The 288,358-nt window shown below is 40.0% G+C and overlaps 4 protein-coding genes across 12 annotated transcripts in view; 2 read left to right on the top strand and 2 right to left on the bottom strand.

Moving 5' to 3' along the window:
* The window catches only part of bsnb (bassoon (presynaptic cytomatrix protein) b), a 299,861-nt gene extending 173,711 nt beyond the window's left edge, over positions 1-126,150 (top strand). For 4 of the 7 annotated variants that reach the window (XM_078414461.1, XM_078414465.1, XM_078414464.1 and 1 more), the window contains exons 6-14: positions 2,447-4,562; positions 4,967-6,060; positions 14,260-14,338; positions 18,673-18,771; positions 20,587-20,642; positions 23,530-23,636; positions 35,480-35,574; positions 88,393-88,533; positions 120,627-126,150. In XM_078414461.1, the coding sequence (XP_078270587.1) occupies positions 2,447-4,562; positions 4,967-6,060; positions 14,260-14,338; positions 18,673-18,771; positions 20,587-20,627 (3,429 nt within the window). In that variant the 3' untranslated portion in view covers positions 20,628-20,642; positions 23,530-23,636; positions 35,480-35,574; positions 88,393-88,533; positions 120,627-126,150. Of the gene's footprint in view, positions 1-2,446; positions 4,563-4,966; positions 6,061-14,259; positions 14,339-18,672; positions 18,772-20,586; positions 20,643-23,529; positions 23,637-35,479; positions 35,575-79,554; positions 79,743-88,347; positions 88,534-120,626 lie in introns of all 7 variants that reach the window. The other 3 variants (XM_078414467.1, XM_078414462.1, XM_078414463.1) reach the window with 3 other exon arrangements.
* Positions 126,151-147,432: 21,282 nt separating this feature from the next.
* LOC144601910 (acylamino-acid-releasing enzyme-like) lies at positions 147,433-190,170 on the bottom strand. 3 transcript variants are annotated; one of them, XM_078414457.1, is made up of 22 exons: positions 190,037-190,170; positions 181,162-181,291; positions 179,878-180,004; positions 177,612-177,702; positions 176,676-176,751; positions 175,044-175,210; positions 174,655-174,792; positions 173,937-174,028; positions 173,485-173,525; positions 170,696-170,817; positions 167,970-168,030; positions 167,114-167,211; positions 165,587-165,638; positions 165,365-165,453; positions 161,544-161,682; positions 160,579-160,662; positions 158,290-158,370; positions 156,340-156,428; positions 153,074-153,264; positions 151,671-151,773; positions 151,107-151,213; positions 147,433-149,701 (listed from the first exon to the last, which is right to left on the bottom strand). In XM_078414457.1, exons 1-22 carry the CDS (start codon positions 190,055-190,057, stop codon positions 149,602-149,604), a joined length of 2,199 nt encoding a protein of 732 aa, XP_078270583.1. In that variant the 5' UTR covers positions 190,058-190,170; the 3' UTR covers positions 147,433-149,601. The 3 variants fall into 3 exon arrangements, with proteins under 3 accessions (XP_078270583.1, XP_078270584.1, XP_078270585.1); XM_078414458.1 differs by having other exon boundaries at positions 151,112-151,213; XM_078414459.1 differs by lacking the exon at positions 190,037-190,170 and adding an exon at positions 189,866-189,994.
* Positions 190,171-190,470: 300 nt separating this feature from the next.
* LOC144601645 (acylamino-acid-releasing enzyme-like) lies at positions 190,471-244,210 on the top strand. The gene is made up of 23 exons (XM_078413875.1): positions 190,471-190,554; positions 194,025-194,154; positions 198,032-198,158; positions 198,842-198,932; positions 202,235-202,307; positions 203,826-203,989; positions 205,013-205,150; positions 206,606-206,697; positions 207,204-207,244; positions 207,999-208,120; positions 208,988-209,048; positions 210,977-211,074; positions 213,561-213,612; positions 217,319-217,407; positions 225,701-225,839; positions 226,083-226,106; positions 226,949-227,029; positions 228,730-228,810; positions 230,903-230,991; positions 234,603-234,793; positions 238,335-238,437; positions 239,822-239,928; positions 242,769-244,210. Exons 2-23 carry the CDS (start codon positions 194,025-194,027, stop codon positions 242,875-242,877), a joined length of 2,202 nt encoding a protein of 733 aa, XP_078270001.1. The 5' UTR covers positions 190,471-190,554; the 3' UTR covers positions 242,878-244,210.
* LOC144601559 (F-actin-capping protein subunit alpha-2-like) lies at positions 243,762-267,735 on the bottom strand. The gene is made up of 10 exons (XM_078413756.1): positions 267,700-267,735; positions 266,494-266,557; positions 264,559-264,610; positions 262,552-262,615; positions 259,967-260,173; positions 254,642-254,721; positions 250,862-250,940; positions 248,673-248,744; positions 246,858-246,920; positions 243,762-243,965 (listed from the first exon to the last, which is right to left on the bottom strand). Exons 1-10 carry the CDS (start codon positions 267,733-267,735, stop codon positions 243,762-243,764), a joined length of 921 nt encoding a protein of 306 aa, XP_078269882.1.
* Positions 267,736-288,358: the final 20,623 nt, after the last annotated feature.

Here is a 288,358-nt window from a genome sequence, read left to right as displayed (position 1 = left end):
CAGACTGAAGAAGGGTCTCGACCCGAAACGTCACCCATTCCTTCTCTCCCGAGATGCTGCCTGACCTGCTGAGTTACTCCAGCATTTTGTGAATAAATCGATTTGTACCAGCATCTGCAGTTATTTTCTTATAGTAAAGAAAGTTAGTCGGTTGTAAACCTTGCACAATGGCCAAGGATTGAAATTAAGTAGGAGGGGACTGAATGTACCAGAACATTGATGAAAAGCAAATGTTTAGTTCCTTAAAATATTTAATTGGTTAAAGTCAAATTTGGTATCATTCATTGAGTATTAAAAGTTGAGCAGAGAGCTTCAAATGGAAGTGCCTTATAGTATTGTTCAGCAAAAAATGGTACATTGTAACAATAAACCACCTGCTGCAGGAATTCAACTGAGTCGCATCTGTGGATGGAAAGGAATTGTCAACATTTTGGGTTGAAACCCAACATAAGGATTGACCATTGGTACATTGCATTTTTCTGTCTGGATTTGGTTAGTGAACAGCAGTGTCATCATCGGCACTTTGTGGTTTGGAGTATTGTGTTCAGTTTTGGTCATTCTACGATAGGAAGGATGTCATTAAGCTAGAAAGAGTGCAGAGAAAATTTATGAGGATTTTGCCAGTAGTCAAGGGCCTGAGCTATAGAGATAGATTGGCAAACTGGGACTTTTTTCCTTAGAGCGCAAGAGCTAAGGGGTTATCTTCTAAAGATGTATAAAATCATGGGGGGATTTGATAGCGTGAATGAACAGTCTTTTACCCAGGGTAGAGCAATGAAGAACTGGAGTGCATAGGTTTAACGTGAGAGTGAAAAGATTTAATAGGAATCTGAAGGGCAATTTTTTTCATTCGAAGTGTGATGGGTATATGATATGAGTTACCAGAAAGATAGTTGAGGCAGATATAATAACAACATTTAAACGACACTTGGACAGGTACAGGGATAGGAAAGGTTCAGGCGAATATGGGTCAAATGGAGGCAAATTGAACTAGCTTAGATGGAGCATCCTGCTCGGCATGGATGAGTTGGGCTGAAGGGCCCATTTCTGTACTGTCTGATTATATTCGTCAAGCCGACTATCTTCTGCAAAAATCAATCCATTAACAAGATCAATAGTTTGCATTCAAATGCATGAACTTTATTTTAGTTAACATTTTCATACATGGAACCTATTGGGTAGCTTTTGAAAATCTATGTAAGCTGGAACTGAGGGCACTTTGGTAACTACTACTTTAGGTACTTCGTCAGAAATTCAATTAAGTTCATTCGTCATGAATCATGATGGTCTTTACAAATCCATCACAGCTCTCTCTAATAGCTGAAATTTCTCAAAGGGCGCAATCACTATGTTTTTAATTATAAGTTCCAATAGCTTTCTACAGCAGTTTGTAAAGTAGCAGGTCTATAATTTCTGGATGTTCTTTCACATTGGAATAATGGAATTACATTTGCAATTTTCCAATCTTAAAAGTCACAATTTCTGGATGGAGAGAACCGTGTAAGATTATTTCTACAAAATTCACAATTATTTTTAAACCTTTTAAAATCTTGGGATTGTGAGTATTTTACATCGTAATTATTTTCTTATTTTCTTTGCTTGCTAATATAATATTAAAGAATTCCAGTCAAGGGTTCCTTGCTAGTTTTCATTTGCTTATGGGTAAAGCATCGCAGATGGTCTGAATGAATAATCTCAGCTGATTTGTCATGTCATACACTGGAGATGAGACCGCTCAAATGTTCTCTTTCTCAGTTGCATAAAGCCAAAATATTTACAAAGGTGCATTGCATCATATAATATGAGGGAAATATTCTGATGCAATAATTAAACTTTGAGTGATGAGAATAATTTGAGAATGTCAAAGTGAGTTGAATGTTCACAATAAATTACATAAAGAGATTATTTAAATGAAATTAAATAATCATTAATGATCATAAAAAATAGTCCAGTCTCACTAATTTTATGTTAAAATTGAATCTTCGGCTGGAAGCGCTTTGGAGAGCAAAGAAACTTATGGAGCACCGTCTCATGTTGCTTTCTTTGTTCTAAAGGGCTGAAGAGTCGATTTTATACATGTTTATTGTGCTTTCATTTTCGTTTTCAAATTGTTATTAATGCTACCAAATAAATAAATGGTTGTTGAAATCATAAAGATTTATTTCTAAAAAAGTTAATCACAGAAGAAAAGATGCTCCAAACCATTTTACGTTATCACTGAAACCCTATTGATTTTTATTTTGGTCGCAGATGCGATCTTGTATATGTTTGGAGTCATAGCCTGAGAAAGTAGTGTCTTGCATGCTGGTTTCTGCTAATTTGATAAGGCAACCACATTGGTTTTGATTTGATTTTTTGGGGGGTGGGGGAATGAGTTAAAGTAATGAATTTATGACTAACGTCAACATGATTTGATGTACAGAAAATTTGCACTTTCATATTTCAGATTGGAAGCTTACAGCAAAGCACTCTGAAGAAAGTGAAAAGAACCCTTCCAAGTCCCCCACCTGAAGAAATTATGCATGGTAGTGTACCACTACATCCACAGTTATTTGGTTCCTCACTGCCTCGCAAACAGGGACCCCTACCTGACCAGATCACTCGTGATAAACTCTTAAAGGATATCAGTCACGAACTGGAAAAAGTAGAGCAAGAATCAAACAAACTCCAAAAAAAACAGGCAGAGCTTGATGAAGAGGAAAGAGAAATTGATGCAAAACTACGATACATCGAGCTGGGAATCAATCGAAGGAAGGAAACCTTTGTCAAAGATCCAACAAAGCGAGATATGGGCTATGTACGGGGTCTGGGGGAAGACAGGGATTATATGTCGGACAGTGAAGTTAATAATGTCAGAATGTCTTCGTACAATAGCAATAATCTCGTAGCAAGACCTCACACTGCTCCAGTTAATCAGTATTCTGAACTTACAATAGCCCAGCACCCAACCACATCTCATTACTCTCCATCACAGGTCACTCCTCAGGGTATGATAAACTATCAACATGGAGGATATCAACAATTCCATTATGCAGTTCCCAATACTTACCCATCACAAAACAATTATCAGTCTCATCCCACTTTACATTCTCAAAACACCTTTCAGCCACAGTCATATCCCCAGAATACAAACTACCAGACTGACAGTAATTTACAGAACATGGTTGGATTTCAGACACCTAACCAGTACAATACTCATACCACCTATCCAAATCCAGGGCCCTTCCAACCTGCTCAGTATCAGCCACAGGCAAACGTCCCCACACAACATCAGAAGCCAAGGCAGACATCATTGGCTGATCTTGAACAGAAGATACCCACCAATTATGAAGTAATTGGTAACACAAATGTAATTATTTCTGCAGCTTCATCTGAGAAGGTGTACACAACGACAACAGTGAGTAACAACTATGACCAATACAAGAACACAGAGTTGAGAGTTGCTGATAGTGGAAGTGCAATTGAAAGTCCTTCAACTAACTATTCAGTGGATTCCCTGTACGCAAACCTAGAGCACAATATTTCTCGCAACTACGTTATGATTGATGATATTAGTGAATTGACCAAAGAGAACACCTCAGCAACAGAAACTCAGAAAGTAGAACCACCTCCTCAACCTAATAATACAAGACATGTAAAAGAAAAGAATGACTTCATGGAGACAACCAATTCTAATAGAACCCATGCATACAACAAAGCTGGTGATGACTCAGAGGAAGACATGTATGACCCTCAAATAGCAGACCATCAAGGGAAGAATGGATACCAAAGGAATTCAGATAGCCATGGCAGAATATCAAATAGCTCAGGTGGATCTCCCTATTACTATGCAGATAGCAATCATAAACATTCCTCCCGAACAGACAAGCACAATTGTTCTTATGGCTCTCAAAAGCATTCATCGAAGCAACAAGCTCCTGCCGTGGTGTCAGCCAAACGCAGTAAACACAGAAAACAAAATATAGAACAGAAAATCTCCAAGTTTTCACCGATAGAGGAAGCTAAGGACGTAGAATCTGATTTTGCTTCATATCCTACAACATCATCAGCAGGGAACACTGTAATCCTGAAGGCACAGAAGCTTCAAGATGAGATAACATACGGACTCAAGAAGAACATTTATGAACATCAGAAATATACTGGTCATGGCAGCAGAGAATCGCTGCAGGATTCCGAGAGAGGCTACAACAGATCAAGGTCTTCCTCAATGTATGGAATGGAAAAGTCTGGAAGAGAAGCTGCTAGTCCTCGAAGTAAATCTTATGAAAGGGATGCAATGGAGCGGTCTCAAAAGGCAGGAATGGGCCATAGTCGACGTGGTCCGATAAGAGCCCAAGCATCCCAAGACGAAGGTCCTTTGAGTCCTATGGGAAGTCACATGAATGCAAGACACTCTAGAGAACCACTCCCACCAAACGTTGTTGACTGCCGATCTCAGTTTGGCTCTAGCCACTCCCTGCCTGATGTGCAGGATGGAAAAGAGACATCACGTAGCCATACTTACAAAGAGGATGACGGTTATGTCATGGATGATATGCACTGTGCTGTGTCTGACAGCGAAGGTAAAGATTATCATTGGTGATCTCATCATCTTAACAAAGCTCATTTAGAAAGCATGCGCAATGCAAAGTTTTCATCAAAAAGAAACATCAACAGTGTAAATATCTGCATGCCTAAAACAGACTTAAGTCTTGCATTTAATGCCTAATTGACTGGCATGTGCCTTTATTTCTTTTTATGCACTTTTTTTAACGTTAGCATGCTACACAACTCATTGTTTATATTGGTGGTATGTATGGTCAGTGATGTGTTTTGTGGGGTTATGTAGTGTGTCAAGTAACTTATCCTGGGACCCGCTGGCTGCATGTGATAAGCTGCCCGCATTGAATCATTGCATGGCTACAGTCTTGCTACCACAGGCACAACAGGAGAACGAATGACTGTAATATGTTTTTGGTTTTTGAAGCCTACCACTTGGGCCAAGAGGAGACAGACTGGTTTGAGAAGCCAAGGGAGCGTTCTAGGCATTATGGTGGACAGTCTTCGTCACAGAGACGTGGCTACCGAAGCCACCCAAGGCGCGACTATGATGAGCCAACAGAAGACTCATGGCAGCCGGTAGATCGTTCACAGTCACGCTACTCCTCGAAAGAGCACCAGAAGCAGTCTGCATATCAGTACGGGGAGCCTGCCCGCCATTCGTCACACCATGCAGTTGAAGAACCATCTCGAAAATCATCGAGGCAGCACGCAAAAGAGCAATTTCGCCAAGAATCCCGGCAATATTCTCAACAGCCTTTGCAGAAAAGAAGCCAACAATCGGAGCAGAGATCACAACGAGACTCTCACCTCGGTTCTGCAGAATGGACACAGCCTCGATCATCTTCCGGGCACCACCTGGATGCTGAGCCGCCACGAACCCAGAAGCACTCGCAGCAACAGCAACAGTCAACCAGAAAACAGGCAGAATCCCCATCCCCCCAACATCATGCACGGACCCAGCACAGTCAGTCACTTCCATCACGGCAAAATCATTCACAGCAGCCGGCGCGGCAGTCAGCGTCACAAGCCCGGCAGCCTCAACCATCGCAAGTGCAGCCACCATCGCAAGCACAGCCGCAACAACAGCAGCAGCAGCAGCAGCAGCAGCGCCAACCTCAGCCACAGCAACGGGCACGGCAGCCTCAGCAGCAGCAGCCGCAGCCGCAGCAAGCACGGGCTCCGCAACAAGAGCCACGCCAAACCCAGCAACAACAACAGCAGCAGCAGCAGCAGCAGCAGCCACAGCAACAACAAAAACAGCAGCAGCCACCGCAGCAGCCACCGCAGCAGCCACCGCAGCAGCCACCACCACAGCAGCCACCACCACAGCAGCCACCACCACAGCAGCCACCACCACAGCAGCCACCACCACAGCAGCCACCACCACAACAGCCACAGCAGCCACAGCAGCCACCACCACAACAGGCACAGCAGCAACAGACAGTTCAGCAACCAGTCGGGCAACCTCAACCTCAACCCCAGCCCCAGGCACAACAGCCACAAACAAGGCCGACAATGGTAAATTTTAATTCATGGTTTTTATCTAATTATCGGTAATAAGAATAAAAAATGTAACTTAGAGGTATATCATGAAATATAATGTTTTAATTTCTCCGTTTTGCTTACATCCTCTCAAAGGCAACAATTCACACTGCAAATGATTTCACGGGTGCCAATAGCTATCTAATTTTTCATCAAGCTTGCCATTCCTAATGTGCAGTACCAACATTGAATGCTGCATGATGATTCCACTGTGCAGGCATCACAACATGTCCAATCCTGTTCTGCACACATATTGATTGATTGATACCCACAGGATTGGGATAAGGAGTGATGGCTGGCCTAATATATTCCTGTTGAGGTACACTGTTATAAAGTTGTGAGCCTAAGAAAAATCAACTTGATCATGTTTCAATTTATTTTTTCAAAAATCCTTCATGATGCTCTCATTTTGAGATATTTCCTGAGCACATTTTTTCAGTTTCTCAATTATTAAAGTTAAGTTGTGATTACTTTCAAATTGCCAAAACTAAAATTTAATAATTGTCAAGTTACATTTTTCCCACGGTTATTATGACTGGTACTAATTTGGACCTATACATGCTAATATTGATTAAAATTTTTGTGTTCTGAGGAATAATTCTCACAAATTGAGTTCTAGAACGAAGCTTAATTTGATTAACTGCTTTAACTACCAGACTGAGGCAAATATGTAGATCTATGTTCTGAATACTTAAATTGCACAGGTCTGTTCTCTCTTGCACACAAACACTCAGACTAATTTATTTAGATTTTAGAGAAACAGAATGGAAACAGACCCTTCGGCCCACTGAGCCCATGCCAACCATTGATCACCCATTCACACTAGTTCCAAATTATCCCCCTTTCTCATCCACTCCCTACACACTAAGGGCAATTAACAGAGGTCAATTAACCTACAAACCCAAGCGTCTTTGGGATGTGGGTGGAAACCCATGCGGTCACAGGGAGAACGTGCCAACTCCACACAGACACCAGCCAAGGTCAGGGTCGAACCTGGTCTCTGGCCAGCCATTTCTGAGATTTCAGTCATTTAAATCTTCATACATTATCTGGAAGTCATTATCTAAAGTCGGAAACAAATTCAAGTTCATTATTTAAGAATATATTTGGTTAAATAGGACAATTATTAGCATTTTGTTATGCAATAACATGCACAGTACAAACCCCTTAATATTTCCAAGAATTTATCTCCTTTTATTTCCAAGCCTTTTGTTGATTTCCTCAAACAGGTACATAAAGTCAATAATACCGCAGCCCTGTCTTGAGGCAGCAGGATATTACTGTCACACTCTTCATTTTTTATAACTACAATATCATCAGCTAATCTTCCTATAAGTAGGAAGTACAAGAAAAGGAAGCAGTGAATTAAAGGTAGAGGTGTGTGCAAGGCATAAGAAGCATAAATAACTGTTACCCAAGTCATAAGTTCATGGAGCAGAATTAGGTCATTCGGCCCATCAAGTCGACTCCACCATTCAATCATGGCTGATATATCTTTGCCTCCTAACCCTATTCTCCTGCCTTCTCCCCATAACCCCTGACACCCTTACTAATCAAGAATCTGTCAATCTCCACCTTAAAAATATTGACAGCCCCCACAGCTGTCTGTGGTAATGAATACCACAGATTCACCATCCTCTGACTAGAGAAATTCCTCGTCATCTTTCTAAAGGTACGTCGTTTTATTTTGAGGCTATGGCCTCTGTTCCTAGACTCTCCCACTGGGGGAAACATCCTCTCCACCTTCACTTGTTCCAAGCCTTTCACGATCAAGTCCCCTTGACTGGAAACAGATCAGACACTGTGCAGAGTATATCGCGTAAGTTATTTGATGGATGTATTTGGCATGAAAATGTTATGGCTATCTGCCTAAAATGTAAAGGAGGTTAGTACTTTTTTTTGTGTACCAAGAAAAAGGTCACCCATTATATTCTTTGCAAGTAATTATGCTGAGGCATGTCAGAGCATTGATTACTGTCAGAATTCAGTCACCTCAGACTATTGTACATATGAATGAAAGTATCACATTGCAAGGTTTTCCACAGGGAGCAGCTATTTTTAACACCTCCAGGAGAAAAGGTGGTTCAGATGATAATTACTCATGAAAGCCCTATTCTCCGAACATGTCTACACGTATATAAGATACTTTACTCCACGATGCCTCCAACATATGTATAATTTTCCATGTTAAATGCAATCTCAGCAGGATGCTTCACAGTCTTGGGATTCAGTGTCAATGGGATAAACTGCTGTTGCTAATCAGAATTTTATTTAATGAAGCAAGTTATTAGAAACCAGGAGGTATAAAGAAAGTGATGATATTACACGATATGCAAGAACCGTGCAAACGTTTTCACGGATTTTGCTGTGTTTGATCCATGTTGCAATATGCTGTGAACTTACATCCATGACCTTATTGTGTGAGATGGTTATTCCAGGGTTAAATTATCTGACTTTCCCCCCATCAAATGTTAGCTATTCTGGTTATTTAGTAAAAAGAATAAATGTTTACCATTTTTCATAATTCTTAAGAAAACGTGCCATGACTGAGTGGTCTGTGTGGGATTTACATTTGTTCACCAGAATCCCAATGTACGACTAGTCACATAATACTATCCATTCAAACAAATAAGAAGTCTTGCATTAAGCCTATGTCTCCCTCTCTTTTCCAAATAATTTAGCTCTGATAAAAGATGTTGCTTTCCCCCCTCCCCCCCCCCCAGCTCTTTGTGAATACTTGAATACCTAAGTTTTCATTTCATGTTTGAAATCTTTTGAGCAACTTATAACACAAATGGAATTTGATATTCTTAATTTACCTTTACAACAACTAATCTTACCCCACAGCACAAACAAGCTAATTTCAAAAATATTTATTGCTATAGTATTAATAATTCATTTAATTATTCATTTAAGATGTGTTTGTGCCTTCCTGTGGTTGGAATATGGCCACTGTTTGGGATTACATCTCTAAATATGACAGTCCCAATGTATTCTCACCTTGCCTCCCATCTTTTATCCTTCATAAACTTAAGCTGAACAAATTCATGTTGTCCTTATTCTAACTTACTACATTTATCCATCACAGCAGTGTTGAATATATGTATTGACTTATTTTTGAACAGTGTCTAAATTATTAACTGTTTTGGCTTTTGTTTTTAGATCCATCCTTGTCTAGCTTCTCCCTTATTCCTGTAATCTAAAATGCTCCCATGCTGCTGAAATTTCTGCAGCTTTTCAAAGTTGATTATTGCCGACCTCAATTTTAATCATTCACAATTGATAATTGTGTCTGATGCAAATACGGCATTCTTTCCCATGTTCCTCTGTGCCTCTTCCTTACATTTATCTTTTAAGATATTCCTTAAAACCTACTTTTTTGACCTGGCTATCCTAATTCTTTATCTCTATCCTAATGGTATCTCTATCTCCTAGCTGAGTCTAGATCTTTGCAAGATCCAGGTTATGTCATCAGCGTTCCTATCAATATTTTAAATATTAAAGTTCCTCATGAATAAACTATGCATCCTCTCTCAACATAGGCCTCACAGATAACTCAATTATTGAATATTTGTTTCATAGGCCCTGTATATGTGAGACACGTATTGCATTACAAAAGTATGCAACATGAATATGTTATTTTATCGCTCTCGTGTGAACTAAATACTGAAGCATTACTTTGCGAAATTCATGTAGTCCTTTGCATTCCTTTGCATTCAAAACTAAATGAAGATGTCACTTTTGTGAAAGCAAAGTGCAGAAGAACTCCCTTTAAGCCAAATAAAGGATTACAGACAAATGCGTGCACCTGATATTTGCATTTGAATTGTTGACACGGCACTGTACAGTCATATTCCTCGTTCTTTCTTTGTAAGATAAAGGTGCATTTTATATTACAGCATGGATAACTGAATAGATGACACAACAAAAGGCTGTTCTCTGGCTAATTCACCCCAAGGCATTGACACATCAAAGGGTTTTCTGAATCATTAAAAGAATCAGTGGCTTTTAATACTCAGCCTTTACATGATCCTACATTTGTTCTGCAAGGTCAAAGAATAATTTCACTGCTCCATGAGCTGAAAAATAAAATCAATAAATGCACATAGTTGAGTGATTATTGGGCTGATTGCATCCATGAAAAAATTTGAATTATTCTAGAGCACCTGAATTTCCAGGAAAAATAATTCTGTAATGTAGAATCTATAGAATGAATTATAAGCTGTCAAGCAGATAGTCAGTATGTGGAAAAGAAGATGGATTAACATTTTCAGTTTAATTCTTCAGGTAATTTAATTAATTTTTATTTTATTTGTCATAGGTAGGTTGGCACAGGGTCAACGGTACAATGAAATGTATTTGACAAGACAACGGGTCACCTCAGCAGTAATATTCTAAGGATAAATAAGATAAAAAAGACATTAGTAAGATAAAAAGACAATATTAAAATAATCAACATATATGATGTGAAATGTGTTTATGAGTTCAGAAGCCTGATGGCCTGATGGTAGAAACTGTTCTTAAGTCTGGTGGTACGCGCAGCCATACTTCTGTATCGTCTGCCTGACGGTAACAAGGAGAACAGCCTGCGTGCTGGGTGGCTGTGGTCCTTGATGATGCTGCGTGCCTTCCGCAGACACCGCCGGTAGAAAATGTCCTGAATGGCCGGGAGACAGTTGCCAGTGATGTGCCGTGCCGTCTTCACCACTCTCTGTAGTGATTTGTGGCTGTGGGCCAAACAGTTCCCATACCAGACTGTAATGCAGCCTGTCAGCAGGCTCTTGGTGGTGCATCTGAAGAAGTTTGTGAGGATACTGGTGTTCATGCCAAACTTCCTCAGTCTTCTCAGGAAAACGAGCCGCTGGTGGGTCTTCTTTGTTATTGTGTCTGTGTGCAGTGTCCAGGAAAGGTCCTCAGTGATGTGCGCACCGAGGAACTGAAAGCTGCTGACCCTTTCAACCTCAGCATCACCGATGTAGATGGGGAGGTGTCCACTCCCCCGCTGTCTCCTGTAGTCCACGATCATCTCTTTAATTTTGCTGACATTAAGAGAGAGGTTATTTTCCTGGCACCAGCTGTTTAGTGCCTTTACCTCCTCTCTGTAGGCCGTCTCATTGTTGTCTGTGATCAGGCCCAAGATGGTCGTGTCGTCAGCAAACTTTAGGATGATGTTTGAGCTGTGCTTGGCAGTACAGTCGTGCGTGAACAGGGAGTACAGGAGAGGATTGAGCACACAGCCCTGTGGTGTGCCTCTGTTGAGGATCAATGAGGAAGAGGTGGGGCTGCCAATTCTCGCCACCTGGGGCCTGCCCGTCAGGTCTACCAGATTATCACTAAATACCTCTGTCTTCAAATGATCTCTGTAATTCTGGGAGTAAAAATTGAATAGAATATTGAAACCCTTCTCCCCTTTAACTGTTTTACACTGCCCTAGAATCATAGAGTCAGACAGCATGGAAACTGGCCCTTAGCCCAACTTGCCTATGCTGACCAACATGCCCCATCTACACTAGTCCCACCTGCCTGCATTTGGCCCATTTCCTTCTAAACCATTCTGACCCATGTTCCTGACCAAATGTCTTTTAAACGTTGTAATAGTACTTGCCTCAAAAACCTCCTCTGGCAGCTTGTTCCATAAACCCAGCACCCTTGTAAAAACAAAAGTTGCCCTTCAGGTTCCTATTAAATCTCCCCCCCCCCCCAATCACCTTAAATGGCCCTATGGCCCTTCTGTGACTTTACACAGCTTCCAATCAACCATCTTCCATCAAAACATTTGATGGGAAATCAATAAATCCTCTTCTGAGCCTTCTAAATAATAGAGATAATAAAATTATCACAGATCATTTCTATAGGCATCGCACATTTAAGTTCAATTAAATCGATCTGAAACATAGCTGCCTCTTTAGGCAGTCCCATGGAATGACTTCCATTCTCGTTCTGTGGGTTCTGCCGTGGCTGATGATGCCAAATGAGGGACCTGTGGGTTCTAAAACAGTTGGGGCAGGAGGTCCCACGGCAGGCTAGATGTGTGAGTAATTTTGGAGGTAGTGTGTTTTTCTACCATTTGTACGAGACAACTGTGCTCGACCTATAATAAAATCCCAATACTAGCCCAAGTGTTTCTTCTCCATTTTAAACTCCAATGAGTCCCACAAGTTGGTGGGAATGTTGCAGTTTTCCATTGACGCTTTGAGAATATTCTTAACTCATTTCCGCTGTCCACATAGTAATCTTTTGTGACAGAGAGTAAAATAATGGGTTTGTTTAAGTAATGTGGTGTCAGACAAGTAAATACTGCACCCCGTCCATCAGTATAAACCTGAATGTAATTAGTGCCACGATGCTGCTCGAGAAGATGTTGATGTAGGTGCACTAAAGGTAGCCACTGTTATGCTGTCAACTCTATCCAGTTTAAGCTGCAGAAGTACACTTCAGATAGCAACCTGTGTGTTGTAATTAGTGTGAATTGGTGCATCCTGTCATCAGTTCACCTCATGATTTGTTCCCTCATTTCACATTAAGAAATGGTAAGTGAGGGCTATTAGGAGCTCAGGCCTTTTTTAATGACCAGCTAAGGTTGCAGAGTGAAAAATGGTGAAGAGATTCCATGCAACACCAGACAAAACCTCACGGTGTGAATTTTAATTAACTCCTTCTACATTTGAGAATGACAACACAGAATCCCATGCAATTTATCACAACTGTGTTGGTGTAACCTGCTCTCTCGGGCGAAAGTAAGGTGCTACTTATCCAAACTACAGGGTGAGGAAAATTTATTATTTTACCCAAAATTGTTCGGAAAAGGGAGCAGAGTCTGAGTAAAAAGTTAATTGATGTTTTGCTTAACTTCTTTTAGTAATGCTGCAGAAACACAGACATTTTGGGCACCATATCTGAGGAAGGATATGCTAGCTCTGGAGAGGGTCCAGAGGAGGTTTACAAGAATGATCCCAGGAATTAATGGGTTAACATATGATGAACGTTTCTTGGCACTGGGCTGTACTCGCTGGAGTTTAGAAGAATGAGGGGGGACCTCATTGAAGCGTACAGAATAGTGAAAGGCTAGGATAGAATGGATGTGGAGAGGATGTTTCCACTAGTGGGAGAGTCTAGGACTGGAAGCCAAAGCCTCAGAATTAAAGTAGATAGATCAGCCATGATTGAATGGCAGAGTAGATGATGGGCTGAATGGCCTAATTCTTCTTATGACATAATTATAGTACCTTTAACCAAGCTTTATTACTTACAGACTGATGAGATTTTCATGGGCGGCTTGAATGATGGAGGTCTCAATGGATCTTGTAAGCATCTGGCTTAATTACATTTGGGGACAGACGGAAATATTGCAGAACATTCCCCTCAGGTGCATAAAGGAAATTAAGTGTGGTCTGTGGAAAGAATAAACGTTGATGTCATACACTCATATCCTTATGCAGCTAAAGTTAATACTCTTCTTTCAAGGGAATATTGAAACACACTGACAAGTTCTAAATTGCATTACTCCTGTGCTGTTCCAAATAATACTTTTGTGTGCTAACATTAAAAAAAATCTTTATCAAATGTATTTGATCGTTTAAGTGGAAACAGATTGGGAGTGGGGGATGGTGGTGGCGGAAAGGAGGAGGTAGATAGAAAGTTCTGTACATCTAAGTTCCAAACATGCATCAACTTAAGCTATAGATGTTTCTTGGGTCTGAGGCATAGGATCATGGATTCAAGTCTGACTCTAAAATCCAAACTGATCCTCCAGTGCAAAGCTCAGGGTGTGTTGCAGGATCTGAAGTGTTGCCTTTCAGAAATAATGTAAACCATCTGCCCCTTTAAACAATGTATTTAGCAATACAAATTTAATTTGTGAATTTAAACAATACCTTGAATGAATCCAACATAAAAGCAGGAGATTTCCTCTTGTCTCATGACTAACATTTAACCTTCAACCAGTTTCTTTCATACAGGTTAACTGGCCATTACATTGTTTGGGAGATCTTGCTGTATGTAAATTGGCTCTCTGTTGTTATATTATAACATTATGTCTATGATTTAGAAAAGTAATGTATTGGTTGCAAATAGGTTTGCGGTACCCTCAGGTTGTGTAAGGCACAATATAAGTGAATGTTCATTTTTCATAGAACCTAATTTCTAATGCTCATTAATTCTTGCTTCATTTAACAGGCAAAGGTGGATCAAACAACGACTGCAAAACCTACAGTAAAACCAGCCACTGCACCACAAAGAGCTGCTAACGTACCAGGTATGTACACTGACACCAGGACCGTAGTTAAATCACCTCATTTCTGGACAGAAAAGAGTTGTCAATGCTCAGGAAAGGATCAACATTTTAGATTTATAATGGAGAAAATGGGCAGTGTAATGAAATTAAAAAAATATGCAGGTCAGGCAGCATCTGAATTAATGCTTCAGTCAGAGATTATTTTTTTGGAACTGGAAAGATGAAGAAACAAATGAGTTTTAATTGGACAGAGGTTGACGGATGGATAGAACAAAGGAAATATCTGTCGGAGTGTGGTTAAAATTACGATGGTGATAGGCTGATTACAAAGCAGTCTATTTGACTGGTTAGTGAGAGCAGTTAGAAAACAAAGTTTGTATAAACATTTTACTGAATAATTTAATCTCCTTGTTCCATAGCTTGGCTGTGAATGGGTAGTTATAACCCAGCTAATTTTCATAGCACTGCTTGTTCTGCAACCACAATGTGAAGAAAAAACTCTATGTTAAAAACAAAGTGTTGAAAATACGCAGCAGGTTAAATGGCATCTGTGGAGAGATAAAAGGAGTAAATGTTTCAGGTCATTGACCTATCATCAGAGCTCTCATCACCTGCAGTTTTTTTGCTCTTTGATTACTGAACTTACTAACTTGTGCAGTCTGCTGGGAAGGACTCTAAAGGTTAACTGTCCATTCTGAAATCTGCTTCTATTGTTCACAAAATGGTCAATTCTACTGAGCTTCACCAACATTTCAGCACCTTGGAAATTACTTACAATGGACCGTGGTAGTCCCACTGGCTGTAGTTTATGAGGAGAGCTTTAGGCCAGTTGTTGCAGCTAGCAACCGCGAGGCTGGGCATCCCAATGAAATAGGTATAACAGTATTGATATTTGTAGTCTCTGTTCCCTTAGAATTCAATAAGAACCCATCCTCCTATTTTTATCTCTGAAGAATAGTATCTCCGCACACTGATTTTCCAACACAGTCATCATAGAAATTTGTGATGTTCTGCAGTGTTCTGTTCTCCTCAGAACTGAGCTCTTCATGAATTGGAAGAGCTTCCACTTCCTGATTATTCATCCTGTTTAGTTATGAGGAGAATTTCCTCAGTGACTGCCAGGTATCTAGGAAGCTTGCACTACTCCTTCAGTCTTAGGAAATCCAGTTTACTAACCATTACTCCAATGGCTTGATCTTGGAAGATAAAGGAAATTGCCTCTGACTCGTCTTTGTGTTCCACCTTCATCTGAGTGTTGTTGCAGTGAAAGCAAGAACCTTGGTGGAGAATGCTATCAGACTTTTTAATATGAAATTCTACTCTGTGCAACAATGTGACAGCCGACTAGAATAAACACCAAATTGGTCTTCATTCTCTATACATTTCATTCCCCACAGTCCAGCCAGTAGAACATCTCAGCTCGTCTTGGCTCAAGCTTAATTGGTTGGACAGGTGGGGTGAGGAACGGTTAATGGAATTTAATACAGATAAGTGTGAGGTGTTACATTTTGAGAAGCCTAACAAGGGCAGGATCTACACTAGATGACAAAGCTCTGGGGAGTGTTGTAGAGCAGAGAGGATCTAGGAGTGCAGGTACATAGTTCCTTGTAAGTGGCATCACAGGTAGATAAGGTAGTCAATAAGGCTTTTGGCACATTAGCCTTCAGAGTATCGAGTATAGAAGTTGGGAGTTTATGTTACAGTTGTACAAGACATTGGTTAGGCCACATTTGGAATATTGTTCAGTTTTAGTCCCCCAGTTATAGGAAATATGTTATTAAGCTGGAAAGAGTGCAGGTAAGATTTACGAGGATGTTGCCAGGACTTGAGGACCTGAGCTATTGGAAGAGGTTGAGCAGGCTAGGACTTTATTCCTTTGAGCACAAGAGGATGAGGGCAGATCTTTTAAGAGGTTTATAAGATCATGAGAGGAATAGATGGGGTTAATGCAGTCTTTTACCCAGAGTAGGGGAATCAAGAATCAGACTTAGGTTTAAGGTGAGAGGGGATAGATTTAATAGGAACCTGAGGAGCAATTTATTTACACAAAGGGTGGTAGGTATAAGAAATGAACTGCCAGAGGAGATAGTTGAGGCAGGTACTATCACAATTGTAAAAAAAATGTTTGAACAGGTACATGGATAGGATAGGTTTGGAAGGATATGAGCCAACCGCAAGGACAACTGGTGTAGATGGGGCATGTTGGTCGCCATGGGCAAGTTGGACCAAGGAGCCTGTTTCCATGCTATATGACTCTATACTGTGTGATTCTGGACCATAGGAAAAGGAGTCATTCAAGGAGAGAAGATTGATGATCAGCATCAGGCACAAGTGCCAGTGCTTGAAAATCATATGATCCATTGTAGGACAAAAGCCTTCTCTGGATGTGCAGTTGGCTACATGTTAGTTGTTCATAAATACACCCTCATATTGTTCCAATTTCTACATCAGTTTGGAGAAAAAAGCAAAATACTTCATTTACTGGAAATTTGAAATAAAATCAAGATGATAAAAATGCTCGAACGTCCAAGCTGCAAGTATGGAAAGAAGACCAATATTAACACTTCAGGCCAATGATCTTTCATCAGAACTGTTCTCTCTCTGCAGATGCTGCTTGACCTGCAAAATATCTCCAGCATTTTCTGCTTTTATTCTTGTGCAGAACTAATTGCCCATGCAGAAAACGATAGCTATTTATTTTTAATGGACTAGCACTCAAGACAAGGTTTTGCTGATCCATGCCATCTATTCCTTTCCACTTCAAAGTTTCTTACATGCTAACTGAGCTCCAGAACAAGGACCAGAGGAACCTTATGGTCTTGCAGAGAATCACTTTAATGTCTTTAAAGTCTGGAACTGAGATGGGTTTGAAGTGCGGCTTAAAATTAGCAGCTGCACAAAATTCAAGCACGATGCCTTGGGACTTGAACTGCGTCCCCAATATGGATGCAGTGCCAGAAAAAAAACTATATGTGCCTACACTGTTCCTCTTGAATTGCAATCTAAAACTGAGATCCCTGAAACCACAAAATGTAACCCCTGCCCCTTTACCTCCTCCTTCACCTCCATCTAGGGACCCCAGCAGCCCTTCCTGGTGAGGCAGAGCTTCACGTGCACATTTTTAACCTAATCTATTGTTTTCAGTGCTCCCAATGTGGACTCGTTTACTTTGGCGAGACCAACTTTAGAGTAGGTGACAATTTTGTTGAACATTTGTGCTCGGTCAACCAAGGCATGCTGGATCTCCCAGTTGCTAACCATTTTAACTCCTCCTCCCAGATCCAGATCTGCATTTTTGACCAGGGCCTCCTCCAGAGTGAGGCCACACCTAAACTGCAGAGACAGCATCTTGTATTCCGTTTGGATAGCTTATAGCATAACAGTATGAGTTTTGAATTCTCCAATGTTAGCTAACACCTAACCCCAGCATTGGTGATTTTTGGTATTGTTTTTTCTTGTACATTAAGGCATTTTAGCTATCTCACTTTAAGTGACTGCAGTGTATAGAGTGTTCATATATTCTTTATTCCTGTTCCAATTCTGTTAGTCCGGGAGATCCCAGAGATCATGATCCAATGTTATTCACTTTATTGGTTTCGTAGCCACTTGCTCATCAATTTCCTTCAGCACTTGGACAGGTACATGGAAAGGAAAAGATTAGAGGGATACGGACCAAATGCGGGCAGATGGGACTAGCTTTGATAGAGATCTTGGTCGGCATGGACGAGTTGAGACAAAGGCCCCGTTCCTGTGCTGTATGACTCTATGAAGCATCCTCAGTGCAAATGGATTACATCAACATGGGGCTGCAATAGCTAAATCATGACACTATTTTGACACAGATATGAGGAAAAAACCATGGCATTTGACAATCGCAACTTTGCTTAATTATTTTTTGTTTTGCATTGCAGTCTTTTGTGGCTCTTTTATCAATGGTGGGATGTCCCTTGTGCCATTCTAAACCACTGTACGATTTACCTTTAACTTCTATGATGATTGCATCACCTTTATACTTTTCTATAATTTCAGAATTTTAAATCCAAAGATTAACATTGCATAATGATTAGTTCCTGATACAATGTGACTTTTGTTTCGCTCTTCCATCACAATGTTGACATTGTACAGACCACAATGAACCTATAACCTGTTCAACCACAACTAGAATTGGGTAGGGGGTTGTGATTCAGTTGTTTAGTTCAGAAATATTTGTAGTCACGAGCTGGTACTAACAGGTTCTAGCGCAGTTAATCTGACCACCAACTGAGTCACTTAATATGATAAAGTAGTTCATGGTAGAGTCAGATTTTGAAATAAATTGTAAATATTTTGTTTTCTCTTTTTTTCTTTGGCAACAGGTTCAAAAGCAGGTGAAGAAAAAGAGGGTGATATTGGAGCTTTTGTTTCCAAGATGTTGCCAGGAGGAGCTGCTGAGCAGGCTGGGAAGCTGACTGAAGGTAAAAACTCATGTGTGTAAGAATGGGTCAGACACTCCAATAGTTCACCCATGTCATGTATCAACTTTGTCAGAAAATCCAATTACTTTCCACAAGTCCCAAGTAATATCACACCTGCATTCATAATTTTCCCTTCTTTCAAGCTATATGTATAATGTACAAGAACTTATCTTATGCTAAGAATGGCAAGACATTTCTTTATTAGCTTGGCTACTTTTACATATACCTTTAACATAACATTGCTTAACAAGTTAAGGGTCTTATTACTGAGGAATCATATAGTTTTGTTTTTGGCATTAAGACCCATTGCCTGGCATGGCAGGCTGAGTAATTACTTGCAGGGTAAAACTATAGTGCCTCCACCTCCTGATCATACCTGTGTTGGAAAACATGCAGTTCATTGTGTTAGCTCCTAACATCAATGAGAGGGAACCACCTGCTTTATCTTACCTTGTTACACCAGTGAAGAAATATATTGCCTTCATCTTTTTCTGACAGCTGAAGTCAGTGAAATAAAAATCCAGTAGATCTATCCATTATTTGTGTCAATGCTGCTCTTCCCTGAGTGGATCCCTCAGTAGGCAACTCTCGACTCCCAATACTTACATTACTGATTTTGCTTTGAAAATGTGTATACATTACTTTCACGAATTTCACTTTATCCACTCTGCTGGTTACATCTTGAAATGTATCTTACATACATTATTTAGAAGTTATTTTCCATTCATGCAGTTATGTTGACCCTGTCTGAATGCAATGTGGTCACTTCCTTATAAAAGGATTCCAGAATTGTTATCTTGATTTATGGCATACCATTCCATATTTCCTCTGGCCTTGGACAATGGTATTACATTTACTGTTTTCCTTTCCACTTGAACCTCCCGAGAACTAGGGATTTTTGGAAGGTGATTACCAATGTGTCTGCTATTTCTGCAGATACCTCTTTTACACCATTGTTTTTTGCCTAGCATAAAAATGTAGCAGAAACAAATTATGATCAACTTGGGCTATAAGGCCTAAAGAAGCTTTATTCAAAAATTGATGACAATCGTGGAATTGTGCCAAATTTTTCTCTGCACTGTTTGGTCATGAAGTCATAAGTGAGAGGAGCAGAATTAGGCCATTCAGCCCATCAAATATACTCTGCTATTCAATCATGGCTGATCTATCTCTCCCTGCTAACCCCATTCGCCTGTCTTCTCCCCATAACCCCTGACACCTGTACTCATCAAGAATCTAACTATTTCTGCTTTAGGAATATCAATTGATTGCTATAATTAACAGTTTTGTGATATTTGCTTCAACAAAATCCAGATTTCAATGAAGAGCATTCACAATAAAGATCAGACTGAATAATCTCAATGTGCAAGGATCTTCATTATTGATTCTTGAATTTGAAATTTCATTCGACTTGCAGCTTTTGCATAATTTGGTTCCTGACACGATGCTTTATATATGAATATATGCCTGATTATAAAATATGTATACATCTGTGATGCTGAAATGTTCGAGACTTTTTTTTGGTTTCGGCTCAGCTGCTAATTTCTGCTACTTCTCAAATCATAAGTGCATTGTTTCCATTTATTAATCGTTAATCATAATGCTCTTTCCAGCAGACAGTTACATCAAACCATACATAATCTGCTTTTTTGACTGAAGTAGCACAGTGGGTAATTATACAGCAAGAGTTGACTGAAATGTTAAATTATTATTACATTAGACTTCATCCAACTTTATACCTACTGTTTATTATCCAGTTCAGGTTATGGTTGAATGAGTAGAACACTGAAGAATTTGTTTTCCATCTCTGTACAGGCATCGCTTCTTTTGGCCGTAAATTAACATCATTTTGGTGATCGCACTGCTCTAAGGTATGTGTAAAGTGTCTTTCATATGTGGGCGAATGGCTCAGAGAAAGTTATTATGTTTCAAAGCAGATATTTGTGTGTAAGGTTTAAAATTAATTTCAGCCTGCCATTTTCAAGACCACATATTATAATTATTTAAGTCTCATGTTATTTCTTTGATTTCCTTTTTTCCACGATCCCCTAAATGCAATAATGATTCCTACAGAATTTGACTTCAATGAAATATAAATAGTCTTCCAGTACCAGTCTTCCAGTGAGTGATCTGGATTTCAGCAATAATTGGAATGATGGATTCCATTGAATGAGATAAGGGCAAAGACATACGAGTTCATTTAAACCTAAGGACATAGTCTAGATGATATTTGCAAGTGGGTAGAATTATGGGAGATGTTTAAATGAATTTTACATTAAAAAAACCCAAATCATGGCTTGCACGAGATGGGAAAATGATTTAAAGTTTTCTGAGACTGAAAACGGTTTCTGTACTGAAGATGGCGAATCATTTCAAGCCAATAATTATGCAAGCTGAGTGCTGAGTACATTGCCAGGTCAGGTGAGTTCACATCTGCAGCCATCAATGAGCAGCAAAATACGATCTTGTCAAGCTTTGCTTTGGATATAATATTTAGTTCATGAGGCAAAATGATGGGCTTCACAATCATGAAGAGAGCCGAATGTAAGAGCAATGTACTGATACAAAATTAAGTATTAATTCTTCCAAATTAAACCTTGATTTCAGTACAAGAATGCATGAGATAAGCTGGGAAGAGAGTTAATTAAGTGGATAATTACTATGGTAAGATCATAGTGCTATAAACTAACGTTAGATGTGTTGAATAGTTCCTCAAAATCTTCTTAACAAGTGCCATGATTTGCAGATCTTTAGTTACAACCCATTAAGTTGCTAAAGAGTCACTGTACCATAAATTAATATATCATTTTTTTGAAAATACATAAAATCAAGATAATTACTGTACTCTGGAATGTTCTTGAATTCGAAGTGAAAATTTATTTCCTAAAACCTGCTGGATGTGCTTTGATGCAATCGCCATGTCTTTATTTGTATTAAAATATTTTACATAATTTCTCAGAGCTAGTGGAGGCTTTTCACCCAATGAGTCTAGGCCAACTCCCAGTGAAACTCATATTAGTCTCATTCCACCACATATTTTCTCTCGCATTCCTATTAATTCCATCCCGATACGTAAGGACACTGGCCAATTAACCTCCAGTCCAACACGTCTTTGGGAAAGAAATTGGAAGACCCTGGGGAATCTGCATTCTTGGGGAAAACACTGAAACTACACACTGCCATTACCGCGGTCAGGATTGGCCCCAGGTAATTTGTTCTTTGTGGCAGCAGCATCTTTCATTTCTCCCACTCTTAATAATGCCAGGAACAAGCTGCTAGAGGATGTAGTTAAGGCAGATACAATAATAACATTTAAATGACACTTGGGCAGGTACATGGATAGGAAAGGTTTAGGGGGATATGGACCAAATAAAGGCAAATGGGACGAGTTTAGATGGGACATCTTTGTTGGTATGTACGAGTTGGGCTGAAGGGCTTATTTCCATGCTGTATGACTCCATGACTCTATGTCTGAATTCCCTTGCCCTTGATAATTCACCTGTTTTGGTTTCACCTGATGTAACTCAAATGAAAATGTGAAATGCCTTAGATGTGGATGCTGAAGGTTCTAATGGACTGATTATTTTTAACATGAAATTACTCTTCACACAATTATGGTCCCTTTGTCAGAGAGGACGTGAACAAGGTGGGGGGTGGAGGGGTGGGAATTATTTCCCAGACAATTATATTTCTCACTTAAGGCATATTTTTCACAGAGTTGTAATGATTTTTACCTGTGGCACACATGAAGGTTACCAGTTGTCTTTAATCTTAGTCCCAGTGTGTAAAACTCAGTTGAATTCACTAGCTTTTTCTGCTGCAGTTGAAGCTGAAACCAACAGCTGCCGAGAGTGATATGATTTGTCCATTTTTGCAGGCATCCATGACGAATATTTAATTTGGCATATCTGTCCATGCATTTATTCTTCAGCAGCAAAGGCTCATAATAAAGGCTGGATTACCACACTGATATGAGAAACAAGCATTTAGCATTTTAGGCTCAAACGGGTATTTTTGGTATATCAGGTGAAATATTCTCCTACTGGCTTCGCCTTTACAAGTTCATAGAACATTATTGAGGTCCATAGTTTAGGTCTTGCAATGCCTTAAAATCTTCTGAAAATAAATTGTTGGATTTACAGTCGTTACAGACGTAACAATTCCTTTTGTGAATCAAAGCAACTTGTATTAACATGTGCCAAACCATATAAAGGGCAGGAGAGTATAGTTTTGGCCTGATGTCTAAATTTAGTTCCCTGCGTTAGTCTAGAGAAAAATGCAGGAAGAAAGGGAGTCAAAATTACCCTGCCAGACATTAGTAGTTTCAAAAAAATGAACAAGGACACTTTTTGCAAATGCACTTGATCTTTAATCTCAAAGACAACATAACAGAAAGAAGATGATGCCATGCTTGGTGGTGCTGGCTTGAAGGACCGAATGGCCTACTCCTGCACCTATTGTCTATCGTCTAGATCATCAAAACTCATGGCTTAATTTTTTGTTTGATATGTCTGGTTCATAAGTTCATAAGTGATAGGAGCAGAATTAGGCCATTTGACCCATCAAGTCTACACCGTCATTCAATCATGGCTGATCTATCTCCCTCCTAACACTCTTGGTTATCTGCATCCTGCGAAAATACAGTATTATTTTTTACGTTAATTGTTTTATTGCTTTAAAGGTCAATGGTCTCATGTGGTTTGATAGCAATATTTGTAATAGTTGTTCAAGCTTTGAGTGCCTTCTTATTGGTTATAGGAAAGATAGTGTGGGATTGGAGAAAGGTGTAACATACTGGAAAAACCTATGAAGAATCAGAATACATTCAATAAGAAACTTAAGAACATGGGACTCTGTGTATACTGGTGAGTAACTGGAATTGCATAAAAATAGTATTTTTTTCATTTGTGATGGAACTGTCTGTTTCATGAAAAAGCAATTACTTGCAGAGGGTCAGAAAATTACGAAGGGGACAGTTGTTAGCATTTATCAAGAAATGATTGTGTATTTATTAAATACTCAAAGACCTGGAAGATTTAAGTTATGGACTTCAAAAGAAAAAATCAGGCAAGTTGTGAGTTCTGATTCTTAATGCTGTTTGTACAAGAATTTGCAGTACTAATCACCAGTAAATGAAATGAAACATTTCTTAACGTCACAATAAGAAGGTTGCAATGCTTTGTGAATATAATTTGCAACAGAATCCTATATGAATGCATAGTAATGGTTAATGAAAATATTACATCTCCTGTCTGAAGATTTGCATTATTAAGTTGTAAACTACAAATCATTATTCTCTTCCAAGTTTTTATCGCATTGCCGTTTCATATAGCTAGGAGGAGATGTGAGCAGTGATTATTCATTTGTGTCTTACACACTGCATTTAATATATGCATGCCAAGGCATGCATAATGTCATACCTATATTAACTGCATTGCAAAATAATGAGTCTTTGAAAATAAATTTGTGCCAGAAATTTTAGACTCAGTTCAACGTAATTACCTATTTTTTATAACATTATAATCAAACAAGTCCAAATTCTCTTATCAGGGCTCTCAGAAGTCACAACTTCATTACTTACTTTGAAATACATTTTCTGCCAGCAACATCAACCAAAGAGGAATTTCCATTGGAAAGATTTAATCACTTTCATGCTATAAATGAAACTTACATTTCTACCATAGTATCAGTTAAGAATTCTGTGAGGAAAGCAGGAGATAACAATTTCCATGGATTTTTGCCTCCCATTTTGGTAGATCAATGGACCATAAACAAAGAAATTAGCAGCAAGCATCATGCAGAGTGTTGATAAGGCTATTTAACTTTTGTTCATTCTACTTAGAAAAATATTCAAACACATTAAAAACAGTTCGAACATAAGAACAAGGGTTCTATAAATTATAATTTAGTGAATGTGATTCAAGGAACATAGAATAGGCCCTTCGGCTCACGTTGTTTGTGCAGAACATGATGCCAAAACCAACTTGTATCTGTCAAAATGAGGGTGCTTTGATTAATTAACTTTAATTATATGTTAAAATACCATTATCAATGGTATTTTAACCAATGGTATTTTAACCGATAAGAGCATAAAATCATAATTTCTTATTTGAGATAGCCACTGACTGTATCCTTGCCTCCTATTCACATGTGTCTTCATGAAGTGAGTTCAATATAAATGGAAGTAGTCGCTGATGTTGGCATGTGAATATATAATCTGATCTTTAGTCAGTAAAACAGTTAATGGCAAGACCCTTAACAGCATTGATATGTAGAGGGATCACAATCCGCAGGCATTGCCACTTTCATTTCACTGCACATCGTGTATGTGTATGTGACAAATAAACTTGACTTGACTTGACTTGAGTCCTAGTTCATAGCTTACATGGCAGCACAAGTAGAAAGGGTGATAAAGAAGGCATAGGCTATACTTGCCTTCATTGCTCGAGGCACTGAAAATAAGAGTGAGAGTCAAGAAGTCTTGATGCAGCCCTATCATAGTTTAGTTAGGCAGCATTTGGACTATTGCGAGCAGTTCTGGTCGCTCTATTGCAGGAAGAAAGCTTTAGAGAGGGTGCAGAGAAGGTCTACCAGAATGCTGCCTGGATTAGAGGGTTTCAGCTTCAGGGAGAAGTTGGATAGACTTGGACTGTTTTCTCTGGAAAGTCGAAGGTTGAGGGGAGACTTGATTGAAGTACATAAAATTATGAGATGCGTTGATAGGATAGACAGTTAGAACCTTTACCCAAGGGTGGAAATGTTTAACACTAGAGGACTTAGCTATAAGGTGAGAGGAGGAAAGTATAATGGAGATGTGCGGGGAAGTTGTTTACACAGAGGGTGGTGGGGGCCTGGAACGCATTGCCAGGAGTAGTAATGGAGGTAGATACAATAGTGACGTTTAAGAAACTTTTAGATAGGTATGTGCATTTGCAGGAAATGAAAGGATATGGACAACTTGCAGGCACAAGAGATCAGTTCCGCTAGGCATTATGTTCAGCACAATCATTGTGGGGCGAAGGGCCTGTTGCTGTGTTGTACTGTTCTAAAATCAATGTATATATTACTAAAACTCTCATCTTGTTTGTTTGACTGTGTCCGTTCATCCGGAAATACAGCCAAAATGGTGCACGATAGCGTGACAATTTTAGGCCCACCTTACCCACCATTGTCCTGGGGTCTGCAGTGGCAAGTTTTGTTCAAGTTGGTCTTATATTTTTAGTTATTGACATTTTAAAGTTAAAAAACCACTCTTTCCTTTTTCCTGGCCATGTTCGACGTCACAATGGGACCCGCCCGAGTGATGGGAGTGGCGGCCAATGGGGGGGGGGGGGGGGCTGAGCCGTCAACCTGCCGCTGCTGCTGAGCCGTTGAGCTGAAACTTTAATAAATGCTTTTCCCTCCCCCCTGCCGGGAGGACCGGATCCCATCCCGGCGTGCCCCGCACTTGACCTTCCTCCCGTGGTGCAGCGCGGCGTCCGGCGCGGCCTGGCAACTTCAACAACCTGACCGCGGGAGAAGACAGCAGGGGAAGAGAAAATACATTTTGGCCTTCCATCACAGTGAGGAGGTGACTGGAGGAGACTCGCTGTGATGGATGTTTCTTTTTCTTTGTTTTGTGTTGGTTTGTGGTTGTGTAATTGCTTATTTTATTGCTCTTACTGTTGGACTGTGGGTGACGAAATCTCGTCCAAAAGACTTGATTTTTTTTGGATGACAATAAAGGTAATTCTGATTCTGATTCTGAACAAGATGGCCATCACCGCCAAGCTGTGTTTTCGATGTCACAATCGGAGAAGGTCCACGCATGCGCAGTTGGGGCCTTATATTATTATTATTAGTTGATCTAATACAGATGCTCCCCGACTTACGATGCTTCGACTTACGGTATTTCCACTTTGCGATGGTGCAAACGGCAGCGACCCGTAGCGAGCCGCAGCTCGCTTCCGGCCACATGATCTAATACAAATGCTCCTTGACTTACGATGGCTCGACTTACGATATTTCGACTTTGCGATGTTGCAAACGGTGGGGGAGGAGGGGGGGTGGATAATGGGAGTTGAGGGGGGATGGAGTGGGTGAGTGGAGGGGGAGGGGGGGTTAAGGGGGATGGAGTGGGTTAGTCTGGGTGGGGGGGGGAGGTTTGCACGAAGGGTTGCCGGGCACGCAGGAGAAATTTGGACCCAACAGGTCCACGCCCGTCTAGCAAACACTTAAAAAACAATTGAAATACAAAACGCATATATCCCGCTTTTTACATTACACTGATGATAACAATATTTTGAGACAAACGTGTGGCGTTCTCAGAGCAGCACGTAAGAAGGTCGGTTACTTTTGGAGTAAAAGCAATTGTGATGGTTTCCAGGTCTTATCACATTAATCTGGAAAATTGATCAGGCCATCCCTCAGGAATCCAACAGGTGCACAAAGAAAAGTATCAGTCCCTGTGCAACACTCCTTGAAGAGCATTGCCCAGGAAATGAAGTCATGTTGTTCTGAGGTGAACCCCTCATTGAGTGCACTTGGCCCATCATGTTTTAATGATGCTAGTCACTGGGGCTGTACATTACACCCACTACCTCCTCCTTCAGGTCCACCCACTCAATCCATCGATTCCATCATCAGATCCCTGAACAAGGCCCCCTTTGTCCCTTCAGCTTTGGCCACAGATTTAATTTATGTCTGTACAGGCCACTGAGCAACACGGATGCCTTGGGCCTTGGAGGCTGCTGAAATTTGCTACCATGGACGTGATCAATGGCACACTGCACAATGACCCTAGAGCATGTTTTCCCTGCCAAATGGATTGCTAGATCAGTGTGTTTAATTGGACTTTCTGAGTTGTAATTTATATCATATCAGCAGTAACAGATAGCAGCATCTCTAAAAACAAGCCTGTGCTTTCAACGATATTGTTTTACTTTGCATTGCATAATGGCTGCTCCAAATAGACATCGATCAACATCTGCACTGCCTCCCTAATTGTTCACCTGGAAATAGATTGAAGCGTTATAATTGATGTATCTATAATGCGGACGTGCTGCAGTTTTGCAATGTGAATCTGACATGACTAATTTGTAAAAACTAAGTATTATCAGCGCTCCCACTGCCCTGACAAGGCAGTTTTACACTCAATGGCAGAGGCTTCAGCAATCTGCTGTTGAGTCTCATTTCCTCGGCAACAAATGATACACAATTGAGTCAGAGTAATCACAATTGTATCTGAGATTGATCTTAGCTGGCTGTCAGCACAGCAAGCAGAATTTCTTGGGTAGTAGCTGTGCATATAGATATATATATATACTAAAACTCTTGTTTGTTTGTTTGTTCCTGAACTACAGCCAAAATGGTACACGATAGCGTGACAATTTTCGGCCCACCTTACTCACCGTCATCCCTTTGGTGCTTCATTGAAATCAGTGTTATATTTTTAAAGTTATTCACCTTTTAAAGTTTAAATCTATCTCCTAGGGCGGAAAGGGGGGGGGGGGAGGGAGGGAGGGAGGAGGAGGAGGGAGGATAAGGGGGTTGAGGGGGATGGAGTGGGGGGAAGGGGAAGGGGGGAGGAGGGGAGGGGAGGGAGGGTGAATGGAGAGGGGAGGGGAGGATGGACGGGGAGGGAGGGAGGGGGAGGGGGGGAGAAGGTGCTGCACCAGTGCAGGAGAGGTTTGGGCCCAACTGGTCCACTTGGTCTAATATTAAGCTAAAATCCTATATACTGTTGAAAGGTGGGCAAGAAGGATTGCAAGGAATTGCTGTTAGTTTTTCATTAGCTTGCTGCATTGTTGAATACCTTGCTGAAGAAGCTTGGATAGATACTGTACAATGGAAAGTTTCATTCTGTTGAAATGTTATTTTCCTTTGTATAAAATGTCCCTGAACTAAATAAAAGAGGAAGGTGAGGAGTGAAATATAGATCCGGAAGAAGGGAAAGTGAAACAGGGGATGGGGGTGGGGTGGTGAGGTTAGGAAAAAAAGAGGGATCCAGAGGGCTATGGGTGAGTGATGAAGTGAATGAGGATTTAGTAGAAGAGAAAGGAACTGGGTGATGAGAGGGCTGGGGGAGTGGAACAAAATGGCTAAATGGTGTGTGTGAAGGATGCTAGGTCTAGGGGGTGGGGCTTTCGTGAAACTGGCAAATTCAGTGTTCATGCTGTTGGGTTATAGGTTACCCAAGTAGATTATGAGTTGCTGTACCTCCAGATTATGTGTGGCCTCACTCTGTGCAATAAAGGAGTCTGAAGACAGCAGGATCAGTACAGGAAAGGGAATTGACGAGGCTTGCAATGGGGAGCTCCAGCTGACCCGGCAGACAGAGCACAAGTATTAGGCAAACAAATAGTCAGTTTACGCTTAGTCTTATCAATGTAGAGAAGGACACACTAGAGCACCGAATGCAGTAGACAAGTTTGAAGGAGATGCCAACGTAAACCATTGCCTTGCTGGAAAGGACTGTTTACGTCCCAAGTTTGTTCTACCATCCCCCTCCCCAGTCATTTTACCCTTCCACCACAGGAAATACCAAACCTATCCCTGCATCTCTTCCTTCACTTCCATTCGGGGACCACATTTATTTAACCCCTCCGCCCAAATAATCTGCCAATCAACCCCTACTCATGTGGATCCACCCATCACTTGCCAGGTCTTGCCCCACCCCTTCCCCTCAGCTCTTTCTACCAGCTATGTCCTCCTCCACTATAGAAGAACTTCTCAAACACTGTCTATTTCCCTCCACGGATACTGCCTGACCCTCCAGCAATTTGTTTTTTGCTCTAGATTCCAGTATCTGCAGTCTCTTGTATCTTCGTTCTGTAATTCCAGTTGTACCACAGTGACAGGCGTGAACATACAAAAATCTGAGAGAGTCCATCAGGGTATATATAAAGAGAGGGATTCCCCCTGGGCAAGAAAATTATAGCTTGAAATCACAGTCTCAGGGTGAGGTGGGCCGTTTAAGATGGAAAAGAGGAGAAATTTATTTCAGTGAATGATGAATCTCTGAAGCTCTCCTGTTGGAGGCTCAATCATTGCATTCAAAGCAGAGGTTGATTGTAATCTGGATATTAATGGAATCAACTACATGTGGATGGGTCAGGAAAATGATCTTGTCACAGCAAAGCAGGCCTGAGGGTCAAATGGCCTACAGCTCTTATTTATTACAGTCTTAATCACTACCTCCTCATGACTTCTTCATTCTTATCAAATCTCAGGAAATATCAGCATGAAATATGTGAACCCCTACCTAATTGACAGTTACTGTACCTAATCATGCTGTGATTCACAGTACTTACATACACAACCCCGTACCTGCATTACACACAAGTAAATCTCACAACTACAGCATTGTAAGAGGCTGGCTTGGATTATTTGAATAGACTCACTTTCACACTGTTTTCCACATATGTAAGAATATCTACAACTCGTAATCCATACGTATGGTAATTTTTAGCCTTTTCCCATATGCAGTAGAGCATTGCAACTTTTGTGCAGTAATGGGGCAATTTACTTTGGAACCCCCTGCTGGTAAACCCTCTGTTCTCGAAAACTAAAATCTGCTCGGGTTCGGCTCCTTCATTAATGTTAATGGAGTACTTCCAAACTATATTTTAAAACACTTTAAATAACTCTGTTCTCAGATTAACCCTTGTGCAGTGAATATGACAAAATGACAAATAATTATGCTGAAGATGACGCACTGAATGAACAGACGTGCACCAAATTGCTTCAACATGATGAGAACCTGAGGTTCTATTATAATTCTAATGAATAATCATTAATAGGAACATTTGTTGGACCACTGATTTATAGCCATATGCTTCACAAATTTTTCTTGAAGTGATCAATGGTTTAATGCAAATTGTTCACCCTGGGCATCTTCCTCTAAAAATATGATTAGAGAGTCATAGAGTCAGACAGCATGGAAACAGGCCCTTCAGCTCAACTTACCCAGGTCGACCAAGATGCCCCATCTACACCAGTCCCACCTGCCTACATTTTGGCCCATATCCTTCTAAACCTTTCCTATCCATGTATCTGTCCAAATGTCTTTCAAATGTTGTTATAGTAACAACAGTGAAGACGATTTGCTATGATGGTGTAGATTTCAGTGGCTTAATCCATTAATATATTTTTAAGTGTATTAGAAAATTTGAACGACAGACGACAAAGTGCTTCCGCTAAAATATAGCACACAGGTTGCATGACTGTGGAGTTTGTAATCATGGCATCTGTATTGAATTTAGTAACCACACTTCAGGGTTTTTCAATCTTGTCAGCTTTCTTCAGCGAGCGTGCTGCCCCATCAGGGAATTATGCCGAAAGGCATTCTAAAACAATCCATAAAAGAAACTGCTTTCTCAATTCTTGCCTCTCATTAAATAACTAGAAGCCGTATAAAAAACCTATCTTCAATATCTGAGCTACAGATCAGAAGATCCTGCAGTCCTTCAGCAAACCTTGTTAACAAAGATCACCATGCCTATACCCTCTTAGGAGTATAGATCATTTTATTTTCATATGCACCTAAGGTGTATAACTAACTCGGCCTCATTTAGTTATTCCTTTATTGCTCTTTGGTATTTTTTTCTACTTATTGTACTTGTTGTTTACTCTGAACTTCGTACAAACTCGTAACTTCTTGCACCCAATGAAGTTACTAGTTTGTACGAAGCTCACAGAATAAACAAGTACAGTAAGTACAAACAAATACCAAAGAGCAATAAAGGAATAACTAAGTGAGGCTGAGTTATGAGTAAGTGTATGTTGCAGCACCATTAAGAAGAGAATGTGAAATAGTTGATTGGTGCAAGGGTCTGGTAGTAGTGGTGAAGTAGCTGTTCTTATTCTTAGAAATCAATTTTTCAAGATTTTTCATCTTCTTCCTTAAGAAATGAATGCCAAGAACCCCAAAGCTGTGTTGCCCCCCTCCCCCCCCCCCCCCCCCCACCGCCATCACAACCCCTAACTTCCTTCGATTAACGATCATCTTGCTGACATTAAGGGCTAGGTTATTGTCCTGAAACCATGACACAAGATTCCCAATCTCTTTCCCGTAATCTGTCTCATTGTTGGTGTTCATCCAACCAACAAAAATGGTATAATTTGTGATTTTCAGATCAAGATAGCTACATGCTTGCATACACACTCATGGGAGTACAGGGTCTGAGCGCAAAACCATGAGGAGCACCAGTTTATAAGGCTCAGGGTTGGAAGGAATGTTTTGTTTAGTTTAGGTTAGAGACACAGCATGAAAACAGGCCCTTTGGCCCACTGGTTCCACACTGACCTGCGATCCACACACACTAACACTATCCTACACACACCAGGGACAATTTACAATTATACCAAACTAATTAGCCTACAAACCTGAATATCTTTGGAGTGTGGGAGGAAACCGGAGATCCTGGAGATAACCCGCACAGGGAGAAGGTACAAACTCTGTACAGACAAGCACCCAGACAGGATCGAACCCAGGTCTCTGGCACTGGCAGCAACTCTACCACTGCACCACCATGCCTCCCCAATAGAACCAATTCTGATTGATTGAGGTTTTCTGGTCAGGAAGTCCAGAAGATATCGCAGATGGAGGCCCCACGAGCAGGCTCCAGAAGTTATGGGATAAGCTCATTCAGAAAAATTATCTTGAAAGCTGATGAGTGAATGGTATCATGGCATAGATATTCTTACTGTCAAGGTAAGTAAGGGTTGAATTGAAAAAAATGGGAAATCAGTAGTTGCAAAACATCTCTTCATGGGAAACACCATGTTTTCCATGCCATTTGATGAGTTTGCACACTTTCAATTATTCTGATTAGCCTTGTCGTTTACAAATAATGATCTCTTTAGGTTTCAAGAGAACCCGCAGCCAAAGTGCTTCTCCAACTGCGCAACTTTTTGAAACCTATCTCATTCCCACAATGGATGTTGCAACCCAGTGTTTTTTTTCTAAAAATACAACAGAATACATTTTTAGTACAAATTAATTATATTAATTTCTCCTGCAGTGAATTTGTTCCCAGTAGTATTCATCAGTCTTCCTTGGTGTAATTACAATATCATCTTCCCCACAGTACTGAATAAATCAAAGAATGTACAAGGAAATTCAATGTATAATATTTTTAGGTCATTAGTAGTCATCAGTATTAATAAATGTTCTTAAAAATGTGTTTGGTCTATATTGTTTGATCTTGAGTAATGAATTATCCAAAGTTTGATTTTAGTTTCACAGATTGCTCAATGCAAACGACTTGTATATGCCAAAAATACTGACGAGAAACCCAGTCTTGGCACTTTCTGACAGAGCTGTTTGCCTGAGTTGTGTGGTTTTGTTTCCAAATTTGTGCATAGGTTTGGAAAATTATATGATGGCAATTTGGAATGTCATAGAGACATGGAGTCATATAGTGATACAGTGTAGAAACAGGCCCTTCGGCCCACCTTGCCCACACCGGCCAACAATATCCCAGCTACATTAGTCCCACTTGTCTGCACTTGGTCCATATCCCTCCAAACCTGTCCTATCCATGTACCTGTCTAACTGTTTCTTAAATGATGGGATAGTCCCAGCCTCACCTACTACTCTGGCAGCTTGTTCCATACACCCACCACCCTTTGTGTGAAAAAGCTACCCCTCGGATTCCGATTAAATCTTTTACCCTTCACCTTGAACCTATGTTCTCTGGTCCTTGATTCCTCTATTCTGGGCAGGAGACTCTGTGCATCTACCCAATCTATTCCTCTCATGATTTTGTACACCTCCATAAGATCGCCCCTCATCCTCCTGCGCTCCATGGAATAGAGACCCAGCCTACTCAACCTCTCCCGGTAGCTCACACCCTCTAGTCCTGGCAACATCCTCATAAATCTGAATGTGATAGAAGTTGAATCAAAGTTCAGCTCCTGTGATCTGATCATCAAGCATTTACATGGAAATATCCAGCAGTTTGTGTTTAAGGGATTTTATGAGTATTTACAGAAGATAATACATAGGGACAGAGATGTGGATAGAGTGGCTATGTTGTTTTCTTTGAAACAAGGGAATTTGTGAGGAAAAATGATAATTGTTGTAGATAACGAAGGAAGTAGGCAGATGACCCAAAGAGAAACAGTTTCCATTGCCTGTAGGGTCAAGAACTAAAGGATGCAGATTTGTATTGGCAAGGAAACAAAAGTAACATGAAGGGTTAGTATGTAGAAAGCAATGCCAGGAATAGGATTGGAGGCAGATTCAGCTGTAGTAGTAAAATGACAGCTGGATAAGTACCTGAAGGAAAAGATGAAAGATATTGCATGGTCATAAGGTTCAGTAGAAATAGGACATTTGGCCCATCAAGCCTACCCCGCCATTCAATCATGGCTGATCGATCTCTCCCTCCTATCCCCATTCTCCTGCCTTCTCCCCATAACCTCTGACACCTGTACTAATCAAGAATCTATCTATCTATGCCTTAAAAATATCCATTGACTTGGCCTCCACAGCCTTATGGCAAAGAATTCCACTGATTCACCACCCTCTGACTAAAGAAATTTCTCCTCATCTCCTTCCTAAATAACGTCCTTTAATTCTGAGGTTATGACCTCTAGTCCTAGACTCTCCCACTAGTGGAAAAATCCTCTCCCCATCCACTCTATCTAAGCCTTTCACTATTCTGTATGTTTCAAAGAGGTCTCCCCTCATTCTTCTAAACTCCAGCGAGTACAGGCCCAATGCCGACAAATGCTCATCATAGGTTAACATACTCATTCCTGGGATCATTCTTGTAAACCTCTTCTGCACCCTCTCCAGTGCCAGTACATCCTTTCTCAGATATGGTGCCCAAAATTGCTCACAATATTCCAAATGTGGCCTTATACCAGCGCCTTATGGAGCCTCAACATTACATCCCTGTTTTTGTATTCAAGCCCTCTTGAAATAAATGCTAGCTTTGAGTTTGCTTTCTGGCTACGGAATGAAGATAAAGAAGTGGTCCAGTTAGGTTTCTCTTACACAGAACTGGGGCAGAATTGATGGGCTGAATGGCATCCATTCATAGTATAACTATTCTGTACTTTGATTTCTTCCTTTCATGAAAAGTAAAATCACCCTTCACCCCAAACAAATGATCTCTCCTGTTTCCAGGATCTTTGCATGCAAAGTAGCTGTTATATTTCCTATGGCCCAATAATAGCCCCACCTCAAATGCATTTTGTTGGTTATAAATCATTTTGGGACAGTTAGAGATCATGTAAGATACCAGTTAAATATTCCCTTTCAGTTCTTTCTTTTTCTTTTAGAAACTGGCAATGGCAAATTTAAATAAGTGACTTGTATTTGATTGAATCTGAAATCTTTCTGGTACAATGACATTCTATGCACAAATTTTCTATGTAATTAGAATTCATTAGTATTAATAAATGTTCACGCAAATGTGGTAGGTCTTTCCGGCTCGATCTTGTGTAATGAATTATCCAAAGTTTGGCTGATAAAATTAAGTGCCACACAAAAGTATGAATGGAGCCAATTAGATCATCAATTGGTTGTAATGAAATCTTTTATCATTTGCACAACCCTTTTGAAACTTATCTGGGAGTGTTGGCTGGTGTGTGGAATCCCTGAAAGTAGATGATTGTCAATTAATATCAACCACCTTGATGGGTAGAAAGATTTTAAATTGATGGAATGTTATTAATGCAGTTCCTTCAGTAATTTGACTATTTTCATCCAAAACAGTAACGAGGAAGAGGCAAAATTGAGACCTGAATGGCAGCAGGATAGTAAATATGCACATCGAATGGAGAAACTGTTTTTTTCAAGCCTGGCAGGAGGTAAGTTCAAACTGGTAGTAATTCTACTGCACTTAATTGATGTTGAGCACAGTCAATGCTTAATAGGTTTTTTTTTCAGGATAGAGGCAGCTACATTAAAAACAGTTTATACTTCCTTCTGCAGGGCTGTTTTAAATGAAAAGGAAATGAAAACCTTGGTTTAATGGTGGTATGGGAAAATGGGCCTATTCTTAACTGATGTTATCCCAATATCTGCTGACAGCTTATCCAACCCTGCCTCACCTAAAATGAGATTGCTTTATCTCTGTCTCCATTTCTGAAATGGAGGGCATGTTAATTATAGTGCAATGTATGTATTTTGTACTATCTTGAAGGATGGATTTAAACAGAGTTAAGCTGTGCTAAACTATTACCAAGATTTCCATTTTTATTTTATTTTGTGACTTAAAAAGAAAAATGGTGCTGGCTTGGAGGAATACCTATAGTTAGCATTGAGAAGGCTGGATTAAGGTTATAGAGTCATCTATTGAGACACAATGTGAGAAGAAATATATATGACCCCACAAAAAAAATCATCAGATTTTTGCTCAGTTGATGCCCAGATTTATTTTCATGTTTTCTGCCCTAGGCATCCTCCTTAAGTATAAATTACAGGAATCAATCATTTTATTTATTTCATTTGGCCTGACATTGCTGAAATGGATAGCATTTATTACCTATGCCTAATTGTCCTTCTGGTGAAAGTTAGTTGGATATGGTTGGATATGGAGTTCCAGGATTTAGATCCAATGACAATGCATGTACTGTGATATTATTTCATGTCGGGGTGGTGTGTGACTTGAATAGAACCATGAAGGTGGTGGTGTCCTATGCCTTGTTCTTCTTACATGTAGAGGTTGTATGATTGCAAGGTACTGGGCAAGTAATTGCAATGCATTTTATAGGTAACTTTGCCGCCTGTGTATCTGGGTGGTGGAAGCGTTGAATACCAGGGTGATTGTTGGGTGCCAGTCAAGCATATTGCCTCGTCCTGAATGGTATCAAACACTTTTAGAGTTCAATTCTTCTAACAAATAGAGATTTGTCCCATTATTTTCATGCTCTTCGCCTTGTAGATGAGGGAAGGGCTTTTGGGTGTCAAAAGATGAGTTACTTTCTGAAGGATAACCAACATGTGAACTGTCTTTATGTGGCAAGCCCAATCAATACTGTGATCAATGTTGATGTTGGCACACTGGATAATGATAATGCCATTGGATGTCAAGGGTAAATGATCAAGCTCCCTCTCATTTGAGATGGATATTAACTGGTACTTATATGGTGCAAATGTTACTTGCCACTTATAAGGCTATGCGTGAATGTTACCAAGGTACATCGCTATAGTTTTCAAAGGCGTTGCTAATAGAATTGAACACCATAATCGTTAGTAACCATCCCTATTTCTGACCCAGTAATAGAAGAAAGGGTGTTGATGAAACAGCTAAAAATAGTTGAGCCCAGGACAATAAACTGAAGCAGAGATACAATACAAGTGGCAGTCTTTTTGTCCCTAGGTTCTGCCCACTTTACGTGATCTAATAGTTGCCGAAATTTTCCCCAAAGTAAAAGTAATGATTTCCACTGCCTAATTTTTGACAGGAAATTAAAGGGCAGTAAATTGGGAATAGTTTGAGCAAAGAAAATATTTCGAATAGAGTTTCTGAAGTGGTGATGAACTGGATAATTGTAATTCCTTCTGTTCATCTATGTGTTATATTTTACCAGAGACAGTGATAGGGGTGTTATCACTGGCTCAGAATCAGTTTAGATGGGAAAAATAATCCAGGCATACTACCATCTTTTTCTAACAATTGACTGCCTAATGGAGGCATCTGGACACAATCCAGCAAAAGATTAATGCTTTCCAGTGCAAGGCAGCACTCACTTGCTGTTCTCGCACGTAGTATGAAAATCTCACTGTAATTACTCAAATGTCATCAGAACTGGTAAATAAGGTACAAATAATTCTCACATTGCTTTATACATTCAAATGAAATTTTAATGAAAAAGAAAATTTGGACTAGAAACTACACAGGAGATCGTGATAAGTACCGAGGAGCTCCAGTTTGTTTATCTGCTGAAGGTGGTAGCTTTAATCTTTGTTATGGCTTCAAACACAGCAATCATTTTCCATGGAGAATGGAAGGAGTGAAAATGTTTGTCATTTGTTCTGTTGGGTATTGCATATTTTGATGCCTTTAATGTTATGCTTATTCTCACTGGTTCCAAGTGAAGACAAATTGCCATTTCCAAGTGAGGCTAGAAATTGCATTTGTGTGCTATTCAGGAGCTCTCAAAAATGCAAGATTGTGAAACCAGCAGCACTTTTTTTAAAAGGGCTGTTTCTTACATCGTTCTTGCTCAACAGCAAGTGACACTTCTTGTTTTCATTAGCAGAAGCATGAACAGACAATTCATCGATTCCAACCTGATGCATCATCAGTGTAGCACAGGAGTTTACCTCAGACTTCATAGTACTGAGTGTTTTTATTTCCATAGGGAGGAAGGAAGATCTAAAACTGTAATCTGTGAATTTCCTCCTATTGGATTTGCTAATGAGAACTGGAAATGTCACCTGCTGTTGAGCAAGAAGTATGTGAAAAGCAACAGCCCTTTAATTGTTAGCTTCACAAATTCACATTTCTCTCAGCTGCTGGACAACTTACAAGTGCTTCCTTTTAGCCAAAATAATCTCATCCACACTCGGTGTTGGCTGGGTTATCGAGTTTCAATTTGAGTTGTTTATTGCCAATGCAAGTCAATAGGAAATGACAATTTAGGGCTTTGCTCATTGATCTTTTACAATCTGATCTGAGCCTGTCAGATTTAATTGAAATGCATGCGGAGTACTGAATAATAATTTCCTTTATGCTGTTCTAACACTTATAAATATGTAAAGCTTTGAGTCAATTCATAGCGGGGGAAGGTGATCAGTCTCTCTTTTTAGATGGTGCAATTTGTCTTATCACCCAAATGGCATAACCTACCATAGACATCTTTGGACTTGACTATGCCGAGAGAAGTGATATGGCATAGCATGTAATCCTGCAATGGATCTTTAATTTTAGCAGTTGGTACATGGAGTTTCTTTTCTTTGCTGCACCCACGGAAATGCCATACATGCATGTTGAAAGTGTATACCATTAAACGAAATGGAAAGGAAAAAAATAATAAACACAGATTGCCAATGAAATGTTGTATTTTCTGTTCTTTGTCAAAAAAAGTTCAGAGATGATGATTCCACAATCACAGGAGTACAGGAAATCTTGTGTTCCAGGGAGGATTTGATCATCTAGATCTATATTTAGCCTTTGAAACTTAACTTGCATTCTTAGCACAAGATTTGCAATTTGTAGTTGCTGACGTCAATTTGCAAGCAGTTGAAGTTGCAAGTTGTGAATTTCTGACCTCCATAAATAAAACATGACATGAAGAGAGTGAAAACTGAAAAATAATAGGTGAGAATTGTAGGGCAGTTACATAACCCTGATGTTCAGAAAACATGTATAAACTACTCAAGCTTCAGTCTTGTATGTCATGTAGAAAGAAACTCTTCTTTTGCTGCTGGGAACCAATGTTTGTCTATGTGTGGCTGAGGACCGGTCATAACATCTCAGAGTCCAATTATTTGTACCATAATCGTGTGGCTACAGTTAATGAAGGAAGGTACGCATCAGGACAACATGTTGCCACTGTACCTCGAGGTTCTAACACGTCACATTATAGAATTAAATGTCTCATGTACATAATCACAACTTAATTGAGGGCTGTTCACTGGGGTTATTCACCTTGGGAAGAGGTTAATTGCAGAAATGTGCAATCAAGAATAATAGTCTGGAGACTTCCGGTGGCGCTATGGAGGCTTGAGTCCAGCGCCAACTAGCTCCGTGCCGAGGGAAAAAAAACGGGAGAAAATTGGGTTTTACCTGCAGCGATCGCAATCTGAACGGCTGCCTGCGTGACGTCATCAGGCGCGCGACTTTAAGATATGTCGTTACAACGCAGCCCCCCCCCCCGTGGGGCACCAAAAAAAACCGGTAAAAAACCGCAGATGGAAGAGGAAGGCTCTTTAGAGGCCTCGGCCTCAATTACAACGAGGGCCCAGGAAGACCCTTCGAAGAGAATGAAAAAGTCCGAAATGGAGGATTTTAAAACTTTTCTTGCTGCCGAATTAAAAACCTTTGGTGAGAAACTTGACTCTTTTAGGTCGGAATTTAAAACAGAAATGCTTTCTACCGTTCAGCTCATGCTGGAAAGTTGGAAGAGGACGAGGGAGGAAGAGGTCAAAGCGCAAATGGAAGTACTGGAAGCCAGGCTGGTTTTGGTGGAAACGAAGGTTAAAACGGAGATGGACCCCGTTCATTATGAACTTGGTCAACATCAAATAGCGTTAACCGAACTGGAGAAATGGGCGACGTCAAATGAGGGAATGGCAAGTCGACTCCTTACTGAAAACCAACGCCTCTCAGATATGGTGATCAAATTAAATGAGAAATGTACCGATTTGGAGGGGCGGCAAAGACGTAAGAATCTAAGGATTGTAGGGGTGAAAGAAGGAGGTGAGAAAGAAATGGGTACTCGGGATTTTGTGGCAGACCTTTTACATAAAGCCTTAAAATTGGATCATAAACCTTCACTCGGTCGAGCCCATAGAGTGCAGCAAAAACGTATACAGGATGATGCCCACCCAAGACAAATTATTGTAAAGGTGCAATTGGATCATGAATTGGATGATATAATGAGGAAAATGGTTCGAGGCGGACAGCTCCTTTTTGAAGGTGCGAGATTCAGTATTTACCGCGATTATCCGGTAGAAGTTCACAAGAAAAGAGTGCAGTTCATTGAGACAAAGAGAATTTTGAAGAAGGTACCTGATCTGAGATACAGCTTGCTTTATCCCGCAAGACTAAGAGTCTCCTACAAGTCCAAGGTACACTTTTTTACAGACCATGAAAAAGCAATGGAATACGCTAAAGAAGTCGGAAACATGACAGACTGAAGAATTTACATTACCCTTTAGGAGTCCCGCCAGATCTAAAAAGACCTTTAAAGTTTTTTCAAGAGCTTTGAGGAGATCCGGAAACCGAAATGGATGGAGGACATTGGAGAAAACCGTGATCTTTTCTGTTTTTTCTGTTTACTAATCATTATTATTATCTGTATACTCATATATAACTATATATGTAATAACCAATATTTATTAAATATCTATATTACCACTAAAAATTATTAATAAAATTATTAACATTAACATAAATCATATAAATTTAATACTGTATATGATTGATAACAATGATGAATAATCAATAGTCTTCGATTAACATAGAAATGAATTACACAATTATATTATTTAGGAAGATATGCAAGAGGTAAATTAGCCTAAGTCATAATAAAGTTTGACCGTTTTTCTCTTTACTTTTCAATTTAAAATTAAATTTATGATAGATTTAGTGGAAAAATTAATATGATATGTAGAGATATGTAGAGGTTATGTGCTTATGTATGCATACATACGGGTATGTATATATATATATAGGGGTATATCGTGTGTGTGTATGTATGGGTATGTAAATAAGTTTGTTACTCCCAAAGAAGATATATGAATGTTAGAAATAACCCTTTATTTTCTTTGCGCACGGAGCTAGAATTTTTTTTTTTTACAAAGGCTACGGAAGTCTTTAGAATTCTAGCCACGTTAGTGTGGCTATCACTAACTACACTAATTGTAGAGGTAGTTTCTTTTCTTTCACCCTATATTAACCAACTCTATCACTTTTCTCTTTTTAAATATTTTTGTAACTTAATGTTAGAATGGGAAAATAAGACAAATACAAGGAGATGTGTTCGGAAGAGCGTTGTATATGATTTTAAATTCATCTATTTGAGGTTCGGGAGCAGGGTCAGGTTCTGTGTGTTGTACCTTCTGATCGGTTATAGACCACCTTAGAAACAATATGCAAGACATTAATATGACAAGTGGGGGTCAGGGAATAACATTTTGTAGTTGGAATGTCAAGGGAATCAATGAACCAATTAAGAGAGGTAAAGTTTTGGCACATCTAAATTTAATCAAAACTGATATAATATTTCTTCAAGAAACACATCTCAAGAAGGAATCTCAACATAGACTTAAAGCTAAGTGGATTGCTGAATCATATCACTCCTCCTTTTCCCACAAGTCTAGAGGAGTTGCAATACTAATTCGTAAAGGAATACCTTTTAAGAACTCCTCAACAATAGTGGATATTGATGGCAGATATATTATATTAGTTGGAGAATTAAATGGAGAAAAAGTGATTCTTCTTAATGTTTACGGGCCTAATTTTGATAACCCTATGTTCTTTAATAAAACATTTAATAAAATTCCTGAATTCACACAATATAAATTAATAATTGGAGGAGACTTCAATTGTACATTAGATCCATACTTAGATAGATCATCAATGCAAAAAAAAATAAAATCTCAATCAAGTGTATTTTTAAATTCATTTATTAATACCACTAATATTAAGGATGTCTGGAGAATAGAAAACCCAACTGGACGGGAATATTCATTTTACTCACCAGTACACAAAACATACTCAAGAATAGATTATTTTTTAGTTGACTCTACGTTTATTCCATTTATTTATAATTCAAAATACCATAACATTATAATTTCGGATCATGCACCTGTAACATTCATGATTAAATTAAATGGAATGTCCGAGAAACAAGCATATTGGAGATTTAACCCACAAATTTTGAACGAAAAGTCATCCCAGGAATATATTATTAAACAGATTCAAATATTTTTGGAGGTAAATGACAACCCTGACACACCTATTTCTCTTATGTGGGAAACGTTTAAAGCGTATGTTCGAGGTACATTAATTTCTGCTCAAGCATTTTATAATAAAGAGAACAGGATTAAGCAACATACATTGGAAAGTGAAATTAAACAACTAGATATAGAAAATGCGAGAATGCCATCTACTTTAAAACATAATAAAATTGCTGTATTGAAATATAAATTAAATAAAATGTATTCAGAACAAGTAATAAAACTTTATCAAAAAACAAAACAATTACATTTTGAATTTGGAGACAAACCACAAAAACTATTAGCACGTCAATTACGAAAAATGGAAGGGGAAAAAATAATTCATAAAATTAGAACAGAGACAGGAGAATTATTAAAAATGCCCAAGGACATAAATGATAGATTTCTTCAATATTATCAGAACCTTTATTCAACTAAAACCGTAGCACAATCAGAAGGAATAGCAGACTTTTTAAAAAAATGTAATTTAAAAGGTTTAGATTCAAACGATAGAGAATTATTAGAAAGGGAGATTACGATAAAGGATATTGAGGAGTCTATTGGTTCTTTAAAAAACGGTAAAGCAGTAGGACCAGATGGTTTAGGCTCCGAATTTTATAAAAAATTCTATGATTTGCTTAGCCCACGTTTACATAGACTGTATGAGTATATATATACTCAACAGAAACTTCCAGATACTTTAAATGAATCTATAATAATACTGATTCCTAAAGCTGATAAAGATCCGGAAGACCCGGGATCATACAGAGCAATTGCACTTTTAAATACAGATCAAAAAATTTTAACTAAAATACTAGCGAATAGATTAAGTACGGTGATGAATAAATTAATACACCCTGACCAAACAGGCTTCATTCAGAAACGATACTCATACTATAATCTAAGAAGATTATTTAATATTATATATTCCAAGAGAATTATTAATGAAGATCTAGCAATAATCTCACTAGATGCGGAAAAAGCATTTGATCAGGTTGAATGGTCTTATTTATTTTTGGTGATGGAAAATATGCAGCTAGGGGAGAAATTCTGTACATGGATAAAACTGTTATATACAAATCCCACGGCTAGAATATTTACAAACCAAAGGTTGTCATCGAAATTTAGCCTAGCTAGAGGTTGTAGACAAGGATGCCCGTTATCCCCATTATTATTTGCGCTTGCTATTGAGCCACTGGCAGAAAGAGTTAGGGGGCATCCGGAAATACATGGATATAACACAAAGGACACAGAGAACAAAATTTCTCTATATGCTGATGACGTATTAATTTACATCACAAAACCAGAAATTAGTATTCCAAACTTATTAAAGCTAATAACCCAATTTGGATCACTTTCAGGATACAGAATAAATTGGAATAAAAGCGAAATTATGCCAATAAGGGAACATAACAAACAGATAATACAACAATTTCCATTTAAAATAGTAAATGAAAAATTTAAATATCTAGGTATCTATGTAACTAAGATATATACATCATTATTTAAAGCAAACTTCCCCCCGTTACTGAACAAACTACATAAGAATATTCAATACTGGAAAACACTCCCCATCTCAATGGTAGGCAAAATTAATGCCATAAAAATGATTTTTTTACCGCAAATATTATACCTTTTTCAGACAATTCCGATATACTTGACAAAAAACTTTTTTAAAAAATTGGACTCTATTGTTAATGATTTCATCTGGGATTATAAGAATCATAGGATAAATAAAAGACACTTGTGTAAATCAAAAATAAATGGAGGCCTGGCTTTACCCAATTTTTTGTTTTATTTCTGGGCAGTTAATATTAAAAATATGAATTTCTGGTTGGAAGAAATAGATCTTCAACCAGACTGGTTAAAAATGGAAAAGGAAGATTGTTTGCCTTTTGATATTGGTTCGATATTATTTGCCACGTCTAAATTAAACAAAAAAATTTATAGGGAAAACCCTATAATATTTAGTGCTATACGAATTTGGAAACAATTAAAAAAGACATTAAAACTAGATAATTTATCGCTTTTTCTTCCAATTGTGAATAATCCTTTGTTTAAGCCTTCATGGTTAGACCGGGGTTTTACACAGTGGAAGAATTATGGAATTAAAAATATGGGACAACTTTATAAGGAAGGCACCTTTCTGACATTTCAGGAGTTGCAACAGATTTATGGTCTTCGTGGAAATGATTATTTCAGATATCTTCAACTTAGAGATTACGTAAAGTCGAACTCCCAAAATTTTCAAATTAGAAATTCAGAAATTCTTGACGAATGTTGGAACAAACATCCTAATACAGAAAAATTAATATCTTATATATATAATATTTTATTAGACAGTGACATGCCTTCTACGGATTTATATAGACAAAAATGGGAAAAAGAATTAAATCAAGTAATAACGAAAGATACTTGGGAAGAAAGTTTGCAACATATAGATCAGTGTTCACTAAACGCCAGACATTCTCTAATACAATTTAAAGTATTACATAGGTTACATTATTCCAAAACAAAACTACATAAAATTTTCCAACATATTTCACCTAAATGTGATAAATGTCAACATTTAGAAGCTACATTATCTCATATGTTTGCAAACTGTATAAAAATTAAAAAATTTTGGGTAAATATTTTTAGTATAATATCTAAAATAACCAGCACACAATTGGACCCAGATCCAAAATTAATTATACTCGGAATATTAGAATTAGAATTAAATAAAACATTCAGAACAACACAAAAAAACTTTATTGATTATAGTTTAATAACAGGAAAAAAATTAATTCTAAAATTTTGGAAAGGCCCTACGGCCCCCACAATTAAAATGTGGATTATAGAAATGACGGAGACCTTAAACGTGGAAAGAATCAGATTTTCCCGGTTGGACAAACAGGAAGTATTCATTGAAACATGGTCTCCTTTTATTGATTACTTAAAGGGTCAGAATAGTTCAGCACAGGAACCTGACTAGCACTCGGACTAAAGAATGAATGAAATGCTATAATTTGGAATGTACGAATATATCTCGAATGAAGTTTTTGTTATTTTAATAAATTTTTCCATTCTTCTTTAACTAATTTTTTCCTTATTTTTATTTTTTTATTTTTTTTTTTTTTTTGTTTTTAGTTATTTTTTCTTTTAAATTGGTTTTTGTTTTTAGTTTTCTTCTCTCTCTTTTCTTTCTTCACTTCATCTACTTCGTTAGCTTTATTTAGTTTATATAAAATAAATTTAAAAAAAAGGGGTAAAAGGTATATAATAATAATTGACAATATTATCAATTCAAAAATGTATGACTGTAAAGATGTAAACAGGTTATGTACCTATCCCCAATAAAATTTTATTTAAAAAAAAAAAAAAAAAAGAATAATAGTCTGAAGAAGGGTCTCGACCCAAAACGTCGCCCATTCCTTCTCTCCTGAGATGCTGCCTGACCTGCTGAGTTACTCCAGCATTTTGTGAATCAAGAATAATACAATCAGATAAGCGTTATTCATATTTTTGTTTTGTGCATCATTGTTCAGCTCAAGATAGGAAACTGTGGAGCACCATAAATCAGATTTTTTTTAACCTTGTTTTTCTCAAATATGCCAATGGAACTGCTGACTGCCGTTTTATTTCTCAAAATCATGATGTAGCTTAAAAGGACTAAGTTAGGTCACATTTGGAGTATTGTGTGCAGTCCTGGTTGCCCCATCACAGAAAGAATGTGGAAACTTTGGAAAGGGTGCAGAGGATGTTTACCAGAATGATGCCTGGATTAGGGAATATTAGCTACAGGGAGAGCTCGGCCAGATTTGGATTGTTTTCTCTGGAACACCAGAGGCTGCGGAAAGATCTGATAGCAGTCTATGAAATGAGAAGCATAGATAGGGTAGACATTCAGAATCTTTCTCCCAGGATGGAAAAATCAAATACGAGAGAGCATAGCTTTAAAATGAGAGGAGAAAAGTTTAAAGGAAATGTTTGATGCAAGTTATTTTATGCCTATCTAAAAGACTTTTGGAAACGTATATGGATATGCTGGGAATAAAGAGAAATGGGTTCTGTACAGGCAGATTAGTGATGATCTTGGCATTATGTTTGGCACAGACATTGTGGGCTAAAGGGCCTGCTGTATTGTTCTATGTTCAATGTTCTTTGTTCTAAAAGGATAATGTAGACTAAGGTGATTCTCTCACCATGTATTCATGTTAAAATCAATAGAACAATGCTTGTAAGATTTATAAACTGTGGGCAAAATAAGAATGGCAATTAAATAAAATTATTATTATGCTGCACAGAAGGTACATGAAAATTAATTGGCTGCTAGATTGAAATGGCCAAATGCTGCCTGCTTACAAGATTGCCCCTGCCATCTCTGATCTGTCATTGTATGAGGCACACAGGAAAAAGGCCATTTTAATGGGAAGGTCAGGGTCATAATAAACTACAGCTTAAATCTGTGATTCTTTGCCACAGAAGGCTGTGGGGGCAGTGGATATTTTTAAGGCAGAGATAGATAGATTCTTGATTTGTGCAGGTGTCAGAGGTTTTGGGGAGAAGGCAGGAGAATGGGGTTAAGAGGGAGAGAGAGATCAGCCATGATTGAATGAAGTAGACTTGATGGGCTGAACAGCCTAATTCTACTCTTATCACTTATGACCAGTATATTCAGACAGGTCTGGAATGTGAGTCATATCACTTGGCTTCATTTAGACAAAGTTTCCTGAACTCATGCCCAGTTGAATAGGGCTGCAGCCTGCACTCATTCCCAGGAGAACATCTGTGTTGGTGGAGGGATGATTACAATGAAACTTATTGATTTAATGTTATAGAAATGTTATGCCACATTTGCATGAGTAGTCACACATCAATATCAGTACCATGTGTTCCAGCAGTGCCTATACGTTTCATTCCCTCTGTCCATACTTGTCCCAAACACACTTCTGCAGTGATCTGCTTGCGGTATTTCAGGGCATTGACCTTTTGGCAGAGTTTCCCGTTGTTGATTATGCTGATATGTGATGTACTATGATCAGGGTGTGTCGGTGCAAATACCAAGTTGATCACTTTATCGAATATCAGATGAACATAGCTGATTTGTACCTATCTATTGATCTTTTATGTGTCATCCTGCCCTTGAGCTGACAGGTTAGTTTTCAGATCAATAGGCCATTTCCTGAGAGAGATGAGAGATAGGATTAGATGATACCTTCACTATATTTCTAGATAGTCTGCTGCATCATGATGTAAGGCAGGGCAGCAGAACTCGTATCACAAATCTATATGAGATTGCATGGGGATGTGCAATATTTCAGAGGAATGGGAAACAGCTGAAGGCTTTTGCTTGCAGTGCACCAACAGATGCGGGCCAGTTTGTAAGAAACTGGCATCACTGATTGTAGCTCAAGGACATTTGTGTTAACTTTCTATTCTTAAAAAAAAAATCCTCTAGCTTTAAAATCAGACCACGTGGTTGAAGTCCAGCTGCAATGAAGTGAGGCAAAATGCAAATTGGAGGAACAGCACCTCATATTTCGCATGAGCAGCTTACAACCCAGCAGTATAATTGATTTCTCTAATTTCAAGTAATCTTTGCTTTCCCTCTCTGTCCCTCCCACCCTAGCTCTACTAGTTTCACTGTCTTCCTGATTAATTTTGCTATTTGTATGCCTCGTTTGTCACCTGTCCCTCATCCAACAATGAACCATTGTACATTTCCTTGATCATCGTCTGCTTTGATCTGTTCTTTTCGCACTTTACACATTCTTTGTACCCTTCCATATCTCGTTTCCCTCTTGCCTGATTCTCAGTCAGAAGAGGTCTCGACCCAAAACGTCACCCATTCCTCCTCTCCAAAGATGCTGCCTGTCCCGCTGTGTTACTCCAACTTTTTGTGTCTATCTGCAATGAATAAACATGGTTAATTGACTCTTATGATCATCTTCTAAACTATTGTGTTTTTTTTCAAACTTGTGAGCCACTGTCTGGTCTCGAACAATTCTCGGAGTTGTTTAGTTCCTCCATTAATTCCGTCTAAATAGTTTACCACATTTTTCTAATAGTAACCAGAGGCATTTGTTGAGCCACAAAGACAAGGCATATAATTAGCTTCTTTGCCTATATTGAAATTAAGGTAGACACAAAATGCTGGATGAACTCAGCGGGTCAGGCAGCATCTCGGGAGAGAAGGAATGGGTGACGTTTCGGGTCGAGACCCTTCTTCAGACTGAACTGAAATTAAGGGACTAATTCAAAAGATCTCTAAATGCAGAGGTCAGTTCCTCTGTAAGATTTTGCCCCCTGCATAGAAAGAAATGTTCATTGTGACCACATATAATAACTTTATTTAAGTAAAATTGAAATCTTGGTACATTCAGAATTGATCAAGCACCTGTTATTATTGAGCTTGTTACCATCCCAATGATGGATTTCAAGGTCAGTTATCAAAATCAGTGGATTTTGTATCTCATATCTCATTTGTTTCTCTTCCCTGCATTGAAATGTTCCTTTTTACTTTCATCCATATTTGGGACTGGTATACCAGCATGTCACTCCTATTAATTATATCGTGCTTTAGAGCCCATGCATGTTAGGCTGCAGCCAAAGAAAACATCCCCTTCCTTACCTCCCACACACCCACACATACATACACACATGCACACAAAAACACTCTTTCTTATCACCAACTCCTCAGTCTCCCACTGTTTAGTAGTTTTAATTATTTTCCTGTAGAAGCCAAACTGCAGGATAGTTTAAATCTCCAAGGATGTAATTAGTGTACTTTCTGTAACTGTTTAAAATCCTTTGCCTTACCAGGATGTCAGTATAATTTCAGATTACACATGATCTACATAAATAATAGGAACAATTTAGTCAAATTATCAATATCCATAGCATACTTTTTACAGATATTAAATGTTTGCAATAATACGTGTTTACTTGGAGCCTCGAATAAAACTATGCATGCTAGTACCTGTCAATTAATTCAGATAGTTGTTTAAATACATTAGCTACAATAAAATAAAATGGATAAAAGAATGTTCTTCCTTTTAAGGCTCGGAGGAAAAAAAAAAATCTTTAAATATTGATTAATTTCAATTTCAATTCCTCAAATGAATCATCATACAAAATTCTGTGCCCATCTGTCCATCGTTGAATCTTCTTTACACCACACTGCCTAATTAAAGTCACCCATTACTACCTGCGGCACTAAATTGCTCGCCTTCACCACAAAGAAAGCTGCTCGCAAGAATCTGATATTGCTGACCTGAAATTCCCCTTCTCTAATTCCCTCTATTAATTAGTCTCCAGGTATCAGTATTATTGAGGCCATCAAGCGGATAAGACGGGTATTGGAGAAAGCTTACAGGTGGCAAACGAGGACAGGAGAGATCAGAGTTAGCTAATATTTAAAATATTTTTTTGACCATATCATAAAAATTGAGATATATGAGAACATGGTGGAAGTTTAAATTTGTTTTTAAATTCTATTTTATTACAATTTAAAATATTTATCAAAAGATGTATTCTGCATACATATTATTTAGCAGAAATAAGAGGCATTTTGTGTGCCATTATAATCTCATATCTCAGGCAACAAAGCATAAGTAAATATTAATAATGATTGATTGTCATACAAATCCATCTTATTGAATGGTCACTTTTTGGGAAAGAAATCTGCTGCCCTTGTTCAGTGTGGCCTATGTGTTACTTCAGACCAATCAACGTGGTTGACTTTTAAATGCCCTTTGAAATGGCCCAACAAGCCACTCAGTTCAGGGACAACTATTGGATGGGCAAAGAAATGCTGACCTTAACATCGGTGCTTGCATCATATTCACACTGACTTGTACAGATATGTGGATCTAATCATCCAATGTCTACAGATGAGGCAGCAAATCAGCAGGTATTACCTTGACTCCCATCAAATTCTGCGAAGCTCTGCAACACTTAAGGGCCTGTCCCACTTCGGCGATTTTTAAGGTGACTACAGGCGACTAGGCTGTTGCCGCACGGCCATTAAAACAAACACAAACACAAGCATTGCATTGCATTGAAAAGCGAACTCTTTTCATTAATTTTGACACTGCACTGCATTGGGTCTCTTCAGGGACAAGGGCTTTAACCACACAGACCTCTTCTTGGGCTTCTTCATTCTTCTTTTTCTTCTGTCTATCAGAATTTGAAGCGTGAGGGCCGCTGCAGGCAGCAGGCCTTCCATTTGATGTAAGAGCAATGCCATCATATGTTGCTTCCTGGCAGTCATGATACAGAATGATCGGAGACCCTTTACGTTAAATTACATTACGTTAAAATTACGTTAAATGGCTACCGGTGTCATCAGTTGTGACCTAACAGGGTCGTAGCTTGTCGGGATTGAGGTAGGTTGACTTCGGTTGTCATAGCTTGTCGTAGACATTGTCGTAGACATCCTAGGTCGCAACGACTGGGTTGTCGGTAGCTTGCCGTCGACTCGGTGGTAGGTTGTCGTAGCTTGTCGTAGACATTGTCGTAGAGGGAAAAAAGTCGCCGGTTTTTCGGCAATCTGCTAGGACTTGGGCAGTTGCCGGCAGTCACCTTAAAAATCGCCGAAGTGGGACAGGCCCTTTATTGAATGCGTGTGGCATTCAAAGTCCTAGAAAAACTGCAAAAATGTTTCATATATGTATTCGAAGCTGAATTGAATGGAAACATTTTAAAATGTCATCAAAAGATTAACCACGTGAAATGTTGGTTGGTGGATTAACTGGCCACTGTAAATCGCCTCTAGTTGTGTGGACAACTGGTAGAATTTGGGAGGGGGGGTGGGGACGTTGATGGGAATGTGGGGTGAATAATATGGGTTAGAGTATGACTAATGTAAAACAGGGCACTTGATAGTTGGTGTGGACTCAGTTGGGTGAAGAACATGTTTCTTGCTGTATTTCCATATGGGTCAAAATAATAACAGAAATAACTGAATTTCTATTTTTCGTCTGATACAAGAATCTCTACTCAGAGTGGAGCGAGTAACAGATGCACCGGCATCTGTCATTCTGCTCATCCTTGACTCATGATGGATTGGTGTAAAACTTAGGATGTGCTGGCATGTGAGAGTCTGAACACTTGCTGTTCCCTTCAGAACCACCAGCCACAGGCAGCTCAGTTCAGCCCATTATCATCAGAGCACTTCAAAGTGAGAGAGGTTCATGAATTTTGCAATGTTAAAGTTCACTGATTTTCCTTGATCACAGCAAAGGAGGTAGCTAAACAGTACAGCCTGCAGAGGGGCAATGAGTCACAACCACCAGCCTCAGTATTTCATTGCAAAATTAATCTTGTACAAACCCTTTGCTGCCTATTTCATGATATTGCTGATAGCAAATGCTAATGCTAATACTTTTTTTAAATTTGGCATGAACACTTCTGATGATGAGAAAGGTAAGCTGATCTTCAATATGGTTAACGAACTCTCCAAGATTTGTCATTGTGATATATCTAGTTGGCTTTGGGTTCCACTCCAGCCTAATAGAAATAATAAAAGTAATAAATGTTCCAATTCCTCAGTGCCTCCATCTTTGGCCTTTCTTCTTTTACACATTGATGTTGGCCTGTGGCATATATAGATATGGGTCGACCTTTATGTGCATCCTGCAGATACTTCTCCCTCTCTGCTTTCACTGTACTGTCCATCTGGTTAGACAAAGGAGGATCTTTCTTTCCTGACCTGAAAGCAGTAACTACATTACTGTGACACAGTTCAATGGATTACAATCATTCTCTAATGTATTTTCTGCCCAGATGCTGTTATTGAAAGAGCATGCCTGGAAGATATAAATATCACAAGGGCTATGATTCTGTCTTTACCCAACATTCAGAAATATGTTCATAAGTCATAGGAGCAGAATTAGGCCATTTGGCCCATCAAGTCTATTCTGCCATTTGATCATGGCTGATCGATCGTTCCCTCTCAACCCCATTTTCCTGTCTTCTCCCCATAACCTTTGACATCCTTGCTAATCAAGTTCCTTTTAAACCTATAAGAAAATAACTGCAGATGCTGGTACAAATCGATTTATTCACAAAATGCTGGAGTAACTCAGCAGGTCAGGTAGCATCTCGGGAGAGAAGGGATGAGCTCCTCTGTCCCTCCCTTCCCCTCCTCCTTCCCAGATCTCCCTCTATTCCTGTCTCCACCTATATCCTTCCTTTGTCCCGCCCCCCTGACATCAGTCTGAAGAAGGGTCTCGACCCGAAACGTCACCCATTCCTTCTCTCCCGAGATGCTGCCTGACCTGCTGAGTTACTCCAGCATTTTGTGAATAAATCCTTTTAAACCTATGTCCTCTGGTTCTTGATTCCCCTAGTCTGGGTAAAAGACTCTGTGCATTTATCCTATCTGTTCCTCTCATGATCTTACACATCTGTATAAGATCACTCCTCATCCGCCTACGCTCCAAGGAATAAAGTCTGTGCCTGCTCAACCTCTCCCTATAGCTCAGGCCCTCGAGTCCTGGCAACAGCCTCGTAAATCTTCTCTGCACTCTTTCCAGCTTAACAACATCTATCCTATAACAGGGTGATGAAAACCGAACACCATACTCTAAATGTGGCCTCACCAATTATTATACAACAGGAACATGACCTCCAAACTTGTATTTGTTCATTTTTGCAATTTTAATCAACATTGCACTTTTTTTTAAACTGAGTTCAATGCATTTGCAAATATCTCATGGTGTAATTTATGACAGTGATTAACCATAGATTTAAGCTCAGTATGCTGAAGAAATGAAAGTCTCTCAATAAAATAACATCAGGTGAATAATGTACTCATGGGCCTCAGAATTCTTGTAGAACTAATGGAAAATGGCAACAACATATTCCCTGGTTTATGATAGATGAAACAAATGTAAAGGGATAGAAATCTCTATAACAAAGGTCATACAAACTGACAGCAAAAATATTGATCCTAAAATAAAATGCATCTCCCATTGCAGTTTCATCTGAGACCAAGGGATAAATGCTGTTTTTAATCTGTCTGAACATATCAGTGGTTTCTCATTTCATCCCCATGAAGAATTTAATGTGAGAAACTAACTTCAAATCCATTATTATTGGATGAAGCTGTGGCTTGATCTTGATTTTTTTTTTTCCCCCCTGTATCCTGAATATTTTGAAAACCTTTTTCAAACTGCGGCAACAAGATAACTTAAAAAGCCCAAACAAAGTTGAAAAATATCACTTCAGATGTTATGCTTTTGCAGGTTGGAGCTCCTTGCTGCATGATAATGGGATAATTGAATTAGAATCTGACTTCAGACCAGTGACTTTCATTTAATTTGTAGTCAAATTACAGAGCTGCACAGACAAAATATTCCTCATTTTATTTTAAAGAAAGACACAAAGTCTGAAGAAGGGTCCTGACTCAAAACGTCACCTATTTATGTTCTCCAGCGAGGCTGCCTGACCTGCTTCAGCAGTTTGTCATTTTTTGTAAACCAGCAACTGCAGTTCCTCTGTCTCCTCATAAATCAATATTATTTTATAAATCAATTTAACTGAATTTCTAAGGTTTCATGCTGTAAAATAAACATTTGTTTTTATTCTGTTTGACGAAAATGTCTATTATACTAAAAAAAGGAGCAAAACGTAGAAAATCAAAATGGCAACAGAGTCATGAATTTGTTGAAAAGAGAAATAATGTATAACATTTCTTAAAGTTTATTGGAAACTCAGCTCGTAGCATAGAAACTGAAAGTAAGGAATTTAGATATCTAAAAAAAAGCATTCATAAAACACCTACATTTATGGTTAGTGCCTGAGATAAGAGCTCATGTCATTTTGGAAAAAGCATTTAAAAAGAATTGACCAACCAACAGAAAACAAGCTGGGATAAGTAATCTTTTTCAGCAACTAGTGAAGTGTCACAGATATCAATGCTGGAGTCTCAACTATTTTTAATCTATATTAATGACTAAATGAAAGGGCTTAATGTAATAAAACAGAATTTAAAAATGTATTAATCTAGGATTAATGGAAATGTGTGGTTGATGGTCAGTGCAGACTTGGTGGGCCAAAGATATCGTTCCTGTACTGCAACTCTCATGATTAAAATATGCTGATGATATGAAAAGAGATGGGGAAAGCAAGTTATGGGGAAGACACAGAGTCGGGAAAGAGACAAAGATAGGTTAAGTAGTGGTCAAATTGTAATGTAGAAAAGTATAAATATATTTACTTTGGTACAAAGTGTAGATAAAAAGACTATTATTTACATGAGGCTAAAAAAAAGCTACTGCACAAAGGGACTTCCCTGTCCTTGCGGGGTAGAAAATTGTAAGGGGGTGCAGCATAAAATTGGGAACTTTTACTGCAATTATACAAGGTGTAAGTGACACCATACCAAGAATACTGCATACAGTTTTGGTCAGTTACATTTAAGAGGGATGTAATCATACGAGACATTTCAGAGAGCATTCACTGGATTGATTCTAGGTATGAAGGGATTGATTTTAGGTGTAAAAGGGTTGATTTATGATTAAAGGTTGTGGCCTAAATTTATTGGAATTTAGAAAAATGAGAAATTATATTATTGAAGTATGAAAGATTCTGAATTCTGATTGTTTCATCGAGAAGCTGAAACCTGAGTGGGGTGCATAGTTTCAGAATAAGTGGCCTTCCATTTAAAATAAAGAAGAATTTACATTGTAGTATTTGATGTGTGTGGAAAGGTAATTATTAAATCACTTCAAGGCTGAGTGAACAGATTTTCTGCAATCACTTAATGAGGAATAGTCAGCAAAGAGAACCGTAGGCTAAAATGGAATTAACCATGGTATTTTTGAATAGAGGAGCAGACCTGAAGGATCATAAGATCTACTAAATAAGTTCCTAATATTATGCTGCCTATATATTTTTTTATCAGTTTACACTACCTATGTAGTCTCTGCTGGCTGAATCTTCATAGAATAAGCACAAAGCATTTTCAGCCTAGTGTAAAATTCAGCACAGATTTCAATAATTCATCATCATAAGTCAGCGGTGAATTTGTGGACTTGTACAAATAATGCCTGGCGTAGGAAACAGAATCTCACTTCACTGAACCATCAGTTGTCTTTCTGAGTTTGAGATTACAGCATTTTGTTGTGAATACTGTGATTGCGATTAAACTGAATCAGGAAGACCGATAAGGTTGTGAACTTGATGCTTGTGTTCTTGAAGATCAGCATCAGCTTGTGCCAGTTCATGAGTTACTGCGGCAGATTCTCAGCATTGTAAGGAATCAATTCAAAACGCACACTGAAGAGGCTTCATAGGATCATTCATCTCCCAGGGGGGGTTTCTTTCCCCTCATATCATTATTCAAAATTTGTTATAGTTTCTGATAAACCTTTCAATGACACCGCTAAAAAGACAAGAAAACTGATAGCATCTGTGAGTTGCTATGCAACAGAACAGTGGAAATTTTATTAATGTTACATGTTTTCTATTCTGGATGTGTTTATTCAGTGCAGTTCTCAGCAATTTGTGATGGTCATGTCAAAAGACATGATTATTGTCTTTGAAAAGTGGTCAGCCTAGATATTTCCAGGCAAAAGCCTCTCTCGGACATTTAAGGTTTGTAAATGAAGTAAGCTAGACCCCCTCCCAGGCGCACAGTGGGCCAAACGGCCTGTTTCCATGCTATATCTCTAAACAGAATTGGATGCAGTCCTGTGGTTAAAGCGCTTGCTGTTTAATATAAGTACAACATGGCTTCCCTGTTTTTATAATCTATGCCTTTAGTTACAAAATCCAAGATTCCATATTCTATACTAACCACTCCGTCAACTTGTCTTGCCACATTCAAAAATGTCAATACATAATTGCCCAGGTTCCTCTACTTGTGCATAGTCTATAACTATACTCTTTATTGTCTCTCTGTTCTTTCTACCTTCACCTCGCATTCCTCTTTAATAAATTTCAGGCATCACATGACTGCCTATTCTGCCAGAATTACTGTTCACGTAAGGTCTGTTGCAGTCCCCCTCATTGTTTACCACACTTAAAGGCTGCAAAAATTTCCTGTGGGCCTCTAAAGACTTTGCCTATCAAATTGCATCATTCCTCCTTTCTTTCAGTTATTTCCTGTGAAGTGTTTGTTAACCCTTTTATTTGGGTGGATTTGTTTTACACCAGTGGTTCCCAAACCTTTGCAGGCCACCGCCTCTTGATTCCATAAACTCATCGCTTGTGCCCACCACCCTACCCTATAAAAAGCATTATTCAGGATAGCAGTTTGCATGACCCACTAAGGAAGATAATAACACGATAAAATTCAAAATAGTAACAATTAATTACACATTTATTCAAAATCCAATTACAACTTTTTCATTTAATTTAACAAAATTGATAAACTTGATCCAGCAATGCTGGCTTTTCAAAGTCTGATAATTATTTAGCAAGAGTCTGAGAAATCATTTACTACAGGTCCACCACCGATTTTCCAGTACGCTAGGATCCAAAGCCTTTCTGGCTTATAGACAATAGACAGACAGACAATAGACAATAGGTGCAGGAGTAGGCCATTCAGCCCTTCGAGCCAGCACCGCCATTCAATGCGATCATGGCTGATCACTCTCAATCAGTACCCCGTTCCTGCCTTCTCCCCATACCCCCTCCGCTATCCTTAAGAGCTCTATCCAGCTCTCTCTTGAAAGCATCCAACGAACTGGCCTCCACTGCCTTCTGAGGCAGAGAATTCCACACCTTCACCACTCTCTGACTAAAAAAGTTCTTCCTCATCTCCGTTCTAAATGGCCTACCCCTTATTCTTAAACTGTGGCCCCTTGTTCTGGACTCCCCCAACATTGGGAACATGTCTCCTGCCTCTAATGTGTCCAATCCCCTAATTATCTTATATGTTTCAATAAGATCCCCCCTCATCCTTCTAAATTCCGAGATACCGGCCCACAAAGTCGCCCACGGAAGTCTGTTATGGGAACGGATCTACCGGCTCCCAGCAGGGGTTCCAGAGCCCCAGCCGCAGGCGACAAATTTGATCTGGCGATTGGCCGTGGAATTTGGCTAAGGGAACAGATTTGCCAGCTCCAGCTGGGCCGGAGTTCCAGAGCCTTGGTCGCAAGGGGTAAATTCGACCCGCCGATCATCACAGAATTCCCGATGAGGTCCAGATCGACCACCTCACCTGACCTTGCGCCACAATTTTGGGGGGACATCTCTGGGGGGGGGGGGGGGGGATTTTAACTGGATGAATAGAGGAGCCAGACCATCAGTTTCCAGAAAATTGGATGTGGACCTGTATTAGCAAAGCAGTGTGCATTTTTAGAGAAAAGGTCAGAGCCGCGCACGGCAGAACAACTGCCCCATAAGTGTGTCAGAAGTGCACCTCAGTTGCCCAATGCCCTGCCCACCTCTCCCAGCCACCTGCCACCCCTTTGTCTTTTAGTTCACCCCCCCACCCCATGGTCATCCCACAGCCCTCCAGGGGACAATGCTGCCCAATTTGGAAACCAATATTTTGCACAATTGTTACTACGGTCACATACTAAAGTTTTTAGACGAACAAGCTGATGCTCTGGATGCATGGCTGTTTCCTTCATTTGCTTAGTGCACGGAATACTGAATTCTGAAGAAAGGTCTCGACCTGAAACGTCACCATTCCTTCTCTCCAGAGATGCTGCCTCTTCCGCTGAGTCTCTCTTCCTTCATTTGCTTCCTGCAACATCTGTGAAATAGATGTTGGACTATCAAAATATTCTTTTTGCTAATGAATATTTCCTGCAAAAAGCAAATTTGCTATTAAATGTGCCCTCTACCGAAAGGATCCAGCTACATCAAATTCACAGTGTGTATGTTAAAAAATTATGTTTGATCATGAGATTAAGGTCCACATGTTGAGGCAATGTAAAGTGATTTTTTTTCTAAGAAAAATGTCAATGCCATGACTAAAATATTCCTATCCCCATTGTTGATAAGTCTTTACTATACTTTTAACATATACTGCCAAAGATTTAACAAGAAATTGTGTAGTTAAATAGTTAATATTCATAACAGTTAAATGAAAGGAGGATGACTTCACACTGTGGTCTTATTTGAATTTTCAGTTCTACAAGTGAAAAGCATTCCTTCGCAGCATGGCATTATAATAATTTATATTCACTCCCACAATGAGGCAATTTGTTCCAAGTCCAAAGTTTTTGAACATTTTTTGTACTGAAGTATCAGGTACTTTGTTGTGATATGTTTCACAGCTTTTCCTTGTTATGGATTACAATACTTTGCATGTAGTGAGCTTAAATATTTTCAACGGAATATCCATTTTGTTGTTCAGCAATGGCTCACCCCTAGCCTAACCACATGCAGCTATTTCAAAGGTGATCAAAGGAGGGAGAATTATGAGCGCTCGAGCGCCTGAAAACTACAAAATCAGAGGAAGGAACGAAAGAGTTTGAGGTAAAGAGGCTCCCAAGGTGCAAAGCTGACAACCTATTAATTAGTGGCTGGTAGACACAAAATGCTGGAGTAACTCTGCGGGACAGGCAGCATCTCTGGACAGAAGAAATGAGTGACGTTTTGGGACGAGACCCTTCTTCAGACATCGTAACTCAGCAGGACAACTCAGCAGACAGGTAACTCGACCTGAAATGTCACCCATTCCTTCTCTCCAGAGATGCTGCCTGTCCTGCTGAGTTACTCCAACATTTTGCGCCTATCTTCGATTTAAACCAGCATCTGCTGCTCTTTCCTACACAGTGGCTGGTGTTGTTCAGAAAATGCTGTTCTGTTTTGCAGCATTTGGTTGTTCATTTCCTGAACTACGTCCAAACCTGCAGGTTGAAATTACTTTATCCACTTTTTATTTCTAATCCATGTTCAAAGAGAAATGAAGATATGCACTCATTATTAAAAAATTTCCGGCTCATTTTTCTGATCATTCAGGGACTGTCATTTTATTTACTGAGTAGTGTGTATTCTTCTCCAGGCCCCAGTCAAGCCCATTTAATCTAGTAACGAGGGAAATAATGAGAGGAAGCTAGTATGATTAAATATGTAGTCAATACTCTTTCCAATCAATATGTATGTAGTCAGGAGCCCTTTTTAATTTTTAGATTTTCCTTGTAACTGCCTTACAAACCTGGAACTTGGAATGTGTCCACTGAAGGTCATAGTTGAACCTGGACCACTGTGAAGAGTGTGTAGCATGTTCGTGTTCCAAGTTGCACCAAGTGACTTACCTGAAAAAGCGGATGTTTTGCCCCCAAATTTTTCAAAGATCTCTTCATCTTGCACGTGTCTCCTTCATGTCTTGAAGATCTGGTGAGCATTTTTGGCACGTGAGCTTGCTTTAACCAACAGACTCAGGATCAAGTCTGTATATATTCAATAACAAAATTATTTGAACATGTACAAAAGGCAAAATAAATGACGATGGATTTGCATTTATATAGTACCCGCATGACCACCCGAAGTTCTTTACAGCAATGAAGTCCTTTGCAAGCATACCTATTGTAATGTTGGAATACTTCTAATGCCTGTGATTGCCTGAAACAGGAATGAGCTGTTCTGAACGGCACCTGTATCAGATCTGGAAAAACTTGGGCCTCGGCTGAAAGACAAGATAATAACTCGCCATCTGTCAATTCAGTCTTTGCTCACCATGTGAATGAGGAGAAAAAATCATTTTGCCACAGCATGGCCATAAATAACATTGCAACGGAAATGTTGCTTATGCCTTTCTCAATTTATAATCACATTATCTGGTTTCTCTCTGCACTGACTTTGAGAAAGCCCATCCTGTAAGAATTATTGATTCAATTTTTTTACCCGGCTTTGCCTCATCAGCAAACTTGAATGTGGAACATTCTGACCTTTCATCTGTTATAAATTGTGCTTCAATGAAAGCACAGATGTTTCCTGTGAATACGATACGATAGAACTTTATTTATCCCAGGAGGGAAATTGGTCTACCAACAGTCATAAAGCACAAGATACATGAAACATGAAATTAAAGTCCAGGTTTGGGGATGCGCAAAGATTGGGGGGGGGGGGGGGTCAGTCTACCCCACGACTGAAGGGGGGGGGGGGGGGGTTGTACAGTTTGATAGCCACAGAGAAAAAGGATCTCCTGTGGTGTTCTGTGATGCATCTTGGTGGACCCAGTCTGTTGAAGGTGCTTCTCGGGTTGACCAGTGTGTCACAGAGGGGGTGAGCTGTATTGTCCAAGATGCTCCCCTCCAAGACCACCTCTAATGAATCCAATAAGTTTCTGCCAACCGAGAAACAACCAGTTTATTTCTCTATTTTCTGTACTTTAACCGATACACTTTAAGTAAAAAAAAATTGCATCCCAACCTTTTAAATATAATATGTTATCACATGCCTTTAGTTAGTCCAAATATATTTTGTTCACTAATTCTGCCTTATCTATTCTACTAGTTACAGTCACACAAAAATGTCTTCAGATATGTCAAATACAATTTTCCCTTCATGAAACTATGTTGACTCAGCTTCTAATCATAAATTGTACCATGCTCAATCTGCCCAGGACCACTGAGGATAATAACTAATGTGTTCAGACCACCAAAACCCCTTAAAGCGCTTTAATTGTTTGATTGCAGTTTTTTTAAATGGTAATAAGATTGACATCAGTAAAAGTAATTATGAATCTGTCAGACTATTGTAAAAATAGTAGTCACTGCTGAACTTTCTTGTGTGCTGGCTAAGCAAATCATGCATTGGATAATGAATGCCAACCTTGCCAGTGAAGCCCATACCAAGCATTAAGTGTTTGTAAAAGAGACACAGCTTTCATTCAGATCAGATATCAAAAAAATAATCATTCAATTTATTGATAGAAACTGTTTTACAGTAAATGCAATCAATGAAGTAACCTAGTGGATTAGGTACCATTAATTAATTGGAACAAATTAGGCACTGTTTTTCAATTTAGTTTTTCCAGCCATTTCTGGCATCATAAGGAAAGATCTTTTAATCCACCAGCCTTACCAAACAACTCCAATTGATAGCTAAACCTGGTGACACCCATCTTTGCCACATATCCCTTGGTACTCTGCATTGACAAATCTGAATATCTGTATAAATCTATATATCTATGTACCTATGATCTGAAATTTGAAATTTGAGTCATTTCTTACCTGCAAATGAAAGTTCCAAATTTTGCATAATTTGTGTGTACAGATATTTCTTATCATCATTCCTGAAAGGACAGACATTAAGTCTAGATAGCAGATGCTGAAATCTTAAGCATAAAACAAATCACTGTTGGTGCTCAGCAGGTCAAGCAGCATCTATGAAGGGAAATGTACAGTAAACATTTTGGTTTGAGACCCATCCTCTGGCATGCAGGGAAGAGTAATAAATTCACAGGATGATACAGCACAAAAACAGGCCCTTCAAAGCAACTTGTCCATGCCAACCCAAAAGTCCGTTGAAGCAAGTCCAATCTGCCAGTCCGAGTTGGACCCATGTCCCACTAAACCTTTTTTATCCATGTACCTGTTCAAATATCTTGTAAATGTGGTTATTATATCTGCCTCAACCACTTACTCTACAGCTCTATCCATATATGCACCACCCTCTGTAAAAAGATTGCCTCTTGTGTTCCTTTAAAAAAAGTATTCTCACCTTAAACCTATGCCCTCTATTTTCTGATTCCCCTTCCCTCAGAAAAAGACTGTGCCCATTCAACTTACCTATGCTTCCTATGACTGTATACACCTTTCTAAGGTCACCCCTCAGGCACTTAGGATCCAAGAAATAAAGTTCTAGTCTGCCCTATCTCTCCCTATATCTCAGGGCCTCGAGTCCTGGTAACACTCTTGTAAATAAATTTTCTTTGCACTCTTTCCAGATTGATTCCTAGCCCTTCAGCCTTGCTCTCTAACTCTTGCCATTCCAGTTAACTCCGTGACCAGATAAAATCAATTGTTTTCATTTTCATATGCTAATTTAAATCCATTCTGTATTTCAAATGTCATTGTTTATCCAAGTGCTGGTTGATCTATTCCCTCCGAATTCCCTCCAGTAATTTACCCAAATAGTAAGTGATAGCAGAATATTTCCATCAGATTCCATCATCTGCAGCCCCTGATTACCTTCACCAATCCCATTGCAGCCTCTGTTGGTATCTTCACTCCCCGCTCCCCCACTTGACTCCATCCACCAATCTACCCTTCCTTTTCTGGTTCCACTTATCAAGTACCAGCTGTTACCCACCCCCCTCACCTCTTTATCTCTCCTCTATTGCAGTCCAAACCTCAACTGTCCCTTTCTCTCCACAGATGCTACCTGACCCGCTGAACTGCTGGAGCAGTTTGTTTGTGGCTCTTGGACCATATCGCCTATTTTAGAGTTCCCAGCCAATAAAAAATGTTTTTCTATTCTGTACTTATCAAATTCTGTTAAATTCTGAGCTATATTGTAAAATTGTGTTGGTAAATCTACTACACACTCTGTACGTTGCCCAAATTTAGTTAGACACAAAATGCAGGAATAACTCAGCAGGCCAGGCAGCATCTTTGGAGAAAAAGGAATAGGTGATGTTTTGGGTCAGAACCCCTCTTTAGACTAGAACCCAAATTTAGTTATAGTGTTCATGGTATGGTCTAACCAACAGCTTTGGATAGCTGCTGCACAAGCTCCAGCTCTTTAGATTTGAGAGCAGTATTCTGTGTGCCTCCCTGACTATTTTCTGTACCTGTTCATGTGATTCTCATTATCTATGTAGCTGGACCCCAAAGTGTCTCTAATCTTCATACTTCTGTTTTCTTATATTTAGGAAGCACGCTGTTTAGATCTCAAGTGATGTAAGTTTTGCCTAAATTGGAATTGATTCATTTATTCTAATAACATTTTTGTCATGTAGTGCCTTTATCTGCACATATGACACCATGATATACAGCTTTCTCAGCTATATGACATTTTATCCCATCGACCAGGATATTTATAAATGCGATGAGTAGCTACAGCATCAACACAAATCCTTGCAGCCCACTACTTGCGTAACATGAACTAGCGGTCTCTAGTCATTGTACTTCTCCGTTTCACTCTAATTGTGACCTCTTTGCCCTCCACCTAATACATTGTTCCAGTTTAGCACAATGTAAGCCGGTGTAACAGCACCTCATCCTACAACCAGGCACACTAATCTTCCAAATGGCCTTCTGGTTACTCTGCATTTCAGATTGTCATTACTTTCACCAATTTTGTTTTAGATTCCTAGTCTGATAAATACACTGATGAGCCAAATCATTATGACCAACTGCCTAATATGCTGTTGGTCCTCCATGTGCTACCAAAACAGCGCCGACCCACCGAGGCATGGACCCTACAAGACCCCTGAGGGTGTCCTGTGGTATCTGGCACCAAAACATTAGCAGCAGACCCTTCAAGTCCTGTAAGTTGCAAGGTGGAGCCGCCGTGGATTGGACTTGTCGATCCAGCACATCCCACAGATGCTCAATCGGATTGAGATCTGGAGAATTTGGAGGCCAGGGCAACACCATGAACACTTCATCATGTTCCTCGAACCATTCCCGAACAATGTGTGCAGTGTGGCAAGGCGCATTATCCTGCTGAAAGAGGCCACTGCCATCAGGGAATACCACTGCCACGAAGGGGTGTACCTGATCTGCAACGATGTTTAGGTAGGTGACACGTGTCAAGTTGACGTCCACATGAATGGCCGGATGCAGGGTTTCCCAGCAGAACATTGCCCAGAGCATCACACTCCCTCCACCGGCTTGCCATCTTCCCACAGTGCATCCTGGTGCCATCACTTCCCCAGGTAAATGACACACACGTACACGGCCATGTGATCTAAAAGAAAACGGGACTCGTCGGACCAGGCGACCTTCCACTGCTCCAAGGTCCAGTTCCGACGCGCATGTGCCCAATGTAGGTGCTTTCGACGGTGGACTGAGGTCATCATGGGCATGCTGACCGGTCTGCGGCTACGCAGCCCCATACGCTGCAGGGTGCGATGCACTGTGTATTGTGACACATTCCTCCCGTGACCACCATAAAACATTTCTGTGACTTGTGCCACAGTGGATCTTCTGTCTATTCGGACCAGACGGGATAGCATTCGTTGCCCTCGCGCATCAATGAGCCTTGGGCGCCCAACACCCTGTCGCCAGTTTGTGGTTTGTCCCTCCTCGGACCACTGTCGGTAGGTACTCGCCACTGCTGACCGGGAGCACCCCACAAGCCTTGCTGTTTCAGAAATGCTCTGACCCAGTCGTCTGGCCATAACAATTTGGCCCTTGTCAAAGTTGTTTAGGGCTTTTCTCCTGCTTCCAACACATCAACTTCAAGAACTGACTGTTCACTTGCTGCCTAATATATCCCGTCCCTTAATAGGTGCCATTGTAACAAGATAATCAATGTTATTCACTTCACCTGTCAGTGGTCATAATGTTTTGGCTCATTGGTGTCTACTGTTTAACACCTGCTTTAGACTGACCTTTGGTTCCCTTGTATAAGAAAATAACTGCAGATGCTGGTACAAATCGAAGGTATTTACTCACAAAATGCTGGAGTAACTCAGCAGGTCAGGCAGCATCTCGGGAGAGAAGGAATGGGTGACGTTTTGGGTCGAGACCCTTCTTCCCTTGTCCTACTTTTCTTCCTTTGTACTGTCACCCATCGCTCATTTAAACTCTCCTGCCTTCCACATGATTACAAGTGTTCCATTTTGATCCTTTCTTTGTTCCTTTCTTTGTACCTTTCCTCTAAATTTTCAGTTCTGCTGATCACCAGTGAATTGAAACAGCCATTCTGTTTCTCTCTGTCAATGCTACCTGATGTGCGGAATATTTCCAGCTTTTTCTATTTTTGTTAAAACCACTTTGATTCCAAGTCCTCGCTGTCTTCAGCCATCCAGCCAACTCTGTAACCAGATTTTAAAAATTGTTCTGTGATTGAATTGATAAAAGAAAAGTTAATCTGCAAGTCTGCAAGCAAACGCAATGCTAGCATTTATTTCAAGAGAGCTTGTATACAAAACAGGGATGTAATGCTGAGGCTCTATAAGGTGCTGGTCAGGCCGCATTTGGAATATTATGAGCAATTTTGGGCACCATATCTGAGAAATTATGTGCTGGCTCTGGAGAGGGTTCAGAGGAGGTTCATAAGAATGATCCCAGGAATGAGTAGGTTAACATAGGATGAGCGTTTGATGGCACTGGGCCTGTACTCGCTGGAGTTCAGAAGAATGAGGGGGGACCTCATTGATATGTACAGAATAATGAAAGTCTTGGATAGAGTGGTTGAGGAGAGGATGTTTCCACTAGTGGGAGAGTCAAGGACTAGTGCTCATAACCTCAGTATTAAAGGACATTCTTTTATGAAGGAGATGAGGAGGAATTTCTTTAGTCAGAGGGTGGTGAATCTGTGGAGTTCTTTGCCACAGAATGCTGTGGAGGCCGTCAGTGGATATATTTAAGGCAGAGATATAGATTCTTGATTAGTATTGGTGTCAGAAGTTATGGGGAGAAGGCATGAGAATGGGGAAGAGAGATCAGCCATGATTGAATGTCGGAGTAGCCTTGATGAGCCAAATGGCCTAATTCTGCTCCTAACACTTGCGTTTCCGCGGGGGCGTGGACTTATCATCTGAGCCTGCGATCCCTTGCCTGGGATCGACGCTCCAATGCAGCCTGCGGACTTTAACATCAGGAGCTCGCAGTCTCGGGTCGAGACCGGTCGGGAGTTCCAAAAGCTGCACGAGGTTCGACTGGTCCAAACCCGGGGTAGATCGCTGGCACGGAGGAGCTGAGATCCTCCCCCGATGAAGGAGCTTGATCGCCCCGATGAGGAAGGCTCGCCGCCAGCTACGGGATTAAGATCATCCTGTCAACGGGAGGTTAGAGGGCTGGAGGACAAAGAAGGGAGAGACTAAACTTTTTTTTCACCACCTATCACAGTGAGGAATGTGGAGGAGTCACTGTAATGGATGTTCATGTTAAAATGTATTTTGTGTGTCCTGTTGCTTTTTATTGTTATTACTGTATGGCAAATGAAGTTCCTCGTATGTTGCAATACATACTTGGCTAATAAAGTTTTATTGTGATTGTGATCACTTATGATCTCGTGATCTTTTCATTTTCATCTGCTTCAATATTAACTAATCTTTTATGAGGCACTTAAATAGTCTTCACAGGTCAATATTATTATAAATCCTGTCCATAGATATTCCCAAGTGCACTGCATATGTCACCATTTCAAAATATTTGATCAGGTTAGTTAGGTATGACCTATCATAATTACATGGTGGCCTTTTGATCAGTTGAATGCTTTCATAATGTCTAGTCTCTCTATTAATTATGAACTCCAATTATTTGTTGAAAAAATACACTAGACTGACTAGTTTCTAATTTCAACACAAGGAACTACAGATGCTGGTTTACAAAAAAAGACAAAGTGCTGGAATAACTAAGTGGGTCTGGCAGCATGTCTGCAGAACATGGACAGGTGACGTTTCAGTTCAGGACCCTTCTTCAGACTGATTGTGCTGGATGGGGGGAGACAAAAGCTGGAAGAGAATGGGCAGGACAAAGGCGGTCGAGTGGTAGGTGGATACAGGGCAGGACGACAAAGACCAGAGATGAAAAGACAAAAGATGTGCGATAAGGTTATAAGAAGTGTGAATGGTGAAGCCAGAGAAAATAATATAGGTCAGGTGGGGGAGGTGGCGAGGGGAAAAATGAGGTTGAGTCTAGGTGGGCCATACAGGCATGGAGAGGAGGGGAAGGAAAAAAGGGGGTTGCTTGTAGGATTGTTACCTAAAATTGGAGAATTCAATGGGTAGCTGAATGAACATTGAAATCTCAATTTTTGGTGACCAACGGACAAACAGCCTCTTGCTGACTAAGATGCTGGAAATCTGAAAAGCAATAAATGTTTTGGATGTAGTGAGTCCCCTGAAAAAACAGGAAGAGGAAACTCTTAGCTTCATTGCTTGCCAGAAGAAACTGACCTCCGATTATTGTTTCTTATTTTATTAACAGAAGTGAATGTGATCAGAATTGTCGCCCGTATGTTTGGCTGAAGTGAAAAGAACTGTGACAATTGCGTGGTGCGCAGTCTGATGTATCATAAACTAGCACTCCCAAAAGAGCTCCAGATCTTTCAATCATGTATCTAATTCCACATAAGCAATAATTGAATCAACTCATATTTTTTAACGTAAGATTGCATTTACTTTACGTACTATTTCTCTTCCTTAGCTCTCAATGCTTTCTGGGTGTTACATGGGCGATGTTTTACATTGTCCACTCTGGACTGTTTGGTCAACTGCTTCCAGTACACTTGTGATTATGCCAGTACCAGTTAGTGGTTAGATTGACATGAGCAAATTAGATTATATGGGATGGGGCGGTTGTTCACTTACTGAGCCTATCAGCACTCCTGAAAGCAGCTAATCACAATTCAGCACTCTATCTCCCAGCGACGTGGCAGTAGTTGTAATGTGAATTTTCTGCATTTGAGAGGGAAAAGATTTAAATGGGACCTGAGGGGCAATTTTTCTACACTGGATATTGCATATTTGGAATAAGCTGCCAGAGAAAGTGGTAGAGGTGGTTACAACATTTAAATGATACTTCAACAGGTACATGGAAAGGTTTGGAAGAATATGGGCAACCAAGTGAGACTAATTCGTTAGGCAACTTGGCCAGAATTGACAAATTGGGTCGAAAGATCCATTCTGCATCACTCTGTGCCTCTATTGAATAAATCGTACATTGTAATTGCGTTTTATAAACTGTATTTTACCTTGCAGTATGAAATCTGAATAACGAGTCAACGCAATAGTCAGCTATTACAGTACAGAAATTATGCCTTTTAATTGTCATTTTATCATTATTAATGCTTTTGTCAAATTGTAATAGCAATATGGCAGCTTAATACATTGATCTATGTTTTTGACACTAAAACAAATAGTGAGTTCCTATTAATTGTTGTTGTGCTCCAGGAAAAGAATGAACATGCCTATTTTTAAATGAGCCTTGAATAATAATGTGATTGCTTCATGTTAACTTTACTGATTACCTTACTTTGCTTGAGACGTCAAAGACACAGTGTGAAAGCAGCAAGATTTTATTGATAATGCCAGGAATGAGTCGTTCCAGTAAAAATAATTTTATTATTGGCTGGAAATAATAAATCAGGAGTAAATTACTTTAGTAATCAAAATCTGTAATAAATCTAATTTTGGTGGTTTGTGTCGAGTTAATTGACAGTGTGTACTTTGCACAGTATCCCTGAGACTGCCTAAGTTTCCCCTGGGTTTTCCGATTTTCTCCGACATCCTAACGATTTGTGTTTTGTTGGTTAATTGGCCTCTGTAAAATTGCCCATAATTTTTAAGCAATGGATGAAAAAGTGGTATACGTAGGATTAGCATGAACAGGTGATTGATGGTCGACCTGGACTCAGTGGGCCTGTTTCCATGTGTCTGTAATGTAAATTCACAACTAAAATTGACAGTAAGAAGTTCTAGCAGTGAGTTGGACTACTCAGCCCATAGTTTGCTTGGAATGGAGAATGCCTGGTTTAAGCTGGAGGCATGCCACCCATTTCTTTCCTCAATCTGAAGACTGATATGATCCCTTGCAGGATCTTAGCAGGTAAAAGGTGTGTAAGCATGCCTCAGAACGTTAATTTCCTATCCAGTCAGCCATGATCACATTGAATGGTGGTGCTGGCTCGAAGGGCCGAATGGCCTACTCCTGCACCTATTGTGTATTGTCTATTGATTCAGTCGGAAGACCCACATCATTGCAACAAAATTCATTTTGATGTATTAAAGGGCAGTGTTATTCAAAAGAATTTGTCAGTGTCAATCTCTCTCCACTTTACCACATTGAAATCAACCTTTGCAAAGTCTGGACTCTGTACTTGTATTAGGATCCAACTTTTTAAAAATTGCATAAAAGTCAATAGTATTCTGGTCATGCAGCCTTAAACTACATTTTAAAACTGGCTTCCACTTAGTACTACATTTATTATGGCTTGTCGTCCGCCCCCCCCCCCCCCCCCCCCCCACGTCATTGCAGAAAACTAACTTGTAAACACTCAAGCATTTGCTATTTAGCAGTGGTCGCTATTTTTGTGATGCGAGGTAGTTTTCCTCATCACTATGATTATGAAAGTTAAATTTCCCCATAAAACAGATTTCCCCGTTAAACCTGTTTTGTTATGTGCTTATCTATTTTGTTATATTTATGCAGGCTACCACCTACATCATAGCTGTTATTTGATCTACGTACAAGTCCCATGGCAGTCTTAATTCTGTTTCTCCCTTCAACGCATAAATATTCCACTGACTGCATGCTAACCTTCGATTATATCTTCTCTAATTTAAAAGATCTCTTCCTTAATCGCGTAAAGCTACTCTTCCCCAGACAGGAGCTAAGTGCCGCTCACAGTAATAAAGTTCAATGCAGGTAGAAAACATTCAAGCAGAATTTCTTAAGGAGACAATTTAAACATTGTTCTGAGATTATGATTGAGAATTGTGCTGCACAACTGGCTCTGGATTTGGCCACTGCCCAATGCCCAACTTTTGTAAAATCTTGCATGGGATTTCAATCTATATGTATGCACTCTTTTTGGAAATGCTAGCTACTTCTACTGTGACTAAGCAACAAATTGCTGTGGAGGCTAGCATTTATTATAATGAATGAATATACTTAAAATGTGGACTTTCTTCATGGAATTCTGTTTGTTCTTGTCTCTTGAGAAAAGCAGTAATCACAGAACACTTGGAGAAAATAATAAGGATGTAAACGAAGCATTCATACCACATAGCTTGTTGCAGTGGTCCATATAATGAACACAATCTTGCCTCTTGGTGATCGTGCCTCAAATGTACAATCTGTGGCTGAGAGTCCACTGTGAAGAACTCTGATTAATGTACAAAATATGAGAGCGGAATCACAAGCTGTGGCTGAAGTTCAGAACATGTTGGTTTAATCAAGTGATTTGTCAGGTTTGATTCAAGAGCAACTTTCATTAAGACTGGCAACGTATAATGGAACTGTCTGTCACTCCTTCCCAATAGAAAAACATGTTTGTGTTTTATTGGTAGTCTGGTCTGTCAAAAGTTTACACAGTTCTTACTTTAAAACAGCCATCTTTTGTCATAATGTATATAAAAGTACTTTTACTGTTCTCTCAAATGAAAATAATCTCAAAATACGGTTGGGATGGCACAGGGAGTAGAAAGGATTCAAGAATGTTTATTTTGCATGTGCACGTGATGTGAACTGGAACAATGAAATCCTTACTTGCAACAACTTTACAGGCACAGAACTGGTCTACTTAAGATTATCGTGCTCAGCTGTTGACAAAATGTCACCACACTCTGGACACATTTTTTCAGTTTGGTATGTTGTGACTCGTTCAATATCAGGGAGATCAGTGCTTGACCCCCACGATCTAAAGCAAGAGGACCAAATGTTAAATTTCTATCCTGCTTCCAAAGTTTAATTTTAATTCATACTACTGAAAAGATAGTCTGGTCTGCTGAGTGTTAGGGTCCCATGGAGAATATATTTGGCCAATTTCAACAATAGTCTGGAATTATGTTTCAAAACTGACACATTTTAGCACTAATGGATGCTATTATTTGTATGCCCATATCCCACTTCAGAAAGGCCATTGAGAACAGCCGTGCAGAAATTGGGATTCACATTGCCCAATGCAAAAATGTTTCTTATTAATTGAACATTACAGTTAAAAGCAGCAAGGGTATGCCATCCAGTGTTTCAAGCCTGGCGAATCATTTACTTCAGCACCAGTTTCCTGGACTTTTTCCATATCCCTTGATTCTCTTAATATCCAGTGATATGTCACTATATATCATTATATGTCAGTGATATGCCACACTTTTGACTGAATTTGATTGCGCTTCCCCTTCCTACTAGAGTTAAGAATCCCCATCCTCTGAGTGAATAAATGTTTCCTTATTCCGAAGCCCATCTTATTTATTCTGAGATTATGATCCCTGGTTTAAGACTCCTCAGCCAGAGGAAGCATCCAGTCCATTAAGACTATAATTTTGTAATTATCATTCAGATGTTCTTTAATTCTTCTAAATTCTGGGCAGTACAGTTACAATCGTCTCAATATCTCCTCATGCACCAAATCCACTGTTCCTGGAAGCAATTGAGTGAATTCTCACTGCTGTCATGTATGCTAAAGAAGTTCTTGGGTAAAGAGAACAGGGCTGTACATAATGTTCCCCGTGCAGTCTTATCAACATCCTATACAAGTTTCACTAATTCTTCTTGTATCATTTCATATTAAGACCAACGGACTAATTGACCACCTAATCGTCTGCAGGACCTGTATGTTAGCCTTCAGTAACCACACATTTTATACTTTATATTTCTATCTACCATGTTCTCACCCACACACACAGCTTCCCAATTACTTCCTGAAGTTTCTTTCCATCTTCCATTCCCAAAATACCACCTAATTTGGTACCATCAGCAGCATGGCAATATTAATTTTGTTCCCTCATCCAAATTATAAATGTAGATGGTAATAGAACAAGCACTCTGATGCCCTATGAGTCAAAACCTGCCAAACTGAAAAGATTTGTTTACTTCAATGCTCTGGTTTCCATTCAATAATCAATTTGGTATTGGTATTATTTTTTTATTGTCACGTGTACCAACATACAGTTAAAAACTTTTTTTGCATGCTGTGCAGACAAATCGTTACACACATGAATGTATTCATACCATACACGAGTACATAGAAAAAAAACAGAGTGCAGAATATAGTGTTATAAAGTTATCAAATCTGTGCAAGAGCTATAATGAGGTAGGCTGGAAGATTGAGAATACCTGCTTGGCATATGAGAGGCCCCTTCAAGAGTCTGACAACTGCAGGGAAGAAGCTGTTCTTGAATCAGGTGGTTTGTGCTTTCAAACGTTTGCATCTTCTGCCCAACAGGAGAGGGGGAAAAGAGAGAGTGACTGGTGTGAGCAGTCCTTTATTCCATTGGCTGTTTTCCTGAGGCAGCATGAAGTGTAGATAGTCTTGAAAGGGTGGGGAGTCAGGGAAGGCAGGTTTGCTTGATGGACAGGGCTGTGTCCACAACTCTCTTGCAGTTTTTTGTGGTCTTGGGCAGATCAGTTACCATACCAAGCTGTGATGCATCCCGATAGGATGCTTTACAGTGCATCTGTATTTTCAATTCATATCAATATATTGCCCTCAGCGTTATGTGGGCAGCATTATTGACAAATCTCCAGTGTGAAATCTTCTTAAAAGTCTGAAAATCCACATAGGCCACATCCATTGGCCTCTCCCTTAAATATTCTACGTTACATATCAGTCAAACACAATTTTTATTTATTAAATATATGCCGAATTTGCTCAATCCTATTCATTGATTTACATCCTGCATTCTCGATTACAGCATTTTCCCAACCATTAGCATCAGTGGTTCTCTGTTTTCACTCTCCCCTAATTATGAAATTTCATTGGCTTCTCTCTAATCCTCAGAAACAATTCAGAATTTTGGAAGATTACAAGAGCATCCATTATTTGTATGGCTATCTCTTTCAAAGCACTGGGATGAAGATCATAACGTCCTTGGGATATTTTGGCTTTCAAGCTCACCAATTTCCCAAGTACTATTTTTTTAAACTTATTTCCTTAAGTTCTGTGTTTCTCACTGGATCCCTGTTCACCAATATTCTTGTTACATTCCATGACTACATCTCCTCATACCTTGCTTCATGCAAGGATGCTATCCTTTACTCTCAGTTTCTCTATCTCCACCTCATCTGCTCCCAAGATGAGGCTTTCCACTCTAGGACATCCGAGGTGTCCTCTTAAGTAAATATGATTTCCCCCCCACACCCCCTGATGTTGTGGATGGGGCCGTCACCCATGTCTCCTCTGTGTCCTACAGTCTGCTCTTATACCCCCTTCTCCCAGGTGGGACAAGGATAGAGTTCCCCTGGTCCTCACTGCCTCCGCAACTCCTTCCATTATGGATTCCTTTCCACCCAACATCCCCTCCCCACCCTTCCCCAGGTATTTTCCCCTGCAACCACAGGAGGTATAACATTTGCAACCTCATTCTGCTTCAGTTGCTTTAACCCCAACAGTATGAATTCTCCAACAGCAGGAAATACCACCGTAAACCCTCTTTCTTTTCCATTTCCGTCAAACCCCCCTCTTCTCAATCACCATGCTTCTTTGCCCCCACCTTCATACACCATCTCCCATCCCCAAGTCTCCCACTTCCCTTCTATCCCAACACGCTCCCCCTCCACTGCCATTTTCCATCCGGCTTTACACTTCACTCCTCCCCTTTATTTTTGTGACACTCTTTTGTCCCTTTTTCGCTTCTAACCCTGTGGCTTACTCCATCGATCTGCCTGTTGCCTCTTCTTTCTAGCTTTTTTTCTCTATCAGTCTGAAGAAGGGTCCTGACCTGAAACGTTGCCTATTTTCTCCAAAGAGTCTGTCTGACTGATTAGTTCCTCTCGCACTTTGTGTTTTGATCAAGATTTCAGCATCTGCAGTTTTTTGTGTCTTCATTCCTTATATTCCTTTTTTTAATCTTCCAAGAAGACAGACACAAAGTAATTGTAATTTCCTTATACCCCATTTTAAATCCTCCTTTCTATCTTTCTGTATGTTTGCCCTTGCTAGTTTTATTGTGTTTTATATACCTATCTTAGCTCTTACTCTCAGTATAAATTATCTAAAAATAGAAGTTGAATAAATGTGGGATACATCTTCTCATTTCTCAAAATACAGTTAAGTTGGAAGGTTTGAAGCTTTGGGTTATAAATGCTATTTATAAAAAGCCAAAAATATCCAGTACCTCTTTCCAGCTTAGTCCTGCACAGTTATTTACCGTGTAACTGTGAAAGATTACAGTACTGTCATTAGTATCAGCAGCTGATGTGGGAACAGCAGTGGAAGTTATTTAATTTTTTTTTTGTTTCCACTTACTGCTCGGATATGTTTCAATACCTCCGGTATTTGCCTCTGATGTGAAATCTCTCGGGCTGCTCAGCAGTGCACACTTCTGTCTAGTTTTCTGGACAGTGGGTATTTCTGAGAAGCATTAGTTATGATTTTAGTTCTTGTGGCTGAAACTCTTAATGGAAATCACATTCGAGTACAGCTCATTTTAGGATGGTAAATTACACAAGTTTCAATTAATCACATGCATGGACTGGAAAACAAGGTTTTCATAAAACAGTTTTACATTGACCAATTTTTATACATCCCCCCATACTTCTTCTCTGATAATGGACTCTCTGGTCCCTGCCACCCCCTGTGGTCTCACTCAGAAAAAAACCTCCTTCCATCTACAGTCCAGCTCATGCTCTTGGCCTAATCCCACCAATACCCACTCTTGGCCTTGGACCTTCCATTTTTTTCTCAATGTCCTGGAGTGATCAGTATCTACTTGAACTGCCCTGTCTAGGTTTGCAGTTGCATGTAATTTCTCATGGCTTGGACCCACCTTCTTACCTTTCCTACATCTCCCACACATGCCTCCCCCCTTTACCTTATGTCTCTTTCCCTTCCCCATCCTGCTCCCTCTATCTTTCTCCTCTCCCACTCCTACCTTTCCCTTCTCTCTCTCTCTTCTCCATAGCCCCTCACTCTCTTTTCCCTACCCCCCTTCTCTTGCCATCTCTTTATATTCCTTTCTCTCGTCCTTCTGTTCTATGCTACCTTCCATCAAGTTTCTGTTCCCGTCCCCTCCACTGCATTCCCAGTGGAGGAAAGAAGAAAATTGTGAATGCAGAAAAGGATGGAAATAGAGGAATGCAGAAAATTGGGGCTTTAGGACTGGAGCAGTCATGGAAATGTTTCAGGGATTTAAACACAATGAGAATTTTAAATTATATGATCAGGTTATTAAAGCAAAGCATTTTTCATTGATCCCATCAACATTACTATTTTTGATATCATGAAAATCACGATCAACTCTTTTTTCAAAAGCCATAAAATTGGGATTTTTAAAATGTTTTATAATGTTGGATGCGTTAATGTACATAGCTGGTGCTCTGCAGATTTCCATTCATCATCCGGTGAAAATTCTGTGTTTTAATTAATGTTTTCTACCAACATTGTGGCTTTATATTTCAGAATTGTCTTGTTTTTGAGCCACAACTGAATATTATAAAGGATGAATGCAATCCTTAACCTCATATTTGCAAATTGGATTCAGAAAGTTTTCCAATGAGCACAGACGCTTTCAGTGATCAATAGATTTGTCTTCCTTAAATCACAGCATGAAAGCTAGTTTTCCTCTCCAAAACCTTCAAGGACTGAGATCAAGTGTTGTGCATGAATTATCACCCCTGCTGAGTTCAGCTCATGTAAGACATTAAATCTGAAACTTTCATCATATAAAATTTGATGGAAATCATAACACAAGCACTAGTTTATTGGTACTGATTTATCCTTATTGTTTTTATGCATCAAACGAGCCTCTTTATATCCTATTCAGTAAAGATAGTTATCAAGAAAGGAATCGAAGGATATGGGGAAAAAGCAGGAACCGGGTACTGATTTTAGATGATCAGCCATGATCATATTGAATGGTGGTGCTGGCTCAAAGGGCCGTATGGCCTATTCATGCACCTATTTTTCTATGTTTCCATAACATCGGGATCTTGATCAGCTGGACAATAGGGCCAAGGAAAGGCTAATGGAGTTTAATTCATATGTGAGAAGTGTTGCACTTTGGAAAGTCAAACCAGCGCAGGGCCTTCACATTGGTGCTAGAGTCCAGGATACATCAGGGCATCTGAAGAACATTCTCAAGAAGGACGGTGAGCAGCCAGGTCATTGTGTAGATTGGCACAAATGACATGGGTAAGTCAAGGAATGAGGTCTTGCAGAGTGGATATAGGGGATTAGGCAGGTGTTCAGGAAGCTTTCCTCAGGCGATATGTATTGGGTCCTACAAGGGCAAAGTCAAAGCTTGCCAACTCTTGGGGAATTGACTGAAGGTAGACAAGTGACTGAAGTGTCTGGGACCAGTGATCACAGTTCAATTAGCTTTAAAATAGTTATGAATAGAGTCAGGACTGGTCCACAAGTGAAAGTTGGGGCAAGGCCACCTTCGATGGTGTTGGAGAGGAACTTGCAAAGTTGACTGGATCAAGCTGTATGCAGGCAAAGGGATAACTTGGAACGTTAATGACAATGTCTTGAGGACAGTCCATGTTACAGTCAATGAGGTGCTGAATATCCGAAAACATCTGAAGATAGATGAATCTCCCAGATGTGAACAGATATATTCCAAGGGCACTGTGGAAAGCTAGAGGGGAAATTGCAGGAGCCCTGGCTGAGATTTATGAATCATCATTAGACATGGGTGAAGTGCCAGAAAACTAGGCTTTTTTGCAGGTTAGGGGAAATCGAGAACTAGAAGGCATGGGTTTAAGATGAAAGGGAAAATATTTAATTGGAACCTGAAGGGCAACTTGTTCACACAAAGTGGCATGGGCATTTGGAACAAGTTGCCAGAGCAAGTCATTGAGGCAGCTGCAATAAAAACATTTGAAAGGCACAGGAAAGGTTTAGAGGCTAATGGGACTCGATAGGATGAGTTGGGCCATAGGGACTGTTTCCGTGCTGAATGACTATGTCTATACTCCATTTATTCCTCAGTATATTCTTCCTTGTGAATTTACCTTAAATACATCCTGGCTATTGGTTCAGCCATTTAATGTGGGAGCAAATGCCATTTTTTAATTGTTTTATGGATAAAAAAAAGTTTTCCCCCCAAATGATATATTGGAATTTTGGTGTAAGTTTGATAGTTGAGGCCATGAGCTTTGAATGCCCCCCGCCCCCCTACATCATAACATCTCAAACCATATCCCATTAAAATTCTTCATAAGCAAGTGGCTCAGTGGCTTTGGGTAGTGAATTATTATTTTGACAAACAGTTTTAATTCACCCAATCCAGCATTCTTAGAAAAGCAAACAAAGTATTTGTGATTGCCACTGCAATGATTGTGATCTAATATTGGACAATCAAGATACAATTAGCTTTGTTTCCTGGCTGCTGGCTTCTGTAACTGGCAAAAACACCAGGTGTTTGTACTAGTCTGAGGGTAAGTGTATAGATATTACTTGTGAAAGCAAGCTCTGCATTATAAATGAGGTACAAAACGCATTGGTTGCTTGGAATGAGAACAGCTCTTTAATTTGCTTCTGAGGATATGTCAGTGGCCTTCAGGTCTGTTACATGGCAGAGTCAAGAAATTAAAAAAATAACTTGACTGAAATGAAAAAGGTTGAAATTAATTAGATTTCCTTTGGAACATAAATCAACACAAGTGTAAGGTATTAATAATACGAAAAGAAAGTTTTATATTACTGCACTTCATGCCGAGATGCTCGGAGGCATCTCCGTGTTAATGCAGTCACCATATACCAGTCAATATGCACATAGCGAGGGCTGACAAATCATAATGTGATACTGACTAGATAACCTGGTTTTAATCATTTTGATTATGCAATAAATATTAGCCAGGGAGGTGTCCAATACTACCATTGGATCTTTTACTTCCACCTGAAAGGGGACTGGGATCCTTGTTTTATCATCTTACATACAAAAGTTATGTCCAGTAGCACTGCACTACCTCAGTCTAGTTTGTTTTTGGTTAAGCTTATGGAGTGAAAATAAAAATAAAAATATTTTGACTCTGAAGTCAGATTGCTACCTACTGATCTTTGTTTGATGTCAAGTTTCAAATGACATTCTACAATGTTGCAATGAGAGTTACATAGATCAAAAGACTTAATTTTGTCTTCCTGTTTCAGAAGATATCATGTAAGGTATTCACATTTATCAGTTATTTTTATTTTATAGAATGTATTAGCTTTCCAGCTCCTAGAGACCCAGACTATGAGAGGGGTAACCCACCAGTAAAATCTACAACTTGGTTGCTGGTTAGATCGACTTGCTGCTTCATGCTTGAGAGTCTGCTGTATCTGAATTGGACTTCAAGCAGCATATAGTGACATCATACATCTTTGCAATAATCTAAGTATTTTCTCTTTGCTTTTTGCAGAGTAATTAAACTTTTTTATAAAATCGATTCGTTCCACCCCACCTTATGTTGAGAGCAAACAGCAGCATTTGTGCATGGAATGGACAGGCACCATTTTGTGTTGGGAACCTTCTACAGCTTTTAAATTGGGAAGTTAGTTTAAATGATGTGAACGCAAGACAAATAACAGCAAATGTAGTTTGCAAAGAATACATTTTCCCTTCAGGAATAAAACCACCATTAGAGCACTGCAACTGTGGTTAATAAACACTTTAAGGACATTTTATATTGTGAAAGTTTCTTCAGATAGGAAAGATGGAGTTAAATGGGTGTTCCTTTTAGACAGATAGGTGAATTTATCATAAGGAATGAGGGAATGGCAATGATATTAAACAAATACCTTAATTTTTTCTTCTTGCTAGTATAGACGACACAAAAGCCTGGATGTCGGGGATTATGGGGAGAAGGCAGGAGAATGGGGTTAAGATGGAGAAATTGATCAGCCATGATTGAATGGCGTAGACTTGATGGGCCAAATGGCCTAATTCTGTTCCTATCACCTTTGACCTTATGAAAAAAATAACAGGGAGGCACTGTTCTCTCAAAGATGCTATCCTTAAAGAATTTAGTATGAATAAAGAATAGTACTGAAGAAAACAAGGGGATAATAAATTAACAAATCAGGGCTTGCATTTTAAGGATAAAAAAATGGCCACAGGGTTGGGGGGGTTTTTCCTCTAACTCTATGGACATTACACTGATTCCCCTCAGTTGTAAAGGTAGCACCCGTGAACTTGCTTTTCAGAGGAGAAGGGAAAAAATAAATGGAGACCTTGAACAGTTTGATGAGAGTGGTAAGAAATCCATTAATAGGGATGTGATAACAGATATGCATGATATGAAAGTTAACATGGATTTTTAAAAGAAAATGTATTGGAAAAAGTTAGTCGAATTTTGTTTTAATTTGAACTACTAGGATCAACATGGAAGAAACATTTGCTAAAGTGTGTTTGGATTTTTTTTTAAATTTGCTAAGCAAGAGGTTAGGGCTAAGACTTTAGGAGAGTAATTAGACTAACATGGATTGAGGATTGGTTAATGGACAGAATTTTAATTTATTTTAAGGTAACCCACCTGTGACGGTCTGTCAGTGGAGTATGGTACAGATCTGTACTTGGTTCTCAACTATCTTCAGTGTTTTACAATGCCTTGGATAAGGGAGCAGCATGCACTGTTTCCAAAGTATAGGTGGGATGGACGTAAGCTGCAATACAAAGTGTAATACAAAGTGACTGCAAAAGGAAGTAGACAAGGTCAGTATGTGTGCAAGAGTGGCTTAAAATGTAGAGAAGTTTGTACTCCATTGTGTAAGGAAAAATAGTACAGTAGAATTTTCTTTTAAAAGGTGCACAATTAAGAATATTGGGTGTCCTTGGACACTAATCATGTAAAGATAAAATGCAGAGTCACCAAACGCATAGAGCAAATAGCATGACCAAAATATAAGAGTAAATATACCTTGGTTAAAATACAGAGGACTTGATGATACCTTGCATTGTGTTGTGTGCAGTTTTGGTTCCTTGTAATACAGAATGCAGCAGATCTCCATTTGATGGATGTATGATTCAGGGGATTTTAAGCGAGGAAGACATTGAATAGCAAGTTATATTAGATAGATAGAGAATTAGATGTGATCTCATTTCAAAACAAAGATTGACAATCTTAAAAGGATTGACAGGTAGATTTTGGGAGGATATTTCACCTTTTGGAGAAACTGAAACCCGAGACGAAGTCTCGGAATAGTCAGCGAAATATTTAGACCAAGATGCAAATGAATTAGTGTCTTTGGAATTATATTTTCAACAGGGCTGCGAATATTAGCCATATGCATCGTCCAAGTACATTGGTAATTTTTGTTTGAATATAAAGGTTATCAAATGTTCATAAGTGAGAGGAGCAAAATTAGGCCATTCGGTTCATCAAGTCTACTCTGCCATTGAATCATGGCTGATCTATCTTTCCCTCTCAACCCCATTCTCCTGCCCTTCTCCCCATAACCCCCGACACCCTTACTAATCAAGAATCTATCCATCTCCACCCTAAAATTGACTTTGTCTCCACAGCCGTCTGTGGCAGTGTTGAAGGGTTAATGTGAGATAGTGGATTTAAATTAGGTGTTAATCACTTGTATTAGGATATTATTAAAATCTGGATCAGTCTCAATAGACTGCACATCTGAATCAATGTCTGATTTTTTTTTTACATTAACATTGATCTTAATTCTTCAGTCAGATATCTAGTGGAATTTCACAAACCTTTTCTCTTTAATTTTGATATTGCTCACTCCCCACAGGACATTGGAGGAAAAGTCTTTTTCTGAAACATGTCTTTGGCAAAGCTATTTGCAACTCTTCCGTGTGGGAGAAAGCCATCTGTTACATTTGTCTCACTGATTTTATATGAATGTATTTAATTATTCTTTTCAGCGCAAGCTCCAAAATTACATTTACACTTTCATTGCATCAATTTTCTCCCTTTGCCTCTCGTGAAGCTGCAGACACGGGAGGACCATTCAATAAGTACCAGCAGTCCAGCAAAGTTCATGTACATTTGTTTTTGTACCACTTTGTAATTAATTTAACCACAGAGGGTAGGATTCTGTGACAGCATTCTGCAGTTTCTGTTGTATAATGTGCACTGCCTGCAAGCATTTTATTTTTATTGAGTGAAACAGAAGAAATCTAGAATTGCTATACAGTCAATGTGTAATTATCATCAAATGATCAATGTATGTTTATCAAATGATAATCTATGCTTTATTAGCTGTCAGTAGAGTGATCCAGCCATTTGCTGATAGAAAAGAAAGACAAAGTGCTGGAGTAACTCAGCAGGTCTCTGGAGAGCAGGGATAGGTGACGTTTCAGGTAGGGACCTTACTTCAGACTGATTGCAGACTGCTTGGAGGGAGAATGCTTAAAGAGAGGTGGGAGTTTAACAAAGCTTGGCAAGTGAGAGGTGGATATAGGTGAGGGGGGGTTGATTCGCATTAGATGAACAAATGCCAGAGATGAAAAGACTGAAAAGTTGAAGAGATATGGAGAGAAGAGGCATGTTGTGATTTCTGGGGTTGGGGGGAAGGGAGTGATGTGTTCAGATCTTGTTATGATTTCCCACCCCTTACCTTAAACCTATCTTATCTAGACCCCTCTTAATAAAGAGTCTGACCAAACATCTCTTATGGATGGTAAACAATTCTCAATTAACAGCAGTAATTGATACTGTAGTCCATTGAAAGTCATACTCAATGGTATACATGGATACATTTACACTCTATAAATACTATGATTATGATCATGCTCAGCCCAGGGTGACAGTCTGATGACTTGCCCTTCTTCCAGAGGAAAAGAAAATTCAGGCTGTGGGTGGATGAGATGGAAGCCACGAAAAGCAGTCAATAATCCAATGGGATACAGTGGTATCGTGGTTGTTAATGGATAATCAGTTGGACAAGTTTGGCCAAGAGTTGAAAGTTCAAATCTGCCCTGACAGAGGGGGAAATTAAAATTCATGTAATTAAATATATCTAGAATTTTATAAACCTAGTTTAATTCTTAGTGAATGTGAAACTCCTAGATTGTTATAAAGGTCTATTTTGTCCACTGTTATCCTTCAGGAAAGGAAATCTGCTGCGATGTATGTGATTCCAGACCTAATAAGTGTACATGATTCCAACCTGCTGCCTCAGCTTAGGGGCAATGTGGGATGGACAGTAAGAGTCTACATTGCCATGGATACCCATATCTCATGAATGAAAGCACTTAGGAAAAAAACAGATGGAGACAGAGGTCATTGAGGCATTTGCAATTTAATAGGAGGATGAAATTTAACATTTAGTGTGATGGAGGATAACGATCCATTGTAGATAGACAAAATGCTGGAGTATCTCAGCTGGACGGGCAGCATCTCTGGAGAGAAGGAACAGTTGGGAGTTTCGGGTCAAAACCATTCTTCAGACCTTCAGATTGTGTCTATCTTCGGTGTAAACTAGCATCTGCAGTTCCTTACTACACATAATGATCCATTGCATCTGACTATGAATGGGGATGAGCATGGTGGGCATTGTGGTTGTTAATGGATGATCAGGTAGCATTTGACCCAGAGTTGAAAATTCAAATCTGTGTAATTAAATATATCTAGAATTTCATAATAGTGCCAGACAGAGTTTTTGTAGCTAACATCTTGCAGTTTATTGAGTAAAAGAAGTTTAGAGCTAGACATCAGCAAGAAAGCTGGAGAAATTAAGTTCCGGGATCAGTAAAAGTTGACAGTGAAAATGGAATTGGAGATGGAATGGAGATGGGCAGTTTTGCAGAGGAGCAAGTTTGTTGAAATATTTGAGAGGAGCTCTACAGAGCCATCTACTGGCCAAGGCTTGAAGTTATACTGTGAGTGTGCATCCAGGCTCATCTCTTCATTTATGGGCTGCGAGCATCCCTGAAAATGCCAGCACTATTTTCTTCAAAACTTGCATGAGAAATATTGAAGATACTATTCTATTCTAACATATTCTAACCATTTTTTCTGCGATGTTTCATAAGCTTCTCTACCATATAATTAATATATTCTTGATCCAAAGTAGAATATTTAACAAATGCCTTTCATTTGCAAACTATATTTAAATTGCATTCCCTTTCAAACGGGCCCTTCGGCTCAACTTGCCTACACTGGCCAACATGTCCCAGCTACACTAGTCCCACCAGCTAGCATTTGGTCCATATCCCTCCGAACCTGGCCTATCCATGTACCCGTCTAACTGCTTCTTACATGTTGGAATAGTCCCTGCCTCAACTACCTCCTCTGGCAACTTGTTCCATACATTCACCACTTACCCCTCAGATTCCTATTAAATCTTTTCCTCTTCACTTTAAACCTGTCCTCTGATCCTTGATTGGGCAAGAGACTCTGTGCATCTACCCAATCTATTTGTCCCATGATTTTATACACTTCTATAAGATCACCACTCATAAGATCAACTCCCTCCCTAAAATTGGAATGTCTGCAGCATCTCATAAAATTAGCTCATTGGCTCTTCCGAAACTCATTTAGGGATGGAAAGAAAATGCTGACCTTGTCTGTGAACCCCCACATCCCATAAATAAAAAAATATGGAGGTAAAAACTTATCCAAGATTGGAATTTTTTTTAACTAAAAATGATACGAATAATCAAAATAACACCATTCGTGTGTGGTCACATGCGGCAGTAAAGACTATATTTTGCTCTGACATCATTGTCAACGGGGAACAGCCAATGATGATTTCATAAGCTCAGCAGCACGCCAAATAAGCAACAGAGGATTTGCGCGTTCACAGATGTCTGCTATCAGCAGCTCCAACTGTGGTTATGCAAACCAATAAATTGGCAGACCTTCAGAAAGAATTGATTGTGGGTAACAATGGTCCACGGTTGATTGTGATACTGTTCCACTCTCACTAACCTGGTGTGAATTGCATCCTGCTCCCATTACTTACCATAAGAGCAACAACTATATTTCTATTCTGCCTCTGACATTCTTGTGTCAAGCAATGTCATAATTACATTCACAAACAAGGTTTGGAATTGGGCCACAGAATAAGATATTAACAGAAATATTTAGGCAAAGGGATATGTTGTAAGGTACATCTTGCTAAGGGAAAGAGAGGGAAATGGGTTTAGGAATGTAATTCCAGAGATCAGGGCCTTGGTAGCTGAAGACATTGCCACCAATGGTCGACCAGTTGAAATCTGGAACACAAGTCCCACACAGGAGATCGGTGAGCAAAATTAGAGCACATGGTATTGGGGGTAGGGTGTTGACATGGATAGAGAATTGGTTGGCAGACAGGAAGCAAAGAGTAGGAGTAAACGTGTCCTTTTCAGAATTGCAGGTAGTGGCTAGTGGAATGCCGCAAGGCTCGGTGTTGGGGCCGCAACTGTTTACCATATATTAATGATTTGGATGAAGGAATTAGAAGTAACACTAGCAAGTTTGCGGATGACACAAAGCTGGGTGGCAGTGTGAACTGCAAAGAGGATGTTAGGAGGTTGCAGGGTGACCTGGACAGGTTGAGTGAGTGGGCAGATGCGTGGCAGATGCAGGTACAGCAGGCAGTGAAGAAAGCTAATGGCATGTTGGCCACAACGAGAGGATTTCAGTATAGGAGTGAAGAGGTTCTTCTGCAGTTGTATAGGGCCCTGGTAAGACCACATCTGGAGTATTGTGTACAGTTTTGGCCTCCTAATTTGAGGAAGGACGTCCTTGTAATTGAGGCAGTGCAGCGTAGGTTCACGAGATTGATCCCTGGGATGGCGGGACTGTCATATGAGGAAAGATTGAAAAGACTAGGCTTGTATTCACTGGAGTTTAGAAGGATGAGAGGGGAATGTTCCCAACGTTGGGGGAGTCCAGAACCAGGGGCCACAGTCTTATAATAAAGGGGAGGCCATTTAAAACTGAGGTGAGAAGGAACTTTTTCACCCATAGAGTTGTGAATTTGTAGAGTTCTCTGCCACAGAGAACAGTGGTGGCCAAATCACTGGATGAATTTGAGAGTTAGATAGAGCTCTAGGGGCTAGCGGAATCAAGGGATATGGGGAGAAGTTGGGCACAGGTTACTGATTGTGGATGATCAGCCATGATCACAATGAATGGCAGTGCTGGATCGAAGGGCCGAATGGGCTCCACCTATTTTCTATGTGTCTAAGACCGAGAAGGCCCGTTCTGACATTTCCTGAGGTAGAAGCTATATGTCTTTGCCTCAAATTGCTTAAGACCTTCTGTTATCAAAAACTATGTCTCAGATTTTAAAGTAATAATTGGCCTAGCATCCATTCATCTTTGCAAGAGAATTCCAAAATGATATCACACTCTACGTGAAGTTTCCTACCATGCTTCTGAAAGATTCAGAGTAACATCACAAACCCAGCAGCAGAAGTCAATTTATATGTTCACAGATTTTCAGATCATCCTTCTTCATAAACTGCCCGACTAGCAGAAACAGTTTCTCACTCTCTAGCCTATCTTTAAAAACTACAAATCACCCATTAACTTTAAGTCCCAGGCAGTTAAATTATAGTTTGTATAATTTCTTCTTGACATGTCACTGTTTGATATTATTCTGGTAAACCTTCAATGTATGTATTTAAAGTTCAAATAGAATTTAATATGAACCAGCATTTGGAGTAGATGCTAATATGAGTTTGAGTGTGTCCTCTTAGATGGGCACTAATCTGAGCAACACCAGGGAAGCAACTTTCAGTCTTTTACCAATTGTTATCCCTCTGTCAACATTTCTAAAACTGATTATCTGATCATTTTCACTCTGCTTCTTGTGGAGCCTAGAGAACATAAACTGGCAGTCATGTTTTCCACATAAAAGGGCAGACTACAAAAGGGTGAATGATGGTATAATGGTTAAATTGCTGGACAAATGTTTCAGACACCTGGATTGGCAATCCAGAGGTACATTCAAATCCCTTCCCCCATAAGGTTAATTCTGAAACTCTCAGACAACCATCTGGTCCACTAATGTCCCTCATGACAAGAAATCTGGCATGTATGTAATTTCAGACTAACAGAATGTGCATGACTTTTAATTGCCCTCCAAAGTTGCACAGCAGCACCTTCAGTGGAATTGAACCTGAATAAGAATAAAATCAGACGAACCCCAGGGGATCAGACAAAGTCTCATCCAGTTCAGTTGATCTTGCAAAATATTCCTTGTAAACATCTGTATTAAAGCACAGATGTCCCAGACACTAGTTAAGTAGCACAATGACACCATATGTAGAATAATTCAGCCCCTTGTACATGTTCTGCCTTTCAATAAGGTCTTGGATGATCTTTTACATTAATGCGATTTTCCTTCACTAACCAGCTATGCCTTGATTTCCTCAATATCCTAAAACCCATTCATCTTTGATTTACATACACTCAGTGACTGAGCCTCCACACTTACATTGGGTAGAGTTTTCCTGAGATTAAATAACTTCTAGATGAGGAATTTATTTTCCTTTCAGTTCTAAATGTCTGACTCCTGTTGAGATGAAGAGCCCTAGTTCTTGATACCACAGCCAGGGAACATATTACCCCTGCAACGATACTGTCAAGCTCTGAAAGAATTTAATATGTTTTAGAAATAAACCTTCCATTCTTCTAAACTCTGGAGGAATTAGGTCTAGTTTGAAGGAATCAAAAACAATGAGAAGAAATGCAGAAGCAGATACTACATTTGATAGATATGTTCTGCTCCCACAATTCTTAAAACAATATGGCAGGGTGACAATGTGGAAATGTCCAACACTAGAGGGGATAGCTATATGGTGAGAGGGGCAAAGTTTAATGGAGATGTCCGGGGCAAGTTTTTATTTTAATTTTATTTTTTACACAGTGGTGGGGCCTGAAATGCATTGCCAGGGATGGTGGTGGAGGCAGATACGATAGTGGTGTTTCAGATGGGTACCATGAAAGTGCAAGGAATAGGGGGATATGAATCATGCACAGGCAGATGAGAACAGTTTAACTGGCATCATGTTCGGCACACAAAATTGTGGGCAGAAGGCCCCTTTCCTGTGCTGTACCATTCTTATCACTTTAATATAGATTCAACACAATATAGTTGTGCTCAGAGAATCATACCTTACCAGTAACCCCCAAGATCTAACCTCCTATCCACCCAACAGGACAGGCCTGCTATTGATGATTACAGACTGGAATATAGTCAATCAGAAATGGCCCTGGGAGGTCCTACCATTGATCCAGAACTTTCAGCCTCAAAGGACGAGTAAGAGACGAAAGAAAGGGGATTTAGAATTAATGTCAGAATCTCATAAGAGGAAAACATTGTCATAGTTAGAAGTAGAACCAGAATCAATAAACTGTTATCTATATTTTCAAATGGCTGCAATAGGTCAGTGAAATACAGGTTTTTTTTGAAGGTTTTGTATTATATTGTGAGCAATTTTTGGCACCATATCTGATGAAAGATGTGCTGGCTCTGGAGAGGGTTCAGAAGAGGTTTACAAGAATGATCCCAGGAATGAGTGGGTTAACATTTGAGCGTTTGATGGCACTGGGCCTGTACTCGCTGGAGTTTAGAAGGATGAGGGGGGACCTCATTGAAACTTACCAAATAGTGAAAGGCTTGGATAGAGTGGATGTGGAGAGGATTTTTCCACTAGTGGGAGAGTGTAGGACTAGGGGTCATGGCCTCAGAATTAAAGGACTTTGGTTTAGGAAGGAGATGAGGGGGAATTTCTTTACTCAGAGGGTGGTGAATCAGTGGAATACTTTGCCACAGAAGGCTGTGGAAGCCGTCAATGGATATTTTTATGGCAGAGATGATAGATTCTTTATTAGTATGGGTGTCAGAGGGAGAAGGTAGGAGAATGGGATTAGGAGGGAGAGATAGATCAGCCAAATTGAATAGCTGAGTAGACTAGATGGGCCAATATGCCTAATTCTGTTCCTATCAATTATGATCTTATGTTTTCTGAGGATAGTGATTGATTTATATTATTATGGGAATGGCATTATTGGTTGTCAGACAGGAAGAAAAACAATGAAGATTGTCACATGAAGTGTTGGGAAAATGTTCTTTGGTCTAGAAGACTGAGACTAAAGGCAGGTATCAGAATGTAAAGTAAAGATGAAGAGCCAAACAGCAAGTCATGGGCACCAGCAGTGGTGGGTGGAGAGACTGGAAACTTAGAATTACTTTTGTAGCAGAAAGTTTCAAAAAACATTTATTTCCCAGTTCATTTTGCAGACATTTGTCAATGGCTTTGTTTTGTGATAAGCAATCTCACTGGATACTGTGCACCTGTTCTACCTTCTCGCATTGGTGTTTGATCTTTGATTCATTTTGATGTTGTGCTGCAGTTTAATGAACTAAATTCAAAGAGTCGGATGTGTTCATCTCATCAGGACTGCAGAACATCTTCAATATTGAAGGCCAAACAGCAACAGGAAGCCACGATTCCATGCGAGGGCAGAGAATGAATAACCTCACTGTCTTAACACGGCACTGCAGGAAAAATTACCCCAGCATCCGACAGCTTTGCCAAGGTAAGCTCACCATAATAGTTTTCCTTTGTAAACATAGAATGTTCATGGAGGACAAATTGCTCAGCGAAGTCTTAGACACATAAAATAATTATTGTACTGTAATGTAATTAAGAAGGAAAAATGTATTTTTGGATTTGCATCCATTGAGGATGTGTTTCAAAATTGCTTGGCATTCAAAATAAAATGATAAAAATTGCTTTACTTTGGATGATGCTGTGCTCTCCTACAAGAAGTAAAAGCATTAATTCTTCCTACTGCTTAATCCAAGTTAGCATTTATTTTGTGAGAAAGTTGTCTGTTATTCATTTGGTTTGGTTGATTCATGGAACATAATTAGGAGAGAAACAGATAAAACAAACACAGAAACATGCCATGGTATTTGGCATGGCACCTGGCCCAAGGGACTGTCTGAGGTTGCTAATGTTTTGTTTGAAATGAAGATCCAAATGGATAAGAAAAAAAAAATCTATTTTGTTAATGCAATAATTTTTTCCATTATACTGTTTTGGACACCTATTGGATACTTATGCTTATGTGACTTTGAGATGTTGCAGTGGAAGTTTCAACATTATCTTGGCTGGTTGTGTCTGAGTGCTTTACTGTTAAATAATCTTATCAGGCAATAGTAATTAGGTATGCTTATCTATTTTTGTTATCTAACAATCTCTATGACTAATTACAAGCAAGCTATGAATGTGGCAGTTCTGTATTGCATCAATAGTGTTCGAGATCAATAACAATAAAGGAAAATTAGATAGGGTGATGAATTTATTGGTTTTGAATTTATTCAACATTTCTTCATTGGTTCTTAATTATCAAGTGCCATTGGAGATGACTGTTCTGACTTTCTGATAAATTTTGTGCATTGTTGGCCCATTGCAAAACCTGATATTTCGTCAATGGTATTTATATACAGTTTGCAATAATAAAGTCAAATAGTTTCAACAGATTTATCTTGGGATTCAAAAGTATACCAATCAAAATGTATGTGGAATATAAACTGAGAGGTGGTTACATTTTCTTCCCATTTATAACAATAGAAGTAATTATTTTTACTAGTACCAACAGTCAGTGATTATAAAGATAGACACAAAGTGCTGGAGTAATTCAGAGGGTAAGGCAGCATTTCTGGGGAAAAAGGATGGGTGATGTTTCGGGTTGGGACTTTCTATTATGCATTATGGGGAAGAAACAATAGGAGCAAGAGTAGAGCAGAATTTGGATAATAAAAGCAAAGCAGGCCTAGCTATGAAGGAGTGTCGGGCTTTTTTGGTACTTTAAACCCATGATATCTAGCTGTTTCATAACACCATGTGACTACAGTCTTCTTGCGTAGGGTGTGCACAGCCTAAAGTTGTAGGTCAAGGGTAGACATCCAGGCCAGGGCAGTATCAGTTGCTGGGTGGTTGGCCTTGATGCCACCAGGGAAAAGCCTCAGTGAGCAGTCATTCACGGCGTGGGATTGTCTGGTCTGGATATCTGCAGTCGCAAGCCATTCTCCATTTGTGCAGGTGATGGGCTGTTCTTGCATGGAGGGTGCAGATCCTATTCAGGGTTAGCCATTGCTTGCGATGGAGGTCAAATCCCGGTGGTTTCACTGTGGGATCTGTGATGACCTCTCTGTTGTTGGTGTTGGCATCTTTCCAGGCTCTGCACCACTCAGTCTTGGGGTCAGTCTTTCAGGGATTTGGCTGAAGAACAGAAGGGTTTGCGGGACATCAGGCACATGTTGGGCAGATTGTTCAAGTCAGCATGGATGGGAAGGTCAGGGTTACCCTCGATGGTGCACCAATCTTTCAACATCCTCTCCCTTCTGCGTATGCTGGGGGGGACGATGTGAGGGAGGACAGGGAGCCACTGCAAAACGTCCCTGTGATGACCCACATTGCAGAGTTAAGGATAGTGTCAACTCGTTTGGTGTGACTTCAGTTACTCATTTTCAAATAGAGTCAGTATTGCTGATGTCAATCGTATTATTTGAAGCAGAAAGCACTTTCTAAGAAAAACATTCAAATTTTATTTTTCACTTCCAACAGTATTTTATTTTTATATCATATAAATATAATTGCTGTGTTTCATTGTAATGTATTTTTTCACATTCTCATCTCTTATGATATTGGAGGCAATTCAGTCCATTGAGTGCTGGTTCTCAGACAATTCTTGTGGAAATAGATCTATGACACAGTTGCCTCTAACTTTATTTCCTAAAAGAAATAAAAGCGTCACTTGCTTTTCTAATCTTTCTTTTCTTTCTGCCATCACATTTATATTCTATTTTCTGCTCGTCCTCCATTCTTCCTTGTCTCTCAACTTTTCTTTTATCTGCTTATCCCTTTTTTCCCCCGCAAGAATCTTAAAACTTGCAGGTTCAGGAATTTTTATTTTAAATGAATTTGGCCATTGGCATCTGATAGAATTCAACTACTCAGGGCAGGTCGAGTGGAAAAGAAAAATAATTGGAGCAGGAAACATGAGAGAATACCACAGGAACATAAAGCTCCTGATGTTAAATAACTGTGTTAGAATTGTGGCTTCCAATTATTAGAATTGCATGCAAGCCTGATTGCTCCGTTGGAACTTTGACCAATAGTTTGAATTATCACAAATAATTCATTACCTTCATAGATGATGTATGGAAAATATTTTTGAGCGTGATGGTCAGACAGCATGGAAACATGCCCTTGAATCCACCGAGTCTACACTTGACCATCAACAACCCATTTCACACTAATCCTACATGTCTCAAATAATTTGCCCCACATTTTCAGCAACAACATCCACCACTCTACCCTGGCAGATTCTATCACTTACTTACACACTAGGGCAAATTTCAGTAGCAAAATAAACTTCCAACCCATACGTCTTTGGGATGTGGGAGAAAATTGTATTTTCATAGACTTCAATCAAACTGCTGCATCTTTCTGGCATAACTTTCATTTTGCACCTGCTTTTGTTCTTTTTACCAAAATAATCTGCCTTGTGTGATGGCTGTGCAGACTTTGACTCAATTGAGCAGACGCTTGGGTGTGCCAAGTGCGAGCTGAATGGTCACCCCAAACATGTGTCACTTCTATCTCTTGGTGGAGACCAGTGAAGGCACACTGACTTAAATTCAGAGAGATAAAGCATGGAAACAGGTCCTTCAGCCTACCAAGTCCACACTGATCATCAACCACCATTTTACACTGAACTACATTAATCACATTTCTTTTTTATTCTCCCCATATTCTCATCGACTTCCCCCAGTTTCTACCACTCACATAAGGAATCTTTAAACCATTTTCATTAGTTAAAATCCCCCCCATCCCCCCTCCTCTCAAAGTCTATTCGAGAAGAGCAACTCTCATTAAAGTATTTTAAGACCCTACATTGTTAACAACTTTGGACTTGAATCACACAAAATGGTGTCAGAAATTTGGCGACTCTTGTGCACTGGCTCAATTTAATCCACTATTCTTACATTCTTGTACTTAAATATAATAGTGCCTATGTATAGTAAGGTTTTTACTGAACTGTGCAAAAAAAAGGAATTTCACTGTACCTGCGACAATAAAGTAACATTGACAGTTTAGTAACCAATTTACAGTAAAACAGTACACAATAAATGATCTGCACCACTATAATATGACAAAAGATAAAGTACCCTCTGGAGAGGCAAGAAACTGTGGGTGCTGGTATCTTGAACAAAAAAGAGGATCCCACCCAAAACATAATCTGCCTATTTCCCTTCCCAGATGCTGCCTGGCTTGCTAAATTCGTCCAACTCTTTGTATTTTTGATAAAGCACCCTCTGCTAGCTATAGGTCACGGTTAATCCAAAAACTATTCCTCAAGGATCCAGATTAAATCTAATGGATTGGTACTGAACTACTTACATTCTTCATTAAGGCCACATAATGGATATTGTAAGAAATATGAGAATACCACACACTCAAAGTTGCAGTCTGTGCTGAGAGTTTGGGGCATAGAAATCTTCTAAGTACTAAATCTTCTAAGAAAGATGAGGTCTCACCTCTGCATTTTTAAATGTGCTGAGCCTGACCTGCAAGTACATGATGTGGCATTGCAAGTCATTGTGTTCCATTTTACTTCCATAACATTCATCTTCCATTTATCACATAACTCATGGAAATGGAGGAACTCTGTTGCTGCTTTACGATTTCTTGCACAGAGCCTCTACCACATGAATACCAAGTAGATGATTGTCACTCTGCATAGGTCAAGAAGGAATTCTCGAGGAAGAACATCATAAGTCACTCTGACACAGTTTCCAACAAGAGTCTCATCAGTAATAGCCTAAAGGAAAGTTCAACCCTCAGTGGAAATTGCACAGGAGATTGTGGAATAAAAGAAACGAACTAAATCAAAACTTACTAAATAAATAAAGAAAGAAATGTGCTTGAAGCAGCTGTCACAACCTTTATTGACGTCAGCGGGGAAAAGCTAGATTTTGGTATTAAATTAATAGACCATTATTAGCTGTTCATGAAAACCTAGATACATCGTTGTTCAGTGTCTAATTTAAGAGAAAGATAGAGCTGTATCCCCACCTGCAGCTGATGTAGTTATTCAGCTGCCACACTTACACTGTTCTTATATTACCAGAATTCATTATAGGTTTATTTCAGGAGTTTAATCTCTTACTTTATGTCTCTATTAATTACAAATGAAACAGCCATGAATATTGATTCCTTTCCTCATATAAGGTGTATAAAGTATTAATTTGAAGCACTTGATCATTACATGAAAAGAGAAAAGTTAATTCAAAACTGCTAGAGTTTTCAGGAGATTTTTGACATTTCAGTACCAATATAACTGGTAATTATAGCAAACCCATAAGCAAGCACAAATATGATATCATCCTTTAAAACCTAACTGGAAATTGCTGAAGAAATGAATGGAGACAGTTTCAGAGAATGTTGAATGTTGCTTTGATAAAGTAGATGGCGAAGGTCCTATAGAGAATCACTTAATAGTTAGATTGGACAAATGGAGAAAAAGCACGAGCCAAACCTATTCTTCCCCCACCCCAAAGTGCTGCTCGACCTACTGAGTTCCTCTAACAGTGTCAAATAGTTTGTTGTAAAATTGTGTCATTCTTTGTGTGTTAAAACGTTTCTATATTATAAGCAAATTACAATAATACAAAGAAATCAGAAGCAGATATAGTCCACCAGGCTCCTCCTGCCAGTATGATTATTGTTGATCTGCACTGGCCTTAAATCCACTTTTGTGCCAGTTCCCCCATAACCCCAAATTCCACACTCTTTCAAATATTTATCTATCTCCACTTTAAATACATCTAATAATCTACCTGAACTACCGTAGGCTGCAGAGTATTTCAAATATTCACTTCCCTCTGCCGGAAGAAATTTCAACACAACTTAAGTTCTAAATGACCAGTCTCTTATTTTGTGGTAACATCCCTTTGTCTGCTCCCCTTGGGATCTGGTATATTTGAATAAAGTTACCCCTAATTCTTCTAACCTCCAAGAAATACAGATACAAACTGTCGTGCCTCTCTTGATAGGACAACCCAATCATCCTAGGAATGTACAGAGTGTGGCTTCATCAACACCATGTACAATTGCAACAATCCCTCTCGAATCTTAAAATCTAATCTCTTTGTAATAAAGAGCATAATGCTGGCAGGCAACTGCAGATGCTGGGACCTTCCATAGAACACACCGTGCTGGAGTAACTCAGTGGGTCAGGGAGCATCTCGACAACATGGATAAACAAGGCTTCTTCAGATTGATTGTAGTTGTGGAGCGATAGATGGAAAAGAGAGGTGGGTGGGATAAAGCCTGGCAAATGATAGGTAGGTACACATGAGGGCAGATAGGTGGACACAGGCTAGAGATGAAAAGGAGATTAAATGGACTGAAGGAGACAGGGAGACAAAGGGGTAAGAGAGAAGGAGAGAAGACGAGTAAAAATAGTGTAATGTAAAGCTAGAGGGGGGGCTACAGGTGGAAGGGCGGGGGGGGGGGGGGGGGGGGTTGTGTGGGAGAAATGGGTTTGCCTTCTTAACTACTTGTTAGATCTGCCCACTAACTTTATCTGATTCCTGCTTGAGAGCACCTAGTTCCTTCAGAGTTTCATTTATTTGCAGTCTCTCTCAATTTAGGAAACAATCTACCTTTTGATTCCTCTTACCGACGTGCATGATCGCATATTCCTCCATTAAACTCCATTTGCCACATTTTCTTCCAATTATTCATTATGTCATGCAAAACAGACAGATAAATCATTTTATACAACACCCAGAAAACCAGTATAGTTGCAGATGTAACTTGCTTTATCGTGATATTAACCAAATTTGTGCATGTTTCTTGATAAGTTAACAAAAATCATTAATAAGGATAGACATCTCAATGTGAGAAATTGTGCACGCAGGCACTGCTTTCATGTGTCCACGGTTGTCTAAAATTAATTCCTAGTCACAATTTCAACCACATTTGGCTGAATCATAAAATGAAAATATGGAAATGCTGGAAATTTAAAACAGAATAATATAATGCTGGAAATACTCAGCAGATCAGCCCGAATCTTTTGAATGAGAATTCCAAGCTGATAATTGATTGCATAGCAGCCAACTTGATGACATCAAAGCTATTGGTTGTCTGTGATCCCTATCCGAACCATTCATCAGAAAAGTTCTGATCAAAGAAATTGCTAGATCGTTGTGGGGGTTTTCATGGAGGTCAGTGACATCACAGTTGCTATTGCCAGTGATTACAAATTCTGAGCCACTGATTCAGTAAGAATAAGTACTCTCTTTGAAGAAATGACACCTTAGTTAAGCACTGCAGAGTAGTATGACAAAGAATGAAATCCAAACATCTTGATATAGTATAGGAGCAAAGAGGTCCTTCTACAGTTGTACCGGGCCCTGGTGAGACCGCACCTGGAGTACTGTGTGCAGTTTTGGTCTCCAAATTTGAGGAAGGATATTCTTGCTATTGAGGGCGTGCAGCGTAGGTTCACTAGGTTAATTCCCGGAATGGCGGGACTGTCGTATGTTGAAAGGCTGGAGCAATTAGGCTTGTATACACTGGAATTTAGAAGGATGAGGGGGGATCTTATTGAAACATATAAGATAATTAGGGGATTGGACACATTAGAGGCAGGAAACATGTTCCCAATGTTGGGGGAGTCCAGAACAAGGGGCCACAGTTTAAGAATAAGGGGTAGGCCATTTAGAACGGAGATGAGGAAGAACTTTTTCAGTCAGAGAGTGGTGAAGGTGTGGAATTCTCTGCCTCAGAAGGCAGTGGAGGCCAGTTCGTTGGATGCTTTCAAGAGAGAGCTGGATAGAGCTCTTAAGGATAGCGGAGGGGGTATGGGGAGAAGACAGGAACGGGGTACTGATTGAGAGTGATCAGCCATGATCGCATTGAATGGCGGTGCTGGCTCGAAGGGCTGAATGGCCTACTCCTGCACCTATTGTCTATTGTCTATTGATAAAGTTCCATGTGAAAGACTGCCATAATTTTAAGGAGTGAAAATTGATATTAAAAGTAAGATGTACCAGTGAAAACTTAGTTCTTCATTGAACAAAGTTAAACATAACACGAACATTTCAGGTCAGTTTTGTACTCTGCTGACATTTCATATTCATGAGATGTGCACATCACTGGTAAATCCAACATTCTCCATCCCTAATTGACCCCTGGATTAAGTGGATCACGAGGGCAATTAATATTCGACCAACCCTGTGCAAAGATGTATTTTGTTACATTTGGCCAGAATCACCAATACTGCTTTTTATTCTTGATGCATTTAATTGAAATTTAGTTTTCAAATTGCCCTGGTAAAAATGAACCTTGTGTCTAGGACCAATGACCCATGCCACTGGTTAGTATATTAACTAATTCATCATTCAGTTTAGTACATAAATCTGTTTTTGCATTGTCTGGCATCTCAGATCTTAATGATGAACAACATAATTTCATCAGGCAATGGGTTTGGAAGGAAATCTGTTGCTAAATGGGATGTCCCAGGCATTAGTAATAGCATTCCTATTGCTGCCAGTCTACTCCAAAGACTTAGAGTTGGGCGCTTATAACAAAACGGTCAGGTTTGTAGAAGATGCTGAAGACAGAAACATAATTCATGAAGTAGAATATTGCACGTAATACAGCGGATGACTTAATCTCACGGTAACGGGTCTTCTGGGGAAGAGTCGTTAGAATCTTTAAGTTTGAAAGTGAGAAATTAAACCTAAATTCGAAACATACTTTTTTTGGAAGAAACAAGGAACTGCAGGTGCAGGTTTACAAAAAAGACACAAAGTACTGGAGTAAGGGCGGCACGGTAGCGCAGCGGTAGAGTTGCTGCTTTACAGCGAATGCAGCGCCGGAGACTCAGGTTCGATCCTGACTACGGGTGCTGCACTGTAAGGAGTTTGTACGTTCTCCCCGTGACCTGCGTGGGTTTTCTCCGAGATCTTCGGTTTCCTCCCACACTCCAAAGACGTACAGGTATGTAGGTTAATTGGCTGGGTAAATGTAAAAATTGTCCCTAGTGGGTGTAGGATAGTGTTAATGTACGGGGATCACTGGGCGGCACGGACTTGGAGGGCCGAAAAGGCCTGTTTCCGGCTGTATATATATGATATGATATGATAACAGGATGAAGGGGTTGGGCCCATCTTCATTGCAGTTTAGAAAGAGTGGTGATCTTACTGAAATGAATGTGTTTAGAGGGTGTTTCCATTGAGAGAAGCTAGAGCTAGGAGCCACAGTTTCAGCGCAAAGGGTCACTCAAACCTTTTAATATAGAGGATGATGTGGACAATCTTCTACAATCTTTGAAAATTTCTACCTCCAAGAACTGTGTAAACTGCATAAATTCAAGTCAAGGTAGCATTTTGGTCCTCGGGGAGATTCAAGGTAAAGGGGGAATAGGCAGGAAGGTGGAGCTAAGGTCAAGAGCAGATTGGCCACAGTCTCTGAATGATGGAGCAGACTTGAGGGGACATACAACCTATTTGTGCTCCTTCTTGTTACATTCTAAATCACACAATGAAACATGTCGAAATACCAAGAGGCGTGGGTCCAATTACTGCAGAGCTGCAACGTATAGAGAAAACTGAATTACATGTCCAAAAGAGTACAAGTCAGCCGATGTCGTGCAAAAATGGAATTCTAGGTAGACTGCACTTCACTTAAAAGATAATTGACCTGAACCGTTGACAGCTTCACTGCCCAGTAGTAAGAAAGAAAATTGGGTAAAGCTAGTCTTCCATTCTCTTTGGATTTGCACAAGTGTCGTTTATGTATTCGGTGACTTGTGTAGTCCCATATAATGTTAGTAACAATGGAATCAATTTTTTTAAAGAAAGGTTTAGGAAGATATATCGGTATTGTCTGAAATAAATATAAAAGCTGCGGGAGAAAAATCATCTTTAAAGCATTCAATCTGCCAAGGAGGGAAATAGGCAGTGTTTTCCAAAATTGAATATAAGTATGAAGTTTTGTAATTAATGGAGGGAAATTTGTTTTAAACAGGAGGGAATATTTCCTGGTAACTTAAGTTCCGAGATATCGGAATTTATCGGTAACAATTCTAAAAGGGAACTGTTGGAGCCGGGTAACGTCTTGTTCGTTTATTGGCATAATTTCGCTTTTATTCCAATTAATTCTGTAGCCAGAGAAGATGCCGAATTGGTCTATAATGGATAGTAAATTTGGGATACTAGTTTGGGGGTTAGTGATGTATAATAGTACATCATCTGCATAGAGGGAAATTTTGTTCGTAGTATGTTTAGTATTGTATCCGTATATGCCTGGGTGGGACCTGATGCTCTCAGCAAGTGGTTCTATGGCTAATGCGAATAGCATCGGGGAGAGAGTACATCCTTGTATAATACCCCTGATTAAGCAAAATTTAGATGAGAGGTTAATATTCTGGTATTCGGGTTCCCATATAAAAGCTTCAGCCATAAGATAAAGTTTTCGCCTAATTGGAATTTTCCCAGCACTGTGAAAAGATAAGACCAATCAACTTGGTCAAAGGCTTTTTCCGCATCCAATGTGATGATTGTGAGGTCTTTATTTGGTATTCTATGTGAGTAAATTATATTAAACAGATACTCAGAATGAGTGTCGTTTAGGTATGAACCCGGTTTGATCTGAGTGTACAAGTTTGCCAATGACTAGGCTGAGTCTACGAGCCAGAGTCTTAGTTAGGATCTTCTGATCGGTATTTAAAAGGGAAATTGCTCTATACGATCCCGGCTCTTCTAGATTCTTATCTTTTTTCGGAATTAATGTAATAATTGATTCTGCTAGAGTGTGCGGTAAAGTCTGCTCTTTGAACGCTTGGATATACAGGCATTGTAGACGTGGGGAAATTATATCGTTACATTTTTTGTAAAATTCATTATTGATCCCTTCTAGGCCAGGAGTTTTTCCATTTTTCAATGATTTAATAGTCTCTGAAATGTCCTTTACTGTTATCTCTGAACCCAACTCGCTACTTTCAGTCTCACTGAGGGTTGGAAGATTGTACTTATCCAGAAAAGTCTGCATCACTGATTCGGCTGTTGTTTGAGATGAGTAAAGGGATTGGTAAAATTGTTGAAATCTTTCGTTGATATCTTTGGGCAGTGAAAGTAGTTCTCCTTTTTCCGATCTAATTTTATGCATCCTACAGTCATTTTCTAATTTGCGAAGTTGTCTTGCTAAAAATTTATGGGGTTTATCGCCAAATTCAAAGTATTTTTGATTGTTAAATTGAAATGCCCTACTGATTCTTGCTGAGAGTATCTGGTTTAATTTGTATTTGTGCAGCTATTTTGTTATGTTTTTCTATGGATGGGTCGGCAGCATTTTCTGAGTTCAACTGTTTTATTTGTTTTTTCTAGTTCCTGTTGCTCTGCCTTTCTTCTCTTGTTCTGCGATGCTTGGTAAGAAATAATGCAGCCTCTAAGGAAGGCTTTAAAGGTTTCGCAAAGCAATGTTGGAGAAATGCCAGGGGTGTCATTTGTCTCAAAGAAGATTTCCATCTGTAACTTCAGGTATTCACAAAATTTAGCCTCTGTGAGTATTTGTGGATTAAATCTCCAACACGGCTGTCTTTTCACCATTCCTTCCAATTTCACAGAGAATGTAAGAGGACCATGATCTGAAATAATAATATTGTGATATTTTGGGTTGTGGGTATATGGCAGAAGTTTTGAATCGACCAGAAAATAATCTATTCTTGTATATACTTTATGGGCACCTGAGTAGAAAGAATATTCTCTTCCTGAGGGGTTGGCAATCCTCCATACATCTTTTATATTTGTGTTGTTTATGTACGTGTTCAAAAGTTCACTGGACTTGGATGTAGTTATTCTACGGAATGAATATCTGTCTAAGTATTGGTCTAATACACAATTTAGATCACCCCCGATTATCAAATTGGACTGGAACATATCTGGGATTAAATTAAATACTTTATTGAAAATTTGGGGGTTATCAAAATTTGGACCGTATATGTTCACCAAAGTCAATGAGGTTGAATACACTTCTCCGGTCACTATGATATACCTGCCCTCCTTATCAACTATTGTAGATTTATGTTTGAACGGGGTACCTTTGCGGATTAAGATTGCGGTACCCCTGGGTTTTGAGGGAAAGGTGGAGTGGTACAGCTGTCCAATCCACCTGCACCTCATCCTGTCGTGTGAGTCATTCTTGAGGTGAGTCTCCTGGAGGAATATTATGTCAGTGTTAAGGAATTTTAAGTGAGCTAGTATTTTACCCCTTTTTATTGATTCATTCACGCCCTTGACATTCCAACTACAAAAGGTAAATCCTTTCCTCCCAGTTTTGCTTGCTACATCATCTTGCATAGTTAGTGTATGTATCTTCTGCTGAAATAAATGCTCTAACACAGTAATTAAAGTATTTTTTGGAATATAGGCTGAGTAAGAAACCCCGCACCCCACCCCTCCATGAATAACACCAAGAGAAATACGCATTAGCGCAAGATACTAAGGTATATATTGCAAAAATAAGGGAAAGAAAGAAATAGATCATTAGAAAACAAGAAAAAAGGTACAAAGTATAGAGACGCCGCTAACAAAGACCTCGCAACGGCAGTAAAGTTAAGGTAACCTTCCTTACAATTAACTTCTGATACTAGTATTGTACTTATTTGATAACCTTGCACCTATAACGTTTTAAAGACCTAAACAGAACCATCTTTTAAAGGCTCAACATTCCACTCTACTTAACATTCTATAGGATGGCATATTGTGTGGAAGAAGTCAAAGCTCGTCCTATTTGCGTTTCAGCAGGTAATTAAGAAATACACTTTGGATGTTGGAGTCTTTAAAGTAACTCCGCCAGTAACAAAATTTGAGTCGTCAAGGTAACTGAATAAATAGTTAACCGACATGGGTCTTGTAATAGTTATTTTTCAGTCAGTAGTATTTCTACCATATTACAAAGCGGCGAACCATTAACAGCCAGTAGTTTATAGCCTCTATCGGCTAGTACTTATCCCCTGGCGACTCCAGCGATGCTCTGGACAAACAGTAATGCTTCGTTCGGGTCAGTAAAGAGGGATTCAGCACCGTCATGTGTGACACGGAGTTTGGCCGGGTATAATAATCCAAATCGAACTCCTGGTATGTCCCTCAGTATTCCTCTTGTCTTGGAAAAGAATGCTCTTTGTTTAACGACTTCAGGGGGATAGTCCCTGAAGATCCTTATCTATTGACCTTGATATGATAAGTTCCTATCCTTGGCCACTTTACGAAGTATTTCCTCCAGGACATGACAGTAATGTACCCGCAGGATCAGGTGTCACGGTGGCACGTTGTCGTCCGGCCGGGTTCTCAGAGTTCTGTGTGCTCGGTCGAGCACGGGCTTCTCATCTAAAGTGAGTGTGTCTTTAAGTAGTTGTGCTGTAAAGTCACGGACATTTTGACCGTATTCTTTACCTTCTTTCACTCCGACTATTCTCCAGTTTTGATGCTTAGACTGCCCCTCCAGATGTAGGCATTTTTCTGATAGTTTTGATATCAAGCCGGAAATGCGCTCCACTTGAACTTTCAACTAGTCCGTAGCATCAGAGCTAGGTGTAGCCGTTATTTCCAGCGCACGGATAGTCTTACAGTGGGCGAGTAAAGTAGCCTGAGTAGTTTCCAGCTTACGGTTGATGTCGGTTTCTAGACGTAAAATTTCCCCTCTCAAGTTCGCGATTACCTCTTCAATGCGAGAGTCTATTTTGGCACATATTTCTTGCTTCACTGCAGAGAGTTCTCGGCGAAGAATTTCAATGGCTTGTAAGACCGGTGTCCTTTTATATAAATTCCATTGCTGGTTTTAAAAAGGAGGATAACCTTTGACCCAATATATTCACGATGTTTCTTTCACTTGAATGCAGAAATAGCAATTTATTTGGTGGCAAAGTGGTGCAGCGTTAGATCCGCTGCCTCGCATGCCACAAACTAGGGTTTGACTCTGACTAGGGGTGCTGTCTGTGCAGAGTTTGCACGTTCTCTCTGTGACCATATGGGCTTCCTATGGATGCTCTGGTTTCCTCCCACATTCCAAAGATGCGCAGGTTTGTAGGTTAATTGGCTTCTACAAATTGCCTCCAGTGCATGTGCAGTGGATGTGAAAGTGGGATAGCAGAATTGGTATGAACGGGTGATCGATGGTTGGGGCCAGGGGCCTGTTTCCACACTGCATCTCCAAACTAAACTTTACCTCTGCTAATGATTACAATTTCTTGCTCCTTCTGTACTTTATGCTAAATCAAGAGTATTCACTCGTTTTGAATAATTGATTTTGAGATACAATTATCAGTGCATGTTTTATTTAAAACTATCCAAACTGCTATTTTATTTTCTTATTTAGATCTTCTTGATATTTTTTTCTTGGAAGGAAGAACGTTTTACAAGTCCAAACTTTATATCCTTTCTAAGCCACATATTCAGAAGTTAAAGAGTAACTTACTTCATCAAAGATAGACCCAAAATGCTGGAGTAACTCAGCGGGTAACATCTCTGGAGAAAAGGTATAGGTGACGTTTCTGGTCGAATCCCTTCTTTAAGCTGAGAGTCTGAGTGAGAAACTAAAGGTATGCAAATGTTCGGAACAAATCAGACCCGGCACCGATGATGAAGGAAAGGCGGAGCCCACAATGGTCCATAACGAAGGGATATCTGGATGCGAAGGGATAACGAAGGGATATCTTGGATGCGAACAGTGGAACTGGCAGGACAACTAGTGTGGGAGAGGAGTGGAGAGAGGGAATGCAGGGGTTACTTGATATTAGAGAAATCACCATTCATGATCCAGTCTGATAAAGGCAGTCAAATAGTAACACCTTCTGGTCAGATCTTGGAAAATAACAGATTCAAAAGGTACTCGGAAACTTTCTATATCAACATCTAATTTGAAGAATGGATCTCTTTTGATATTTTCATGAAAATATCATTCAATAGGTGAAACTAGGATTAATAACACGACACCACATTCTCACTGTTTCCTCAAATCTTAAATCCTCTTACCTGTTTTGTAATGTGTACCAAGCAATGTGATTGTGTGATGGCTATTTCCCTCAGAGCCTGGGCTATTTTAACAACTCAACCTTTGTCAAGTTAAAAGCTCAAAAGCCTATCTAGAATTTAATTGAGATCTGTGGAGCCTTTTAAAGCCTTTTAAAATTTTACAGTTCTACAATTTTATAGTTCACGCTTCAGGTTTTCTTCAATCAATGGAAGCTCACCCACAGGACAGTAACTGCAAATAACTTCTTTCCTGACTGTAACTCCAACCTCTGAAGAAGCTAACACTGGTTAAGTTATTAGCAAGCCTCTAATCAGGCTCAGCCATCTATCACTAGTTGACTACTGCCGTTGACTAAATTGTATTATGGTAGACTGCAGCAGTAAATAAATCAAACAGGACCCTGCATTTCTTGCTTTATAGTCAGGAACAACAAAAGCAAATGTTTGGGATTTTTTTCTGGATTACCATTGTTATATTTGGTATAATGATACAGCAACTGGAGATATCATAAATGTGCTAACATCTTTTAAAATATATTTGTAGAAAATATCTGTATGGTTCATTTGTGCAATAGCTGTTATCTCAAAGAAAATGAAAAATTGTGTCTTTATATTATGCTTGTTATGAACTTAAGGACCTCCCTAAGAACCTCACTGCCAATATAGTAGTTTATATATGCAATTACTGTTAACATTTAGGAAATCAAGCTTAATGCCATAACATCAACATGATAGTGACAAGTCAAACTGTTTTTTTTTAACTTTTGTTGATTGAGGAATATGTATTGTTCAGATCACCAGAGATAAATGCCCTGTTCTTCAACAAAAGAGCATCATGGAATCTCATATCTTTGGGAGGAGACAGGGGCCCAGTTTAACATCTCATCTTAAAAACAATTCCTTCCTTAGTACGAAGGTAGACACAAAATGCTGGAGTAACTAAGCGGGACAGGCAGCGTCTCTGGAGAGAAGAAATGGGTGACGTTTCGGGTCGAGACCCTTCTTCAGACTGATGTTAGGGGAGTGGGCTGGACAAAGATAGGATGTAGTCGGAGACAGGAAGACTAGTGGGAGAACTGGGCAGGGGGAGGGGAAGCAGGAAGTTAGAGAAGTCAATGTTCATACTGCTGGGGTGTAAACTGGGGTCCTTCCTTAGTGCACCAGTCAGTAATGCACAGAAGTGTCCTAGTGGATTTGTGTGTTTTGGAACTAAATTTTTGTGGAGCATCAGTCTGTAACCTTGTGATTCGTGGGCTAGAGTGCTATTGTTGTTGCAAAGAAAAGCAGAGTCCCTTTCAAGGATCCCTTTGCACCAAAATTATGTGTTGGCAAAATGCTACTCTCTGTATGCTTTGTAAAATCTCAGCTTAAAAGTTGTTCCAGATCAGCTATAGAGTTCCACTTCAATTCCAATCCAATTCTGCTGCCGAGATTTAATAGCAGTGGCTGATGAGCCATGACATTTGACAGTCTAACTCATCTGCAGGGATCTCCACCTAAGTAAAAAGTCAAGTAAAACTAGGTTTACAGAATATATTTTGGAAACAGAATGATAGATGACCTATGCTGCAAAGCCATGCTAATTACTATAAATCAAGTCATCCAATTTGCACAATTGTATTTCTCCATGCCTGCCTGATCGAGGAAAGGTGAGAGAAATGGTTGGTTAAGTTTAGTTCCACTACAATTCAAAAATGTGGTTAAAGTGAAGATATTGTGAATCATTATCCAGAATTTTTTGTTGCTAGGCAAACGATTCATTTTTGGTACCAATGAAGCAAGGCTTCAGAAATAAATAACTTGTTTTATGGTGAGGGGGGAGAGATTTAATAGGAACCTGAGGGGCAACTTTTCCATACAAAGGGAAGTAGGTATATGGAACGAGCTGCCAGAAGGGATAGTTGAGGCAGGTATTAATATAACGTTTAAAAAACATGTGCACAGGTACATGAATATGATTTACAGGGGTATGGGCCGAGCGCAGGCAGATGGGACTAAAGTAGATGGGGCATGTTGGTCGGTGTGGGCAAATTGGGTTGAAGGGCCTGTTTCCACACTGTATGACTACACCTGCTGTTTATTTTTGTTTATTTTTTTCATCTAATGTGCTCCTGTCCTTTCACCGTGATCTCCATTCCACCCCCAGTTTGGCACACAGCCACAAAACAGTCTGTATCGCTTTATCATGAGTAGACATGAACTGCACTTTAAAAAAATTAAACTGAGGATTTACTTGAGACGGATAATAGAGCGACATCCCTGATTTGCAACAGTGGAGAAGAAAACGCAGCTGTTCTAATTAAACTTGACAAATGTGGTTCTAGAAATACCTACCTATGACCATTTCAGCAACAGCCTATGTAAAACTGATAAGGCTGTCAAAGTGCCACTTCTCAAGTTAAATATCGTCACTGAAATAAAGATGAGGTCACACAGCAGTACTGAACTTGCCAGCGAGCTGCTATGTGCAAAAAAACAGGCTTGTGCACTGAAAAATATATTACAGCATTCATGCCAAAAACTTGCAATGGTAAATACTATCAACTCCTTCCAAAATGTTGCCCTGATTTTCTATGTGGAAAGCTTCCACATGCATATAAAACAAAAACAACTTTTGATCCATTGTCATGAACTTTGAGAGGTGTGAGATTCCATTGAGACAACCAAAAATGGGTTTGTTTCAGTGGATGTGACAGGCTAGGTCAAAGGATGTTTCCCTTGGTTGACATATCTAGAAATAGGGCTCGCAATCTCAAATGTGAGAGTTAGGATGGCACAGTGGCACAGCTGCTGCCTCAGTGCCAGAGACCAGGCTTCGATCCTGACCTTGGGTGTTGTTTGTGTGAAGTCTGCACGTTCTCCCTGTGACTGTGAGTTTCCTCCAGGTGCTCCAGATTTCCTCGCATGTCCCAACCTATGTGCGTTCATAGGTTAATTGTTCCGAATGCTTAGACAATAGACAATAGGTGCAGGAGGAGGCCATTCGGCCCTTCGAGCCAGCACCGCCATTCAATGTGATCATGGCTGATCATTCTCAATCAGTACCCCGTTCCTGCCTTCTCCCCATACCCCCTGACTCTGCTATCCTTAAGAGCTCTCTCTTGAATGCATTCAGAGAATTGGCCTCCACTGCCTTCTGAGGCAGAGAATTCCACAGATTTACAACTCTCTGACTGAAAAAGTTTTTCCTCATCTCAGTTCTAAATGGCCTACCCCTTATTCTTAAACTGTGGCCCTTTGTTCTGAACTCCCCCAACATTGGGAACATGTTTCCTGCCTCTAACATGTCCAAACCCTTAATAATCTTATACGTTTCGATAAGATCTCCTCTCATCCTTCTAAATTCCAGTGTATACAGGCCTAGTCGATCCAGTCTTTCAACATACGACAGTCCCGCCATTCCGGGAATTAACCTAGTAAACCTACGCTGCATGCCCTCAATAGCAAGAATATCAAGAATATAGCGAGGGGATGAGAAAGTGGGCTAACATAGAACTGGTAAGAATGGGTGATCGATGGGCAGCGTGAACTTGGTGAGCCGATGGGCCTGTTTCCACAGCGGATCTCTAAGCAGATAGTAGTTCAGAAATGAGCCAAGATGAAATTTCTTCACCCAGAGGATGTCAAATCTTAAATTCTCAATTTAAAGACGTCCAGTCACTGTGTATTTTCAAAACCAAGATTAATGATTTCTTTTGGACATGCTAAAGGAAGAATGCGATGGTGCTGGTGAGGCTGCGGTTGCATGAGGTTGAGCAGTTCAGCTCTCCCTGGGGCAGAGAAGGTTAACAGGGCTCATGATTGTTGTATATAAAAATTGAAAAGTATAGAGACCAGACTGCAGGAACCTTTGCTCTCTATCAGAGATAGATAAAACTAAAAGACATAGACTTAGGGCAATGGGGGAAGTGATTCAGAATGATATGAGGGGGGGGCTTCTTCTCACAGTGTGGGAAGTACCTGGAATGCACTGTCTGAGAGAGTAGTTGATTATGGGTTGATGACAGCATTTAGCAAGTGTCCAGATGGGCACTTCTATAGTATAGGCCTAGATGGTTATGGGCTAAATGCTGGGCAATGGGCTTAATACAGAAGGGTGTCCACTGGTGAGCATGGATAAGTTGGGCTGAATAGCCTGTTTCCATGTTATACAACTCCACCATGAAAATTTAGGAATATGGGGTTAGCATTGAAAACCAGCACAGAGGGAAAACATTCAGATGAGAGCTCTCCTCCCATCACAGCAGTAGGCAATGGATTAAATTATTCAGGGTATTTCCCTCCACTCTTGTATCCAGTAAATAATTTGCTGTATTGATTAGCCTTCTGAAATACAAAGTTGATATCAGTCCTATGATGTGTCTTGTGCCAGTTTATATTTCCATGTCTTTGCCTTGCAGTCATAAATTAATCCAAAATGTATAATGAGCTTACATTTTCTTTACTATTTAGTGACTCTTATGCCGCCATAATATTTTCTCTCAATCTAAATATATAATTAAAAACCTTAACTTTCTTCTTTCTGACAATTCAAATTCAATGATATCAGAGATGAATCAATTGGTTCTTTACTGCCCAAACATAAAAGCCATAGTTTTTTAAAAATATTATATATTATTGTCACACGTACTGAGATAGTGAAAAGCTTGTTCTGCGTGCAATCCAATCAAATCATATTATAGATGAGAAAAATCGTACACAAGTAAAAGAATGAAATGATTGTAAGTAGATCCTCTTCTAGAAAAGTATGCAAGAGTCGTCACATTCTCATGCCATATTTCAATTTAAAGTCTGATCTTGGCCAAAGGAGATATCTAATTTCTTATTTTCTAATTTTAAGGCCAAGTGCCCTGGCTGCACTGGATCAATGAGTTAGGGGTCCGTCTGGCCCAGTGCAAAGCTGTCGGCTTCTTTCATTGCTGACTGCACCTGATTTGCTCTCTCACCCAGATGCTGTAGGACCTCCAGTCGCTGCTCCCACCAACACCATGACCTGCAACCACTACAAACCTGCCGTCCATCACCACCAGTAGCCGCTCTTCCACTTCAGTATGCTGAGGTCACCATGTCCCACTTCCTGAGCTGACCACGTAACTTTAGGGCACAATATGAGGAGATGAGAGATGAGTGTGCAGATCATATACAACCACTGACCCTTCACCTTCCACCACTGCCATCGAATGTTCATTATGGCTCACTAGACCAGTACTGACGAGATCGCTGCAGCTTGCCATCAGTCTGCCTGGAATTTAACTGCCTTTTGCTGCAGGATTGCAAGATGGTTGCAAATTTGCATGCTAAAAACAAGCATAAAAACACCTAGTTATGTTATTTAATGTGTTGAAATAAAACACCTCAGGTGATCATATTTAAAACAGTGCTGCTTTAAAAACCACAATTCTCAGTAAATCATGCCCTCTGCATTGTTTTATTGGGGGAGGTCAGTATTAGAGATACGAAAAGCATCAGTGTCGAGAAGTACATCGGTCAGAGTTAAATAAAATAGTTTAAATATTGCACTAATCTGGAGCCTTCTAGCACACCTTATTAAAGATTCTTGCATTAGGTAACACTGGTGCACCAAATAACATGAATGAGCAACAGGATTTTTTTAAACAAGTATACTGTTTGGATGGGTTTAGAGGCCAAATGCAGGTGGGTAGGACTGTGTGGGAAAGTTGGGCGAAGGCCCTGTTTCCACGCTGTAAGACTGTGACTATGTTTGGTCAGTGTCATCTATCACTACAATAGGTTAGCATACAGATGTTCACAGTACTAAAGCATAGAATTGATTGCTGTTTTAATGCTGTCATCAATGCACGTGTATCTCACCAACTAATGGATTCTTCAAAAGTCTCAAAGCCTTTCCTCGGAATTATTTCTCTTTATTTGAACGTCCTACAAGAATAATTCTATCATGAGTTTGAGTGATTTTATATTGTACATATTTTCATTATATGTTGTTCCAGCAAACAGCAAACTCCATAGCCAGTGAAATTCATGAGAAAGGTTCAGACTTAACATCAGAAACTGCAGTGATTATTCCAGTTTCAATTATTGTTCAGTAAGGAGGATTACAGTAGAAAACCCCAGCTAATATAATCTGCCTAAACCTTCGGAATATATTAGAAGGAAGGCAACTACATAAATGCGTTCAAAAGGCTTATTTTTGGAATGTGGCAAATTGAGGAATGTGCAAAATCAGGTCAAAAATGTTTTTAAAAATAATGGGTTTATTGAACCTTTGCTCATAAAAAAAAGTCTTATCCAACTGCAGCAAAAAATAAGAAATTCAAATGAGATACTTGGAAGGTGGTTACGCTATCAGCTGCATTTGTACAAAATGTGCGCAATTGCGGCACAATTTCAGAACGAATACGACTGAAAGAAAAGAAATGGATGGACACGGTTTTCACAAAGTTCTTTGTGATTAATTCCAGTTCTCAGGAAAGAAATAGTATTCAGTGGGTTTCACACAAGAAGAAAGCCAAAGGTTGATAGGAAAGTTACCAGAGAATAAATTGGTATAGCTCCAAACAGTTAAACGACAGCACTGGATGACTTTGAAGGCTATGTATCTTCTTGAACCAAGATCATACGGATTCGGTTCATATTGGATAATTTATATACTTCTGCATCACCAAAAAAAGTATAGTCTCTAGCCAGAACTATGAGGAAAACAGAAATACGGTATCTTGAAATCTGGTACTTTTCTGAGTTGCAGCTCAAATACAAAGTTTGCACTTGTCCCATGAACCTCCAACCGCCTAGACTATTCTTTAGACTGTAACCATTTACAAATCATAGAATGATTACAGCACAAAAGGTAGTTTAGTTCATTGTGTGCACATCAGCTCACTACCGAAGCAACTCGCGAATTCCACCTCTTCCTTTCCCCTTCCAAGCCTTTCTCTGAACTCTGTAGTCTTGCAAATGTTTCTCCTAATCACCAATCTGATCTTTGAGCAGTGTCTCAGGTAAATTACAATCAGGTGCAGCAATATAACGGTACGATCCCACCACTCCAAATGGGCATGGATTCGAACCCTGGTCTGGTAAATTGTGCAGTATAAATTGTAAACGTCAACTTGGTTTTTAAAGGGGCACTATCTAGACAGATAATGCATGATATGCATTTCTTCTAGTCCTGTAATATTGAACACAGTGTTGTAGAACATTAATGCACCTAGGAGAAGGCAACTCTACTCCTTACATAGGCTTCCCCTGCACCTCTGAGGTAAGAGACCATGGTTTTATCTTTTAACTCAACGCTGCTCTCATGCACTAATCCCCAATCCCCAAAACCCTATTGATGTCTAAATAATGCAGTCCTCAGGATAGAGGGTAACTTGGTTATACAATGCTTCAGGTGGCTGATGGAGCGAATTTGGGACCCACATACTCCGCCACTAGTGGGACAGGAGGTGCGTGACTGGGCAGGTGAGTAAGTAGTTCAAGAGGTGGTGCATTCCCTTCACCATTTATGATGAAACTCTGCATGGATCCAGTGAATTGGCTTAAGATTCCCAATGCCTCCCCAAATGCTGCTGCTTCTCAATGAGTGGGCATGGACCCGAGATTCTCAGGAATGGTGAGGATGCTCCACCACCTAAGCAGCAGCTTGTACCATCTAAAAAGATGCACTGCAACAACTCACTGAGACTCCTTAGATAACACCTTCAAACCATGACCCCTACCAGCTAGCAGGACAAGGGCAGCAAAAGCATGAAAACAACACTTGGACATTTGCTCTCCAACCACATAGTACTCTGACTTAAAAATATATCACTGTTCTTTCACTATTACAGAATTAAAATCCTGGAAAATAAGGATGAGTAATTAAATGCTGGCTCAGCCTTAGAAAAGCATATCCATTGAATGCATAATAAAAAAAGGGCATTGCGAACATCCTTGAAGCTTTTCCCCAGTCCACCTGATAATCTCATGATGTGATGGAATCATGTCTGGAATGTGATGGAATCTGCTTTGGATGTCTGGTACAGTTGACTTGTGGTTTGCTTGTTATTCAAATGCTTTGGAAGATTATGCAGAGAGTGCACTGGTGATATCTGTCCTCAAGGGACTGTTGTAGTTCACAACTCCAAAGTAGACAGAAAGGTAGGATTGCTACAGTCACACAAACATGATCTTCAATTTTTTTTTAACTTCAACATCAATGGCTGTGCGGGCACACTGGAGGTTATGGTGAAGGACTAACGAAAAAGTGTTATGGGGATGATGCAGTTTTGCTTGTATTGATCTTCACTGAGATTGGGTTGTTATGGACCCATTAGTTAAGATTTGAGATTGCGTGCCATTATGATGAATTTCTGTAAGCAACCACATTTGAGAAGGATGTTTCACACTTCCTCAAATGACAGACTAAAGTGCTTTTGAGAGATCAGAAAGGGACATGTACAGTGGTTACTGCTGCCTCTCTACATCCATTTCTGTTGGAGTTGACACATGGTGAAGACCATGTTCCATGTACAGTTTTCCTCCAAATGGGCAGAATCCATACTCTGGATAGAGAGGCAGGTCTGGAAGGACCCTAGGAGCACCATGGCAATGGCTTTACTTGTGGACAGGTACTTGGGAGATCCCTCAAGAGTTACAAATGGATTTGTCTCTTTTATTGAAGACGATCATGACTATGGCATCCAGGTCTTGCTTCTGCACCCAGTCATTGGAATTGAGAAGGTTAATTTGTAATAGCCAATTGGTTCCATTTTTACATATCAATTGAAGTTTTTATGCAATCTTTTTGTTTCTCGCTAAATTATTCTCATTTTATTTACTCTTTGAAACACATGTTTCCAATCCTCAGGCTTACTGCGCTTTTTGGCAGCAACATAAGCCTTTTGCTTTGATCTAATAACAACCTTTAATTTATCTTGTTAACCACTTTTTCAGTTGAGTTTGAGTTTTATAGGAGTGCATATTTATGGGAAACTGTATTAAGCTTCAAAAATTAGCTATTGCTTGTCAATTGTCATAACTTCTAATGAAGTTTCCTAAAGTACTACCTTATGTCTTCAGAGCTTGTTTTGTTTAGATTTAAGACCCTAATTCTGGAATAGATCCGTATTATTTTCAGTTGTCATATAAAATTCTGTCATCTTATACTCATTATTCACTGAAGGCCTTTTAATGACAAGATGATTGATTACTGCATTACCATACAATAGATAAAATATTCCCTCGTGAAACCTTAGCATGCCCTATTATTTGAGCCATGCCTTCAAATTTTCTGACCTTATTAATGTTGCACAAGGATCTGTTGTAATCCAGAAATGATTATCATTGTGGATCTACTTTTTAAAAATAAATATAGCCCCTACCTGTTCATTCTAATTCAATGAAACCACCTTCCTGTTGGTAATCGCAGACTGCAGAATTATAGTATACACCAAAGCATTTGGAAGTCCCATGATTATCTACTCATTAGCAAGGGATGTTCATAAAAATATTCTTTGAGAAAAACAAATTAGAATGTAGTTTTATTTATAATTATAAAATTAAATGCTTCAATTGCAAACATCTGGATCCTTTTTGTTTCGTATAATCTTGACTTCAAATAATTTAGCATATGCAACAACAACAATGATTATGCTGAACAAAACATTGTCATGGTAATTTTATGGATCATTAACCATCGGTGATATTACAGGAGCGCATCTTACTACACCAAAAATCAGTTGTCTTTGAACTATAACTAAAATGTAGAAAAGTGTCCAAAGGCACTTCACAGTTAGTTATAACATTGATGTCAAACAAGAAGAAACAAGGTTTCTTCCAGGAACGGAAACAGATAGATCAGCCACGATTGAATGGAGTAGACTTTATGGGCCGAATGGCCTAATTTTACTTCCAACACTTATGACTTATGAAACAAGGTGCGGTGACCAAAGCTTTGCTCAGTGCAACGTGTTTTACAGATGGAAACAAAAAGGATTTGAAGGCAATTCAGACATGTTAAACACTCAGGGGTAATTGAAAATAATGAAGGAGACAACTTCATGAGATAGAGAAACCGAGGTAGAATTTACCCTCGATGAAAATCTGAAAAGTTGAAATAAAAGCAGAAAATGCTGGAAACATTCAGCAGGGTCAGGCAACATTTGTCAAACAAAAAGGATCCCGGACCTGAAGCATTGAGTTTTTCCACAGATGCTGTGTGACCTGGTTTTCTGTTGGAATCTCACCACAGCTGTTTTCCCAATTCAAGTGTAATATGATGGCAAAGACACTAAAGTTTGGAAGTGAAATAGTACACTGAATCATACTACAATGGAAACAGGCCCTTCAGCCCATCTCAGCTATGCCGACCAAAATGCCCCTCTAAGCAAGTCCCATTTGTTCACGTGGCTCTTATATCCCTCTAAACCTTTCCTATCCATGAACTTGTCCAAACGTCATTTAAATATTGTTACAGTACCTGCCTCAACTTCTTCCTCTGGCACCTCATTTCCTTCTAACTACCACACTTTGTGTGAAAAGGTTGCCCCTCAGATTGCTATCAAATCTTTCGTCTTGCTTTAAACCTATGCCCTCTAGTTCCTGATTCCCCCTACCATGGGAAAAAGACTCTGTACCTTCAGCCTATCTGTTTCCCTAATGTTTTTATACTCAGCTGCTTGTCTATATATGTTCAGTGCAAGCAACCAAAGGTACATATTTTCTCTAATCCAGTTTCTGATTGGTGAGGAAAACTTTAATTATGACAGAAAAAATATACGTTTTATTCTCATTAGCTGGCTATTCATTGTATGCAGATGCCGAGAAGTGTGTGCAGCTCTGGCTGAACAAATTCTAATCTTGTGATGTGGACTCGAGAAGAAGAAGCTGGCTATTTATCTGCCTTCAAATTATCAATGGCCTTACAAAAGATGGCTAGCCAGAATTTTTTGATTTTAGTTTCATCAATCGAAAAATGTACCCAGTTTTCACATTAAAGATTGTATCTTTGTTGTTTCAGATCAATTTAACATATTCCAGTTATCAGCCTTTGACTCAGGGGAAGGATGACTTCTATTAACATAGTAATAGAAACCAGAAATAAATGGTCCAAATAATTGGCAAAGGTTCCTTGGTGCTTTTGTTAGCTGTTGGTATTCCATCAGGTGAAAATCAGTGATATTTCTCTCTTTGTGTGAGAACTGGAAATAACACTGGTTACAAGATTTATGAAACTCAGTATAGAGCTTCTCTGCAAGCATCACTGTTGCTTTCCTTCACATCATCAGCGTGAAAACAGTTTATCAGAGTAGGTGCTGAGTGGGTGAAGGTGTAGACTTGATAATGACTCAGTTGAGCTCCTTATGACATTGATCCCACCCACTAGCACATTACAAAAATCTCAGCTGTTGGAGACTGAGAGAAACAAGCACAATGCTCATGTCACTAACAGAACTGAAATGAAATGGAGGAGGAAGGAAATCTCACTCTGCAAGGCTAGATTCTGAATTAATAGAAATGATTCATTCCCTTGCACAAAATTTGCCAGCCATTATAGCATAAAATGATATGAAAATGGGTTTCTGTTGTAAAAAGACTGAACAATGCACACAGTACAACTTGCCCAGTCATTACCTCATCCGACCACTCACATCAGCAAAATAGTGGAAGATGTCATTGGCAGTGTTATCAAAGAGGGCATTGCCAATAACTTGCTCTCCAAAGCTAGTTTTGGATTTTGCCAGATAAATCTGTTACTATTAATGAAAACCATAACCCACTGCAGCCTTCATCCAAATCTTAACAAGTGGGCTTAATTCTTGAGGTGAGATGGAAGCACCCCTCAAGTTCCAAACAACCTTTGATTGACTATTCAAGTAGCACATTTAAATTGAAGTTTGTGGAATTCGGAGAGGAAATATTTCTGGGCTGACACCATTCCTATGTGATTGTTAGAAGATCACCAGCAGCCTTAGGATAGTTCCTTAAGGCAATGACCTAGCCATGGCATTCTTCAGATGCTTCCTCATTGACCATTTCCAAAGTAGGTAATCCCAGATGATTTTGGTTCTCATGTCCATTGGCTATATCTCCACTAATAAAGCAGTCAATGCTTACTTGCCACAAGAGTTATGGAAAAATAAGATTTGTATGCCAATGTGACCCCCTTGTTCAAAAAGGGAGGAAAGGCAGCTGGTAAACTGCAGTCCACTTTGTTTAACATCTATTGTTGACAAGATGTTAGAATCAATAATCAAAGAGAAAAGAATTAATCATTTAGAAAAACCAAATAAAAGCAAACCTAATTAAGATTTGTTTCTAAAAGATAGGTCATGGAGAAAGGAATGGAGAGGAGGAAGGAGGGGTGGGGGTGGGGGGATTTAAGTTTCCTAAAATTGGGGAATTCAATGTTCCTGCCATTGGGTTGTAAGCTACCTACGCAGAATATGAGGTTCTGGTCCTCCAGTTTGCACATGACCTCACACTGGCAATAGAGGAGGTCCAGGAAAGGAAGGTTAGTATGGGAATGGGAAGAGGAGTTAAAATGGTTAGCAACCAGGAGATCCAGTAGGCCTTGGCAGACCGAACACAAGCGTTCGACGAAACAGTCACCAAATCTACGCTTGGTCTTGCCGATGTAGACATGTGAACCTCTGTCTCACCTGGAAGGAATGCAAGGGTCCCTGGATGGAGGAGAGGGAGAAGGTCTATGGATAGGTATTACATCCGCAGTTGCAGGGAAAAGTACCTAGGGAGGGAGTGGTTTGGGTGGGAAGGGATGAGTGAACCAACCCAGTTGCGTAGGGAGCAATCTGCGGAAGGCGGAAAGGGGTGCAGATGGGAAGAAGTGCCTGGTGATGGAGGTGACGGAAGTGTCGGAGGATGATGTGTTGGATGCGGAGATTGGTGGGGTGAAAGACAAAGACCAGACAAATCGAAAGGCAGATTATTTCCTAAATAGTGAAAGATTACAAATGAATAAATTCAGAGGGACCCGTTTATTTCTACGCTTTGTTTCCTGTCTGACAACCAATTCTCTATCCATGTCAATACCCTACCCCCAATACCATGCGCTCTAATTTTGCCCACTAATCTCCTGTGTGGGACCTTATCAAAGGCTTTCTGAAAGTCCAGAGACACTCCATCCATTGGCTCTCCTTCATCCATTTTACTTGTCACATCCACAAAATATTCCAGAAGATCAGTCAAGCAAGATTTCCCCTTCATAAATCCATGCTGACTTGGACCAATCCCTTTACTGCTATCCAAATGCACCATTATTACTTCTTTAATAATTGACTCTAGCATCTTCCCCACCACCGATGTCAGGCTAACTGGTCTATAATTCCCTGTTTTCCCTCTCGCTCATTTCTTGAAAAGTGGGATAACATTAGCTACCCTCCAATCCACAGGAATTGGTTCTATAGATCCTGAATCTATAGAACATTGGAAAATGATCACCAATGCGTCCACGATTTCTAGAGCCACCTACTTGAGTACCCTGGGATGCAGACCATCAGGCCCTAGATCCTCTGTCCTCTAGTACATCTGGGAGATTGGTTCTGTTTTCCTTAGTGAAGACAGAACCAAAGCACCTGTTCAACTCTTCTGCCATTTCCCCTTGTTCCCCATAATAATTTCACCTGTTTCTGCCTTCAAGGAACCCACATTTGTCTTAATCTTTTTCCCTTAACATACCTAAAGAAGCTTTTACTATCCTTCTTTATATTCTTGGCTAGCTTACTTCATCTTTTCACCCCGTATTGCCCTTTTTGTTACCTTCTGTTGTCCTTTGAACGTTTCCCAATCGTGTGGCTTCCCGCTACTCTTTGCTATGTTATACACCTTTTATTTTTGTTTTATTCCATCCCTAACTTCCCTTGTCAACCACAATTGCCTCTTACTACCCTTAGAATGTTTCTTCCTCTTTGGAATGTAATGATTCTGCATCCAGAGATGCTGCCTGACCAGCTGAGTTACTCCAGCGCTTAGTGTCTCTTTTTTACTCCAGTGAAGTCAGGCACAAAAAACTGATTCTGCAAACTGCATGTTGTACCCTAGAAAAAAATGTTTTGCACAAGTAACTCATTTGTAAAAAACACAATGTTGCATTCATCCAGGCCTTAACCACATTCTTATAGCATTATTTATAGTAAATAAGAAAAAAATTCAAGCTTTATAATTATTTACTGGGTATGAATTGAGACCCCATTGGAATAAAACGTAAGTTTACTTAGAAGTTCCCGTAGTTCATTACCGTATTAAATACGCTCAATATAGTTAAAACAATCATCAGTCAAGATTTTGAAAACATTTGGTATATATGTGTACTTTGTGATTACTGAAACTAATACAAATTAACAGTTTAAAAAACTGCATACATGAATAAATATTATTGCATACATGCATTTCTTAATATTCATATAAAAATTTTGTAACAAAATGTGTATGTAACAATAAAAACATATGTGTAAATTTTGTTCATGTCTTGCGGCTCTCAAACATCTGTATGTGGCTCTTACATTAAGCAAGTTTGGCCACCCCTGTTATAACCTAACATTTTGACGATTTCTGTTTAAAATACAACACGTGATTTTCTTTAAAGAAACACTAACATCTTGAAAAGGGGTTGTCATGCTATCCATTAAAATTAGTGAAACCGGTTGCGGACATAAATTGGGTAAGTGTACAAACCCGTTATTTGCAAGTGAAGCAATTATGAGAAAAGCAATATACATTTTAAAGAACTTTTTTTTTCTCCAAACTCATGGAGTGGAAAGATTCTTTCAAGAAGCCACAACCATTTTGATATATGTGACTCTGAGGAGCCATTATATTGATAACGTGAACCTCTGCCTTAATTGGATTTGCCTGCTGACTGGCTTTGAATAGCTTTTTCTTAAATTAAGTGAATGAAGGTAATTCAGACAAAACATAAATAAAAATGCACTATTGCAAGAAGATTCAGAATAAATCAGTCCAGCTTTCATGCTGATGAGTACAACATTCATTTCATTATAATGAAAATGCTTAATTTATAGCAGCTGTGAACTATACTTAATATTATCACAGCTGGTGAATATGGAAACTTGTATCCCAAAAGCATTTGCTAACTGCAGTCTTCACAAGTCAAAGAAAAGTTTACTTGCCTATAATATAGATTCCCTAATTTATCAATGGTCCTTTGATAGCCATTAAAGATTGCCAAATCATAAAATAGCAGCTTATTCTTAGACCTGGTTGAAATATGATAGACACCAAGTTATCTTGCGTGCAGTAGTTTCTTATTTGTTTAAATTTTGATGTTGATTGTTTCTCCAGCATGCAATGAAACTGAAATACATTTTGCATGGACACCAATCAGCAAAATGAAGCAAGCATTGTTCTCCATGGAGCAGAATAGGTTGAGGGAGATCTTAGATGTTCAAATCATGAAGCAGTTGCCAGAGTAAATAAGAAACAAGTGTTTTCATTATCAGGCCATTATCATTAACCAGATGACACTGTGTTTAAGGTAATTGATAAGAAAACTGGAACAACTTTTTTCAATATCCATCATAGCCAAAGAATCACTAGTTCTGTCTTTTTTTTAACCCTGTCACCCCTGATTTGCCAAGGGGCGTTCTCTTTCCTTCCCCAAAGCTCATTTGTGAACCAGGGATGTCTTTATATCAATAAATCTGTTCATTACTGATGTCAGGTTTTTATTACAGATTTATTTTAATTTCCCAGCTACCTGAGATTTGAAATCATAATTCCAATTCAATGATCCAGTAACTTAACCACCATGCATCAGAACTGGATTGTTTAAACAAAAATGGTATTGTTTAAACAAAATAATAATTTGCACATCCCTGTGTATGGGCTAAGCAAGGAAGTATTAAATTACCTGCTCGTCCACACACTCTTTCACCAATGGGATAAGATACATATATTTTTTAAACACACATCTTGCAATGTGCAGCATTTCCACCATGGCATCGATGTTTGCCTTGATCAACCCAAGATGATAAGACACCTAATCATTTGCTTCTGATATCACCTTCCCTGCATGGTCTTCTCATTGCCTGGAAGACCCTTGCCTCTGGTCATGGTTTGACAGCCTCATTGTCAAATCAATGGCCTTGGATTGGACTAAAAGAATGTCTATCATCTTCAACTAACACATTGCTCCAGAGGAAAATAATCACAAGCCCTGTTAATTAATTATACTATGATCTGCATTTAACTGAGACGACAGGTATGTTTCATTGCACAGCCCCATCTCCAGGATTTTGATATTACAAATTATCTCTTTGTGCCAAAGATAGACACAAAATGTTAGAGTAACTCAGCGGGACAGGCTGCATCTCTGGAGAGAAGGAATGGATGACATTTTGGGTCGAGACCCTTGTGCAGACCCTCAGATCGGTCTGAAGAAGGGTCTCGACCCAAAACATAACCTATTCTTAATCTCCAGAGATGCTGCCTGTCCTGCTGAGTTACTTCAGCATTTTGTGACCATCTTCGGTTTAACCAGCATCTGCAGTTCCTTCCTACACATTATTATTGTGCCGAATGTCAGGTCCTTGCCATTGCTGAAGCCCCTATTGACCATGTAGACAATCTTGGAGGCTACTCTGGAGTTAGCCCTTACTGTCAAAATCCATTATCTCCAAACTCATTAACACAAAGGCCATGGTCTTGTGGCTTCCTGTGATGACCTGGTTATTTTCAAGAAGTCCTGTTCAGCTGAATCAGCTAGTGTAGCTGGACAATCTAGATCTAGCTTAATTAGTGTAATAAAAATAATTTTTCTGTGAGAATTTTGCTTTTTTGTGCAAGATACAATTTAATCCTCCTTGGTGTTTTCCCGTTGTTGCAATAAAATTATGTAATGTTCTGAATGACTATGAGACTTAACCAGCAAAACCAAGTAGTTGTAATCAAATTGGTAAACAAGTAAAAGTTGGGTTCTCAGAATGCACAAGTTTTATATTGATACTGCATGTAAATATTGGTTTCTCTGTTTTTGCAGCAAAGCAATGGCATGTTTTAACTGACATTCTCAGAGTAATTTCACATTTTTCCCATACGTTTTTTCCCCCCACTTTATCTATTTATTTTATCTATGCTGTATCTATTTTATGTTTTGATTGTTCAGCTTACAGTTAATTATCTGGTTCGTAGCTTGCTTGCTCTTAGGATTTATGTATGTTAAGATTTTTCTTGTTCCAAACTGTCTGTCAACAAACTTCCCGCTTAATTTATATTGATTTTTCTGTGACTTGTATTATGTTTGCTCTTTTCAGTTTACACAATTTTTCCTTGGCCTTACTTTCCATGTTGTTTAATTAACAAGGACATATGCAGTGATCACTCACCTTCTATATGATTTTGTGAATATTTGCAAGAACCATCTCAATACCTCAATCATCTCTAACCTGGTGCATGAGAGAGTGCGAGAAAGCAATCTTTGTATCGCAATAACCTATTTATACAAGGTTATTGGACTCATTTTATGACTGAAGCTGCATATTTTAACTGCATTAATATTTGTATGCATTTGTATTATTTAATTGATGAATGCTGTATTTAAAAAGTTTTCTTATTAAAATATCTTTTTTGCTCTCTTTAGGATTGTCTGGTTGTCCCATAGTGGAAATAGTAAGACAAAGCTCGTCAGTGTCTGTCTATGCAATGTGAAGAGGAAACCGCATCTGAGAAGAAACGTCATAACTTGCTGAGACTTTAAACAAAGGTTGGCTGTGCCTTAAGTATTTTGCAGGTTGGCTGAAGAAGATTTTTAGGGAATCTGATGTCTTTGGTTCTTAGGATAACTTTACACGTGGGCACAGAAAGAAAATTTGGAAGCCAACATTTGACCAAGTTCAATCTGCTTGTTTGGTGGAATTTTAAAAGTGAAGCATTCAGGCCTTGAGAATCAAGCTATTGGCTATCACTTGACAACTTCCAGTGATGGTTTGGAGATGCCTTCTGCCTAATGATGAATATTTGGAATTATTTAACCTCCAAACGATGTTTGCAGAAATTGGGATTCCTTCTGCCTGGGCTTGCTCAGTGCCCTCTTTTCTTGGACCCTGAAGGGACAGGCAGGAGCATGCACAGAGTCTCTCTCTCTCTCTCTCTCTCTCTCTCTCTCTCTCTCTCTCTCTCTCTCTGTCTCTCTCTCTCTCTCTCTCTCGAGCTTTTGATCTTCATAGGTTTTACTGTATTCATAGACTAGAATTCCTTGAGGTGAACTTACTACCTTTTTTAGGGCTGGGAGCAAAAGCTCCATTTCCCCCAAACATTCTACTATCTTTTGTTCATTTTCCAGCTAATTCTTTGAGATGGGCAGGTGCAGCGACACGTGCAGAACTTGTGGACCCAGAGGCATTCTGGAAAAGAATGCCAGTACTCAGCCCCTTACCCAGGACCTAGCACTGTTCAATGATTGTGAAACACAAACACTGGTCACACAAACCAAAAGTGTTAAAAAGTAATCACGTCACTGGCGACATCTGGATTGACATTGTGGACAGACATGCCATGCAGTTATCACAAGCTATTTCATTACTTTGCTATGGATGTATTCCACACAATGTTTTTCCATTAACATGCTTGCCTATATTTTTAATGTATGCTATTTTGAAATCTCCTTAATCATTCCAATTTTGTATACCTCAGAAGACTTTTGTTTCTCTCTTTTGGACACAACCTACATTTTTTTTTCCTCATCGCTACACAGTACTGGATTTGTATTGGGTAGAAAAGGAGGGATGGTACTATTAGAAGCAATAGGTCAGTGGTAGGCTGACAAGAGCACAAATGTGGAGGAGAAAGCATGCCTCTGCCCTGCATTTATGGTAATGTGCAATTCATTTGGGCTTCCATTCATCAGAATAAGATGAAGGAAAACAATTACCAATTCAGATTTTCTATGCAATGATAAGAAAACTGTGTTAATATTTAATACTGAATTTAATGTTACATATGGCGTAAATTAAAATGATATTGATATTGAGAAGCAATGTTTGTAACTGTAACTCATTGATTGGCATAACCTGTCAAAAGTGGGGTGTTGCTGAACAATTGACAGGATCAGTTGCCAAAGGCATAGCCACTTTAAAGCAGTGAGTTAGTAGTGTGCATGTCTGTCTGCAGAGCATGACTTGCTGATTCAGTGCTTGCCTTCCATTTAGTATTGCAGTTGTTAGTGTTGCCCATATTAAATATATTGTATGCACTTGCTATTGGCAAGCCACAACTAAGGAAATTCTATACTCGGAGAGACCTACCTGGTCACCCATGGGAATTCCCAGTCCTAGAGCACGATAGTTCTGTTCAAGATATCCAAAGCCAGGGGGAATCCTACCCTCTCAGCTCATCTAGCTCAGTGTTCTGGAATGGCAATTCCCAATTCACAAATACTTAAACATCTTTTCATATGTCTTCAAAAAAAACTAAACATAGAAATCTTGACCAGAGAAAGCTGCAGTAGGGTTTAATATGACCTCAGGACAGTAGGTTGGAGAATATTGATTATTTTCTTACCATTGAGCTTTGGAAGGTCAAACTGTTTTGTGTTAAAAATGTTGAATCCAAAAGGAGTTTATTTGTTCCTTAACCCCTTGCAATATGCCTACTTTCTTTCCTTCTTCGTAATATTACCCTTGTTACTATGGTAATCCATCTTGAAAAAAGTGAGATTATAAATTCTTCCCACACACCCAATATCAATACAATCAATTCAACTGCTGGAGTTCCGATTTTAAAACATAGTCTTCATTGATCCTCTGAGGTTCAGATTTATCTGCCACCAGCTACTACACATTTTGCTTTGCCTTAGACTATCAGCCTAATATTTCTACCATTTCGCTGGCTGAAACCCAGAAAACAATTTTGATCAAGTGGGCATGTTTATTCAGGTTGACCCATTTGAATCCTTCACAAGCCCCTCGTCAACAGCAGAGCCATTATTACCCATTTTTTGCAGAGATTCTTGTAGGTGCCATTCTTTCTAGGCTGGTTGGTCTTGCTGCCGACTGTTCCTTCCCCATGTACACCTTTGATATACAGTATCTATTATCATCCATATTCTGTGTCATGAACCTGTTAGTATGCACAAATGTATGTAATTGCATCAATAATCATCTCTCGAAAAAAAAAGAATAATGTCAGCCTACATTATTACTCTCATCAAACATATATTCGGTATGAATCAGAGGACAAATTGTAATCAGGTGGCATCGTTGCTTTGAGATGCAGTAAAATTCTTTATCAAACTGCTACTCCCATCACTTTATTTGGCAGATTTAAAATAAAGTAAAATGCCTTGGTTCTGTAAAAGTAATCAAATCTAATTTCTGAATATCCAGCATTAAAAATGTACATAAAATTAGTAGTGATTCTATATGAAAGTGTATATTTTGAAAGCTATAAAAGATTTATTAAATGCGATAGCATTTAGATTGTAGATGATTTCCGGGGCTGTGCAATCAAAGATTACCTCCTCTCAGTGTGGTAGTTGTGAATGAAGAAAAGAGATGATGTCTGTAAACCACTGCCACCACCCATGAGAGTTAGCATTCTCCTACACCCCATCATAAATATCCACAATCACCTCACAGATGCAGAAGAGTGAATTTCATTCAATCTTTCTCAAGATACTCGTGGCCTGATGTTTTCATGCTACTTCATTCAAAAGAAAACATCCAAACTAAACTTCTGAGATTGCTTCATACTTCAGAAGTTGTTAGTACAGAAAATGAAACTTCAACATTGGAAAAATCATCATTTGTAAAAGTGGAAAAATTAGCATTAGTATTGGACGGGAAATTAATATTTCAATTAATTTAAAGCTCTCATGATTGGCATCTCAAGTAAGGGTGATAACACAGTGAAGGCTGTGCAAACATTTGGTAGAGATGGACATAATAGACAAATATTTGAGGCCAAACTGTATCATCTCCATGAAACAGGCTGTTCCTCAGGTTTTTAACCCATGTGTTCTTTCATCTTGGGCCTGCACTCACTATTAAGTAATTAGGTTACACTCACTATCAAGTAATTAGTGAAGGGCATTAAATGCTGGCCTTGCTTATTACACCCACAGCCTGTACAAATAGATATGTTGGTGCTCTAATGCTGAATTACTGGACTGCTACAATTTAAGAACATAACTGAGCTATGCGAATACCAAAATAGCCATTAAGTAGTCAAAATTAGTGTGACAGTATTGGAACTTACCCTGCATATTCCATGTACTGCACATTACTAATCAGCATAGTCCCTAGACTCAGACTTGTGGAACATTGTACACCTGCCAAGTTGAATTGCAATGCAAGAATACGCACAATCAATATCTAAAGCAGAATTAATATATATTTTGTTCAGACACATGCACGTACAGTGATTCAATATGTAAACTGACTGCGGTACATGTCAGGAGATGTTTACAAATAATTATATTAATTACGTAGATTCTTAATTACATTTGTGCAGTCTTTGAACATTCATTTGGATTTCAAACATGACTCAGGTTCATCACCAAGCAAATATTCACTTAACGTGAAAAGTGTACACATTTAATATGAAATTGAGGACTGCAGGTGGAACGCATGTCCTTTATACGTACAGCACAAGTACACTGGCCACAGTATCAAAATCAAACAAAATTGTCACTGACATCATATTATCACTCAGCTTTATAAAAACCTCAATCGTTTTGCAATCACTAGTTTATCAGTCAAGTTACTATCTCATCTCACAGCTCATCTGTTGTCCTCATTCATTAGTAACCCACATTTCCAAGGGGAGGCATCGCACTGAATTCTCAGTGAAAGTGAATTGTTAGAGGAGGGGGAAATGAATGATATTTAGAACCTATTGAGCCCAATAATTATATTTAAGAGACAGCCCCAGATAACCGATTGGGTTAAGGTGGGAAGCAATTAAAACTCGAGACTGATCTCAGGGTGTTAATAAAGAAACCACAATGGGCCCAGGCATCATGAGCCGAGCAGACAATAATTTTGCTAAGTTCTCACATCTAATCATGCACTGTAAAATTAATGTGTATGAAAATTTTAAGAGCTTTGATCACACCTTTCCCTCCCGCGCTCTTAATCCAACAGTCTGATAACCTAGTCTCAGTCTATGAATAAAGACTGGCTGGAGTGTGAAGGAATAGCACCTGCTCGGGGAACTATACACTAGCGAGGGGTCAATGTCAATAGATGCAAAAGAAAAATAATTAAAAGTTCCTGTTTGTGCTGTAAAATATTGAAAATTCTAATTTTGGTATCAGGTGCTTACTTGAATGCTCCATCTGGTTCACTCAAATTTCAAATCAGTATTTGATGAAAATTCCTGAAGAACTGAATACCCCTAACTCTCCACTCTGTTTTTACCTGATGCTTTACATTCTAATCTTCCTCCTTCATCTGATAACAGGTAAGTTTTCTCTCTCTCTCTCAGCTTCAGTGCCTGTACCCATGGAGGCTCCAAGTATACCCTGAGAGGTGGGAAATATGGACTATAGCTCATTGCTCCCCAAGTAGGATCATTTAGTTTCCCCAGTTTCCTCCTTTTTTGTTGCCTGTCCAATCCCTGTTTTAGCCCTTTTCTCCCAATAAAATGAATTTTCAGTTGGTGCAGCCTCCACTTTATTCAAGATTAAACATTTTAATGCAGTTGATTGACTGCTGAAAATGATATCTGTTTCTCTCTTGTAAATAATTGTATAGCGTGTAAATCTCATTCAGATTATTTAAACAGCCACTGGGTGTGTATCACACATGCCAGCAATCCTGCCAATTCATGCTTGTTTTTAAAAAAAAAATAAAAAGCAAAAATACCGTGTTGCGGCTGATTCGTATAGACTGTTGAGATATTGTATTCAGTTGTTATCGTGTAGAGTTTTTACATGTTGTGTATGAAAATGAAGTGATTTCCTAATGTAAACCTAACTTCCATGTATTTGGAAAGAGGAGTGCAAAACTCACTGTTATAAGTGCAATGAATAATTCCTTGTTTGAACATTGTAAATGTATGTATGCTGCACTGTATACCGTGGTTGTAGTATTGAATATATGATATTGTATAATGTGGTTGTGTAAAATGTGTCTGACCAAATCATTTCCATGGAAAACCAATAAAGACCTTGATTTAAAAAATGTCATGGAGGAGGTGAACTTATCATAACAAAGTCTGACAAAAAATAGATTCCCAAAACATTGAGTTGATAGAAGAGAACCAGTAGATGCATTGTATTTGGATTTTCAGAAGGAATCTGATATTGTATAAGCCCAGAGTAGGTGAATCGTGGACCAGAGGACATAGATTTAAGGTGAAGGGGAAAGGATTTAATAGGATTCTGAGGGGTAACCTTTTTTTTTACACAAAGGATGGTGGGTGTATGGAACGAACTACCAGAGGAGGTAGTTGATGCAGGGTTCATCCCAACATTTAAGAAACAGTTAGATAGATACATGAGTAGGACAGGTTTGGAGGGATATGGGCCAAATGCAGGCAGGTGGGACGTGCAGCTGGAACACGTTGACTGGTGTGGGCAAGTTAGGCCGATGTACCTGTTTACAAGTTGTATGACTATGTCACTTGAAAAGGTGGTGTATGATATTAGACTCCTAGCATTGGAGGGGAAGTGCGTAAGCTTGTATTGAAGATTGATTATCTCATAGAATACAGTGGGAAATAAACAGGCAGGATGGAAGGACAAAACGATGTGTCAGTTCTTGGCCCTCAATTATTTAAGATTTATTGTCAATAACCTGGAGGGAGAAAGAGTGTAAGGTATCCATCCAGATTTAACAGAAAAATAGGTGGGAGCTCATGTGGCGAACACATTTAAATTCTGCAACAGGTCAGAAAGTGAGTGAGTTGGTGAAAACCTGACAAAGGGAGTTTAATGTGGGAACGATGCCTGGTCATACACCTCTTTAAGGGAAATTCAAAGGCAAACTAGTACCTAAGTGGAGAAGAATTGCAGATGAGCAAAGGGCAAATTTACACCTGGAGTGTAGTCGTGGGTATGTTTAATTTACACATTTTTGAATTATGCGCTGCTTTTCAAGAATGTAACCCCTGCATAAATCGTGAGATGCCTGTATATAAAAAGACGTTGACCAATTCAAAGCATTGTATGATATTTCAATAGCTTCACTCTTACCTACCCCCATAACAACTTACACCTCTAGAACAACCCCATCCCCACTACAAATCCCCCTAATCGCCTTGCCCTTCCAATTACAGTTTCTTTGCAGTGACAGCCGGTAATTAAAAACTTTTGGTGGGTGGACAAACCAATTGCAAATTCAATCTATATTTATTGATGATGGCTCATGAGTGGACCCAATGCAGGTCAGCATTCTCAACATATCTTAACAAACACCAAGCCAAAACATCCCCAGCACCTGCAGCTCCTCATCTGCTCTTTTATCCAGGCCCGATTCACAATTCGATTGTCCAAAGCAAGCCCACTATGTGAAAGGATTGGCATGAAATAGCCCTTCCAATTACCTGGAGAAGGCACCAGAGTGCATTTACAGTGATCTGTGCACCTTGTATTGGTAGGTGTAAGAAATGGATGTCCTGTGGTCAAACACTCCACAATTTCACTGTATAATCACACAGACATTCACCAACAGGCCATCAGTTTATTTCTGGAAAAACTATTGTTGTTTGGCAATTTGATTGCATAGGCATTGGATTTGGTGAGACTGTGACCAGAAGACACAGTACTGTACGGATGCCTGATCTTTACCACTCCAGTTAGAAACATAGAAAAATAGGTGCAGGATTAGGCCATTCGGCCCCTCGAGGCAACACCGCCATTCAATATGATCATAGCTAATCATCTAAAATCAGTACCCCGTTCCTGCTTTTTCCCCATATCCTTTGATTCCTTTAGCCCTTAGAGCTAAATCTAACTCTCTTGAAGTTCTGGTGGAGTGCCTTGTGCTGTCTCCCCAAAATCACTAGGGTTCCTTCCGGAGGCCCCCTTTAAATCTATCTCTGTTGATTATGTTTTGGTCACTAAACATAATAGAATTTAATTTTCTTTGATGCATCATCCAAGAAATGCCTTGGGACAGTTTGTTACATAACGGTTTGAATAATTTTACAAACCAAGCAGGTTTTATTCAAGTTCCTAGCCTGAGCTCTGATGCGAAACACAAAGACATCCTTAAAATTCAACACATGTAATATGAAATATACATCTCAAATATAGCAACTGCTGCTTGCCAACTATTCCTCACTGATTTTTAGTAAACTAGTTACACATTCAAGAGAAGGAATAACAATGAAGAGGTATGTCATTATGTATACAAGAATCACATCCAGGATTCTCCTAACAAATAATCTGCATAACAATTTATACATAATCCCCATTGTTAAATATTTCTTTTGGAACGTTTGTAGAAATGACTTGGTCATAAATCATAACGTACACAATATGGTATCAGAACAAAATCAATGCTAAACATTCATTAAAGATACATAACAGCCACTGCCAAAGTAACCGAGGATAAATCTTTGAAACTTTAGGAGATAAAATATTATTAGATGGTGGTACTCCAGTTTTGAAAGAACCTCTATGTCACTCCTGAATCCATGTACTGCTAAGTACATGGTTAACCTGATTAGTAAGGGTGTCAGAGGTTATTGGGAGAAGGCAGGAGAATGGGGTTAGGAGGGAGAGATAGATCAGTGATGATTGAATGGCGGATTGATGGGCCAAATGGCCTAATTCTGCTCTTATCACTTATGAACATTCCAACTATCACATGGAAGCTGTTTGGACTTAGAACTGATCATCATGCAGAGGTTTGGTACTTCCCCATGATAATCATGGATCTCAGTTCCATTCCACAAATGTCAAACATTTGGATGGCACCTTCACTAAGCCCTGACATCCAGTTGGAGGGGTCTAAAGTAGATCATGCAATTGGGAAAAAAAATCTTTAAAAGAACAAATCACCAGATCACAGTCTTAAAGAATTCTCCTCATGGAAGCTGCCACACACAGGACATCATGAAAGGCTGCCACAAAATGGTGTGGGCTGGGTGAAGTGTTGAGTGTAATTAAATCATCCTCCCCTCATCCCACCTCAACTCTGCAACTGTCTTTACAATCAGCATGTGAATGGCCCCATGGAACTGGGAGGCTCATTACTCAGAAACAGCTGGTACCACATCCAGGTGCAACACCAACATTCCCAACCACGATGTAACAAATAGCAATAGCACTGGAAATTCAGGTGGGGAATGGCAGACAGCAACACAACCCAGTTGGGACCCTTTCATTCACATCTTCTTGTCAATCCACTGTGCGCTTTAATAGTTACTTTACTGGGAGTTAAAAATAAATTGCATATCATTGCTCCAATTTCTACCAATAAAGTTATCACATTAAAGTTTGCACATTGATGGTGCCATTGAATGCAAATGATGCCTGAAAATGGTAACTATGTTGAGAATGGCTTTTTGCAAATACCTAGTCCTATTTCCCACAAGCAGAACATTTACAAGATATAAGCATTTTAGGGCAGAAGCATGTGAAAAAAACAGCGTTGTGGCACGTTTAATAGGAAGATCAGTTACCAGACACTCTGATTTCTAATTACTAGCCTTGAATGATCTTTTCAGTGGAACGATGGGTCCAATAATTTTGGAGATCCTAACTTTCAAATGAGACATCAAACTTATCTTTGAAACCCAGACAGAGACAAGGGGTCCCTTGGCAGCATTTGAGGTCTAACTGTTGACATACATTCCTCAGCAAAAACAAAGCAAACGCGCCAAAAACAATCTGCACTTTTAACAAATTGAAGAGTTCCTGAGTACACGTTAACTTTCATCTACATCAGCAGCTTCACCTAAAATGTACATTGCCAGCAGTGATGCATTTTGAGATGTATTGAGATAGAACAGGCCTGAATGAATGGTCCCTGATACACATTTAACCAGACCATTAAATTAATAGCCCTTTAGTCCCAGAACAGCCTCATATATTCCTCTGAAAATAGAATACTATTCTTGGCTCAGTACTTGTCTACATCCCTAATTCAGTGACTCATTGGCACGATAACAAACAAATATAAAAATGCATCAGTAGAGAAACAAACTGAGGGGGTGTGAATGTGTTATTGCTCATTCGGAATAAGTCACAGGTGGGCACCAATAGCAGTTATGTTCTTATTAATATTTACAGTACTAAATTGAGAGGGCAGGGCACACTGAATGCAAATAAAATATTAAGTAACAATATGCTGCCAAAATAACAAGGCTGATGACCCAACTATTTAATTGAGCAAGTGTCCACTGCAGGTTTGGGTGAAAGAGTTGGTATTTCCACAATCTGGAAATTCAAATGATGCTGTCTGTTCTTATCTGCCTTGAAGAAACAGCAACACGTTGTTCCACTTCTAGTTTCTTTTTAAAAAAAAACATTTCCTTGCAGCACAGGAGGCAACCATTCGGCCCATCTCATCTATGTTAGCCCTGTGAGAGATCCCAATCGCATTCTTCATGTTCTTACCGGTAATTATACTCTCTCACATGCCCATTAACTCCCACGGATTCTTCTACAATCCATCGTGAGCCAGCATGTCTCAGGGTCATAAGGTCATAAGTGACAGGAGCCGAATTAGGCCATTCGCCCTATCAAGTATGCTCTACCATTCAATCATGGCAGATCTATCTCTCCCTCCTAACCCCATTCTCCTGCATTTTCCCCATAACCCCTGACACAGGGATGTGGTATGAATCAAGAGCACAGAAGAAATCCATGAAGTCTCAGGGAAATCGTGTAAACTCCCCACCCTCCCCCAATACCCCCCCCCCCCCCCCCCCCCCCAGACAGGGAAGAATCAAACCCAGGTATCAGGAGCAGTGAAGTGACTACACGATCTGCAGCATCGCAGGTTTATTTGCATGGCCGATCCTTAGTGATCGTCAAGCCAAACCCATGATTCAACTATGGCTCTTTTACCGCTCAACATTTTACCTTTCAGTAGAATCCCACGATGGCAACAGCATGAGAGAAGGACACTCGGCCCATCACTTCCTTGCTGGCTCTCTACCCCGGCACCTCTAGTTAATCCTCACCAGCCCTTTCTCTGCAGCCTTACAAATTTTTCCTTGAACATATTAGGGGACAAGTGCAGTGGAGCCACCCTTCAAACAAGGGTATCATCCCGGGGAGCCACGAGTGGCAAGGGTATTTTGTTTATAGATATGTAGGTTGGTACAGTGGTAGTGTTGCTGCCTAACAGCACCAGGGACCCAGGTTCAATCCTGACCAAGGATGCTGTCTGTACGGAATTTGTACGTTCTCCCTGTGACCGCATGGGTTTCCTCAGGATGCTCCCTTTCCTCCCAAATTCCAAAGACACAAAAGTTTGTAAGTTAACTGGCTTTGGTTAAATTGTCCCTCATCTGTAGGACCGTGCTCGTGTACGGGGTGATTGCTGATCGGCAAGCCAAAAGGCCTGTTTCCACGCAGTATCTCTAAAGTTTAAATTGTGTGAAAACTACTGTTTGACACTATTGAATGTATAGAGAATATATGAAGAGTTTTTTTGCACAGTTTTTGTTTTGTATATTTTATTCGGAATAAAGTTTATATTTGTAAAAACATATTTATCACAGTCCACATTCCAGATTCCAACCAAATTTATTCCCCCTGTCATTCTTCATACTCTTCCCCACTGCTTCAGACTTGCAACCTCTAATCCTTGACCAATACACCAAAATCCACTTTACTGATTTGAGCCAGTAATGGGCATTGAAGGATGTGAAGTTGCCATATTTATACGTTGGAGCCAAACTTAACTCATCACAAAGATAAGGCCAGTTCATTTCAGTATTGATATTTAACTATTACAAGTAAGGGGAAGAACTCTGCGAGATGATGACCTGGTGCTCATCGGTGGCGTCATGGTCCAAGGGTAAAGAGGCTGTCCCACTTAGGCGATTTTAAGGCAACTGCCGGTGACTAGGCTGTCGCCGACAGTTCGCCGGGATGTCACGGGCATGATCGTGAGGAGTCTTCCAAAAATCATAGTGGATCTCGGCGCGTCGCTGAGAAATTATCCGGTTTAAAATCTCTCGGCGACAGCTGGCTTGTCGCCAGGTATCGTTGCTTATTGTGGGCGCTGTCGCATGCTGTCCCCAGGTTTGATAGGTTCTCTTAGATACATTTAGAAGCACATAATATTAAAATAAGTAAAGTCATTTCAAAATACCATAAAATGCTTGTGTTTAACCAATTTATTTACCATCAGGGCATTTCACAGGTAGATTGGAGGCGACAGTTTGACGGTCAGGTAAGCGTGGGAATTTCCGCAATGTTTTTGGTCTCAGCCATTACATTTAAAGTGGGCTCCAAACCCAGATATGCAACCCAGAAACCAGATATGCATCTCCCTTACATTTTCAAAGAATGCCCACACACTTTTCACAAAAATCCACTGAACCACTTTTAATTTTTTTTTTTTAATACAGCTATTAGTAAACTGGAAGTAAATTCAGTTTATTCCTTGTTACAGTGAAGCTTAGTTTTCAAGTAACCAGGGCAAGATGTTTTATTTCAAAACTCTCAAGTACTTACCGACTTGTCAGTGATTTCAGCGAAAATTAGGACGCCGGAGAAGCATTGACAGCGTGGGAATTTTCGCGATGTTATGACCATCAGCCATTACATTTAAAGTGGGCTCCAAACCCAGATATGCAACCCAGAAGCCAGATATGCATCTCCCGTACATTTTCAAAGAATGCCCACACACTTTTCACAAAAATCCACTTAAGCATTGACAACATGGGAATTTTTGTGATGTTTCAGAAGACGGTGTAATCTCGACCTAACTCAGCATTGTCGTGGTCATTGTCGAAGGGGAAAAGAAAATTTCAGCGATCTGCTACGACTTTGACAGTCGCCGGCAGTCGTCAAAAAAATCGCCTAAGTGGGCCCTTAGGTAAAAGGAGATGTCGGAGAGCTGGCGCCTGGCATCAGCGCGGTAGAGGTCAGTTTGCCTACAAGGTTCGGTTACTGAGATTTTACAAATGTAATAAATATAAATCTTTCATTTTGGTACAATTTTGTCCCTACTCTCTCTTTGCTTTCTGTGGCCAGTCTTTCAATTAATTTATTCACGTTCTTCTTATTTCCTTCACAGTGCTTCAGATTGGGTTGCTTACACTGTAGACTGAAGTCACAAGTCTATTGTCACCATGCACCATTAGATTCACTTCTGCAGTAAATTACAGGAAAGTGTGCTGTGTGGAGTATTGCTGCAGTTGACTTCTGTCAAAATAGTGAAGGAATAAGCCACAAGCACAGGAGGACACCATGCTCTCCATGAGCTTAACTTTCTCAACAGACCCAGCTTGTCTCCACAGGTTGCCAACTCCATTCTATCATATCATATCATATATATACAGCCGGAAACAGGCCTTTTCGGCCCACCAAGTCCGTGCCGCCCAGCGATCCCCGTACATTAACACTATCCTACACCCACTAGGGACAATTTTTACATTTACCCAGCCAATTAACCTACATACCTGTACGTCTTTGGAGTGTGGGAGGAAACCGAAGATCTCGGAGAAAACCCACGCAGGTCACGGGGAGAACGTACAAACTCCTTACAGTGCAGCACCCGTAGTCAGGATCGAACCTGAGTCTCCGGCGCTGCATTCGCTGTAAAGCAGCAACTCTACCGCTGCGCTACCGTGCCGCAGGTCTCAGGTCTCTCCCCACCTTTCTCTGTAATACCTCCAGTCTGAAAACACCAAGATCTTTTAACCTCTCCAATTCAGTCTTCTCGTGTAACCGTGTATTTATTTGGTGGATATTGTTGTTAAGATGTCAAGTTCTAGAATTTCCTCTCCAAGCCATTGCATTTCCACCTCTCTTTAGACCACTTTAAATCCACCTCTTTCTTGATCTCGTAGCTCCCTGTGTGGCTTAAAGCTTCATGTAAAGTCTTACTATATTAGAAGGTGCTACGTACATATGCAAGTTGTTTCTACGGCTCTGCTGCATTTATGTAAACTCCATTTAGCTCATTTTGTGGTTTGTGGTTTGTTTTGTAAAATGGAGTTTCTTCACATGCAAGAAGCCCAATGGCTGTGAAAGTTCCAGGTATTATCCTCAATCTACCAAGAGGTGATATTTCATATCGAGAAACTCTATGCCCTAACACAGTACAATTGGTTTTTAATCTACTTTTGGATTAGAACCACAAACCGACAATCTTGTAGTGACAGAATGCAATCAAAATTCTCAGATGCTGCTTTTGCAACATCCAGCTTTGCTTTCCCTCTTAAATTTAGGTTTATGCTGAATTCAATTTGCAGTTCAACTATTCGCTAAGGGTATTGAGTTTATATCGCAATTCTTATTATAACCTTGAGGTCTGCACAACAGCTGCTAAAAAAGATGCTGAAGAGCCTCATCCCTCCAGTACATGAGCAGAATGCATTAGTTCCCAACAAGACAACCTGAAAACTCATCAAGTAGTTTCATGACTCCCTCTCTCTCTCGGGAATTCAGTGCTGTTCAGAGAATAAATGATTTACTTCCTGGAGCTATCTTTTTTTTTATTCAGAAAGTACCTTTGTGTTTCATACAACTTCAGTACCCTAATTGAGTTTACTTTCCCCATTGTTAACAAGCTGTAAAATTGCTGCTTTTGTGCTATATTGAAATAGGTTTTAGGTTAGTGAAAATTACAAAAACATCAGGCATACTCATGGTTTTGCTGGTTGGAACCTATGGATCTTATAATCCCACACACAGGTTTAGCTAATGAAAAGTAAGAAACACTCATTATCTTCAATCAGCAGGCAATTATACACCTGCAATGTTTGCAATTAAACTGAGCTAGATACCTCCGAAGTGTGATAGTGGTAGGGGTGCTCCAATTCCACACCCAATAGATGGCACCATTAATTAAATATAGACCAAGTTGATAGGGGAAAAAACTCCCGTGATGCTGCCTGACCCGCTGAGTTACTCCAGCATTTTGTGTCTACCTTAGACAAAGATGAACTGGTTTAAGGAAGTCTTGCTGAAGCTACAGAGGGTTTTGCTGAGACCACATCTGAGGTGCTATAATGCAGTTTTGATCTCCATAGTTGCAGAACAATTTGCATGCATAGGATTCATCAGCTTGATTCCTGATTCGTGTGCATAGGCCCATGAGCAGAAACAGCATAGTAATGGATTATGATCACCAGAGATGGGAAGAATGAAACACGACCTTGTTGAAACATATAAAATTTCAGAAAAAAATTGCAGTTTTCCTCTAGTCGAAGTGTATAGTGGTATAGAGTCATTCAACAAAAAATAGGTCCTTTGTCCCACCACATCCATGCCAACCTTTGACTACACAACCATTCTATTCAAATTTTCCAGCACCTGGCCCATCGCCTTTGATCCCTTGGTAAATAAGATGCACGTCTAGATGTTTCTTAAAATTTGTCTACACCACACTCTCAGGCAAGGCATTATCTAGAACTAGAGAAGATAGACACAAAATGCTGGAGTAACTCAGCGGGTCTGGCAGCATTTCGGGAGGGAAGGTATAGGTGACTTTCCGGGTCAAGACCCTTCTTCAGACTGATGTCAGGGAACGGGGCGGGACAACGATAGGATGTAATTAGAGACAGGAAGACTAATGGGAGAACGGGGGAGGGGATAGAGAGGGGAAGTAGAGGCCACCTGAAGTTAGAGAAGTCAATGTTCATACCGCTGGGGTGTAAACTGCCCAAGCGAAATATGAGGTACTGTTCCTCCAATTTGCGCTGGGCCTCACTCTGACAATGGAGGAGGCCCAGGACAGAAAGGTCAGATTGGGAATGGGAGGAGGAGTTGGTGCTGAGCCATCGGGAGATTAGGTTGATTGACACGGACTGAGCGGAGGTGTTCAGCGAAATGATCGCTGAGCCTTCGTTTGATCTCGCCGATGTAGTGAAGTTGACATCTGGAACAGTGGATACAATAGATGAGGGAGGAGGTGCAGGTGAACCTCTGCCTCACCTGGAAAGACTGTTTGGATCCTTGGATGGAGTCGAGGGGGGGGGGGGGGGGGTAAAGGGACAGGTGTTGCATCTCCTGTGGTTGCAGGGGAAGGTTCCTGGGGAGGGGGTGGAATAATAGTGTCCAGGATTTGGGGGAAGATATAAATCAGGGCGATAATGCTACATGAGAAGCTGATAGTAAAATTGCTGCTACTGGTCTAGAGGGAGATATGCAAGAACCCAATAGTGCCTCAATCTAAAAATGAACTTCACACAAGAAAACCTTGAAGGGACATATTAATCCAGTGCCCGTTTGACATTGATGAGAGCTATAAGTGTGGCATGTACATCCAGGGACAGAAGAAATAGGTGAGTTTGCATTGAGAGTTGGTAATATTAACAAATAATATACTTCCAGAGACATAAGGAAAGGTCTGAGAACATTATTTGAGAGCCATAGGTTGGCAGTGCTGGCTTTTCCGGTGCCTGTTTGTAAAGGAAGGCGCCCAGGAAGGCGCATTGGTCAGCAGAGACCAGTTGAGCACAAAGGCCCTAGTTCCTTGCTCTATAACTCCATGACTAGGCTTGCATAAGCTGGAATTCAGAAGGATGAGAGGGGATCTTATTGAAACATATAAGATTATTACGGGATTGGACACATTAGAGGCAGGAAACATGTTCCCAATGTTGGGGGAGTCCAGAACCAGGGACACAGTTTAAGAATAAGGGGTAGGCCATTTAGAACGGAGATGAGGAAAAACTTTTTTCAGTCAGAGTTGTAAATCTGTGGAATTTTCTGCCTAAGAAGCCAGTGAAGGCCAATTCTCTGGATGCTTTCAAGAGAGAGCTAGATAGAGCTCTTAAGGATAACGGAGTCAGGAGGTATGGGGAGAAGGCAGGAACGGGGTACTGATTCTAGATGATCAGCCATGATCACATTGAATGGTGGTGCTGGCTCGAAGGGCCGAATGGCCTACTCCTGAACCTATTGTCTATTGTCTGTTGAGTACACCAAAACTAAATCCATTCTTGACAGAGTTGAGGCACATGGAAACAATTTAGAAAGAGTCAGAAGAGATAATATGATAACCTCAAAAGGGTCAATAAGAAAGAAGACTCCATTACCATTTGCAGAAGGAATCAAAATGCAAGACAAAGTGAAAACAAGCACAAAGATAGAGAGCTTTCGGGAGTGAATGCCATGATTGAGTTCCTGGTACCCAGGAAAATACCAAATATAATTTATGAATGTAGCTACTGCTACAGTTGATAATTATTAACCTCTATGACAATTTTTATGTGAGTAGTTTAGTACATACATGTGATTCTAGTGAGATGGTGATCAGGAATATGGACACAGTGTATTCACGGGTATGAAAATGAATTATGTTGAAGCAATAATTGCAGAGCTGGATATGTGGCCAGGAATGTCTGAGTTCTCTCTGGACAACTGATCCATCGACACCTGGAGTGGGGAGTATAGAGTGGGGAGTACAGAGAAACCATCTGCAACTTACGTGAATGAAACGATTGACTAAATTAATAGTTGGTTGTACTCACAGCTTTACATCGCTGTACATAGTTAACTGGTTGTATAACTGTGCATTAATTTTATTCATTTTCTATGGCTTTTTACTTTGCTAACCAAGAACTGTTGAGATGAGCATTTGGATTGCTTTAGCAAAGGCTTTGTGAATGAACTGCTGAGTGATGGGATTAATTCAGAAGAGTGCCAACTGCTTGAGTGAATGAGTTGGGCCATATAGTGTATCTATAGTATAAGAAAATAACTGCAGATGCTGGTACAAATCGATTTATTCACAAAATGCTGGAGTAACTCAGCAGGTCAGGCAGCATCTCGGGAGAGAAGGAATGGGTGACATTTCGGGTCGAGACCCTTCTTCAGACTGATGTCGGGGGTGGGACAAAGGAAGGATATAGGTGGAGACAGGAAGATAGAGGGAGCTCTGGGAAGGAGGAGGGGAAGGGAGGGACAGAGGAGCATTCTGAAGTTGGAGAAGTCGACGTTCATACCACCGGGCTGCAAACTGCCCAGGCGAAATATGAGGTCTGCTCCTCCAATTTCCGGCGGGCCTCACTATGGCACTGGAGGAGGCCCATGACAGAGAGGTCAGATTGGGAATGGGAGGGGGAGTTAAAGTGCTGGGCCACTGGGAGATCAGTTGCGTTAATGCGGACCGAGCGCAGGTGTTCAGCGAAGCGATCGCCGAGCCTGCGCTTGGTTTCGCCGATATAGATCAGTTGACATCTAGAGCAGCGGATGCAATAGATGAGGTTGGAGGAGGTGCAGGTGAACCTCTGTCTCACCTGGAAAGAATGTTTGGGTCCTTTGATGGAGTTGAGGGGGGAGGTAAAGGGACAGGTGTTGCATCTCGTGCGGTTGCAAGGGAAAGTGCCCGGGGTTAGGGTGGTTTGGGTAGGAAGGGACGAGTGGACCAGGGAGTTGCGGAGGGAACGGTCTCTGCGGAACACAGAGAGGGGAGGGGATGGGAAGATATGGCCAGTGGTGGGGTCCTGTTGTAGGTGACGGAAATGTTGGTGGATGATATGTTGGATCCGCTGGCTGGTGGGGTGGAAGGTGAGAACGAGGGGGATCCTGTCCTTGTTGCGAGTGGGGGGATGGGGAGCAAGAGCGGAGCTGCGGGATGTAGAAGAGACCCTAGTGAGAGCCTCATCTATAATGGAGGAGGGGAAGCCCCGTTTTCTGAAAAACGAGGACATCTCGGAAGCCCTAGTCTGAAACACCTCATCCCGGGCGCAGATGCGGCGTAGACGGAGGAATTGGGAGTAGGGGATAGACTTTTTGCAGGGGACCGGGTGGGAAGAAGTGTAGTCCAGATAGCTGTGCGAGTCGGTGGGCTTGTAATAAATGTCCGTCACTAGTTTTTCTCCTGTGATGGAGATGGTGAGGTCCAGAAACGGGAGGGAGATGTCAGAGATAGTCCAGGTATATTTAAGGGCAGGATGGAAATTGGAGGTGAAGTGTATAAAGTCAGTGAGTTCTGCATGGGTGCAAGAGGTAGCACCAATGCAGTCGTCGATGTAGCGGAGGTAGAGTTCGGGGATGGGGCCAGTGTACGTCTGGAACAGGGATTGTTCGACGTACCCGACAAAGAGGCAGGCGTAGCTAGGGCCCATGCGAGTGCCCATAGCTACGCCTCTGGTTTGGATGAAGTGGGAGGAGTCAAAGGAGAAGTTGTTGAGGGTAAGAACCAGCTCTGCTAGGCGGAGGAGAGTGTTGGTCGATGGGGATTGGCTGGTTCTACGGTCGAGGAAGAAACGGATGGCTTCAAGACCATCCTTGTGGGGGATGGAAGTGTAGAGTGACTGGACATCCATGGTGAAAATGAGGGAGTGGGGGCCTGGGAACCGGAAGTTATCCAGGAGATGGAGAGCGTGTGAGGTGTCTTGGACGTAGGTGGGGAGGGATTTGACCAGGGGGGATAGGATGGAGTCGAGGTAGGTAGAGATAAGTTCGGTGGGGCATGAGCAGGCAGAGACAATGGGTCTGCCGGGACAATTGTGTTTGTGGATTTTGGGTAGGAGGTAGAATCGGGCCGTGCGGGGCTGGGGAACTATGAGATTGGAGGCACTGAGGGGTAGTTCGCCGGAGTTGGTGAGGTCGGTGATGGTGCTGCTGATGAAGGTCTGGTGTTTATCGGTGGGGTCATGGTCCAGGGATAGGTAGGAAGAGGTGTCTGATAGTTGTCGTCTGGCCTCGGTGCGGTAGAGGTCAGCACGCCAGACTACCACAGCCCCTCCCTTGTCAGCGGGTTTAATTATTAAGTCCGGGTTGTTGCGGAGTGAGTTGAGGGCTGCACGTTCAGGAGGGGAGAGGTTGGAGTTAGTCAGGGGAGTGGAAAATTTGAGGCGGCCGATGTCACGCCGGCAGTTTGAAATAAAAAGTTCTAGTGAGGGTAGTAGGCCATACTGGGGGGTAAAAGTGGAGGGGGTCCGTTGGAGACGGGAGAAGGGGTCATCAGTGCGGGGTCAGGACTCCTTGCCATGGTAAAAGGCGGAGGCGGAGGCGGCGGAAGAAGAGCTCCACGTCATGGCGTTCGCGGAACTCGTTGAGTTATGTATCTATAGTGTATCTTTAAGAACTGGGTGTTCCATGCAGTTTGATTTGCCATCAGTTCAGAGTTGTTATCTTCAATAAATGGTGTTCCATTGCTATTCCTACCTCTGCTGTTTGACTTTGCAAGAATCTACAGACACTGCCTTCAAGGACCAGTTTCTGTTTCTAAAATATCTCTAGAAGACAAGGATAGGAAAGTGGAGAATGTACAGGAGCAGCTTGTACTGTGGTTTTTAACCTGGAGAGTGGAATGCTATAGGAAGTATATCCATGAGACAGCAGTTCATAAGGAGGTTTTTATTTTGTCTTTTTCAATTTTTGCATTTTAGGTTATATGATTTTCTTTCATATTTGGGATTGTTTGGAGAGGAAAGTACTGTAACTTGCTACTCACAAAGATTCCACAAATATGAAAGGGGTACAGTGGTAATCGCATTAATCTACTCACAGGTTCCATTTCAGTATTCCAATGGTTTGCTCTGTAAAGAGTCTTGTGGCTTCATTCTTTTTGTCCTGATTGTTACCCTGAAGATATTTTCAGCCAGGTTTGAAGCTAGTCTCTATATTCTTAATTTTTCCAATAAAGTACGTTGGCATTTTAGATTGGCACATGATAATTCGTTCCTCTTCTACTTGTAACTTCATCGACTGCATTTGGTACTCCTGATATGGCCTCCTTTACATCAGCAAGACCAAGCGTAGACTAGGTTGCCATTTTACCGAACATTTGCATTCATACTGTCAAGGCCTGTTGATCTTCTGGTTATTGACCATTTTAACTCCCCTTCCCTTTCCCATACCATTCTTTCGGTCCTGGACCTTCTCCATTGCCAGAGTGAGACCACATGTAAATTGGATAAACCGCACCTCATATTCAGCTTAGGGAGCTTACAACCCAACAGAATGAAGACTGAATTCTCAAATTTTGGGTAAAATTTGGGACCTGTTGATTCACTCCAGCACATTGTTTCTTTTTTTTGTAAACCAGCATCTGCAGTTCCGAGTGTTTGCGTGGACAAGAGAGCTTTGCATTAACCTGCATGAATCATGTTCTGATATTTGTGCACTGGCTTCACATTAAGGGAATAAAATCCCAACCTTGATCATCAATTCAGTGTTACAAATTAAACTTGAAAAGATGTATGAATATGATCAATCATCCCGACATTGCAGAAAAGTCCGCAGTAAATTGGAACTCAATGGTGAATGGTATTAAATAATATTGGTCTTTCAAGTACAGGATAAGTCGTGTCCTTAATGGACCTCTGGACAACAAACCACATGATGAATAAGAACACAAAGAAACACTGAATGATAAAGGACTATTCATTCTAATGATTCAAATGGTCATCTGCATAACACAAAAGAGACCAATTAATTACCAATTAATCACCAATTAATTACCTTCAAGGACACATGCACAGCAAGAGCACTAGAAATTGGCAGCAGTTCTGTCAGAAAAAAAAGGTGTCAGAGTTCTATTTAAAACAAAATCTCCACCTGAGCAGCAGCTTGTTTTCTGGCATCAGCTGCTGTGAATTTCTGATATTTTCAATTTTAATGGTATTTTGCTGCTTTTCCAGAAACACATTTTGGCTGGGTTTAAGATATTGGTACAGTGCGGAAATAACAGGCTGTGTTCAGGGTTTACAGACAGAAGTGACCCTGGCAGTGCTTAGGCTGAAATCCATGCTGGTGATTACAGAGCTGTCAGCTGATAAGTCTATTTGCAAGTGCAATGTAGGTGGAAAGTGTCATGATGTCAAAGCGAACAGTGAAGAAATATATTCTGAGTCTGAGTGAAATTGACTAACACGACAATGCCGACAACATATGGGGAGATAATAGATGGTTCTAATGTTCTGCTCCTGCCCTCTGCCTTGATACTGAACTTCCTTTGCCCAAACTCTCTTATTTTCCTTGACGAACTTCATGCCCTCATCTATTATGCTACACCAACTAGTCATGGCTTCCCAATCTTCACGATATTTCAAAATAGTTTCAAGGCAGCAAGGTTTGCTTCAGAACTGATATTATTTTTGTAGGAAGGAACTGCAGATGCTGGTTTAAACAGAAGTGTGAAGAAGGTGTCTCGACCCAAAACGTCACCTATTTACTTTCTCCAGAGGTACTGCCTGACCCACTGAGTTACTCCAGCTTTTTGTGTCTATCTTTGATATTAATTTGGGACAGGTTATAAAGACAGTTTTGGGTGAATTATGATATGTGATTTTGCTGAACCTACCTACAAATTGAATTTCTTTTCTGAAAACTGACTAGGTTGCAAGATAAATCTTTCTCTTAAATGGGCTGAGCATCTAATCCATCAAGAGTCAACCATCATGAAGAAATGTTAACCACTTTCCTTGACTCGAGTTGCCATCCTGTGGCAGCTTCAAGTTCCTGCATAAGTGGATTTATCCATTGAACGGATACATCCATTAATCTATTGGTGAACAACAGCTTATGGAAACTGGAACTTAACATAAATACATAGGAAATGCTTTTTACTCATTGGCCGTCAAACCACGGCTATACCCCGGCAGCAGGCCTGGTGCAAAACTGGGAAAGCTGCCTGAAGCCAGAAACCGCTGAACACTACCCGTTTGTTTCTGGGACTAGAGAGGGAAGTGTCGGGAGTTGGCAACGGTGAACGCAAAACCAAAAGGGCCAGGCCAGGAATAGAAACCGGGGTCTTTCCTTCTGTGTCCTCAAGGTTGGCCGCAGACATGCCCGAAGCACAATGGCTGTCTCCTTTTTACCCCGCAGCTCTGCTCTTGCTCCCCCCCCCCCCCCCCCCAGTAGCAACAGTGTCACCCTAGTCCTTTACACCATCTGTTGTCGCATGCAGCACATCCTCCAACATTTTTGCCACCTCCAACGGGATCCCACCCTTTCTGCTTTCCGCAGGCCATTCCCTCCACAACTCCCTGGTTAACTCATCCCTTCCAACCCAAACCACCCCCTCCCCAGATACCTTTCCCAGCAACCGCAGGAGATGCAACACCTATACCGATACCTTCTTCCTTGACTCAGTCCAAGGACCCAACAGTCCTTTGGAGTGATGCAGAGGTTCACTTGCACCTCTTCTAACCTCATCTACTATATCTGCTGTTCCAGGTATGTACTCCTATATATCAGCAAGACCAAGCTCAGACTCAGCGATCGTTTTGCTGAACACCTTCACTCAGTCCCCCACAGCCAATGTGATTGCCTGGTTGCCAAACACTAACTGCCCTTCCCATACTGACCTTTCTGTCCTGGGCTTCCTCCGTTGCCAAATGAAAACTGGAGGATCAGCACCTCCTATTTTGCTTGGGTAGCTTACATGCCAGTGGTATATTGATTTCTCTAATTTCAAGTAACCCTTGCATCCCCTCGCCCTTCGTCCCTCCCCCACACTAGTCATTGTACTAGTTTCACTGTTGGCCTGTTGCATTTCACTGTCTGTATAACTCGTTATCATCTATCCCACAGCCAACAATTGACCAATGTGGGCTCCACCTTTACCTTGATTATCGTTGCTTTCTGCATATTTTCCATTCATTTGTCCTATGTCCCGTCCATATCTCTTTGTTCCCCTTTCTCCTGACTCTCAGTCTGAAGAAGAGTCTCGCCCCGAAAAATCATCTATTCTTTTTCTCCAGAGGCTGCCTGGCCCGCTGAATTACTCCAGCTTTTTGTGTCTGTCTTCGGCTGAATGGTGGCTTGACGAGGAGAAGGATGACACTTTGCTGGACAATCTGGATTGAGGGGACATCTACAAAGGGCCTTAATGGCTGACTGCAGCTAGAACTTTGAAAATGGCACCAAAACCTGGTGACTCTTGTCCAGTGTGGCGGCGCAGCGCAAGCAGCAGCGGCTCACCTGCAGTCCGTTTGTTTTTTTTGTCTTAACTGTAGTTTTAGATGTGATGTAGTGTTTTTTATGGTTGTGTACCCATGTGTGTGGGGGGACCATAAAATTGTCTCTTCCAAACTGACCTTTTTTTTCTGGGTGGTGTCTGTTTCCGCTGCGGCCTACCATCGGCCAAACACCTGGAGCTGGCGGCCTCCAGCTGCGACCACCTGGGGCTCTGGATCGCAGAGCCCGCGGACCGGACTTACCATCTGCGGAGCTGGCTGCCTTCGGAGGCTGTGGTGGCACTGCGGGAGTGGCTGCGACTCACCTTCGGAGGTTCCTGAGGCTTGTTCGGTCGCGGGCCATGTGGATATCGGAGGCTCGCAGGCCCTACCCTGGGTAGGGGCTGACATCGGGAGCTCCGGCAGCGTCTTCGCCCGCCCCGAATCGCGGGGCTTGAGTCGGCCCGCTTTCACCGTCCGGCGCGGCCTGAAATAGGCCGCGGGATTTTCTCCGCCCGCCGGGGGCTTCAATGTCGGGAGCCATGACTGCCCCAACGTGGCAACTTCAACAGCCTGACTGTGGGAGAAGACGGCAGGGGAAGAGAAACGACATTCTGGCCTTCCATTCCAGTGAGGTGACTGGAGGAGACTCACTGTGATGGATGTTTCTTTTTTTTGGTTTTGTGTTGGTTTATGATTGTGTGTGTAATTGCTTATTTTTATTGCTCTTATTGTTGGACTGTGGGTAACGGAATTTCGTCCAAAAGACTTGTTTCTTTTGGATGACAATAAAAGCTATTTTGATTCTAATTCTGATTATCTCTGTCGGCTATTTCAATACACATTATAATCTGGGATTGTGTTTATAGTAATAATATACAGAACTATGCAAAACAAAATTCACTGTACCTCGGTACATGTGATAATAAAGAACGATTGAACCATTTAAATCCTGGCAAGAGATTAGTGGCAAACTAAACGCTGGCTATTTTGCATACAAAACTAAATGTATCTTTAACTTATCCCCCAGATTAAATTGATGAAGTAAATGATCAGAGAATAATTCAGTCGGGCAGTTTTATGGTTTTTAAACAAAAAAACTGTGCATGTGGATGGGCTAAAGCGAAATAAAGTGTTGAAAATGCTATAGGCTCTTCTTTTAACAGAAATGGATAATTTACATAATGTATTTAAAAAGGGGAAAGTGCACGTAAACAGGACTGGGCAAGTAACTCATTCAGAGAAAGCATCCGACCGTGCTGCAAACATTTACATTAAGCTTCTTTAATACTTATTCTTTTTCTACTTTGGAGAGATGGGGGAGACATCTTGCAGAAAACCCAAATGACATTTACTACAAGCTGGCATCCATAATTGGCTAGTCTTGTGCAAATTATAGTTTGAAGAATGAATGTCTATTTTTAAAATGCAGTTGCTGGTTTGTATCACACAAAATCACAATTGCATTCAATTTATTACATTCCCAAGATTCATTCTGTGCACTGACCTGCGTAGATCTTATGAAAATATTTGAGAAGTGCAGTGGCCCCTGAAGGGACATATCAATAGGTTATATAAACTGTAAAATGCCCTTCAGTCTTTTATCTTACATCAGACCCACACTTTGAACTCAGTTAATACTGCAAGATCATTTCAATTCCAGCAGAGTGTAAGGGCCTTATTGTGCAGTTCATCTACAGCGAATGTGACAAGTGATAGAGGGTTTGTCTCTGTGAAGCCTGTGGTATACCACAGATAGAAATACAAGCAGAAAACCAATTGTCATTGAATTTGCACTAGTTTTCCAACAGAAAGTGAAAGGTTCCAGTATCTATTCATTTGCATTGTTAAAAGAATAAGAGTCCTCTAAGACCAATTCCAATTAGGTTGTGCAATAGACCCGAGTAATTTCTTGCCATTTCCTTCCATTAAAAAATATGAATTGATGTATTTAATTAATATCCCAATGCAGCTTTATTAATGGATCAGAAAATGAGTTCATCAAATAAGCATTTTCAAATAAGCACTTGGGAGTAATCAGACTTCAAAAATCACTGAATTGACTGAGAAATGTAGATATTTTGTTTGTTTATAAAGTCATAGCACAGCACAGAAACAGGTCCTTTGGCCCAACTTTCACATGCCAACCAAGATGTGAACAGACGAGTGGCATAGCTCTAAAGATTTAGAAATAGTCAGTCACACAGCAAGGAAACAGGCCCTTTGGCCCAACTTGCCCACACCGACCAACATGCCCCATCTACACTAGTTCTACTACCTTTGTGCCTTCATTTTTACTTCATTTGAAGAGTATCCTGGTAAGACTGCAAAGGATTGTTTTGATCTGTGTTCATTATCACAATCTGGGGCACGGTCAGTTTTATGGGCATAGCCAGCTTCCTCTATCATAGAGATTTAAAGACCAGAATTAAAGACCACCATAATCTAAAGAAGGGTCCTGACCGGAAACATCACCTTTCCATGTTCTCCAGAGAAGTTGCCTGACCTGCTGAGTTACTCCTCTTATCTGTGTGTCTTTTTTCCACCAAAATTTATGTTTGATGTAATTGCAGTAAAAAAGTTTCTATATTTGCAGGCTTGGCAGGTTTTTGGGAAAATTATGCACAAGCAGAATCTCTAGGACTAACAATTAAAAACAAATATTCATTTCTAAATCTTGGCCTGTTCACATGCAGCTGTTCTTGTTTAAAGGGCCTGCGCTCCTTCTTTTGGTTATCTCAGTCCATTTGATCTGCACATTGTACTACGCGAAGAGGAGCTGATGGCAGCATATCTTGCAAGTTGCTATCAGCATGGCAAAACAGGTCAGTGGAAAGCTCTGCTAGCAGAAGTAGGGGAATTCACTGTTTTAAACAAGTTTACTATATTATATTTCATGCTTGGCCATTGAGGAAAAGTAGACTGGAGAATGTTTGATATGTTTTGGGCTTGGCAAAAAGCTTTCCTGCGTAAATTTCATTATCTGTAAGATCGCATCGGAGGGTGGAGACAAAAGAGAGGAAATCTAGACTAAAATGAGAATGTTGGAAAAATTCAGTGCACCAAGCGGCATCTGTAGAAGCAAATGGTGTAGTTGCCGTTTGAGATCGGGATTCTGCATCAGGACTGAAGGAACAGGAAGGATTGCGAGCATGGTCCTGATGCAGGGTCTCAAACCGAAAAGTTGTATTTTGCCACCATAGGCGCTGCTTAAAGCATGAAGTGCTTCCAGCATTGTTTTTTGTTGCCAGGTAGGGTCGCTGTTACACATTTTCTGATGTTATAATGTTTGATACTTGTCTGGGTTGAGTATAAGATACTCAATGCCCAATAACTCGTTAGTTTTCCCTGAGCATCCCGAAAGCTGAAATGAAAAACGACTCCAAGGCTGCAGCATCATTAGCCTACGTTAAAAATACAATACCAAGCACAATAAATTTTACTTAATTTATTCCGTGGCACTAAGATATATATAATAGCTCCAAATTACACTTGCTTCACCATAGGTTGAAATGTAAAAGCACCAGCATTTTTTTAAAATTGATTGTATTTAAATATTTTTCAGACAGCTTCAGTTGCATCTCAATTACAACAGCATAATTTTCTTGCTCCTGCTAAAATCAAATTTTATTTGAATGCAGTCATCATTATTCTAAAATCGTATTACCAATCAAGATAGGAAGCCCCACTCCATCCACAACTTTTTGTAAGTAGTCCAAGATGTCCATACTCTTGACTTCCCCAGATATTTATCAGAACATTGGAACATGTGTAAGTTTTTCACCAAATGGGAGGGTAATTCTGATTGAATTACTCAGAGGTTTATTACAACACTAGCAGCAAACCTCTCCTGTATTGGTGTAGCAACCTCCCCTCCCCCACTTAATCCTCCCCCACTTAATCCTCCCTCAACATCAACGGGCCCCAACTGCATTGGGTTCCCATTGTGACGTCGAACACAGAGGTATTACTGTGCAGGGGTGGCTGACGGGCAGGGCAAATGGAAAAGGGATTTATTAAAGTTTAAAAAGTGATTTTTAAAGTTTAAAAAGTGAAACACTTTTAAAATATAACAACCATTTGAACCGCAGGCCAATGGTGAGTATGGTGGGCCTAAAATTGTTGCCCTATCGTGTACCGTTTTGGCTGTATTTTCGGGAACAAATATATCCACAAACCCGCAAACAAATATATCCAGAAACAGACAAGATGAGAGTTTAAGTAATATATATAGATAAGACGGCCAAAGGAATGACCAGTCAGTAATGAACAATGGGACAGACTTTCAAATTTATTGACACCATTAAAATCCTAATTTTAACAGTCAAGTGTCAAAGCAGTTGTCAAGGCACAATTTTGCACCACATTTTTTTTTTCACCAATTATTTTTGGCGGGGGAAGGCATTCCAAGCAGAACCCTACTGAAGAGGCTGTCTGCTCAAGGAAGTTATTATCCACCCAATTATTCTATCACCTGACAAGTTAATTCTTAGATATGTGTGGCTAGTCACAACATTATTCTTTCTGCAAATGTTAATAGTTTGCTGGGAGGAATGTCATGGCTGAATGTTAATCCTGGGTTTTAGTGACATTATATAAAAGCTAGGAGTTAAACTCAAGTGGTTCACAAATGTTATTTGAACCCTCCAACAAGATTGCAGCTGTAAAAATGAAAGTTCATCATTTCCAATACTGTAGAATGTTATATATATAACTATTTTTTTCTTTCAATGCAAGTCAAGAAACCCATGGAGAGCTATAGGCATAATGTGTCAATGCATTAAGGCGAGCAAGGCCTTTCACCTTTTCAGTACCAAAAGTAGTGCACTTTATTTTTGAGGTGCTTCGTTTCCCAGTCTGACTGATTCTCTCTGTCAAACAGATGGCAATGTAACAGCAGACTATAAAAGGAATGTTTTGCCACCCTCAGGAAACAAGCTGAAAAGTAACCAAATAAGAGGGACTGTCAACGAGCAATCAAGATTTCAAATGTTGAAGTCATAAAATCATGTATTTTTTAGTGCACTAGAGTCACACGACTGAATTATCAGTTCTTCAATTTTCTTGAGATGGTTTGTAAAATTATCAAGAATAGCTGGGATCTTTTTAAAAATATTTTACAATTAATTTCTTGCTGATGTGGTACATAGCTACTAAAGTTACACTGGACACTGCCCAGAACTCAATGATACTGTAATGTTGCATGACAGTTCGGGAATTTGACCAGAAAATAATTTAATTCATATGTGGATTGTTTTATATCAAAGATATTGCAGAATGGCATTAATAGCACAAAAATGGCATACATTAATTTAAATTACAATTAGCTGTCTACAGAAGAAATTACTTGTGTGCCACCAAATCCTCCCTCTACACAAAGATAATGATTACCAATGCTGATTCATTCCTGAAACTCTAGGCAGTCTCATGTGATTCAGTGTGAAACATGTATACAAACTATGGTTACAAAGAGCCCCAATAGAACATACAAAGACATCTCTGAAATGCCTGAGAGAACCGGCTGGATTTCAGATCTCATGGACTGCACTACAGCAATATTGACAGCTCCTACAATTCATCTTGCACCAAGTCACACCGACTACCTCTTGGATGAAGAATCAGGATCAGAGGTGTTTTACAAACCAAAGTACGATATTCATGAATCCATCAGCCTCTGCATCAACTTTGGAGAGTGAGTGGTTGTTATCAGGGTACCATAATAATCTGGAAAATATACAAGTTGTTTTTCTAAATATGAAAACATTTTAATCATACATTTATGGTATAAACGAATGGGTTAAAAATAAGCAAAACTAAAAGAGGTAGCTGTAGCAAATGTAAGGTTATATAGTTTTAGAGATATAATGCAAACCAACAGCTTTTCCTGTAAAAGTCTGCCTAATGTATCCCACTTGCCAAATTACAGATCCAGAGTGAAACAAAGCATCTGACAGCCAAAGAATCTGAATTTGCTTGGGCATTTACATATAAAAAAAGACCACAACGTCAGAATCATTTATTCCACTGCACAGAAAAAAAGGCTACAATATGGAGGAGACCATCTAGGTAGTCTTTCTCTCTCCCCGTAATCCTACAAAGTGTTTCCTCACAAGTAGTAATCCAATTCAATTTTCAAGACTATGGTTGAATCTGATAAAGTGTTGAATATTTCATTAAAATAAAATTGTAACCAAGGGACGATGGGAATGTCAGCAAAGTCAAACACTGATGGTGATTGAAGCTTAATTCAAGTTTGGACGTCATGTCTTCATTCCTCTCACAAAATGTAAAAATTGTATTTTTCTGCTTTGAATGTCACCTGCCATGTATTGGACCATTCCATTTAAATTTCAAAATAGAGGAAGCCTATGGAAATATTCACATGTTGGATAATTGGGGTGACAACCTATCTGTTCATGCTGACTCCACAAATCGTTTAATATTTGGCATACCATTAGAATAATTCACTTGACAATATCAGCAGTTTAAATTTAAACACCCAAAGCACAAGCAAGTTCCTTTTTCCACAATAAATTTTAATATATAATTTAGAAACTATTTGTTTAGCTATATACACCCGACAGAATTGCCCCGCTACATAAAAAAATATTTTTCACCAAAAGATTATAGAAAGGGGGACTCAAAACCTGTTTATTAACTGCAAGGTAATGTATTGCATTAGCCCAAGTTGAATTAAAACAAGGGCAAGTTAAATAATTACTTCCAAAGAGGCAGTAATAAAATGTCTTACAAATTTTCCTCGTGATAGGAGTCGTACTCTCTTGGCCTGTTGAAATGTTGTGTTGTAACATCTGATCAAATTGGTCTCATGGCAAAAGGTTATTTTGAAAAACAGATTCCCTCGAGATGAATACTGTACAAATCCTTCAGAATGCTGATGGTGATCCTGCTGCTATTACTGTTCTTATTACTGTTCATGGCAAAGGAAGTATGCCTCAATTACGTGGGATTTTCTTCAGACCAGCTCAGATTTCTTGGTGTGGCCAAAGAACCTGTGTACTTACATTCTATATTTTAAAAAACTTGCACCATACTGCAATTCTTTACCTTAACTGTCTTAAAGAAATTTTTTAAAGTTCATTTTCCATTTCATTAATTATAAACATACCGTACAGGAATCTCTCTGGCTTTCAGCGCTCGATAGAACTCGAGGCCTTGCGTGGGATGTACACGTTTGTCGTTCTCGCCTAGCATGATCAACACTGGAGATTTTACCTGGGGGGAAACAGAAAATTATTTGCATGAAAAATTGATAAATGAAATATATCGAGTTAAAGACAGTTTATCTTACTCCTTGGTTCATGCTGGCATAAGCTCTCAACATGAAGTTGCCTGCAACTTCAAAATCTCATTTGGGAGATTTTGAGAAGCAGAAAAAAGGAGCATTGAAGAATTTACTTTAAATTGGCATATTTAAATGAAGGGTTTACACTAAAAAACTGGGTCCTGCTATCTTATCCAGAAAGTGGGCAAACACTGGTTAAAAGTGAAATGATGTTCAATTCCCAGCATTGACATCTTCATACAACTTTGCCCCAAAGTAGGTCAATTGTTTTAATTGGCTTCAATTCAAAAATACAATAGGTGGCAAAGGAATGCTGACCTCATCTACAAATACTTTCAATAATATCAAACACACAGAGTTTGGAAAGAAGAATTATAAACTGCTTACTTGAGAAGCAAATGTGATTGGTGACTTGCTCAACATTGCTTCCAATAAGGGAGGAGTTGGAAGCTGGTCAGCTGTGTACTTAAAACCGGTCTCCACTGTGCACCTAAAACACAAAGTTCCTTGGGCTTTATCTTCGGTCCACATACCCACACTTGAATTCAAAGCCTGTTCATTTAAATCCAATAATTCAAAAATTGCTGCAATAAATCTCCATTAGGTATTATTGAATTATAAAAAATGAAAAATTCTAAATCCCAATCATTTAGCTGATTTCAAATAATCAGAAATAGAATGATACACTCATCCACACTGGAAAGAAGTGGGACTATGTATCTGAAGGCCATGATGAACAATTATTATCTAACATATGTCTTCTTGTCATTATGATTTAGGTATGTTTTAGACCAGAGACTGAATGAGCAGTTCATTCTATGATCCAGTTTTGTAACCAGTAAACCAAAAAAAGAAAAAAATTAAAATTACAAATCGCAAAATGAATAAAAAAAATAGACTGGAAAACGTTTAAATGTGATCTGAAATTCACCTCTGCAGCCAGAACCTTCCAACCTTGTTTGACTTGTAGACTATGCCTGGTTTCAAGTCCCTTCATGGTACAACCAGGGAACAATTCATATATGTTGTAAATGATACATTATCAACCAAACTTTGCAAAGTTAACCCAGTGCTGCATGACAGACTGACTACAGACCACATCCAATCCACATCACTTGTCTACCTGCAAGTTCCTGTTCAAAGTAGTTACAGCCTTCCTGCTATACACATCGAACCAACACCTGAACTGCTTCTATATTTGGTTAAGCCATACTCTCACACTGATCAGTTGTCAAAACTGTCAGAAGCTGGAGTGTTTGTGAATGTATCTTACATTCATAAACATTGGGAAATATTTTTTTAAATGGAAAAAAAAGAAATTAAACATAAATATGTTTAATAACCATTTTTATTCAATTAAAAATATATAAATGACCTGAAACTGATTGCTGTCCCTCACAGATGTTTCTTTCCACTGAACCTGCAGCAATACAACACCCATTTTTACCCCAAGTTTTGGGAAACGACACCAATTCAGCGCTCCCCTACTGGATTTCAAGAGTGACACTGAATGACATTAGCTAATTAAGAAATGGGGGCTTTTGGCATATGTGTGCGACTCAGACTCACTCAGAGGTGAATTGGATCAGTAATGTAACAATATTGACAAAAGGTTTTGCTACCTTTACATTAACCCAACATAAAGGGCAGAACAAAAAAATCATTAACGGTCAAATAATTTAGAGCCCTGTCAAAACTCACCTCCTATTTCGAAAGGTTTAAGAATTTTAACGCAAGCACAACATGTTAACATGACAAGATTCTTCCTTCGATCTTAACTTAGTACTCACCAATCTGGAACATCTGTTGTTCCCAGCATGGAAGCAATGTTAATGACAGGATTTCGAGTCACACAGGCCTTGTAGAATTCAGGGTACTGGCCAACTAGGTGGCTTGCAAGAAAACCTCCATGTGAGCCACCAATGATGAAGACCTTTGAGGTGTCAGCAAACCTTTCCTTTAGTACAAATTCTGCTGCAAACTGAAATAAAAGCGAGTATTTAACTTTCACTCAACATTATTTAATGATACGATGCTTATGATCTGTCCACGATTATATATTTTTTTGTAATAATAGCAAATTAAACATATATATGGTATCAAATAGGCAACATTTTGCAGAGGAATAAAACCATACTCTGGTTCCCATCCATAAGCAGCTGCAGAAAAAAAAGATTGATTGCAGAGCATTGCCTCTCCAAATCCTGTGAATATGCAGATAACTGCTTTAATTTATGCATTGGTCCAAATCTCAGTTTTTTAATGATTTAATCAGCATGGCAGACAAGCTGAACTAGTAGATGAAGAATATCTGTATTCCTAAAATGTAACTGATAAGGTATCACATTACATATTGTTACATAAAACATAGACCCACATGATTGGGAGAAATTAGCATGAACAGAAGATCGGGAAGTGTTGGACGAGGAGATTTAAAAAGTACAGATGCTCCGTGATTTACAATATTCGACTTTGTAATGGTGCAAACGGCAGCGACCCCTTATTGAGCCGCAGCTTGCTTCCGGTCATGATATATATATCAGGTGTATTAAATGCATTTCGACGTACGATATTTTCGGTTTCCGATGGGTTTCTCAGAACGTAACCCCATCGTAAGTTGAAGCACCTGTAACCATTCTGGTACAGCAAACATTTAGGATGGCAAATTATATTGTGACTTTTATTTCAAGGCATTACGAGTTCAAAATTAAGGAAGTCTTACTAAGATTATATAGAGTGTTTTAAGCAAGATTACATTAGGCCCACTATTATGTGCAGTTTTGGTCTCAGTACGTAAAGTGAGGTATACTGGATTTGGAGACAGCATGTCATAAATTTACCAGACAGAAATGAGGAGATCATCTAAGAATGAATGAGCACACTATTATAGTTTATAACAAATGATACCCATTCAAACTGACAGGAAGAGGTTGACATAGAAGTTTAGAGGATATTTCCTCCAGGGTAAAATGTAGATATTTTTTACCAAGAGAAAGAGAAATCTCTTTACGCAAGGAATGCAAAAAAAGGAAAATCTCTAGGCAGTGATGTTGGAGCAAAATAAAGAATTGCAAGACTGAATCCTGCTCCTACTTTTGAGGTAACGTTCCAATACAGTATTTACAAAGCTCTTAAGTTAGCACAAAACATTGAGATTCTTCCTTTCATTTATTGAAGATTTCATGATATATCTCTGCTGTTATGAATTGAGCAATCCCAATTGCTACAAACACAATTTTTCATCACGAAAGGTGGTGTGAAGAATCAATTGAAACAAAAGGGATCACTGAGAGCAGAAAGATCATTCAGCCCATCTTTACTCATTCATGCAGAAATTCCAATACAAATACCAACCACTCTAGTCCAAGAATAACCACAGAATATCAACCCCAATTTTGTCATTTAATCGTCTAAACCTATTTCCTCCCGACATATATCTGCAAGTTTAATTTATCAGATTTACTTTTTCTGCATTTTTACTACATTATGCCAACATTTCCATTTATTTCACAAGTCATGTTTCTAACATTAGAAAACAAATTTATAATTCTCCACTTATTTATTTTTGAATGTGAGGTTTCCATATTCTGTCTCAACAATCATAAGTAGATCCAGCACTGCAGAAGGTACCTGACACGTGCACAAGTTGAGTAAAATTTCATTTACTTTGATTATGGAATTTAATATTTTATTAGTCATGATGATAGCTGTTCTGCTGTTTGGACATGCCAACCAGCACAATTGGTGGCAATTCATTCATGAGGCTGGTCAAAGAGGATTTGTTTATGCAGCTTACAATGCGATTCCTGCTCTTGTCCTTATCTGATGCCAACAGACACATTCCGACAGTAACCAAGGGGTGGTAATTAGGAGTGAGAACCTCCACTGATTTGCATTAGCCAAAGAATATTGAAGTAAATGATGATACTCCATCTTAACCCAAACTAAAATAAACTGGAAAAGATGAGAATGAGAATTAATTCTCGTCTGCAATGCAGATCTTTTATTTACTTCTTTCAAGTTTGAGTGCAATACAGTAGAGCAATATTTGCTAAGTTCCCACGTAATGATTCAATAAGCATTCAAAGAAAAGTTTAAAAACAGAGTAAGTTGCTGCTCAATTAGATAGATTATTTTAATGTAAGTGCGCTAAATGTTGTTTGTACTGCTCTGGAACAGACATAAAAGAGATAAATTTGCATATCTGCACTTCTGAAAAATCAATTACCAAGAATTTGGGTGATGACTATGTTTTTTGTGCTGCGAATGGTTGAATGTTTTAATGATTGTGAATATAGTGTATGGCTCATTTCACTTCGTAGGATGTTCATTTTTATTTTCTCTATACAATTAATGGTTCCATTTTGGAAATTGATAACATCATTAAATAACACTTTTTGACCATGCAATCATTCCAGATGATTGAAGCAGTGTAAGTAAGGAATGGCCAACAAATAACATTTTTCTAACCTCTTCAAAATCCTTATCATGCATTTTTATATCCCCTGACCATGACAACTCCACATGTCATGTCCCCTGTTGTACAAAATTAATCTGATTCCCTTGTTAGGTGTGTCGCCTACTATGCCTTCATGATTCATGTATTTGTCTAGACATATCAGACATTCATGAGAGTATCAAACATGCAGTTTTCTAAGTTTTACAGAATTATGGGATAAAACTAAGTATTAAGTTCAATATCAGTTGATATCTGCTTCCTGTTTACAAGGAAGCCCCTCGTGAATCAAATTTTAGACCCTGCACTTTGTTTATGATGTTCTTGTAATGAAATGCAATAAGTGACTTTAAATAACAGGTGGGTCTAAAACAGTAACCTGCACATAACTCCAGCTTGTGGGTCATCTTTATTGGCTAGTTCATTCCACCATGCAAAGATTTCGATGCGAGCAATTCTGCTTCATCATGGCATAAATAATAAACTTGATATTAAAAGAATATTTATGCCTCTAACAAGAACAGTATTCTTCTTTTAACTTTTCTAGGAATAGTGGTCCAACTTTTACACATAAACCAGCTGAACGGAGCAACTCATTACCTGCACATCTTTCATATCCTGGCTTCCAATATTTCCAGGCAGAGAGAAGACACTATCTTGACCAAAGCCAATGGAACCTCTGTAGTTTACTGTAAAATCAATGAATTAAAACTGCTTTATACAGAGGCAAAACGTAAATACCAGAGATTAAATATCCAGTAATAAGAATTTGTATTTGTAAAGTGCTTTCAATTAAGTTAAATTTCCCCAAATACATTACAAAAACTTTTCAAACAAAATTTGACCCTATAATCTATTAAAGCGCTGGAACAAAACGTTGCTTAGATGTCAACTTTAAGGAGCACTTCAAAAAAGGAAATATGGAGTAGAGAAGCAGAGATTTGGAAAAAGTAATGGCCAGTACTGCATCGTAATGTACTGCAAAGTAATGTACTGCAAAGTACTGCAGTACTGCAAAGTAATGGCCAATCTGCATCGTTGCAAGGAATGTTTGAAAAAAACAGCTGCCACTGGCAGCAATTAAATTCAGGAATGATAAAGGGTCAAAATAAAGGGTGCACTGATATCCAAGGGCCGTGAGTCCAAGTGAGATAAAAGGAGATGGGGAGAAATGCATTCATGCTGAGATTTGAAATAAATGGTGAAAGTTTAAAAAAAGAATTGGAAGTTTACTTAACAGGTAACCTGGCAAATCAGGGGAGTTGAGGAATTGAGCTAGGACAGAATGTCGAGTGATTTATTTTGTAGTACCTAAAATATAAAATGAAAGAGGGTGGCCAGGAATGTATTGCAATGGTCACCTGGATATAACTAAAAAGCAGGGATGTTTTCGATGAATGACTAGATGAGTCAGAGTTGGAGATCGAGATGGAAAGAGGCATTTCTGGTAATGATGCAGATATTTGGTCTGAGGTTTCTTACTGCATCATAAATAACAACAGTTGTGAACAGTTTCATTCAGTTTTAGAGTCGGCAACTAAAGTAATAAATTTGGATTTCAATACTATCATTTGAAGGAAACAGAAGAAAATGAGCTTTCTGCTTGAAAATTAGCTTTTTCAGCATCAGTGAAGAGCCTTTTGCGTGGAAAGGTTTAATTAAAATTTATAAAGGGATCACTAACCAATCTGAAAATCTACCTTTTCAGTCTCTAATGCATCCATGATGCATTTCCAAATTTTCCTGCTTCTACTTTCGTCATTTTCGTAATCAGGACCCTTCCCCTCACTACATAATACAGCAATGCATTCTATAAACTTAATACCTATTCTAATACAGTGGGTCATAAAGGGAGATGTTTCCATCTTAACTGATTCATGATTTAATGAAAAGCTTAGTTTATGATTACTGGAATCGACAACCACTAATGCTGTACACGTAATATTTAATTGTGTCATACAATACTTGCCAATCTCATAATTTAACTCTGAAGTACTGCACTTTGAGTTTAAAATAGCTCAATAGCTCCATTGGCATTAATCCTTTTTACAATGCCCACGAGCCAAAGATAAGCCTTTCAGATAAATCCCAAATAAGTTTTTTTCTTGATTGCAAAGATTAAGCACGAGCTGTTTTGAGTAAATAGGGCTGTTCTTTGACACAACCCCACACTTGACTGCTGCATACCTACAAAGAAAGATGCTGACTGCTTACAACTAAGCTAGACGTTTGATATTTAACCATTCATCTCACATGCATTATCTGCTCTGCATTTTAAACCCACTTTCGTACATGTACTACAACATGATACCATCTGATCCTTGAGGATGTCAGCGATCTGATCCCAACAGCTCTTCATGAGCCACTGGGAAGCACCTAGTAACACTTCTATGAGGAAAGCAGCTAATAAACACGGAAAAATGCATCTTTACATCAAATACTGCCCAAGGACATTCCACTTAAAACTAAACAGTTGGGTTATATTTTACCCTTCAAATTTGTTATCAATATTTGTAAGAGGTGACTGGTTTGATCTTGCATATTACTTACTCAGTAAGACTGCGAATCCCAGTTTGCAAAGGGCGACAGGATACAACATCCATTCAGCTGTGAAAACTGAATGTGGTCCACCTATATAACATCAAAGGATGATAATAATCTTATTATGAAGCTTCCTCTCATTACTTTATTAAATTTGCTCTCAGTATTATTGGTGTATACTTGATTTTGTTTGGATGGTTGAGGCAGAATGGTTGGATCTGTCTACATTGGGTTTATTCAGTAAACCTTCATACTGGTACCCTTAAAAAACCATTAAGAATGTTGATCTTGTTTTATTTTTTTTTTAAAAGGAATGTACATTCTATTCACATCCAATCAAACCTAACCAAAGAATGACTGAGACATTTATGTGAACCGGATCAAAAAAATTGTTTCTTTGGTTACATTCTCTCTGAAGGTTAAAGGCTAGCTTATTTTCTGCAACATTTTCCAGTTGCTTTGCATCAGTTTAAACTTACTGCCTCCAAATTGAATGGTCACCCTTCTTTTCCTATCAGCAATCAAGTTGTATGGAAATGGAAACAGCGTGCACTGCTAGATTGCTGGCTGGTAAAGATGTGATCATAACTCAATAGTATCTTTAAGATATTTTTAATAAAATGCTTTATATGTTTGGAACAAACTTGAGAAATAAAAGCAAAATGCAAGGGAAAGAAATAACAAAAAATAAAAATGTGACAACAAAAACAAGAAATGCTGCATTTTCTCTGTAGGGCAGTTAGTATCAGAAAGGGAAAGAGATAGCTCCAAAGGATCCTTTCATCTGGTTCCAACCTGAAATGCTAATTTGTATACCTTCCTTAGAGGCAGAGGGATAGTTCTAGTCTTTCTCTTTTGGCCAGGTGGAACAGAATCCCATCCCTCCCACAATGTTCACCCCGGTGGTCCAAACAATCCGACACTGCACTCCGCAGGATGACTTTCGGATATGCAATGGGCAAACTGGCAACAGGGCCTTAAGTGACAAACTGGGACCATTCTCACAGAATGTCTCGACAACCCTTCGCTGCCTTCAAAATCCTTTCAAGATGGTTTTAAAAGTCTCTGATATTTAGAGGTACTTATGACAGTTGAATGACTCATAGACTCATGCAGCATGGAAATAGGCTCTTTGGCTCATGGTGACCAAGATGTCTATTGAAGTTGTCCTATTTGGCCCAAATTCCTCAAAGTCATCTGTATCTATGAAACTGTCAAATTGTCTTTTATGTATTGTTTTTGTACCCACTAAAACAGCTTCCTCTGGCAGATGGCTCCATATACCCACCATCTTTCATGTGAAAGGTTTGCCCTTCATGATGCTTTTAAATCTTTCCCCTCTCACCGTAAATTCGTGGCCTCTAGTTTTAGAGCCCTATCCTTGGAAAAAGACTGTGACCATCCACCTTATCTGTACTACTCATGATTTTATGTATCTCCATAAGGTCACCCTTCAATCTCCAATGATTTCATTTACCTGCACAAACCCTGTTTAATTTAGATCCATTTAAAGGTCAAGCTTCCTGCTGCAGCAACAGCAAATGAGGCTAATAGGAACGGCAACCTTCCCCTCTCCCCAGAGGGTTCTGTTGCTGGTTTCAGTGGTAGCATGTCAAGCAAATGAGCATATGAGTTTCAGCTCATCTCTGACTTTCATATTGCAATAAACAGGCATAGAAATTAAAGATGTGTTGACCTCCGAGGAGGTTGTAGCCAATGGTTCTCCTTAGAACCATAGACAGCCTCTAATTACAATCTGATGTGTTGCTACTGGAAAAAAAATACAGTAAAGGCAAAGTATAGTGAAGATTGGCTGAGTACAATTCCTCATCATGAAGTATCTTGTAATTTTGGAATGTCTATTAAACTTTATAGTTTAATCTTTATGCCATTGTTGCAGTTTATGTCGCAAATTCGATAAACATCATATTTTGAATGCACATATACTTGCATAGTTGTTTCACTTGTACAAAGGATCTCTACCCTTGCGGCTTTCATTCATTTTTCTAAAGTATTTTACCTATACATTTAAACTGTGAAAGATGGAACATTATTACAAGAAAGCCCACAGTGATTGCTGATTATGGGATTATTTTACTATTTTGGGATTCAGGTCTAATTCTATCACAACATTTAAAATCAATTCAGTTGTACAATAAAATCTAATTTCTAGATATTACACCCGTGAGAGATAATACCAAGGACACAGGAGTGTACCAATACATCATTTTTATTGCTCTTCAAATTCTATATCTGATCTGGTTATCAGCACTGCATTCCACAATCATGCCAACTCACCATGTGGCCAAACAATAACTGGAGGAGGAGCACCATCCTTTCTTTCACTGGGGTTCAAAAGGATACCTTCAAAATCCATTGCAGCTAAGTGAAAAGGAAAGAAACAACTGAAAAGGAAATTGCAACAGTCCATCAGCAATAATTGCTGTAATAAGCATATCTCCTGAACGACAGGTCAAACCAAGAGGGCACAGGTCAAAAAACGAGTGCATTTATTTGATCATCATCTGTTTTGATCTGTCCTTTTTAAGTCTTACATGCTTTGTAGCATTTCAGTTTAGTTTATTGTCATGTGCACAGAGGTACAGTGGAAAGCTTTTGTTACGTCCTAACCAGTCAGCAGAAAGACAATACATTGCAATCGAACCTAAAATTACCCTTCCATAATTCTAGTTTCCCTCTCCCCTAACTCCGAGTCTGAAGAAGGGTCTTGACCCAAAACATCAGCCATTTCTTCTCTCCAGAAATGCTGTCTGTCCGGCTGGGTGACTCTAGCATTTAGTGTCTATCAAAAAATAAATGCTCTGTCGAGTATCTAAATTTGCGAACATTGCTAACATTGTTTCTGAACTAAAACTGAATTTGCACATATTATAGACAAATATTTGCTAACATTGCTAACATTGTTTCTGAACTAAAACTGAATTTGCATATATTATAGACAAATATTTGCTAACATTGCTAACATTGTTTCTGAACTAAAACTGAATTTGCACATATTATAGACAAATATTTGATTTAGGCCAAATGGAATCAAGTAAAAAGCACGAGTCAGAATTTAAATGGTCCTACTAACTTCAATAACATGTTTTAATTATCCTATTTAAAATAATTAAAAACTGAAAAGCAATGAACAAATTGGAGCCATAAATAGAGAACAAAGGGAAACCCAAAGTTAGCTAAAGAGGTGTTCGGTAATGAGCAACACAGAGCACGATACAATTACTTTTTATTTTCCGACTTACTGAATTTAGGGTTCTCTTGTTCAAGTGGAGGTGTAAAAGTCAGAATTTTCCAATCGATGCCTGGCAATGGTTCAGTTTCATCTAGTGCCACCCAAGTGACCTTTTGTTCCTTGCCTGCAGCAGGCAAAAAGCCTACTTTCTATAGGAACGAAAACAACATTAAGTTAATAACAAGGCTCCATATTAATTAATTATAAAAATATTGCATCCCTCAAAAGTAGTCAAATGAATAAAAAAATAATTATAGACACACAATGCTGGAGTAATTCAGCAGGACAGGCAGCATCTCTGGAGAGAATGAATGGGTGACGTTTCGGGTCGAGCCCCTTCTTCAGCCTGACGTCAGGGGGAGGGAGATAGATAGATAAGGAAGTGTGAAGATGTGAAAACAGGGCAAAGGGAATGAACTAGGGTCCTGAACTTGAATAAAGGACACTTTGAAGGTACGAGACGGGAATTGGCTAGAATAGACTGGCAAATTATACTTAAAGGGTTGACAGTGGAGATGCAATGGCAAAGATTTAAAGACTCCAGAAATTGTTCATCCTTGTCTGGCGAAAATATAAATCTGGGAAAGCGGCTCAACCGTGGCTGACGAGGAAAGTCAAGGATAGTGTTAAAGCCAAGGATAGTGTTAAAGCCAAGGATAGTGTTAAAGCCAAGGAAGAGGCATATAAATTGGCCAACAGAAGCGGCAAACCAGAGGACTGGGAGAAATTTAGAACTCAGAGGAGGACAAAGCGGTTAATTAAGAGGGGGGAAAAAAAGAGCATGAAATAAAGCTTGCAGGGAATATAAAAACAGACTGTAAAAGTTTATTTCGGTATGTAAAAAGGAAAAGATTAGTGAAGAGGAATGTAGGTCCCTTACTGTCAGAGACAGGTGAATTTATAATGGGGAAACAAAGAAATGGCAGAACAGTTAAACGAGTACTTTGGTTCTGTCTTCACTAAGGAAGACACAAAAAATCTCCTGGAAATATTAGGGGATCGACGATCTAGTGGGAGGGAGGAACTGAAGGGAATCCACATTAGTCAGAAACTGCTGGGACTGAATGTAGATAAATCCCCAGGGCCTGATAGCCTGCATCCCAGAAAACTCAAGGAGGTGGCCAAAGAAATCGTGGATGCATTGGTGATCATTTTCCAATGTCCTCTCGATTCTGGATCAGTTTCTGTGGACTGGAGGGTAGCCAATGTAACTCCACTTTTTAAGAAAGGAGGGAGAGAGAAAACAGGGAATTATAGACCAGTTAGCCTTACATTGGTAGTGGGGAAGATGCTGGAGTCATTTAATAAAGATGTTATAACAGCACATTTGGAAAGCAGTGATGCAAACAATCAAAGTCAGCATGGATTTATGAAGGGGAAATCATGCTTGACTAATCTTCTGGAATTTTTTGAGGATGTAACAAGTAGAATGGATAAGGGAGAACCAGTGGATGTGTGTATCTGGACTTTCAAAACGCCTTTGACAAGGTCCCACACAAGAGATTAGTGTGCAAAATTAGAGCACATGGTATCGGGGGTAGAGCATTGATATGGATAGAGAACTGGTTGGCACACAGGAAGCAAAGAGTAGGAATTAACGGGTCCTTTTTAGAATGGCAGGCAGTGACTAGTGGGGTGCCGCAAAGCTTGGTGCTGGGACACCAGTTGCTTACAATATATTAACGATTTAGACGAGTGAATTAAAGTTACATCTCTAAGTTTGCGGATGACAGAAAGCTGGGTGGCAGTGTGAGCTGCGAGGAGAATGCTATGAGGCTGCAGGGTGACTTGGATAGGTTGGGTGAGTGGCAGAAGCATGGCAGATGCAGTATAATGTGGATAAATGTGAGGTTATCCACTTTGGTGGTAAGACCAGGAAGGCGGATTATTATCTGAATGGTGTCAGATTAGGAGAATGAACGAGACCTAGGTGTCCTTGTACATCAGTCATTGAAAGTAAACATGCAGCTACATCAGGGAGTAAAGCTAATGGCATGTTGGCCTTCATTGCGAAAGGATTTGAGTTTAGGAGCAAGGAAGTCCTACTGAAGTTGTACAGGGCCCTGGTGAGATGGCACCTGGAGTATTGTGTGCAACTTTGGTCTCCTAATTTGAGGAAGGACATTATTGCTATTGAGGGAGTGTAGCGTAGGTTCACCATGTTAATTCCCAGGATGGCGGGACTGACATATGATTAAAAAATGGGTCGAGTGGGCTCGTATTCGCTGGAATTTAGAAGGGATCTTACAGAAACATATAAAATTCTTCGAGGTTTGGACAGGATAGATGCAGAAAAAATGTTCCCGATGTTGGGGGACTCCAGAACCAGGGGTCACAGTTTAAGAATAAGGAGTGGGCCATTTAGAACTGAGATGAATAAAAACTTTTTCACCCAGAGAGTTGTGAATCTGTAGAATTCTCTGCCACAGAAGGGAGTGGAGGCCAATTAATTGGATGTTTTCAAGAGAGTTAGATTTAGCTCTTAGGGCTAAGGAAATCAAGGGATATGGGGGGAAAGCCAGAACGGGGTACTGATTTTGGATGATCAGCCATGATCATATTGATTGGCGGTGTTGGCTCGAAGGTCCGAATGGCCTACTTTCTATGTTTCTATGTCCGTCTCCTGTGATAGAGACAATGGGATCAAGAAACGTGAGGGAGATGTCAGAGATGGTCCAAGTAAATTTGAGTGCAGGATGGAAATTAGTAGTAAAGTTAATGAAGTCAGTGAGTTCTGCATGGTTGCAGGAGGCAACACTGATGCAGTTGTCAATGTAGCAGAGGTAGAGTTCTGGGATAGGGCCAGTGTACGCTTGGAACAGCGATTGTTCAACGTACCCTACAAAGAGGTAGGCATAGCTGGGGCCCATAGTTACGCCTTGGATTTGAAGGAAGTGGGAGGAGGGGAGTGCTGGTAGAGGGAAATTGGCTAGTTCTGTGGTCGAGGAAGAAATGGAGGGTTTTAAGACCTTCCTGGTAGGGGATGGAGGTGGAGAGTGACTGAACATTATGTTGGAGGTGGCAAAAATGTCAGAGGATTATGTGCTGTATGCGACGACTGATGGGGTGAAAGGTGTTATGTTGGAGTTCCCAGTTCTCCGACCAGTCTTACTGCCCCCTTCCCAGTTCTCCGACTACATTTTGTCTGTTTGCTTTGTTGTTGCTTTCTCCCAGCTAACAATGATCTATTCTACATTTTCCTTGATCATTCCCTTTGCCCTGTTTTCACACCTTCACACTTCCATATCTATCTCCCCCGAAGTCAATCTGAAGAAGGGTCTCGACCCAAAACAGCACCGATTCTTTCTCTCCAGAGTTGCTGCCTGTCCCGCTGAGTTACTCCAGCATTGTGTGTCTATCTTTGGTTTCAACCAGCATCTGCAGTTTCTTCATACACAAATAAATAATTATCATTGATGTACAGAACAATTAATGCAACCCCTTGAAACACTGGATTCATTGGAGTTGGGATGCGTGACCAGGGGAAGAGATGGGAAAGGAGTTAAGGATGGCGCTTAAGGATGGTGCAAACTGTGATTAATTATACAGGAATTTCTAAAGAAAAATCTGCTATTCTGCAACAATTTGACTGCACATTAACATTTTGGAGTGTTACACAAGAGATCATGAATACATATGCTTTCCAATGAATAAATGCAATATTTAACTTGCCGACCTGATGGTGCTATTTTTCAAATCATTCATAAATGGAGCCAGTTCAAAAGATCCCAGAAACACAATCAAACAAGTTAAAGTAATGTGTTGTCTTTCTATTGCATTTACAGAGTTATGCTACTTTAAAAGCAAGTTGTGCAATAAGAGCTCTCATACCAGACTGGGTGGGCAGTTGGGGGATGAGCACGTGACTACCATCAGATCCTGGTAAATAGCCAGCAGTGACCAGCTTCCAGCGTCTGAGCCTGTAACATAAATAACAGAAGATGCACATGCAGATTGATGAAGAGAAAGCTACCAATCGGGCTTCAGACAAAGAACAAATAACACATAGAAGAAAGCTGTAGACTAATTAAAACTACAAACACAGAAATTTACCACTGGTAAGCGATGTCACATTTCTTGTTGTTATGTTTATTACGAGGAGATCCTGAAGAAGGGGAAAAAAAATCAAAATATAAGGATGTAAACTGCAAAGTAGGGTTTAAAATCTATTTTCTACTTAATACTTTAAAACAGTTCAATATGACAAACGTTGAACACCAATGATGATGATCTTTGAAAATTAGCAAGTTAGGGCTGAGGAAGTTGTGCATGAGCTTTGCATGAATGTAACAGCGGCATGGAAGAAGCTTTTGTAAACGACAGTTGAGATGGACCGCACAAATAGCAGCAATTAGCAGCAAAAAGCAGCAATTAGGTACATTTCTGCAAGTTTCTTGGAAGGTGGACAAGATAGAAATTAACCTGAAAAAGAACAAATTTTAAATTGGAAAAAATGGATCTAGAAACTCATTTCAATAGGCAATACAAGAATCCAGAATCTGCTCTCAATAATACTGAAGCAAACTAATCATCGAACTACATTTTTATGAAAACCTAATTTGCAGTAGCCAACCTCCCCATCGCGGTCACTATCTTCACAAAATTCTTCAAGTCACAGAAACGTAACGCACTCAATGCCAATCTGAAAACTATGCTACTGACACCGGATTACTGTGAAATAGCACTTTTCCTTATTCAATGAATCTCATCTCTGGACAGCTAGCTAATAAATATTTTGATAGAATTACTGCCACAAAGATTTGTGTAAATTTAGAGGCCTAGAAAGCCCTTTCAATGTGTTTCAGGAGAAACTGGTCAAACAAGCCTATCAGACTGGACACAAAGTGCTGAAGTAACTCATCAGGTCAGGCAGTGCCTTTAGAAAACATGGACAGGAGATGTTTCGGGTTGAGACCTTCTTGAGTCTGAAGGTGGGTCCTGACCCAAAACGTCACCTATTCATGTTGTTCAGAGATGCTGCTGAGCCTGCTGATTTATGACAGCACTTAGTGCTTCGTTTTTTAAACCAGCATCTGCAGCTCCTTGTGTTTCCAAGCTTTCAGGCAAGTTGGTCAAAGATTTCTGATGACATCCAATGGTGATGGGGGTCTTCACTTGACTATTTAACTATTTCAACAGGACATAAAGGTTAGTACAATATCCCCAAAAGCATATAGTGATTCCCACTACCACCATTCAACACAAAGATATACATTTTTTTAAAAGCAAAATACCTGTTTTCATGAGTGCCCTTCATGACCTCAGAGCATTTTGGAGCTAATCAAGACCGTTTGAAATGTTATCACTCTTGTAAAACAGAAAACATGGCAGCCAATTTGTTTTGCATAGAAAGCAACAAAATGACAATGATTGGATGGTCTACTTATAGGTCGAGAGAAAAATATTAATTGGGACACAAGGTGGAAACCAATTACTCGGTCATCTCTAACATGGTCATAGTGGAATTCAACAACAATGGACACCATCTCCCTCCCCCCCACTTGTAATTAACTGCTTCTTGCATTTAACAAGCTTACATAAACAAAAATCACCAAAAATACCCTGCATTTGACAATTTACCTTTCTGCTCCTTTGAGGTGTATCAATGAGAATCCGCTGACTGTCCATCGCCCAACAATTCTGTGCCAGTGCTAAAGAGTATATGCCACTAAATCCATCTAAAAAATATTATACACAAGGAAATCATTGTGCTATTCTTTACAAATTTGCATGTATTAATTTTGTTATCCAAAATACTGAATATTGTGATTGTCAAAATTGAAATTCACCCTGACTAATTTTTAGAAGTCACTGTAATCAAAAAGCTATTTTTTAATTAAAAAAACTTTTTAAAAATCCAAATCATTTTTTTCACGTTTTCTCTATGCGGCCAGACTGATATATGAGCCATCTCCAATGAAATGGAATAGGCAACTATTATAGATTGCGAGTTATTGGAATGCCAGTAATGAAATGTAAATTGTGCACAATTTGCTTCTCCAGATCACTATCTTGTGATCCATATTTGAAATTGCACAAGACTGATGGATTAATGGCTAAGTGTGCCATCCGGCGTAACAACAAAATATTGAGGCCAGAAGCCCCAGTGTCTAATTTACACCCTTTGCATTATTGATTTTACACAAGGCAGCTGTACCCCTCAGTTCTTCTGGCTAGGAAGCAAAACAATTTAATCATTAGCACACTTCTGACTATGTAAGAAAACAGTCAGTCCAATACACATTGTTGATTCTAACTATTTGCGCTTACATGTGGAATTCTATCCCACGAATTAACAGCAACTAGAATAGATAAAGGAAATTGCAAGAAAACTGGGAAATAGAAATGCAACAACTTCTAAAAATAAATCTAACCTCACTGAATATTTGACACTTCAAGCTACATCACTAAATCTATAAGCTGAGGTTTTAATTACCTTCATTTGGCCGATTCACAATATCCACCACAATGGAGGTCACTTTTGTGTACCAGTCATACTGAAAAATAACAAATGTTAGTTACAGTCATTGGCTTTTATGTTTGACATAAATAAGACAGGTTATAGGCAGGCATTATAACAACATGTAAAAGACATTTGGACAGGGACAGCGATATGAAAGTTTAGAGGGGAAATAGGCCAAAGGCTTGGCACATGGGATTAGTATAAAGGGGCATCGCCATAGGCAAGTTGGCCCTTTATACTAGTCCCACGTGAAGGGACTGTGCTATATGACTCTATAAGATAAAATCCCTTTTACTCTTCAGTTAGGTGACTGCAGTTGCCATAGTTCTTCATCCGAGTTGTCCGTAACCCAATCCAAAAGCAAACAGGAGCAATCCTTAGGCAAATAATCAAAGTTCTATATAAAATGTGATTTTTTTTCTATAACAAATCTCAAATTGTGGAGTACAGAGGCAAATAATGTCCCAGACATTATGGAGGGGACTGTAATTTAAAGGTCAGCAGGTTCACTTGGGAAGTTAGAAATCTTTCTCTAATGGGTCATACACAGTAGTGGGAGTATATTAACAGATAAATGTGAGGTTATCCACTTTGGTGGCAAGAACAGGAAGGCAGATTATTATCTGAAGGGTGTCAGATTAGGAAAAGGGGAGGTGCAACGAGACGAGATCAGTCACTGAAAGTAACCATGCAGGTACAGCAGACATTGAAGAAAGCTAATGGCATGTTGGCCTTCATTGCGAGAGGATTTGCGTTCAGGAGCAAGGAGGTCCTACTGAAGTGGTACATGGCCCTGGTGAGACGACACCGGGAGTATTGTGTGCAATTTTGGTCTCCTAATTTGAGGAAGGACATCATTGCTATTGAGGGAGTGCAGCGTAGGTTCACCAGGTTAATTCCCAGGATGGCGGGAGTGACATATGATGAAAGATTGGGTCGACTGGGCTTGTATTCAAGAATTTAGAAGAGGGTGAGAGGAGATCTTATAGAAACATATAAAATTCTTAAAAGATTGGACAAGCTAGATGCAGGAAAAATGTTCCCGATGTTGGGGGAGTCCAGAACCAGGGGGTCACAATTTATGAATAAGGGGTAGGCCATTTAGGATTGTGATGAGGAAAAACTTTTTCACATAGAGAGTTGTGAAACTGTGGAATTCTCTGCCACAGAAGGCAGTGGAGGCCAATTCACTGGATGGTTTCAAGCGGGAGTTAGATTTAGCTCTTAGGGCTAAAGGAATCTAGGAATATGGGGAAAAATCCAGAACGGGGTACTGATTTTAGAAGAACAACCATGATCAAATTAAATGGTGGTGCTGGCTCAAAGGGCCGAATTACCTACTCCTGCACCTATTTTTCTATGTTTCTATCCACCATTGCACACTTCCTAGGACACTCATGGTCCTGCAAAACTCAGCTAGAGAATTGCACCTAGAAGCAGAATAAATCCGAGGCACAAAAGGTTAATGAATGACCTGATTTCTGAGAGCTGATTGACCATTAACCTACTATTAAAACTTTATATGAGCAAGTTTAAAATGGGTTGTTCAAATATTCGATTGTTTTTAACCTACTGGAACTGCCTGCAAGCAAACGCACAATTAAGATGGGAATGGCTGCACAAAAATAGTCTTTCCCTCCGTAACTCCCTGGTCCACTCGTCCCTTCCTACCCAAACCACCCCATCTCCGGGCACTTTCCCCTGCAACCGCACGAGATGCAACACCTGTCCCTTTACCTCCCCCCTCAACTCCATCCAAGGACCCAAACAGTCTTTCCAGGTGAGACAGAGGTTCACCTGCACCTCCTCCAACCTCATCTATTGCATCCGCTGCTCCAGATGTCAACTTATTTACATCGGCGAAACCAAGTGCAGGCTCGGCGATCGCTTCGCTCAACACCTGCGCTCGGTCCGCATCGGCCAAACTGGTCTCCCGGTGGCCGAGCACTTCAACTCCCCCTCCCATTCCCAGTCTGACCTTTCTGTCATGGGCCTCCTCGAGTGCCATAGTGAGGCCCACCGGAAATTGGAGGAACAGCACCTCATATTTCGCCTGGGCAGCTTGCAGCCCAGTGGTATGAACACTTTAGATAGTTCCTCTGTCCCTCTCTTCCCCCCTCCCCCTATCTCCCTCTATCTTCCTGTCTCCACCTATATACTTCCTTTGTCCCGCCCCCCCAACATCAATCTGAAGAAGGGTCTCGACCCGAAACGTCACCCATTCCTTCTCTCCTGAGATGCTGCCTGATCTGCTGAGTTACTCCAGCATTTTGTGAATAAATACCTTCGATTTGTACCAGCATCTGCAGTTATTGTCTTATACTTGATTAATAAGTTCTCATTTACTAAATGATTTTGAAGATCTATTGGTTTTAATAGAAAACTTTGAGAAAGAGAAAGTCCCTTCAGTACAGAACAGTGAAAAAACACATCCAAAATTATAGGCATAAGCAGAAATATGCAAAGGTAAAAAATCAACATCAGCATTCAGCTTCCTAGCTACGTGAACTAAACTTACATTGGGTCTTTTATGTGTTATCTCTGCATTCTGCTTACTCCATATAATTACCGGCTAAAAGTTGCAACAAATATATCAATTGTGACACTGATTTTGCTCATATTAATAACTTCTGAGAATGGATGATTTTGTTCAGAAAATATTTTCTTTGATGTAACCTATTTTCCATTTAAATACTAACCGTGCAAAGTCTACAGCACTGGTGGTGGGGACCACCTGCATCACCTTCTAAGTAGGCAATTCGACACTTGTCAGGACTGAGTCGTGGCGACCAAACAGCATTTGCTTGAGATGAAAGTTGCACTGAGGGAGAGATTAAAAGAAAGCAGAATCTAAACATGAGCAACACATGCATTTCATAAAGAATTAAGGTAAATTTTCTGAGGCATTGGAGAACCTCATCCAACATAGAAATGTATCAGAGACTGGGACATTCAGCCCTATCCATCTACAAGTCCATGATCCACAATACCATAATGCAAGATCATAGTGGAACAGCCTCTCTGAAAACTTATCCCACTGCCTCCCTTGGGAAAACCTTAACAAAATTAAAGGTTCTGTCACACACAGGATGTCATTATCTACAGTGAGAGATATGTTAGTATTGTTCACAGCTGATTGTCAGAATGAAGAAGATGCAAGGACTTATTTTTCCCAAGATAAGGACTATCTTTCCCTTATAAAGTTTCTGTGAAATGCATATTGTTATAACGACTGCATATTGGAGGACGTTACAACAGAATTATCAATAGAAGGTAATAGAAGGGCGGCACGGTAGCACAGCGGTAGAGTTGCTGCTTTACAGCGAATGCAGCGCCGGAGACTCAGGTTCGATCCTGACTACGGGTGCTGCACTGTAAGGAGTTTGTACGTTCTCCCCGTGACCTGCGTGGGTTTTCTCCGAGATCTTCGGTTTCCTCCCACACTCCAAAGACGTACAGGTATGTAGGTTAATTGGCTGGGTAAAATGTAAAAATTGTCCCTAGTGGGTGTAGGATAGTGTTAATGTACGGGGATCGCTGGGCGGCACGGACTTGGAGGGCCGAAAAGGCCTGTTTCCGGCTGTATATATATATGATATGATATGATATGAATAACATTGAGAAATTCAAACTACAAGTTTTCCATTTATTACAAAATGCTATTTCAATTCTAAATCTATTTAGGCCGTTGCTCTTTCTCTTCTTTTCTGTCCATTGGCCATAACTGTCATCATCTCATGAAAGAAAAAGGAAAAACAAGACACACAGTGAACAAGAGTCAGGGGGCCAAGTTATCCTTAGTTAACTGAGAAAGCCCAAACATTTTAGTCTTGATAAAAAAGGAAAGCAGATTCTGTTGCGTGTAGATGCATTTTGCAAAATTTTAATAATGACTTAATAACATATTACCCAGAAAATACAAAATACACTGTGTGCTTGAAAACATGCACTGAAATGGCACTTCATTGGGGATTGGGGCCAGATTGCATATCTCAGTGAAAATTCTGTGCATGCAACTCATGCAAGTGCTTGCATATTTATGAGCCAATGTCTTCTCCACAGATGCATATCAAGACCGAGTAGGTGAGGAGCAATATATCCACCGCTGTTTTAAGTCACCATGCAGCTTGGAGAGCACTAAAAAAAAGATAGTACCAACAGTGACTTGAAAGTGCGTAACCCGTTTCACTGATTCTGTATTTGGCACCCTGGATTTTGAAATAATCATGATAAAAGATATTTGACATGCTCAATTGACCTTGTGATGAACCGATGACACAGTGATGAACCGATGACACAGCATGACATGCTGAGAGATTAATTCCCATATCCTTAAGCAGAGACCAGATGTGACATTAGGCAGTGATGTGATCCAAACTGGAAAAAGTGGTAAACATCAACTGTTGCCTTGAATGATCCGACATCAGAGCTCAGAGTAACAATGTCATTCAACTTGATAGGCATACCAGTTCATCCCCGAGTATGTGGTTGGAGGTCATTCCACAGAGAGTAACAGAGTATCCAAGTCTACCCTACATACGCTGACACTGACAGATTAGAAATCCCAGCATGTCCTGGGCATGCTATAAACTATTGATCATGTTCAGCGATAATTATTTCACTTGTCCAAACTTGTAGCCCTTAAAAACAATTGCAGCAGTTGAATATTTACAGCATTATTTCCATGACATTGTATTCTATGAAGATGATACCCCAAATAATATAAAGATTCTTAAGCGTTTTCTGAGAGGGCTGTTCAACATCCATAACCAGATTTGCTCTGCAATTAAACTGGCTGGGAACTCTAATGCAGTTAAACTGGCTGATTAAACAGATTAATTGTCCCTATAAAATGCAAAGTACCACTTTTTTCAATATATTCTATCACTACAACTTCAACTGCCAGATTGGATTGCATGGGCTCATCTCTTCAAAAACCATACGAACCTAAAGTAACAGATAATTAACACAAAAAGAGACCACGTGCTGGAGTAACTCAATGGGTTAGACAGCTTCGCTGGGGAACATGGATAGGTGACTTTGGGTTGGGACCCTTTTTCAGACTGATTGTAGGGGGGGGCGGGGGAGAAGAAACTTGGAAGAGAGGAGCAGGTAATATGGTTTTTGGTAGGCAGATGGCTGTTAATCTGTACTTTTTTAATGGTGCATTTTTCCCTTACACTAGACAATGTTACTTTGTTAGTATTTCTTTAGTTCTGAAATGTCACTCACTTTTAAACGACAGTAAGTAGAGATTCACTTTGTTAATGCTGCACAGAAAACACAGCTCTTTTTCACCTCAGCAAAGTTACATTTATCAATTATGGCCCCTCAGATTATGGCATGCAAATTATGCATATGAAAATACAATTCAGCTCCAGGTTCTTTACAAGCAAACACCAAATCTCCATGCTAGCAGAACAGTTAAAGAATTATAAACAGTATGAAGATGGCAATAACATTAATTCACATAATTGTATTCACTTACCACAGTTGCCACCTGTCAGATCCACATAGTACAGCCCAGACCTAAAATATTGGATCAAAATAATAATAATAATAAACAAAAATACCAAAGATTTCTGTACACTGGTATAAATCAGCTAAGTAATCATTTTAGTTGTGTTCCATGTTCACTTGTTCTATATCATCAGTGTCCTCCAAATTTTTTGTCCAAATGGCTGGTCCTTGATTTTATTTGGCTGGAGGACACTTTTCCACAGAAGGTCCCTTGAGAGTAAATCAGGAACATGAAACCTAATATTTCTGACATGAGAGACCAAGCTTAATTTCAGCATTCCAACTGATGTCCCATCAAGAATACATAAAACTCAACAAAGATCTAGAAAAATAAGTGGATACTATGTGTTCTCAGCAGTTTACAGGCATTCCGGGTATGTTATCTTCGATTAGCTATATTCAATGATTTTACATACTCACTTTCTATTGGTGCAGTACACGAGACCCAATCGTTGAGGTTCATGATCCCATCCAATAAATATGATGCCTGTGTCATTGGGAGCCCAAAATGCCTGAAATACAAATAAGGAGTGGGTGGGGGAAGGTGGAAGCAAAGATAAAACCTGCATTTTTTAAATAGATGTTTTTCTTTCCAATATAGTGTGAGCAGTCAGAACAGAGCATTTTGATAAATTGAAAATTTGGATAAAAACAATAAAAACCACAGAAGCGTCAGGTTCAAGGTGTTTAAAAACACAGCTAAAATCTACATCACATGCGTTAAAATTGCATCCAAAAGACAGCAGACATCCCACCCATATTCACAAATTTTACATTGAAATTAGTTTCCATAATTCAAATATGTAAAGGCTTTCGATGCAAATTGGCAAGAACTAGTCAAACTCATTTTCGACTGAACTTTTTTTCATGTATAATATAGAAACATAAATAATAAAATCCAAAGTCGGCAATTAACCCAAGTTTTTGTTCCACCATTCAATAAGAGCACTAAGTGATAAGTTTCATGTCTGCCAAATTAAAAAGTGTGAAGAAAACACAATTCACTGTTGATGTTTGCATTTTAAGGAAATTTAAATCAGGAACTGAAATCGCATATAGACCATAACTCAAAAGATAGGGGGCTAAAAATGATTCAGTGTACATACTCAGAGGTCTCTGAAATGAAAAAGAAACAAACCTGCCCTGGAGAAAGGTGGTCAGGAATCCCTTCCAGAACGGAGATGTTATTACTTTCAATATCCAGAACGCACAATGCAGGTGTGGTCTTTTGCGTTAATGTTTCTCCCCAGTCCTCCCAGTACACAAAATCATCTCCCTGCAAAGTAAGCAGCGATTAATTAAAACATTGCTGACAGATGTGCATAGCCTCCAAAAAATGTTAATCATATATGAATCATTTATTTTTCTCCAAAGTGGTCTAAACCTAATACATTGAGGTCCAAAGCACAATACTACTTTAAAACCAGAAACTTTACAATTAAATTGGTTAAATTGGTATTTATATGCTAATCTTTCAAGGTAGAGCAAATAGATACTGTAGAGGATGCCAACAGAGAATAGGATTACTTTCACAGGCTTCTCCTGTTTATCTAATTTGATGCTGTCCTCATCCTCCTCAGTCATAGCAATTTGCGACTTAGTTTGGAAGAAGGATTCAGTTTTAGGTCTTTTCTTTTCAGCAATATACAGGATGTGAGTCTCTGAGTGAGACCACACAAGACAACCAAATTGATCTGAGGAGAGAAAAAAAATTAACACAATAATATTAAAGAATGTAATAAGTTTTTTTAAAGTGTTAACAGCATATGACATAGAAGAGGAGAAATGATTCCTCAAGGTGTATGGTATGCTTGCCTTCATTGCTAGGGGCATTGAATATAAGAGTCAGAAAGTCATGATGCAGCTCTATAGGACTTTGGCTAGGCTGCATTTAGAGAATTGCGTGCAGTTCTGGTGGCCCTATTACGGGAAAAATGTGGAAGCTTAGGAGAGGGGGCAACGGTGATTTACCAGAATGGTGCCTGGATTAGAGGGTTTCAGCTACAGGGAGAGATTGGATAGACATGAATTATTTTCTCTGGAACGTAGGAGGTTGAGGGAAGGCATGATAGAAGTATACAAAATGATGAGTGGCATAAATAGGGTAGACAGTCAGAACCTTTTTCCCAGGGTACAAATGTCCAACACCAGAGGCATAGCGATAAAGTGAGAGGGGGAAGGTTTAATGGAGATGTGCGAGGCAAGTTTTTTTTTACACTGTGCTTGGTGGGGGCCTGGGCCGCAATGCCAGGAGTGGTGGTGGAGACAGATATGATAGTGGCATTTAAGAGGCTTTTAGATTGGCACATGGAAGTGTAGAGAATAGAGGGATATGGATCATGTACAGGCAGATGAGATCAGTTTAACATGGCATCATGTTCGACAGAAACATTGTGGACTGAAGGGCCCATTCCTGTGCTATACTGTTGTATGTTCTAAGTCTGCTCTGCCATTCAATATGATTTGACTTACCAGTATCTAGTCAACTTTTAAGCCAGATTTCTCAATTATTTCAGTGAGCAAAAACGGTCAGTTTCAGTCTTGAATCTACTCAAAACCTGAAAATTCACATTTTGCCAAGTTTTTTTGATCCCACTTTGGACTCTGTGAGGAGCATTGCAGTGGAGTAAAGCTGGTTGCCCATAAGGAACAGATAACAATAACTTTTGGATTTCCATAGTCAGGTGCATGAAAAATAGCTCAATACTGATCCATGTGACTGGCTCTCAATAACAAACTAGCAAAAAGACCCATTTATTCCTACCTTTTAGAATCTTTAACCAACTCCTCCACCCACATGTACAATCAAAATAAAGGCCAAATAATTTTCAAGTTTATACAATGATATCAAATCTTGCATATAACATTTGTTTGGATTTCAATACTAAAATGTACATACATTTAGGCAGAAGTCTATTAGTTGCAAACTAAACATCATTGAAAATATGGCCCATTTTCTCTTTCTTACTTCTCCCCCCCCCACCATTGGCTTTTGCCCACGATTTTAATTCGCCGTGACTAAACCATTTTGGTGAATATAATGGGGGGGGGGCGGGGGGTAGGGAAATATTCCATTCCTCAGTTAGTTCAAATACAAAAGATATACACTGATCTTATAATAAAATAATAATTTAATTTCAGAATAAAAACTATTCATACCATCTTCATAAACCTTGCCATGCTTGTTGAGTGCAGTCAGATTTATGCTCTTTTCCTTAGAGTTTTTATTCCAGATCTGTAATGCAATCAGCAAGAGTAAACATACATAATAAAGGACAAGATCACATATCCACTGAAGCTCTATAATTACTGGTAAATTAAATATTGAATCCAACATCAGTGCATGGGTGGAATAATTTCTATAGTTAAACAGACTTATAAAATTTTCAAAATAATACTAAAGCAAACCATTTAGAAACAGTCATGAGATAAGAATTTCACTGGAAATCTCAGGGCGTTTGTCCCAAGAAATTCAATTACATAGCACTTTTTTTCTAGGATTTAATTTCCAGGCAGAATTGTGATAACAGCACTTATTCCCACTTCTTTTGTCTATAATGATTTAATTCACAGGAATATGGTGTTCCAACCACTCCACACATAATTTACAGTCAAAATAGAATACAATCAATTATCTATGAAGATCCCAAATCTTGTAGATTATACTATATTTGGACTGGGTATTTTGGGAAGAAGTTCTTTATTTGCAAAGGGACGATCATTGGAAAAAAATGGACCATTTGTTCGTTTATGCAGATGTCCTCCTGAAAACTCTATCATTACTGATTTCAAGGAAGGAAAATAGCAATGACAAAGAAACAACATTCATTGACAAGAAACCACAGATTCATAAAAGACCTTGTAGCAACATGAAACATCACAGTTCAGAGTGAGTGATGGTCAATTATGAAACAAAGATAGCTTAAAGAGCATGCTGAGTTACTCCAGCACTTTGTGTCTATCTTTGGTATAAACCAGCATCTGCAGTTCCTTCCTACACATTTGTATTACCACAACAGATATGTGAGAAAGTTTTCATATTTGGACCCCTTTGTCCCACCTGCCTGCATATGGCCCATATTGGCCATAACTTACCTCAAGAAATTGTTTTTCCTCTCCTTTTTTGTTTGTGTGTTCCCGAAGTACAGCCTTCAAATATCCAGATGGAGACTCTTTGCTCAACAGCCTACAAAATGAAGAATAGTAACTTTGCAGTAAAAGTTAGAAAATATACCACTGTAATTAATTTTGAGTGTAGTCACAGTTCATTAAATAATAGCAAGAGACCACAAACACCCATTAAATTAGTTTATTTTGATTTTACTGGTCGAGAAATAAATAATACATAATGGAGAGAGGTGACTGAGTGAAGTTCGGTGGAATCTAGGTGTTCTTGTGCATGAGTCACAATAAGATAGCAGGCAGGAGACACAAATTTGATGTTGGAATCATAAGGAAAATCACAGGATTTTTACTCTCGGGCTGACAGGCATGCCTACCATTTTGAAGTCTTATCCAGAAGCAAATAACTGGCATTGCAACATTCCACATTGCAACACGCTTAATTCTTAGAGGAGAGCTTGAATGCTACCGAGGAGGTGGCAATATTACCATCATGTGAACAAAAATATTAGCCACAGATTTAAAAAGTTAGTTCAAAATAGCTCCAAGTTTTCAAGAAACACTACTGTTCTTCGTTGGTTTTGCACAAGCCCCTGCAAACATGGTCTCTTAAAGGATATGAAGAAGTCCAGTGACATGTAATTTAGTCAGGAAAGATCATTGGTAGAAAAGAAAATGTTGCAATACAAACATATTACATTTAACAGCTAACTCACCTATTCCAGTGAATACATTATTTTGCTTTACTAGCAATATTCTAATTCTAGGAAAATGCCTTTTACGTTCATTTATTTCTACATAACTTAGCAAACTTCATCGATAATCCCCGCATATTAACACTATCCTGCACACACTAGAGCCAATTTACACTTACACCGAGCCATTTAACCTACACACCTGTACGTCTTTGGAGTGTGGGAGGAAACCGAAGATCTCGGAGAAAACCCACGTGGTCACGGGGAGAACGCACAAACTCCTTACCAACAGCACCCGTAGTCCGAATCAAACACGGGTCTCTGGCACTGCAAGCGCTGTAAGGCAGCACCTCTGCCATCATGCCGCCCTGCTGTTGATGGTCATTGAAGAATGTTTAAATCAATGCTGCCTCACACTCCCTGGGAGCTAGGATCAATTCTATTTCAATTGCTGTGTGCATGGAGTTTGTATGCACTGCAATTGACCATGTGGGCTTTCACCAGCTCATTTGGTTTCTTCCCATTACCCAAAGATGCGTTAGTAAGTTATTCATTATGGAAAATAAAGCCAAAAGAATCAGGTGAGTTGATGAGTATTGGAGAAGAGTTACAGGGAAATAAAGAGGGGATATGGCACCAATGGGTTTGCACTGCTGTGAGCTGGCAGGGATCTGATGGGCCAATAGCCTCCTTCAGAATCATAATAAATAAGTAATAAAGTAAAGCAAAGAAAACTATTTAAAAAATCTGTACATCTTTCCAAATTGGCAATGCACTCAACCTTCCCAGGCCTAAAGGTAAATCTGAAGTCCTTAGGGCACTTGAGCGCTGAGATTCCGGACAGAGTCCATCGGAAGCGGGGGGGGGGGGGGGGGGGGAGGTTAGAGGAGAGTGACAGTGTTTGCTGACATGTTTCAACATGCAAATTCCAGCTCATTTCTGTCACCCTCATTACAATGTACAGGCACATAGGTCAAGAATAATCTGATCTGCGAGGAGAATGCTACTATATGGAACCACCAGTGAAATGCAAGCTTTCTGGTGTGCAGTTTCACATGGATCCTCTACTACCTTAATCAGTTGGTCTTTCAGCAAAAAACAAACCTCATCTTAAATAAGGCAAGAAACTGTGAAGAATAATTGACAATATGCCCGTTTAATTTCCATTAACTGCTGTGTTTTTGTGATTGATGCATATGGTCACCATATGCAAGTAATTCAGAGGAAAGAAATTTGCTTTATAAACATAAAGCACATTAAATGTCTCAAATTTGAGAACACTTATTTCACCATTCTTTTTATTATTTTAAAAGCATCATTTGCGATTTAACCATAAATGATTTTGAACTTAACAAGTCCTGGCCTTATCTTTTAACATGATTATCTACTTTCCCCAGCTACTAACATTTAAATTGTGCTTTTAAAACCATTATAGCCAGTTAATTTAAATGGACAGGTTTGAACATTATGGCTCAAATATTCACTGACCTATCAAAGAAATTTGTACAATGGAGCAAATACAGTATGTAAAATGCTCTACTCACTCGCCTTGTAGTTCTGTGCAATTTCCAGAAGGGCCGGTATATACAATGGAATCGTCATCATAGAACATGATATATTGTCGGCAGAATTTGATCCGCTCCGCTCTCTCCAAATCCCTCTGAGACCATTCTGAAAAAATAACATTTCTTTAAATCTCTCCACTGAATGTTCGGTGCAAGTCCAATCAGAAGGTCAAAAAGCCCAAGTTTGGTCAACAGAAGGCAGATCTTGATGAAACAGTCAACCAGTGTTGCCAATCATGACTTCCTCTGAACAAATTCCTCCTTCGTCCTGATGTGTAGAGCCAGTCTCATTGACCTGAAACATCACAGACTTGTGATTTGTCTGAGCAATAGGAAGGTACAATGATGATATTCCAGTTTTGCGGTGATGAAATTCCTCTCCTAAAATTGTTCTGCAAAGCCCTCCATTTAATTTTGACAATTCTAAAAGCTGGGACTTTTAACAGTTTTTCAATTCTCCAACAGAGTTTAAAACATTTTGCATATTTACTTAAAAGTTCAGTAAAACACCAATATTCTGACATGCTGAGGGCTTTGGTGGTGTTGGACTGGCAGATTTTTAATCCAATAATGGATAATAACAATATTTATCGGATCCGTAAACATCCAATAAAGGATGTTATTCCATTACTACCCCCACATATTTTTAAATCACTTGATTTTTTAAAAAGATATTACACCGTAGTGTAGTAAAATTTCCAATGATCCCAACGAGCTTCAGGGAAGTGTGGCAAACATTAGTCATTAACCCAGGTGCCAACCCATCAGGATTTCATAATGGTCAGATAGAGGATTATCAGAGTTTTACTCTGCATAGTTAAGTAGAGATGGCTGGATAGATGGAAAACAGGTGTATGGCCTGTCATTGTGATACATTCAGAAATTAATTAGGAGACAAATAATTTACTTTGTTAAGTGAACCTGTTTATTCTTTAAAGAAGAATTGCGCAATTGTTATATTTTATGTTATTTTGTTCTAATTCTTTATCACTAACTGCCCCTATTAACCCATCAACCAAATAATTCCAATTACAATTTATCCTCATGGGAACCTTGGCCTTATCTTATCAAAGATACATACTTTGTTCCAGCCATCTTCACACAATCTCTTAGCAATTTGAAAAAAAATTGTTGCTCTCTTTCCCAATTCTGACTAAGGATCTTCAAACCAAAACATTAATTCTGTTTCTCTTTCCATAGATGCTGCCTGACTTGCTGAGTTTTTTGCATTAATTTTTGTTTTTATATCTTTGGTCCAGTTACCTGTATAGATGTTGCAGTGTTTTCCGCCATACTGAGAAATGACCTCTGGTCCAATGGTAGCTTTTGACAGTGATGGGAATTTGCTCAACTCTTTGTAGATCTCAGCAATCTCCTTGGAATCCGTAATCACCTTTGTTACAAAAAGAGATTATGTCTCAATAATGGAATTAAGTACAGATCAGAAGAACTTCCTTAAACAGGTTGTCCAGCATTTGTTTTGACTTATATGTGGCATAAGGCGTATTTATATAAAAATTAAACTTGTCGAGGTTGGCTCTTCCTTACTAACATAATTATCATTTTAATTCCTCACCTTCAGAGTGTCTCAGTTTGTTACACTATGTTGAGCCAAACAATCTAGGCATCTTTACAGAATTGAGGGCAGTTTAGGTCTACGTTAGTGCAATACTAAGGAAGTGCTACATTATCAGATGTACTTCTTTGGAGGGGATTGCACACGTCTTGTTTAATATTTCATCGTGCATTTAAAGATGTTAACAGGGATGAAATGAAGCTAATGCATATTTCTTCAGTCTCAATGTAATTTTTGCAGTGAAAACACAATAGACTTGTTGCAGTAATTCATAAATAGCAAACATCTTGTTTACCACATTTATTTCAACTCATCCCAAGCAAAATATCAAATGTGCACCTATTCCTTCTCTCCAGAGATGCTGCCAGTCCTGCTGAGTTACTCCAGCACTTTGTGCACCATGCAAACATTCAATGGAAAGTTACACATTTATATCTCCAAGGAATTGGCATCAGACTGTTCGGCATCTGGTTCATCATTTGTGTGGAGTGTGTGCCAGAGGCCAGAGTGATTCTACATGTGTGGACTGAGCCCCAGGCCTACCTTTACAGCCAGGACCAGAGTCTAAACTGTGGGTAGACAAAAACTGCTGGAGTAACTCAGCGGGTCAGGCAGCATCTCTGGAGAGAAGGAATGGGTGACGTTTCGGGACAAAACCCTTCTTCAGACTGATCTAAACTGTGGGCTGGGTACACAACCGGAGCTGGGGTAGGGGTTTTGTACACCAGGTGTCAGGAAAGTTCAGTTGGGTTCAGCCAGGGTGCTTGTATATTTCCTGTTCACTTTAAAAACACCGGAGTCACTAGAAAGTGTGTTATATTACTGTGTAATATTTCAAGTAAAACAAGTGAGATAAACGTGTGTTGGAGTAACAACAGATATTTCTGGAAAATACCTGACCAAATGCCTTTTAAATGTTGGTAGACACAAAATGCTGGAGTAACTCAGCGGGACAGGCAGCATCTCTGGAGAGGATTTAAACCAGCATCTGCGGTTCTTTCCTACGCTTTTTAAACGTTGTTATAGTACGTGCTTCAACTATCTCCTCTGGTAGACACAAAATGCTGGAGTAACTCAGCGGGTCAGGCAGCACCTCGGGAGAGAAGGAATGGGTGACGTTTTGGGTTGAGACCCTTCTTCAGACTGATGTTAGGGGAGGGGGCGGGACAAAGATAGGACGTAGTCGGAGACAGGAAGAATAGTGGGAGAACTGGGAAGGGGGGGATAGAGAGAGGAAGCAGGGACTATTCACAAAATGCTGGAGTAACTCAGGTCAGGCAGCATCTCGGGAGAGAAGGAATGGGTGACGTTTCGGGTCGAGACCCTTCTTCAGGCTGAAGAAGCAGGGACTACCTGAAGTGGGAGAAGTCAATGCTCATACCGCTGGGATGTAAACTGCCCTAGCGAAATATGAGATGCTGCTCCTGTTTTTCCCTACACATCTCCTCTGGTAGGTCGTTGCATATACGTTCATATATGTGAAAAGGTTGCTCCTCAGGTTCTTGTTAAATCTTTCCTCTCTTAAACCTGTGTCCTCTGGTTAATTTCCAGACTCTGGGTAAAAGACTCTGTACAGCTACTCTATCTATTCCCTTCATGATCTTATACAGCTCCATAAGATCACCCCTCATCCTCCTGCACTCCAAGGAGTAAAGTCCTAGCCTTCCAACCTCTCACTTTAGTTCAGGCCCTCAAGTCCTGACAACATCCTTGTAAATCTTCTCTGCACTCTTTCCAGCTTCACAACATCTTTCCTGCAGCAGGATGACCAAAACACATTTATTTCAATCTTGCTATATTACTCTAACACTTGATTAATTTAGGTACTTTCTTGGCATTTATATTGAAAAGTTCACTATAATAAATGGTTCCTGACTTTCTTTCTTTCAAAAAAACAAACTTCTGGAGGCAATTAGCGAGTCAGACAACATGCGTGGTGAAAAATGGATAGAAGACTGACAAAGTTCCTGATTCAAAAAGTCGTCTGTTAATTTCCCTCCTCAGATGCTGCCCGACGCAGAGTTCCTCCAGCGTTTTATTTTACTCAAGATTCCAGCATCCACAGTCTCTTGTGCCTTTTTTTTTACCTCATCCATTTTTTTAAAGTAATCATCTGATCCAATTAAGATAGGATAAAGGGAATTTTATAAAATGATTAAAATTATGAATTTTTAATAGGTAGTTTGTGACCGGTTTTACTTTCCAGATCCTCTTGACTAATTAAAGGTGTGTCAACTTATCATAAACTTTTTAATCTTCTGGCACATGTAACACATTTGTCAATCTGATTCATAATCAATTTACACCACCTTTAAGACTCTGATAATCTGGCATCCTGTGGATTTTGGTAGGACTAGACCAGTAGATTTTCAATACTCTAAATGTAGTCTCACCAACATCTTATAAAACTGTAATATAACATCCCTATTTCCATACTGAATACCCTGGCCATTGAAGGCCAATGTGCTAAAAGCCTTCTTGACCACCCTATCTGCTTGTGACCACCCTATCTACTTTCAACTATGTAACTGCACACTAGATCCCTCTACTTTACAACACTCCCCAGAGCCCTGACATTCACTGTGAAGATCCTGCCCTCGTTTGAATTCCCAAAATCCAATGACTCGCACTTATCTGCAATAAACTCCATTAACCATTCCTTAGCCCACTTGCCCAACTGATCAAGATGATCAATTTTTGATGACCATCTTAGTTATCTACAATACCACCCACTTTAGTGTCATCTGCAAATTTACTGTCTTGTACATTCTCATGCAAATTGTTGATATAAACCATAACAGCACTAAATCCCAAGGCACACCACTAGTCACAGGCCTCCAGTCCAAAAAAGAACCTTCCACCAGCATCCTCTGCTTCCTTCCATGATGCCAATTTTCAATCCAGTCAGCCAGCTCTTCCTTGATCCCATACAATCTCACCTTCCAGAGCAGCCTACCATACAAAACCTTATTAAATGCCTCGCTGAAATTCATACGACGTCTACAATTCCGCCCATACCATCCCTTATGGTTACATCTTCAAAAAATTCAAATACATGAAACGATCTCCCACGTTCAAAACCATGCTGACTATCCCTCATCTGTCTATCTTATCTATCTATCTATCTTCGATATAACTAAAACTCTCATCTTGTATGTATGTGTGTATGTGTATATATATATATATATATATATATATAGCATATTTGTACGTGCCCGAAATACAGACAAAACAGTACAATACAGCACAACAATTTAACGCCCACCATTCCCCAGCGGTCTCAATTGATCACGTTTTGGTACAATTTAAAATCAATTAACTTAATAAGCTTTAATAAATGCACTCAACAGCCGCCCCCCCCTCCCCGCCCGGGAGGACCAGCGCCCGTTCCTGCGTGCCCCGCTCCTGACCTTCCTCCTGTGGTGCAGTGCAGCGGCGGAGGGTCAAACAAGATGGCCGTTGCCGCCGAGCTGCAGGAGAGGTTTCCACCCAACGGGTCCACGACTCGCTTGGGCCGACGCGATGACCGCCCGGGGCTGAGGTGAGTGGCTCCCTTTCCCCTTTCCTCTCCCGCCCACAGCCACGGGGGACACTCCCTGGCCGGCAACGGGTCCATGGATCGTCAGTTGGGGGAGGGTTGCCGGGCCCGCAGGAGAGGCTTGCACCCAGCGGGAGTTGCCGCGCCCAAACGACAGGTTTGCATGGAGGGTTGCACAGGATTACAGGAGTTTTGGCCCCAATGGGTCCACGCCCGGCTTGTGTGTTTTTAAAATTCGCTTTCATGGAACATATTGAGCCATGAAAGTGAATGTCCTTGACCCAATACCATGCTGAATTTAGATATTATGAAACACACAGTCTGAATGTTGAACAATTCCCCCTTCAGTTTTTCGCTCTCTCCCTGGTGGGAACTTTTGACATACATTTGGGCACATCTGCACAGTGATACAGCTGTCTGTGGAGAACTGGAAATAATAATAATAATAATAATATTCATTTATTGTCATTGCAACGAGTACAACGAAATTAAAAAACAGCCAATCCTGACGGTGCGTACAAACATATATGCAATAAATGCAAAAACAAATAAATACATAAATACAATTAAATTAAGTACAAGATTTTTTAACGGTGTTGCCTAGTGCACAGGTAGTGTTCAGTTCTCGTATGGCCCTGGGGTAAAAACTGTTCTTAAGTCTGTTTGTTCGGGATTTGATTGACCTGAAACGTCGACCAGAGGGCAGATGAACAAACAGACGGTGGCCGGGGTGGGATGGATCTTTTATTATTTTGCCTGCTCTACTGAGGCAGCGCAGGCTGAACAGGTGCTCCAGGGAGGGCAGTGAGCAGCCGATGATTTTCTGGGCCGTCGTGATGACCCTCTGAAGGGCCTTCCTGTCCTTTTCTGAGCAGCTGGCATACCATGTGGTTATACAGTATGCCAGCACACTCTCGATGGAGCAGCGATAGAAGGACAACATGAGCTTCTCCTGCAGGTTGGTTTTCCTGAGGATCCTCAGGAAGTGGAGTCTCTGCTGTGCCTTCTTTACTGTGGTGATGGTGTTGGTAGACCAGGTGAGATCCTCTGCGATGTGCGTACCCAGGAACCTGAAAGCTGGTACCCTTTCCACGCAGACCCCATTGATGTAGAGTGGGTCATAATCTCCACTGGTTTTTCTAAAGTCAATTATAAGTTCCTTTGTTTTGGAGGAGTTCAGGACCAGATTGTTCACTGAACACCATGCTGCCAGCCTTTGGATTTCATCCCTATAGGCTGTCTCATCTCCTTCTGAGATAAGTCCAACCACAGTCGTGTCATCCGCGAACTTGATGATGGTGTTGGTGGGATGGGTGGGGGCGCAGTCGTGAGTGTAGAGGGAGTAAAGGATGGGGCTCAACACACAGCCCTGTGGTGAGCCGGTGCTCAGTGTAATGGTGGAGGAGAGGTGAGGGCCTATTTTGACTGTCTGGGGGCGGTTGGTCAGGAAGTCCTTGATCCATTTGCAGATGGTTAGGGAAAATCCAAGGTCGGAAAGTTTGGTGACCAGTCTGCTCGGGATGACCGTGTTAAAGGCAGAGCTGAAGTCGAGAAAGAGCATCCTCACATAGCTCCCCTGGTGTTCAAGGTGGGTCAGTGCAGTGTGAAGAGCAGTGTCGATGGCATCCCCTGTAGCCAATGTGCTATCTCTTGCAGCTACAGCACATCGAGGCACTCTTCAATAAACGGCTGTTCTTGCTGTGCTTGTTATCAGCAATGCTGTGGGAGATATTTTTTTTCTTCAAGATTATGTATTCAGCCATTAAATTCCAAAAGACTTGTTTTCAGCACAGCAATGCTGCTGAATATTCATATTTTAAGAAATCTAGCTTTTGCTGGTAAAGGCTTTTCTGAGCTCACCTACTTTGGTTCCTGAATTGTATTCTCACTTCTCAAATTGAAATTCTGACTTTTCAGATGCCAATTAGATTCCAATCTATGAGCAGAAAGAGCTGCAGGTAAATTTGGGTTCAGCAAGAGAATAAGCTAGTCTAGCAGCGCCCGAGTGGAAAATATCTCAATTACAGAGTTTTGTATTTGGAGGAGTGTTCCTCCAAGGCAGAAGATGTTTTGTGCGTGCTGAAGGGGGATTTTGAAATATACATTTACATCAGTACTCTCGAGTGGTCCTGACTCACCAACATTTAATTTGGGTTTTGAAGGATCTTAGTCTAAGGTTGCAGAAAGCTGAATTCCAGAGGTTATAAAATAGCTTTACTTTAAGTTAAGGTAACATATGATTACGGAATCCCAGTAAAATTGAAATTATTTGATTTCAGGAGGGAATACTCGAAAGATGAGTCACCTTTACTTTGCGTAGTTGAGTACTGGGATGAGTAAAAGGATAATTTGAAAGTAAATAAAATGTGATACATATTCAGTACTATTTCAAAAATCAGCACTATGCTGTAATATCTATGACTATCATACAAGATTAGAAATTCACAAGAAAAATGTACTTGCTAAAATAAGATCTAGTTGCATATATAACTACTACATTAGAATACCCTGCAGTAACTAGTCTACCACAAATGTTAGGCTCACTGGTCTATCGTTCCCAGGCATCCTTGCAGCCCTTCAAGAATAATGCCACATTAACCATTCTCCAGTCTTTTGCCACCTCACCGGTATTTAATGTTTCATATATCTCAGCGAGGGCACCTGCAATTCCTAAGCATTCTTAAGAAACTTGGCATTATAAGATATTGTATTACAAAAACAATGGGGAAACATGTGGTTAGGAACCAGTGTTTCAAACTTGCAAAGACAGTTTTTTTCCTCACCCACATGATTTTCAAAAATAAAGGCCTTTTTATACCACCTACACATTTATTTTTGCTAAGGCTGCATGTTACATTGTTTAAAAGTGTATCATTGCACACGTGTTGATTACTACCTGTGGTGAATCTGAGATATTGTTCTGAAGAGACAAAGGTGTCTGATTACTGCTAGAAGGTAATTATTTCCCAAGACTTTTTTGTGGAGGACAGCATTTTTCTGCTTGACAATTTCGATTGTAACTATAAAATGGTTCTCTAGTTGGATCAAAATATGGCCTGCAGATAGTGTTCCTTAATTCATCAATCAAGTTATTTTCAATTTGTAATGTGGAAATATTATAGCAGGACTACTTGTTGATTTTTCAAAGAGCTTGGAAATGACTAGGCTAAAAAGACACCAAATGCTGGAGTAATTCAGAGGGTCACGCAGCATTTCTGGACAAAATGGATAGGTAAGGTCTGCGGAGACCAGTCATTCTCCGTGTTCTCCAGGGATGCTTCCTAACCAGCTGTTTATTAATTTATGTATTTTTTGGTAAACCAGCATCAGGTGTTCCTTGCTTCTACAAATGACTAGGATATCTGGCCTTTCAAACATGTCCTGTCATTCATGGCTGACCTTCCATCTCAGTTCACCTTCTCCAAAACATTTCCTTTACCCTTTGATAAATATTGAGAAATCTAAAGATATTTGTTTTGAATAGTAGTGACTGAACCTATACATAGACTTCCAAAGGTTCACCATCTTCTGAAAGATATTTCTCCTCATTTCAGTCCAGTTGTACGTTACCTTTCAGTGATTCTCAACATTAGCATTCTCCAATCAGTGTTAAAAAAAAACTCTGCACTGTTTTGTACCTCAAAGAATATATTCTTTCACCTTGTATTCCACCTGCTATATTCTTAGATTGTCCATATGCTTCTGAAATTGTCCCCTTCACAAACCCAAAAGTTTTGTGCATACCTCTTCCATAATTGTGCATAATTTAGGTGGGTAAACATTTATGAAGATCACCTAAATGTGACTCAACCCCCCCCCCCCTTCCTTCAATTTAAATGCAAATAAACAGATATTGCAATTTTTATTTAGGGAGCAAGACCATACATTTTCTTAATGTAATTCAGCATCCTGGGAGAATTCAATGGATTGAACAAACAATGAAATAGTCATACAACATCGAAAAGCATCTCTGGATGTTTTCAAGAGAGACCTAGATAGAGCTCTTTAGGATAGCGGAGTCAGGGGGTCTGGGGAGAAGGCAGGAACGGGGTACTGATTGAGAATGATCAGCCATGATCCCATTGAATGGTGGTGCTGGCTCAAAGGGCCTACTCCTGCACCTATTGTCCATTGAAATAGGCCCTTCGGCCCAATTTTTCCTTGCCGAAAATACTTTTAATACAGAACATTAGAAGAATACTTCCGTAAAACATTGTCCCCGGTGACACAGCAATCCACTCCACAGTTTGCAAGGAGCAACAACCTTGGTCATAAATCAATTCTTTTCACTAAAGTTGGAGAAACATGAATGTTGTTCAAAACAATTTGGAGGGGGTGAAAGGACACCTGCAGGAAGCCATGTTGAGAGCGGCACAGATTGAAATTGCATGTCCTTCAAAGTAAGGAAGCAACAGGTGGCAATGAACCCAGACCTACTTGAACTTTGTACTGTTTAAAACTGTTTCCAATTTTGTTTCACTGGGTTGTATAAATTTATACTGATTAGCTAATTAATTTATTGCATCGTATGGAAGGCGCATTCCCAATCTCGTTGTACCCCTGTACAATGACAATAAAGATATATTGTATTGTATTGTATTGTATTGAAGCCAAAACGGGAGGATTGGGTAGAGAAAGTCCCACTGGGAACCGGCGAGAGGCACAAAAGCCCACGGCCGGGCCCCAGTTTCCAGTGGCAGTGCCCCGAGGATCAGTACAGGTGTCAGGGCAGGGGTTATGGGGAGAAGGCAGGAGAATGGGGTTAGGGAGGGAGAGGTAGATCAGCCATGACTAAATGGCGGAGTAGAATTGATGGGCCGAATGCCTTATTTCTGCTCCTATCACTTTCTAACCTTACGATCAGGGCCCCGGCGCCAACTACAGCCGGGAGGCGACGCCCCAGGTCCCCCTCCGCACTCAATCCCGGGGGCGGAGTGGGGTAACGATAGGCGGCACCTCCCCCGCACGACCTAAACGCTACTCCGTGCAGAGCTAAGGTCTCCTCTCGGGCGCTTCTCCCTTACCTCCGAGCCCATCGTTTCCATGGTTACTGCCCGGCCCCCTGGAGCTGGAGCTGGAGCCGTCCGGCGCTGCTACCGCTGCCACTGCCGCGGGGGATACCAAGCAGCCGGCGCGGGGAGAACACAGAACAACACTGCACACCTACAAATCAAATCCTGAGCTTTGTACCGGATATTTCATTTAAAACTAATATGACCGTTGATATTATATGCTTTACTGGTTTTGTAAGTCTGTAAGTTATTTATTATGTGTTGAAAGCCGACTAATTGGAGAGCGAGTCACCCCCTTCCTTTTGCCAGTGAGAAGGTCGGACGCCCGCTGCTGTCGCTGCGCGCCGGGTGGAGCGAGTGCGCATGTGCGAAGGAAGCGGGGCGCAGCCGAGTAACCGGTCGGTCCTGTCCAACTCCTCACAAGTGAAGTAGGAAGGAACTGCAGATGCTGGTTTACACTGAAGATAGAAACAAAATGCTGGAGTAACTCAGAAGGACAGGGGATAGAGGTCCCCCTATCAGGTTTCAAGGTCAGTCTATTGTCACATGTACCAATTAAGGAACAGTGCAATTTGAATTGCCATGCTAAATGAAAAGCAAAAAGACACACAACCACATAAAAGTTAACAGAAACATCCATCACAGTGGATTCCACATTCCTCACCCTGGAGAGAAGGAATGGGTGGCATTTCTTTAGACTTCAAATTGGATGAAGCTCAAGGGAAGTGTAGAAGGGATCAACATTGGAGAAGGTGACTACGAAGCAAACAGGGAAATATCAATCCCTCCCACTATCATCAGGTTTCAAGGTCAGTTTATTGTCACATGTACCAATTAAGGAACAGTGCAATTTGAATTGCCATACAACCATACTAAATGAAAAGCAACAAGACACACAATCACATAAAAGTTAACAGAACCATCCATCACAGTGGATTCCACATTCCTCACTGATGGAAGGCAATAAAGTTCAATCTTCCTCTTGTTCTCCCGCGGTTGGGGCAGTCAAACCAACTGCAGTCGGTGATCGAAACTCCCGCGTCAGGGTGGTTGAAACTCTCTCTGTTGCATCGAGCTCCCGAGTCAGCCTCTTGTTCCTCCAAAATATTCCAAATGGAATTTAAACTGGAGGGCTTCATGATGTTAAAGTCCACAGGCCCCGCGATTGGAGCTTCGATTCCCGGCAAAGGGATCGCAAGCTCTGTGATGTTAATGTCCCGCAGAGTCCTGAGGCTTGGAGCGCCTATCGGTTTCCAGGAGAGGCCGCCAACTCCACGATGTTAGGCCGCAGTGGGGATGGAGATACGATACGGGAAAAAAAAATCACATCTCCATCGAGGTAAGAGATTGAAAAAAAAGTTTCCCCTCCACCCCCACATAAAACAAACCAAGGAACACTAAAACAAACTTTTTAACACATACTAAAAATAACAAAAAGAAAGGACAGACAGACTGTTGGCGAGGCAGCCACTGCTTGTGGTGCCACCAAGACAGACGCAAAATGGTGGAGTAACTCAGTGGGACAGGCAGCATCTCTGCAGTTCCTTCCTGCACACATCCCTTTTCTAGTTGTCCCACCAGTCTGAATGTCCCTCTGATTAAAATTGCTCTGTACGCTTCATTATCACCTTCTCCGAGCTAACAATGATCTATTCTACATTTTCCTTGATCTATATCCAATTTGATGTCTCGTTTTCACATCTTGCACTTATTTCTGTGACTTCAGCTCCCCTGACTCCCCTGGTCCGAACAGGTGAGTGGCAGCATTGCTGTTTGTAGAGATAAACAGATATCGCAACTCCTGTTTTACACCTATTAAAGTTCACCACGGGATCCACAGCAAGTTGTTTAGTTTCTGGTTAACTGCAGAGGCCAGTTTTCCGTTCAAACTGATACCGAACTTGTGAAAACTTCTGGAAACTAAAAGAACTGCGTACAAAAAGTGTAGGAAGGAACTGCAGATGCTGGTTTATGCCAAAAATAGACACAAAATGCTGCAGTAACTCAGCGGGACAGGTCACATCTCTGGTGAGAAGGAACAGGTCGCATTTCGTGTGGAGACCCTTCTCCGGACAGTCAGTTCTCCAGTTTCCCTCTCCTCTGACTCAGTCTGAAGAAGGGTCTTGACCCGAAATGTCACCCTTCTCTCCAGAGATGCTGCCTTTCCTGCCGAGTTACTCCAGCTTTTTGTGTCAATCTTCGGTTTAAACCAGCATCTGCAGTTCCTTATTACACAAAGTTCATTTCAAGGTGGTCCGAGTACCGTTCGCTGCATAACTAGTTTAGTGCAGATCTTCAATAGGGGTATAGAGTCATGTTCCCAACCATTTGTTGTCTCTCCCTTCTCAATTGTTTCTCGATGTCATTCAAAATCGAATTATCCATTCGGCAGTTATGGCTTAACATGCTTCCTCCTTCATTGAAGGACTTCCATGCAGGGTCCAGCTATTATCAAGGATGAAGATGTTCTTGGAACCTCATCCTCTTGTTAGTTAGTTAATTGTCCAGCAGCATTCATAACTAGATATGTTAGAACTTCTGAGCTTTAACAGATCCAGTGATTGTGAGATTGCTTGGCTCTTGCATGCTGTTTGGTGTGAATGGAGTTATGTGTTGCAACTTTACTTGGCTGCCACTTTATCATTGTCCTTCAGCACCTCTTTGAAGCATGTTTGATCCCTTAGCTTGACAGTAATAGTGGAGTGAAGTATATGAGGCTGCAAATGTTACAAAGGGGAAACCGGGTTACCCATTTAAGACCATTAATCATGAATGGTGCTGGCTGGAAGAGAGAAATATCACCTAAAGTTGGGAAGGTCATTGACGTGAAACATTAGTTTATTTCTCTTTTTGATATTGCTGTTTGGTTCACAATGCTTTGAAGTTTTGAGGCTGCATCTTTGGAAAACGAAACAAATTAATGTTCCAGGTTAAAGACTTCCCAACTTTTCTCTCCTCAAGCCTGCACAATACATGAGTAATGGTCTTAAATGGATAACCTGATTTCCCCTTGCATAACTTTTGTTCTATAAATAAAGGTGAGGGAAATACTGATTAATACTCTTTCTCTACTCTGCCTTAGCCAATCCCTTGGCATCCTGGATGACTTGCTTCCACTCTATTTCTCACGTTTCAGAGGGGAACTGTGGAATGCCCACTTTTGCAAGAGAACATGCACATTCCACACATGTAGCAACAGAGCCCTGGGTTGTTGGTGCTGTGTGGTAGCAGCACTGATTGCTGCACCGCTGTGCCACCCATTCTCTAGCTTTTTGTAGCTTGACTGCACCAGTCATGTACCTAAACCTGTCCTATTATTGGAACAGCCTGAGTGTAATTAGGACCTAAAGTGCTGAGGATTGCGGGAAGAGGGGAAGAGGATACTGAATTAGTTCATACCATGGCAATGGACATGGTGAACCTTGCAGAGAAAGCACCTCACAATATACCCACCTATCCTCCTGAGCGACAACCAGCAGCCCTATAAATGGGATAATCTGCAGTTCTCATGTTGACTTTGTCAGCCATTTCAGAACCCACAAACCTGATGGGCCTAAGTCTCTGATCCCAACAGACCGTCCCAGAAATTAGCATTTTCTATTATTTTAGAATTCTTCCTTCATAAGTGCCTACTATTATTTTCTAACAATTTCTAGTGCATTTCTGGGATTTTTCTTGAATTTTGTACAGCTTTGAGAATTTGCAACAGCAACCCTGAACTATGTCAAAATTGTCCTTGATGCCAAGCAGTCCACAACGTGATTATTATTTCTTTCATATATTGCTTTTGCTTAAAAAGGTAATTGAAGATAAAGCAGAATCTTTTGAAGCCATGTTAGCTGTCATTTAACAAGATAATCTACGAATCTGACCGTATTCCAAAATTGACAACCATTACTGACTTGGAACATGCAAAGCACAATCTAATTTGTAGCTGCTCTAGGAGTAATTAATTACAAATAAAATTATTTAAATTGGTTGTTTTTGCTTTTTATTGAAGATGATAAGTGATTCAGAAGAGATTGCTGGGATCTACCGAGAGCTCAGCAAATTCCCATCCCCGCTTAAAGCCTACATCAGACCACAGATTACATTGAAACATAAAGGAAAATACAGCATCGTTGATACAGGTACACAATGGACAATTACATCAAGGTGTATCCACATGTTAAATAGTCTTGCTGTTCTGTAAGTTTGTTGTCGTGGGTTTAAAAACATAAACAAAAAAATGTGCCAAAGGTTTGGTTTCCCTTTTGTTTTTTTTAAACAGTATGTTGAATTGTAGCACAGGGTAGCCAGCTATCTTTTGGCAGAAGACAAATGGGTTCCAACAGACAATTCAACTTCATTTCCCTTCATGACAAGTTGTACATTTGATTCAATAAATCAAGTAATTTGTGGACCAGAACCAGAATAATGAAAAAAAAAGTTTAAAGTATTCTAGTTAATCTGTGTTCATAAGGAAGATCTAGCCATGCATGGCCATAAGAGTCACATTTACATTTGGTTCCTGATGTTCTTATGGAATTAAGGGTGGGCCAAGTAATGTCACTAATCATCCAAAAGCAAAATAAATTAATGTTGTATGGGCAAAAAATGTATGGTTAATGGCGAGGCATAAAAGAAATAGAGGTCATACAGCACAGAGGCTCTTCAGCCCACCATGTCCATATTGACCGTTGGATCTATATATACTGTGCCCTCCAAAATGTTTGGGACAAAGACCCATCATTTATTTCTTTGTGTCTGTACTCCACAATTTGAGATTTTTAATAGAAAAAAAATCACATGTGGTTAAAGTGCACATTGTCAGATTTTATTAAAGGCCATTTTTATACATTTTGGTTTCACCATGTAGAAACTACAGCAGTGTTTATACATAGTCCCCCCATTTCAGGGCACCATAATGTTTGGGACACAGCAATGTCATGTAAATGAAAGTAGTCATGTTTAGTATTTTGTTGCATATCCTTTGCATGCAATGACTGCGAGAAGTCTGCGATTCATGTACATCACCAGTTGTTGGGTGTCTTCTCTAGTGATGCTCTGCCAAGCCTGTATTGAATGTTTTTGAATGAATGAATAAGTTTATTGGCCAAGTATGCATACACACTGCCCTTTTCACCTGTGTGCTATTTATAGGTAATTATGGACTTGCACCCAAGATCTCTGTTCATTATCACTCCTTGTGGGTCTTCTGTTTATTGTGCACATCCTAACATTTGATTTCTCAAAATGCATTACCTCAGACTTGTCAGGATTAAATCCCTCCTGTCATTGCTCTGTCCAACTCTCCAGCTGATCTGTATGTTGCTAAAGACTTCAACAAACTTCTTTCACGACATTGCCAATTTCCGGTCATTGGTAAACATACTAAAGTGGGAGAGTCTGGAACTAGAGGTCATAGCCTCAGAAATAAAGGACATTCTTTTAGGAAGGAGATGAGGAGAAATTTTTTTTGTCAGAGGGTGTTAAATCTGTGGAATTCTTTGCCATAGAAGGATGTAGAGGCAAAGTCGGTGGATATTTTTAAGGCAGAGATAGATTCTTGATTAGTACAGGTGTCAGGTTATGGGGAGAAGGCAGGAGAATGAAGTTAGGAGGGAGAGATAGATCAGCCGTGATTGAATGGTGGAGGAGACTCGATGGGCCAAATGGCCTAATTCTACTGCTATTCCTTATGATCATACCTCCTACATTCATATCCAAGTTTTTTATAAACATAGCACAAAAAGTAAGGAAATTTGTGTTTGGTAGATTATTTCTTTGTTGTAACAATGCTTCTTGGCAATAAATCTTATACCATTGGAAAGCCTGTTTATTTCCCTTTTAAATGGTGCCACATTTGTAAGGAACATGCATTTGTGGGATGAGCAGCAGACCTGAGTATATGGGTTGCGCCCATGAAAAATTTGCCAAATCTCTGCCAATGCCAAACAGCTTATTCTGCTGTTGCTATTGACTCTTGTTTTGAGCTTCTGGTACCCCCAGGTGCTGACAAGAATGGGATGCCATCCCACAACAGTGTGTGACCAGGCTGGTGACCAGCATGAGGAGGAGGTGCCAGGCTGTTATGACTGTGTATGGTTCTTCCACACGCTACTGTGGCTCCTGTTTATTAAATGAATAAATTGTTAAATTGCCAATATGTCTTGTTTCTTCAGACTTCAATCATCCAATCCACCAAACAACACCGAACAAGAGTCAATGGCAGAATAAGCTGTTTGGCATTGGCAGAGAAGATTTGGCAAATTTTTCATGGGTGCAACCCATATACTCAGCTCTGCTGCTCATCCCACAAATGCATGTTCCTTACAAATGTGGCACCATTTAAAAGGGAAATAAACAGGCTTTCCAACGGTATAAGATTTATTGCCAAGAAGCATTGTTACAACAAAGAAATAATCTACCAAACACAAATTTCCTTACTTTTTGTGCTATGTTTATATATCGCAAACATTAAAATATGAATCCCAGCAGTGATCACCAGTTAAAGATCTCTCATCACAAAAACATACCTCTACAACCACCCTGTGCCTACTTTCACCAAGAAATAGCAAGGTCCCACGAGATGTGTTCTGGTGGTTATGTTACACAATCTATCTAGTAATAAATCTTATATAGGTGTTTGGCTAGGAAGATATAAATGCTTTTGAATATAAAATAAAGTTGCAGAATTACATATGTGCTGACCAACGCGTCTCAATCACCCATTGCAGTGTTCAAATCAGGCTATGTGTTGCTCTATTTATGCAATGAAAATATATGTGAACATAGGGTTATTTTGTACATATTTTTAGAATGTTTAATTTATTTCTACATCTCATCTACTGAATTTGGAAAACAGTGTTTTGAAAATACTTAGCCATTGAGGAAGAAATATTCTCCTGTGAAATTGTAAAGGTAAATCACCTAAAGGATAAAAACATTTTCACAAGTTTAAGTCTGAAGAAGGGTCCCGATCCGAAACGTCACCTATCCATATTCTCCGGAAATGCTGCATGACCTGCTGAGTTACTCCAGCATGTGGTGTCTATCTTCACAATTTTAACGTTCAAGGACAGCTCCACATATTTATCGTGACCATACATTACGCATTGCCTAGAATTTCAAAAGACTTGTGCCCTCGATTTGAATGTATTTGAGAAAGGTTTTCAAATTTCCACATGAACCTTTTAAAATTTAAATCAGCAAAGTAAATAATAAAAATTAGCTTTCTGAAAAGGAATTGCGTTGTTTGGTCTTATTATGGAAGAAGCCCTAATGAAAATTGCTATAACAAACCTCAGTATTTGAAGGATGATTTAGCCACTCTATTAACAGAAATGGATGCAGTCAGTATTAATGATTCTATTTCTTTTGGTGGAAAAGGTAATATGCAAATAACGTCTAAACCAGTTTGAGCTGCTTATTTCCCTGTTGAATCTAACATTTAGTCTTGGACTAGAAAATGGTGGGAGCATGTAACAAATAATGGAATCGCTAATCGGTTTCCTGGCATGTCAGAAATTTACATAATCTTGGAAAAGCATTTATCTGGTTATTATGTGTTGCAAATCAATAAGCACATTTCTTCATTGCATTCACGGTATCACTGCTAGAAATAACAACTTGTTATTTCCCAACAACAGGATTAGTTGTGAGTTTGTCTGTAGAATAATGTCATCGGGCAGCAAGGTAGCGCAGTGGTAAGGTTGCTGCCTTACAGCGCAAGAGACCCGGGTTTGATCCTGACTACGGGTGCTGTCTGTACGGAGTTTGTACCCTCTCCCCGTGACAATGTGGGTTTTCTCCGAGAACTTCGGGTTACTCCCATACTTCAAAGACATACAGGTTTGTAGGTTAATTAGCTTGGTATAAATGGAAAATTGTCCCTAGTGTGTGTAGGATAGTGTTAACGTGGGGATTGCTGGTTGGTGCAGAATCAGTGGGCTGAAGGGCCTGTTTCAGAACCATATCTCCAAACTAAACTAAAAAGGGTGATGATCAGTTTAATGTTTGTTTCAGAATGGTCTCAGACGGATTTGGAGAGAGCTGAGAGGGTGAAGATATTTCGAGAGTACATTGTATTCCATGATGAAAATTGCATTTTGTGCACTGGCTCCTCAGGAAACTGCACAGAATTGCAGGGCGAGTGAGTATAATTAGGGCTATGCATGATTCAGGATGTCACTGATCCAATATTAAACTCTATCTCCATTTGATTCAATATTCCATCATTACATACATTTCTGTCATATTTTTAGACTAATTTCCATCTGCATTTTTCATGTTCCAGCCCATTAAATTAGTTTACGGATATTGATGGTTTATTAATGTATTTGGCTGTTTACTCGACTGTGGAAGGGATTCATAAGCCAATGCTCCCCTCTTCCCCCACCTGGTTCCATCTGCCAATCAAACCCCCTACCCCCATCTGTTTCCAATTGTCACCGACCAGCTTCCATAACACCTCTTCTCACTTCAATATACTGGCTATCTTCCTTCTGCACCATCAGAATTCAATACCGAAATGTGGGCTATGCCCTTATCTCCGCAGATGCTGCTTGATTCATTGAGTTCTACCATTAGCTTGGTATATTTGTGATAATATTTATGTAAATAACTGTGGTCAGTTTATTGGTCTTTTATGTCATCATTTATGAGAAAGGGAGAATAAGTTACTTCTGGATCTCCAGTTCATGGAAGGGTTTGCAATAGAATAATGTGTTACTTGATAGATTATTTTGAATCTGTTCTCTACTTCAATAAACTTTAAAGTATTTTATTAATATTCTAAATGTTGTGTTTAACATCAATCTGAACTTTGACTGACAGATTGCTGAGTAGAGATTCACCCTCTGCTACTTTAAAGGCTGTCATCAGGGAGCATACCAACAAAAAGCAGGAAAAGCAGCAATATTTGGAGGTAACTGCCTAGAATGGCGAAGTGGTGGGGATCAGGGGATCAACACCATAAGAAATGGATTTGATATTTATTAAAATGTATCATGGTGAAAGATGAAACAAAACAAAAAGTTGGTAAAAATATGTTTTAAGGGGAATAATCTGTTTCTTCATTCTATCTGTAGCGGCCAGTTTCTCGTCTATCTCAATTAGCTCCCAAGCTGCCACTTGCATAGACCGGGTCAGCGATAAGCGTAATAACTCGAACAACTAATTACAGAGATCCTCCCAGACGTTTAATAGTTAGTCTTCTTTATTTGAAGGTGCAATAAACATATTGGCATATCTCTTGTCATCGACTGGTTATTAATTGCTAGGTAAAATTCCATATCTTACCACAGTCTATGCGATCGTTACGAATTGTCAGATATAACTTCGACACAGTTTGTATTAATCTTCTAGTTAATAAAACTTACAGGCGATTACATCATGGCTGATAAATCTTTTGGCGGAGCTTCTAGCTGACCCTCTGTCAGCACCTCCCAGCTCACCCACTATGCCCGCACGTACCCAACTGCCCGTACTCTGCCTCCGCCCAGCCCCTACGTAAGCATTGCATTAACTCTATAGTGTCCAAACTACAGCAGAATACAAGGTAGTGATATCGATAAGCAAAAATAACTAATAACTGCAAAATGGCTCCTACACTATCCATGTAACTGAAGTTCTTCATTTCTGGAAAAATTCTAGTAGATCTCTTCTGTACCCTCTAAGTCATCACATCTTACTCAAGGAGTGAAATGCATAACTGGATAGAATACCCACTTGTATTTAAAGCAGTATTTAATAACAATTCATTGTGAAATATGGATGGCTTAAGTGTTGGGTGCCTTGTAATATATACAAGGAAGTCAGCTGAGCTGAGACGAGAATGTATGAATTTCATGTGATTTTATGGCTGAATACAAGCAATGCGAAATCCTCAGGAGATCATGGGCAAGTGAAACCCATGCTGTGGTAAATTGTGGAAGGCACAGGATTTATCCCTCAAATTAGTCAAAATGGGATTTTCTTACTGTATGTTTTCTTGCATTCTCAAGAAGCAGAATCTGAATTGATTGCCTGAATTCATGAGTTTAAACCCAGAACAAACTTTTATTAACATTGATGATTTCTTTGTTGAGTTGGCTGATTTTACGTGAAGTGTTATCATTTGCTTTCAGTCCAGCCAAATATTCAATATTATCTGCTGAAAAGTGCATATTTATTTAGTTGATGTTGTAGGTTTTTTTCTCGCATCATTTCATGTGTCAGAAATGCAAGACTACCTGCTACATGCTTCAAACTATAACAAAATCAATATCATTTGTTTCATTTTGTGTAATGTGCAGCTCATACTTTTGACAATTCTTAAGAAAGGCCATCTTGGAAAATTTCATTGAACTGCTGATATGTTCATGTCATTAAAAGCATGTCATTTTCTTTAACAGGCAATGAGGATTAGTATATTGCATAGTGTTTAGAGGACAGAAAAATAATAGGCCTCTGCCAATGTTTATGGTCCATTGATTTGATTGTAGGTATTTGAACTTCCTTCATTCTTACTACATCTAATGTTGGATTACAGATTAGCACAATACATGAGCTAATGTAAAAGTCATAGAAAGAAAGACCAATTAAACACTGCATACTTTATACCCTTTGCTAAGTTTGCCAACTTTGACCTTGACTTCAAAAAAATGATCCTAATTGTGCTTGGCTTAGTAGAATGGTATGTGCCCATATAGGGAAACCGTTGTGAGCTATACACCGATCAGCCAAAACATTATCACCACTGACAGACAAAGTGAATAACATTGATTATCTTGTTACAATGGCACCTGTCAAGGGGTGGGATATATTAGGCAGCAAATGAAGTCAGTTCTTGAAGTTGATGTGTTGGATGCAGGAGAAATGGGCAGGAGTAAAGACCTGAGCGACTTTGACAAGGGGTAAATTGTTATGGCTAAACGACTGGGTCAGAGCAAGGCTTGTGGGGTGCTCCCAATCAGCAATGGTGAGTACCTACCGACAGTGGTCTGAGGAGGGACAAACCACAAATGACAGAGTCATTGATGTGAGAGGGCAACAAAGGCTATCCTGTCTGGTTCGAACTGACAGAAGGTCTACAGTGGCACAAGTCACAGAAAATGTGAATGGTGGTCACGGGAGGAATGTGTCACAATACACAGTCCATCGCACCCTATTGCATATGGGGCTGCACATGGAGGACCAACAGCATATTAAGCAGGTGGTCATAATGTTTTGGCTCATCATGGTCATTTGGCTCATCAGGTCATATTGTTTTGGCTGATCGGTGTACGTTAGACAAAAGGAAATAAATGATATGGGCTTCTCAGTAGCTTTAAACACATTGACAGATCTCAGAGATCCAAATGACAAATGAAAAGTAGTGAACCTATAACTCTGGGTGAGAAGCTATTCAACTAAATGTCTTCTGTTGTGGAATTCAAGCTAAGCAATCAATCTTAAAGCATGCAGAACTGCATGCTGAGACTATGACGAATATCTGTCACATCTTGCACAGTAAATGTTGCCATTTAATCTTTTAATCCATTGTAAAGGATCTGGAACACATTGTTGCCTAGAAGATCAATTGGATTATACTATTTTTTTTTAACACTGCAACTGAAAATCATTTTTTGTTTTCCAGAATAAAAAGTATATTGACTGCTATTTCCAAGCCATTTGTTTGCCACTTCAAAAGTCCAACCTGCTACTTTAGAGCAATGAGTCTATTTTGTGCCTATGATCTAATTACCATGTAAGGGGTGCATGCTATGGCATCAGTCCCCATTGGGTCCACTCTTTAAGGATAGGGAGGGAATCTGAACTGCACGGTCCTGGGAACAAAAGATTTTGCCAACAAAGCTCTGGACGAGGATACTTATGAGGTAAATGAATCACCTATCTTCAACCTTCGATCTTGTCCACTGTACTTCATATCCATCTCCCTCACAACATTCTTCCCTTTGCATTAAAAGGCCATTGCTTCAGTTGACTTTCATAGAGCAATCCATCATAATTCTCGTTGATTTCGTATTGCAATATTGAATGAGTTCTGCATCTTTGTGTGTAGATTGCGAATGTGATGTTAAACTGAAGCCTTATTTTAGCCTTCGTGATGATTATCTGGTCATTATCTTGCGATGATCCAACCTATATTTAAAACAAAGTATAGAATTATTTTATTTTGTGCAGAGTCTTAAATGTAAGCTTTAAAAATGATGTATTTCTCTCTGGATTGCTTGATCTAATCATCAGATATGGAGCAAAACCAAGGAGAAAAGCATAAACCTAACAGCACTTGACAAGCATGGCAAAGTTTATGAAGATGGTAGGTATTTACTCAATAACCTCAAGCATTTTCACAGTTCAAAGTTGCATGGTTTAATCTGTGGTAGTTTGTTTCATGATTGCTCATTATGGAGATTATTGATTTTTTTTTCTGATTGCACATTATTAAATATCTTATTTATTGAACTGGAATGATATAGTCACATAAGAAATTCTAACCTATATGATACATTATCATTTTGATCTTTTTGGTGTTTTCAACAATTGTTATTAAAAAAAACAGACACAAGAGATCACAGATGCTGTAATCAGGAGCAAAAAATCAAACTGTTGGAAGAACTTAACAGGTCAGGCAGCATTTTGTGGAGGCAGAGGGATGATCGACTTTTCAGGTTAAGATCCTGCATCAGGACTGAGGGTGTAGAGGAGAGGAAGCTAGAATAGTGCTGAGGCAGGGACTGGCAGGCAATAGGTTGAAAAAGACTAGAAGGGGGTTGATAGGCAAGTGTGGGGAAGTGGAGTTGGGAGATGGTGGGTGATAAATAGAAACATAATGAGAGAAAAAGGGGGCAGATTGGCACAGATTGGGCAGGTGAGGGTGGAGGTAGAGTCTGAGGATAGGGGGTGATATGGAGGCACAAGAGGCTGCAGATACTGCAATCTGATAAGTATGAAAGATGACAAGTGGAACCAGATAAGGAGGGATGATTGGCAGTTAGAAGCAGTTGGGAGAGAGGATAGAAGTCGTGGCTTAAGTGTGTGGGTGACGGAAGCAGTTGGGGGATGAGAAATGAAACTGGGTAATGGTAGGAGGGCTGGGAGGAAATGAAAACAGATGTAAATGTGGTGGATCAGAAGGAGAGAGAAAGTGCATGTTAATTGAAATTGGAAAATTCAATGTTCATTCCAGTGGGCTGTAGATTACCCAGGTAGAACATGAGGTGTTGTCCTCGTTTGCATTTGACCTTGTCCTGGCAGCGGAGAAGACTATGGTCAGACAGATTAGTGTGGGAAAGGGAGTTGACATTGGATGCCACAGGAGAGCTCAAGATGGACATTTTGGACAGACAGTAGGAGCTGCACAAAATGGTTGCTTAGTCTATGCATGGTCTCCGATTTGGAGCACATAAAGTAGATGACTAGGTTGTTATTAGAAACTGTGAGTCATGTTTATTATAAATGTGTTTTTTTTCTCAAGTGTCTGGATGAAATTACTTGAAAAATGTGTTATGAAAGTTGTGTATTTGTGTCTAGTTTGATGTTTAAACTATTGTTTTGAGGGGGGCTGATTAGCAGATAGAAGCAGCTGGGAGAGGGGATAGAAGTCTCAGTATGTTATGTGTGGGTGATAAACACATGGAATTACTTGGAGGAGGTGGAATGTAACAAAGTAATGGTGTGGCTAGTCCGAGGGGGGGTTGGAAAAATAGGTGTGAGTGTGGATGGATCATAACGGTGAGAAAGTTCATGCTAACTGAAATTGGACAATTCCATGTTCATTCCGTTGGGTTGTAGATTACCCTGGCAGAATTTAAGATAATGTCTTGCTTTCCATCAGATCAGTTTGGCTGCCTTGAATGGTCTTACTCTGAGACTTGCATACTGTATGTCGCTGAAAAGAAAAGACCCAAAGCTGAATCCTTCTTTCAGTCTAAACCAGAGTGCAGTATAAATGAGGACGAAGATGACAACAGAGCAAAAAATGGCCAGAAACCTGAGAAGGTACAGTATTATTTGCGCAAAAAAATATAATATCACATTCTTATTTAACCATGCTGTCACTAGAAGACTCAGAGATAAAAAGAGAGCTTTACTACCTGAGTAGCTTCAGTCTCTTACTCAAAAATTGTGTGAAGCTCCTTCCACTTTCTGCTTGTTTATCAGAAATAAATTTGAACGATGAGTATGAATAATGGAAAGGTTATGCCATCATAGTAATATCTTGCTATCTAGCAAAAAAAGCCAAGAAATTACAGGAAAATCACTTTCAATCAGCAGGTAGGATATGGGAGAGCATGTACTGAGATATTGCATATTTGCTGAAAAACAAATATTTCAACTTTGTTGTTAAACATGCACCATTTATGGAAATGCCAATTTCCATTACATTTTTTTAGTTGTCGATATTTAAAAATCATACTGCTTTGTTTGAAATGTCAAACACTGTTGTGTGGTTAATTGTGATGTGAATCAGTCATACTATTCCAATATCAGAGACAAAAAAAATAGAGTTAAGAGGTTGAGGATCCATCATCTTCTGTGAACTCTTTTTTTCAACTTCTACTGTCTAACTTGCTGAGAGTTTTTTATTTCCGATTCTCAGCCTCTGCAGGGCTTTTTTCAGTGCCAGAGACCTACGAGCTGTTTATTGAGCAGTCAGACATCATAGGTTTCAGATCTTGAAAGAGTCACTCGAACATCAGCCAGCACACCACAGCAAATACGTTACTTGACCAATCAGTATAGAAGGTATAGCACCAGGTAATATCCCCAAAGTTCTCCAGGTGAAATGTATTGACACCACCAGAACAACCTTAATATTAAGCTCAAGGAGACCTTCTGGGTCCAATATCTGACATGGCATTAATCATGTCAGAAGATGTTGTGTCCTCCATTTTGTTAGTAATTAATATTAGATCTTCTTAGATCCTGTAACATACAAGATATGCATGTGAAAACTTAGGTGCCTTCTTTCCAAGTGAGCATTTTTCCTTATACTGTACTATGATTCTTTTTCCCCGATAGGGTTGTCAGTTTGTATATTGGGAGGACTGGGGGGAAGCCCTGACAAACAAAAGTACTCCAGTCCTCTGTGTCTTAAACATTGGGAGTGGAAATGTCTCTGTACTGCACGGGTTGCCAGAGCATATTTCTCCTGGGCAGGTTGGTATAATTCTTTAGTAATTCGCTTCTACTTCTACATCTACGTCTTTCCAATTCTATTTCTGATGTTAATATTACAAAGTAGAGGAGACAGAATATGATGAGCTCAAATGTACTATGTAACACATTAATGAGACATGGTTTCAGAAGTTTTCTGATTTTGGCCAAATGGTCACAAGGAACCCAAAACGGAGGTTGAGTTCCCAACTAGTGAGGCAAAAAAGTTATCCAATTGCTCCAGTATACTGCCATCTTATCTGGATTTCAGCAGTAAAAAGGAGTAAAATAGAAAGTAATGTAACAGGAGAAAAATGCTTCATGCTTTTTTTTTTGCATCATTCTCTCTTTAATTTTTTTCCTGTGGTTGGGAGGTCAGAATGGTGTAATTTTGTGCTGAACATGTCCAGCAGCAATGCCAGATGTTGTCTTTGAATCACATTATTTGCTACTCAGTGCTCTTGTAATTGCAATTTAGAAACCAGGCAGTAGGTTTTTTGGTTAGTAGGGAATTGTATCAAGAAAATGCCGAATACATTTTGTTACAATTTTCACAATTTTTTGTTATAATTTTTTGTGTTCATTATTTTTTTTTAAGTGGCATTGGAAGCTGATGCTGTCACTAAAATAATCACATCCCCTCATTAATTTACAGTTTCATGAGTAACCGTGCCATTTACAAGCTTCCAAAGGGTCTCAAGAAATGAAAGAAACAAAAACACGAATGGACATTTTTTATCAATTAAAATGTAGGACGCTAACAAATAGTTGTATTTGCTCTTTTTACTTAAAATTAGCTCTTTTTATTTAAAATTAACTTATGGATGGAAGACCAGCCTGATTAAATATGTTTATTAATATACTTATGACTGTGAGATTGTCAGATGCGTAAATCATATTGGGTTGTTATTACCCTTAATTGCATCAAGATTTTTTTGTGAACCCAAAAATAGGTTTCAGACTTTCAAATTGTACTTAGATGTATAGGTTCATGAAAGACTCTGTATTTGTATAAGTGCTTGAACAGAAATTTGATTAGGGGAAAGAAAATTACTTGTGACATTCATTTCAATTTTGAATGAGGTTTTGAATCCGGATTACCACTTTCTCCCAAAGTGGAAACTGGCTTATCGTGTCCATACTGTGTAATATATAAAGTGGACTAGAAGGCCTGCTTGCTGATAAAATGTTTTTTAAAAAGCTTTGATGTTAAATACTTATTTTTGTTGCTGACGGTTATTATTGTACCTATAGTATGAATCGAAAATTCTTCCAAAGAACTATGCTCTTACATTTAGTACAAGAGTATAGAACTTTAACAATTTGACATCAAAATTTGAATATCTTTATTACTGTTAAGCCATACTGTATTTCCACATTTGAGATTTCAAAGATAATCTCTCTGTGTCAAATGATCAGGAATCTTAAACAAACCCACCTGATTCGAATGTATTCCAGGCAATCTGGGCTCCTGAGGATGCTGGAATTATATTTGTTGGCCGGTGGCATGTGCCTTGGCGACTGGGTCTCAAATACTGCACCAACCGGAAGTAAGTAATCTGGAAGTAGAGATATCGCTCATGCAGTACTTTAAACAAAAGAGAAAACTTGAGAACATTTCCTTGGTATTGCGCTTCTATGATGTTGAGATGCCCCGTGACATCCACTGGTAATTAAATACTCTTGTGGAACATTTGTAGGAAATGTGGAAGCCAATTTGTGCATAACAAGCAGAGATAATTTGCCGCTTTTGAAAAAAATGGCATGGGGCCATATCCATATATATCTGAAAGAGTAAGATGGATCCTTGGTTAATTGTTTCATTCGAAAGGCTGCACCTTCAAAGGTCAGCACTTTCTTAATGCCACACTGGTGTACCGGCCTTTATTTTGTGCTGCTTAAATTGGATTCCATCAGATAATTCCATATTAAATTCCGGAAACGTGACCACAAGGATGCAGTGGAGTCTCATAGGACTTTGTTTCTAGGTTTTTAATAATTTTGCTATTTGATTTATCATTTTCTCTGATTTTATACAGTTTTGTTTTGACTGCAGATCGGCCCTGTACTATGTGGACTTAACAGGAAATGAATACTGTAAGTGACATTTCTGTTTGGCATTTTATGTATCGTTGACCATGAAATACTTCTCAATTCAGTACAATGACCTCATTGAAAAGGAGAATGTCAGATAGCATTAGCCCTGTTACCATGTACCCAATGGTCCCATTTTAGCTCTCTCCCTGGCATGTGGTGATCGTCACTATTTCACATCAAAGCACTTACTTGTCCCTGTTCATCCAAGGTACCTAGTTTCAGTGCAAACCATAATTCATGCATTCAGAGTTCCTTTGACTTTCAATTCTGATGCTCATCAGTTCAAGCATTCTGCATTTCCAAATGTATTTGAGCTCCAGTGAAGCTCATCCCCTTGAATGGGTTATTCCAACTTTACTCATAGATATGGTGTACTTTTTGTTCTTGATGAAGAATGCCCCATGTACCTATCTTTTACAATAACCTGAAAATATCTGTTCAGACAAATATGTAGGAAAATAACTGCAGATGCTGGTACAAATCGAAGGTATCACAAAATGCTGGAGTAACTCAGCAGGTCAGGCAGCATCTCAGAAGAGAAGGAATGGGTGACGTTTCGGGTCGAGACCCTTCATCAGACATACGTTTCGGGTCGAGACCCTTCTTCAGACCCTTCTTCTCTCCTGAGATGCTGCCTGACCTGCTGAGTTACTCCAGCATTTTGTGATACCTTGTTCAGACAAATATGGTTATTTGTTGGAGTGTTGTCATTTTCTTTAAGGTATTATGAACTGACGAGTTTACCTTTTCACAGTGGAGATCTCTTCAGGAATAAATTCTGTACATAGTCCACGTCTCAGTCCTGACCAACATCATCTTATCTTCTTGGAGGGTGGCAGCGTTAAGACTCACCATCAGTGTTACGGCCTATCCTTGGTTAGTATTCACCCAATCTATCTAATTTACTCTTATAAAATTGCGAACGAGGAAAGATTTTAGTTTTTTTATTCCGTGAACATTTAGTATTGCTTTTCAACTAATTTGCAAACAAAAATGCTGTATAATTTCAAGAATTGAGCACTTTTACTGATTAATTCAGCCATTGCCATTAAATGTTAGGTGCTTCTATTTTCCTTTCACATTAAACTTGTGATATTGATATTGTTTTAGAATAAAAATCATCTGAAAATATGTAGGCTGCAATGGATCCAAGCCTTTCATCGAAGTAAAATTAATTTTGATTCAAGATAAAAGTATTTGGGAGATATAATCAAAAGTTGAGATATAATCAATTAAATGCAAATCAATATTATGGCAGCTGCTGACCAATGCTTGCAAGACTCTGTCTTTTCCACCGTTCCTCTCTCTGCATCCCATTGAATTTAACTGGATGGCCATCTCTACATAGCATTCAGTAAATTTTGCAGGTACTGACCAACTCAGTGGTGTTTTGCAGGTGAGATGGACGAGATCTAATTTCTGATAAGCTGAGACCTTCATCTTTATGCAAGCTGCATTTACACTGACCACTCTGAGTCTTTTTTAATAATAGTCTAAATTATCACCCACCTTGATGACATAGTTAATTTTAAAGATTTGGACTTGTGCTTCAGCAGAAAAAGCACTGGTTGATGTGGTTTTTCTTCAGAGATTACATAATTATAAAGTTGAGTTCCTGACCTAACACACTTCAGTAAAACCAACCAGGCAACATTCACACAACTAGTGACTAATTTGAAGTTTTAGACTGAGTAGACTGTGTGATACATGTACATTTTTATTTTTGCACGTTTTTTCTTTCAGTATAACTTGGATAAAAAAATCACATCAACTGTGGTGAGGATTTTGGATTATCCAGCATTAGGTAGGTGATTGTTTTTATTAAATGAATACTGTCTTAAGATAGTGTTTGGTGCTAGGACATAATTCCACAGATGTTAGGTACCCCTTGGTTCTTTGTTCCACATAGTAACCTGTGCATTTCCATTTGGGAAGTCATTGTCAAGAATTTTAATCATACTAGCCAGTTGAATTTGCTGAACATCAGCATCAAAAATCGCGGTATATTTATTTCTTCTCTCAGTGCTGGTTGCAACAGGTGGAATGATAACATTAACATATGAGAATAAGTTGCTGCCTGACTTAGTTCAGATAATACAGCAGAGATAAGTATTTTTATGCCATGTATTCAATCTACACATTTCATCATTCATCATCTTGGTAATTGTGTGATGCTATAATGAAAAAGTTGTCATATTTAATCTTTGTATATTCATATACCACTGATCATGGAATGATGTGAGGAAAGTGCCAAAGATCGATAACCTTTGCCAGTCAAAGATCCAAAAGTAACTTAAATACTGCTACTAAAATTCCTTTCATATTGTATCCAAAAAAAATAATTTCTGTAGATATATTTAAATGGATGACATTTTAAGAACTTAATTCATGACTGGAATAAATTCTTAGTGACAAGTTTGAGTTGGATTGGAAAACCAGTTATCTCTTTGCCAGCCATTTTCCAATGTCAACTGGTCTCTGTCTTTTCTTTGTAGTCCTTGTTAAGTTGTATTTGAATATTTCTAGCAAGGCTTCTCTAATTCAACACCAACAGCCCCTCCGAACGTCTTATCAAGCTCAGGGAACCGGGTCTCTGTGCATCCCTATGCAACTGGATCCTTGACTTCCTCATCAACAGACCGCAATCAGTATGAAATGGCAACAGCACTTTCTCCTCAATAACCACCAGCACATGGGGACCTCATGGCTGTGTGCTCGGTCCCTGCTCCACTATCTTTATACCTATGACTGTGTACCCAGAATCAGTTTCAACGGCATCTTTAAATTCCTCAAGTCAGAGTATAGCAGAGAATCTTATAATCTGATTGAATGGTGCCAGAACAATCTTGCTCTCAATGTCAGCAAGACCAAGGAGCTGATTGTTAACTTTAGAAAAGCAAAGTCCTGGATCCATGAACCTGTCTTCATTAATGGGTTATTGGTGGAGAGAGTCAACAGCCTTAAATTCCTGGGCATACATATCTCTGAAGATCTTTCCTGGACCCAGCACATTTGTGCAAACATAAAGAAAACACATTGAAGTCAACGAATACTCTCTTGAACATCTTCAGGTGTATGGTAGAGAGCATATCGACTGGTTGAATTGTAGCCTGGTTTTTAATTTTTTTTTTTTAATGAGACAGGAGCAATTAATTGAATACTACTTTCTTCAATATTATTACCTTCTGATACAGGGTCTCAACCCAAACTACAACAATCAATGCACTCTTCCCATAAAGACCTTGAATTGTGTCTTTTGATAACAGAAGTTACTGCATTATTTGTCCACGTCCCATTTTTCTAGAATATTCTAGTATATAGAAGATACACAACTGCTGTTGAATGATTAAACAAAATGGTATGCATAAGAGGAATGAATGACCACTTACGGACTTTCTCTTCCTCCATGCGAATAAGCAGGAGGACCCATTCTCCACGTAGGATTAAAATAAACCCACTGTTGGGGAAGATTTCATGGGCAAACTACATGTAACACAGTTCTAAAGCAAACATTGGTGGGGAGATCAACAGTTCTGTTGAGCAAGATAGATCAGCCATGATTGAATGGCAGAGTAGACTTGATAGGCCGAATAGCCTAATTCTGCTCCTATAACCTATGAAGTTTTGATCTTGTGAAATCTTTACTCACTGAATATTGGGAACTGTTGAGCATCGACCTGAGCAAGTGAAGCATTTATTGTGTGAATTAATAATAGCAATGATGTGTTTCAGATGGATTTACTGGCATTTACTCTTCAGCTCTGGCACGGAAATGTTGGGCAACAGATAACCAGCGAATTCTCATTGATACAACTCAGCGAAGCAGGAAGGTAAGGAAGGATGGGATCAGTGTACAGAACCAACTGAAAAGGGAGCAGAATTACCATGTTTGTTGGTAAATTCCTAAAATAAGCGAACAGAGAACTCTTGTGTTATTTCAACTGGAATGTTGCAGGTACTGCCTCTTCATGTTGTATCTCAGCAAAGTTAGCATCCGCAGAAGAACATATTAAAATATTTTGATAAAATAAATACATTAGCCAGGTAGTATTAAGGGCACATCAAATAAAGTACCTAAAAATCTTAACATGAACAACCAGCTGGTTGAATACAATAGACTAGAATAGAATAGAATAACTTTATTTGTCATTCAAAACAAGTTTGAACGAAATTTAGTTACCATGCAGTCACAACACTAAAAAAGCACAAAACACACAACCACACAATTCAACACAAATATCCATCACAGTGACTCTCCTCCAGGCACCTCCGCACTGTGGTGGAAGGTAAAAGAAAGTCTTATCTCCTCCTGCTTCTTCACCCTGCGGTCGAACAGTCAAAAATGCTGCGTCGAGGCGATCGAGGCTCCCGACCGAAGCCCCCGCCGGGCGATGGAAGATCCCGCGGGCCGATTTTTTTTAAAGCCGCGCAGGACGATGAAAAGTCCTGCGAATGATGTGTCGATGCTCCCGACCCTGAAGTCCCCGCCGGGCGATGGAAGATCCTGCGGGCGATTCCAAGCCGCGCCGAACGACGAAAAGTCCTGTGAACGGGCCGACCCAAGGCCCACGATTCTGGGTGGACGAAGACGCTGCCGCTGGAGCCCCCGGAACTCGGCCACCAACCAGGGACCCGTGAGCTCCCGACGCCACAGTCCACAGGCCCCGCGGCCGAAGCCTCCGAAGTCAGCCAGCTCCGCGATGGTAAGTAAGTCTGGAAGCCGCCAGCTCCCTGTTGCTAGGCCGCAGCACGAATGGAGATACGACCCAGAAAAAGGTTGCATCTCCGTTGAAGAAGGAGATTTTTTTTAAAGTTTCCCCCACCCCCCACATAATACACAACTAAAGTAAACTACAACATACAACTAACATAAAACATACAACTAACATTAAAAACAAGACAAAAAGGAAAAGACAAACGGACCGCAGGCGAGCCGCAACTGCTAGGGCAGCGCCGCCATATCTGCAAAGTGCCATGTATTTAATCATTCCATGCTCAAGAGTAGCTTGGATATTAACTCACTCCATCATCAAATGTTGATTCAAAGCAGCATAGTGATAGCTATTTTATATTGATTTGATTTTTTGTTTGCACTTTGCCTAAATCATTAATAGGACTCTGGGTATATTGACCGATGGCAATGATCCAGTTTCAGAATGTCGACTCTATTTTCAGAAATAAGACTGGTCCTATGTAACTTCAGATTTTTAATCACATGAAATTTATCCACAGAAAATGCCAGTTATACAATCATTTTATTAACTTGAATAATTACACATTTGGTAGGAAGGCAGTGACATTTTTATTGTTGAAAATAACAATCTGATAGCCAAATGTTTGCCCTTTATATTTGAACCTAATGGACAGGCAGCTACAAATTGTTCTTTCAGGACCAAAATCCTCAGTTTGATATCCAGTTATTTAATTTAAACATTAAACCTCTCAATACTACCCCAGACGTGCTGGTGCTAATTATGGTTTTTTTTAAATGCTAAGAAGTAAAGGAAGACACAGTACAGTAGATTGTAGCTGCCTCACATCTTCAGAAACTCAGCTTTGATCCTGACCTTTGGCATCTTTGCGGAGTTTACATGTTCTCCCTGTGCCTAGTTAATTGTTCAAAGAGCACAATTAGGCCATTTGACCCATGAAGCCTACTCTGCCATTCAATCATGGCTGATTGATCGTTCCCTCTCAACCCCATTCTACTGCATTTTCCCCATAACCCCTGATACCCTTACTAATCGAGAATCTGTCAATCTCCGCCTTAGAAATATCATTGTCTTGGCCTCCACAGCTTTCTGTGGCAATCAATTCCACAGATTCACCACCATCTGACTGAAGAAATTCCTTCTCATCTTTCTAAAGGTACGTCCTCTTATCCTGAGGCTATGGCCTCTGGTCTTAGACTCCCACTAATGGAGACATCGTCTCCATATTCACTCTGTCCAGGCTTACCTGGGTTTCCCTGGATGTTCTGGTTTTCTCCAAAGATGTACTGGTTTGTAGGCTAATTAAAATTACCCCTTGTTTAGGTGGATGCAAGAGAATCGAGTTGATTGCTGTGTTCCAGAGATTAGGTTACAGGAAGATAACATGGGGGAATGAGATTAATAGGATTGCTGTGAGAGCTGTCATAGACTTGATGAGCCTCATCAACTCCATTTATGTCCTAGGGGATTATGAGAAAAGATTTTATTATTTACCTATGATGCAAGAGGCACAGAATATCTGCAGGGATACGACTTTAAAATGTAAATCAATGGAAGTGACTGACTCCCAAATCATGATCGAACTGTATGACTTTCTTTCCCAGGATCTATTTGTAGTGAACATTGCAACAGGAACTGTAACACCTCTCACCACTGGTAAGTTCTGCCTGTTCGATAGACCGTTCAGAATTATCTGGAGGATAGATTGTTGAGAGAATTCATATCTAGCTTGTCTGACTGCCCTTGACACCACATTGCATCTTTTAACTGAACCTTTTCATCACAACCATAGCCAGTGAGGAGATCAATAGAATGTATAAATTCTAAGCCCGCAAAGTCAACTGACAAATTCACCAAACTACTTCAAATGTTGACCTTCCTTTAATGTATATTTTTTGGGGTTTGTTCAGCAGGCCTTTTTTTGATTGGAAGGCAGCTGCCTCGGTGTAAAGTGGAACGATAGAAAAAAGTATAAAACGCCTGCTTTTCATTGAAACTAGAAGGTGGTCGCTGCAGAGTCATTCTCTAATGAAATAAAACAAATTTAAACAAAATCTGTTAAGAAGTAGAATAAAAAATGATGTATATATTAAACTGACCTTCCAAAAATCATCCAAAATAAATAAGATTATTTTGAAAACCAAATAAATTTAACAAATAGCTCAAACCTATTCCTCACCATGGGGTAAAGCAAGTCAAATAACATTCAACTCAATGGTGTGAACAATCTCAAAGTATTTTCTGTTTTGAAATACTCTCAATTTGTAATGTCTTTTTAAAATATCTTTCTTTTCGGCTTGTGCTTTCCATTGTTGCACTAGATTTGATTTGTAATTTGGTTTGATCTTTATCTTGCAATTTTTGTTCTCCCCTACATTATCCGCAGGAACACATGTTTGAACTATTCATTAATGACACGCTAGTCACAAGGAATGTAAGCAGTCACAATGAAGTGACTGTTCATATTCCCTTGTGTTCTTTTGATCACAAAATGATCTTCGACTTTGCTAGCAAAGAATTCTTTGTCACATGCTGCTTGTTCTCTGGAAAAAAAAACTGATGGCTTGTGTACCAGATCTCTTGCATTTCTTTACTTAGGCAGGAACAGCAAAAGTATTTTTAAATCATACATTCTACTGCAGATACTTCATGCACTGTATCTAATCAAAAGATGGCACCAGTTAATTCTGAGAAAGAAGTTATCTTAGTGTAATCATGCTTGAGTGTTTCTTCCATGCCTGGCAAAATTGTCAAATATAACTTCAGATTTGCATTCCAGTCAATTTAAATTTAAACCAGGTATTAGCACAAAATAACACACAAGTTTAAGTTTACAAGATAAATTTGACACTTTTTCTCCCTTACCTCAGCCAACTGTGTTTCTCTGCTTCATGTCCCGTACTTCACCAAATGCAAAGTTGGTAGCTTTGAGAACCAACTGGGAAGACCATTTTAAACATGGATCATTGTCTGCATAAAAAATATCTTTCTAAATCAGTTGTAGAATTGCTCACATTACATTTCGAAAGCAAGCATATGTTTTTGGAATATTTTGCAGCATTGATAGTCAAAGGGATATGGAAGTATACTAGTTGTTACTAGACTAAAAGCCAGGATAGTGGACATTGATCTTGAGTCATGAATTCAAATCCAATCACAGCAACTGACATTTAATTAGTTGAATTTAATTAAAATAGTCTTGGCAATGATAACTGTGATTTACCACATTATTATAAAAATCTAGTTGGTTCACAAATGCTCATCGGCAAAGGAAGTTTGCCATCCTTGCCCAGTTTGGCCAATGTGATATTCTAGATCCAGCATGCAGTGGATTCTTAATGGTATCCTTTGTTCTGAGGCAAATAGGCTTAGACATTGTGCACTGGCCTTTCCAGTGATGCTCGTATCCCTTGGGCGAGAATGGAAGAAAATAAACTTCTATAGATTCAGGGTCAGTTCCTGTGGATTGGAGGATAGCAAATGTTATCCCACTTTTTAAGAAAGGAGGGAGAGAGAAAACGGGTAATTATAGACCAGTTAGTCTGACATCAGTGGTGGGGAAGATGCTGGAGTCAATTATAAAAGACGAAATTGCTGAGCATTTGGATAGCAGTAACAGGATCATTCCGAGTCAGCATGGATTTACGAAGGGGAAATCATGCTTGACAAATCTACTGGAATTTTTTGAGGATGTAACTAGGAAAATTGACAGGGGAGAGACAGTGGATGTGGTGTGCCTCGACTTTCAGAAAGCCTTCGACAAGATCCCACATAGGAGATTAGTGGGCAAAATTAGAGCACATGGTATTGGGGGTAGGGTACTGACATGGATAGAAAATTGGTTGACAGACAGAAAGCAAAGAGTGGGGATAAATGGGTCCCTTTCGGAATGGCAGGCAGTGACCAGTGGGGTACCGCAAGGTTCGGTGCTGGGACCCCAGCTATTTACAATATACATTAATGACTTAGATGAAGGGATTAAAAGTACCATTAGCAAATTTGCAGATGATACTAAGCTGGGGGGTAGTGTGAATTGTGTGGAAGATGCAATAAGGCTGCAGGGTGACTTGGACAGGTTGTGTGAGTGGGCGGATACATGGCAGATGCAGTTTAATGTAGATAAGTGTGAGGTTATTCACTTTGGAAGTAAGAATAGAAAGGCAGATTATTATCTGAATGGTGTCAAGTTAGGAAGAGGGGATGTTCAACGAGATCTGGGTGTCCTAGTGCATCAGTCACTGAAAGGAAGCATGCAGGTACAGCAGGCAGTGAAGGAAGCCAATGGAATGTTGGCCTTCATAACAAGAGGAGTTGAGTATAGGAGCAAAGAGGTCCTTCTACAGTTGTACCGGGCCCTGGTGAGACCGCACCTGGAGTACTGTGTGCAGTTTTGGTCTCCAAATTTGAGGAAGGATATTCTTGCTATTGAGGGCGTGCAGCGTAGGTTCACTAGGTTAATTCCCGGAATGGCGGGACTGTCGTATGTTGAAAGGCTGGAGCAATTAGGCTTGTATACACTGGAATTTAGAAGGATGAGGGGGGACCTTATTGAAACATATAAGATAATTAGGGGATTGGACACATTAGAGGCAGGAAACATGTTCCCAATGTTGGGGGAGTCCAGAACAAGGGGCCACAGTTTAAGAATAAGGGGTAGGCCATTTAGAACGGAGATGAGGAAGAACTTTTTCAGTCAGAGAGTGGTGAAGGTGTGGAATTCTCTGCCTCAGAAGGCAGTGGAGGCCAGTTCGTTGGATGCTTTCAAGAGAGAGCTGGATAGAGCTCTTAAGGATAGCGGAGTGAGGGGGTATGGGGAGAAGGCAGGAACGGGGTACTGATTGAGAGTGATCAGCCATGATCGCATTGAATGGCGGTGCTGGCTCGAAGGGCTGAATGGCCTACTCCTGCACCTATTGTCTATTGTCTATTGTCTAAACTTGTCTGTCAAATTTTGCTATGGGCAGGGCTTTTGGTGGGCAGAATTTGTGGGTTGACTTGTTCTCTTGAATGGAATGGCTCCCAGTAGTTATTCTAGCAGGTTTGCTGTCGGATTGGTTTATTTGAGCATATCCTTCAGTGCTCAGTATTGACCACAAAATACTTTGCCAATACAAAGGCACTTTAAATTGATAATATAAGGCAGCAATTTACTGTTTTAACGTGGGACATCCTGTCCTATAATGGACTGTTAAAATACTAAAAGGTGTAGACCATCGAACAGTGTAGTATAGCATCAGGCCCCTCAGCCCATGATGGCTGTGCTGACTAGGATGCCAAATTAACCTAAACCGATCTGCTCCATGCTCAACTCTCTCCAAGTGGTCGAGTAAGTGGTCTGATTATGAACGTTTGTACATTGCAGGTTCAGACACTGGGAGTTGGACACTATTGGATGTTTGCCAGGATCTGATTGTGGTCAGCTGCTCCTCACCTAATTGTCCACCTAATTTGGTAAGAAACCCTATGGATTCAATAGCACCTGCACATAAAAAAACAAAGACTGATGTGAAGGATGGAATGTTTAATGTGAAGGATATCAAACATATAGCTACAGGGTCATGAAGAGTCAAATTAAATTAACTATGTATATATTGTTACATCCTATGAATTGCAAATTAAAGCCAAAATATCCAATCTAAAGATGTTAAGCTTTGTATTCCTTTTGTATTTGAGCCTATTTACTCTCAAATGGGACCCATGATTCTTTTAAAACTTTCTACCCACAGGCAATAAACTCTTTAATTTTCTTGCACTGGCCTGTCGCACTTATACAAATAATCACCGTTTGCTCATAGAAGTCAAAACATTCTTGCATGTAACCAGTACCACATGTCCACCAGTCTCATAAAAAGTATTATAAAAAGTATTTCTCTAATTTGTTCCCTCATGGTGCTGGTATCTTTACGGTGTTCTGAATTGTGAAGGAAATAGTAGTTTGTGGACTTCAAAATGATACAACGCATAAATCTGACTCTGTTTAATATCCTTGTGGCCATGTACAGCTGAGTAACATACGTTATGCACCATTATTTGCAATTGTTTGATGATCAGATTTATTTCCTACTGAAGGTTGAAGGCTCAATTCCTTGACAGTCCTTGTAAATGAACCTTTTTGGATTTAGTTGCATTTCCTGAAGGTAAAGATGACTGTCTTGAGGAATGAGATGCTGAGTCAGTGGATGGCGAGTGACTGTGATAGTCATGATCATTTGAGGCAGATAGTGAGATGGGGGCAGAAAAAGCAGGCGTGAGTGGCAGACCTCCCAACCCTTCCGAATTTGGCGGAAAGTTTCCGCTTTCTTATTTCATTTCCGCCATTCCGATTTCGCCTCACATTTTTCCGCAAAACACATGCCTCGCCGATCGCCCCGCCCCGCCGCTGTACTCGCCTCACCGCTGTACTCGCCTTGCCTCGCCGCTGATCTCTCCTCGCCGCTGATCTCTCCTCGCCGCTGATCTCTCCTCGCCGCTGGCCCGGCCTCGCCTCACCGCTGATCTCTCCTCGCCGCTGATCTCGCCTCGCCTCGCCTCGCCGCTGGTCTTGCCTCGCCGCTGTACTCTCCCGGCCTCGCCTTGTTGCTGGCCCGGCCTCGCCTCTCGCCACTGGCCCGGCCTCGCCGCTAGCCTCGCCTCGCCTCACCTCGCCTTTCGCCTCGCCTCGTGGCGGAGCATGCGGCCCGTTGATGTTGAGAGGGGATGGGGAGGGGGTTAGGGTGCGGGGGAGTGGGGCAGTGGAGTGGGAGGAGGGAGTGGCGGTCGGGGGGGTGGAGGAAGGGAGGGGGTGGGGGAGTGGATTTGGGGGGAAAGGGAGGGGAGGAGGGGTGGGGGGGAGTAGGGGGGAGGGGTGGGTAGAGGGGGGGAAAAGGGTTGGGGGGGACATGGACCATTGTGATTTGCTGTTGAAGACCACTGGAGCAAGTATGTCTTCAATTAAATTAGGTATGTGCAGTTTTTTGGCTTGCATACTTTTTGTTTGCTGAAAAGTTGCATTACGTGCCATATTATGAATTTTGATGTAAAATTCTGAATTTTGGACATCAAAATTCTGAATTTGTAAAATCAAATGTTGGGAGGTCTGGTGAGTGGGTATCCAATTTTCTGTCCAAAACACTGGCAAACACACTTTGAAAACCCCACGATGCAGAATTTGTCATCAGCTTTGATTTAGAAAATGAATACATTTAAATTATGCGGAGTCCCCAACTACATGAAGCTCTTCCACTGATTAATCTCCTTCATCCATGAAAAACTGACAACACTTTGGCCGTAAGAGCAAGCCACATCCTATGTCTTGCTTGAAGGCAAAGCTGTTCGGCAAGAAATTCATTCAATCTGAGGGGGAAAATTACACTGTGCTGATGTAAATGTATGTTTCCTAACAGAGGGTAAAACTATGTGAAGTAGAACTGTAAATGTATTTCTAAGCATATTCACGTGTGCTAGTAACAGCATTTCCTCATTTTCCTGGTTGGTGAGATATTCATGCACACCAGAAATTTATTTTGCCCAAATGATATCACAACTAGGACAGCGCTTAAAATTTGCCTTTTTTGTAGGTTTTCAGCCATGTTATCACTTGGTGTTCACTCATAGAATAACCAACTTTTACTGATGCTGATTGCTTGGAAACAATGTTACTAAAGGGAAATCATACTCACAGCTGCTGGAGAGATCTTGACATTATAAGAAGACAGATCCATCAGTTGCCAGACTGCTAGCTGGCGGTCATAGTACAGTGCAGACAGTGAGCTTCTGGACTGGCTGATGGCATTAACTGCAATTTCAAAGAACTCTTTTATAGAACTGCTGCAGGCACAGTTGGCTGTTATTTGAATTACCAGTTTTGTAGTGGCCTCCCTCTCAGAGTTTACTCTTATATGAGACGGTCACCTGTACAGTTACTTGATTACAGTTACTGTACAGTTACTCCACTAAAGCTGACACTGCACCAAACAGTGATTTTTTAAGATAATAATGAAATGTATCCAGCTTTCTTATTGAGAATAGGAAAGGTTTTCCCTCTGAGAATAAAGTAAAAACAGCCAGCCTTTTGAAAAGAACTATTAACCTGTGTTTATTTTTTGCTTCGCCAGTGGAATTGGCTTTATAATTTAACTGGAACAGGGTGGACCCGTTGGGCCCAAAGCTCTCCTGCATTGGTGTAGCACCCTCCTTTACTTCCCCACTCCCTCCCCCCCCCCTCACCTACTCCTTCCCCCCCTCAACTCCCCTTATCCCCCCCTCCTCCCTAAACCACCCCCCTCCACTTTTCGGGGCTCTCTGGCACTCCCCCCATCCCACTCACCCACTCCATCCTCCCTCAACACCCCTTTCCCCCCCCCTCCTCCCCTTCCCCCCCCCTCACCCACTCACGCACTCCCCCACTCCATCCCCCCTCAACCCGGGCACCCAGGATCTTGGAGATCCTCGAGACAGTCCCCTCATTCAGCAGCTCGACAGCTCAGCAGCAGCGACAGCTCGACGGCTCAGCAACAACGGCAGCTCAATGGCGACGGCCATTGCTTTGAGCGGGACGATGGGCACCCCCCCCCCCATTGGCCGCCAATCCCGTCACTCGGGCGGGTCACATTGTGACGTCGAATGTGGCTGATGGCCAGGGCAAGTGGAGAAATGATTTTTTTAACTTTAAAAATACAACACCAATTTGAATGAAACTTGCTATTTGCATACCCCAGGACAATGGTGAGTAAGGTGGGCCTAAAATTGTTGCGCTATCGTGTACCGGTAGTTTTGGCTGTATTTCGGGAACAACAGACAAATATATATACAAACCTGCAAGATGTGAGTTTTAGTAATATAATATAATATAATATATAGATAGTCAGATTTGAGGAATGAGCAATTGTCAGATTATGCTGTTTTTCTTCCCTCTTTCATTTATTTCAAGTCATTTTCATCCATTATCAACAGTTGTTGGGAACAGTTTGTCCCTTTGAGCAAGTGCTGCCGCTTGATCTTCTATTGTGTAGTAGCTTAGTTTAGTTTAGTTTTTTGTTTAGTTTATTGTCACATGTACTAAGGTACAGTGAAAAGCTTTTGTTGCGTGCTATCCAGTCAGCAGAAAGATAATACATGATTTCAATCGACCCATTTACAGTGTAAAGATACATGGTAAGGGTCTGTGGTCTTCTTTATTAGAAGCCACTTCCACCACTCCGGAAAATTTTGATGTGGACCCCTGGGCATTTTTTTGAGCCAGAATGGACAGTTTCAAGCATTTGAGAGTATCTAGCAATGAACCTTCTCATAAAGATTTCCGTTTCATGGGACTCACTTAATTCCTTCAATTCAGTACTACTGACCAAGCAACATCTCATGGAGTTGAGGCAATTACTTTCCTTTCCCCTGTCGTCTGATTGCAGTCCACCAGTGCCAGGGTTTACCCTCATAAAACTATTTCTCTAATCCTCATGGAATACTGAATTGTGAAGGAAATACTGGTTTGTGGACTTCAAAGTGCTGCAATGCATAAATCTTTAATTCTGTTTATTATTCTTGTTGCCAAGTGTATGGTTGCCAATTGCTGAGTAACGTGTTATGGGCCATTATTTGCAACTGTTTGATGATTAGATTTATTTTCTACCGATGCCTGAAGGCTCAATTCTTTGAAGTGCTTGTAACTGAACTCTTGTGGGTTTAGGTACATTTCCTGCAGGTGAAGATGACTGTGCTGAGGAATGAGGATGCTAAGTCAGTGGGTGGTGAATGGATAAGTTCAGTGAAAGTCATGGTCTTTTGAGGAAGAGAGTGAGATGGGGGCAGAAGCAACCTGTGTGAGTAGATGGGTAGGTGGGGGACTTGTTGAGAGTTTGAAGTGAAATAGCTTTACAGTGAGAAAGGAAGAGAGACACACTCAGAGCAGAAAAGAGGGAGAGAGGCATAGAGAACAGCAGGGTCAGGGAGTGAGAAAGTGGCAGAAGCAGTGAGCGAGACAGAATATGATAAAAGGAATGTTATGAGCAGAATACAAATGGAAGGTATCACAAAATGCTGGAGTAACTCAGCAGGTCAGGCAGCATCTAGGAGAGAGAGGGAATGGGTGACGTTTCGGATCGAGACTGAAGAAGGGTCTCGACCCGAAACGTCACTCATTCTCTCTCTCCTGGATGCTGCCAGACCTGCTGAGTTACTCCAGCATTTTGTGATACCTTCGATTTGTACCAGCATCTGCAGTTATTTTCCTAGAATACAAATGGGAGGTGAAGACATCTTAAATTCAGAACACTTATCTTGGCAAATCTTATGAATCATGATGCTTTGTCTCGTAACTGGACTGCAACGCGGAATGTTGCTCCAAAAAAGTCCTCGCTAGCAAACTCTTGCTTGTATCCCCTGCATGACTACCTTGCACATGATCCCAGCCTACTGCGATTATTATTGTCCACCAGCTTCTCTAGGTCCTGCTCACTATATATCAGAATGCCTTGCTGTCAGAAGGAATTGGTTAAGCCATCTCTAAGTAATAGTAGTTGGTTGAGTAGTCAGGTGTAAGTTTCTTTGTCTTTAACTTCAATGGTTAACTGATGAGCCTTCAGCCCAGTGGGTAAATGCATGCACCCATGGAAAAATTATGTAGAGCTTTTGAGAAAAACCTCCTGAAATTGAAAAAAAAGTTAAATGAAGAGGACTATCACTACATCTCCAGTCCTTGCCTTCACCTTGACACATCACCTAGCCAGGACGACCCCTGCAATTCCAACCCAATGCTGCGGCCAAGGCAGTGGTCAATTATGGCCAAGTTAAGCCTCTAACATTTTGTAGCCTTGAAGGATATAAGATGGTGCATGAAATCTGGGACTCTCGTGGACAGACTCAGTGAAGTCCACTGTCTTACACCATTATACTTGGTATGATTGTATAGTAGGATTGTCACTGAACTGTGGGCAAAAAAATACTTTTACTTTACTCGGGTACATGTGGCAATAAGTGTTTTTGAACTATATTTTTAAAACTGTGCAGTGGAATATGTACCCTTTGGAATGTTTTGAAACGGTGTTGGGGATATACACCGATCAGCCAAAACATTATGACCTGATGAGCCAAAACATTATGACCACCTGCCTAATATGCTGTTGGTCCTCCGTGTGCAGCCCCATACGCAGCAGGGTGCGATGCACTTTGTGTTGTGACACATTCCTCCCGTGCCCACCATTAAAATTTTCTGTGACTTGTGCCACAGTAGACCTTCTGTCGGTTCGGACCAGATGGGATAGCCTTCGTTGCCCTCGTGCATCGATGAGCCTTGGGCGCCCATCACCCTGTCGCCGGTTTGTGGTTTGTCCCTCCTTGGACCACTGTCGGTAGGTACCACTGCTGACTGGGAGCACCCCATGAGCCTTGCCGTTTCAGAGATGCTCTGACCCAATCGTCTGGCCATAACAATTTACACCTTGTCAAAGTCGCTCAGGTCTTTACTCCTGCCCATTTCTCCTGCATCCAACACATCAACTTCAAGAACTAACTGTTCACATGCTGCCTAATATATCCCACCCCTTGACAGGTGCCATTGTAACAAGATAATCAATGTTATTCACTTCGCTTGTCAGTGATCATAATGTTTTGGCTGATCGGTGTATGCACTACTGTTTTAACAACAAAAAACAGTGAATGGAATTTCTAGCCCTAATTGCATCTCTCATTCAGTAACATTTGATCAATATTCCCGGGCTATTCAAAGTTATTTAACATTTAAATAGTTAAAATATTAAACGATTAGTTAAAAATACATTAGCTCTTAAAATTTAAAAAACACAATTTAAATAGTTACTAATGCAAAAAATAATAGAATTTCTCACACTTTTTCTCTCCATTGAAATCGATAGTAATGAAGTTGCACTGCACTGATCCAAGCATGTGTGTTATTCCCAAACTTGATATCACTTGCGAAAGGAAATTATATTAGAAAAAAACAGTGGGTCCACACACGAAAGATGCATCGTTTCAGACTTTGTGGTTGTGATGATGGTGAAATTATCAATGTTCTATATCATTACTCCATAAAACATGACCGCAACTTTGAGATTTCTGTGCAGGCATAGTTTAATATGAGTATCCTGGATTTTCCATCAATGATTCAAAACACCTCTCTGGAGTTGTTTGTAGTCTTCTCTTAATTGAATTAAGAAAAATCACTGGAACAGACCGCCTGTAAATCTTTCTGAACCAGTTCTGTATTAGTTTAGATTAGTTTAGTTATGAGATAAAGAATGGAAACAGGCCCTTCAGCCCACCAAGTCCACGCCGACCATTGATCATCCATTCACACTAGTTCTATGTTATCCCACTTTCTCATCCACTCCTTACAAACTAGAGGAGAATTTACAGAAGCCAATTAATCTGCAAACCTGCACATCTTTGGGATGTGGATGGAAATCGGAACACACGGAGGAAACCCACATGGTCACAGGGCGAACTTGCAAACACCAGAGACAGCAACCGTCAAGACAATCACGGTTGAACCCAGTTCTCTGGCGCTTTGAGACAGCAGCTCGGCCACTGTCCCCTCCTATTACATACAGACGTTTTGGGGCTTTGTTCCATGAGGACCAGTCATCATTGTAGCTGAGCAAACTATCAGGTTAAAAAAATGATTTTTTTGTGTGCTATCAAATTAACTCTAGGAATATTTCAAAATTGTAAATTTTGTTTTTATTTTGCAATTTATTTTAGCTTCTATGTTTGTGTATGTTCCTATGTTGATACAAGATTCTGCATAATGCTTAAAAAGCTCACTGGCGACCGGCTTTTGGGAGCTCCAGCCGTAGCAGCTTCGACCGCCCCGAAGCACGAGGCACGATCAACCCGCCCGCAGGCCCTTCATCACCCTGCGTGGCTCGGCCGCGGCACTTTACATCGCCCGGTGGGGGCTCAGGACTTTCATCGGCCTGCTCGGCTCGGCCCTGGGACTTTCCATCGCCCGGTGGGGGCTTCAAGGGGTTGGGAGCCTCGATCGCCTCGTGGCGCCACGGGAGAAGAACGAGGAGGAGATAAGACTTTGCCTTCCATCACAGTGAGGGTGTGCCTAGAGCAATCACTGTGATGGCTGTTTTGTGTAAAAAATTGTATCTGTGTGTCTTGTGTTCTTTAATGTCTACTGCCGGACCCTGACGTGAGAGGACGCTGGCGTTGATTATTCGCCGCTTTTCCGTCAGGATAGTTTGTCTGTTTGTTTCTATGTTAATTGTATTTGTAAAGCGCTTTGTGCATGTGTTAAGGCGCTATATAAAATAAATATATTATTATTATTATTATTATTGAAATTGTTCTTTGAGATTAACCATATGCTGTCTAAAAGGAGAACTATTTAAAATTATTAGGTGCACAGCCAGCTGAATAGAATTACAGCTGCAAGTTTTCAGATAACATTTCAAATGTGGGAAGGGGTTAACTAACCACCACAAAAATTGCTAAATCTTTAAGGGGATTATTTTTCAAGGCCAATAGAAAGTGTTATCTTGCCACAGACTATTATTTTTGCTGCAATGGTGAGAAACTCCAAGTGCCCCTATCCAGTCTACTAAATCAGAACTTCTGTCTTTGCATTTTCATTTCCTCCTTACTCATTTATGAAGTAAGTCTGAAAACTTTCCCAGATTTACAACAATCCATGGAAAATCACATATTCTGGTATTTTTCACTGTTCATACATCAAGCTATGTTCTCTGTGTTCTTTAGATCAAAAATAATTGTTGCTGAGATATGTGAAAACTATTTCATTTTATAGAAAGTGGGTTTCCTGCCAGCTGCAGGGCATGAACAAGAAATTATCTGGATGGCTCTCGGTGAAGGTAAACCATTGCATGGCATAGAGTGGAAAGTCCTGACGTTTACACCTCATTTTGAGCATGAAAATCCCAAATTCAGTAAGTGTCTTGGTATCATTTGTATTTATCAGACATTGAACCTAAGAATAATTGTATATTTTAATTTAATTGCTTCATATTTGATACTGCTGAAAACTTCTTTCTGTGCTTCTTCCCATGAAGAATCTTGTGATTTTAAAATTTTATTTCAACACGCCTGTAATATTTCTGAAAGCATTTTTCTTTATGAAACTCCTCCCCTAGCATCCATATCAATTCATTTAGGATTGTTTAATGTTATAGGCCAAACATATGTGACTCTGGAAGGTAAGAAAATGGTTTAATTGTATGCTATCCTAACCTCTGTGTCGGCACATAACAATAGAAGTCAGAGGATTGGAAATAATTAATTAACTATAATCCACCTAATTTGATCAGTTTTAACTTTCTGCATTATATTAAATCATCATTAGATGCTGGTGCTTAAATATGCACCTTTAAAAATTATTTTCATAATACATGAGATACTGAAATGCTGATGAACTAAAGATGTAATTCCAGTGGGAAATTGAAGGGGAATTGTTACTGTTTTGTCACCTTTTGCCTGGATCTTGCATTATCTGATGTATGTTTAAGTTCAATTGTCAAGACTGTTAAATAGACACAAAATTCAAGCCCCAATGAATGCTCGGCCTTGCCAAAAGACCAATAGGTATTTCCCATACTGCACCGGATTAAACAGTTTGTCATGAGAGGAGGTGGGAGATGTGGGACCCCTGTTATATCATATCATCATATATATACAGCCGGAAACAGGCCTTTTCGGCCCTCCAAGTCCGTGCCGCCCAGCGATCCCCGTACATTAACACTATCCTACACCCTCTAGGGACAATTTTTACATTTATCCAGCCAATTAACCTACATACCTGTACGTCTTTGGAGTGTGGGAGGAAACCGAAGATCTCGGAGAAAACCCACGCAGGTCACGGGGAGAACGTACAAACTCCTTACAGTGCAGCACCCGTAGTCAGGATCGAACCTGAGTCTCCGGCGCTGCATTCGCTGTAAAGCAGCAACTCTACCGCTGCGCTACCGTGCCGTACCGTGTTGAGTATTATTTTCAAATGTTTGTATTATTTTGTCTGATTTTAGCGTATCTTTCCTTGCAGATGGTCTTCAATTTGAAGGTATTTTACTTTTACCTGGGCAGGAACAAAATGCCAAACCTCCACTTGTTGTAAGTCCACATGGTAAGTAGATATACATTGTTATACTTTGCACGATAATATGGTTATTTGATCTGTGCACTGTTAATATTGATTATTATTTAGCAGTTAGTGTACCACTTTGCAGATCTTTCTTCAAATCTTGGCTAGAAAGCACAAAGGAAAGATTGTACTTGGATTGGTCCTTTATTTAAACTCCCATCACTTGAATTATGAGCCTCAAGATTCAAGTTCAGAATAACTACTATAAATGTTTAAATCTTACTAGACCGAGTGGACCCGTTGGGCCCAAACCTCTCCTGCATTGGTGCAGCACCCTCTCCTCCCCCCGACCCCTACCCTTCCCTACCCCCCTTCCCCCTCCCTCCTCCCCTTCCCCCCTCCCTCCTCCCCTTCCCCCTCCCTCCTCCCCTTCCCCCTCCCTCCTCCCCTTCCCCCTCCCTCCACCCCCCTCCCCCCTTCCCCTCCCCCCTTTCCTCCCCCTTACTGCATCCCTCTCAACTCTCTTATCCTCCCCCTACCTCCCTCCCTCCCTCCCCCCTCCCTCCCTAGGAGATAGATTTAAACTTCCACATGTGAATAACAAAAAATATAACACTGATTTCAATGAAACGTCTTCCATTAGCACCAAAGGGACGGCAGTGAGTAAGGTGGGCCTAAAATTGTCGCGCTATCGTGTACCGTTTTGGCTGCAGTTCAGGAACAAACAAACAAACAAACGAGAGTTTTAGTATATAGATGATGTTCAAATGAAAGGCGAGTTAATGGATTTTCAACATTAGTTGTGAGGAACTGAAAGGGATAGCGCTAATTAGGATGTATTAAAAAATCTAGTTTTCTCCACGTATTGTTTCTTTCCCAGATTTATCAACCACTATTGTTCAACTCTATTGGAATGAACTACATAACACTTAGAACATAGATGAGTACCGTGCGGGAAAAGGCCCTTTGTCCCACAATGTCTGTATCAAGTCTTATCTGCCTGCATATAACAATATCCATTCCCCATATATCCATGTGCCTATCCAAATGTCTCTTAAATGCCACTATTGTACCTAACTCCAACACCACTCCCAGCAGTGTGTATCAGGCACTCTGCGGTAAAAAATAACTTGCCTCGCTCATCTCCTTTAACCTTTGCCCTTCTCACCGTAAAGCTATGCATTCTACTATTTGATATTTTCATCTTGGAAAAAGTTTCTGACTATCGACTCAATATGCCTCTCATAATTTTATATACTTTCAGACCTCCTCAATGATGTTGTGGTTCTTGGTTCTTGCAAAGCTATTTTGACAGATCTTAGTTAAATTCTATTTCACATTGAAGCATCTTTTTGATATTTACTATGATTTCAGGCAACTTTATACTTTTCTAATCTATTTTTACAAGGTGTGCAGCTGAATAATGTTTATTAATTTAGCTTTTGATCATCCATCTATTTTCTCTCAGAAACGTCATTAGAAATAGGAATGTTTCACATGCATCAGGGATTCTTAATGACCACATATATAAGACTGTTAATAATCATAGACAACAAATTTAACTTTCTATTTTTGCATATATTCATGTTGAGTATTATTACATTTCTAAAAACTGTACAACAGAATAGAGGGAGGAATAGAAAGAAGGTTCAGGTACATAAATGGATTTGAATATAATGTCAGTTGGTCACATCAACGAATATCTTGATACTGTCGTCTTTACACTGTATTTTGTCCCACAGGAGGACCCAATTCTGTCTTTGTTACTTGTTGGATGTTAATGCCCGCTGTCTTTTGTAGGTTGGGATACTCAGTTTTGCTTGGTAAGTCCTAGATTTAATAATTTAATTTGTTATCAATATTCATCTCTGCTTCACTTCTGAAGTCCTGCTCTCCTTTTTGAATCTCATCCAATGTAGCCTGAAACACATTTATAGCAGTTCATCAAATAAAACACAAGAGCATGCTATCTGATTCAAAAGAACATAAGAAGTGGAAACAGAAGAAAGACATTTGATCTCTTGAGCTTGCTCAACTATTCCTTTATCCCATGTCTACAGTCCTATACCAACCTCTTACCCCTTCATTCTATTAATATCCACAAACCCAGGATTTAGTGGAATATGCTCAGTATACAATGAGCTGCAGAGGTTTTATGGTGAATTGATCCAAAGTTTTGGGAGTTAGAGAGTATAGATACAGATGAATTAAGGACTTTATATTCAGAAGGAGGATAGAGAAGGAAATATAATAGGAAATAGATATGAAAAATAGGCTTGTATTTAGTATAAAAAGAAGTGATTGGAGTTGACCTGTTACATACTTGAAAGTAGAGGGGCTGTGAATTATACTGAGGTGGTTATGAATAAGGTGGATGGTTTAGGAAAGGTAGGATCGGGGCAGAATAGTCAGAGAAAATTTGATAAATTAACCATCAATCGTGAAGAGTAACTCAGTGTTGAATCTGTGGGCAAGAATGTGAGGTAGTTAAAAATGTTCCTGCACCAAGAGATTGCACAAACCTGTATATACGTATATCTGTTTTTCAGTTATATTGGTGCAGCTGCTTGCATGACATTTCTCTCAATGACCATAAAATTGTGACATGAATTAAAATACTATAAAAATTGGAAAGCTGATATAAAGATGGAAAATGTCAGAAATAGTCGGCAGACCAGAAAAGGAACATTTCCTGCATTTTCTGGTTTCATTAGAAGTCCTTCATGTCCATGTTATTTCTGACTATTATCAGCAATTCTTACTCTGTATCAGGACTGTGAGGAATTGGCCAAATAGGATGTTGATGAATTGGTCTGACCTTGTGGCATGCCTAAACTTAAGTTATAGACCTAATCTTATTTTGAATTACACCCACAAAGCTTGACCAGTCAGCTGGAAAATTGTGCAGAATGGTGGCTGGTGGAATTTTATCGACAAATGTGAGATAATGCCCTTTGGAAATTCAGATTCTGGTAGAGAAATAAAGAATAAATGACGGGGATCTTAGGACCGTAGATGTATTGAGAACCTCTGGGTGTAAGTTCATTACTCTGGAGTGATGATGCAGATGGATAGGATAGTGAAAAAGGCATTGATATGCTTGTGTTCATAGGCAGTAGCATTGAATATGAGTTGGAACATCATGTTACTACAGGAAGGATGTGGTAGTAATAGAGAGTGCCTAAAAGATTCACCAGTGCTGCCTGGAATAAGGAGAGATTGAATAGGCAGGGTTCATTTCTACTGGAATGCAGGAAGCTGAGGAATGACCTTATTGAGGTTTATAAAAGTGGACTTTCGAACTAGAAGACACAGGTTAAGTGGAGAGGTAAAAAATGTAAAGGCAATCTGAAGGGTAAAATTTTCAGAGTTTAGTTTAGAGATACAGTGCGGAAACAGGCCCATCAGTTCACCAGGTCTGTGCCAACTAGCAATCCATACACACATGCACAACACTAGGGACGATTTACAACTTTTATTTAAGCCAAATAACCCACATACCTGTACATCTTTGGAATGTGGGAGGAAAACTGGGCATCTGGGGAAAACCCACGTGGTCACGAGGAGAACGTACAAACTCTGCAGATAGCACCCATGGTCAGGATCGAACCTGGGTCCATGGTGTAAGGCAGAAACTCCACTGCTGTGCCACCTAAGGGTCACAGGGGGTGGGAATATTTGGATTGTGCTGTCAGAGGAGGTCATCGAGGAAGATACAATTACAAAGTTTAAAAGACATTTGGTCAAGTATTTGAATAGGAAAGATATAGAGGGATACGGGACTTGTGGGCAAATGGGATTAGCATGGTTGGGCATCACAGGTGGCAAGGACAAGGTGGGACTAAAGGGCCTGTTTCTGTGTTGTACAATTCTATGATCCTAAAGTCATTTAGGGTTATTTTGTGCATGTTTCAGTGAATTACAGAGGATCCTGCGGCTTTGGACAAGACAGTATTCGCTCACTTCTGGGTAACATAGGAAGCCAAGATGTGAAAGATGTGCAGGTAATGAGTTATTCAAAAAACTTGTGCATACGTAGTAGATACGTTGATCAGAATAATTTCAGCTGCACCCAGTAGCCAGAATTACTATAGGTGAGTCTCGAGTACTGCAGAATGTTCCCTGGAATTAACATTTGTATCACATCCTGGATGATATACAGATGTTGCAGAAAATGAGTTTGGCCCTGAATTACAGGATCCAGAGACAATATTGGGGGAAATGAAAATCAATATATGCAACATACCACTGGGATTGGTTTATAAGACGAGACTATTTCATTTTATAGTAACATTAAATTTATAATGAAGCATCGGAGGTGGGAACATTGTGGCATACTGCTCATGTGAGGATTGGAGATGTGTCATTACTTAAAAAGGATGAATAGAGTAATTACAATTTTGTAAGACTGACATTAGTGTTTGGAAAATTATGCCAAAAGACAGTTCAGGTTAATCAAGGAGCATGGGGATGGATTTGTTAAGATGTGTGACAAGTCAATCATAGAGATATAGAAGAGAAGTAATAGCTCATGGGATCCAATGGAAAGTGACATTGCTCCAGAATTGGCTCAGCGGCAGTGAGGAAATGGTGGACAGTAGTTTTAATGATTGTTATGTTAAATGCATTGGGACTCTACTGGGAACCCTTATTTGTTCACAAAATGCTGGAGTAACTCAGCAGGTCAGATGTACCAGCATCTGCAGTTATTTTCTTACACTACTGGGCACCCTGCTTTTCAGGATTACATTAATTTATGAAACCAATGATGAATTGAGCAGTTATCAGCTGATGCCAAAAAAATGGCATTTTGGTTCATAATGAGGAATAAGGCTGCATGAAGATATCAATAAACTGGTCAGGTGGGAAGAATACTGCAATTACAATTCACATAGGGATGGAAAACAAGGGTATAAATTGTCATATTCTGAGATGTGCTGAGGAAGTGAGAGATATCCCATTGAACGGAGTACATGTTTTTATGTGCCCTTCTCACCATCCAGGGCCTATACTGTTGTTCCAGTTGAAGAAGCAATCCACCTGTCCACTTCCGATCTGGTGCTCTGTATTCACAATGTGGTCTCCAATATATTGGACAGATCAAATGAAAATGGGGTGACTTTGCAGAGTACTTGCACTCGGTCAGCAGGAGCGACTCTGAGCTTTGTATTTTAATTCTCTATCCTACTCCTGCCACTTGAATTCTCTATCCTATTCCTCCTCTGACCTATCATTTTATGGCCTGCACTATTTCAAGGAGGCCCAACGTAAGCTTGAGGATCTGCACCTCATCTTTGTGCCTGGGCACAGTGCAGCCTTCTAGATTCAATATTGAAATCTGCAACCTCGGGTAACTTGATTACTCTGTCTCTGCCAGTTGTGCAGCTGTGATATTCACTCGGCTAGTTTATTTATTGTTCCTTTCTCCTTCCTCAATGAATGAAGGATATGCCCACAAGCCTGCCAGGCATGTCGCCCTGCTATGCATTCTTTTGGGTAGGTTCCTTTGCCAATTTTCTCACTCTCTAACTGTTCCCATTTGCTTATTGACCAGATGACTTTGTTTCTAGCTTATATCCATGGGCATTCCAGTTTTAGCCTATCAGAGACATTACCCCTCCCCTTCTTGAAACAAGCTGCTTTTGTTTCATTCCCAGCTCGGACAAAGGATCTTTGACATGAAATGTTGACTCTGTTTCTCTTCCCACAGATGCTGCCTGGCCTGCTGAGTATGTCAAGTGTTTTCTGGTTTAGATTTACAGTAACTGCAGTTTTGTTTTGATGTTTTCACATGTTTTTAAGTCCTAGAAGTAGTAGAACAGGTAGACAGCATTCTGAATGCTTGCCTATCTGGAATGGAAGAGCAGAAAGGTTAGGTTAAAACTGTATAAAACTCTAATATTAGCACTGCTGGAGCTTTATGTACAGAAATGACATGCGCTGAATAGGAGACAGAGGGATTCACCATTATGCTTCCAGGGCAGAATTATAGTCTTTCTAGGATGGAATTGTTTTCTTTCGAATGAAGGAGATTAAATGGAGATTTAATCACATTGTATAAAATTTTAAGAGGTCTCATAGGATGAACAGGGAGGATTTTTATTTCAAGCAGAGACATTAATTGCCGGACGACATTGATTCAAGGCTAAGGTTGAAGATTTAGAAGTCAGAAGCTTTGTAATTCACTGCAAGTAAAGAGTGGTGAGGCATCTGAACTTGCAAGGCTACATACAATCAGGAAGAGCGATTTACCTATGTAGTCTTTTATGGATTGTGCAGAAACAATCAGTTGACTGGCTATAAATTCCTTTGAACCGATGAAAACTTGTCAACACGTAAAGAAGTCGAGGATATAGGGAGGGCCTAGAAATTCTGTTGTAAAACACACACTGTTATCGCATGCGCTGATAGAATTATATTGGCAAATCCATTGTGTTCTTTTAGTATCTCTAGCAAATATTACTTTCAGGCCCCCTGTACATGGAATATGCTCCCGCGCAGTGCTGCCCAGCAATAAATGTTGATGCCAATTTTGAAGCTTATAGATCTTCATGACTAATAGTTAAGGCGATGGACTAGATAGCCATTGGGGTTTCAGCTTGCAGGCTCGGATATAACTACGGAAGCAGCAGGCCTGCCCAGAGTAAGAGAGATGTGTGTAAATTTCTTTTTGGGCGTCACAGTGATGCAGCTGGTAGAGCTCACAGTGTCAGATACCCGGATACGTTCCTAACCTCTGGTGCTGCCTGTGTGGAGTTTGTACGTTCTCCCTGTGACCTCATGTGTTTCTGGGTGCTCCGCTTTCTTCCCACATCTCAAATTACGTGCGTGTTTGTTGGTTAACTGTCCTCTGTGAATTGCCCCTTGTGTGTAGGCAGTGGATGTGAAACATAGCGAGTGCGAATGGGTGATTTATTGGTTAGCATGGATTCAATGGGCCGAAGGCCCTGTTTCCTTTCCTGCCTTTCAATCAATCAATTTAAATGTAGGTCTGCCACATCAGCACTTAAATCATAACTGTCTAAACAGATCCCAACTGCTAGTGTTGGGAATCAGCTTCTGGTAGGAGGTCCTTAAATTAAGATCTATCCTCTTCTTGTATAGACACTGACCTCTTCTTGAGGTCCAGACACACTGACCACTGTGAACTGGTATGATTGTGACTTTGAACTCGTACTCAACACAGCATCTCAATCTTGACCACTCGTTCCCTAACCCGAAGCATTGGCTTTGCTCTGTCCTGCCCCACATCCAACTGATATGCTGACTGTCCCACATCTAACCACCTTATTGTGTCTCAGAGGATTCCCTTCTCCATGTTAACAGTCTACTTGAGAGGAAGAAAGACCTTCAGGGGAATGAACCTATTCTTTTGCACATGATGCACTGGACCTCATGCACAAAGGAATTTTGCAGTCATGCCCTCCTATAAAATACATTGACCAGTCATGCATCAATTCTTTAATGTGGTCCTCCTAATGCTGAAGAACTTCAAGGCAGTGGAGTGCAGTGACCAAGTGTTATAACAAATGTCCTGATTTGTTTATGAAATTAATGATTCTTCAATGGCAATTTATTTTTGAATGTTGATCCAGAGGTCTCTGTTTTGTTTCAGTTTGCTGTCGAATGTGTGTTGAAGGAAGGAGTTATCGATTCTGAGAAGGTTTTGCTAATCGGTGGCTCACATGGAGGCTTTATTGGTTGTCATCTAATTGGCCAGTACCCTGGTTTCTACAAAGCTTTTGCCACAAGGAATCCTGTCATTAACCTGGCTTCTAAACTGGGTACAACGGATATTCCTGATCAGTGAGTTTGGAAATTTATCATATTTCTCAGTATATATGAACGAATAAATTGTGATTATTAAATTTCGGTTCCGGTGACAAGTTCAGTTTACGTGCCTCAATGCATTTCTATGCCTTTAATTTTTGAGAGCTGTATTGTATTCCATTCAATATTGTATGATAAAGATCTCCCTTGTTTATCAAAGCTCTTTCCTGAAATTAGTTTATGTCGGTAGGAACACAGTTTGAATAACCATATCGCATAGCACAGAATTGCACTAATCTTGAACTAAATTGGCAGTCTGGCTCGGAGACTCGAGAAGTGAATTGTACAGGGAACTGGTGATGTCATGATGTTGCAAGCAAAAATGCACCATTCATTTTCAAGCTAAACCACATAGTCAGTGCATTGCATAAGGAACTGCAGATGCTAGTTTATACAAAATAAAGACACAAAATGCTGGAGTAACTCAGTGAGTCATGCAGCATCTTGGAAGGGTCACGACCCAAAACATCACCAATCCATGTCCTCCAGAGATGCTGCCTAACCCACTGAGTAACTCCAGTACTTTGTGTCTTTCATTGCAGAAGGGAGCTTCATTGTACCTGGAACGCCTTAATTGTAAACATTTCAGCCAAGCCAGTCCACGTTGGCTTGTAAGCTTCATTCATATTGCACCTAATCTTTCCACATTTGGTTACTTTCAGCATAATTCTCCATTCCCTTCTCCCATATGCTTTTCTGCTCGAACATCCTCGCTTCCCTCATGAATTCCTTATTTAATTTCTCGATGAGTTTAAGTATTGATTACCATTACATTTGCACCACCCAAGGCCTACTATGTTGAGCCTAATAAAATATTCCATCATTTTATAATAGCCACAACTACATCACAGTTATTGCTAAAAATGTAAGCTACAATATTTAGTTTAATTTAGTTTAGTTTAGATACAGTGCGGAAACCGGCCCTTCGGCCCACCGAGTCTGCACCGACCAGTGATCCCCGCACATTAACACTATCCTACACACGCTAGGGACAATTTACACATACATCAAGCCAATTAACCTACATACCTGTATGTCTTTGGAGTGTGGGAGGAAACCGAAGATCTCGGCGAAAACCCACGTGGTCACGGGGAGAACGTACAAATTCCGTACAGACAGCACCTGTAGTCGGAATTGAACCTGGGTCTCCGGCACTGCAAGCGCTGTAAGGCAGTAACTCTACTGCTGCACCACAGTGTATATTGTCTAAAGTATTTTGAGAAAAAATTGTAGTATTTGAAATTATGATGCCCCTGCTTTATAACTGCAAGATTTATCTTTGTAAATCTTTATATTGCTGTACTTTGGAGGGGTTTGATTAAAAGTTCAAAACCATTTCCCCCACAGATGCTGGCTGGCTTGCTGAGAACTAAATGCATTTTCTGTTATTTTATTATGTTGATCATTTGAACTCATTGAAGCCCAGTCATTTATTTAGGCTCAATTTGTTCCACTTTATTAAAATATTTTGCACATTTTCTCTTATATTGAAACTAAAAATTGCAATAGAAAACAGTGCAAGTGATAACTGGAATTCCATATGCCCCTATACAGCTTTATTTGGTTTCTGCTTTACAGCATTTGGAAAAAGGACTTCATAGAGGCAGTGTTTTTGGTAAATTGTGGGATGATCTGTAGCAGTCTATAATCACAGTCAATGCATTAAATTGGACTTTGTGAATGTTCTGGTCTGTCCCTCTTGTGAATATTGTTTATTTGTTTAAAAAGTTGGTGTTTTTTTCCCTCAAGCATTGTATTTAGCACTACAAAGCTTTTCACTGTAAGGCAATAATAAACTTAAAGCTGAATTAGCTTGGGAACTGGGGATTCTAGCTATGGCAATAGCATTGTACCATAAGCATCACAATTATTAAAACTGCTCTGAATGGGATGCAACAGTTTTAGTTTTTCAAATATCATTTTCTAATCCATGCTGGGTTATACAGGTTGTGTGCTTGGGGAAGGTTGCAGTGTCCCATTAATGAAAGCTGGAAAATTGAAAGAAGGACAGTAGAGTGGCGCAATGGTAGACTTGCTGCCTTACAGCGTCAAAGACCCGAGTTTGATCCTGACCATGGGTGCTTGTCTGTATGGAGTTTACATGTTCTCCCATTGACGTGTGTGGGTCTTCTCCGGGATCTCTGGTTTCCTCCCACATTGCTGATCCAACCTACAGATTTGTAGGTTAATTGGAGTTGGTATAATTGTAAATTGTCCTTAGTGTGGGTAGGATAGTGTTAGTGTATGGGGATCGCTGGTCGGTGCTGACTCGGTTGGCATAGGGCCTATTTCCCTGCTGTATCTCTAAACTAAGCTAAACTAATATTTGTTGGCATGGGCAAGTTGAGCCAAAGGTTTCCATGTTGCATGATTTTGTCATGTAGAGCAAAGGGAACGTTTACTTTAAGGAATGTTGGTGATTTGTGTGTTTGATCTGCACCCTGAATCTAGCTTATTTGTGGGCCGCAGTTGTCCTCTAAAATATGTTTCAGATCTGGACAGCACACAAAGAAAATCTCATCAGTTCATTCAGGCCTTGACTGTATATACTAGGAAGCACTCTTGAGAGGACACAAAGTACTTGACTCAGCACGTGCAGCATTTATGCTATTCACATTACAATGGTTACATGTGGATATCAAATTCTTGCATTCATTAATCAGTCACCCACATTTGTTTGTGATCTTTGATCCACTCTCTCTGCTGAAGGTGCCTCTATCTGACTGATAGCTGGGATTTGTCCTTCTCTTAGAAAACCTTTCTCCCATTTGCTCTGTTATTGTGTGTCATAAAGTAGGTCCACTTATTTTATGATCAATTTTATTACCTCCAACTTGGTTTACAAACATCCTGTTTATCTTTTCTCCAGCTAGCTATGTCTTGTCCCGTCTGTCTATTATCTCCACAGCCCCAGACATCCAGGATCGATCCTGAGTAGGGGTGCTATCTGTATGGAGTCTGTACATTCTCCCTGTGAGCATGTGGGTTTTCTCCGGGTGCTCCGGTTTCCTCCCACACTCCAAAGAAGTACAGGTTCGTAGGTTAATCGGCTTCGGCAAAATTTGTAAATTGTCCCTAGTCTGTAGGCTGGTGCTAGTGGACGGGGCGATCGCTAGTTGGCGCGGACTCGGTGGCCGAAGGGCTGGTTTCCGTGCTGTATCTCTCAACTCTAAAAATACTGCCTGAACTTTTAGTGTTTTACCATACAATCTAAACACTTCTCTAATTTTTTAACTGACTCTCCTTACATGACCTTTAATTTAACTTCACTATGTTGGCCTCATTTTCCATCATGTGTCTCCAGTAGGAAAGGCTTCCAGGTTAATCCATATTGCAAACTTGCCCAATTTCCTTACAATTTCCAGAAATCCCTCAACAGGTCTATGATTTCAGCAACTGCAATATGAGTTTGGGCCTACCTTGACTTGAAGTACTGCTGACCTTGATTTTTTTAAAGTGGTTCAATAAATGCAAGTTAACATCTCGTGTTTTATTTTTTGCTCTCTTTTCTCAACAGTACCATGGTGCAAGCTGGTTTTGATTATGCCCCAGACCAGTTGCCCACTCCCCCTGTGTTGGCAACATTGTTGAGCAAATCTCCTATTACCTACATTTCTCAGGTAAGAAGGGGATTGCAACACTTTATCCAAAGCTGAGAACCATGCACATCTCTCGCTTTAGCTATGACGGTGAAGTTTGTAGTGCACAACCTGACTGGCCAAGAATAGTATTTATGACTACTTGCCAAACACCACCTCTTTCAAGGTTTGACACAGCAAGGAGAGAAATAGACAGGCCATAGATGAGTCATCAACGATGATGATGAGCCTGTGAATCCTAATTCACAGCCAGAAGCTGTGAATTAGGGTTGAAAAGAATGTGTAAGAATCTGTGTCAATTTTTCACATCCTCCAGACATATGGTCTAAGCCGCATGTTGACATTGAAATAGTGCAAAATCTAGAATAGTTTATCTGAAATGGGATGTCATCTGCTGGTAAATACCTAACTGAGATGGTGTCTGTTTGTTAGATCAAAGCAGTAACTGGATTTGAAAACATGATATGTATGAATATGTATGACTGATGGAATACATCCCACATGTCAAAGCACAGAAATTAGAAACCTGCAACAGCTATTTTCCTGTCAGTCAGTCAATTGCGGTACTAATCACATACTTCATTAAATACATACATCATAAAAATATGTGTAGGAAAGAATTACAGATGCTGGTTTAAATCAAAGATAGACACAAAATGCTGGGGTAACTCAGCGGGCCAGGCAGCATCTCTGGAGAGAAGGAATGGTCGAGACCCTTCTTCAGACTGATTTCAGGGGAGTGGGCGGTACAGAGATAAAATGTAGTCGGAGACTAAGACTGGTTGGAGAACTGGGAAGGGGGAGGGGATGGAGAGAGAGGCAAACCAAGGGCTACTTGAAGTTAAAGGTCAATGTTCATACCGCTGGGGTGTAAGCTACTCAAGCAAAATATGAGGTGCTGTACCTCCAATTTGCACTGGGCCTCACTCTGACAATGGAGTAGGCCCAGGTCAGAAGGTCAGTGTGGGATTGGGGGGGGGGGTGGTGGGGAGTTAAAGTATGAAGCAACATCATTAAAGTATTGCTGGATATCTTCAACGTAGACCCCTTTTGATCTTGTATTAGGAGGCAAGGTTGGATTTTTTTTTCAGGCTATTTCTCCTGAAGCAATGTTACACATTCACTTATTGAAAAGGGAAATGAATAACATTAGAATAAAGCCAATAATACAGTACAAACTTGAATAACTGTAATTAAATCTTTTTTAATCCTTGGTCACCACAGGTTATATCTACAGTTATAGTGTTAATATTTTTTTATATACAATAGAAATGACAACAGGGTGGAGTGGGGTTGGAATTAACACATTTACAATTTGAAGTATTACAATTCTCAGAGTTGCATATCAGTAATAGTGCTATGTCTCTTTGATGCTTGTAATTATGGTATACTTTCTTTCCCTCAGGCAACAACTCCAGTTTTGATAATGTTGGGTGAAAAAGACAAACGGGTTCACCCATCGCAAGGTCTTGAACTCCATCGTGCACTGAAAGCCCGAGGGATTCCTGTACGGTAAGTTCTGTGCATGCCAAGTCAAGTCAAGTTCCAGGCACCAATCACCCCTCTATGTAAAATTAAATAAATAGAAGTTGCCCAGCATATCTCCTTTATACCTTTCTCCTCTTGCCTTGAAGCTATGCCATCTGCTATTTGCTATTTCCATCTGGAAAAAGGTTTTGCCTCTACCCTATCTATGCCTCTCATATTTAATATACTTCTACCAGGTCTCCCCTCAACCTCCGGGTATCCAGAGAACACAATCTAAGTCTGTTCAACCTCTCCTTGTAGCTAAAACCCTCTAATCCAGGTATCGTTCTGGTAAATCTCCTCTACACTCTTTCCAAAGCCTCTACATCCTTTGTGGGGTGACCAAAACTGCACACAATACTCCAAATGCAGCCTAACCAAAATCCTATAAATCTGCATCATGACTCCCTGACTTTTATAATAACTGCGTCAATCATGAAGGCAAGCATACCAAATGCCTTCTATACCACTCTATCTACATGTACTGCAACTGTCAGGAAGTTATGGACTTGGACCCCAAGATCTCCCTGGACATCAATGCTGCAATTCCTTTATGAAATTGTTGACAACTGTGACATTCTCGGGTCCACTGATGAATCCTTGAATATGGCCCGGTCAATCGATTCAAACCATTCTGTAACTGCCTCTCCTGACTAGGACTTTGTAATTCTCTTCACTGGTTCTGCACCCTTCAGATTCTTATCTGGAGGCAGGAAGAAGAAGCACAGTCAGATGTTTAGATTGTCCAAAGTGTGGGCGAGGGATGGAGCGATAGATGTTCCTGATGGTGGTTAGCAATAATCAAATGTGTTGGTTCCTCTAATGTTGATACTGACCAGCTGAATGTCTGAGGAACGTCAGAACATGTGATGCCAGCAGGAGCTTGTGCAACTGCTACAAGGATTATACTCAATTGCAGAGGATTCAGCCTTGACGTAAATCTGCAGGTTTGGACGTTTTTGTCCAGTCATTAAATTGATAGCTGTAAATGCTTTGTCCACATTTTAAGTTTGGAGTTATGACTTCTTTGTCTAGCTGTGAACTATTAGGCCCAAATACATTGAACTCGTATAAACACAAATCTGTATGTCTGTGTTCTATGGACAATAGACAATAGGTGCAGGAGGAGGCCATTCGGCCCTTCGAGCCAGCACCGCCATTCAATGTGATCATGGCTGATCATCTCAATCAGTACCCCGTTCCTGCCTTCCCCCCATACCCCCTGACTCTGCTATCCTTAAGAGCTCTATCTAGCTCTCTCTTGAATGCAAAGCACTAATGGATCAATAGACAGGAGAATATCTAGTGCTTGTGGGTCCAATAGAAGAAATGCTTAATAATAGATGATCTAGTAACAAGTGATTTGATGGTGGTTCCTACCGTTAATGTTCATTTATTTATAATGTATATTTTTATCGTATCTTTCCAAGCAGTCAATCCCCTGCAATGCTATTGCTTCCGTATCACCACCATAATCTGTGCTGTGGTCATATTCTATCTTTGGTCCTGGTTACTTATCATTTGCATTATACTCCTCATCAACATTATCCATTGTTGGATTCCACTCATCCACTAATAGTCCTATCTTGACACCAACATGATCACCTCTACTGTCTTTAAATTAGCAGATTCTTGGCTGGATGGGCAGGATTCCTCCAGTTTATAGTTTGCAATTACAAGTCATTGTTTTCATCCTTGGAGCAAAGTTCATTCCTGTGCTATCAGTTCCATTCATCTCCCAGCAGTCAACTGGAAATAAACTAGTCTGACTCCAATCATTGTGTTATGTTTCATTGTAGGATTATTTATGGATGGTCTGTTTGCACTGCCGTTATATCGCCTGATTTAGATCATCTCCTGCTGAAAATCTCATCTCCTTTACTTACCTGTTATGACACAGAGGGAGGCCATTTGGTCCATCAGGTTAATTCCAATTCCGACCAATCCCATTTCTTATTTCCCTGCAGCCCTGCAACCTATTCCTTCTCACGTGCCCATCATCTCCACTTCTTGATTCTAATGCCACTTACTTAAACCAGGAATAAATGTCTTCTAGAATCTGAAGGATCCTGACCTGAAATGATGGTCTCTTCCCCCCCCCCCCCCACACATCCTTTGTGGAGTGACCAAAACTGCACACAATACTCCAAATGCGGCCTAACCAAAATCCTATAAAACTGCATCATGACTTCCTGACTCTTATAATCAATGCATCAGGACAAAAGCAGGTCCCCAGGGCTGTAAGACCAGCACTAACCACTGTGTTGTCTCTGGCCTTCATTATTACATTGGATTCTGGGTTAGCCTTTCTCATTCTATCCTGCAGAAATTTGAAGTGATTCTAAATCCAATGCCCATTATCTGTCCTTGTATACACAGGGTGACTCAATTGTATCAGTTCTGACTTAAGCAATGCCTGAATTTCTAAATAACCTCACTGCTCTCTAATCTTGTAATCTCCTTCAGACCTTTAATTCTCTTAGATAACTGAAGGCTTTCTGGTCAGACCTGATCATCTCCAGAGTTAATTATTCCCCCATTTACGGTTGTTTTCAGCTGCTAAGGCCATAAACTCTGGAATTACCATCCACTCTTTAAAAAAAAAATATTGACACTGTCTCTTCCATCAAACACATGGCTATTTGGATTACATTTTCTTTTGTGGCACAAGGTTGGATGTTACTTGATGGCATTCCTGTAATGTACCTTGGATCAATGTGCTACGTCGTTTGATGTTTGTGATGACAGTTGTGGCCACTTTGAGCATCATGCATTGCTGAATAGCAGAAGATTTGGAATAAGATTTTTTTTTTCCTTTCTCTTAGGTTATTGTGGTACCCTGATAACCACTCGCTCTCCAATGTTGACACAGAAGCTGATGTGTTCATGAATATTGCCGTGTGGTTTAACTTTGCACTGAACAGACCCCAATAAATTGAGACAATCTAACACAGTAAAGCCAATCCAACTCCTGTTCAAATTAGCTAAGCTGCAGCTAGCATTAATCATTGATCTGAGAGCATTTCCAGTGCCTTTTTGGCTCCATTCAAGAGCTGTGCATTGACCGTACACATTCGAGTATCATTGCCTTAATATTATCTTTCCTGTAAACTAACCATGTATTAATATCCCACACAGAGATTTAAGTAGATAATCTGAGATGACAACTCTGTGTGAATCAAAGGGAATTTTATTAGAGACTGCATGTTCTTTTTTGGTGTTATCATTCTTTAAAATTCAAATATGTAGATCTTGCTGGATTTAGTTAGTCCATCTTTCTATTTGCCTTAATGTTTCTGTGGGGGAATTAAAGGGAGGCACAATTGATACAGCTGGTAGAGCTGCTATCTATATCCCAAAGTTGACCTCCTCTTCTCCCAATTATTCTTTGTTTCCCCAATACAATGCTTCCTGGGTTAAGGCAGGGGTTCCATTCTTCAGAACCAACTTATTTTTAAACAAATTTTGGACTAATGATAAAAGAGCTGCAGAAGTTGTTTTATTGCTATTGGCTTTTCAATAGGACACTCCGGCTACTCGGGCAGCGTGTCTCTCAATACGATTTGCAAAATGTACATCAGTGTGCTAATCTGAATGTTTTCTTCCTGGGTTCGATGTGGCAAAATTCTATCTAGTGCCAAGAAGCCGCCATAAAATCCATCCTGTCAGTCTCCTAAACACTCGTAATAATGTGCAGTACAGAAGTTGGGCGTTTGTAAACTGGGGACGTCCTGCACTGATTGTTCTGCTGCCTGTCGAACATTAATGTATGAATGATAGTAAAATCAAACTTTATTTCTCTACATGTTCTTTATTTTTTAAATATGATCACGGATATTATGAGTCGGATTCAACAAAGATTCAGATTGTGAGTCTTGCAGTGACTGTGCCAGGTCCATTTCCCTGACGATTTTGGCGTTGATGATTTTATTCCAGTCAACTGTTGTGTGTGTAAATGGCAACTGCCGTCGGAGACCTTTGAGCAAAGAATCCAGCTTTTGGTAGTTCTCCATCAGTGCAAGCTGGAGGGAGAGAGAGAACAAGAAGCTATTGTTTGGCTGCTCATAATAGAGATTATTGAACTTTCTATCATAGAAGCACTCAAGCTCTGCGACAAACAAAATTATTTCCTCAACCATGATGTGATTTGATAAAATTAAAGTTTGTATGGATACTGGAAACCTCAGTTTTATTTAAGATGTTAATAATGTTCCTCTTCTTGACAATTCTGAGTTTGGGGACTTTGAGGAATGTTTAGGAATATCGCATGTGAAGCAACAATAAAGAAAAATGTGAAAAATGATGCATGTGGTCAGAATCTGAAATGATGTTACATTTCTGAATAAGAGCCTTCTGTTTGCAAATGCAATTTTTTCCCCAAAAAATGTATTCAATAAACCAGTGAATGTATTATCCAGAATTGCCTAATATATATAATCAGATCACTTTTTTAAATTAATTTCCGGTGTGATTAACACAGGTAAAGTGAACTCATCTTGCCTATCCTCAATTGCTTTGAGATGGTGCTGGGCCTTCTATTTGAACTTATGCATTTGGACAGAAAGGAAGCATTACCACACGTAATTAAGAAGTTAGATGTGGTTAAGAAGACATATGGGATAATTCTCCTTTTGTGATGATGAGGAAGAAACTCATGCTAAAAGTGCATGAATCCCTGGTTGGAACGAGAGTCCTTGTCGAGTTCAGGGCACCACATTACTGGACGATTTGTAATGATGTTGTCAAAGTTGATGAAGATCAAATGTGAGGATTTATTAGGCATGATGGGATTTTTCTTCAGGGCAGAGAAAATGAAGAGGATATTTAATCGAGGTGCATAAAATTATAAGAGGCATAGATAGGACAGATCAGATTTGGAACCTTCTACAGTACAGGGACAAATAACTAACAAGGATCAATTGAAGATAATATGTGGATTTGGAGTGGAATTGAGCTGAGAATTTTTACCCTTGCATTGATGAGCTAAGGTACGATTGGGATGTTAAAGACCAAAACTGCCCTCCCTTTTAACAAAAAAAATGATCGAACATTTACCATGTCATAACCTAAAAGAGGTTGTGGCCAAGAGTTGGGAATTGGGATTCATCTGGAAAGTGTTTTTCATTATTGTTACAATAAGCATGAAACTCTGAAAGGCCTCCTCTTTTGCCACTATCGTCTATTTATGGAGGACTCTACTCCTATGGTAATTCAATATTCCCTTCTAGTTTTTTGATAACAGGAAGGAATGCCATTTTATGTCCATATCTAGGTGGTTTGTGCCTTGAAGATAATAGATAAAATATAACTGAGAGGCCAATTTCTTTTGGACATAAAGTATTACAGCAGAGGAACGGGCCCGTCAGTTCACAATGTCTGTGCCGAACATGATGCCAAGTTAAACTAATCTCCTCTGCCTGCACGTGATGCATATCCCTCCATTCCCTGTATATCAATATGCTTATCTAAAAGCTTCTTAAACTGCCCTATTGTATCTGTTTCCACCAACACCACCACCCCTGTCAGCGCATTCCAGGCACCCAACACTCGGTGTGTAAAATAAAACTTGTACCACGCAACCCCTTTAAGCGTTAGCCCTCTCTTCTTAAAGCTATGCCTTCTAGTCGTTGACATTTCGATCCTGGGGAAAAAGGTTGTGATTGTCTAACCTATCAATGCCACTCATACTTTTAGGAAAGCATAAATATTGTGTAGTTTGGTTATGGTGCCTCTTGTTAAAGCCTCAGGAAAATATTCAGGGTTATAAAAGCTGAAATACCACTTAAGTTTACAGTTTAGACCCGATAGAAGATATATTCCAGCAGGAATCGCTGTCTTTGAAAGTAGGACTGAATATACACTTGTTCTGTAGCTATTGATCTGCTCCACTGAAAGTTGAAAATTGTAGTGGTTGGATTATAAATCTTGCATCATTTTCAAAGCACAATGATATTAATTCTGCACACGTGCATGAGGTTTACAGCATATGGGATGTTGCATGATTGAACTTTTTATTATTATAAATTGCCCAACAATTTATTACAAGGTGCAGCCTGTAATTCAAGCCATGGATAGGTTGGCTGAAGGCAGCAATCCATTAATATCACTGCTGTGGGCCTGTCTCCTCAACTGACATCAAACCCATGTTATAAATGTTAAATGTCTGATGTTTAAAAATAAAACTGCACGGCAATAGGCATGGATGTAAAAGCAAGAAAGTGCATTACTGAATGCAAAATGTTTTGTTAACCCCATGTGCCCTATAAACCCATAGAGTCATACCCTTTGAGATTGCGACTCGCCATATTTGAAAGAAATGGGCCGTTAAGGGCATAAATTCTGATAGCATATTGAGAAAAGGTGCTTCTGATCCCAATTAAATAGGGTGGCAGCAATTGGCAATGATTCTGTCACCCCCCATTCCTCGTTATTTTGGGATTCAACCCATCTGGTCATCGGAGTGCTATTAAAGAAGTGTTTTTACTCATCGAATGTCATTCAACTTAACAAACATGACATGTTTAGGAAAACTCGGGATAAAAAAGTAGAGGTTGTGGCGGGACTCGGTACGGTCCAGTTCAGAATTAGACTAGACGCCTTGTAGTGTCCGGTTAGGAAGGTTTTATTTCACAGCAAACGAACAGCACGCACCCAAAGCACTCTCTCTCCTCACACATTCCAAGCACTCGTCGTGACCTTGTCCTCCTTATCACCAAAACCGGCCCCTCGTAATCTCCATGCCGAGGGTTCGATCAGGGAGTGCCCAAACACTCAAGTAGCGCCACAAAGTCATATTCGGTATGCAACAGTTGGAGGACAAGTTGTGAATGTTTTTAGGGTGCAGCCTTGATTTCTCTCCACCGCCGTTACTGAATAAAGTACCCATCCATGTACAAACACTAACCCAGAATTACCTGAAATTCAGCATCAGCATTTTCAATGGCTTTCACAAATTCTGTAGCCCCTTCACATTCATTCTGGTGGAAGAAACAGACATTCGAAATTTAATCAGCCCGTCAATGTTCAATGGACATTTCATCATATGAGAAAATGTGGTCACTCTTGTCAGTATGTCGTCTTTGTGGTGCCCAGGACAGACCGATAGACTTTAAGATGTTATGATATTCAAAGACATCGGGTAATGCAAGAAATTGATGCTGAGGTAAATGATCGGACATCATCTTATTGTTTGGTGGAGTAGGTGTGGGGAATTGAATAGCCTAATTATGCTGCTTGCATTCCGTGTCTATTTTGTCTTTTTTTAATCGTGTAATGCTACTTCCCTTCCCTTTGCCCTCCGTTCATTTGAAGTTGGTGGATGATTGAAGTAGTAGAGTAATAGTTACATTAAGCATGCTGGTCATGTGAAACTATGAGCGTGTGGAGGGCCATTTCTACCTCTGCGGGTCCATTTACATTCCCCTTCCTGCCCTTGCTCCTATCACTCTGATGACTATAGCATGTAGACAAACAAGACTAAATGTTTGGGAAACCTTTTTGCTTTACATAGAGGATGATGAAGTGACAAAGTGCAGCACCAAACTTAATCGACCAGTGGCAATGTCAATATATAACAATTAATTGCAGAGGTATTTAATAATAATAATAATAATAATACATTACATTTATATAGCGCTTTTCATATACTCAAAGACATTTTACAGGGATTTAGAGAACATAGGGAAGTGAATAAATAGATAAATAAGTAAACGAACAGAGAAAGGAGACAGAGGGTGGGGTGACCTTCAGTGGTTGAAGGCAGTACTGAATAGGTGAGACTTCAGTGATGTTTTGAATGTGGTGAGTGTGGAGGAGTCTCTGACGGTTTGAGATAGTGAGTTCCATAGGGTGGGAGCAGCGATGGAGAAAGCCCTGTCCCCCCAGGATCTGAGTTTGGTCCGGATGTGGGGGGGATAGGAGATTGGCAGCAGCAGAGCGGAGGGTGCAGGTGGGAGTGTGCCTGTGGAGGAGGTCGGTCAGGTAGGATGGGGCCAGGTTATGGAGGGCTTTGTAGGTCATGAGGAGGATTTTGTACTGGATTCTCTGGGGGATGGGGAGCCAGTGGAGTTTGTAAAGGACGGGGGTGATATGGTCACAGATCGGGGTGTGGGTGAGTAGACGGGCAGCGGAGTTTTGAATGTATTGAAGTTTACTGATGATTTTTGAGGGTGCGCCATAGAGGAGGCTGTTGCAGTAGTCCAGACGGGAGGTGATGAAGGCGTGGATGAGGGTTTCTGCAGCTGTGGAGGAGAGGCATGGACGGAGACAGGCAATGTTTTTGAGGTGGAAGAAGGCTGTCTTTGTGATGTGTTTGATGTGTTTGTCGAAGGAGAGGGTTTGATCAAAGATGATTCCAAGATTCCGGTAATCTTAATGTAATTCTGCCTATTTACTGACACATCCAACTTCTCATTATCCATTCTTACTGCCATCCCAAACATTCACTCCTGTCACAGTTCTCCATCCTCCCATTTCATAAACACACTAGACCTTTGAATCTTTTCCAGCTTGTTGCTCTGCTGGTTCACTTTTTTTTATTCCAATGTTATCATATTTCAAGACCCTTGCAGTTGAATTTATTTCAACAGGGACATTCTCTTCTATTTGTAATTGATTAAAGGTCCGATTATGTGAGTCAGTGGTTGCATTTAATTTTGTATATATACACAGATCACTCACTGATGCACAAAACTGTAAGCATGCAAATACATTTGTACAATTTTCCTTACATTCACTGAAAGTTTCTGATTCACTTCTGTTTTGCTGGTTAAAGTAATGCTACCCTCCTCAAAGTAATGAGCCTGAAGGAAGAAAAATCAAAGGGAAAAAGTGAATACAATGTTGCAAAAGGGTAACCTTCTTATCCATTCTATCCCCACCCTCATCCTTGCACAATTACTTCACCAGAAGAGTTGTTGAGTGACCTATTACCCATTGTAAATGAATGCTACAGACTTATGATAGCCATGTGACAAGCAAGTGTGCATGAGAATGATTTATCAATTGATTTAATAATTTCCTTAATGGAGCATTCAGGCCTTCAGTATAGATAGAATAGGAAACAGTATAAAAATACAGGAACAGACACACTGAAATGTCTCATACAAAACTGTAATCACCAAATTATCACAAATAAAAAAAATGTTTACTTGGAAGAGAGAGGAATAAAAAAATCCTCACCATGAACTTAAATGACAAATTTCATTTGGAAATAATGATGACTGATATCTATTGTATGGAAAATACTCAGTATTAATTTTACTGGAGGCTTTTCCTTCATTTAATGAGTATAGAATCTAAATCAATTAGCTTAAATTTGGCAGCCAAACAATTGGATTTCAAAAATAAACTGAAAGTTCTTGAAAACAAGAAGAATAAAAAATGCATTAAACTTTTTTTTACAAATTCTCCTGGTACTTGGGAATAATAAAGATCTAGTGCGAAATTGTTAAATGGAAAGTAATTCCCAATCAATGCAATGTAGTTTATGGTCTTGTTTGATAGCATTGAGATGAAAGTCTTTTGCTGTTCGCACCGTGACACCGTGCAAATAAACATGTCCTTCCAGTGCAGACTAAAGTAGTTTATTACAAAGTCCAAGTTTCATTTCAGTCTGTCCTGAGTGAGTGTAAGTAATAACTGCGTTCCTGCAGATCTATGCTAATAATGTCTGGCAGTAAGCATGAAATCTAATTGTGGTTTTAGCGCTATGATCAATGTTGCAAGTGCCAATATGAGAACATTGGACTGTTATTTTGGGTCTGCCTTCTGCCTACCTCATGTATTTGAGAATCCAGATGACTATCACTTAATTCAAGTAAGAATAGCCACATGGATATCAAAAATTGAACAATAAGGAACTAAGTCTCACAGGAAAGAGTGAACAAGGGAAAAGATGTTATTCAAAAAGGGCTTTGGCTATAAACCTGATCTTGGAGCAATTAGGCAGGTACGGAGTTTGGAATGGGCCAACTTGCAATAAAACAGTAACCTTTCAAGTTTTGTTCAATGAATTCATTCTGCTACGCCAACATAACATTCTGCAATTTTTAATCCATTCTGCTGGTAACGTTTTGGAATATGTACAGATAAGATTCTTTATAAATGACATTACTTACTAGATATAGTTGAGATCTTTAAAGCTGCCCACCCAAAGTTCAAAAAATACTATGCTCAGTCAGATCCAATTTTATTGCTCTTTGCAAGTTGACAGTTGCGTAAACTATGTCATGTTAATGGTTACAATCACAGCAACGAGTGCGAAATGGACATGTGTAGGAAGGAACTGCAGATACTGGTTTAAACAGAAGATAAGACACAAAAAGCTGGAGTAACTCAGCATCTCTGGAGATAAGGAATAGGTCACGTTTCGGGTCGAGACCCTTCTTCAGACTGAGTCGGGAAAAGGAAACGAGAGATATAGACGGTGTGATATAGAAAGATATAGAACGAATGAATGAAAGATATGCAAAAAAATAATGATGATAAAGGAAACAGGCCATTCATTGTTAGTTGTTTGCTAGGTGAGAACGAGTACAGATAATGAGATTCAACAAGACGACTTTGAAGCTGGCACGACTTGGGTGGGGGAGGAATGGAAAGAGGGAATGCAGGGCTTACTTGAAATTAGAGAAATCAATAGTCATACCACTGGGTTGTAAGCTGCCTAAGCGAAATATGAGATGCTGTTCCTCAAATTTGCATTTGGCCTCACTCTGACAATGGAGGAGGCCTAAGACAGAAAGGTCAGTGTGGAGAGGGGAATTAAATTAAATGATCACTGCAGGACAATAGTTTTCCTTTGAATATGTGAACTGATTCTGTTTATTGATTGAGAAAGGGTTCGACTTGAATATCAGTCCCAGGTAGCAGAATGCACAATGCCCCCACGTTAGTCCACTACTGTGCTTTTACTGACCTGCACCTTAATTATACCACTGACTTCAGCTTGAGATGCGCAGTGAACAAGATTCCATTCAGATTTCCAGAAGCCATTCCTGAATTGGTGACAGAATATTTTGCTATTAATAAGAATATGCTTCCACAGGAAGTAAATATAGTTACAACGCCATTTTAAATATGGCCGTTGAGTAAAGTGTGCTATAGAAGCTATTGTCTGCTTAATGAGGGACATAACAATTTTTATTTGTGTGGTGAAAAAAAATTGGTGGAAGGGGGATTTGAACGACATATAATTCAATTTTAATTTAGTTCTTAATTATTCTTACTCAGTGATAAGTCCATCACATTTCATAATGTTGAAACCGTACTTTCCGATCTGAAATGGAGCTATTATTAATAGACACTTAACAATCTGAAATTAACTTCTAACCTCCAGAGGATATGGAGCTATTATTTATAGACACTTAACAATCTGAAATTAACTTCTAACCTCCAGATGAGTGATGTCTGCATTCAATGTCTATTTCATTAACTTGGTTCTAAATAGACCTTTTCCAAAAGGTTGGAGAAAGCAACTAGTAAGCGCTGTGCCATAGATATTCAGCGTAATATGCTTTATGTGTTTTATCATCAGTGGGGTGCGTGAAAAAAACTTCACTTAGTAAAAATATCTCAAGATTTAAATAATGAGGAAGCCACTACAGAGGGATGAACAAATCTTTGGAAGAGGATTAAGGAATCTTCTGAGCTTGCAAAGAAGAAGAGGGTGAGCGTTTTAATTAGTAGTCCAGGGTTATGCATGGGGATAAGAAACTGCACTGATAATATGCGGATTGCCTAGAAAAATGAAGATAAGTCACAGTGGGTATCTTGCTCCGTGGCATCAAATCTGGTTTGCATTGCGTTAGAATGGATATAATGGTTAGCCCAGGACAAATAAAGTCTTTGTTCCACTTTGGTCACTTGCACTGGAAGATGAAATCACTTCATGTGACCCAGTTGCATTTTCAATTTCAATGGAACATTTGGACTGCCGATGACAAAAATGTATTCCTTGTAACTGTAATTCTGAACTCTTAGGCTACCTCGGGATAATTATTGTTTTTCATTTTTGCACCAAAAATTCTAAAAATAACCATTGATGCTATTCTAGCTAAATGCAAGGCGTATCAGTTCCCATGGTCTATACACAAATGGCCAGGCTTGTTAAACTCCACAACATTCGAAGAACATCCTATTCTCTCTCTATATCCTGCCCTTCAACACTTAGTTTCTATATGTACATTGATATCACTTCTTCACTGTCATCTCTGGTCACCCATGGGTCGAAGGTGGCAATATGTTTGGTATCAGAAATGTCTTCCAACTAAATGTTGGGACGAACAAAGGTTTTATCCCCATCATGAACTATGAAGCTAAATCAGAGTATTTGCAATTTTGGTGTTATATTTTACTATGAGTTTTCACATCATATTTGCCACAACTTCATAACATCATCTGGTTTTGCCTGTGCTTTAGTTAATCTATAGCTGCAACTTTAATCTATGCCTTTAATCTCTTGAGACCTGACTTTTCTAAGACAATCTTATCTGGCCTCCTTTGTTCGACTATCAACTTTCAAACATAACCCTACGGTCTGTGCGTTAATCTGCACTCATACTCTCCAACCTTTTACACGGGCTCCCTAACCACAACTTCAATTTAAAATTTCTCATCTTGTTTTCAAATCGATCCACAATATCTCTGCAACCTCTTCGGTATATTACACGGAAATAACTGTGTATAACAAAACTTGGTTTGCCAATTCTCTCTGAATTTGATTGCTCCATCATTGGCGGCCATTGTTTTAACTGCCAAGGCTCCATGCTTAGGAATTCCCTCCTAAAACTCATTGACCCGATACCTTTTTTTTCTTCCTCTAACCAAAACTTCAATTTTAAAATTCTCATCTTGTTTTCAAATCGATCCACAGTATATCTGCAACCTCTTCGGTATAGTACACCAAAATATCTGTGTATAACAAAACTTGGTTTGTCGATTACATGTGGTTAAAGTGCACATTGTCAGATACTCTTTGGACAAACATTTGGTCATCATTTGTAATATTTCTTCATCTGACTCAGTATCAATTATGTATTTTTAACAGTAACTGATCGATTTTGGAACACTCTACCACTTAAAAAACAGTAAATAATTGTGCTGAAATTATCCACTGGTGCAGGTGATCCATAGCTTTCCAAGGGGCCGTTACTGGATACCACAGCTGTGTGGTTATCATAGTCATAGAGTTGGACAAAGACACAGCATAAAACAGGCTTTTCAGCCCACAGAGTACACATCAATCAACAAGTACCTGTTTTACCCATGCCCCCACTCTAATCCATTTTATTCTCCCATATAGACACAAAAAGCTGGAGTAACTCAGCGGGACAGGCAGCATTTCTGGAGAGAAGGAATGGGTGATGCTGTTCAGCTGTAATTTCTACATGGTGAAACCAAAATGTATAAAAATGGCCTTTAGCAAAATCTAACAATGTGCACTTTAACCACATGTGATTTGTTTTCTATTGCAAATCTCAAATTGTGGAATACAGAGGCAAATAAATAAATGATGGGTCTTTGACCCAAACATTATGAAGGGCACTGTATATCCACAAGGCTTTTAGGGAGTGAGTTCCAAGATTTTGACCCAGCAACTGTGAAGGAATGGTAATATATTTCTAACTCAGGATGGAGGGCAACTTCAGTTGGTGGTGGTTCCCATGCTTTTGCTGCCCCTTGCCTTTCTACCTAGTTAAGGTCATGGATTTGGAATGTGTTGTCTATGGAGTCCTGGAGAGTTGCTGTGGGACAGGGCCCAGCCAATCAGGTGCAAAGCCGATCAGAACCTGGCCCAGCCACCAGCAGAATGAGGAGAGATGTGCTGGGAGTATTCCAGGGAGCTCTGTGGCCCGTAGACTGAGAACCCGCCCGGAAGGTCCAGCTTCCCCACCGGAGACCGGGAACTGGACTGCCCACTGCAGTGGTGGACGCATGTTGCAGAACAGAACCTGCCTAGTAGGCCCAGCCTGCCCGCTGCATACCGTTGACTCGCCAGCCACGGATGGTTTACCCGCGCCGCGGACTGGAACCCCGCCCAGAAGGCCCGGCTTGCTCGCTGTGGATTGAGGACCCACAGGGACCCACCTGGAGGGCCGGTAAGCAGTCCTGCTGCCGGAGGGAATGCACTGCCTCGCTGGGAAAGTGGGCCGCTGGAGGCCCCGCAGCTCCCTGGAGCTCGGCTGGACCGGGCACCGCTCCAAGAGGTCGAGCACGTGGACTGGACGTGGCCTAAAGCAGCAGAGGACACCATGGCTACGCTTGGCCAGGCTGACCCTGCAATGCTGCCAGGACAACAGACCTTCATGGTCAGATCAAGATCCCTGCACTTTCAACAACTGGGACTTGAAAATGTTGTCAAACTGGCAACTGTATATTGTCTCAGTGTACTACTGCTATACACTTGTACTGTACCTGGGATGCTTATCTAATATGTATCTTAAGTGCTTATGTTTTGTGTTACTAGTACTGAACTTGAATTCCAAAAATCACTACCTCGGTCTTGTGACAAATAAAGTACCATATCATACACCCTGTAGATGGTACAAACTGCTGCTGTTGTCTGTTGGTGATGGAATTAGTTAATAGTTCTGGATGGGGCACCAAGCAACCGGTCTGCTATGTGTGTATCTTGGACGCCGTGGATCAAACAAAATTGAAAGGAATGAAGTACACTGCAGCAATATAACTAACTCACCAGAACTCGTTCCGTTGAAAATTATGAGATTCAATGCAGGCAGTGATTATTTTCTGGTCCCCATATATCTTCCCATATACCTATCAAAGCAAAAGATTACTGTGCTTAGACCCTTCCACCAGGTACAAATTTGAGAAGATATATATATATATATATATATATATATATAGACAAACATTTGGTCATCATTTGTAATATTTCTTCATCTGACTCAGTATCAATTATGTATTTTTAACAGTAACTGATCGATTTTGGAACACTCTACCACTTAAAAAACAGTAAATAATTGTGCTGAAATTATAGACAATAGACAATAGACAATAGGTGCAGGAGTAGGCCATTCAGCCCTTCGAGCCAGCACCGCCATTCAATGCGATCATGGCTGATCACTCTCAATCAGTACCCCGTTCCTGCCTTCTCCCCATATCCCCTCACTCTGCTATCCTTAAGAGCTCTATCCAGCTCTCTCTTGAAAGCATCCAACGAACTGGCCTCCACTGCCTTCTGAGGCAGAGAATTCCACAACTTCACCACCCTCTGACTGAAAAAGTTCTTCCTCATCTCCGTTCTAAATGGCCTACCCCTTATTCTTAAACTGTGGCCCCTTGTTCTGGACTCCCCCAACATTGGGAACATGTTATCTGCCTCTAATGTGTCCAATCCCCTAATTATCTTATATGTTTCAATAAGATCCCCCCTCATCCTTCTAAATTCCAGTGTATACAAGCCCAATCGCTCCAGCCTTTCAACATACGACAGTCCCGCCATTCCGGGAATTAACCTAGTGAACCTACGCTGCACGCCCTCCATAGCAAGAATATCCTTCCTCAAATTTGGAGACCAAAACTGCACACAGTACTCGAGGTGCGGTCTCACCAGGGCCCGGTACAACTGTAGAAGGACCTCTTTGCTCCTATACTCAACTCCTCTTGTTACGAAGGCCAACATTCCATTGGCTTTCTTCACTGCCTGCTGTACCTGCATGCTTCCTTTCATTGACTGATGCACTAGGACACCCAGATCTCGTTGAACTCCCCCTCCTCCTAACTTGACACCATTCAGATAATAATCTGCCTTTCTATTCTTACTTCCAAAGTGAATAACCTCACACTTATCTACATTAAACTGCATCTGCCATGTATCCGCCCACTCACACAACCTGTCCAAGTCACCCTGCAGCCTTATTGCATCTTCCTCACAATTCACACTACCCCCCAACTTAGTATCATCTGCAAATTTGCTAATGGTACTTTTAATCCCTTCGTCTAAGTCATTAATGTATATCGTAAATAGCTGGGGTCCCAGCACCGAACCTTGCGGTACCCCACTGGTCACTGCCTGCCATTCCGAAAGGGACCCATTTATCCCCACTCTTTGCTTTCTGTCTGTCAACCAATTTTCTATCCATGTCAGTACCCTACCCCCAATACCATGTGCCCTAATTTTGCCCACTAATCTCCTATGTGGGACCTTGTCGAAGGCTTTCTGAAAGTCGAGGTACACCACATCCACTGACTCTCCCTTGTCAATTTTCCTAGTTACATCCTCAAAAAAATCCAGTAGATTTGTCAAGCATGATTTCCCCTTCGTAAATCCATGCTGACTCGGAATGATCCCGTTACTGCTATCCAAATGCTCAGCAATTTCGTCTTTTATAATTGACTCCAGCATCTTCCCCACCACTGATGTCAGACTAACTGGTCTATAATTACCCGTTTTCTCTCTCCCTCCTTTCTTAAAAAGTGGGATAACATTTGCTATCCTCCAATCCACAGGAACTGATCCTGAATCTATAGAACATTGAAAAATGATCTCCAATGCTTCCACTATTTCTAGAGCCACCTCCTTAAGTACCCTGGGATGCAGACCATCAGGCCCTGGGGATTTATCAGCCTTCAGTCCCATCAGTCTACCCAAAACCATTTCCTGCCTAATGTGGATTTCCTTCAGTTCCTCCATCACCCGAGGTTCTCCGGCCCCTAGAACATTTGGGAGATTGTGTGTATCTTCCTCAGTGAAGACAGATCCAAAGTAACGGTTTAACTCGTCTGCCATTTCTTTGTTCCCCATAATAAATTCCCCTGCTTCTGTCTTCAAGGGACCCACATTTGCCTTGACTATTTTTTTCCTCTTCACGTACCTAAAAAAACTTTTGCTATCCTCCTTTATATTATTGGCTAGTTTACCCTCGTACCTCATCTTTTCTCCCCGTATTGCCTTTTTAGTTAACTTTTGTTGCTCTTTAAAAGAGTCCCAATCCTCTGTCTTCCCACTCTTCTTTGCTATGTTATACTTCCTCTCCTTAATTTTTATGCTGTCCCTGACTTCCCTCGTCAGCCACAGGTGTCTCTTACTCCCCTTAGAGTCTTTCCACCTCTTTGGAATAAATTGATCCTGCAACCTCTGCATTATTCCCAGGAATACCTGCCATTGCTGTTCTACCGTCTTCCCTGCTAGGGCCTCCTTCCAATCAATTTTGGCCAGCTCCTGCCTCATGCCTCTGTAATCCCCTTTGCTATACTGTAATACCGACACTTCCGATTTTCCCTTCTGTCTTTCCATTTGGTGTAGGTGATCCATAGCTTTCCAAGGGGCCGTTACTGGATACCACAGCTGTGTGGTTATCATAGTCATAGAGTTGTACAAAGACACAGCATAAAACAGGCTTTTCAGCCCACAGAGTACACATCAATCAACAAGTACCTGTTTTACCCATGCCCCCACTCTAATCCATTTTATTTTCCCATAGACACAAAAAGCTGGAGTAACTCAGCGGGACAGGCAGATCTATATATATCTATAGAGATATAGATCTCTATATCTCTATATATATAGAGATATAGATATATATAGAGAGATATATATATAGAGATATTGGAGAACAACTATGAACACAAAGATGGGATGGAATGGCTCTTCTTCAAGCCTCGACTTTTTATTAAACTATTTAAATCAAGAAGATCCCTTGTTTAAAAGACATTGATTAAGATGACCTTGAAAAGTGATAGCACAATTGGTCTGGATATATCTGGCCCAGAGATGGAAGATCTTGATTATCATTCAGCAATCTTTTCTGTGTTTGAGGATATTGCTGAGGATATATTGAGCTCAACCACTCTTCCTCTTACCCAACCAAAGAACATGTTAAGGAGGGATGAAAATTAGCAAAATAAAATTGTAATGGGAAGAAAGAAATGGCAAAAGATTTAACGAGGAGTTTGTGAAAACATTTTTTCCCCAGGGAGTGGTAAGTAAATGGAACTTGCTGCCTGATGGAGATCTTGAAGTGAAAGGCATTGATTTTTTTTTAAGGGAAGCTGTATAGGAAGCTGTATAACTGTATACAAGAGAAAGGAATAGAAGATTTAGTGAGGAAACGTTGAGTGGGGCAATAAGGCTGATGTAAACTACAAAAACTAAATAACCTGGCTTCTACAAACTCTATTTAATACTACACACACACATCAGTTTTGTTTTTATCTTCGAAACTGATTGTTGCTTAACATCCTTACAGAGATTTTAACACAATCGCTAATATTTCAGTTTGTACAAAGTTACACTTTGGAATGCTGACCTATTCATTACTAATGAAGTTTGTACAGCTTTCATAATGCTGAGTTAATTGACCTGGGAATAGAAACCTAGCCAGTGGTCCAGGCTTTTATTTATTTGATGTTTCAATCAGGTTGGTTGAAATTATCCCAAGGTCAGATATCTTCTGATTTGACATACATGTGTGACATTGACTCTCAGCAAAATCAGTTGATACTGATTTTGCCTCTTAATTCTGAACAGAGAACATATAACAGTACAGCACAGAACAGCCCCATCGGCCCACAATGACTGCGCTGAACATGATGCCAAGGCAATGTCTCACCTATCCATGCATAATCCATATTCCTCCATTTCCTGTATATCCATATGCCTATCCAAAGGGTTCCTGAAATGCAACTATTGTATTTGCTTCAACTACTAAACTGACAGCGCATTCCAGGCACAAGAAGGTTGCCCCACGCATCTTGTTTAAACTTTGATCCTCTCACCTTAAAACCTTGGGGCCTAGTACGGTAGTTAATTTTTTCCATCCTGAAACAAGGATATTATGACCAAAATGAGTACTTTGTTGCAAAGTGGAAGTTGTTTCATTTGATAAATGAACGGCTTCTTCATTCTTAAATGGTCGACAAGCAACACAAGAAATCCCCGCTTAGAGTCTTTTGTACCTTTCAATGTGGAAGCATTTTGTAGGTTAACAAATTATGCCTGACTCCTAGGCTGTGGGAAACTGAAGGTTTTTGTCAACAAATATATCCCCTCAGTTTACATAAAAGAACAGAGACCCACAAAAACTTCCATGTATGAAAGGAGAAAAAAAAAAGATATCCATAATAAGTGTCTAAAAAAAAATTCTGATACTACTCTTCCTGCAGCTCCTGTTCCTATAAGGCACTGTCGGTGATGACCAAGTTTGTGTATGTTCTTCGAAAGCAATGTTAACAGCAGAAAAAACTCCAAGGAATTTGCTGCTGCATTCCTTGAAGTTTTCATTACTGATAAATTGACATAGAGGTATTGTCTGTTCCTGTTGGGAATAGATGTCAGGTTTGCAATACTTGTGTTTCCATCCACGCCCAGTATAGTGCTTGAGTGAACTTGAGGATGTTATTTTCTGGGTAAAATAATCTGTTTATTTGCTCTCACCCCGATGACTGCAATAAAGCTACTCATCTTTTGATTTTAGTTTCAACTACTGAATACAATAAGAGCAAGTCTGTTTCAGGATGTGACACTATAGTCTGCCCTCTGCCTTTCCTTTGGTAGTATATTTTCTGGAGGGCCTTTCTGGCTCAGTTTCTGAGCTGTACATTAATCATATGGTTTTTCACATGTCATGAGAATAAGAACACAAGAACACAAGAAAATAGGAGCAGGAGTAGGCCAACCGGCCCCTCGAGCCCGCTCCGCCATTCAATACGATGATGGCTGATCCTACCCCAACCCCCTTCCCACTATCGCCCTTCTTTCCACCCGAAAGAACCGTGTGATCTCCTGGGAGAGGCGAAAAACCGGATTAAAAACCCAGGCCAATTTGGGAAAAAAATCCGGGAAATTCCTCTCCGACCCCAAGCTAGGCGATCGAAACTTGTCCAGGAGATTACTCAGGGTCTTACTATACTAACAATAGCTCATGTCCACTTCCCTGCCCGCTCCCCGTAACCCCTAATTCCCTTGTCTATTAAAAAACAATCTATTTCCGTTTTTAAATTTATTTAACGTTCCTGCTTCCACTGGAAGGAAATAGTACCATTTCCAGAGGATACTTACAGAAAGATTGCCCATTGGATAGTGCTTCTTCACATAGCTGGTGAGTGCACTTTCGATAGCCGCCCTCCAATTCTCTATGGGGTTTACCACAGGGCATGGCTGGATGTCAGAAACAGTCTTGTTTAGGTGATCAAACTTAAAAATAACCTTCTGCTTTGGATCCAGAAAGCATCCGTTTGTTAAGTCACCATGTTCAGTGATTAGTACCTAAAGAATAAATAGGGAATGACAAAGATCTCCCAGAAAATAGAACAAAGTTAGAAGAAACTCAAACCAATCACGTCTCTTTCCACCTTTCCTTGCTGGTAAATTGTTGGAAACCTGGTGATTTTGTGTCTGAAAAAAATCTTAGTGAGCCACCCTGTGGCAGGATATGGAATTACAGCTGTTGTTTAAAAATTACAAACTCTTGGGCAATTCTTATGCTTATCACATCAACATGTCTGATCACTGAATAAACTCATTTTGTGCAGATCACAGGTTTGATGCTCAAACCTTGCAAAAATAGTTTGAGAGTTAATGATATAATTTACTTGAAAGATTGCAGATGTAATCAGTGATTGCATTTTCACGCAGGTATGATAATGAGGAACGTTGTGCTGCCAAATTTAGTACCTGGCTGTTAGCTGCGACGTTAACTCTGTCTATAGTTAGACTTTTTGGTCTCTTGCACACCAGGATCATTGTGGCATCAAACCTCAGTGTGGTGAAACATCGGGCCACTCTAACTATAATGTTTTGTTTAGACTTATTGTCCGCTCCGAGGCTGGTCTCAAATGTTAAGATTTCTTTTTAAAAGGTGAAGGTAGCTGAGCAGTCTTGGCAAAAAAGCAATTAAATGGAATAATGTATCAATCTTGATTTTACTGAGTACATGAAGAGCGAATACATTGAGGCGGATGCATGGCAGGTGCAGTTTAATGTGGATAAGTGTGAAGTTATCCACTTTGGTGGTAAGAATAGGAGGGCAGATTATTATCTGAATGGTGTCAAGTTAGGAAAAGGGGACGTGCAAGAGATCTGGGTGTCCTAGTGCATCATTAACTTTATTAACTTTATTTATATGCTGTAACTGTAATTCTTTTTTGTGCACAATCTGCAGGCATTGCCACTTTCATTTCACTGCACATCGTGTATGTGTATGTGACAAATAAACTTGACTTGACAGTCACTGAAAGGAAGCATGCAGGTACAGCAGGCAGTGAAGAAAGCCAATGGAATGTTGGCCTTCATAACAAGAGGAGTTGAGTATAGGAGCAAAGAGGTCCTTCTGCAGTTGTACAGGGCCCTAGTGAGACCGCACCTGGAGTACTGTGTGCAGTTTTGGTTTCCAAATTTGAGGAAGGATATTCTTGCTATTGAGGGCGTTCAGCGTAGGTTTACTAGGTTAATTCCCGGAATGGCGGGACTGTCGTATGATGAAAGACTGGAGCGACTAGGCTTGTATACACTGGAATTTAGAAGGATGAGAGGGGATCTTATTGAAACATATAAGATTATTAAGGGGTTGGACACGTTGGAGGCAGGAAGCATGTTCCCAATGTTGGAGGAGTCCAGAATCAGGGGCCACAGTTTAAGAATAAGAGGTAGGCCATTTAGAACGGAGATGAGGAAAAACTTTTTCAGTCAGAGAGTTGTGAATCTGTGGAACTCTCTGCCTCAGAAGGCAGTGGAGGCCAATTCTCTGAATGCATTCAAGAGAGAGCTAGATGGAGTTCTTAAGGGTAGCGGAGTCAGGGGGTACGGGGTACTGATTGAGAATGATCAGCCATGATCACATTGAATGGCGGTGCTGGCTCAAAGGGCCGAATGGCCTCCTACTGCACCTATTGTGTATTGTATAAAGTAACGTAGAAAAGTTCAGCACAGAAACAGGTCATTCAGCCCACAATGTCCATGCTGAACAAAATATTAAATAAATATTACTTTGGTTTTTTTTCTCTCTCTGTTTCCCTATTAGCCATGACCTGTTTGTTAGCTTTCTAATCTGAATGTGGGTTTTGGTTGCAGAACAAAGACTTGAGCACAAATGGTCCAGGTGGATAGTCCCATGTTGTGCGAAGAGAGTACTTCACTGCAGGAGCTGCTCTCTTCCTCATCAAATGTAATTTCAAGGCCATGCCTGCCCTCCCAGTGGTGTTACAATTCTTACATCGCTCTCTTCAGTACCCATTCAAATAATCATCTCACGTTCTGCGCGAGATAACCACTTATGAGGTGTTTGCGCAGTAATCAACCAGAACCAGATTCGTCACTGGAAAAGAAAATTATATCATTATCGCATTAATTTTTGTGGGACCTGATATACAAATTGGTAGCTTTTCCTTCTGCATTGCCGCATGGAAAAAGTATTCACCAATAGCAAAGTGCTTTCAGCTCTCTGCAGATCATGTTGTGCTATATTTAAATTAAAGTCTTCATTTCTTAATTTATGGCTTCTTTATTTCTCACTTACAGCATCTTTGCTGGCTTGCTCTAACCCAACTAACAAGTGGTCATTGGGCAAAAAAAAATAACAGCTGGAATATATTGTAGAGAATTGTGAGGTGTACAGTGGAACAGAATGGTAAACAATGCACACTTACCTTTTCTGTACCTGCCCCAACTGAAACAGGGATGAAATGTTCCAGGTTATATTTTGCAGTGATTCTGTAAAATAACATACAGGCAGTTAATTCACTGTTAACTTGGCTTTTTCCCTTGGGCCATGATCAAGCGAAAAGATCTTACATCCAGTAAACAAGAACATGGGCTGCTTCCCTCAGCAATTCTGAAAGATCAACCTGCCGAATAGCAGCACATCCCTCCCATTAATTATATTCCCATGGTAGACACAAAATGCTGGAGTAACTCAACGGGTCAGGCAGCATCCCGGGAGAGAAGGAATGGGTGACGTTTCAGACCCGAAACGTCACCCATTCCTTCTCTCCCGGGATGCTGCCTGACCCGCTGAGTTACTCCAGCATTTTGTGTCTACCTTCGATTTAAACCAGCATCTGGAGTTTTTTGTTCCTAATTATATTCCCATTATGTACTTATGGACTTTAACAATTAACCTAATGTTCAACCCTTCTGAATGCCAACTGTATGTTTAGAATTAATTTTAAAATGCAGCAATGCAAGGCTCTTACATTTCTTGGCAAAATTATCTCCTCCTTTTCCCCCAGATGAGGACGTTCACAGGTCTCGGGGTGGTTTGTTCTGGGTTACGACAGGACTTCAGTATCTCACTCGACACACTTATGGGACATTTTATCATCAATCCCCTGGCTAACCCTAACTTCATCAGACCTGTACAAGCCAGCAGGGCTTTTGGAGAGCGACAGAGTGGGAACTCTGAATACTTTTATCCCACCGTAGCTTTTCACACTGGTGTGGTAATTCTCAGTCCGAGTGGCACTTGATAATTGGCGCAATCATGTTACCTCTAGCATGACAGCGTCTACACCTTAGTATCTCCTTCAACAGCACCTGATGTGGTAGTATGCAATTGGAGCCAGGCTGCCATTGGCCTGAGTTTCTTGAGGTTGATAGCCACGGACAGTTCAAGGGCCCATGATTGAGGCATGGCAGTGATAAATATTCCATGCTGGAGCCCACCAGGCCAGAAGAAGAAGCACTCAAGTAAACTATCTACAGCTTACACCAGAGCAATGAATACTGTTCAGTCTTAGTTTGTGATCTGAAAGTGAAACTCGTTTTTAAAATCTTTACATATTGTGCTTCTGCAATAGTAGGTGGCTTCGCAGTGTTACATTAAATGGATGTCAACGCTTATAATTGAATTGATGAAATTTATTTGAGGACTGGGATAAATATTGGACTGTGGGGATGGGTCTTCAGCGAGTTCCTGCTGAAGACTTCCTATTCTAGGATAGTATCAGAGCTTGCTTAAAATATTTTGATCTCATATTTTCTTCCAGTTTTGATCAAAAGTAATCACGTTGAGACATTTTCTCTTTCCGCTGATGCTGGTTCACCTGTTGGGTATTTCCAATGTTTTTTGATTTTATTTCAAAATGGCAGCCGGGGGAGAGGCGAGGGATCAGCAGTCGATGGTTGCGGGCCGCGGGCGGCCGGAGCACCGATAAGGGTCGGTGGCGGCGGCGGGAGGCAAGGACTGGAAGCGACCGAGGAAGCTGTGTGGCCGGCGGTGGCAGCAGAAGGTTGGAAGCGATGCGAGCCGTGGGCGGTGTGGAGATAAATGGGGATGCTAGAGGCTGGCGAGATGGCGTGACCTGGACAGCTGTTGTAGATCAGCCCGCTATAACCAAAATCCGTTATGAAGAGGTCCATTAAAATGAGGGCCTTAGTGTCGACTGCATATTTACCCCCCAATCCTAAATCTATTTGAATGATTGCCTGAAATGAGACAAAGGTGAGGAACCCTTTGAGAAGAAAATCATCAGAAGTGAAGCATGAATCATACAGATAAGGCATGAGCAGAAATGTAGTGTTCCATTAACGTTGGCAGATTAAAGAACAATACATCAACCACAATTCTAATTTATTCCCTGTGTCCTTGCCTCTTTTTATGTGGGAATAAAGATCAAGAAGACAACAACATAAAGTTTCTCGAAGCTAATGCTCACCTCCCTATGTTCTCGCATATCAGGTGGTCATCATTTAGTAAAGCTCGCATATCTGTGGGGATCAAGAGAAGGGTTGCGATCTTCACTAAGTCCTGTGTCTGTACATTTACAAGTCATCCAGACATTAACCTTAACCCTGAAGATAGACCCTAGTCCTTGGCACAGCAAGACCTATTATTGCCAGGGTTTTTACCAAATATTGTTTTGGAGCCTTGCGAATGCACTTATGAGCCAGTCAGAGTGGACAAAAGGTTGGGTATATTGTGTTGCTTTTGGAATTCCATGGGTTTTCTGTGAGGATTATTAACTTTGACCAATCACAGAAGCAGTCATTTTAAAAAGGATATTTTACACCAAGCAGACAGTAATTTCTGTTTTGCACCAAACACAATGTGACTGTTTTGTATTATTTACATTTGAATGGAAATTTAATATTGTTTGGAGCATAGTGAGCCATTTTTATACTTATCGATTTGAAGGGTGTTACAAAGCATTTGAACACCAAATGCTGCAATTACACATTGTCAGGACTTGGATGATACATCTCATTGCACTGTACATTACAAAAATATGCAGGTTAAAAGAAGAGCACAACTGAGCTGAATTCAGTTGACATAGTTTTGACTTTGTCCAGTACAGCGATTTGGTGGTATTTCTATTGCAATTTACCAAAAAAAAAGAGAAAATTACCACTGACGGAACTCTGCAGTGTGGCAGGTGGGACTTAACCATTTGTCAAGCCAGCCATCTTTGATTGGTTGAGAATATTAAACCTGACAATGCTGGAGAGAAATGCCGGGGCTGCTACTTGTACTTGTCTCTTCATTTCTTCATGTTTAGGTCATAGGAGCACAATTAGGCAATGCAGCCCATTGAGACAACTCTGCTCTTCAATCCTAGCTGATCTGTCTTTCCCTCTCAATTCCATTCTCCTGCCTTCTCCCCATACCTTTGACAGCCTTGCTAATCAAGATTCTGTCATTTCCACCTTAAAAATACCCAAAGACTTGGCCTTAACAGCTGTGTGTGAATTCCACAGATTCACCAGCCTAAAGAAATTCCACCTCATCTCCTTTCTATAGGTACGTCCCTTTTAATCTGAGCCCTCTGGTGGAACCAACTGTTGGGAGGAGTGCACAATCCTCCCCTGCTGTGTAATTTTCCAACTTTACCAACAGGTTTTGACTTTGGCTGATTCCCCACCCGCCATACAATCCTTGTTCCTCGGCCAGGTAATTGTCCAGCCATCGATGGTTTAAATGACTCCTAACAGGCAACAGAGATGAAACTTTCACTACCTTCTGAAGCTGCATTAAATTCTTCATGTGAAATGACTTTGCCTAACTGTTACAAACACAACAGGCACACTTGCTACATTAGAAGCTATCTGGGCTATATCACCTACAGGGAGTCCAGTAATGGTGAAATCATATTTTATATATGAAGTGATGAGTCATGCACAAATATTTATTTGCTTCACTGCAAACTAAATTGCCATTTAGTTCTATATTCACTGCATCCTCAATGGCAACAGAATATTGGCATTAAACAGGGTAAGGAAAATAATTTGAAAGAATGTTCATTCCAATAAGAAACCACCATCTGTGGGCTTAAATTTGTAATTCCAAGTTTCAGTAGGTTTGAGGGTCAGAGAGTTTAGGCTCACTGTCAGATATCACCGATTGAATGTCTGGTCTTCCCCAAAAGGAGCAAAGAGTTTTTCTTAAAGTAAAAGCCAATCTTTATCTATGGCTTGTTGTTTAAAGAGTTAACTTGGGAAACGACAGTAAACTTCATTTGTCCATTTATCCCTCGTCAATCATCCAGTATTTTACAACCTTGGTTCATTTTGTTCACACATTAATTCAAAATAAAATTGTATATTCCAGAGTATTGGTACCAACCTCTGGAATGTTTACAGTGATGGATACTCACCATTGACAACTTCACTGAACTCACCAGGAGGGGCCTGGGAGAGAATGTTACTCAGGATGTTAATCTAAGGAGTGAAACCAACATAACAAAATTAAGTCATGTCATGCAGAAAAGGATAAATAAAGTGAAAAGACTCTTACATTATTTCGGTATAGAGTTATGAAATAAGTTACTAGAGAAACAGTGAATGCATCAGCACCAGGATGGTCATGTAAGGTTGGACTATCTAAAAAGGTTCAATGGTTTGTTTATTGGCTTCAATGGTGTTAAACTCTCGGAATTCCTTCTAAACTTTTTAGCCGATCTACTTATTTCACTTTTGAGAAAGTAAGCTTCAGAACAATTCACCATTGCTGACTTAACTGTGGAAGTTCCGAGCAAGTAGTTCTCACAGCATAAGAGTCTCTTTATTCTTACTTGAAGTGAATTGAATTGAATAGAATAAATTTTATTTGCCAAGTAATGTAGAAAAATAACTGCAAATGCTGGTTCAAATCGAAGGTATCACAAAATGCTGGAGTAACTCAGCGGGCCAGGCAGCATCTCAGGAGAGAAGGAATGGGTCATGTTTCAGGTCGAGACCCTTCTTCAGACTAATGTCAGAGGAGGGGGCGGGACAGAGATAGGATGTAGTAGGAGACAGTAAGACAGTGGGAGAACTGAGAGTTGGAGGGGAAAGAGAGGGACAGAGGAACCATCTGAAGTTAGATAAATCAATGTTCATACCGCTGGGGTGTAATATAGAGAATATTGATTTCTCTAATTTCAGATAGTTCCTCTGTCCCTCTCTTTCCCCTCCCCCCTCCCAGTTCTCCCACTATCTTCCTGTCTCCTACTACATCCTATCTCTGTCCCGCTCCCTCCCCTGACATCAGTCTGAAGAAGAGTCTCGACCCAAAACGTCACCCATTCCTTCTCTCCTGAGATGCTGCCTGGCCTGCTGAGTTACTCTAGCATTTTGTGATACCTTATTAGCCAAGTATGTATACATACAAGGAATTTGCCTTGGTGCTTTGACCGCAAGTAACAGCACGATATACAGTAGACAATTAAAAATAAAACACTATAATTTAAACATGTGAAGAATGAAATAAAATATCAGAGCAATGAAATAAAATACCAGAGCTTTGTGCTACACCTTCTGGTGTAACGATTAAAACCTTCCCCACACAATAAATTAAACCAAAAACAGAAGATAACTCTTACTTTAGTCACTCTTGAGAGGCATGACTTTTTTGCCATTTTCTCAGAATTACATCCTTCTGAGATAGAAGGGAGAACATTTCAAACTGCAACCGTTGCTTGTTCTGAGGGTTCTGGAGTTAAAAGTCAGCAAGGTTCCAAAACGGGTGGACTTCCCCCCCCTTAGACTACTTTAACCCCTCAATCCACTCCTATACCTCCTGTTCCAATTCTTCATTACCCAACATTGCCAACCCACTGTTCACATACCCTACCTCTCCCACGACTCTCTCCCTACTCTTCCTTCCCCACCCTCCAACCTTTCCCATCTCCTCCATTCTCATCTCTACTTTTCTTTTCTCTCCTTTATCCGGTCCCACATCCTTACCTCTTTTATCAATCCCGTCATTTTCCCCTCCTCCACATGTCCGTTCTCCCGTGCATGTGATCCTACCTCCACACTCTTTCTTCCATCACCATACCATTTTCCCCAACGTCTTCCATCTCCATCTCCCTTCTTTCTTCTCCTATCCATTCCATTCCTAATGTCTGTAGTGTTGGTACATGAATGAAGAGTTCTCAGAAATACATGAAAATACTATCCAAGTACAACTGCAACATAAAGTGTAAAAACAAACAAAAATGATGTCTCAAATTATATATAATCAATGCACAAATAAAAGAAAGATGACTTCTTTCTTGGTCTATGCAGCCTATTGTTGGACAGAAATGAAGGCATGGGAAGTTAATTTATCAATCCAGGCCTGGTTCTGCATGGATTGACACATCCCCCAATTTTTCTTGCGTACCAGCTTGATCCTGCAGTGTGCTGCCTTCAACCATTTGACCAAAATCACACCAATTGTTGAACAAAGCAACAGATTTAGCAGATACTTTATCAGCCAGCAGATGGCAATGGAAGCCCAAGATTAGGATGAAATTTGTATGGCATCATCTTTTCCTAAATCACCTAACCATCCCAGTAATTGGACAGGGCTGGAGCTAACAGGCCAGCTAATGATGGAGGTGATAAAATCTAAAGTAATTGGTGTATCAGCACTCCACATTTCATGTTCCCTTATTATTTTAGCTGGCTCCTTCTGCTTCACTCCCCCAATTGAGTTGAATACTTTATTGTCATATGTGTCAAGTCACAGTGGAATTCTTTGCTTGCCCAAGGTACCCAAGGTATGCAAGTAGTAAAGGGCGCTGACAAAGTTAAAAAGTATCCTGCACCAGGCCCTCCCTTGTTCTCACACCCCTCTCCCCCATGCCTTGTCCTTTGTTCTCCCCCTCCCCACCTCCATCAGTGGTTCCCCCTCGCTCTTGTTCCTCCTTTGTTCTTCATCTCTCCCCCCCCCCCCCACATTGAGTCCTCCTTTGTTCTTCTTCCCCCCCCCCCCCCCCCCCCCCCCCCCCCCCCCCCCCCACAGTGGTCCCCCCACCCCTTAAACTAAATTTTAGTTGTAAGTTAGTGTTTAAACTACAGGAAGTTTTGAGCTTGCCAGCACATGGGGTCAGTGAAACAGACCAAGCTTGACCCCCCCACACATGTAACTCCAGCTGCAGTGAGCTTGCCAAACTGCCTATTATATTGATTTTTGAACCCTACCTTTCTTGCTTTGATCATTTTGCGAGCATATTGGCAACTTTTCAAAAGAAGGCATCTTCTTTTGAGTTTTGTTCCGAAGCTATGATGATTATAATCGATTGATTAAGAAATGGACGTGAGCCAACCTTGTTATAATTTTACAGGGCTGTAAACCCTAATTAGTTCAGGCCAATTAAAACAGCAATTCCTCATTCATGTGCTGGGATTCTCGGCCAACATATACCAGGAAATATCCATTGCATTCTGATGTCTTCTGTTTATGTTGGCTGTTACCTTGCCATTGCATTAGATTCAGTTGCCCTTCTGTTTGAGCTGTTGCATAATCGTAATGACCTTGTATTTATTTAGCAACTTTCATGCCTTTAGCACAATCCACAACAAGGTCCCACACACAGCAATATGCTGATCACTGTGTCCTCTACAAATGCTGCGCTTCCTCAGTACTGGACTGGGGAATCAATCCAGTTTTTGTGTTCTCTTGAGTGGGACTTGAAGCCACAATCTTCCGTGCTTGTTTGTTTCCAGCCAAAATCATTACTGTATGCACACTGTTTACTCTCTGAGCTTCAGATGAACAAGGAATTTCATTGCGCCCCAGTGTATATGACAATAAACCAATCTAATCTAGTTGACATGTCAAAACTAATTTACTAGCTCCATTGCACATTGAGAAGGTTATGGGTGGCTATAAATAATGTAAGGTCCTTTCACGACGCAACCAATAATACATTAAGCAAATTGTGCTATGCATATGAATTTTGACTTTTCCAATGTAGAGATACAGTGCGGAAACTGGCCCTTCGGCCCACTGAGTCCGCACTGACAAGTGATCCCTGCACACTAACACTTTTCTACACAAACTATTGACTATTTTACATTTAGAATAAGCCGATTAATCTACAAACCTGTATGTCTTTGGAGTGTGGGAGGAAATCGGAGCACCCAGAGAAAACCCACGCAGGTTATAGGGAGAACGTACAAACTCACTAAGGACAGCACCCGTAGTCAGGATCAAACCTGGATCCTGGATTCTCAAAATAATCATTTGGTACCACAATTAAATTTATATCTGTGTCACTTGGTAAGACAGTCCCAGATTTTTCAAAGCAGCAATATCAGTGGGAATTTCATAGAAAGCTAAAAAAGGAGACGATAGAATCATGAAACTATTATTTAACCAGTTAAAGTTGTAAGGAGGATCTCAAAGGAAGGGCGAGAGAAATTTAGTTTGGCAGTTTTAGACCTTATCACGTGGAAAGCTAAATTTAAAGACTATCAAAGGTGAAACAAAGGAAGTGGTGGATTGAATAGGCCAGAGTTAGAGGAATACAGAGCTAAATGGTGACGCAGCGGTATTGTTACCTTACTGCGCCAAAGACCTGGGTTTGATCCTGACTGCGGGTGTTGTCTGTATGGAGTTTGTGCTTTGTCCCCATGACTGCGTGGTTTTTCCTCAGGTGCACCGTTTCCTCCCACATTCCAAAGACGTACAGCTTTGTAGGCTTGGTAAAATGGTAAATTGTTCCTCGTGTGAGTAGGATAACATTAGTGTGCAGGGATCGCTTGACGGCGCGGACTCGATGTGCTGAAAGGCTTGTTTCCACGCCATATCTCTAAACTAAGCTAAACTAAACAGGGTATTCAAAGCATTTAAGAATAAATTCGATGAGATTGTGCACTGCCCACTAAGACAATATCTATGATTTCCATGTGTTTTTTTCCCCACATTCGGAATATGTTGACAATAGCCGCCAGCAAAGAACCATCCCTGAGGCCAATTCTCTGAATGCATTCAAGAGAGAGCTAGATAGAGCTCTTAAGGATAGCGGAGTCAGGGGGTATGGGGAGAAGGCAGGAATGGGGTACTGATTGAGAATGATCAGCCAGGATCACATTGAATGGTGGTGCTGGCTCAAAGGGCCGAATGGCCTACTTCTGCACCTATTGTCTATTGTCTATTGCCTATGAAAACGATGAAGTAGTAGATTTTAATTTCCATTAACTGGGTAATAATATTTTGGACAATTTATAAAAAGCTGTCAAATTTTCATTACCTGCTATGAAGGCCAGACTACCCTAACAGTGAAAATTAAAACATAGGGATCCTGTCACTTGTGGTGTTATCCAACTAATATGGTACACAATATATTACTCCTAAAAGTATAGGTGGAATAAAATCACCATGAATTGAAAAGGAATTTAGAGGCGGATCAACAAGTTGGACAAAGAGTTAGTTATGAAGAAAGTTGTTAAAGGAAGTGTTGGGGAGGGGGAACGTCGGGACAATGCAAACTATTTGCACTCCAAAAGTTTCCGACAGTTATAGCCTTCATCACTTTTAAATAGAATGTTTGATGATGACTTTCTCATTATATAGTTGCCAACATTTTCCAAGGGCATGTTCCATTTTGGCTTATTCTTGTCAAAAGACTTCACTGTTTTCAATACTTTGCATAAAAGATGTATTGTGAAGATTTTCTACATCCAACAAGTGAGTTAGTAGGTAAAGATTGGGGAATTGTGGAAAGTGGTCAGGGTTACCATTGCCACTGGCCCTTCTCATTGCTAAATAACACATTAACGTTCCAGTGTCCTGTGGTGATTGCAAAACAATAATATTTTGCTGTTGTACACCTTCCACCACATTTATCCTTCTCGATTTCACTATAATGAGGATTCTCTTTTTCTTATTCCTCCCATCCTCTCCCTTCCATTTTTCAGTGTTTTGTTCCACACTATTTTATCCCTTCTGCTTATTATTTTCCCAGCATGGGCTCCTTACTTCTGTTAGACTTTTGCATTCTTGCCAGGCTTCTTGCCATTATAGATTTACATTGTCATCAGAGAATCACTCAATGCAATTGACAGGTATTATACAAAAAGGTATTCTATGTCTAGCCTCATTCAACAAGAAACCTGAAAATATCAATGGCCTCACAGTTTCTATAAATGCATGACAGATGGGAAATATTGCCTCTTATTTATTTAGAATATTCAGTCAGTATTGATACGTCAAACTTTGATGTATATACTAATATAGAAACAAGGAACTGTAGATGCTGGTTTACAAAAGAAGATGTGGAGTGGTGGAGTAGCTCAGGAGGTCAGGCAGCATCTCAGGAGAACATGGATAGGCGATGTTTCAGGTCAGAGTCCGAACAATGGGTCCTGACCTGAAATGTCACCTATCCATGTTCTTCTGAGATTCTGCCTGACCCACCGAGCTGCTCCAGCACTCTATGTATGTATTAACGTCCGATTTGAAAGTTTATCTATACTTACTGCAGTAAACCATTGGTCTGTTGTAATTCTAAAAACCTTCCTTTTTATATGAACATACCAGAGAAAAATCTGCCCGATTCACCCAGCTAGTGAGAGCTTAGGACAGCGGATTTAATGTCTAGACATTTTTGTTATTGTATGCGCAAGTAAGGTGCATTATAGATGGTGCATTGTTTTGTAAACAAATTTCTGTTGCTACAACGTTTAATAAACATATGTGTCATGTGGCCAGAAAATGAAATTATATATATATACATACACACACACACACACTCACACACACATATATATATTATATTAATTAACACACGTATATTGTACCTGTATGATGGTGCAATTTTTTGTGATAGTATACTGGCACGTTAAAAATATTATTAACATTATTAGCATTATTTATATGTGTAATATATATATATAATTACATACACACACTTATATATAACACACACACACACACACACACACACACACACACACACACACACACACACACACACACACACACACACACACACACACACACACACACACACACACACACACACACACACACACACACACATATATATATATATGTGTGTCTGTGTGTGTATCTGTTTTGAATATAGACTCTAAATGTTTGAGTCTACACTCCTGTGGTGCTGCTGCAAGTAAGATTTTCTTTGTAACTGTATATCACTGCACTTGTCCGTATAATAATAAACTCGACTTGTCTTGACTTGATTTGCTTTGACTTGACTTGACTTGACCTGCATCCTTCATTTATATGAACAATACAAGTTGTAAAGTTGTACATTATTATTGGCACCATGGGCAAGATAAACAAACAGCTCTGATGTAGCCAGGACTATCAAGATTGATTAATGAGGCTGAGATTACAGCAGGGAGCACTGCTGGGCATGGTACAAACTGACAATTAATGACGGAGCAGCCAGTGATAAGAATCAAATATTCTGAGTAGTAAAAGCTGACCCTGACAGTCTGACTGAAGATTTCAGTATCGTTGTGCTGCCAGCTTGCCAATGTTCAATGACATTCATAGGTCGAATCACAATTTATGCTGGTGATGGTTGAAGCAAGCAGCTTGTCACTTCATTGGATGCTTGACTAATGCCAGACAATCTTCAGACACGGTAAAGTGACTTGCATGCAGAACTGCCTCCATACATTTCACATTGAAATGATCATCGGCACAGTCAAATGTTAGAGCCGTGGAAACAATGGGCAAAAGAGATTGGGAGAGGAACTCGAGGAACTCCTATCAAAGAGAGGAGGAGAACTACTTCAAAGATGTGCAGTGGAGTCGTAAAAAGGAGACACAAGAAACTGTATGTCTATGAAGTGATTTTGTTCTGACCTTGTCTATTTTTGTGTGCATATCTCTTGCAGTCACCTCTCCCTCAAAGACTTGCTGAAGGGATTGACTTGCGCTTCAGTAGTGTCCCCTGATGTGGAGTGTGCACATTTAGTTCTTCATATGAGAACTTCAAACAACGTGCATTGGCAGGCTGTTTAACTGTGAAGTTAAAACACATCCCTCTGGATGGCAACCATTTATGAAAGATGTTAGAGACCAGGAGCTTGGGTGATTCCTGCTTCTCAGAATCCCAAAACCCAAAGATCAACTGCTAGATCTGCTGCCCGCTGAGGTCTTCATTGTCAATTTTCTTCTGTGATGCTTGTCTCCGTTCCCAGCTTTTATTTCTTCCATTTCCATCCCGTTGTGTCTTCCACTTTCTTCCCTTTAATCATTTAATCCCTCTAGTCCTTCAGTCTTTCCTCCACCTTAACTTTTCTCTGCAGCTGTATTGTCAGAGGGTGGAATTCATTGTCGCAGACAGCTGTGGAGGCCATCATTGGAGATTTGTAAGGCAGATTTTAACAGGTTCTTGATTCGTAAGGGTGTCAGGAGTTATAGGGAGAAGGCATGAAAATGGGGTTAAGAGAGAAAGATAAATCAGCCACGATTGAATGGCAGAGTAGTCTCGATGGGCTGAATGGCCTAATTTTGCTCCTAGTCCTTTGCATGTACTTTTCTTCATTTTGTACTAGAATATTGCCTGTATTGGGCGGCATTAGCTACAGGGCGAGGTGGGACAAACTTGAATTGTTTTCTCGGGAACACTGAAGAGTGTGGGGTGACCTGATAGAAATATGTAAAATTATGAGAGGCATAGATAGGGTAGAGTAGACAGTCAGAATCTTGTCCCCAGGATAGAAATATCAATTACTGGAGAGCATAGCTTTAAGATGGAAGGATAGAAATATCAAATATAAGAGAGCATAGCTTTAAGATGGAAGGAGCAAAGTGTAAATAAGATATGTAGGGCAAATTGTTTACACAGACAGTGGTGAGTGCCTGGAACATTCTGCCAGAGCTGGTGGTGGAGACATATACGATTATGGCATTTAAGAGACTTTTGAATAAGCACATGAATATGCATAGAATGGAGGAATATGGATTATATGCAGGCAGATAAGGATTTGCCTTGATATCATGTCAGCACAGACATTGTGGGCTGAAGGGCCTATTCTTGTGCTGTACTGTTCTACATTCTATATTTCAGTTTACTGACATCTGTAGAATTTTGCTTTTGTAACTTTTTTTCTCTGGAGTTTTCAAGGTTAATAAGGAAAGCCTGACATGTAGGAGATGAGTTAACTGCACTGAAATAACCAGAGGCTATCTGAGGTTTCAACTGAACTAAGCCCTATTTTTACCAGCATTTGGAAAGAGATTTGACAACTTAAAATTTTGTCTGGGAATTTAATTTGCATTTTCTACTTTTAATCTCAAATCGTTAAATTAAAGATGTACAAGATGTTTCAAAGATTTGAAAGATCAGCACAGTATGTTTATATGATTTAGTTTATTATCAATGTCATTATCAGAAGTTTTATTCGCTGGTCTTGTTGTCATGGTAACATAACAGGACGACAATAGATTTCAATATTTGTCTTTGGCTGCCATGTCAGATTCTTCCACACCAAAGCCAATACTTCTGAATTACAAAATCAAGCTGATGATATTTTGTGACCATAAACTCTTTCTGACTTTCAGTCAGGTACCCGATCTGCCAGTTTATTTCTTGCCAGAATGCTATACCTTGTATCCAATCATTTCAGCCTTTGGCTTGTTGAAACTGAGGAACAGCAAAGTTGAGCAACTTTACCTTGCTAACTTCCCAGTGCACTCTGACTGTATATTTGGTTGTAAAGTGACCAGATGATATTCCCTACTTAAGCACAGTCAATAGCTTTCCATGTAAGAGGAATCCAAATAAATTAAACAGCATTTAAAGTCAAGAAACAAGCCAACTACAACATGTTTTCTATCCTCTCCCATTCAAGTAGATCCCACACATTTAAAATACATTTGCCAAAAGTTTGACAGTTGTTCAATTTCTTAACATCTTTTTGCAATTTCATGCTTCACTCTACATTGCTCCTGATGCCATCTATATTCATCATGTTGAATAACACAGATATGGGTATTCTCTCCCACCATCCAAATCATATGAAAATTTGCAAACATGGTAAATATTTGCAGGACCATAATGACAATAATAATAACCGACCAATTTGAGTTCCTGCCCATTATCCCTTTGCTTTATATCTAACCTCTCAGCTAACTTTCTATCCAAATCAATAATTTGGTCCTTTAATTTCAGTTCTATGAGCTTCAACAGCAAAATAAGACCCTTATACTAGAGCAAGGATCTGGTAGCAAAATGGTTATGACTTTGGAATAATAGTTCGAAGTCCTGAATTAAAGATTTGGGAGCCCAGATTTAAATCTTGCAATAGTAACTAAGGAATTTAAGTACACTCATTTTGATAATTAAAAATAGAATTAGAGCTAGAAGCAGTAACAATGAGTACTGGGGTATTGTAAAAAAAAAACCCCTTAGAGGGATATGGGCCAAACACAGGCAAATGGGACCAGCATAGATTGAGGATCTTGATCAGGAAGGGCGAGTTGTGCTGATCAAGTAAATCAGTCAGAGTGCAATTTGAAATATCTAGTAAATATCGATCTCAAAGATGATGTTCACATTCAATGAAAGAATTAAAAAGAATGTGAATAACATTTGTCTGTCCATTGCTTTAGTTACTTCCTTGGAACATTCAGTTCGTTTTTCAGACATGGCAATGATGATTTTCTGTGAATGACTGAAATTTTCCAAGGTGTTGAGTCATTGTAAACTCTATTAGGTTCTTGACATGATATCATTCTCTCAGCTTTCTTAAAAGCATTCATCAAGGTCATGGATGATCCTCTACCTCTAACCCATTTTCCTGTGCTATGGCCATTTTAGTTGGTTGTGTTAATATCTAGAATACTATCAATTTTTGGTTTGTATGAACTCACAATTGAGCATCCACAGCTCCTGCTTTGTCTCATGATTATTGTGAGAAGTATGATTGCTTGCCAGTGTTGTCAAATTCCCTGGAAATAATGAAATAAATCCAGCCAATTGCTATTTGATGATGTAAGACATTTGTGTGGCTTGTATGTCAGCTGATGGAATTACCTTTTCCCTCGGGGTATAGAGACTGATTGTTTTTTGGTTGACTTGGGCTCATCTATCACGCTTAAGTATCAGAACAAATCAACAAGCAGTTAAGGATTTAACTGATCATTTTCGGTTTCAGAAACTGATATTTACAGCATTAAGCTGCAATCTCAAGGGATCACATCTTCTAATCAGATGGATTATATTTTTGTCATATCTTCCATGATGTGTTAAGTATTAAGTGGTAACTCGTTAAGACGGTGGCACAGTGGCGCAGTGGTAGAGTTGTGCCTTACAAAGCCAGAGATCCGGGTTCGATCCTGACCAAGGGTGCTTCTCTGTTTGGAGTTTATACGGTTTCCCTGTGACCAGCATAGGTTTTCACCAGGATCTCCGATTTCCTCCCACACTCAAAGACATACAGATTTGTAGGTTAATTGGCTTGGTATAATTGTGAATTGACCCGAGTAGGATAGTGTTAATGTGCGGGGATAGCTTATCGGAGCAGACTCGGTGGGCCAAAGGGCCTTTTTCCACATTACATCTCTAAACTGAACTAAACTAAACATCAGTCTGAAGAAGGGTCTCGACCCGAAACGTCACCCATTCCTTCTCTCCAGAGATGCTGCCTGACCTGCTGAGTTACTCCAGCATTTTGTGAATAAATACTCTCGATTTGTACCAGCATCTGCAGTTATTTTCTTAAACTAAACTCCAAATCTATGATGTGTAATTTAATGACATGGGGAAAATTACTGCCCTTTGCTTTATTAATATGTATTTGGTTTGCCTTGCTATATTTAAAATATCTTATGTAAAGCTTAGCAGTGAATTGAACAAATATTAAAATGCATTCAGCATTTATGGTTGAAATGCTGCTTACAATGCTTCATTAATTTAAAGCTCTGTTAGATTGCACTAGCTCCTTGAATGTACAAGTACTATTCAACTATTCCCCAACATTGGAGCTATTTCATTCATTCCTTGATACCAGTAACTGAGGGGGTATTGTGTGGATTTCCAAATTGCAATAAGGAAGACCTCTTGTAGGGTCAGAGCAGAGAAGGTATAACAATATTTTCTCTGTTACTTTTTGGTGGGACCTGTCAATCACAGAAATAGTATGGCTTACATGTATTTAGTGTCTTACACAGTGCATGGATTTTGCACAGATCTTCATAGTCAAGTATGTACATTTGAAGTTCATCAAAAATTCCTTGTGACACAGAAAACAGCAATCCTTGTGCACATAGCCAACTCTCACAAATGGCAATGTGATAATGATTGGATAACCTGCTTACTGGTGCTATTTGTGTGTTAAGTGTTGGACACAGGGAGAACTTCCTGGTTCTATTTTGGAACAGATTCAAGGGATCTGTAATGAGGCCAGGACAATCCTATGATTAACATCTCATGAAGTTGCACAGCACCGAAACAGGCCCATCAACCCACAAATTCATGGCCAACAACATGAAGACACTGGAGATTGAACTTGGGGCCTCACACTGGTAAAGCAAGTGTATTTTCACTGATCCACAGACCTGATGCTATTCTTGTCTGTAGAAGTGCATTTCCAATAATGTGCCTGAATATGTCAACCTAGATTATCTAGAAGTCTCTGAAATGGGAATTTATATCTTTTATACTTGAAGGCAGTGCTTATTTTGTGTGATGTTATGCACCAGTATGGATAACAGGCACCTTTAAAAAGTTAAACATTATTATTTCGTTTTCCAGCCTTTTTGGCACATATTACTAAAACTCTCATCTTGTGTGTATATATATATATATATATATATATATATATATATATATATATATATATATATATATATATTCATTATATATTTGTCTGTTCCTAAAATACAGCCAAAACGTACCAGATAGCTCAACTATTTTAGCACCACCTTACTCACCATTGTCCTGCGGTTCAAATGGTTGTTATATTTGAAAGGTTTTTCACTTTTTAAACTTTAAAAATCACCTTTTTAAACTTTAATGAATCCCTTTTCCACTCTCCCTGCCCGTCAGCCGCATTCGACGTCACAATGGGACCCGGCCGAATGACGGGAGTGGTGGCCAATTGGAGGGGGGGGTGCCCATCTTCTCACTCAAAGCAACAGACGTCGCCATCGAGCTGCCACAGCTGTTGAGCCATTGAGTTGGGGGGGGTAGGGGGGTGGGCCAGAGAACCCCTAAGAGTGGAGGGGGGGGGGGTGAGAGGAGGAGGGGTGTAAGGGGGCGCTGAGGGGGGATGGAGTGGGTGAGAGGGGGAAGGCAGGAGGGGAAGGGGGGTTGAGTGGGGATGGAGTGGGTGAGTGGGCGTGGGGAGAGGGGGAGTGGGGGAGGAGAGGGTGCTACACCAATGCAGGAGAGCTTTGGGCCCAACGGGTCCACCCTGTTCTAGTATTTGTTAATTGTTTGTAACTGTACCTTTATGTACATAAAAAAAGCACTGAAGAGATGTGACAGGATTGCATTTAAAAGTTCCGTTTGTTCACTAAAACAAACCTATGGTTACAAACCAGGGTTTGTATCATGATTACTGCAGCATTTGAGATTAAATAAAATTTGAAGGTCCCATGTGATTTGAATCTGTTTATTTCTGCTTTAAGGTTCAAGATTGAATGCAACAATTGTTAAACCTCTTGGAAAGATTTATTAGCAAATTTAAAAAACAGTTTTGTTTTGGCAAAATAGGAGCCAAGAGCCATGGCTAGAGTCTGCAGACTAATTGCTGCATTAACATGATAGGATCATGCTGCCCTGGAGATGGGTTTGTGTGGATAAGTCGCTTTCTGCTGAAGGGCCCTCTAATGCCATACGTTCATACATTGCACTTGCTTTGGTCTAAGTCTCGTGGGAGAACAAGGGGAATTCTGTGTAAAACATGGGACTTGATCGGAACGTAGATAACAAAACAGAGGAAACTGAAAATTCTTGTCCGAGTTTCAGTTAAAAGCTTAGAGGGTGACGCTAAGTTGGGAAGGGGGAGGGTTATTGCTGCAATGCATGGGCTTGTGCTTGAGCCTTGTCTATCTCTGTATGAACGATTCTGGATACAGGAATCAACCATATTTTGTTAAACTTCCAGGCAGCAATGAAATGGGGCAAGCATCTGGAGTCTCAGGGAATGTAAACACAAATCCTTAAAAGCAGCAGCAGATTAATAAATGCCAAAAGAACACCAAACCAGACATGAGGATTGTTTTTTTGGTGGGGTGGGGGGGTGAATTGATGACATAAAATCAACTGCAGTCAAAATGTGAATAAGAAAAGGGCGGCACAGTTGCGCAGTGGTAGAGTTGCTGCCTTCCAGCACCAGAGACATGGGTTCTATCCTGACCATAGGTGCTGACTGTATGGTGTTTTTATGTTCTGCCTGTGACTGTGTGGGATTTCTCCGGGTGCTCCGGTTTCCTCCCTCATTCCAAAGACGTACAGGTTTGTAGGCTAATTGGCTACAGTAAGTTGTTTCTAGTGTGTAGGATAGTGTTAGTGTACAGGGCGATCGTTGGCCGTCTTGGGCTGAAGGGCACATTTCCATGCTGTATCTCTAAAGTCTGATCTAACAAGTAAAGAAGAAAGTAGGGTTACGATAAATAGATGAGTGATAGAACTGGGAGGAGTTAATGGGAATGCAGGGATACAGAATGCAGAATCAATGTAACGTTGTCTAATGCTTGATGGTTGGCACTGGCCCAGGCTGGTTTTCATGCTGTCTGGTGCTCTGACTCCATGGTGGACAGATCTACTGAGCATTCCAGTATGCAGCAAGATCCTGGATACACTCTTGTGGGAGGTCAGCACCTATTTCACTGATGAGACCTCTGTAATTAGAAAGAATAAAAGGACCTGAAACCAGAGCCGGCCTTTCAACCCCATGTGCCTGAACCACATTGAATGAGGTCATTGTTGAAGTTTTACCTCAGCATCGCTTTCCTGCACTAACCCCATTCCTTTAATAACTAAATACCTTTGTCTTGAATATAACCACGACTCCACAGCCTATAATGAATTCCAGATTATTAACGCCATATTTGCCATCATGGTATTTGAATTCATGTGTATCAATGGATAGCTAGGCCTCCAGATTACTAGCCTAGTGATTTGACCAGTGCACTATCACCATACTTTCAGCAGGGCTTTTCCAGGCCCACATGGCTGTCTGCACTCCTAGATTGGTTTTGAAGCATGGCTGAGGAAGTGGGCTGATTGATTATTTGCAAATGTCTCACAAACACACATGATCACCCGCACGAATAATATTAACATAATCAAATAAGAGTTACCAATATATAATTAAAATGCTCTCGCACACACTTAATGCAATTAAACATGAATAGGTTAAACTGAACTAAATCAAACAATTCTGAGACAGGCTGCTGCCCACTTGGTCTTCACTGGACACAATGCAGAGTCCACTGGCACCAACACTACCAGAGGCTGCACTTCAGCTGAGCTCAGGAACCCACTGGTTCTGCTCAGTTAAAGCCAGCTGCTCCAAACAGCTTTGCCACCATTTTAGGAGAAGATATGCCTCCTTAATTCAACACTTCCACACAGCACTGAAGGAATGGTGCTCCATCAAAAGTGAAGTCTTTTGGGTGAAATGTTCTATCAAAGTCAACAGTAGGACATAAATGTTCATAAAACATGATTTCAAAAATGTACAATATGCTTTTCCTGCTGTCCCATTCAATAATAGCCCTTAATCAACGTTAATAACAACAGGTTATAGTAAAACTCTAATAATCTGCTGTCCATCGATTTAGAAATCTCCATGGCTCAGCATTTGGCTCACCATGTCATGTTTACCATGCTCCCTTTCCAATCATTGGTGCTGCCTGGCCTGCTAAATGTTCAGTTTAGTTTATTGTCACATGTATCGAAGTGCAGTGAAAAGCTTTTGTTGCATGCGATCCAGTCAGCAGAAAGACGTCCTTCAGTGCTGTGTGGAAGCAGCAGAAAGACTCCAAAGATGTACAGGTATGTAGGTTAATTGACTGGGTAAATGTAAAAATTGTCCCTAGTGTGTGTAGGATAGTGTTAATGTGTGGGGATCGCTGGGCGGCGCGGACTCGGTGGGCTGAAGGGCCTGTTTCCGCGCTGTATCTCTAAATCTAAAAAAAATCTAAAAAGACAATACATGATTCTAATCGAGCCATTTACAGTGTATAAATTAGATGCATGATAAAGCAATAATGTTTAGTGCAAGGTAAAGATTTCAAAGCTAAACTGTAATTTAAGACTTCTCAGCCCATGGAACTTTAAGTTAGATGGAATGCCACACTGATAACACCATTGAGAAGGTTCAGTGTGCCATGACATTGCACACAAGACACCGTATCATATCTGAATCCCAAGGTCACTTGAATCTACCACCACCCCCGACCAAAGCATTCCAGGCCCCCACTACTCTCCTGGTAAAAAAACACACACATCTCCATTAAACTTTCCCCCTCTCACATTATAGCTATGTCCTTTAGTGTTGAACACTTCTACCCTGGGAAAAAGGTTCTGACTGTTTACCCTGTCTATGCCTCCCACTATTTTGTATACTTCTATCAAGTCCCACCAACGTCCGATGTTCCAGTGAAAATAATCCAAGACTATCCATCCTCTCCCTCCAGTCCAGGCAACATTCTGGTAAAAGTCAGTCAGTCAAAGGTTCAGCCAGTAGCTCTTAAATTCGAGTAGCATCCAAATGCTACTTGCTATGGATATGGCTAATTGCTATGGATTAGCATTGATACAACTAGGCTCATTTGTTTAGATGTCCTGTTTTTAAAATTCTTCTAGCCCAGATAAAGGGAAAGATTCCATTAGATTACATCAGAGGCCTGGTATTTTGCTGTAGTTAAAAATCCAACTAATTAGCATAAAAACATGACATTGCTGAGTCTGAAGATATAACCGAATCTGACATTAACTTAAGAAATGGTTAAAAAAAACAGTTGCTCAAGTGCAAACAAGGTAGAGACTGGTTGTTTTACTGGGATATATGTGAACTCAATCTTTTTGCTCTTCTGACTGAGAATTAACAGATTGAAAATGGAAAAAAAAGATCATGGCTGAGGAAGTGGGCTGATACAATGTGAACCAGGGATTCATGAGCACATGGAAGTGCAGGGAACAGGGGTTATGGGGACAAGGCAGGAGAATGGGGTTGAGAAGGAAAGATCACTCAGCCACGATTGAATGGCAGAGTAGACCTGATGGGCCGAATGATCTAATTCTACTCCTATAACTTCTGAATTATGAACATAAACCAGATATTCTGAAATATTATAATACTTATCAGTGCACAACAGGGAAGGACTGTTGTGTACTTAAACATCAATCTGTCAATCTTGTTTAGTTTCCAGCAATTTTTAAAACTCTACTGAATATTATCTTGCAGCAAATCTCTCCTGAATATTACCTTGCAGCAAGATTAATATTGAGGTACCCCGATCAAAAGAAAAACTTTAGCATCTGGAGCAATATCATTCTAATTTATTTTCATTTTACTGACAATCTGTTAATTGTAAAATATGTTACTTTGATGCATTTACCACCTGCTCATTGCTTCCTTCTGCTGGGTCTATTATGAAACAAGAATGACCAGATTATTTCCAAGGGAGTCTTCCTCATCGTGATGCAACGATACAATGAAGATCATGCCATCTGTTTTTCAGCAAAATAAGAAAAAAAAGACCCCAATTATATTTTGGGGATTCTCCAGAAAATGTATCCTCTTTTATGCATGTGAAATGAATATGAACATGAAATTTGTATGAATATGGAATCCTCTTTCATATTCAATGAGATATATGAGGGGCTCATGTTGTCGACCTCCCCGTGGTGAGCCCTGTCAACTGACCTCAGTCAGGCAAACGACAACAAGCAGAGACAGCAGAAGCAGAAGAAGAGGATATATTAAATTAGGGCACAGTGGTAGAGTTGCTGCCTTACAGCGCTTACAGTGCCAGAGACCTAGGTTCGATCCTGACTATGGCTGCTTGTCTGTACGGAGTTTGTACCTTCTCTCCGTGACCGCTTGTGTTTTCTCCGAAATCTTCAGTTTCTTCCCTCACTCCAAAGATGTACAGGTTTGTAGGTTAATTGGCTTGGTATAAATTGTCCCTAGACTGTGTAAGATTGTGTTAGTGTGCGGGGATCACTGGTCGGCGCAGATTCGGTGGGCTGAAGGGCCTGTTTCCAGGCTGTATCTCTAAACTAAAAATCTAAACTAAATGAGCACAGATATTAGGAGAGTTTTAATGGCCGTGAATTTGGATTTTTGAGATATTTCACGCTAGTGAAACTCAAAATGGTCATAATCACATGTTGATCTGCTAACTGGCACACAAGTACCTCTGAAGCATCATGGAATATCAGATCATATGTTGTAGCCCTCTTCCTGTTCCCCATCTCCTCTCAAGCTAAACCAAGGGCTCACATCACCGGAGGATAAGATAAAAGACCAACCTTGTTCCTCTCAAGCCACACACCGAGCTCACAGATGTCATGTTGAGAAACTTGTTTGGCAGTATTCCCAACCTTTGGAAACAAAAAAGAAATCTTGAATATCCCAGAAATTTGAAAAATAGCCAACCTAAATAACCTGACAATACGCTGCCTATGCTTATCGTGCCAGTGTGGTTTTATTCTGACAGAGATCCAGAAATATTGCTGTTAAATACCTCCCTTTGAGTCGTACATATTTTGAACAAACCATGAAGCCTTTCATATGTGCACTTCCCTAAGCCACTACTGAGCAATATCCTATACCTCCCACCATCACTACTAGGCTCGTGCATCTGTGTTGATACCTCGAAATAATCATTGGCACCGTATTTGAAGCGTAAATATGCTTGGTCGCTTCATTCCTTCACAGCTTGTGCAGAACTGCACGTTTGCCTCTGAAGATGAGATCGCTAAGAGTGCTCAGTTTACCTCTCACACAAGATCGGTGCAACCTCACACTCTGCATCCTCCCATTTTGTCTCAATCACTCACTCAGTTCAGGTACCATGTAGTGACATCCTATTTGGCAGCCTTCCTAACCACTTGCATCACTGATTGGGTTATTGGAATTTGCTATCCGAGAGAATGTCAGGGTCTAATCATTGAATACATTCCAGGTTGAGTCAGATGGAGTTCTGATTGATTGGAGAGTCAGAGGTTATGGGTTACATGCTGAACCATGGATCTTAGGCCAAGGTCTCTGCTGAATGGCGGAGCAGGCTGAGGAGTCATATGCTATCCTGATGCTATTTCTGATGGCGTTGTGCTGGAATGTTAGTCATAGTCATAGAGTCATGCTGCGTAGAAAAAGGCCCTTCAGAACAACTTGCCCACACCGACCAACATATCCAATCTACACTAGTTCCATCTGCCTTCGTTTGGCCCATATCCCTCTAAACCTGTCCTATCCATGCACTTGTCTAACTATTTCTTAAATGTTGCAATAGTCCCTGCCTCAACTCCTTCCACTGGCAGCTCATTCCATATACCAACCACCCTCTGTGTGAAAAAGTTCCCCATCGGATTCCGATTATATCTTTCCCCCTTCACCTTAAACCTATGCCGTCTGGTTCTCGATTCCCTCCTCTGTGCAAGAGACTCTGCGCTCCACCCGATCTATTCCTCTTATTTTTATCCAGAAGGGCAATGTTTAGAAGAGATTAGAAATTTGATAGACTAACCAACTAACATGGGCCTTTACTTCCTGTCAAAGTGAGCAATTCTTTTTGAAAATATACATTTTCTGTACAATTTACAAAAGGAAATGCAATATGCTCTTCCGAAGAATGGATTTCATTGCAGAATGGAAAACATTCAAAGCAATGGTCCTTTAATATACCATAGGCAAGTAAACCACTTAACTAATATTATTGTATCGGAGTAACTCAGCTGGACAGGAAGCATCACTGGAGAACATACAGGGTTGACGTTTTGGGCTTGAAGAGGACCCTGACCTGAAACGTTGCCTATGCTTATAATGCCAGTGTGGATTAATTCTGACGGAGATCCGGAAATATTTCTGTTAAATACCTCCCTTTGAGGTATATATTTTGAACAACCCATGAAGTCTTTCATATGTGCACTGCCCTTTGCCACTACTGAGCAATAGCCTATACCTCCCATCTTTACTACTCAGCTCATGCATCTGTGTTGATACCTTGACATTATTATGCTTGTTTAGCCTAGCATATCAAACTGAAGTAAAATATTTAGTCTTCAAATTTACTGTGCAGCTGCTGAATAAAATATAGAATGTTTTCAAACTTTCGAAAATATTTTTTGATTTAGAGTGGCATAGTTTATTGGTGTTTTTGCACTTTCACTCATTTATGTCTTTTTATTGAAAATGGTTGGAAAATAATGTGGTCTCAAATTCCTATCACCTGTTCAGTCCATCATTCCCGACGCACCATTTTGCAGCAGGTTTGGTCGCAGCTGGGTGCCTTCATAGATGTCTATTTAGTTTATGGGTGACTTGCAGTCTCCGTTTAAAGCTTGGTTAGAGTGTATATTGGAAGTAGGGGAAGTCTGGAAATAGGGAGTCCTTGCCAAAGAAAAGAGTCTTTAGCAATGTTTGTAGATATATACAATGTGGTATGAATGTCCTCTTTGGCCAGTACCCATTAAATAACTACTTACATCTCTGGCTTGCACATGATGTCATTATTATGCTTATTCTGGCTCAGATCTAATGTCCATATCAGTAGGTTTATTCCAGGTCAGCATGGCTTGAAACATTTTATTGAGCTGAACTATCAACCAGTCCATGCATAAATGATCTACAGTATGCATTGCTAACACTTTTGAACTGTTGCAGTGCTTCTTAAACAAATCTTGCTGTGGATATTTATAAGAATGCCTTGAATCTATGTCATCTTCTTTCACATTTTTAGGCTGCACTAACATGTTTACAGCCAATTAATTATTTCATGAAGTGTAGTTATGGTTGATTTGTATGCAAATACAACAGCAAAGTGTGTACGAAACAACGACACATCAACATTAAATAAGCTTTGTCTAATTAAACTGTTTTACTGATACTGATTGAGGAAGGAACATTGGTTAGTTCACCAGGGAACAGTTTTTTTTGGAAAAAGTGTAGGATCTTTTAGATCTACCCGAAGGGTGTGGTTTAAACTGTCGCTGGAAAGATGGTATCGAGGGATATTTTCTCAGCATTACACTGAAGTGTAAGTCCAGTTTTTGGGATCAACTGCTTGGTATTTGACCTCCAACCTTTTGATTTGGATCAAAAGAACTAGCAACTCAACTTAACTGAAATCTCCCCCATCCTCTTTGCAACTTAAAACAAACTTATTTCCATTATCTCTCAGTTCTGATGAAGGCTCATTGATCCACATCATTAACTCTACCTGCTATTCTGCATGTGCTGCCTGACCTGCTGAGAGTTTCCAATATCTTCTGTTTTATCTCGCAGGAACAATCGTGTTTTAGAAAAAGGACAATATTGTTTCAACTGGAAAAAAAACTTATGATTCAGTCACAGCATTTGATAGCATATTTTCTTTTGACATTTCATGACACTGACACCTTGGCATTTTGGATAAGCTACCACAGAATAGTTACAAATGAAGTCTTTCAAAACTGCTTTTGAGTGGATAATTCCAGTTACAAATGGCCACGGCATTTACACTGCATATAAACAACGTTTAATTATTTACCAGCATCTGGTAGAAAAAGAGGTGGGCTATCTATATACTTCAGCTCTGTGGACCTGAAGGAACCTGAAAGATTTTGAAAATAGTTTTGGACATGGTGGGATAAATATTCATCATCCACTCTGAAGCAGTAACATAAAAGTGCAGGTGTCTAATAAATATGTCAATTTTACAGAAATTACATTTAAACAAGCACAATAAAATGAAGGCATTGTAAGGGCATTTCTCTCTCTGAGATAATTGCCCATGCAGTCATGAATTTATGCATTATTTATGTTTTTGTGTGTTTTCTGAATGCAAGTAAGACTTTCATTGTACCTGTACCTCACCGCACTTATGCATCTGACAATGAATTCCACTTGACTTTATAAAACTGTTTCCCTGCGATTCTTTCTTATGGAACGCTCAGAACAAAGCAAAATGTGTCTGCTGTTTTACATGTAAGATGGTAAGAAGTAGCAAAGTAACCATGATCTATGGAACCCATTTGACCCATCATGATCAAGTCAGCCAAAATTGAGCGTTTTAGACAAATCCCACTTCCCTACTCATAGTTTTGATTCTTCAATTGATTTATAAGG

Source organism: Rhinoraja longicauda, chromosome 17 (genome assembly GCF_053455715.1).
Source record: "Rhinoraja longicauda isolate Sanriku21f chromosome 17, sRhiLon1.1, whole genome shotgun sequence".
Lineage (NCBI taxonomy): Eukaryota > Metazoa > Chordata > Chondrichthyes > Rajiformes > Arhynchobatidae > Rhinoraja > Rhinoraja longicauda.
Note: the sequence above shows the minus strand (reverse complement) of the source record. Positions and strands in the feature narration are given on the sequence as shown.

Coding starts and splice junctions, on each gene's coding strand:
- LOC144601559 (XM_078413756.1), bottom strand. CDS start 267,735: ATGGCAAAAAAGTCATGCCTCTCAAGAGTGACTAAA. Junction 260,174..262,551: donor TTGGGGCAGGTACAGAAAAG/GTAAGTGTGCAT, acceptor TTTATTCTTTAG/GTACTAATCACTGAACATGG. Junction 250,941..254,641: donor TTTCAACGGAACGAGTTCTG/GTGAGTTAGTTA, acceptor TCACCAATTCAG/GAATGGCTTCTGGAAATCTG.
- LOC144601910 (XM_078414457.1), bottom strand. CDS start 190,057: ATGGAAACGATGGGCTCGGAG. Junction 158,371..160,578: donor AGTTATTGTTTGGCCACATG/GTGAGTTGGCAT, acceptor GATGTTATATAG/GTGGACCACATTCAGTTTTC. Junction 149,702..151,106: donor GCCAGAGAGATTCCTGTACG/GTATGTTTATAA, acceptor TATATTTTCCAG/ATTATTATGGTACCCTGATA.
- LOC144601645 (XM_078413875.1), top strand. CDS start 194,025: ATGATAAGTGATTCAGAAGAGATTGCTGGGATCTACCGAGAGCTCAGC. Junction 194,155..198,031: donor ATACAGCATCGTTGATACAG/GTACACAATGGA, acceptor TGTTTGTTTCAG/AATGGTCTCAGACGGATTTG. Junction 217,408..225,700: donor CTAATTGTCCACCTAATTTG/GTAAGAAACCCT, acceptor TTCATTTTATAG/AAAGTGGGTTTCCTGCCAGC.